Raw genomic sequence first — 266777 nt, 5'->3', positions numbered from 1 at the left:
CTGTAGAGTTGAGCACTTCCAACCGGTTTGGACGAGGGTTGGCAATGATGGCGCGGTTGGCATGGGCCATGGCAGCTTGACCAGCGGCCAAGAGCTTACGAGCAGCATCAATGCTCGACGCGTCGTGAGACGAGCTGTTGGAGGCGTGCTTGTGGTGAGGATGCAAATGAGAGTGATGATGACCCACGGCAAGAACCGAAAAAGGCATGTAAAGCAACAATAAGAAGAATCGTAACCACATCGTGAGATAGGGTTGAACAACGAATGACCGGTTTTTGCTCTATTCTCATGTAAAGAAGGGCCTTGAAGAGTGAATGAAGATCAAGATCAAAGCAGGTATCCTATTTGCCTAAGGTAGGCATTGGTTGATCCACATCACATAGCGGGGTTTTTATCCATTAAAATAAAACATGCCACTAATCCAATCCCCTCCATCTCTCACATTTCACGCACTCACGCACTCATAGCCTCGTCTATACCAACACAGCACGGCTGAAGGCCCTGTTCATCACCAAAATGGACCCGAATTTGGAGCTCTACAGGAGCTTAATGCATCTTTCATCAACCGAGCGCAGTCAACGTCTCCAACATCTTCCCCCGGAGGAATACGCCAGGGTCAGGGTAATCGGCGAAAGAGAGCGGGAGGCCCAGAAGCTGGAGGAGCTGATTGCAGGCCGGGACCTCGTCCAAGTGGCCTTGAATGATCCATCCCAGATTATTGCCTGCACACCGCTGCAATGTGCCCTGCTTGGCCAAACCACCTACTGGTACGACGACGGCAGGATGGTTGAACGCATCACCAACGGCGTCGCAAGAACGAGTTCGACCTTGGTCAGTTACATCTCAAATTTTGATCAAAGCCCCAAGCCTTTACGCCTAGATGCCTGGAAGCTAGTCTATTGCGACGTGTATTATGTCGATGGAGGCAGTGCTGCACTACAGGAGATCTACGAAGAACGTCTTCGAGAAGAAGACCTCCAAACCTCTGCCTCCCGGGCCAGAGAGCTTGTGCGTTGTAATAGACTCAGGAAAGCTCGGAGGAATGCCAAATGGATGATTCCTGCGATCGAACGTTTTTCAGATGAGGTACAAGTACAAGTGGACCGGGAATACAGGCAATCTATGGAACCTTTCTTACAGCTTTGCCAAGACGAGCGAATGAGGGAAACCATCTTGGCACCACAGGGATACGAGAAGACCCTGGAACGAATCTGGAAGCGGGTATCTCCGGCGCCGCCGGCTTGGATACAGAAGATTCTCGAAGCTCAACAACAGTTTGGTTTTGTCTACTACATGGCCAGAGAGGTCCAACAGAAGCATGGCGATGACTGGCACTCAGTCTGGGGTGGAATTAACGAACACTCTCTGCCACATAGAGTAACCTGGCACAGTATCCATTGCCAAGGCCGAGACAACTGGTTGGCGTTGGATCGGTTAGAAACTGAGAAGTGGCCTACGTTTAATCCTAACGAGAGCATGGCAGAAGATGACGACTTGCGAAAGTAAGTTAAAATATGCCTATAGTGAGAACTTTATTTACTAAGCATGCAACAGACACTTCCAGGAATACAGAGAAGAGAATGACGATCTTCTGCCTTCGGGAATTCTGCGGAATACCTTTATCGTCATTCCTACTGAATTGGTTTCCGATGAAAATTGCAAGCGTACACAAGGTGAACTGCTTGATCCTTGCTGGGTCTGGGCATACGACGCAAACTGGGACAGTTCGGAAGAAGAAACCGTCTTTAATGGGGAGAAGTACCAAGGTCGTGTCAAGGTGGCTGTTTGGTCAATTAACTCCTGGTTTTATGCTGCTCGCTGGGAAGGAATGAGTCTCCGGGACATGTGGCTCAAAGCGCAGCAGCATCCCGATAAGTACTGGATCTGTTATACAAAGGAATTAGAAGAGTGGGATCACGAGCCATATGTTTAGCTTTGGGCTCGTGGACGACCGGGTTTTAATTATACTCGAGTTATTACTTAGACAGGGAGGCAGGCATCTCTACGTATCCATAGACTTTGGTTACATGACTCAACAAAACTGTTTTTCTTTTATATGGGGATTGAGCCAAAGTGATTTATCCCGTAGCGCACGTTGAATTTTGGCAATCTTACTTGATTGGCAACCTCCTGCTTCAGTTATGACAGAAAAACTAGACTAATCGTATGACATGCTCAAATAGACAAACAAACTCCTGAATCTATTTATCTATGGTGCTTACATTATCGCTGTTTGACGATTAAAGATTCACCATGTTCCAGTTCAACAGAAGGTTACCCGATACCTAGTCGGCCATGTAATCATTCATCACGTGATCGGCCACGCGCCCTAGGTGCGGGGATGTAACCTTGAAAACCCCTCTTGAGCAGACGTGCACCAGCAGAACATCGACAATCGGCTATGGTGAGAACTATTCTGCGCTCATGGGTGTATAGTGAAACTAATGGTAATTTGACAGGAGGTTCAACCATTTAACCTGGAAGCCTTTGACGCAGCCGCGAAAGAAGAGAGGACTGATGAGATTAAGGGTACCGGTCAAACCATCCACTGGAGAAATTGTGATCGTGCATTTCAAAAGAAATGTCAGGGTGGAGTTTGGTTGGGCATGCCTAAGGAGGGCGGTTGGGTGAAGGTCGATCCAGGCTTTTCTGTTTATTTTATCCGGGGTTCGAAGGGCGAGGTCAGATCGGCGGATGCGGCATAAGCGCCGCTGATGATGAGGTCGGTTTGCAAGGATCATCACGGGTAGACTTCTAGTTGAATTCCTCAGCTTCAAAATCAATTAGTAGTCAGTGGTCTGGTATTTAACCCCATGAACAACACGGCAAGGCTAATCCGTGAGGTGATTGCCACTTGCGGCTTCGCACGCGACATCTTGTCTGTGTCGCGCGCCCTGTGGCTGTCGTTGTGAGGCGATCAAGTACATGCAACATCAAGAAGGACCATCCAATCATACCCTCAATTTAATGCATATTTGCTTCGTCCCGAGCCTCAAGTGTTTCTAAAGACTTACTCAAATGTAGTTATTATAAACTTCATACACTAATTAGGTCTGTTTCAACAAAACGGTTTAGCTTCAGGAACAGGAATCAAGATGCTACCCAAAACGACTTTAGTCAGGGCAGATCATGCAGGTGGCGTGAAGCAGAGTTTCGCCACGAACAGCCCCGAATTGCGGAATGACAAGCCCGGATCCGACCATCCCGACGAACTTATCCTAAATTGAGTCAGCGGGTTTTATTTTTTTTACTATTTAGATCAGTTGACGGCTGTAAAAACACATTCAGAGAGACAAAACGAAGATATCGGTGATCGAAAGGGTTGAATTAGGTGAAGCTGGAAATTGGATCGACGCATTGTAGATAGATACCTGGATTACCTGTTGACTGTTACAAAATCGAGGTGCAAGGTCTGCCAAGAAATCAGGATGGCAAATGGTTGGTCAATCGCCGGGCGCTAAGCCAATCCTGATGCTTCAGAGGTCGACTGCCAGTAAATCCACTAAAGGGCTCTGTAACTCCGCCCACTGTTGAATGCTGTTCACCAATATAACCACACTGACTGCACGACAATCGAGACCAGCTGTCAGCGAAATTGCGTACACTGCCTTCCCAAAAAGTCACAGGTTGCTTGAGAAGTATCATCTATTCAAACTTCTAGCTGATGAATACATGAGTAAGCTTCTGTCCTGCAGCTCTACTTTTGGCAAAACCTCATTATAATGGACATGTCGAGTCTTCCAGGTCGACACAACTCACCCATCTATAGATTCAGTGCGTCGTATCCACGATTCCATCCGTCTTCATGTTTATTACTTGTTATCTCTTCCTCCTACCGGCATTGGCAACCCAAAAATGATGGTGAGCCTCTACATTCTTTGCTATGAAGCAGCAACCTTGGGCAGCTTGACACTTGACGAGTTCTTTCAACACCTAAGCGCTGAAATGTACACTACGAACGTTGCAATAGGAATCTTTCGGTAAGGATTCTGGATGGAGATGGTGCTGGCACTGGTAAAGATTTGATTTTACTGGATCTGTTGTCATCTTGCCTGAACCTGTCCTGGGCCGAGAAGAGGCATCTCATTCTTGCTAGGATTCTGAGTCTTGGACCAAGGCTTGAAACACCAACAACGCACTTCAGAAGTGTAACAATTAAGACTTGTTCTTTCACAGCGCCGTCATGATCGAAGGCTACTTCGCGAATCGGTATCGGACAGTAGCATCATGCGTATGGATGACTAGAGACGACAGATTGATCGTTGAGTGATGAGCGTGGGAATTTGTCAAGGATCGGGAAAACTCTGCAAAGATTTGCGGAACAACTCGACCATGAAGGTATGTTGATGCAAGTGAAGCAAGGACGGGAGCCCAAAACCTTAGGGATACTGCGTAGACTCGCTGACGGGAGGTGCTGCTTATGAGTCTAGTACTAGATACTCGCTCCTCTCAGGGCATTGTCAAGTTTCTTCGAACACTTCTAGGTCGTTGTTACTGTGGCTCCGTGCGTACCGTGAACTGTTAGAAGGGTGCTGCATTTAGGAAACGTGATGATATCTTCGTGGTCTTTGGTGAATGTCGTCCGGCGGCTCGGATGGGTCTCGATGGGGGAACACTGCTTGGTCATCGGAGGTCAGTCATGTTAGCAATTGTCAGAAGGAAAGGGGAGACAGTTGGCAAACGTAATGGCCCAAGTGGGCACCCTGACCCTTTTTTCACCACTTGGGTAGCTGTCCTGCAGCTGTTTAAGATCAGTTCAGCCAGGAAACGGCCGCCTTGTTCATTCTCGGTATTATTGTGTTCCACCTCTGGCGCCATGCAACAGGCGGTTCTGAAGTATATCATCAAGCAAAGATTGAACAAAAAGTAACGAAACTTGAAGAAATGTTGATTTGGCTGAATAAGGCTTTCCTCAAGTTGCACAGCCCTTGTCGTAGACTGCATTAACTTCGTTTGCATCCTCTTCTGCGCGAACAAACCCTCGGCTGAAAGAATACCACCCAGGAAGTCGTATTGGCGTCAGGGATTGCCTTCAGGGGAGAGCTCTGCTGAAGCTAAGTTCTTGTCTTGACAGTGTCAAGGCCCGCTAAAGTACCCAGACTGGTTCTGACAGTGCCAGCCAGAATTCCCAAATACTCAGACCCCACAACCCTCGGCCAAATTTCCACCTTTTCTCTTCTGGCATCAACCACACAATAGATCCTCTCTCCCTTCAGATTATTCATACAACGGACACCAACATACAATCTTTCCACACAAATCGACCTTCACACTACCACCGTCATGTCTGTCGAGTTTTTATGCAAACGAGCTCATCGAGCATCTTCAGGAGGAAAACGGCGAGATGGCTATTGAAATCGATGAGCTCAAAAAGAAGCTCGCTGTCGCAGAGGAGCGTCTACAGAAGTACTTCGACTTCTGGCGCTCGGCGGAAGACGAGCTTACACGCCAGCTCGATATCACCGATGACCTAAAGAAGGAATTCCAGGCGGCAAAGGTCGAGGCTGCCAACGCGCAGGAGCCTTCGAAGTGACACCTACAATCTTCATCTACAAACGGAAGTTATTGCTTGGTGCTGTCGGACGATGATGACTTGGTTGCTAATATTTTCCCAAGGTACCTGAATAATCATCAAATTGCGGCCATGAGTCAACAAGCGCGATCGCCGTCACAGAGACGGAGCGATTTAGGATATCGAACTTGCTTTTCCGGTTACATGGATGGATTACTGGGCGATTTTAAGGGAATGAGAAGTAGAAATGTGTTGTCGTAGGCCATAATCAAATGCTCCTTCCATGAATAAAGGTGTTTGAGGACAGATACAAGAGCCACGTGAAGCCGTGCAATGTTATTTTCATACTTGTAACCTCTTGAATGCACCAGCACTACAGCAAAAGTCGTCGATGACCATGGGGGGCAGTCTGCGTCTTGCAATAAATTACCTATTGCTGTGGTCAAGGGAAGAGGCACGCGTCGCGTCAAATTAGATGGTCGTTCAGCGTTGAAGGATTCGACGTTGAGGGTGTCACTTGTTTCCCAGATTTGATGCCGTAGCAACGCATTTACTTTCCCTCCGCAACAATAGCACTTTCATGTTCACTACAACATTTCTGCCATTTCAAACCTTCACAGCGACACTCCCAGTATATACCCGTCAATATTTTAGTTTCATCTGCAGTCCACCCCTTCGTGCCCGCCGATCGAAACGACCGCCGTCTTGGCCACAAGTCTACCGACAGGCAAGTCGATTCCCAACGCTCCCCTCTGCCGACAGTCTCCCCGCAAGCTCTTCCAGTACTGTAGTGGGTAAAGCAATCTCGCTCGCCCAGCACTTGACGTGAAGCGGCTGGAGAAATGTCCACGTTATAGAGCGAGTGTGAAGTGCAAAGCAGGGATGCCACAGTCAACAGCGACGAGGGAGGACGCTTGATGCTGGCTGCTCTTGATGGCGCTTCTAAGGTGAAGATAAAGTCCACCAATTCAGCTAGTGACAGATCTAGGGACATTGGTGAGGCTGAGGTCGTGGAAGCAGCAGCTGAGGGCAATACGCTCGACTGCGACTTCACACAGTGATATCTTTGACTTGACCTACCTTGGGACGCGCTTTCAAAGCGCCCTTTCCCGTTGATATTGATCAACTGTGCTGATTAAGACCCTCGAGCAGGTTGCCGCGAACAAACATATGGAGACATCGAATTGCTCCAAAGCGGACCGAATCGAAACGAGCAAAAATACGACACCCAGGCTCTGTACTGAGAGAACAAGTAGGAACCTTCAAACTGAGGATATCACAGTCTCCTGGGGCCCTGGGCCAAGTCGGTGCGCAGGTGGACTTGATCGAGTCAGGTACTTGCCCGTTCGCGCGATATTTCTCGTCGAGCCCACGGAGATTACCACGCCCTCGCATTTCCCTGTTTCCCACTACTGTCCTGTGCGAGCTGGACCTTCCCATGGATCTTACAATTTCCATGCAATCTGGCAATACATATATGCCCAAGGCTTGAAGGTCAGAAATGAGACACAGCACATTCCGATTCTGTAGCCTTCCAACCAAATTGATCCCCTTCTGCAGTCGGCTTGAGGGGTATCGATAGCAGCATCGGTCCCTATTATCTTCTACTTGTATCCCTCTCAGTATCATATTTTCATCCCCAGATTGCGTAGTCTTTGGTCCAGAGTCACTCAAAGTTATTTGTAACCATGGGCAGTTTAAGATGCCGTTTCTCCTTTATTGCTACCAGGTACAGACGTCGTCTTTTCCCCCCAGGTATATTGACGATAGCTCGGTCATACAGGCATCATTCCAGACACGGTATCCTAAGTATACCTCTGCTTCCTTGCACGCGCACAGACGTACCATCACGACACCGCCGACCGATTGGTACTCGTCCTATCAAGCAACGTCTTATACCACCTCTGATTCCCAATCAAGCTCTTCATCTCATGCCCCGTCGCATATGCCGCAGCCGTCTTTCCATTAGCACACTTAGCCCTCGGATTCGCCCCATTCTCCAACAACACCTTGACCATCGCCACATTACCCCTCAACGTCGCAAACGCCAGTTCCGTCTTACCCGAGGAGTCCAGCATGTCGGTATTGGCACCGTATCTCATCAGCAGAGCTACTATCTCGTGGTTATCCTGTCTACACGCTATATGCAGTGGAGATCGTCGCTTGGAATCTCGTTCGTTGGGGTCGACGCCGTGTTGGAGGAGGAGTTCGGCTATGGCGGGGTGTTGGTTAGACAATGCTGCGCAGAGAGCTGGTTCGCCGCCATTGGATTGGAGTGCCTTGTTCTGTAGGAGGAGTTTCGCTAGTTCGAGATCGCTAGCGAACACAGCGTGCCAGAGAGCGGTTTGGTCCATCCCACTACCGCCGACATTGCCAGACACCGAGCCTTTCTGGAGAAGTAGCTTTGCGCAGTCTCTTTGTCTGCGATAAACCGCGTACCACAGCGCTGTTAGTCCGTGTACATCCCTTGTGTCAGGGTGGATTCTGGCGCTGGATAAGATGGATCTGACAATAGCTTCTTGGCCGCACTCTGCAGCGTGTGAGAGTGCAGTTCGGCCTTCAATGTCGGCGATGAGAGCAGATGTGTCTCTTCTTGCCAACAGTTGACTGACAACGCGCTCATGGCCACCACGCGCAGCGAGACAAATTGCTGAGCGAGCCTGGTCGTCCCTTGTTGCAGACGGGGGTTGAGCCAGTAGGTACCAGATCGACCCAGAATCTCCTGCTTTAGCAGCTTCGGAAAGTGATGACAGGCCATTGCGCTCAATAACTGTACTGGCATCAGATAGTGTATCAGCGTGTACTTCTTTCTGTCTTGCTCTCCGAGAGATCGATGGAAAGTGTAGTCTGATACACAAGGGCCTCACGGGGCACTGTGTGAGACTGAAGTCGTCCAGGTCAATCCACTCCAACTCATCAGTCCTACACCTCTCAAAATGTTCCATCGTCAAATAAATATCTCTCAAATGAACTGCAATCAACTTATCCCTCGTCTCAATCCTAGTACAATGAAGAACACAAAGGCCCCTCCCCGAAGTATCCTGCGCAATGAACGGCGCCTCCATATGCACCCCCTTATTGGTGATCGTGAACGGGCTATTATACGGCGTGAACGGGTTCCACGGGATAATATCACCCGACTGCTTGAAAGCAGCTGGCGTCGGGGCGAGTAATCCGCCGCGAGCACCAGTGGCTTTCCAAGCGAAGAGGCTGTGATCATCTGATACACGCATGATCTCTTCTTGGAGACGATAAAAGGCCTTGTCGCCTTCGCCATAGAGGAGCGGCATGTTGATACCAAAAATACCCATGAGGGAATATGCGCCGTCTTCTTTTCGTGTTGTGACTCTGTCGGCTGCCCACGACATTCTCTGCGCGATGCTAGTTGTTTCTAGCTCTTCGCTGTCGCAGAGAATAGATTCCGGTATGTTTGTTCTTTGTGAGAGAACCTGTACTAGACTTTTCTTGGTACCCAACTCACGCCAGTCTCTTTCGAAGAAGATCATTGAGCTTGGCGCAATGAGCTCTTGTAGTGTCCATCCTCTGGTAAACCATCTACTATTGGAAATCTCGGAGACGGTAGAAATATCTGCGAGGTACACATAACAAATGCTAGCCTCTTGATAGTACCGATACATCGAATTGATAGCTTCACTCAACTCTGCACTGCTCGTCTTATCGATACAGCAGGTATCGTCCCAGATATACTGAAAGCCATTTTCACGTGCGACGCGACAACAGCTCTCGAGCTTACCGTAGCCTTTTTCGACTTGGCGCTCTCACGCCCCATGTCTTGAAACAGAACCTCTTCTTGCTCCCAGGTGTGAGATAGGATGGCGTAGTAGGGCACATTGTCGTCGGCGAGGAACTCGAGTTGGACGGTTTCGGTGTTGACGAGGCGCATGACTGATGCGGTGCGGGGAGTGGAGTTGGGATTGGGAATGAAGGATTGGTATGAGGGATATCATCCTTGTTTGCTTCGGAGGTACTGATTGGTTAGAGACGGAAGTTGGGGGCCAAGGCTGACAGATGCGGGGAAGGGCACAGAGACTACAGTCCGCTCGTCAAGTCACATCTCCTTGCATCTTCTACCTTGACGCTTGACGCCAGGGACTCTACTTTGTCTTTAGCTGTACAATGGACCGTTTTTTTTTTTTTTTTTGGAATGACAATAGATCGTAGAGATGCAGGTTGTGGCGATATGTCACCAGAAGGTTTACTCAGCAGTTCGTACTTATCTTGGCTGTGTGCCTCTTTATACTGTATTTCCTCATTGAAAGGTTTACTCTACTTTATGATCCTGTGATACTTATCGGCAAAAAGGATAAGATAGTTTAGATTTAATAATCCTTAGCTAGCTCTAGGTGAAGCTATACACAGATATTCTTCAACATCAACTGATCCCATGGCCATGAAAGGCAACCTCATCATGTTTGCCAGCTTAAAGCCCCTTCCTCAACCTACTCAGTCCATTGACTGGAATTGACCTAAGCACTGTTTCAAAAATGGTTATTCAGAATCTATTCCCAGGCTTAGTTGAGCTCACTTACCTAGGGGGGAGTTGCACCTTTGCTCCTCGACCATCTCGCCAGAGCTCGTTTTATCCCAGATCTCTGTTTCACCGTTTACGTCCGATTGCATCTCAATATCCGATACGTCAAGCAGCGGCTGAGCATCAAGTAGCTCCTCGGCCTTTACACGGAAGCTGCGAAGCACAGCAGCGAGAGATCCCTTCTTCGTAACCCACTCCCAAGGATAGGTGAGAACATATTTGGGTGAGGCAAGGCTGTGCGTCCAGCAGGGCTCAAGCGCATTAGCCAGGGCAATGTCTTCACTGGTGATCTGATCTGCGTAGGGATATGGGATATCTTTGTGCAGCACGTAGAGGAGCTGTAGCTGTCGAGCGCGAAGGCGAGTGTTCTTTTCAGAGTTATATGGCATGATTGCGTTTTATTCTAGATGAGCAAGAGATGTTGTTGGTAATGTAATAGTGGAAGAGATTGTGTTGCAAGACCCTGCTATTTGTACTTTGTATATGACAGAATGTTTTCCATGAGACTTTGAAGTTGTGTGAATATATCTCCTTTGTTTGAGACGGGTAAATGGAAGTCACAGGCTTCACAAAGGTAGTACTTTAACCTTGGACATTCACTTCGTCGTTTGCATAACTCTCATTGTCGAATAGTGAAGTGTATTTGGTTCACTGAAAGAATTCAAAAGTCACGCCTGATTTTGTTTCCAATTCCATGAACAAAAGCGCTCTTTGATTCAGAGGTCGCTTTGTTTCGATGCACAATTAACGAAGCGGTACTGGAGAAGGAGCCATGACAATTGACCGAAACCAAGAAGTTACTGGGACGGCCTTTTCAAGGGAAGTCTTTAAATCAAGTACTCTAATAATAATAAAATGGGAGGACAGCGCCTTTATTTTCGTGGTTCGGTACTGGTTGCGCCACATTTTAACCGCCACACATCTGTCACTGACGACTGGGACACGCCCTAGACCACCATCAAGTTTGCTCCGCCCCCGGTGAAACTCCAGGCCGGAAATACCATCCCCAGCCTTTATCAAACATGCCAACTCAAGCTCTCACAACTATTCTAGCATTATAAACGTTCACAACCTAATTTTAATTATCTCAATTTTATGCCATTATCTCCTTTATGGAGAAAAAGCCAAAGAGGCGGTGCAGAATTTTCCAAGAAGCTAAGCTTGAATTATAATTACCCTTTATATATAACTTCTTACACTCTTCCTATCTCTGTATCCCCTTTCGCTCCAAGCTCATTTTCTTGCCCTATTCTCGTCCAATCTAGAAAAACATTGGCTTAATCAGAGCCGTCAGATAAACAAACAGTCCCACTCGCTACTTCTTCAAGGAGTCAAGACCATTCTGAATAAAGGATTCCTCAATCTTTCGTTCAATGATCCTCGCCAATCTGCGCCGCCGTTCCTTTTCAACAAGCGAGATTCGTCTGCTTCGCTCAAAGACTGGGGAAACGACAGGTTGATTAACCCCAGAAGTGTTAATTTCGAGTAAAATGAACCTGACAGTATCCTCGGGCAGTGCATAGATGTAACGAAAGTCATTGGGCCAAGAGGAATCTGGGCTCATCAGACTGCAGTATAGTGTGTGACCTTGGCGTAAATACTCCTGAGGTTGCTTCTCAAAATCCTTGAGCGTCGCAACGGTTTTTGTATGAGGGGGTGGATTGTTTTGGATATTCACTGCCAGGTCTCCGGGGCACGGAACGGCAAGGTTATTCATGCGAAGGGCCATTTGGAGGATGATGTCCTCATCCAACCTAGCTAGACTGGCAGGACGTGCAGGGGCAAATATGAAGAGAAGTATTGTCAAGCTTATTACAGCCTTCCAATAGCGACTGATGAGCTGTCGTCGTGGCGATGCTGGGGGGTCGTCATTGGTGTTGAGCTCCTCATTGATGTTAGGTTCCGCCGTGCAACTACTGAGTTTTCCTGGGACGGGATGGGGAGTCTCATAGCTCGGAGGGAGTGGAGAAATAGGCTGATTAGAAATATACATTTTGCTGGTGTGGATACAAGAACATGTACAACGATTCTAAGTCTATAAAATGGCTCGTTAATATGACTAGAACAGTTGAAGTCTTGTGATGATTAGACTGAGGATGGTGGGGTAGCGATGCGATTTATGAATTCAAGTAATTGAATTCCTAGTTCCGGACTAGACCTTCAATCAGCAGAATCCATGATGTTTGATTAAGTTGAAAGGCCATGTCGTAACTTGGAACAAAGAGTTAAATTATCGATTTGTGGCTCAACTTATTGTCAGGGCACGCAGGCTATTTTCGTCAACTGGGTACAAAGAGCTCTTGATTGAGTCTATTAGTAAAGTCATTGACGGAGTTGCCGCGTGCAGAAGTTACAAAGAACTCAGCGCTTGGCAAAGACAGTGGCCCTATTTTCGAATGATTTGAACTTCAAGAAATTGAAGAGAAATAAGGCTATTCATTCAATTGATTGTATGGCTATTTTATCGTGGTGAAGCCAGGGTTTTTCAAACTGTGATGCGTGGAACTTCGATGCTGTGGGACGGAAAATGGTAACGACCCCATGTCGCATTTTAGAACAAAGAATCCCAGAGCAAGATGGTAGTTGCAGGTTTTGTCCGAGACTCGCCACCGAGACTGTCGCGCTCGGGAAGCAATGCTAAGATACGAAGAGAAATGGCATAGCATGGCAATTAGATTACCGGTACAGCCATGGGTATTCTCAATTTGTATCGACTGTTTGGGATGAATTAAGTGAACAGCAGAAAATCGTAGTAGCAGGATGAATATTAGCCCGTTCCATGACGATCCACCTGTGTTCAGATCATGTGAGTAAGTGATGTAAAGAAGCCAGCGACGCGGTCGCTCGAGATTTACCACCACGGCATTCGGGAACGAAGTTTTCCCCCTCCGTATTTCTTAAGTTTACCCGTACTTGCTATGGAGAGTAGCTGCTCACTCGGATGACGTAGCTCTTTCTTTCTGCGCATTTGGCCCCATTTGTTACCTCCAAAAGTGTCTCTTGACAATGGCAAGGTCTGTGTAAGGTACTCTGTCACTCTTTTACCGACTGGTCATCAGGGAGGGTCCTGCAGCTGATGATTTTCGTAGCGGAAGATTTAGGGACTGTTTGCTATTGTGGTTGCTTTTGTTGAGCTAACCGAGACAGCCATAATATGTTGACTGCTTTTCGCCCGGCCGTTTCTGATCTATCGATTTTGACGCTCTGTTGTTATCGCACTGTGGACTGCACCCAGCTGCCGTCTTTGCTGCGTGGTTCGTTAAGTGTGATTGGCTGATAACCAGATTTCAGAAGCATACGGTGTACATCATTCTACAAGCGTACTGTATGTCAAGATGTGAACGTGAGGAACACGTTGACTGGTACTTTCGCGCTTGATAAAGAATCTTAGTCTATTTCACATGACGCTTTCTGAGAATACGTTTCATTCTGTGGCTTGCATTTATTAAAATAGAGTATACTTCCTTATTTGATTGCAGTAGCTGTAACAACAGCAAGTTCAAACATGCCAGTCCACAGATGAGATTTAGCAGCACCACCTGCCGAGTTGCGCACGAATTTTCTTAATGCTTTGAGTTTAGCTACAGACCTGACAAGATCTCGTAAACAAGACAGTGAACATCGCTTCATTCTCACAAATCAGTGCTTTGACCCTGACAACCTGACCCTGGCAATATCCCTGCAACAGCCCGTCTGCTGCAAGCCACTTCTTCTTTTCCTCTGGGATAGCCAATCATAAGCTCAAACGTGACTGTGTAAACTACAATTCACCGTGTCCAATTACAAGCCACTCGCATTCAATGGTTATGCCAAGGCCATTTTGCTCATGGAATTGCATTCTTCAACTGTTACCGAAACAAGCGAACAAGCCACAAAGCACCCGTTCCTCCAATGAATACATTCGCTTTTGCCAAGAACCTGTGATAACTGGTAATAGTAAGCCATCTACTGCTCACGCACGTTTCCCAAGCTTCTAGAGATGTTCCGTGCAGGGAAGCCAAACGGACCAGGGTACAGCATCTGACGTAACTGCTGTCTTTACCCCATGAGCGTGAGCCAGTCGTTCCCTCTCTTAAGGTTCTTCCATCCCTTCCAGAAACCTGCCTTTTCCAGAAACCGTTGCACTTGGATATTCGTCTACTATCAGCTTTCACTCTTCTTGCCTTCCCCTACCCATTGACACGGAGTCTCTTCTGTCTTCCCAACCTTTTCTTCCAGCTAAGATCAAATTCTTCGCTCAATACACCGTCCATCTTACTTTCGCTCCTGTTTCCCGCGATGGCAGTCCATCCCGACATCCCAGGCATAAACATCTCCATTCTTGTGGACAACAAGCCGGCCACAGAGCATATACCTTCGCCTGAGGATTTCCCTCCCCTCATTGACGCAACCGGGCATACACGCGTCGAGCACAACAGATGCCACATTGAGTCCCAGGCTGGCAAACATTTTGCCATTCGCTTCAGAATCTCGCCTGTCTTCAAGTTCCCCCGGGGCAAAACCACCCTCATCATCTCCATCTATGTCGACGGCAAGCCTTTCGACAACAGAGTCATCCTAAAACGAATCATTCTCAACAAGACTCGTCTGAACAGGGAGTACGTTGACACCATTTCGTACTGTCACCGCGAGTTTCCAGATGGCTCGTCCGAGTGTTACAAGCCCTTCTTTCAAGACATCAGACACCCTGGTATGTCTGTCACGACATTTATGTATCACAAGATGACTAACTTAGACTCAGGTTATCAGGCGGAGGACGGCTCTGGTATTAGCGACCCTCAGAGAATCGAGGCCTTGGGGAGTATCCAAGTCGCAATTGAAGTTGCGAGGGAGACCACGAGCTCTGCCATTATGGCCGACGATGAGTTCAGCGACGACAAGAGAAATGAGACTCTCGTCGTTGACAACGCGGCACTTCACCGCTATGGCTCCGGCCAAATCCATGCAACCACGTACGTTTCTTCTTAGTGGGATATGAACTTGGCTAACATCCTGCAGCTACACCAGGACAGCTGAACCTCTCGACATGCAGTATGTTGCTGTTGATCGTGAGCAGCACATCGGAAACTTCTTTTTTTACTATCAATCTGCTCGTATGTCAAATGCTTTCTTGAGATAATGACCTTGCTAACTTTTGTAGCTGCTGATAGGGCTGAGTTCAACTTGCGAGATGAATTCATTGACCTCAACGCTGATAAGATGGTTCATCTGCGCTCAAACCCTAGCAAGGCACGCAGAATGAGTGGTGTGCCATAGGACACTTTGGTTCTCAGATAATAAATGACTGGCAATGGTTTGTTGATGTAGGAAGGAAAGTTGAAGTTGGGTTGGGTTGCCGGCTGTAACTGGGTTTATTGTTAGAGTGGTGGATCTCCTTGGCTAAGCTGGTTACTGATTTGCTTGTTACATTTCCTTTTTTCCCTTCAGTCTTTTCTTTTAAATTGTCTTGGTACTTGATAGAATACATCTCATAACATTCAATAGAGGTTGGGTTTGTCGCAGGTCGCAAATTGCGATGATGTGAGTAACAGTTGTGACGTGACTATGGCTACACACATTTACCCTCAGCGAATTTAGACGTTGAACAACTGCCCTAATGAGCTTGATATGTATTGGTACCGTCACAGCACTTACAGTAATGCATCTCGCTCTCAGCCTGAAGTAACATTGATTTCATCAGGGTCTCTAACCTGGTAACCTGAAGCAAATTTCTGAATAATCTATGCACTTAATCTTTCTGTATCTGTATCTGTATCTCTATGCTTCCGCATCCCTAACGCCTGGGAAAAAAATATAAACCTCCCATCACCAAGAATCATCTACAAACCAGCTCGATTCCATAGTCTTGGGCGAAAAGAATGGCGTTGGATCAATAGCCTTTGGAGCCTCTGTCTCTTCCACCTGAACGATGGCCTCCAGTTTCTTATATCTTCCCAAAAGATCTTTACACATTTTCGTCCTCTCGCTCCATAGGTATCGATCATGCGTCGACGTCGTCATCTCAGCGCCCATCATCATCGGAATCGTGATAGGAGCAGCTAGTCCTCCCGTCAAAAGTGTCAAGACGGCTGCACCAGCACCTAAGCGCGTTCGGTTGAGTTCCTTGTTCCGACTGGCCTTTTCGACTCTCAGGTTGGAGAATTGATCGAAGAGCTTCTTGCATATTTCGGTCGAGGACGTTCCGACGAGGAGGAAGGCGAGAACGATAGCAAAGTCGATGTCACTCCAGTAAATGTTGACGTCGTTCCATCCTTCACGAAGGGACTCGAAGCCTGAATGTAGGCGGTCAGGAACATTTCAAGGAGCTTAGAGGGATCCATCCATAACTTACATTTGTTGACCTTGTCAATATTGTTGTGCTTCTCCACATGTCCAATGAATTGCACTTTGGAGATACTTCGAATCCGATCTTCATCCCATTGTTCTCCTTGACATGCCGATTGCCCTGGCTGGTGGCTCCAGTAAAGCCCTGTTGTGAACTTTTCCAGGACGGTCTTGCGGGAATACCATATGCTCTTGGGGACCAGACAAAGTGTCATTTGAACCTGGAAAGTGGACGATGGAAGAATGGCCGGAAGAGATGTTGTCTGTGTATGGTCCCAGGTAATTACTTCACCAATTTCGACAATGGTGTTCGTTCCGAAATCGATGCCGGCGTCGTCGTTAATGAGCGGCGTTGTGACGAGAATCGCTACCCATTCATCAGGTTTCGGCGCAGGCTTCGCCTTCTTCTCCTCAGAAACTGGCGACTCGACTCCAGGTCGACCTAGAAGCATAAGCTAAACTCGGACTCTGGTTTGATGCTCATGCTGACTCACCGCCACTAATCTGCCCCAATAACCAATTCACCACCATCAAAACCATGGCCCTCACCTCCGAAGACAAATGTCGAAACTTTGTCCTTACAACTGCCAACTGTCTATTCCCCAAATTTTGCATCTTCTCAAACGGAGGTGTGATCTGCGGAAAGTCGATGGGAACAAAGTACTTGACCATGGCTGGCGCATTGTCCCATTTATCATTCAGCATGATGACCAAATCGAAGCCTTTGGCCGTGAGCCAAGCCAGAAACGGAATGACGGCGAGATTTCTGTAGAACTGTAGCCATTCTGGACATAGCACGAAGAGTGTTGATGCGACGGAGACGACGACCACGAGTTGTTGCTTTACGACGGCGAGATCGTGCCGCCGTTGGAGGGGCGGCCGGGGCGAACTGTCCATGCTCGCAGACTGTGAATGATAAGTTGAAAGAATTATGTTGAGAAAGAAAGCAGAGACTGACAATTCTTGAGGTTGATGCCCGTTGGCATCTCGGGTGTCAAGCTCAAGCCCCCCACAATCACCACATGGCGCACTTGGCCTCCAATCATTATCGTCCCCACATCCACTTTCATGCACTCATACGTGTCTAAGGACAACAAGCGAGAACCACGAAGAAGCGGTCAGTTCGTCACCACTCGCAGTCTTGATTACAAAGACGCGCGACAGTACTTTAGCAACGCGTTTCGGATCCAATAAATATACATTGCGAAGAGTTGATCAGCACCATCAATTCAAGGTTCGCGGCATTGTATGGCCTAGATATTGTCGACACGCGATACATTAAGGCCAGTCTGCCTGATACACTTGATTCCTGTTGACTAGACCAATATTAAATTGTGAGATTTTCTGGCAATTAAGGCGTCTTGACCAGGAGGGAACTCCAAAGTCAAACGAGTTAGCATCTTTGAACGAGTAGACTTGACTGCTTGGTGGTTTAATTAAGCCGTAAGAAGCTGTTAGCATTGCATAGTGTTTTTATTAGGTGGCAAGGGTTATATGGGAAACAATACTGCAGTACTTTATCTTCGTCAATCAGAATTCCACCAAGTCTAACTCGACTACCCTGCAGCTATCCATCAGCATCCGTATATCAAGAAACTAATAATCCCTCCATGACTCCAAAAGTCTAAATCAATCATAGCGAGATCAGATAAGATCTAACCAGTGATATATTAAGTGGCATAAGCATGACTCTTATTAAAAAAGGGCATACACCCAGACATCAAATAACATCAATGAATGATCAAGTTTCAACAAAGCGGCTGGAAAGGGCTACAAAGATATATAACTCTCTGCTTATCTCTTAATCGGCCTCCTCTAAAGAAGCTATATTTCGGACGACAAGATTCCATATAAGCCTCCAAAGTGCTTGGTTGCTTCTTTTGTGTAACACTGTACCTAAAGAAAGCTCAGGCGGCTGTAGAACGCTCTAAGCAGCGGTCTGGTTCTTTATCCATATGTCAAGGTTAAGATCTGGCATTAAGCGATTGTGCCAGGGCTAGAGCTTCTTTTATCATTGAACTTATCACAGCTTTTCTCAGCTACAAGCAGTCCAACTTTGGCTTGTTCGCTATACTACCCTGTATGGATTGATAGGTGGTGCTAATGTGCAGTTTTGTGGAGTGGTGCGGAGTAGCTGAGCTGAGGGGTATTGCCTAGCCTGTCCAGGCTTAAAGTGCGCTGTAGGGCTTAGTAAATTTTAAGCTTTCGTGCCTGCAGTGGACTGTCTTGGAGGCAATGTATCTTTTTTCTGCGTAAATGCATGGTCTAACCTCGATCAGGCAGTTTAAGCGAGCTCATGACTCAGTATTGCATTAAGCGATCTTTCCAATACATCGCTTCGCGACAACAGTGTATCTCTGGTATAATACGCTATGGCGATCTCCAAAAGGCTAGCAGAGACCGCTTTCTTATTTTAGATTGATTTAATTTAGGTTAATTAAAATGACACTGCCCCTACCGCAAAGCAAGCTTAAAGCGCACTTCTCCCAGTTAGGTGTACTTTATGTAGCTTTTTTAAAAAAAAGATATACCTATTAAGCATTGCTATTACTTGCTGTTAAATAAGGTAACTTAACTATAGATCTCTTGAATTGGGTATAGAATCACACTCTTAACTTTATATACATCGCCAAGTTTATATAGCTTACATTATAGCAGCCAAGCTCGGAATCTTGCTTTCAGGGAGAGAGATAGGACGCATAACTGTTGTACACCTTAATACAATCTGGCTGTATAACAATACTTACAAACCTTTATGGACTGCGTGAATATACCAGACACTGTTTATTAAACCTAATATCGTAGGGATTGCGATTTATTGCATGTAGCTCTTCAAGCTCCTAGTGCATTAATGTCTAAACCCTACATTTATTTATCTCCCATCTTACCAATAGGCTAGCCTCAATTTAAACTCATTGTAGTCCTCAAGTTGTAAAACTGGTCTCTATCGATCAACCAAATCCCTTGTCTTTGTCTGTGACATTGGACTTCAATCAATGGTCTGGCGGGGTTATTTTTAGTCTCTCACAATGAACGCGGAACCATTCCACAAGCGCGGATATCTGCCGCTCAAAAAGACCGTCTTTCATCAGGGCCATAGCGCAGACCATCATTGTGTCTGCTCTCAACTGAAAACAATGTTCCCCATATGTTTCTGTTTTACAATGCGTAGATTGGTTACAATGAGCATTCTAGCTTTAATTGAAAGAGCTTTGTTTCCTTCAATTGAAGGTGGTGGTCCGTTTGACCTTACCAAGCTAACTAAAGCGTGCAGTGTCAACCTGACCAATCAGAGAGGGCTGGGCTGCTCGCAGCGTAACACTTTCTTTATTTAAAGAACGAGCTTGTTCAGAACAAGGGCTCACGTCAAAGGGCCTTGGAAGATGGTGAACAGCATGTTTGTTAGTTCACCAGCCAGTATTGGCTCGAAGATAAAACCCAATTCCACGCCAAACGACCTCCAAAAATAAAAATAACTCCTCAGCTTGAATCAACTACTGCATTTCGCAATCAATAGTCCAAACATCACGTTTCGCGACACTTCTATCCTTACACTTTAATACTTCTTCATCACTCAAAATGTCACCATTCAAAGACCCAAACTCCCGCCAAAACAGCAAGAAAGCCAAATCCTATCCCAACCCAGACAAAATGTACATAGAGGGCTGGTTGTCCACGATTCCGGTGTCACCCTCGTCGCCACGCACCATGCCCCAGTCTACCCAACACTCCAAGCGTTTCGGCTTCCGAGATCTTCTCTGCGTCATCTGGCTAACCATCGTATCTATATTTACCTTGATTAGCGTCTTTAGCAGTATCGACATCGTGAAGATGCTAGCTTGGAGACACCGCGATGATATTGTTCTCTCTTTTTACTTCAAGTTCAGCCAATTGTTCCTGCAAAGTTACTTCAAATTGGCTCAGTGGAAGGCTTCCGTGACCGGTGAACCGGAAATGGGATATTGGGGCATTATGGACTCGGGACGGGTCATTTCCCTGTGTATTGTACCTTGTGCAGTTATCTGGGGAGTAGGACGACTCTTTGATTACCTGTTTAAGAACTAGGTGGGAATTGACCAGGATGAAGAAGGGGGGAGTTTCGAATGGTGTTAGTCTTTATATTTTTTGTGCTGTTTGTGTTTGCTAAAAGTGCGGTTCGTTTCATTGGAATACTGGTTTAGGATATTGTAATAATAGAGATCTGAATATTAGTGTTGTTTTATTTTGCCCTGACTTTTCTGATTAATTGTTCCTATAGATAGAACCTCTTATATATATAAGAATACAAGACTGTATATGCTATTTTAATGCAATTAATCAATCTGACTTTACTTATCTTATCTATATCATCCTCCCACCAATACAGTTAGCAAGCCCCTCCATTACTAGCAGTATACAGAGGTTCATACTAAAAGTCTTTGCCGGCAAGCAGGGATCAGCAACTACCCTTATAAACTTAAATAGGGTATTCCTGCTGAATTTATTAGCTATCTTCTATAAGTGATTTTTATACTATTCTTTCCCTCTTTAACTTATAAAGAAGATACTATATATAAAAATAGATATTATAACTTAGGCTTTAGTAGTAATATTAAAAGTGCCTTATAAAGGAGTAAAAACTATACCTTAAATTTACCTTTTTATTAGTATCTTTAAATATATAATTAATAAGATATATTTTTATATAATTAAGAGAGGCTTTAAGCCTAATAAATATCCCCTTAAGTTTATTAATATTTAGCTTAAAGATAGTTTTTAATTAAGGCAGCCTTTAAAGTAGATTAATAAAAATTATAGCCTAATTATTACTAAAATTAATATAAATTAATTTAATAAGAAAAAAACACTTATTAATATCTCTATTAAGCTTAGCAGTTAAGGCATTAAAATCTTAGTAATATTTATTAATAAAATCCTTAAATTAATAAGATATAAAAAAATAAAGCTAATAAAAAAGCCTAAATTAATTGCAGTAATAAAAAAAGAGTGCCTAAAATAGTATATTACTTATAAAAATTAGACCCTTAAAGATTAAAAAGCTATAATTTAGTTAGATAAGACTTTTATAGTGCTTCTTTATTGCTACAGTAGCTATTATATTTAGAGGCAGCCTAAAAAGCAATTTCTTTATAGCTATATTTATAAGAGATAGAAAGGCTTTAGTAAGTTTATATTTTAGGCCTGCTTTTTATATAATAAAAAAGGTCTTTATTATTACTAGTCTTTAAAGACCTTAAAAGAGAAAAAAGAAGCTTGTTACAACCCTTGCGGTTACGTCACGTATACCCCACTAATTTCATTTAATCACCAAAGCGATCACCAGGGAACCAGTTTTAAGGTATAATAATTAATTTATAATTACTCTATAATTATTCCTAATTACTAGCAATTAAGAAAAGGACTAATCTAATTACCTTAAGTATATATATATATTTACTTAATATTAAATAGAACTTAACTTACTAGCTATTAATAAAGTATCTTTATATTAATAAGCTTAATATATATTACTTAATTATTAAGAGATATAATACTTTATAAGTTTAGTATTATACTTTATATTATCTGTAAATATAAACTTAATATAGACTAATTTTCCTATTTAAAACCCTAACTGTTATATATTAATAGCTTTTATTTAGACTGTATTATATAACGCTAAGTAATATTAATATAATAATACCTATAACTCCTATCTAACCTTTTAATGCAAGATATATATAATATACCTTATAATAAAAAGCCCCCCTTAATATAAAGGATATCCCTATAAAAACTAATAAAAAAAAGAAAAGGAAATCGCTTTAACTTATTTAACTACCTATAAAGGGGAAGTTATAAAGCTTAAGTGCAGATTTACTTACCTTAACTAGCAGTATAATAAACTGCTAAATAATTCTAAAGAGAATACTAAAATCTTCTAAAACTAAATTAAAGGATTAAAGAAAAAGGTAATTAAATTTACTAGACTTATTAAAGCCCTTAAGGCTAAAGCCAAAAAAAGCTAGAAGCTTTATTAAGAGTATATTAAGTATACTATAATGCTTACTATTATTAATAAAGATCCTAAAGAGATCTTATAACCCTATTAGCTAGATTTATTTAATAGTAATATAAATAAGCTTTAAGGCTTTCTTACTAGCCTTTAAAGTTATTAAATATATTACCTTATTTAATTTACTACTAAAGAACTTAAGGTTAGATATAGAATAGGATTCCTTAAGGATAAGGCATTCTAACTTATAGAACCTATTATCTGTAATTATATTAATAACCCTAAAGAAAAGTAATAAAAAATAATAAAGTATATCTATAATAAATATAAATACTTTAAGGATAAACTTAAGAACGCTTTTAAAGTTATAGATAAAAAATAAATAGCAGAAATAAAGATCTAATAACTTAAATAATAAGGATTTACAGTAGACTATTTAGCTAAATACTGCTATTAGGCAGCTAAGCTTAATTAAGGCAAAGAAGTATATATAGTATAAGTATATTTAGGACTTAAGTTAGAAGTTAAAGATACTATAATAAATATTAAACCTAAGCCTAAGAATCTAAATAAACTAGCTAATATAGCTATAGAGATTAAGAACTAATAGTTTAAATAATAATAAAAGAAATAAGCTAAAAAGAATAGAAGGTTATATAACCCTTAATAGAATATTAAGTAATAAAATGCTAATTAGGGCAAGAAATAATAAGTTAATATTTAATATAAAACCGAATTAAAACCTATAACCCTAAGCGCCACTTAATAAGACTATAATTAAAGACTACATAATATATTTAAGGTTAAATATTATAACTGCAACTAATTTAAATATATTACTAATAAGTATTTTTAACTAAAATAACCTAAAGACCTAAATTACAGTAAGTAAATACTAAGAGCTACTAATAAATAGGACCTTTAGATAGTTATATAAACCTAAATATTAAGAATAACCTATAGCCTATATAATATAGCAGAAATAACTGCTATATATAAAGATAATATACTAAAAGATAGATAGAACCTATACTAGTAAAGTTTTATTTAAGAATTATAAAATGAATTTCTAATAGAAAAAGATATAAAATATAGTAATACTTTAAAGATTTTAATACTATATAACTAAAAAGCCTAAAAATACTAAAAAAAGATCTTAAAAGATCTAATAAAGTAAGAAAAAGAATAAAAAAAATAGTAAAAACTATATTAAAAATAAAAGAAAGAAAAAAAAGAGATTATAAAAATAAAGATATTAAAAATAATAAGGCAATAAAGTACCTTAAAGGGGAAAAAAGTTATATAATATATTAATATAATTCTAACTAGAATTACTATTTAAGCCACTAAAGTAGCAATAAGAGTAAAAAGGATAGTAAGAAATAATCTATACTTAAAGAAATAATAAAAAGATTAAAGTATAAAATATAAAGGAGGTATAATATATATAACTGCATTATACCTCTAATAAAAAGATAAATAATTAAAATAAAAGTAAAAATAACTATATAAGCCTTTATATAATAAATAAGGATTAAAGATCTAGAACTTTAAGGAGGAAATATATATTTAGATTGCTAAAGAATATATTAATATAGATAACTTATTAACAGTATATATCTATACCTACTATATAAAAGATATTATAAATCTGTTATATAAAGAACTAGAATTTAACCCTAAAGACTGTATAATAATATTACCTACTTATCTAAAATATAATAAACTATTATAGATATCTTATAGATACTATTAGTATATAAAGTATAGATAGGAAAAGGAAAATAATAACTGCTTTCCTATTATAATTCTAGGTATACCTAACAATAAGCTATATTAAAAGGAAGAAATAAAGGGATATCTATTAAGTATATAGTATGAGAACCTTAAAGTACTGGAACTCTAATTTTATATAGCCTATTATAAAGAAATCCAGAAAGATAAGAATATATAAGCAGAACTTTAATAAATAATCTAAGATATTACTTTAATAGAAGAAGAATTTAATTAATAATATATAAATAATAGTAATAAATAGTCTATTAATAATACTAGTTTAAAAGGATTAAAAGAAGTATTAAGGCAGTTAGAAATATAAAATAAAATACTAAAAGAATTAAAAGAGTTTTTTAATATACCTTATAATAATAAAAATAAACTTACCTAAAAATAAAAAGAAATTTAAAAAGAGTATAGTAAATATAAAATAGAACTTATAAAAGAATATATTAAACTTAATAAAGCTAAATATATTAAAGGATATATAGACCTAAAAGTATATTATAACTTATATTTAAGAAGTATAGATTATTTATATAAAAAATAGATAAAAGAGTTATAATAATATAAGTTATAACTAAAGATAATTAAAAAATAGTATAAAAAACTAAAAGACTATTATTAATATATAATAGTTAGGTTTCTAAATAGGTAAACTAGTCTATATTAGGTTTATATTTACAGGATATATAAGGCATTAAATTAAGTATATTAGTAAAGTATTATATCTCTTAATAGTTAATAGTATAGGTAAGGCTTATTAAAGTAAAGAAGTATTATTAATAGCTAGTAAGTTAAGTTCTATTTACTACTAAATAAATATATATATATACTGTAATATATATAAGTTAAATAGGGTTAGTTTAACTTTATTTATAACTGTTTATTATATAAATTAAATAGTATATATTTAACTGGTATAGGGTAGGTAGTTTTTAATTAGGTAAAAAACAGTAAGGTATATATATATATATATAAGATTATATTAAGTTATAATATAATTTCTTCCCTCTTTAGGGTCTTATCCTTAAGGCCTATAAGTAATTAAGTATAAATTTATAGGTATATTTTAAACTTACTTTTATAAATATTTTTCCTATTAATAATATATCTAATTATATTTTTAAATATATTAACTATCTTAAAATAGCTTTTAAGTATTAAAAAGATATTTTTAATTTAATTTATAAGTTTAATTTTAAAATGCCTTATTATTTTACCTATTTTTAGGCTAACTATTTCTAGTATATAATTATTAAGGGTAAGTAATAATATAATTTTTATATTTTTAAAAAGTATATTAACTATAATTTTAAGGGTATAACTTCTTAAATTTATCTATCTTTCCTTTTTCTTTATATTTTTTTTTATTAATTTTAGTAGTTATATATATATTATATAAAAAAGATTAAATTAATAAGTAAAAAGAGTAGGTTAAGGCTAATCTTTAAGAAGTTTTAGCTTATTTATAGTATTTATATTATTAGAAGAAGTATCTTTATAAAAAGACTATTAAAATAGTTTATTATAGGTATAAAGATCTTAATAAGTTAAAGGTATTAAAGACTTAAGAGTTATTTAATTATTAAGTAGTTAAATTATTTACTTTAAATAATATTTAATTATTAGAGGATTATAGGGTTATTAACTAAAGTTCTATACCTAATTCCTTTTTTCTTAAGGTTAATAGAAGTTCTTTAGGAGTTATTAGATATTAATAAGGTATTTTAGTAGTTTTTATATATTTTTACTTTTTAAGTAGTTTTTCTATTTAATTAAATATTCCTTTTTACTATTTATTACTTATATTTCCTTAATTGCTTTTACTTTATAGGTTTCTAGTTTATTAATTTCTTTTAGTTTATTATTAATTTTAATATAAATTATATTAGCTGCTAATTTTAATAGTATAATATAAAAGATTTTATATAATTTAACCTTTATTAATAGATCTAGCTTATAGTTATTTTTTAAGATCTTTTAAGTAATCTTATAGGGTCTAATATATTTAAAATTAAGTTTATAATTTAGTTATTTTATAGTAATATTTTTTATAGATAAATATATTATATTTCCTTCCTTAAAGATTAGTCTTTTTAATCTTTTAGGATTATAGTATCTTTATATCTATTTATTAATAAATTCTAATTCTATTTAGAGTTTATTATATATATTCTTTAGATCCTTACTTTTAATTATAGCTATTAAGTTAATAATTTCAGTCTATTATATATTATAGTATACTATTAGAATATAGCTAAAATTAGCATTAAATAGTATAAGCTTTATGCTTTTATTATAGGCAGTATTATAGGCTAATTAGGTATATAGTAGTTTCTTAACTTAATTATTTTATTTATAGTTAATATAATACTATAGGTATTACTTTATTACTTAATTTATCTATTCTATCTGGCTATCTGCTTAAGGTTTAAATACTATTATAAGTCTATAATTAACTTCTATATATACTATTAAAGTTTTTTAAAACTTATTAATAAAGGTAATATCTCTATCTATTAGGATTTTTTTAGATATTTCTCTTTTTTATATTACCCTATTATAGAAGATATAAGCTAAGACTTTTATATCTATTACCTCTCTATAAGGTATATAAATTAAGAATTTTATAAGTCTTTTAATAATAATTAAAATACTATTATAGAAGATTCTAGTTAAGGGTTTTTCTAATAGTAATAACTTAATAATAAAGTCTATTATAATTAAGCTCTATAGTGCTTTTATGACTTTAAGTAATTATAGTTTTCTATATAGCTTATATCTATATACTTTTATTTATATATAAATATTATATTATTTAATTACCTTTTTAACTGTTTTTTATAATACTTTATATTTATATTATAGGAGTTATTTAAATATTTTTATTACTTTTTAGTATTTATATATTAAATATATATAAAATTTTTATATAAATTCTTTTAATTCTTTTAGGATTTCTTTAATTATTTTTATTTATATTTATTTTAATATTTTTATTTATTAGGTAAATATATATTTTTCTTTATTATTTTTTTTTAATACTTATTTATTTACTTTTATTATATTAATATTATAATTTAATTATTAATTAATTATATTTACTTTTTTATTTTTTATTTCTTTATAGTAAGTAATAATAAAATTAAATTTATATAGGTATTTTATATAGTATAGTTATTATTAGTTTAATTTATATATTATAGTAAAATAAGAAATATTTTAATAATTTATATATACTTTAATTTTATACTTACTTTCTATAAGGTAATATTTAAATTCCTTAAAATAGTTAATAATTACTAGAAATTCCTTATTATAAATAGGGTAATATAGTTTTATATTATATAACTTATAAAAGTAAAATATAATAAGATATAATTATCTTTAGTTATTTTATTAATTAATTTATCTTTTTAATATAAAATTTAATATATTTATTTTTAATTTAATTTCTTTTTTAGGATTAAATATCCTTAAGACTGATTTACTAAAAATAGCTTTTTTAAGCTATTTAAAGGCTACTTAAGCCTTATTATTTTATTTAAATAGTTTATCTTTCTTTATAAGTTCTATTAATAAATTAGTAATTTTATTAAAATCCTTAATAAATTATTAATAGTAATTAATAAATCCTAAAAATACTTATATTTTCTTAATATTATTAAGTATTTTTTACTTTATTACTATTAAAATTTTCTTTTATTTTATTTTAATTTTTTTAGGTATAATAGTATATTTTAAAAAGTTTACTTTTTTAATATAAAAGAAACTTTTCTTTAATTTAATTAATAGCTTAATATTTTATAGTACTTTTAAGACCTTATAAATATATTCTTTATATTCTTCTTTATTATTTAAAAAGATTAAAATATTATTTAGGTAGTATACTATAAAGATATTAAGGTATTATTATAATATATTATTAATTATCTGCTAAAATATTATAAGTATATTAGTAAAATTAAAAGGTATAATTATATATTTATAGAGTCCTAACCTAACTTTAAATGCTATTTTCTATTTATCTTTTTCCTTAATATAAATAAGGTTATATACTTTCTTTAGATTTAATGCTATAAAGATTTATTTACCTTATAATTAATCCTTAAGTTCTATTATAAATAGAAGTAAGGTTTAGTCTTTAATAGTATATATATTAAGCAGTTAGTAATTAATTATTAACTAATTCTTTTTATTTTTTTTAAGTATAAAAAATATTATTAAAGCTAATAATAAATTAGATATTTTAATATATCTTTTTTTTAATATTTTATTAATATATTCTTTTTATTTTTATAATTCTTATTAATTTAATATATAGAGCTTTTATATTAATAGGTTTTTATCTATTAAATTAATTTTATAGTTTTACTTACTGTATTTAAGGATCTCTATTTTTAATTCTTTATTAAATAATTTATTATAGATTTAGTATTCTTTTAGAATATTTTTAAGTTAATTTTAGCTATTTTTTATATTTAGTTTATTCTTTTATAGATTTTATTTTTTAAAGAGGCCTAGGATTTTTAATTTTTATTTTATACCTATTTTATACTTATATTATACTTTTTTTAGAGGTAGTAAATACTTTATTTTATACTTATTTATACTATCCTCTTTAGTTAGGGTATAAGATCTTTTATTATTTATTATAATTATTATTATATTGCTTTTAGGGTTATTAGGGAATATAATCTAGCCGTTTTTTTAGTTAATATATAGATTTTCTTATTTAAGCTATAGTATATTAAAAAGTATATCTATCCTTTCTTTTAATAGAATAATATTATAATTTATATTTTAACTTCTCTTTTAAATATTTACCTTAAGATAATTAGTCTTTTAGTCTATAATGCTATTATTATAGTTAAAAAGCTATTTTTTTATATTAAGTAGTAGATATAAGTCTCTTTTTTTTTTCTATAATAGCTATAACTTTATAACTATTTTTAGATTAATAAAATTTATTTCTATATTACAGTTAATTTAAGTATTTAGCTATCTTTTTTTAATTTAAACTTATAGTATTAGGCAATTTATTAAGTCTGCTATATATAATACTTTTAATATATTTATAAGTTTAAGTTATTTTTATTTATTTTTCTAGCTTATTTATAGCTTAGTTATAAATAATATATAACTTTTCTTAATATATTTTAATATATCTATTTATAGTTATTATTATTATATCTTTCTTTATTAAGGCAGTTATTAAGGAATTCTTTATTAAATAGTTATTATTAATATTATTTTTTTAACTTTTTATTTAATCTTTTATTTATAATTAATTATTTCTATTTTAAAGGTATATCTTTTTATATTAAATATAGGCTATCTGCCTTCCATTAATATTATAGCTTTTCTATACTTTTTAAGCTAGTCTTATTAATTAAAGGTTCCTTTTAGAGATATTTATATTTTCTTTAGGTAATTTCTTTAAATTCCTTTTCTATATCCTTAATAATCTTTATATTTTCTTTAATTCTTTATATTAATTTATTAATTTAATACTCTTTTCTATATAGTATTATATTAAACTATAATTTTACTACTTTTAGATTTTTATATTAATAATTTACTATATATTCTTTTATTTTTTCTTTAAAATAGGGTTTATTATTTAATATATTTAGGATTTTAATTAAAAAATAGTTATTATCTTTCTTATCTTACTTATATATTTTATATTAATAGTATCTATATAATATTTAAGCTATTTCTTAGTATTATAAATATATTAGCAGTATTTTAATATTATTTTATATATTATATTTAGGTTCTTTAAGTAAAAGGTTTATTATATTATTTATATAATAGACTTAAATATAAAATAATAATACATTATCTATATTAATATATTCCTTTACTATTTAAATATATATTTTCTTATTAGTATTTTAATACTTTAATCCTTATTTATTATATAGTAGTTTATAAGGTTTTTTTTATTTTTATTTTAAGTATTTATCTTTATAGTAGAGGTATAATATAGCTATTTATATTACTCTTTCTTTATATTCTATACTTTAGCTATTTTAGTAATTCTAAATTTATAATTCATTTCTTAAAGTTCTTTTTTCCTTAAAGGCTTTCTTTATTACTTATATAGTTATTCTAATTAAAATCTTATTAATAGTTTATTAAGGGTTATTTTATTAATTTAGGTTAGAGGTAATTAGTTTTCCTTTTTTTATTATTTTTAAGGTTTTTATTTTTTTAGTTTATTTTTATTTCTATTATTAAGATTATTATCTCTTTTAATACTTTTCTCTTTTTTTTAAATCTTTTATATAGTATTTATAATATTTTTTATTATTTTTATTTTATTAAAATTATCTTTTTTTTTCTTTAAGGTTATCCTTAAGGCATTCTTTTTTTTTAACTTTCCTTTTATAATTTAATTTTTTTATATCTTTTAGCTTAAGCTATATAACTTCTATTTCTTACTTAAGAGGTATATTATACTTGCTTTAAGTTATATCTAAAGTTTAAGTTTATATAGCTATTTATAGTATATTTTATTATATTAATTTTAATATTTATTTACTATAATTAGGATTTTATAGCCTTTTTAGCTATAGGTATTATTATATTATATATCTAAACTAATTGCAGTTATAATATTTATATTTAAATGTATTATATATTCTATAGTTTCTATTATTAAATTAAATAATTTCTAAAGTTATTAGTCTTTTATATATTCTATATAAAGTATTATTTTAATATCTTTCTTATTATTATTAGTTTTAAGAGTTATTTTAGTTATTATTATTTTATTACTAGTTAAGGTAATAGGAATTAAAGTTATTTCCTCTTTTATAATTAGCTTTCTTTTTTTTATATTTATATTATTATTTATTAATCTTAATTACTATAATAATATATATAATTAAGTTATTAGGTCTATCTATAATATATAGTTTATCCTTAACTTCTTCTTTTAGTTCTTTATAGTATATTTCTATTAAGGTATTATTATTTTATTTAATCTTAAATATAAATTACCTAAATTTAATAAAGTAAGTAATATATAACTTATATTACTTAAGTATAAATAGTTTAGCTACTATCTATCTCTCTTTATTAATTACTTTAAAGTTATCTTTAAGGAATTATTTAAAATTATTTTAATCTATAAAGATATTTTAAGTCTCTTATTTTTATAACTATTTATTATTATTAAGGAAGTCTTATATAATAGGTTTTTACTATTTTTTAGTATCTTTTTAAATTAAAGGTAAGGTATATAGTACTTTTTTTATAATAGTATTTAGGCAGTTTAGAAATAGATAAAAATATACTTTTATTTAGGTAAAAAATAGAATTATATTAGCTGCCTTTTTAATAAAGGGTTCTAATTTAGGGGGTTTTAGAGCTTCCTTTATATTATATTAAAACCTATTAGGGTTTTCTCCTTTATTATTAGTTACTATAGGTAATATATTTATCTAGGCCTATAGGGTCTAAATAATATTATAAAGTTATTAAACTTTAGCTACTATTTTAGCGTTATTAGGTAGCGCTTTAATATAAAGAGGTATTAAGGTATTAGTATTATTAGATATTTTAATAGTATAATATTACTTAATTATTTAATACAGTATATTCTAAATAAGAGCTATTAATATATAATAGTTAGGTTTCTAAATAGATAAATTAATTTATATTAGGTTTATATTTATAAAATATATAAGGCATTAAACTAAATATATTAGTAAAGTATTATATCTTTTAATAGTTAATAATATAGATAAGGCTTATTAAGGTAAAGAAGTATTATTAATAGCTAGTAAGTTAAGTTTTATTTACTGCTAAATAAATATATATATATACTGTAATATATATAAGTTAAATAGGGTTGGTTTAACTTTATTTATAACTATTTATTATATAAATTAAATAGTATATATTTAATTAATATAGGGTAGGTAGTTCTTAATTAAGTAAAAAACAATAAGGTATATATATATATATATAAGATTGTATTAAGTTGTAATATAATAATAGATATTTAATAATAAATTCCTTAATAACTATATTAATAATAAAGGCTATTATAATAGTAATTATAAATAAACCTATTAAGATGCCTTAAGAAAAGAGATATACTTTTTATAATAATAAAGCTATAAAAAAGTAAGAGCTAAAAATAAAAATAACTTAAACCTATAAGAGCTTTAAGAGCTATATAAAATAATAAACCTAACTGCCTAGTGCTATAAGCTTAAATTAAAGGGAGATAGCTAAATATTTAAATTAACAGTAGAGTAAAGAAAAACTTTATTAACCTAAAAATAATTATAAAGCTAAAACTGCTATAAAGGAAGAAAAAATAGACTTATTGCCTTATAAATATAGAAAGATAGTTCTTTAATTATAATAATAGTATTATTAACTAAAAAATTAATTACTTTAAGGTCTTTATTTAAAGGAAAAATTAAGGAATTAGCTTTAATATTATACCTTTAGGAGAGGAAATAGATATTATTCTAGATATAAACTAGCTAAAATAATAAAATCTATATATTAATTAAAAGACTGGCTAAATTATATTCCTAAATAACTCTAATAGTAATAATAAAATAATTATAAAAAGCAATAAAAGATCTTAAATACTAACTAAAAGAAAAGGCAGTAATAAAGGTAAAACTAATTAATTACTGCCTCTAAAAAGAATATAATATAAATATAAAAAAGGCATAAAATATAAAATAGAAATCTTAAATCTTTTATAAAAAGAAGATCTTTAAAAAGAGAAAGAAATAAAGATAGAGTTAAAACTAAATTAACTTAAGAATATTCTAAAATAATACTAAATATACAATAAGCTATTTAATAAAAACTTAAAAATAGAAATCCCTAAATATAGTTAATAAAATTATAAAATTAACTTAATAAATAATAAACTATTATTATAAAAGCTATACTTATTAAATTAAAGAGAACTATAAGTCTAAAAGGAATATATTAATAAAATGCTAAAAAAAGGCTATATTAGGATATTTAACTTATTATTAGCCTTAATAATATTCTTTATACCTAAAAAGAATAAAAAGGATTAGCCAGTAATTAACTACTAACTGCTAAATATATATACTATTAAGGATTAAACCTTACTTTTACTTATTATAGAACTTAAAGATCGATTATAAGGTAAATAGGTTTTTATAGCTCTAGACCTAAAAAGAGTATATAACCTTATCTATATTAAAAAAAGAGATAAATAAAAAATAGTATTTAAAATTAGATTAAGACTTTATAAATATATAATTATACCTTTTAATTTTATTAATATATCTATAATGTTTTAGCAGATAATTAATAGTATACTTTAATAATACCTTAATATCTTTATTATATATTATTTAAATAATATTTTAATCTTTTTAGATAATAAAGAAAAATATAAAGAATATATCTATAAAGTCTTAAAAGTATTATAAGATATTAAACTATTAATTAAACTAAAGAAAAGTTTCTTTTATATTAAGAAAGTAGACTTTTTAGAATATATTATTATACCTAAAGAAATCTAAATAAAATAAAAAAAGATCTTAATAGTAATAAACTAAAAGATTTTAAAGAATATTAAAGAAATATAAGCCTTTTTAGGATTTACTAATTACTACTAAAGATTTATTAAGAATTTTAATAGGATTGCTAACCTATTAATAGAGCTAATAAAGAAAGACTAAATATTTATATAAAATAATAAAGTATAAGATGCCTTTAAATAGCTTAAGGAAGCTATCTTTAGTAAACTAGTCTTAATTATATTTAACCTAAAAAAAGAAATTAAATTAAAAATAGATTTATTTAATTATATATTAGAAGGATAAATCGGTTAATAAGATAAGATAGGAAAATTATACCTTATTGCATTTTACTTATATAAGTTATATAATATAGAACTTTATTACCTAATTTATAATAAAGAATTCTTAGTAATTATTAACTATTTTAAGGAATTTAGATATTACCTTATAGAAAGTAAATATTAAGTTAAGGTATATATAGACTACTAAAATATCTTATATTTTATAATTACCTATAAACTTAATTAATAATAGCTATACTATATAGAATATTTATATAAATTTAACTTTATAATTATCTATAGGAAAGGGTTAAAAAATAGAAAAGTAAATATAATTAGTTAATAATTAGATTATAATACTAATACTATAAAAGTAAATAAATAAATGCTAGAAAAGAATAAAAAAGAGGAATATATATTTACCTAATAAATATAAACCTTAAGATAGATAGAAGCTAAAATAACTAAAGAAATCCTAAAAGAACTAAAGGAGTTTATATAAGAATTCTATAAATATTTAATATATAAATATTAAGGAGTAATAAAAACTCTTAAATAATTTCTATAATATAAATATAAGATATAATAAATAATAGTAAAAAAGGTTATTAAATAGTATAACCTTTATACTAAAATAAAGGCATAATAATATAAACCTTATAGAAAACTTTAATTACTATCTATAATATAATAACTATAAGACTTAATTATAATAGATTTTATTATAAAGCTACTGCTATTTAAAGAACCCTTAATTAAAATCTTTTATAATAGTATTATAGTTATTATAAATTAACTTATTAAGTTTTTATATTACCTACCCTATAGAGAAGATATAAATATAAAAGAACTTATATATATTATTTATAGATATATTATTAATATATATAAATTACTAATTAAGATCCTCTTAGATAGAGGACTAATACTTGCATTAAGATTTTAGAATGCATTTATAGTATTATTAGGCCTAAACTATAAGCTTACTATAGCATTTAAAGCCTAAATAAATAGATAAATAGAATAAATAAATTAAATACTAAAATAGTACTTATAGTATTATATTAACTATAAATAAAATAATTAAATAGAGAAGCTATTATATATCTAGCTAATATATAATACTATCTATAATAAAAGTATAAAGCTTATATTAATATATACTAATTTTAGATTTATACTAAAAGCCTATTAAAATCTATAAGAACTTAAAATAATTAATCTAGCAGTAATAATTAAAAGTAATAATATAAAGAACTTATATAATAAATTTTAAATAAAACTTAAGTTTATTAAAAAATAAATATAATAATATTATAACCTTAAGAAGATAGAGAGACCTACCTTTTTAAAGGGAGATATAATTTACCTATCTATAAAAAATATTACTATAAAACGACTAAATTATAAACTTAACTTTAAGTATATCAGATTATATAAAATTATTAAAAAGGTCTTAAAGAATAACTATAAATTAGATTTACTATTAAAGGTTAGGATCTACCCTATCTTTTATATTTTACTGCTTAAGTTAGCAGTAAATACAATTTATATTAAAATATATAATAAACCTATAGAAGTAAAAAGACTAAAGAGTTATAAAATAGAAGTAATAAGAGAAATAAGGATAGTTAATAAGAAAATAGAATACCTTATTAAATAGAGGAATTACCTAAAAAGCAAAAATATATAGAAACCACTAAAATACCTTATTAATACCTAATAATTTCTAAGGAATTTTTATTAATAACACTAAAAGAAGTAAAAGGATTAAATAATAAAAAAGAATTAAAAATAAAAGATTAATCTATTATATTAACTGCACTACTAATATAAGCATTTATATTAGCCTTAGCCTCTTAATACTTACTCTTATTATTATAACCTAATACAATCTTATATATATATATATATACCCTACTGTTTTTTACTTAATTAAGAACTACCTATCCTATATCGGTTAAATATATACTATTTAACTTATATAATAAACAGTTATAAATAGAGTTAAACCGACCCTATTTAACTTATATATATTACAGTATATATATATATTTATTTAGTAATAAATAGAACTTAACTTACTAGCTATTAATAATACTTCTTTACTTTAATAAGCCTTATCTATACTATTAACTATTAAGAGATATAATACTTTACTAATATATTTAGTTTAATGCCTTATATATCTTGTAAATATAAACCTAATATAGACTAGTTTACCTGTTTAGAAACCTAACTGTTATACTTAGCCTCTACTAAATAATTAGCTATAATAAACTATTAAGAAATAATACTTATATAAAAATATAAGAAACTTATTTTATAAAAGAGATACCTTATTATTATTATAAAAATACCTATAATAAATATACTTACTATAAATATTAAAATTAGGTTTTATAAAATATTAAAGTTTCTTTTAGAAATAATATATATAAAGTATAACTTTATAACCTTTAAAGTTAATTAAATTAGCTTTAATAATATAGCAATAGGCAGGCACTAAAGATATAATTAAATAATTATAGGACTAAATTACATAAACTTATAAAAGAAGATTAGATATTAGATTATATAGGTTTTAAAGATAAAACCTAATAGAAAGGGGAAATTATATTATAACCTTTATAATTATATTATAACCTTTATAATTATATTATATATATCCTATTAATTTTATTTAATTACTAAAGTAATTACTAAAGAACTAGTTTTAAGGTATAATAATTAGTTTATAATTACTTTATAATTATTCCTAATTATTAATAATTAAAAAGAGAACTAATTTAATTACCTTAAGTATATATATATATTTACTTAATATTAAATAGAACTTAACTTACTAACTATTAATAAAGTATCTTTATATTAATAAGTTTAATATATATTACTTAATTATTAAGAGATATAATACTTTATAAGCTTAGTATCATGCCCTATATTATCTGTAAATATAAACCTAATATATATTAATTTCTCTATTTAAAACCCTAACTGTTATAAAGCTAAAAAGGCAATATAGGCAATAAATAAAGAGCTTAAGCTAGTTATAAAAGAGAAATAAAAACTTAAAAATAAAATAAGAAGGCTAGGGCTTTATAACCTATTAGATAAAAAGCCTATATAGTCTTAAAATAAGGCTAATAGTAAGCTAATAAAAGAGGGAAAAAAAGGCAGTATTAATTAATAGTAATACTATATTAAGATCTTAATTCTTAAATTACTTCCTTTTATAAAAAAATATAAAAAGAAAAGATTAAATACCTTTATATAAAAAGATTAAGCTTTTAGTTATAAATACTATATATAGTAGCTTTTATATAATATTAAGGGAGTTTAGAGACTTCTTTAGTATTTAAATTTGCCAGATTTAAATGCTATTAAGCCTGCCTGGCTATAAATAAAGAGGATAATAATAAAAAAAGGCGCCTTAAAGAATAGAAAGAAAGCTATTTATAAGTAGGAGGCTATATAAAATAACCTTCTATAGAAGTAGATTTAGGTATAAATAAAAAGAATTCCTATATATATTTAAAAAATTATAGCTTTAGAAGGTAAAAATAAGTATAAAGAAGGCAGGGATAAATAGGTATAAAAATCGATATTTTTAGGTACTAGCTCTTTTGCCTTACTTAGCGTGATTTTAGCGCCGGCAAAGACTTTTAGTATAAACCTCTGTATAAACTTATAAAATTCGGTAGCGTCTGTGGGCCCGTGTTCCGAATTCTAAGGTAGCTAATAGGTCAGTTTGCAAAACAAGATGCTGCAATTGGTTGAATAACTGTCGCCTGGATCCACAAGCGCTGCTCAATTTCGTAACTTTGGATGATCCTCTTGACTCGACCAGCACAACTTGGGAATGATGCGCGCTTATTAGGTCATATCGCTGACCTCGAAAAAAGCCGATATCTATCTACCCCAGAGCCGCTTCCAAAATCCGTTCTTATTCGCAGCCCTGTCTTGACGCCACTTCTCAATCATGGGCTGTCGCCAGTTCGAAAGCCACTCTTCCATCGCATCATCATAGGGGTGTCGGTCCGCCATCAGAGTCCTCCATAGGGCGCGGCTAGATCGTAAGCGCACGGCATCGTATCGCCATTCAAGAGGATATGTCTCTTTTCCTTTCCCAGAGGTTGAGAGTGGGCAAAGGGTGAAGTAGTAGAGGTCGTATTCGGTCCAAATGGCGTGGGTGTCGTCTGGATTGTCTTGGCGGAACTGCTGGAGCTGTCGGCCGAGGAGATACGGATTTGTGTTGCTATTCATGATGGTGTCGGATGGTAAGTTGGAAGGTTGAGAATTAGCTGGGGGCTGACATTTCCCATCTTTATCGTTTCTTCTGTTCACAAAATACGCAGTGCAGATTTCTTTATCTCTTGTCAATTGATCTGTGACAGTGGTATGAAAGCCGGGCTTGTCGAGGCGTGTTCATTGTACATGGGTCAGCACAGGACATCAAGCCCGCTGTTTCAGCCTGACATTGAAAGTAAAGTGATAAAAGACAGTGGCACACTCGCAGGCAGAGAGCCTGCCAGTTCAGCGACCTGTCAAGGCGCTGCGTTCTCACCCAGATACGCAGAACTCGCCCTCATTTCCACTTGGTCGATACATCACGCATATTCGACAGGACTGGCATGAGAAATAGATAAGGATTCAAGTTCATATCGTTATATTACCCCGCGCAACTATTCAAGGCTTCAGCATGTTCTCTGCTTGCAAGCGATCTTGCTCAGTTAATTTGAAAATTGATGTGTCGTATGTTGGTGGTGACTGTTGTCGTTCTTTTTCCAGCTTCTCGTGATGCTCCCTGAATTCCTCTTCAACCTGTTTCATGTAATAACCTTTTTCTTTTGCTGGGAAATTCCTTTGCAACCAGTTCGGCTCTGCTTGCTTGGGCTCTTCTTTGCTATCTTTCTTGTCGTCTGCTTTCTCAAATAGACTTGCCATGCCTGTCACTGCGACTGCATAGAGCGTGCCGCCGATGAGGATGCTGGCCAGGGTTTCACCTCCTTTTGGTGCTTTTGGTGGCATGATGAGGGTATTCGGAGGGGCCTCTTGGTTCGGTGCTTACAACGGTCGGAACCAGAGATTTTGGGTGGTTTGTGATGGAGAGTAAAGTCTATGTGTTATTAGAGACTCGCTGGGATTGTAGTGCGTGATGGCGGTGTCGCTTGATGATGTGACGATGTGACTGCTCAATTGAATGATGAATGAAAGGTGGGGTTGGCACAAAGCAATTCTGAGACTTGCAGGGAGGGAAGAGCTCATCACTGGCTCCAAGAAGCGGATCATCTACTCTTCCGATCCGTCGCATGACATGGCAGTAAAAAGGTTCATGCTGTGGAGTAAGCGCTAGGTGCAGAACGAGAATAGCAGTGCAGGTCACAGCTTGCTACAGGTGGAGCTCATCTGATTTATTTTGTCAGGTAGTCCGAACCTAACTGTTATTTCTGACCACGTTGACAGGCAAAAAGGACGGGGACTTGTACTCCGTACCATGCGCGTAATTGGCTCACCCTTGAGCGAATTGTATGCCGCATCTCGGCAAGGAAAAGTCGCAGCACAGAACGGCCAGTCAACCATCACGCGTATTCTATTTCTTTCAAGTGGCCTAGATAGATAACTTCGATTCAGAGGCTCGACTTGAGAAAGTCACAATGGTTCTTATTTTTCATTTATTTTATACCATCTTCCAGCCGCTGGATCAGAAGTTCAATCAATCATCTGGCATCTTGTACCATTGAACTTGCAACCGAGCAGTGGGCACAGGTGGCTCGGTTACGTTCCTTGACATAGTTAGCTCTAATCTTGCCGACTCTTTGATTTGATAACGGATTGCAAGTTGGGGAGAAATGGTAGGTATACCAGTCTGATCGCGTTAACTGAAGTAACATTGAGGCTGCTTCATGCAACTGGAGCCCCGGCGCCAATGACGAGGAATACTATGCGCTAATGGATTGTTGGATTATTAGTCTCGTGGTTATTATGAAGAGGCCATCAGCACTTTAATTTTGACTGTCAAATTACTATATACATCACCATTCTCGATACTAGATACAAACGAACATTTCCCTTGCAAAGCAGGCTCCTTACCCACTCAACTGCTTGACAACAAAAGTTGTTCCAAGTTTCTGTGTCGCCGCATCGTTCGGATACTGAAGGTGCTGAGCATTGATACCATAGCCATGCGTCGTATCACAGACTCCATCGCCCTAATCACATTAGTAACCAATCTCAAGTCCCAGATCCGATGTGAACTTACAAAGATGCAAACGTCAAGCGTGCGAGAGATCCAGTTCTGGGGAATACCTCCTCCCCCAAAAGCCTCAAGCCCATTAACATTCTTTGTCGTCGTCCCCCCGTTATTATCAACATTACACGCTAACCCGCTCTTATGCAACGGATCACCAATCAGGAAAACTCCCTTAACAGCATCCCCAGCACTACCCGTCAACTGCGACAGCGCATTCACAGTCGCCGCAGCGCCCTGGGAGTAACCCTCTAGAATGAAGCATTCACTGGGGTTGGACGCCAAGACGCTCTTCACCTCACGGATGATGTCTTGGGTGCCTTGCGCGGAGTTTTGGTCGTAGCCGGCAGGGTACACGGTGTTGTAGATCTTGCCGCCGGGGAGTTGGGATGTGATTTGGGAGTTCATGGTGCGGAAGCCAGCGGAAGGACCTTGCATTTCGCCGGTGCCGCGGGTGTTGATTATGGTGTAGGATGTGCACTTTGCAGCTCTTGGGTTGGGAGCAGCGGCTGCGCAGCCTGTGAGGGCGAGGAAGGTGATGAACTGTGAAAGCATGGCTGAGACTTGATTGTTTGTTGAAGGTATGTGATGAATGTTGGGCTGGCTTGGAACTGACGGCTTTGCAGCCTGGATACTTATACTAACTTCTTTCTGCTGATCTAAGCTCTCAGCCACAAGTCTCAACTGCAAAAGCACCATCATCTATGATCACTGCTATCATCCACAATCTCAAACAACTCCCTCGCAAGAATCCCCCAAGTTGTATTAGTCCCATTCCCTCCGTTTCTCTACCGGACTTGTTCGGCACCCTCATCCGACCGCACGTGGCCGATCCTCTCGGCACATCATCTCGTCTTGTTCAATTTCAATGCCGCGATGACTCCATATTTTCCCCTTTTACAGTTGGGGGCCATTTGTATTGGCTTAGTTACGGGTTTAAGTCTGACCGTGGCGTCGGGACTGACTCGTGTTTCAACTGACTCGCGGTGTCTAACCGAATCTTGCTCTGGCTAGCCGGAAACGTTTGTCGATCATGGCTGTCTATGGGGTTTTGTTCCGGATCGTCTGTGTCAGGCTCACCGGACGTAAAGTCAAAGCGCACCCCATAAAATGCTTAGCCCCGTGTTTTAGTTGCGAATAGCGTATCGACCAGAACTCGGCCCGAGACTTCATTCGACCCAAGAGTCTCGAACAAGGCAGCTCTCTCGGCATTCAGATCAAGTCATTTGAGACAGTTTTTCAATATCTTTGCGCTGGGCACGCACCTCTTATCTTGTGCATACGGCAGATTCTTTACCTATAATCGTTGATAATCCCCCTGATATGTCGTATCGCCGGCTCTGTCACTGACCAAGAGTACCATGACTGGCGAAAGGTAAGCACTGCCTCCTGCCGCGAGCCGGGAGAATAAGCGGCCGGCACATCGTATGAATGCAGGTTCGGGTTCTCAATGCCCGGCCAGATGTGTTTGTTGTCCTCCTTGACCATCTTGTACAACTGCAGTACCTGAAGTTTAAGCTCAGCAATCAAGTCCTTGTAGTCATCTTGCGTGACGATATCCGCCCGCTGTTGAAGAATGTCGCTCATAGACTCCTCCTACAGATAAACATATCTCTCTTGCCCCGTCGCATCGGTTTTCTTCTGCAAGAACCCCTGCAGAGACTCTAGATCCTTCATTAGAAGAATCTTGAGAAGCGTCAGGGCCATTTTTAAGGAAACGCCGTAGTACAAAGGTTTCTCGATAACAGCCTCGAATGCATCTTCTCCCTTGAGATCAAGGAACGGCAAGATCATGTCGCGCCAGTCGTAACTGGAGCCGCCTTTCTTGTGAGCGAACGCCGAGGTTGTCGGCTAGGCAGAGACGCAGCATTTCAAGAGGTTCTCGGAGAGCAATCTCGACGGCTTCTCCGGTGCGGACATTGAGAATAGCAGTAATGTAGTCGTGACGAGCTTGCATGTAGGGACAAGTACTCTTGAAGAACCAGAAAAGGCCTACGGTATTATCGAAAGGGTTGCCATCGGTATCATCGCCAGGATTGGCGTGTAGCTTGGTATCTTCTCCGATGAGTTAGTCCTTAGTCTGCTTGATAGGAACGCACTGGACCTTGTGCCTTGGTCGGTCTGTCCTTTGATGAGGTTTGCCCCGCAGTACTTTGAAGCGATTATATCTATAATTAAGGCATTTTCTTTGCTATCTCAATGCTTGCTCCTTGTGCTGTTACGATTGGGACAGATAAAGGGAGACCTTGAGTGGGGCTACTCCTTTTGCTATGACGGAATAGTCTGTACCTGGAATATTGTTGTCCCGCATCCGACCCCGCAGTTGACAGCTTGATTTTTGTAAGAGGATCATAAGTAGCTTGTTATGCCTAGGGTAAGCAGGTTTAATTTAGAGCAACTGCCGCGATGCCGTATATATTCAGGTCTTACTGCGGATAGTAAGTCTCGCCATGATGCTGTTTGGGCTTCATCCTGTCATACTTGACCTGTCATTGGTAATAGTGTTGCCCAGACTTTTTTTCAACCTTGGCGAGTTGCGTCTCGCATTCACCGTCTTGGAAGGGATGCTCTCCAAAACCTTTCACATGTCGGATCCTCACTTCCGCGAATCAAGCCTTGAATCTCACAATTGAAGCCGACGTGAACTTGGTCATGATCAAGACGACATTTACTGTGCCTCACTAACAATCCAGTTCAAAACGCGGGGTAACGTTAGTTGAGCGGCATATACGACTGGGGTTCTATGCAAACCCTACCGAATTGAGAAATCAGCAGATCACGGAACTACCCATTCTGGGGCAATAAACCAGGAACGCTATTTCACTTGGTGAGTTCCCCGCGTAAAGTGCCATTCTGGGCAGGGGACCTGCCTGAAGAGAGCTACTGCCCATCATCTGATGATGCTGATCGCCAACTCCAGGTTTAGTGAATGCGACCTTACGCGGGGCTTTAGCTTTTGCTCGGCGTTCGTGCTAGACTTTCACATGGAACTCGCTTATCGGAGCGTAATTAACTCTATGTTTTTGGTTGTTGGGAATAAGCTTAAATACAATAGGATTACTTCTAATCTATTGAAAATGGCTGCTACTTGAACTTTATCGCCAGTGGTTCATCAATTCTCCCACCACCATGACAGTTCTTCGATGCTTGGCCGCATTGGGTTTGGCCGTTGGGGCTAGTGCTCTCACGTACAACACTTTCGACGGCCCCGGCTTCCCAGCCTGCCAGAATGTCTCGGCTGTTCGTGACGCAACTAGTGTCAAGGACATCCAAAACATTGTTCAAAACGCCATCAAGGCAGGCCAGAGGGTTCGCGCGTCTGGAAAAGCACATATGTGGTACGACACAATGTGTTCCGACGATCCGAATACTGTCATCGTTCGTACAGAGCAGGTCAATAAGATCTATGATCTTGACCTCGACGCTGGGACTGTGATGATCGAAGCTGGCGTGACATTCCTGCAGCTCGCAGATTACCTGCACCAACGCGGTGCATCTGCGGGATATACGCTTGTCAATTGGAACATCACTCTCGCCGGTTGTGTAGCCATGGGCGCGCACAGATCTTCTATTCGGGAGGACTCTATGGTTGCGGCTGGTGTTTTGGCTCTGGATATCATCGATGGCAACGGCGAGTTGCGACACCTGGAGCGTGATGATAGTGATGAGTGGCTTGCTGCCTCGACATCTCTTGGTCTCCTTGGTGTGATTGTGAGAATGAAGTTTAAGATCTATCCCGACTTTAAGGTCTACGCCGATCAGAAGACGCTCGACGAGGCTGATGTTCTAAACGGGGATATCTATGGTATGATTTCGCCTTATGCCACAGCCAATCTTTGGGTGAGTACTCCATACTCAGCTATACTTCTTGACCGGAACTAAATGATTGTAGTGGTGGCCCCACAAGAAGAAATTCCACTGGCGGTATTATGACGTCATTCCAACCGACAAGAGCGACCAGGAGGGTTTCCAGAATACTTTCTCAATAACCCAACTCGAAGCCGGCGCCATCACAGCTCTCTGGAACACCGGAAAAGGCGTCGCCCTCTCTAACCTCCTGGCCGAAGAGATCCTTTTTGGACAATGGGAAAACCCCAACTTTCGAGAAAAGACGACCAACGAACCTATCACCAAGTGGCCCGTCTATGGCTGGAACTACGACGTTCTCATCGGCGGTTTATATCCCGACCAAAAGCCAGTTTGGGAATACGGTATCCACGGTTATACTCTTGAACTTGCTTTCCCCGTGACTCAAGCAAATGCAATGCTTAAGCGCGTTCGTCAGCTCTTCGACAACGAGGCTAAGAAACTCAAGTTTATGGCATCGACCTACAGAAGCGGCATCAACATCAAGTTTGGCAGACCCTATTTCGATCTCCTGGGTCAGGTGACCTACGGTACTTCCGATGGCGCCGACTGGGATAAAGGTGCTATCATGTTGGACTTCCCATCTTACAAACCAAGTATCGGCGATGGACTGCGATATAACGAACCATTTTGTAAGTTGGCTCCATAGATCGCCAGGGAGTGATTCAGCTGACAGGTTGATAGATCACAAACTTGCGGAAACGCTCATTGACGAATTCCCGTGTCGTCCGCATTGGACCAAGAATACAAAAGAGGTATTTCAGCGCTCTGCGAAGAATCTCGACCCCGATGTAAGTTTGTTTCCACGCGACTGAGATCGGGATGCTGATATTGGCTTGAAGCATATTGCTCGTTTCAAGGCAGTCCGAGAGAAGTTTGACCCCGATGGTATCTTTCGCAGTGTTGTTGGTGAGGCAATTGGTATATATTAATGGCTCAAGGCTTGGATGAATGCCTCATCGTGTCTGGACTTTAAGCTTTAATTCTTTTCAGTGCCTATTTATGCGTTGAACAAGGATGCAGAGATTGGGAATGGTATTGGATTCGTTTTCATTGTCTGATCTGCTTCATGTAACAAAAAAGGTAGTTCTTTTGCTCATTCTCATGAGCCTGTTGTAGGCACTACACTTCTTGCTTCAAGCTTCGTCGATACGCTTAGGGATGTCAATCTGGCATCACGAGCAGGACCTTATAGTGTTTATGTAGCTTCAGTGTGAGGGAAGATGTTCTAATAGAATCTTCAAACACTCTAGATGCCCTTTAACGGAAGAGAAGGACATTGGAGGGCTCAATTTCGCATGCGCTCCAGGTTTTCTAAGATCTGTTGTCACTCAATAGTGTTTTTACTCAGTGCTATTATGTATTAGATGCAGTCAAGCAACAGATTCAAGGCGAGATCCCACGATGAGGAAGGGTGGGTCTGTTGTGAAGGTCATACAAGATCAAGTCAACATCACCGTATTATGTCTATTGTCATACCATAAAGTCACAAATTAAAGGGAATAAGAAGTTTTCAAGACAAGACATAATTTTGCCAACTATGGAGTTTCCTGAAAACTAAGAGTGCGCTATCGCTGCAAAGACAAAGTCAAAAGTGGTGTATCCTTTTCCTTTAGTTGGGGTCTCTAACCTTTTTATCTTGCAAAAACAAAAGCCGAATGCTGTCTCACACCCGCCATGTGGGGAGAACCGATTTGTCAGTTTCGTAGGTGATTCCCTTCGTGGAAGTGATGTAGACGGATTCATTCTTGGAGTTGATATAGATGACCTGGGGGGGAGGAACGCCATTGAAGGAAGTCGAGTAGTCCGGCCCATAAGCAGCAGGACCATAGACCCAGACAAGATGATCCGGAGCAAGGACATCGGGAAGATCAACAGTCTTCTCCTTGCCGTTGGCGTCCTTCCCAAGGATGATGTCCGAGCTGTCACAGCTGGCACCATACAGAACACAAGGCTTCGTCTTCTCAGAAGGAGCAGACGTGTACCACTCGAAGGAAATCTTGTTGGCCTCGTTTAGTCCGTGGAGAGTGCCGACGGAGAGAAAGACGCGTGAGACGGAAGCACCGGCGGTGTGCTTGGAGACGTTGATGACATGAGTCTGAAGCCATCCAGCTTTGGAGATGAAAGCGCGTCCGGGTTCCGTCATGAGGATCAGTTTGACGGGCCAGTCCGCGAAGACGGAGGAGAAAATGTCGATAGTGGGTTTGTTGTACTCGACGAACGAGGGGGAAGTCCTGGTAGAGATACCAGCCCATCCTCCACCGATGTTGGCCAGAGTCATGGTGATGCCGAGTTCGGTCTTGACACGGTCGAAGACACCACGGAAGAGCTGCCCAAACTGGACAAAAGCGTCGATAGCGACGTTTTGAGTCCCAGGGTGACCCGAGAGACCAATGAAAGTGAGACCATGCGCCTGAGCTTCCTCGATGATAGTGAAGGCCATTTCGGGATCGACCCCAAACTTGGCAGAGAAGGGCTTGTCGGAACCTTTTCCAGAACAGACAAGACGACAGAAAGGCTTGATGCTAGCGAGAATAGTGGCCACATCACAACCCTTACGTTTCGCAACGCGACCAGCTGCCTCGATCATACGATGGACCTGCGAAGTGCTATCAACAGCATAGTACTGAATACCAACTTCAATACCCCACTCAAGCTCGTTGGTTGGAAGATTGCAGTTCCCAAGCGAAATACGAGCGGGATTGATGCCTCTATCGACAAGGGGTTTGGCTTCACCCTTAGAGGCACAGTCGAAACCACATCGAAGCTGGTCGTACACGTCGGTGACGGGATTACCGGAGCAGGCCTTGACGGCGGCAAAGTGGACGACGTCGATGTTGGCGGTGGATGGCATGGAGGCTATGAAGTCGCGGACGGTGTCTTCGACGGTTGCGACGTCGATGACGAAGAGGGGCTTCTCGCGGTACTCGAGGGGGTGAGCGTTGTGGTGCTTGAAGGTGTCTTGGATGCCGGGGGACATCTTGGATGGGTAGATGATGGGTGCGGAGGGAGCCATGATGGGCAGACAGTTGGGATGAAAGGTTGACTGATCTTTGGTAAAGAGTAATAGTGAGAGGTTCTTGATGGTGGATGGGGTTTCTCGGATGAAGGCTGTTGACAAGATATTTGAGTCGAAGAGTTTCTATCCCGGATCAAAACATTATATATGGGAGTAGAACATCAGTTAATTCTCATCTTCAGTCGCAGTGGCAGTTTTCTTGTTCCAGTGGCACTTCATCTTGTTCGGTGCTTCTGACTCAAAGGGTATACCAGAACGCGGTATGGCAGTGCCATTGCAGTCTTGCTTGGTCCGTAACGCATTGGCACCTACTTTCATGTGTTCATAGCCCATTGTCAGCTCAGATGTCCTCAGTTCCTTTGTCCTTTGTTCTGACCTTACTTCGATCGAATAGCTGGAGTAGTCATGCGTACAAATCTACGACAGAACATGGACTTTGTTCATATAACCGATAAGAAAGTACTAAGAGTATAAGTATCAAAGGAATACCACAAGCCTGGATACAGCCCTAACGCACAATCGCAACTCAATCTTAACACAGACCCTCAAAGATAAGACATTCATCTCACCACCAAATCTAACAACTTTCGGCCGCTGTGATGGAGCTACCCAGAAGTCTCGACGTCTACAGAGACGACAATCTCATCATCCAGGACTCTGATGGCATTTTTGCACTTCCTCGTCCACTTCCGCCTCTTTCAACTGACACGCTTGTCAAATGTATTTTCGATGCTTACAGGAATAAGATCAAGGTGCGCCTCATGGCTCTCACAGATATTACCCCTTGTCTTTGCGCAGTTGCTCCGATTGAGAAAATTGAAGCTGGTATGGTGGCTATGGTGGTTACATCGGAAGTGGAGTACTACAAATTGCTGAGGAGCAATCCTGAAAACGGACAGCCGCGAACAGCCTCCTTATCGATTTTTTCAATGTACAAGGACTCATTTGACTTGATCGAGAATGCAGGGACTGTTATCCTTGCCTGGAGATTCTATGGAGTTGAGGATTCCCCGTTCCTGGATCGTCAAGGTAAGTTGTTGCCCCTCAGAGCTAACACACATCCAGACTTGTCTTATCCATCCCGGCTATCTGGCCAACCCTCTTCGAGTTCACAGACCGACAACCGTGATGCAACCGAAATCGAGACTCTTAGACTTGAGCTAGGCCAGGCAAGAGCCGAGGCGCTGAACAACAGGATCCTCAAAGAATACATGCAGGCAAAGTGGTTGACAACCATTTATGAGTGCGAGGACCAAGTAAGCGAGCGGCGAACTACCGAGCTGATCAAGAGGTGCATTGTGACGAGATTTGAACAGGCACAGAAGAAACACGGGAAGCCGCGGAAGATTGTTCTGTTGGCTACCGAGAAGCATGTTGATACCATGGCGGAAAAGATGACCAAGGATAAGGACGAAGAAGCAACGAGACCGTTTACAAAGTATGACTACGAGGTGTTTGTTCGGACGTTGTTCGCTGCTGTGAATGCGATTTTGAAGGAGGAGGAGAAAGCGGTGAAGGGGAACTAAGTGTTCAGCTCACAGAACAGAGACGTGATGGAAAGGATCGTGAGGGTAAATTGCTGGTGGGGAGATTGTATTTGAGCAGATACTGGGGACCTGGGGATGAGACAGTATGATTGTTTGGTAGCTGGCCTATTATTAAGAATTGTCATTGTAGCTTGTGGGAATGTTATTGTTCGAGAATTTGTGTGTTCTATTTGCATGTGAGGAATGGCTTGCGTAGAGGGTGAGATTGCTGACAAACAAATCAATAGTAGGGCAGAAAAAGGAATCCCGTTTGTTCATTTTTTGCCGACCCCAACTTTTTCCTCTTCACCATTCCACGGCTCCACCGCTTAACCTCCCTGGCTCTCTACGCTTCTAAAATATAACGAGATGGACATGATTTCAGATGCGACAGTGCCGCCGCCATGGAGCGTGCTCGAATTCACCTTTAGTACCAAGGATACCGACACCGAGTTTATAATAATGTGCAACTACCGCCAGTTCATGGTTCACGCCTCTGCAGACAGCTTCTCCCAGGCCCCGACCTTGAAAAATAAATATTTGTTCTTTTTGAAAGTTGCTGATAACTATGAGCTTGATGGGTACACGCTGGAAGACTTTTATGACTGGATTGTCGTGCCGCTTCTGCCTGAATTCAGACAAGTTCCAGAGATCACGACACCCTTGACATTGCAACACTTCCTCTTCCCTGAAACACACAGATATGATATCCGAGGAAATGGAGATAAGCTTGTCGCTGTTCCGTCCAACGATAGCAGCGAGGTGACCCCCATATTCGGTATTCAACTGCCAGAAGAGACTTGCGCGCCTTGGGCTTGGTATGATCCGAAGGACATTCAATTGCCCATGAAGAGAAATACCCACGGGCCGCCATCATGCAGGCCTTCTAAAGTTCTTTTGAAAGGTGGGAAGAGCGCTTTTTTCAAGCCTATGAGGCACGGAGACGAGAAGTCATTCATCAATGAGCTTGACAGATACAAGAGCATACACAACGCCCAGCTGGACGAGTCGCTTCGAGTCTCGCGTCTCATTGGCCTAGCGCGAGATGACACCGGGCGAGCCTTCGGCTTGCTCTTGACCTATATCGACTGCGGCCACAGAACCTTGCGCTGTGCAGCAAATCCGGACATATCGAGGGAGACGAGGCAAACATGGGCTCAGCAGGTCAATGATACGCTCCAGCAACTTCATGCTGCTGGTATTATCTGGGGTGATGCAAAGCCCGATAATGTACTTGTTGACCAAAAGAATGACGCGTGGCTGATTGACTTTGGTGGAGGGTTTACAAATGGTTGGGTGTCTAAGGAGCTGTCGGGAACTGTGGAGGGGGACTTACAGGGTTTGAAGAAGATAAATGACTTCTTACTTGGCCGAAGTCTGTAAGTCGTAGATGGCAGTCAAAAACCCAAGGCCAAAGTCTTAATATGCCAGTCGGATAAAATTTAGTGGTAGTTGATGAATACTAAATATTTTTTTTACAAGGGTGACGGAGGGACTGAGAACGCACTTAATAAAAGGTTAGCCGACTCGCCTTATCTTGTTTCCTTTGCTCTTCCAAGTAATCACTCTTCAGACTCAATTCGGTAGGCTCGGAGTCGGAAGCTCATCTCTCGCGAATGCGGGGTTGGAGACTCCAACAATTGGTCGAGCGACTTGTCAGCACTAACCATAATGCAACTCTGACAATCCCGTCATTGATAAATGCTGCCTTGATGAACATCCGTAAATCCCGAAATTCTCATGCGATGTAATGAAAACACCATCTTCGCCTTGAAGAAGCCAGGGCAAGCCCCATAAGTTTCACTCAAACCACGACAAAATGCCGCCCGTTGAACGCGGCTGGATCACCTTCTTCGTCGACCGCATCTTCGGGTGGTGGTCCGGCCTCCCCCGAGAAACAAGCAGCTACACAACCGAGTTCATCCAAATCCCAATCGAAGATGTAAAACTCGCTGCAAATCTATACCAGCCAACCACCCTTCCCCTCGGCACAATTCTCATCCGCACATCGTACGGCATCGCACCTCTCATGGCTCTCAGTAACGCACGTATGTTCGCTTCACGAGGCTATCAAGTCCTCCTCGCCGCCTGCAGAGGCACAGATCCCTCTGATGGCCAGGAAATCGTCCCTGCGGTTCATGAAGCACAAGATGGTCTTGCGACTGTTGCTTGGATGCGTGAACAGCCTTGGTATACTGGTTCTTTCGCTACTTACGGAGGATCGTACCTTGGACATACGCAGTGGGCTATTCTGACGGATCCACCGCCGGACATGAAAGCTGCTGTTATTAGTACCGGCCCAGTGGACTTTGGTGCTTTTACTTGGGGCACCGGGGCGATGGAAACTCATATGATTGCCTGGGCGGCTTTGATGACTGCTCCGAAGCGGGGTATCACTCCTGGCTTGCCATACATCAGGAAATTGCCTCAAACTTTACAGCCGGTTTATGATTCTCTGCCTCTGATGGATGGTATAAAGGACCATTTGCAGAATAAGGAGCCACCTTGGCTCGAAGAATTGATCAGCCAAAGTGATACATCGACTCCGTTTTGGTCGAGCGCTAATCAGAGTGTTGCACTGCAAAAGGTTAAGATTCCCATCTTGCAGTTTACAGGATGGAACGATAGCGTTTTGCCGATGGTCATGGACCAGCATCGTGTTCTCGTGGAACAAGGAGCACCGACTTTCCTAACCGTCGGCCCATGGTCACACCTTGGTTCACAACAAGGTCCAACATTGATTGAGGGCTTAAAGTTCTTTGACCACTATCTCGCCGGTCGCGGCGCGGCTCCTAGAACATCATCTTGTCGAGTTTTCGTTACAGGGTTGAATGAATGGCGAGATTTGGTCAGCTGGCCTCCGCTTGCTTCGTCCATACAAAGCTTCTACTTATCGCCCAAAACCCTGAGCAAGGAACAGCCTGAGCTTGCATCGGTCTCAACCTTTACATTTAACCCCAATGAGGCAACTCCTCCTATCGGTATGCCTCGACCTTTCGACGATGTGCAGCCCGCAAACTACAATGATACCGAGCTCGCGAAACGCTCAGATGTTGCGGTATTCGATACCGCGACTCTCGAGACTGATTTAGAAGTCTGCGGCAAACCAACCATTGAGCTTTATCACACCACCGATAATCCACACGCCGATATTCTAGTTCGGCTTAGCGAAGTCAATAACAGGGGAAAGTCTACACGTATAAGTGATGTTTATAAACGACTGGATCCTGCGAGAGGTCCTGAGCCGCTGAGCCTTGCGTTGGTGGACTGCGCGCATGTTTTCCGCAAGGGGAATAAGATTCGTGTGATCATCGCTGGTGGTGCACATCCAGCGTATTTGCGCAATCTGGGAACAGGGGAGAACCAGGCACATGGCGTGAAGACTGAACCTACAGTTCATACGATTCATCATTCTAAGGACGCTGTGTCGAGATTGATTTTGCCTGTCACGGCTTGAAATCAGCCGTGGATTTGGTCCGGCTAGTTGCGTCGGTTATGATGGTGAAGCTGCAGGCGAGGAACAGGTCTAGCAGGGTACCTCTTCCCAAACGGGCAGCAGCTAATTATGATACTAGATCATAGTATATTTCTGTAGTTGTACGATTTAAACCATGACCATACTCTCCACAATACAAACATATCGTGTTGGGATTTAGTTGCACGCTGCCGGATGTGTTGCTTGTTTGTCTTTATCTCAAATGTCGTTATTGGCATTTGATGAGCGCGTCCATCATTCAAACTTCTGAGCCCTTGTATCCTGTAGTCATACGGAGGCAATGGCCAGTGACTTCAGGTCGTAGTCATAAGCACCAGTAACAACACCAAGAAACCATCCATTACCCACCATAAATCGCCGCCAGAATCAATCGAGTCGATTAATAATATTCTGCACCACTACAAATTTCATAGATCTGAAGCATGGTTGCCACGACTTCTTCTTCCAACCGTAAGAACCAGGGGACAAGTCAGCGCAAGTATCACATCTTGATCTTATCATTAGGCCCTGAAGTTTCATCTCACGGCGACTGGCAGCATGTTAATTGCAATGGCGCCTGAAAACTAAGAACTTCACATCGAATACTCACTTTTAGGCTTCTTTTCTGTTATCAGTTGGATGTGTGGATCTGATGCCGTGGTAGTTGGAGATGTTTGTTGCGGGTAACCTCGCAAGCAAAAAACAAGAGTGGAACAGCCCACCGACTGCGGAGAATATGCGATCTTGCGCGGACCTTGCGGAGGTATCGACGATAAACGGTATCTTCTTGATGTTGGAAGTAAGTAGGATTCACCCCGTAGCCAATATGTTGTACCTTCAGGCCATTAGTTTCATCCTTCTATCATTGTGTGCCGGGACTTGGCTGGAATTCTGAACACCAGGGGAAGTGGTAGGACTATATGTTTCAATGAACACGGTGCCAGCAATAGCAAGCAAGATCACAGCGCCGACCTTTTTCAGGAAACACCATTTATTTACACAGAGCACATTTATCACTTTTAGCAGTATATAGTTTACTTTTTTTGGTTTTAAAATTTTTTTGGTATTTTGCTGTTTTCTAGGTTAAGATATGTTCCCTCCGCTTCTAGTGCCTTTTTTTTTTGGTGTCCTTTTTTTTGTCAGGTTTTATGTTTTTCGTCTTTTTTTTTGGTGTTTTCAACTTGTCGTATCCACTTGTCACTTGTCGTTCATACCTGTTTGTGTATCAGGTCTTCTCCGATGGGGCACCGAGCTTCTGGCACTTCTCTTATTGGGTTCTTTTTTTGGTGTTTTCATTTTATCGTAGCCACTTGTTGTTCATGCCTGCATTTGTGTCAGGTCTTCTCTGAAGGCGCACCAATGTCTGATGCCTCTCGCGTTGGTTGCTTTTTTTTTGTAGGTGTTTTGCAGTTTTCATCTGTTTTTATGCTTTATTTGTTTTCTTGTATTAACTCGTTCTTCGTGCATGCATTCCTATGGGATCTTTGCCAAAGGCTCAGCGGAGTTGCCACCCCTGTTCAATTGAACGGCGGATTCGGGATGGGATAAGGAATGCCGTTTTCACGGGCGTGGCGGTACACCTCGTACTCGTACTTGCAATCAGGGCATTCGGTCCAATGGGCATAGTTCGTTCTGTGGTCGACGGTAAGAGTAGTATGCCATGGCATTCGGTTTTGTCGTCGTTGATCACACTTGAGGTCCCGTTCATTCACCTTGACAACCGCACCACAGCGGCGGCAGTAGGTGGTGGTCACAAGGTGGTAACACATGATTGCGGATGGTTGGTAAGAGGTGGGGAGGTATGGTTGTGATAGAAGTAAGATGAGTGTTGATAGGAGAGTGGTAGTTGGGGTATGAAGTGAGTTGTTGATAGAAGAGTGGAGTGTTGGGTTGATGAGAAGGAAAGAAGAGAGAGAAGAAATCTGGAAGCGCGGAATGGAATAAAAGGGAGGCATTTCGAGCTGCCACTGTCAACCGAAGATGGGTATACCACTGGCAGAGGAGACAGTGACTGCGATTCTGACAAGATCAACAGACGCTGCCACCGCCAGACAGTTGTGGTGGGCATAGGAAAGAACAAATGTTGACGTGAGCATTGGTAAGATGGCAGCACCGACCAACGCTGCGTGTACACAGGCAACCCGTGACAGCTGGGCTTGGCCTTGGTTGTTGATGGTGGTAATGGTAGCTATTATCAAGCTTCCCAATATGAATATTGGACAGCCAATGAACAGACTTTCATAAAATGCTTCACGACTCTTCCCAAGTATCATGAATGAAGCGAAAAAGGGGTCCACGATCAACGGAAACATCAGTATCTGCATGATGACACCTGGAATTAACTACTGCAAGGCTCAATAAAAACTCTCCTTTCTGCACTCTACTGAGTAGCTTTCCCAACATCTTGATGGAAAATCCAACAACTTCACTTGAAACAATAGAGTTGATCATAAGATGTTGGTTTGAGAAATATTAGCGAGCACGATACGATATCAAAGGCTGTAGGTCAGTGAAACAATCAGCACATCCATACTTTGGTCACGTATGCGAGGTCATGTGCCGAGACTCAAGGCTTGACAAAAGCGAATCACCAGTCCACAGTGATTCGCTTCTTTGATCCATCGTGCTTCATGCTCGCCCTGTCCCACGTCAGTCTCTCCGTCACTGAACCCCCCAACTTCCCGCCACTTGTCGTTATCAACAGCAAGGGTAGTCTCTTTGTAAGTGAATTTCCCCGTGTCGCTTCACTTAAATGATGAGAATATTGAGACTGATCAACAAGTGAGTCAACACTCTGCGTATCACATCCAAGCAGAAAAGTGCCTATATAAGGCTCCACAGCTCCCGCAATCTCCCTCCCCCAACAAAAACTCGATCACCATCTTACACACTCAAGCGTCTACCACTTCAAACATAAAAAAGTTTCAACAACAACATTTTACAACATGTCTCAACCTCAACCTAAGCCCCGTCCCAAGCCGAGACCACGACCTCCTCTGGCTCCGGATCGTTACGAGTCCCAGCCACAGTCTCAGTCGCGACCAACGCCTAAGCCAAGACCCCGGCCTTTACCTTTGCCCAAGCCACAAGGCAATTGAGTGACTATGGGAATGGCAGCATAGTACCTACACCGGATAATGGTGAGGAATGTGGTATATCTAGGGGGATGAAAACGGCTTGGTGACCTTGGGAATATCCATAGTTAGGAATTAACAATGCACCTCAATTAAAAAACTCGCGTTTCTTGAGTGTATGAAGAAGTTTCGAATAATCCACAGAAGAGAGTCATCCAAGTGAAGAGAGCTATGAGCCTTGGAATTAGTGAAGTGCAATGACGATAATGAAGCGGTAGCTCTACTTAGAAGACAGTGAGAGGTTTCAGTGAACATAAGCACCCGTTGCATGTTCACTTCGCATACTCAACCCCTACGAGATTACCTTGTTCCATTGCCATTCCGGTATTTACTCCTGCCTGGTGAGTCCATTTGAAGTTAATCTACCCTTCCCAGCTTATCCTGACCGAGATATGGTACCTCATGCAGCTGGTAAAGTTTGACCCCTCAACCTTATCACAGCAGCTGGTAAAGAATTGACCCTGAGGTCCCTTACTAAGGAAACTAACCTGCATCGCCTTTGTTGATCAGTTTACTCAGGTAGCGCAATCTAGTACATATGTTTCTTGCTATAGAAGGCTCTCCTGAAAGTCTTGTCTCTCTGTTAACAGTCCATAAGAGCCTGACTCACGTGAGTATCCTTCAGGCAAGCTGCTTATGGTTCGCGCGAGACAAAGATTGCCATTTATGCCCACATCGCACATGACTGAGAGTTTTGGAATCACTAGGTGACGGAATAAATTCCCCTCATGGATGAAATTTTGTCACGGTTTCTTATTCGAAAGAAGTCATGATGAATAGTGTATGAATTCCGGACTGTAGGTTATCCGATAGTGCTATCTGGGAACAAGAAGGTGTTATTGAAGGGGAGGCCGTTGCTGCTGATGACAGGGGATATAGCCCACTCAGCGAGGACGAAAGTGTGACAAGAATCCTCGTTCGTGTCGCCTTATTAATGGCGAAGCTGCCATCTATTGTATCGACACTGTTGAAGGCAATTGCTCTATGTTCTTGCTTGGAGATCTACAAAAGAGGGAGTCAGAAAAATGACATTTATGGATCGTGAAGGTAATGTGAGGCATAGCTCTGGGCATAATCTTCAGGCTCTAGGTGTACCGACTCATAATATCACAACATATAGTTCTAGTAGCGACAGCAGAAAGGATATAATACAGCAAGAGAGTGTTGAATGAGTTATGAATCCGGGTATTGCTATGAACACCTGCCTATCGCCCAGCAGCAATGCACAACTTGCACAGAGCATAGTATGTCGCTACTATAGACTATGGCTAGTTGCCTCTGCACTATCCTCACACCATTCAGACAATAGGGGATGATCAGGGTCAAAAGTAATACAGGATCCCCCAAAAGCTTGCAGAGAAAAGGCATCGAAAAAATGTAGATTAGCCCATTTGCTTTACATGGCTTTGCCAGCTCCTAATGCAGCCTCATATATCTAATCACAAGAAACAATGATGATGCGTCCTGGTCATTCTGATAAAGACCCACTGGAGTCAAGTGCCTTGGTTGCTGCTCCTGGGACATCAGACAACAATTTCATCTCAAAATACTCTCCCTTGATCTTCATCCAATCTACTATACCGTTTGAGACATCGAGCTTATCAGCATACTCTCCATCGGTTTCATTGGCAAAGCGATGGACTTTGTCCAGTGTCTTCCAGCGATTAATGTTCCGGTTGTCATTCCCTGCGATATGCTTATAATCCCAAGGTTGGTCCAAAGTGAAATTACATTCGATGATAGAAGTTCGTTCTCGGCCAGATATGTGTTCGTCAGATGACGGAACTGTCATGAATGGGTATCCACTGCTTTCTGGTGATGCAAGAAGACCTTCTGCCACACAATCGGTATGATTTGTGATCCAGGCTATTGGGAGTTCCATGAGATATTTGAAGGTTTCCGTCGAATGATTCGAGTCGGGCTCTCCGTCAAACACAAATGAGTACGAAGTAGCTGGTAGTCCTTCTCTTAGTGCTTCCATGGTGTGCATAATGAAGTGGGAAATCTCCTTGCCGGCCCAATTAGAAAATACCTGATGTGGAGAGGGAACGCTCTCAGGAAGGTCCACATTAGATTCATTTGTCGTAGGGAAACTACTGACTTCGATCTTAGCACTCCTGGGGAGGATATTACGCCACAGGTTGACCTTATGCTTAATAAGCAGGCTTGGATTTTCTTCGACAAATGGTATCATGCCAATGATATGACACTCAGGGTGTCCAACTGCCATTCTATCCTCATTTAGAATCAGGTTGTTTATAAAGAGGCGCTGGGCCTGCGAGATATTGTTGAGGAACCTGATGGCCAGAGCGGCAGCTGAAAAGAAATGCTTGCGCTGGTAGCAGTATTTTGTACCAGAAAAACCTTCTTTGCCGACTTCACTGTAGTGCCACTGATCTAGTCGGTCCCATCGTTCTGTCAATTGCAGTTGTTCCACCATAGCCGTAACTTGAGGTAGAGAGGGTATGGCCCAAAGGTCGAAACCAAGACTGAAGAAATCTGAGGCAGGGCGCGGTTTGCAGTCCGTCCAACCAGGTAGGAATTTATCGATTGCTTCTTTGAACTTTTCAGGATACTGGTTTGCAATTTTTCTTAGGAGGTAGGCATATGTGCGGTTGCGTGAGACGTTGTTGTCGTATATAGATATGGCCAAGGGGTTGCCAGCCTTTGAGTCACTTCCGGGGCGCTCCATGAAGTCACGTATGTGAACCATTTCAAGTAACTCTGCATTAAACTTTGGAGAGCGGCGCTCCCGGCTGATGATATCGGCTATGCCCTTCACGATGAGCGGCATATACTTGGAGTATTGTTTGATCGGTTGCTCGTACATGTCGGAAGTCAAACAATGCCTCAATCGAATGAGCATGGAAAGTTGAAGGAAATGGTGATATGTTGATATAAAGTCTACCGCCGCGGCCTGCTTTCTCCAATCTCGCCTGTAAGCTGTTGAGAAGGTGATGTTGTTGAGAGTGAAGGGGCAATGGTATGTCTCGAGTGCAATCGTGCGACAGACATGTCGTAGTGATAAGTCAATTGGACAGCGATTGGCCTGCACTAACTTGTCGGTTTCGACGTCGTATATGTATCCCCCTTCCGTGGTGAAGTATTCTGAGTAGATTTGCTGGCGTATTTCCAAGGGGAGGCCTAAGAAGCTAGCCCTAGGCACGTCTAGTAGGGTCTCAAGAGGCATGGTGTTGGACCTCTGCCTCGTTTTGCAGGGTTGAGTGCAAGTAACAGAGGGGAGAAGATAAGAATGAGACGTGTTTGCTGATGAATGGAGGGGTAACTTATAGGCCGCTGAACCAACGACATGGATGAGTCACGTAGCGATATCGGCGCGCGCGCCGAAGCTTAACCTTATTGCCAGCAGACAAAGACATATTTTCACCAATCAGTAATCAGACAGATATATATGCAAGGGTATCATATAAAACTAGGTTCTGTCTGCTGGAATAAGCTCTCAGCCACAAGTCTCAACTGCAAATAACACATCTAGCTCACAACTTAGACATTATATCAAAATGTCTGACCAATTGCTATAGCAAAAAGCTGATATCATGAAAACCTAAAAGATGACTCACTTGTCCGCCATCACGGTTATAAGAAGCTAATACCACTGTTAGCCGCGCATTATAGATGCAAGATTAAACTTACGTGCCTCTGACACGCCCCTGGAGACGATCAAACGCGAGACAACAACAGAACAGGATGGCGGCACCTGACAAGGTCAGAGGGTCTCGAGTCGTGTAAAGAATGACAACTCACACACACCTAAACGAAAGCTCGTCTGTACGGCATATCCGAACGAATTCCAGCGGCAGTACATTAACTAAAGGGAGGTCAGATTCTGCACATATACTAGCATTTAAGTACTTACTGGACTTCCCCTCAACCTCACCGATGTCGAGAATCACAGACGGACACTTCAGAACGAAGATTCCTTCCAGGAAATTGAAGCTGCAAGGGACGAAGTTTTGGAGGTCATCGAGATCGAGGAATATAAAAGGCTCCCCGACGAGCTTATCCGGCCTACATGATACTGTAAGTAGTGGAGATAGTAAGTGAAATAGATAGAACTTACAACTGGCTATTCTTGGCACTCATGCTCTTACTTGCACCATGACAGGACTTCGTCAGGAGGTCAAGAAAGCCATCAGGCAAGAGAGGGAGGCACTCAAAGCCCTTCCCAACGACAGGGCCAAAGCCAAGAAGACGATGAAGTCGATCAGAAGAAGACTGTTGAAGATGTCAATATCTTCAGGCAGAAGGAGAACATAAGATATTACTCACAACCGGGATTGGATCAAGTCCCTGATCGAAGTGTGGCTGGCAATTCGCTGCTGTCTTGTAGTTAGAGATAGACGGATGTGAAGGGCAAAGGTGGGCAATACATGCCTGAGACGATGACTTCCTGCTACCACTAATTAGCTTGGGCACTTCACAATGGATGAATATCTTACAGAGGTACTGACCAGGTACGGCGCACAGCTATCAGATTTGTCGAGAAATACTGACGCACGAGAAAAGCTTGACCGGACTGGCTATAAGTCAACCTGTGAGTCACTCGAGAACTGAAAGGGGAGAGAGACTTACAGAAAGTTTCGTGATGACAGGTATGTCGGTGCCACTGGGCTGAGCTTGAACTGTCAGCAAAGGACCAATTGAACGGTTCAATGAGTCATACAAGAAGGTTGGACTGGCTGGACGTATGAGTCAGTCCATTTCGCCTAGTTGGGATGATGGAATGAACTTACGAGAAGGTTCGGGGCAATCGGAAGGTTGTGGCGGTATTGAGTTTATGAGTCAATCACAAGGTTCTGTCATCAAGAGTCAGTATCAGACCAAGCCTTCACGAACAATCGGGATTGGACTCACAGAAAATACACTTCAGGTTTAACACAATGGGAAGGTTCTGCCTCAAGCAGAACTCCAAACTGGCAATCCGACCAGCAGATCGCCTCAGGTCGCCATAGAGAGGAACCAGGCCTCAATCTCATGGCAGTAGAGGATCCAACTTCTCCAGGAAGCAGGAAAGATACGGTATAGCTCAGCATACCAGGTCGTAATAACAGCACCCACCATCAAGGCGGTAGCCAACAAAGGGAAAGGGAATGCAAGGTACACCAGGCACCTATGCGTTGATAGGGTAGTGGTGATGTCGTAGTTGAGGGTATACACCAGAGACTGCGCCAGGCATCTCATGGTGAAAAGTAGGGGGTAGCGAGGCTAGGAGCGCGCTCAACGACGCCATCTCCTCTGCCCAGCAGAGCGATGGGAAGGAGTCCGTGAGTGAGTAGGTGGGGAGTCTGCATCGTCCAACTGCCCGAGTCGAGGAGAGATGATACCGGGAATCGACTCAAACGTCGTGTGTTTTGACCTCACCGAGTCAAACTGCTCAATGTCGAAGTACTTCAAGGCCCACTGGGTTGCAACCTGGCTGTCCTTGGTGAGCAAGTCCTGATAGGTGGTATGACCAAGTTCCTCCTCAAGCTTCTTGCGTGCGTCCTTGAGCCTCTCGCACTGAACAAAGAGATGGAATGGCGTCTCTCGAAACTTCCCGCATGCACAGCGGCCAGGTCCCGCTTCCTTGATGCCAATCTTGGAAAGATGAGCCTTGAGTCCAATGAACTCGGTCCGGCAGTGGAGGAGAATGGTAGTCTGGGCGCGTGTCATGTTCTTGTCGTAGTATCCAAGGCTCTCTTTGCCCCAAGGCTCCCGGAGGACAGCAGGTAGCTGAGCGGTGTTATCCCCTCGAGGTGTCATGGCTCTCTCAACCCTTCGTTGTAGGATATACTTCTCCCATCTGACTTTGTAGCTTCGGGCCGCTTGAACCTTGATGAAACCCCTCAGTCTGTTGTTGCGAGCTTTTGGATCATCTAGGGCTCTCAATCCTGCCTCGCGGAAATCTGGCTTTTCGTTAAAGTTGATAGACTCGTGCAGGTTCATGATGCATGCCCAAGCATCAAGGTTCAGATCATCATACGGGTTGCGAACCCCAGACTTCAAGAAGTTGAAGATCTTGTCTGATACCCATGATGGAGGAAGAGCGGAGAGCAATTTGGCGCGATGTAGAGTGGCCTGTGAATGGAGAACTGTCCATATGTTCTCGATGAACATCTCTTTCTCCAGAATCTGCGGAGCAGTGCGGTAGAAAGCCCCGGAAATCTTGCGAAGGCAGAAAGTGTAGGCATCCTCAAGACGCTTCATCTGCTTGTTGTTGATCTGATAGCTGATCCTGTCTTCGTCCCGTTCCCTTCTGATGAACCATGCTCCGCAGGCATATGTGAAGACGGGTCGGATCTTGGATATGAAGAAGAGGCGCATTGTCTTCACATTGGGACCCCAGTGTGGCCCAGATATGAAACTCAGGTACCCCATCCTCTGCTTCACCTTGCTAATAACCATCGAAATGTGATCTCCCCAAGTAAGATCACTGCTGACAATAACGCCGAGGATTCTCATGTTGGGTTCTGGCTTCTTGCAAAAGCCCGGTATGTTTGGGATCACGTCGTTGTGGCCCTTCTTGCTCTGTGGTTTCTTGAAGTGCATGATGTTGTACTTATGGGCCCCGAAACGAAGATCCAGCTCGTTTGCTGTGTCCATGACTCCCTCGTGCAACATCTCGAGACCTTTGCAGTTGGCCGCGTAGTTGTCTGATATGGCCATGAGGTAAATGTCGTCAACGAATGCAAATGCAAAGAGGTCGACTTTGCTCCTCTCGCCATCCGCCTCGACAGGGTAATTTTTGAATGTCTTTGCACGCTGGAGAAGGGGAGCGGCGAAGAAGAGGAAAAGGATAGGCGAGAGCGGCGAACCCTGGGGAACACCCGTGTTGAGATCGAAAGGCGAGGACACGATGCCAGGAAAGTTGAAGCATGCTGTGCGATCGGAGAGAAAAGACTGAATCATGTTGACGATCCATCGTGGGAAGCCCTTGTCAGCCAGAGTCTGGATGAGGGCCTGCCTCCAGACATTGTCATAAGCACCGCTTATGTCAAGCCCCATGATGGTAACAACCTTGCACATGGCCCAGGCACTGTATATCTTGTCCAGCATATACTCGAGGGCTTCCGAGGTCGTTCTCCAGCCAAACTGTCCTGCCGGTAGAAGATGTGGATTTGCCTTGAGGGCTTCTTGCATCCTTGAAGCCACAATCTTCTCGAGAATCTTGCCGAGGCACGACAGCAAGGCCAGGGGCCTCCAGCTGGTAGGCAGGTTGGCAGGCTTAGGTGACTTGCGTACCATGACGAGAATCGCATCTTTGAAGTTGGCCGGGTGGTAGCTCATCTGCAGGCAAACTTGGAACACCCGTAAAAGATGGTTCCGCAAAATGCCGCCTCCGAGCTGCATCGCTTCGTACGGTACTTCATCGGGCCCGGTCGACTTCCATCTCGGCAAACCTCTGATAAGCTCCTTGAGTTCCTCGTCGCTCAAGTCCTGTCGGATATGGAGCTCTTCTCCGCTGTGAGTGAAGTCTGCCTGGACCGGTTCTCTGCAGGACTTTGGGCCGTCGTTGGCGCGAAAGATGTCCTTCTTAAACATGTCAACCTTCGCTGGAGCGGTTTTGGCATCCTACTCGCCGGGGTGAGTCATCGTAGGTAGCTGTAAGGATTCCACGGGTCGACAAATCTTCTGTCCCAAGGACGTCAAATGAAAGGACTTGCGTATAGATGGGGGCTCCGACTCGGTGAATATACGCCACAGCTCTCGCTTATCCCTCCTGATGTACCGTCAAAGTTGCTTAATCTGATCTTGCATCGCTAGTGTTATTACCGGGGACTCTTGCAGAGAAGTCACATGAGACATTCGATCGTTCAACTGCTTTTCGAGGACGGTTTGTCGTTTCCTCTGAAAGCCAATCTCAATCCTGGGAACAACCAAACGAATGGTTTCCCTCAAGGCTTGGATTAGCTTGGAGATGTAGCTGACGATCTGCTCACGAGTGCTGAGAGGGTGGTTCTTCGGCGGGAGGTGGTTGACAAGAACCTTCGTGAAGGTCTTCTCATCAACCCTGTCCAAACAGGGCTTCGTTCTGACCTTGGTTCCGAGATGCCGGATTCTGAGAGGAGTCCCCTTCGAGATTGACACTCCAAATAGCGACATCTTTAGAAACAGCCAGCCATTGTCGTCGGAAATTAGCAGGAACATTTGACTGGAGATCTTAACTGCATAGTAAGCTGGCTGATTGGGTGCAAGTCCAGATTCGGAAGTTGTGCAGCAGAGAGTTCAAGCGCTATGCCAATTTGGGTACAGGGAATAGCACCGCTAAACGCCTTGTAACTACAGGGCACTTACATAATTTTCGCTGTCGCCGTGATAGAATGGTGTCTTAGTAGACCTTGCATCCGTGTTGCCTACTTTTGTATTTGAAGAACTATTTGAACCTAGGATAATGCTATCATAGTATGATAGACACGAAGTAGGCACAAGAATAAACAGAAGTCTTGGTCTGATATACAGGTGAAATGTCATCCCCTCATGTATTTCCCCATTGATCTTGTTCCCTGCGCGACAAAATGTCAGCACTACAAGCATTCGCCACAATAACACTCGTCTGCAGATACCTATATACGTACCTCTTTAATTCCAAGCTGGAAGGTTGATGTATTTCTGAATGCAGTCACGATGACACCCAGCACCACATTGAGGTTTGTCTCCTCTTCTATGTGCACCGATTCAATAACGCGATATCTCCTAACATCGTTACATTCAGGGAATAAACAACTATACCACTACAGCTCATCCTTCTTATACGGATCAACCTTGATATCCTTCTCCTTCTCCTTCTTCACACCCAGCGGACTCCCATAAGCATCATCAGGATCATCCCCAACACAATGATGGCACCAGAATAAATTCCCGGGGTCGTGCGCCCTCTTAACCGCCAGCAACTGCTCATACCTCTTCTCACCCCAATACCTGTCCGTCCAATTATGCATCACATATGAGCTCTCAGAGAAATAACTGTCCCTGCCAAGCTTGTAGATCGTGTCCTCGCACTGCTTCGTCGACAATGTGCGCGCGTTCCACAGCATCAGACCCGAGCGGAAGCCGGGAGATATAGCGGTGTCATCAGGCTGTGCGCTGCCAAGATTGCCGGTGATTGACGTGTAGAGGTAGTGGAAACCACAGCGGTAGCCCATTGGATCAGGGGATGTCTTGTCGGGAATTTTGAGGCTGTTTACGCAGATGTCCAGCACTTCCATCATCGTCGAAGCAAACTTTGTCTCCATATCTTCTCTTGAGACAAAGACGGAGTTTTGAGAGCCCGTGGCATCGTCGGAGGGCTCGTGCGGAGCTGGCAGCGGGTTCATGACCGAGAGCTGGAACTTGTTCGGCGGCATAGAAAGAAGATAGTCATAAGCCGAGTTGAAGTTGTTCTCCTGAACAGTCTGTGTCTGCAGCACGTCTTTGAGACTATCTCGGAACATAACATATTCTTCCTCCTTCTGACCTCCAGCGTAGAAGTACTCAAAGTTGAATGTCCACGTGGCAGTGCAGAGATTGCCCTTCTTGTACTTGCTGGTATCAATGAAGAAGCCAGGCTGCGTGCTCACCTTGGAATTGAGCCTCAGCTGCCACTCTGCAAATCGAGGCCACATCTCGCGCAGCCACTCGTAGCCAAACTTCTCCTTTGAGCCAGGGCAAAACGTGCCGCTCTGCGACATGAAGACACGACTCAGACCTCCATCAGGTACAGCGTGAGCGCGCAGCGTCATGGAGAGAATGATGCCCCACACACCGCCGCCACCACCGCGCATGGCCCAAAAGAGCTGAGGATTCTTCCGACGACTGACGATCTTCCTGTGAACGACAGCCTGGCCATGTGCATTGCGACCGACTTGAAGAACTTCAATCTCCAACACGTTATCAACTCCGAGGCCCATGGAGGGTGCAAAAGGACCGTGGCCGCCACCGAGATGGTATCCCGTCATGCCAACGGTAGAGCACCACCCCGACGCCACGACGCGGTCATACTTGGCAGAGAAAGCATGCATCTCAGCAAAGATAGAGCCTGCACCGAAGCGGAATGCACCCGCGGGAGCCAACGCTGGATCCTCGTTCCAGGTTGGGAGGAACTCCTTATTCTTGAGCAGGATCGTGCGGATAAGGATGCCGCCGGTGGGACACGAGTTGCGGCTGTTGTACTCGTGGCCAGTGCCAGCTGTTGCGATGCACAGGCGATGCTGCGCGGCGAATTTGAGCGCTGCTGTTATATGACGCTGGTTGAGAGGGAAGACGACGATGAAGGGGTTCCAGTTGCGGTACTCATTCTGATGCAGCGCTGCCTTACACATTTCCGATGCAGTGTTCCAGATACTAACACCGTCATTGACGTTGAAGCATGGGCGCTGCATGTCATCGATATTCTCATAATAGTACAGCGCCTTGAGACCCGTGCTACCTAGACCGTAAAAGGCCTGGTTGTTGATTGATCCCGTTGGGACTGGCGCGGGCTGCGGCGCCGGGTAGTTGCTCCACTGGACGCCAAGACGGGGCATACTGGGGTCCAGAGCTCTCTCTAGCTTCTTGATAGCCGTCTTGGTAGGCCAGCAGCTGGAGTCCTCGGGAGTGCACCACCTGTGCTCCTTTGGCGGGGGAAGCGCACCAGCAGATGATAAATCAGCAGGGTCGCACGATCCGGCACCGCAGTTATCGTTCTCAGCACTGCATGAGTAGCGACACTCGGAGCTGCATGGATTACACCGGCCCATGGCCCACCGCGTCTTCTTGCCTCCTGATGTACAGTCAAGCACGGCGTAGGAGTATACTGGCTGGTACTGAAACTTGAAGCGACAGGTAGTGATAGCGCCGCTGGCAGTGGCGAGAAGGACATGGTTAGGATCCTCTCTAGAGTGAGAGACTGAATAGCTTTCCACGCCGCGCTCAGGGTGGTTAGGCCACTTGAGCGTTGCCTGGCCATCAGATGTAAAGCTCCAGTTCGCGAGGCCTTCTTCGTAGTGGCTGGATACTTGGAGTGACCGCCATAGACCAAGAAGAGAAGTAGGCGCACCGGCAATGCCACCCTGGGAGTGGCGAATGTGGCTAGGCTCAGACTCCGGCTTTGTCTTGGTATCGGACTTTGATGACGCTGAGTTGGCATCCGCAGAAAAGGAACATCCTTTCGCTGATGCTTTACAGCGGAACATGAGAAAGTTGCCACAGCCAGGTGCGTCCATCGCAGCGTAGAAGCTCGCTGGCGCCGGCTGACCAGTGTGATTGCAGGCCAGAAACGCTACCTCAAGCTCGCTGATGTCTGGCAGTCGCTGCACCAAACACTCCTCAAGTCTATTCCCACCGCATCGCAAAACCAATTCTTTAGCCCCGCGTCGCTCGTAGTTGCATGTCTGGGGATATGGACTGTCCGTAGTCACCGTCAAGGTCTTGTCAGTAAAAGTCTGCGCGAACTGAAACTTGCCAGACCCGCCCTGCTCAGCGCCGAAAGAGCGCCATGTGCCCTCCCACGGTGATATTTTGTTGCTCTTGCTAAAAGCTGGCATGGCGAAGTCAAGCACAGCAAAGTTGTTCATTCCGTCGCTGTTGGCTTCGCTATCGACCGGCGCGTTGCTTGGATCAAGCTGAACAGTGCTATCGAGCTGCGCTGGCGGACATAAGTCCCAGCTGTCGCCGCACGAAAAGCACTGATCAACACAATCACCCGACATGCGCGGTACGCTCTGTACATCAGTGCCCTCCCAGCCCACGGTTGCGAGATACGCGCACTGCACGCAGCCCGCGCTGACATTTGACTCTAGGTCATCCGAACTGGGGTCATCAAGCTGCTGACGCATATCGGCGTTGGCATTGAACTCATTCGCCAGCACAAACGCGGTGCGGAAATAAGTCTCCTGCGACAGACGGAATGCGTTGCCGTCTGCGCCGGGGATTACGGCACAGGTGCCGTGCTTCATCCACTCTGATAATATGAAGCACTGCATTGTGTTTCCGAATTTTGGGTCCGTAGGCCAGAAGTATTTCAGCAGGGTACTGAACGTCGTGAGGATCGTCTCATCGAATTCCTCGCCGTGGAGACACCCATACGGCTGGTCCTTTGCGCCATTGCCACCCGATGAGCTGGGCCAAAGACCGTGAAGCGTGTACTTTGCCGATTTGCCGGGATCAGTGTCGCCCTCCTGCATCGCCAGTGTGTAGGCGTCGACGGGAAGAAGTCCGGAAGGATGGTGCCCAGAAGTGCAGAGTAAGTAGGGAGGAGGTTTTTGCTGTTTCTGGCCGTTCTTGAATATGGTGCAGCCGTTGTTCCACTTGAGGTTGCATGATGCAGCTTGATAGTTGAGGGGGTTGAATTGGCGCAGGGGGATGGGGTTAGAGGAGCAGTCGTCTGACATGCCGGTGCACTCGGCTGATGCGAGGCAGGCCAAGCCTAGCACCAAGGCAAGTTGGGCGTGCCAAGTCATGGTTGGCCAAAATGGAGGATGAAATTCGGTGGTCTACTGTTGTATTCTTGTGTTTTACGAGTCCAGGTTGGGGACTCGAGAGCCCGCACCTCGCTCTCTATATATTATCCCAGTTTCTAACTTCAATAGCTCCCTTGACGACCCGCCGTTTCTCAGCGTCTGTCCTCTCAGCTGTCATTCCAATTGCCTAGAGTCGCAATGTAAGAGCTAGAGGTCTACTAGTCGTTGCGGCTGAGTACGAAAATGATGAAAACGGCAACGTCGTGGCAGCTGGTGCTCGGTGGCGGGCGGAAGCTCGGATCAGGCACTAAGATGATTGGAGGCGGAAGTTCGGGTGGCTTCACGGATTAGTCCAGGCCCAAGCCACCAAGGGATTGGGGCTCTCTCCTCCATTTCAGAGCGACTTAAAAGGCATGTCAGCTAGCCACTGGGATTTTGAATCCAATTGAGAGTAGTTTCTCTCGCTCCATCTCGCGTCATAAAGGATTCATGGTATACGGTAAGAACAGACAAGGCCATACTCCATAGATGCATTTTTTTGGCTTTGCATCGCGGGTCGTCTCATAAGTTCTCACGGTAGTCTTGTGGAAGGGGTTCAGGCTAATGGTCAATAGTCCCACTACTAGTTCCCGATTAGGTAGGGCTGAGGACGGGAAAGGGTCGTTAGATCGACTGGATCGCCAAGACGGCATCGTCGATAGGCACCGCCGCTAGTAAACGGAGCTCGCGGGGGCGGGGTAAGCTGTTATCCCTTAGTCCCTCAACTCATCCAGACCTTGTGATTTGATCACTTAGCGTGCTGAGATCCACCAAAAATCGCAGACTTTCCCTGCAGCTCGTTGATGAAGAGATAATTATACCTTATTAGCCTGAGAAGACCTCTTCCCGTGTCATCTCAAGCTGCACATCCTTGCACTTGCATGCCTGGATCCAAATAAGTCAAGACACCAAGGAAACAGGTTAAAAAAAAGAAAGCAAGTAAACAGAAACCTCGAATTTAGTTAGAATGAAGGATTTTACAGAAATATTTAGTCGCTCTTGTCAGAGTCAGCGACAGGTATACAAAAAACCAGAGCTTCAATTATTAAATCACTCAAATACTGTTTTCATCATGCTCAATCTAGGATTGAGATAAAGTGACGTTAGGTAGCAGTTAAACAAGAGAACAAATTGGCACTCTAGATAAACCTTGCGTAGTGACAGACAAGTCCTAGCAAGCCTGTCAGTCATGCTTTTGTCCAAGTGCCCGTTGAATTCAACGTCACATTCAGCCTCTGGGGTACCCTGAGCGTTGTTCACGTAATAAATTCATTTTGTGAAAGAAAGGAAAAGCGCTGTCCTAGCTTTGCCTTTGTCAAGCCAAGGCGTTGAACAATGCTTTATGTTCGTTTGCAGTAATGTTACTTGCAATAATTTCTGAACAGTCACCGGTTTTACAACAAGATACCACTAACATACAGCTTGATGTGATGAACATAACGCTTTATATGGGTTAGTGACAATGGATAAATAGGCTTAAATGTCACCGAATATGAGGGACTACAATACCGCTTAACAATACCATCACAGCAGCCCAAGATTATAACCAAAAGGTTCTCTATCCACTCTCACTACAAACATGGCACCCTTTCTGGATTTCTATGCCCAAATTGTTTCCCTGTTGGTTCAACTCAGACGCTCTATTGAAGAAACAAAGAAAAAATATCCAGGAGTTTTCAAGCCTGTTTCGGATGACCGCAGCAGTACTATCACTCCAACTCCAGGAGAGATGGCAGCGCTTGTGGAGCATATGCACCAGGTTGGCCCGCTAGTCGACGCCTTGGTGATCATCGCCACTGAGGAATGGCAACGGGGGCTGGCTCAGCGCCACAGACAGCAATTCATGTTGCTACAGGAGGAGGTGCTCCAGATGCTGCAGGATCTGAAGAAGCTGGAGAGTACTAACGAGAGGCGCGATGGACCCTAGGCTGGGACTGTTGGCTAAGTGAGTATGTTTCGCGATTGAGGGTCAATGATAGTGTTAGGGTACAAGAAGAAGTTGTCGAGATACTTGATTGCCAGTTTAGAGGAGCAAATTGAAGGATATTTATCTACAAGTTGAGAAGTTCTCAGTGAAGTGCTGGATGTAATTCAATAACCGGAGTTATAGCCATGTCCTAGTAAAACCCTAGTTCTTACTATCAAGAACGTTACTTTTCACATTGTACCATCCCTGCTGTCCTGCGCCCGCGTTGCCACTATGCTCAGCACACGGAGAAAGTTTATCGCGAACGAAGAAATTTTGAGTCTGTATACTACTATCACATTATCCCAATAGCCTGTCTCGGAGGACGGCGCCACCTACTGTGCTCCTACTCTACAGCTACCCAGATGACGCATCTTGCTTTGCAAATGTAAAGCCACAGACTCTATATTTAGGCAATATGTATGATCTAACTCTATATTCAGGCGCGAAACTCTTTTACAACTCTACCTATTGGTCCCACGATAGATACTTTTCTTCTGTGATAAGGTTTAATTTTAGAAACTTACTAAGCTGGAGCCTACGAGCGCCGCGTATAAAACGGCATGCCTCGGTCTGCCAATCCAGCAAAGACTCTTCTTATCAATCTCCCTCTCTTGCAATCACACGTATTGGCGCAAACGCCCGGGCACAGCTTATCTTCACCCTTCAACATGGACTTGTTTTCCCCTCTCCTCGGCAGGCAACTGAGGTTCTATACTCGCTTTCTAGCTCCGTGTACAAGTAAGTTGTACTGGTCCAGGCTCCTGTAACAGCAGCTAATTGTATTGAAGCAATCGAACCAGGCCACATCGGTAACATCGGCCTGAATCACCTCCCGGACGAGATCCTCATGTGCATCATTCACGATATCTACGGAGGAACTGATAAGAGCTCTTTGTTCGCATTCTTTTCCCTACGCCAAGTCTCCCAACGGTTTAGACGCCTGACTCAAGATGACGCCTTTGACTCACACCTCTTCTCAGACAAGGATTGCTGTGAACAGTGTGTCAGCTTCTCTGGAGTTTGGGCAGGTCGATCTGCCACTCTAACGAATATCGATCTCCCCTTGACTAGAGAAAAACACTGCTTCGGTTACAAGGCCAAGAAGAGAGGTGTATGGTTGAAGGGACTGGGAGACCTCGTCAGAAAGGGAAAGACATGTTCCACGTGCCAGGAGGGTTTTGATGCTAGGAAGAGAACAGGCGCCTCCCTGAAATGCAAGTTTGCCCCCCGACACCATCTTGACTGGGGTTTCTGCATGAGTTGCCTAGTTTTTCATCCTCGGGTATGCTTTTCGGCCGGCAAGTTCGAATGTCTTGCCAAAACGGGCTACATTCGGCTTTGTGAGCACAAAGTCATCGATTGGTATTCTGTCCAGCAATTTGTCAACGGCCCGAATTCATCCCCAAACAAGAGTCAGAAATTCGAAATCACGAGGTGCGAAGATCCGAGTCATTATAGTTCTTGCAGTAATGGACTCGGCGGGCCAAAGGCCGAGATGATCACATATGCAACAGGTGGGGGCTTGTTGTTGTTCACATTCACCGGTAACTCGGATCCAGATCTGGCGCCAGATCAAGGCATCTGCGACATTTCTTACGGTATGAACTACGAAACTGGAACAATGACTCTCCCAATGAGAGTTATTGAGGAAGCCATTCGATCGGTCCGAGAGAAAAGCGGGAAGCACTTTGCACCAGAACGTATATCGGGAGTCTTACCCGAGTTAAGTGGTCTCAACCTTGAAGACGTCAACACTGATTCCCCATCCGAAGATCACCCTGTCAAAGTCATACATCCAAAAGGCGCAAAGCCACAAATAAGTCGCTCATCTTTACTACACGATCATCCGACCCAAGACAGCGTGCGGATCACAGCTGAACCCTGTACCCATCCAGGCTCCATGGCCAACCATTCTTGCATCACAGTTCGCTACCAGCGAAGTATACGCGTCGGATGGCCGCAGATATCAGGACAACTCCAAGATGAGAATCTGCCGAGCCACGATTGGTTTCATGCAATAAGCAGGGAGTCATACACTTACAGGGGCTCCTCTGGTGTTGCTGAGACATGCCACGATAAAGGCTGTCGGAACTACTACGCGATATCAAGTAGCCGGTTACATTCCGCAGCCTCAGAAGTCGAACTATCAAGACAAATTACGCCAGGGATAATGACAGCGGCAGATATGCGCTTAGGCAGTATGTTCCGGTAGCGGGGTCATACCTGTTGTTACTAGTGCCATCGAGAACAAGTGCTAGCGGAAATAGTCATAAAATAAAAAATGGTAGCTGTAGCTCTTATACCCTTTTGTCAAATTTTTCTTATATACAATCTGCAAATGAATAACTTCAATGCATGGCATGTGTCGTAAGTGCTTTGGTTGGGCGGATGACCCCTCGTTGAGCTGCAGTTAATAGCATTCAACCCAGGCCAGAAATGGAGAGGATTGGTGAGTTTTGATGAACTTTGGCGTAATAAATGTTACACGTTGAAATAAATTCTGATGAACTTTAATATAATAAACTTTAGTGTGATGAGTCTGGGACCGATAGAATTCAACATTGCGAAATTTATTATAGGTTTATGCCAGCCATTTGTGATTTATGTTTAGCAGTCTAACTTAATATCTACTAACTCCACAAGAACCAATACTCGACGCGACTCAATTGACAAGTACTCAATGCTGTATTCAATCATGCTGAATATACCTAAGCTATATGCTACTCTTACCAACCTCAATACTCACCAGCTCGATATCGCTCTCATTTTGCTTTTTATCACTCATATCCACTGTAAGCTCACAAGAATGAGACCCGGACCATGAATCATCTTGAACATCGCCCCTGAGACCTGACCCCTCAATTATCTCTTCAAATCCGCTCTGGCCGGTCCGCCGTATCGCATGGCCAGACTTTGAAGGACGTCCTGATTCCTGGATGTTGTAGTTGACTCCCTTCCTATGAAGATATGGTCGCAGAGCTGGGATGCAGCAGATGACGAGACCGATGTACACGTCGAGGGAACACCAAAGTTCTGAGAAGAGGTTAGATGGTGGTTCGCACTTGTACCGTGAGATGTACTTACCGATTATCGTGAAAGATCGAAAGTCTTCGCTGTCTCCGAGCTGAATGGTCAAAAAGCGCGTGAGAGAAAATGCGATGTCGATGATGCCTAAGAGAAAGATGCAGTAGACACTGACTTTGACCTTCGTTCGCATGTTGAGATTGTGGATAATGAAGAACGGCAGGCAGAAGACTATCACAAGGTTAGTTCTATTTCGTGTTAAGAGTAGTTGGTGGACTTTCGAGCAATGCTTCCAACGAAATGCAACACCCAGTTGATCTGGAACATAAGAAGCAACGAGGTGTATTTACATGCTTCTTCAGGCTTCGTGACAGACCTATAATCAGTATTAGAAAACGAATCTCGGATATGATTGTTCTGTAGTACCAGTTCCGTTGGATTGGGTAACAGAGAAAAAGCTGGAGTGAGATCGTTACGATATAGGCACAGACACAATACACAACCACGATCCAGACCATGAGTCGTCTTATGACCATAAACGGTGGAAATAGCTGTAGATAAATGACAAGAAGTGACGCCTTGCATAGGTAGAAAGTCGTGTAAAATGGGAAAGGATTGACCCAATTATACTGCAACCTTTGATCAGCTCAATCTCCCTCGTGAGTAATTATGACTCTCACCTTTCGGACTCTGATCTGCTGTTCCAACGGCGCATCCCAATTGGACAGAGTGTAATTGATCCCGGGATGCAAAACGCCCTCTTTCGCATACAGTACGTCGAAGAAACCGGTGACGAACGCGGTGCACCATGCTGATATGCGCAGCCAGTCTGCTGTTACGAGGCGCTGCTTCTGTATAGCCAATCGCAGATAGATTCGGGCACCGATAATTATCGCGGACAGCGTGATGAGCGCGTAGATGACGGTCTGAGTGCGCTATTGTTAGAAGTTGACGATCTAAATGGCTGGCGATTGATCGCATACCAAAACAACAACACCGGATGGCCCTGCAGGCATTTTGACGAGTGAACTGGTCAACGCTTCAACTCAATCTCGCGGGAGGACGATCTGGCTGGGGGCATGGGGGAAGGAACTCAGTTAAGCAAAAGACGAGATGAGACGCTATTCCACAAACGTTCGGCAGATACGCCACTGGCACCACGGAACTCGCTTCAACATCATACCAAAGGTCAAGAGACTTTGGATGGTGGCTATATTGGTGTGCGCCAGTTTCGTGTGCCTCTTCTCTACGTTGTCTGAGTGGCTAGAAACAAATTGCCATACACACCAGCGCTTTGACGGTGGCTGTGAGGTTCGGGAATAGACTCGGCACTAACGGATTTCTTGGGTTGGAGAATCGCGATAGAGTTTACGCTATGTCCCTCGATCACTCTAGATCAGCCACGGGCGATGAATCTTGTCTAGATACGGTCTTGAGACGGAGAATATTAAAGCGAGAAGCATTTTTGCCGATAGGTCGAGACTTGGGATTGAGGAGCTTTGATGCAATTTGGGATAGACATGAATAGCGAGCGCAGCCACGATTTGATTTCACAGCGGCCGGGAAAGTGTGCAATTGGGAGATGAATGTCTAAACAGGCTGACACGATTGTCTTCTAGAGAGCATAGTTGTGAAAGAGATGCTGATAATTAGAAAACCCCATCGCTTTCTCGATGACAAGAAAGAGGGAGGCATTGGGTATCTAACCCCCTGAACTAGTGCCCAAGTTTAGTCCGCCGCAGAGTCTGGAGTAGGGCACCAGCGCTAAGATATCCCGAATCGAGCTTAGGCTCTGCACATCATCTTCACTGGCGTTCTTTTGACTTTCGTCTTTTGCCCGATGCATGCCAGTGCTTATCTACTAAAATAGCCCGAGACGGCGCTAATCGGAAATATTGGGAATTGGCAGGCACGTCGACTGAATATTGCGAAGCGCCACGATGTGTTCTTCCTGCGATAAGCACAATCACAGCAAACTTTGGCAATCGGACACGCGATCAATGAGGAGAATGAACACTGTAGAGATAAATGCTCTCCGCCAACATCAACGTCTATGTCGGTTTATATTTGCTCCGTACAGAACTATTTCTGCTAACATCAAGCATTTACTGACGCCCAAAGCAGAGTAAAACGTGACTGGCGCAGCTGTGAAATGTTCACATTGGCATCTTGTTGAACGAGCAATTAGCAGTAAACGACAAATTTCTCACTCAACCACAAGCGTCGATCCTCCCTGTTCCAATGCTCAACTCACTCTACCTACAGGAGGTTAGCGCTTCTGTAGGGCATCGCCACGTGGCTGGGCCTGTGTCAGAATTGGAGATCTTGCTCCCCCAAACCCACCGAACGCCACAGAGCCGCGCTCTCGAAATACATACCAGGGCAGACTGTACAACATTCTTTTTGGAGCTTTAGACCTGCGCTTATTTTAATCACATATTGTCAGAAGTAGTGCATTGTCAATAGGATATGTATTATTAATAGGATCAATGTCTACAGGAGTAGCAAGCTTTTCCAACGATTGAAGCAGTGTGTGATGAGATATCCCATCTGCGGCCTTTTTCAAGTGCTTGTCTGGTCAGATCTACCCGCGCTGAGACACCTCTGCTCGGACATAGCAGAATGATGGCAGCAAAATAGGCTACATTGGGCGAGTTCTCAACGGCCAATGTTAACACAACGAGCAGCCAATAGAGGCGACAGGGTGCTGTTGAAGCATCGCTGCAATAAGGACCGTCTCCTGATAAGTGCTGGTCACTAAAGAAGTCGTGTCGATGCTCAGATCCGAGATATTGCCGTTCATCACTAATTGACATGTTGGCTCAATCACAGACAGGCCCCAGTCGTAGTGATTCCGCTTTTTGGGAGACAATCTATTTCAACATAGTGTCGCTCAGCGAATTGCCCAAACTCACAGCGTACCTATACTTCTCAGTCCGTCCAAAGACCTTGAAACGAATGCGTTGTCGTGTCCTACCGGCTTTAACAAGGGTCATTCCAAGGAAGGTTTATATCCAGTTAAATTCGCATTGCTGCCCAATCATCTTACATGGAATAGGCAGACGCATCGAATGGCAGGGGTAAGATCCCAGACCAGTCACTCCACAATGCGAAAAATGGCACAGGATTAAAGTCAATTTGCACTATAGAATAAATTTCCATCAACCGATACAGTACTGCTTATCCTCTTATATAGACTTTGCCGATTCATTACCTCTTTTGAGGTTAATTTGCGAAAGGTCGGCCAGTGCGAAAATTGTAGTAATTCCAGCTGCTCCTAAAGCTGATAAGGTACTCCTTGTTTGTTTCTTTCCTATTTGTAGTGGTAATAAGCCTTACTATGTGTGGAGCTGCCGTTAGTAAATTTAAAGTTCTGTAGTGTTTGGGGTCGTCTTGAGGCAACATTGAAAATACATACATTAGTGTAGCTGATTGGCAGTTGCAGCTTCAATACTAAATGGCTAACTTTCATTTGGAGAAAGTAGGCCATTCAATATCGCGACGTCTATAATGATGTTTCTGTGTAATAGTAAAGCTTAGGGATACAGAATGCAGTTATCTGTTAACAGATATCAAGGGGTAAAGCGCTTAATGTATAAATTATTTAGAATTTTAATTACTAAATTCTGAATTTATAAATTATATTATTTAATAATAGCTAAATTGGTCTATAATGGGCATAAAGAAATACTTTTTATTTATATTTCTTACTTAATATACTAAAATCCCTTTAAAAACCTATAGAGAAATAAGCTGCCCTATGTATTAAGTAATCTGCATTAAGGACTTTAGGGTAGGCAAAGTCTTAAGTAACTATAAAAAACGGGTTTAAACACAGTGTCCATACAAAGGACAATAGCTTCTTGGCTAAGTATATTATAGCTTCCGTAATGCAGCGTAATATAGTGTATGTAAATATTATTATAAACAAGACAGTCGTAAGCCCTAACATTATACTGGGCATTGGAATGAGTTGGCTAGGTACAGCGCCGAAGGCAGGATACAGCTAAGTGGGCAATAGTAAAAGTCATACACCACTGGAAGGCCAGTTGTGACTCTAAAAAGAGTTTCAATTAAATGATCAACTAAACGGTAAATATAGTAGTGATGTTATTGTAGGATCTGGACCGTTGCTTTAATTTAAACGTAAAAATGCAAGTCAATCAGTACTCACCAGGAGTCCCTAATCAGGGGGATCGAGCATGTAGATAAGTACTAACTAGCTTTAACTATAAAGAAAATCATTATTAGGCAAGTTTGTGTTCTTTTACGGTTATCTTTACTTAAAAAATCTTAAGATGTATCTTTATCCTTTAAGTATCTAATTAAAGCTTTCTTTAATATCAGGTTACTAAACAGTATACTGGTTATCTTTCAGGTCTAAGCTGCCTTAATACTGTTCACTTACCTAAGATCCCCTTATTCTAAGAATCTGGTAAATTTGCATTAAAGCCATTTATGCCAATAAACCTACGCCTTACTATAAAGGATAGAAGGATTCACTATACAGCAATGACATTGATACTATTCCTCGTACTTATATAGTGCCATGCTAATCTTTATATATAAGTAAATTAGTATTTGAAAATTACAGTATAATACCATTTGCTATATCAGACCAGGAATGGAAGGCAGTTCAAGAAAGCAAGTTCTGGTAGCAATGAGATTTGAAAGCTATCTAGAGGAGCGTCATAACTCCAATCCTAATTGCCTAATCCATCCTCCATTCCCACTCTAACTATATCTAGTTGTACCTTTGAAATTATAGCGACATTCTCGATAGCAGCCGCCCGTGCTGATCCATCCACTTCCAATGATCCCCATCCTCCTCCACCGTCTTACCATAATCAAGCACAAGACAATGAAGAACAACATATCCTTCATCCTCTATAGCAATAAAGTCAGGCTTCAGTGAATTGAAGATACGGCAGGGGTGAAGAGTGATACGATTAGCCCGAGGCTCCTCATCATCAAACATGTTGATCCCCTCACACCCACTATCTCCCTCCTCGACTGACTCGATGTCTAGACAATTAAGAAGCATATAGATGTCACCTTCCTTGTGGCGCTCTGTGCCGTCGACGATATGCCAGTGTTCGCAGCTCTCTCGGGCAGGACACTTGTTGGCCTTCCGGTGTCGATATCGAAATGGTGTGACCCGCGGATCCATGTCATCCAGTGTCCACTCGAGATAGGCCTTTGAGAAGGCCCGTTGGGTAATCGGAGGTCCTCTCTGTGTGAGATAACGTCGATCCAACTTCGGATCGTCTCTTGCTTCAGACATACAGGTCAGCAGCGCTGCCTTACTAGCAAGGACCCCGGTTTCCGACCGCTTGGGCGTTTTCTTTTTAGGCGGCTCTGCGTCTGCTGATGCGGTCGCTTCATTCAACTTTCGTTTCTTCTTGGGCGCCACCTTGTCTGACGACTTTTGCGGTAGGATTTCCGCAAGTTGTTTCTCAAGCACAGTGACACGTTCCTTGAGACGCGTCAACTCTGCCTCGCAATTGCAGCTGGGATGAAGACGATTCATGATTCGTAAATTTCGTGGTTTTGAGTAATCGAGAAGCTCTTAGTAGTAAGACTAACCCTCTAAGAAGTCGCATACGGTGGGTGATGATGAACTGGAGGTGTTTGTAAACTAACCTGTTGAGTTGGCTTGAGAGTAAAGTTGAGGTATCGGGATATCTCTGAGCTCTTATAGCTAATTGCTTCCTTCTTTGTCTTAAGGATATAAGAAGTTCATAGGTCAGCATAAGTGAACATCCAGGCGAGGATGTGAAAGAATGATGAACACGGATAAATTGTGAGCAACTAACGGTGAAGATGCTCAAAGAACAATATGAACAATGCGAAATTGACTGAACGAATGTGCGCAGAACTTGTTGACGGACAAAGAAGCTTACATTGGAACAATAACTGGCGAACAAGGACAGAAACAAGGTGTGTATTATTCTCAGGAACTCAACAACGCTCGTAGTCGCAGGACTCTTCCGCATTCACTTCTTTCATAGATCGATTTGGTATTGCAAGACAGTGGGGTGCCTCGTCATTGGGCCATAAGGCTATATGATCAGGGGAACTGAATCAATGCGTTTTGTAAAGGGGTCGAAGCAAAAGGGTCATATAGGGATGTCCTCAAAACCTCCAACATGACGAGTTACGTGGCAATCACCGACAGCCCCAGTTAGTGACGAAATTACTCGCCATGATGCCTACCGATTGCTCGGATGATTTGGCTGTCTACTCAGTGCATCTGCATTTCACCCTACACGAGGATCATCACAGTCGACACGTACCGACGAAGCTGCTCGAGTAGCCAGCAGTCACTATATTTGCCTAGGTACCTCGACATCTGTAGCGCATGGTGACTGGTAAGAGCCATTGATACAGCCGACAGGCGTATCCTTACGGCATCTCGCGAACAAAGGCTTTCACTAGTCAAGCCTACCGCTCGAAATGTCCCTATGTAGATCTCTCTTGCACTAAAGGTGTCCCGTATACCCTTCTCTTTCGATGGGTTTCGAGATTCCGCCCACTTATTCTGAGCTCTGTAGCTACCATCTTCAAGTAGAGATTCCCAAAGGAGACTCTCCTGATTTGTCGGCCACTGTCTTGGTCAGCTGGATAGCCCAAAAGCGCCAGGGTTGTTCAGCCGGATTACGAGAGAGTCGACAAGTTGTGTTCTGAAAATGGTGATAGCCTGTTGCAATAATACCTCTGGCGGTGAACAAGAGGATCAAAACTGAACACAGGCTCCTGTTCTTGGCGGTCGCGGAGCGTAATCATCCGCGTGGCGCCCTATTTATCCAGAACATCCCTAGTCAGGTACCAATTACCATTTCTGGCAAATGCGGAGAACCATCCTCCGTGTTCTTCGGCATACTCTTTTCGTACATATGACGCCAGATATGCGGGGTAAACGAGACTACCTCGGATGGATAAGTTGGAGATGGAAATAGCCTCTTGAAACAATACTCGTTTCATCCATGCATGCGACGCTGTCTACCATTTGATCCTGCCCGCGACGGGCACGCAGTATTTATTCTTTTTCCCGGCTGCGGGGTCTCGCTTCGGACGTGCTGCCTCCGGATCTCGCGGTATTTGACACCGGCATTTGAACCTCACCTGAGCTGACAATAGAATCATGACATGGTTCGGGTATAAAGCTGAGATAGACCGCGGTCAAGCAATTGAATAGCGGACACCAACAAATAAGCAGAATTGGAGAATTTATTGATCATGCTTGGACTCCCCTCACCCCGAAAGCTGCTCGCACAGCTGAGCATGGGCGCTAGCCTTGTTGCGGCTCAGCTCCAGACCATAAACAACTTTGGAAACACCTATGGCACGCAGCTAATCATGCAGGCTTACATCCCTAGCAACCTTCCTTCCAGCCCAGCAGTCATGCTCGCCGTAAGTCATCCCCATTAAATCTCGTAGTTCTTGAGCTGACCTGTTGATAAAGCTTCACGCCTGCGGAGGAAACGGACCAGGATACTTCCAGCAGACCAAGTACAAGTCCCTCGCCGATCAAAAGGGCGTCATCCTCATCTTCCCCTCCTCGCAAAAGGACTTTAACTGCTGGGATGTCGCCAGCACCAAGACCCTCAAGCACGATGGTCAGGGCGACAGCCAGGTTCTCGTCAGCATGGTAGACTATATCATCAACACATACAGAGCCGACCGCAACAAGGTTTACGTCACGGGTACCAGCTCCGGATGTATGATGACCAATGTTCTCGCTGCTACGTATCCAGACCGATTCGCCGCTGCTACATGCTACTCTGGCGTTGCTGCCGGATGCATGGCTGGATCTCCTGGATCGAGCCCCATTAGTTCTGACCGTGTCTGCTCTGACGGAAAGATCATCAAGACGGGACAGCAGTGGGCTGATCAGGTTAAGTCGATGTATCCTGGCTACAGCGGGGCGTATCCTCGGTTCAAGACCTGGCATGGCACCGCGGACAATCTTGTCTATTACAGAAACCTTCTTGAGCAGATTAAGGAGTGGTCCACGATTCAGGGTGTTTCTTTCTCGCGCAACGAGACTAACACTCCTCAGTCTGGCTATACCACCATGATTTACGGAGACGGAACCAAATTCGTTGCTGTATCCGCTGCTGGAGTGGGGCATGTCGTACCTACCCATGAGGATCTTGACTTCAAGTGGTTCGGTCTTTCTTAAAGTCGCTGCTTTGAGAATCGCTGCAGAGAGCGATACTGTTAGATGCAGTGTTTATGTTAGGGATGGACATGTTGGATCGAAGTGGAGGAGAGATACAGGAGCAACAACAAAGAGGGAGGACATCGGGCAAATTGTGTACATAGTTGTTTCTACTACATTCTTCTCAGTACATAACAACTTCATTCGTTTAGCTACCTAGCTACCAGCGCTCTTTCTCACACTGCCGATACCGTCTTCCCTCTCACCATGACTATTCGCATCGTAGTCCCCCATCGCTCGCTGCGTGTAAGGAAATCGAGGTCATCGCGGCCTATACCCAGAGCCGTGCTTACAAATAAAACAACAAAAAAAGTCAATTCAGATGGAAATAAGCTTTTTTATTAATAGATCATGCCATTAGAACAGTCTACGCCATTCTCCACTTTCTTGTTTCATGTTTGTACCTCGGGCGCACCAGCAGGTCAAAGTTCCCAATCCCGAAACTCAAAATGCTCTGAAACGCAAGACTCAGCCTGTCCAAAGCAGCCTCAAAAAATGAAATAGTTGGAATGACGTTCTTGAGTGCATAAAATAGCTCTGAGTCTCATTACAATTTTTAATTTCGTCATTAAACTCAGCATAAGTAAACAAAATGCTTGCTTACAACGGCAGCATTTTTCGCCCAAGCGTTACACATCGAAACTGATAAAACAAGGCGTTTCATCATGATTCCTCTCAACAGCCAAACTCCAAGACCTCCTCCAAGAATATCCCGCCCAGTCATATTTCTCAAAAATGGTGCCTCAACCACTCAACCTCACCAAAAGCTCCTTTCTTTCAGCTCCAGCAGCACGAGCTTTTGGTCCCAAAACCCCAACAGACATACCCAGCTTCGCCCAGACCTCAAGTCCTCCACGCCACATGGCCCCGAAACAGCGTCGCCGCGCTACAGTGATTGCACTCAATGGCCGAACACCTCCTCACTTTGCCTTGGAGTCTCCCCCACGCAGGCGTAAGAGTGCGACTGATCGTCGCAAGAGTTTACAGCCGCATCTCTGCTCTGCACAGAGTCTAACGTTGCGCAATCCAAGTAATGGCTTGATGCGCCAGGACTCTGCGAAAAAGAACACTCATTGCGACTGCACTTCGGGCCTGGATATAAAGTTGACCGAGCTTTGCGTCCAGAGGCCAGATCGCGAGCCTCTGCGGTCGCCGGCGTTGTTTGCACCTTGTCGCTGGAGTATTCCTTCTCCGACTCCAGGGAGCTCTTTTGAACAGAGCGAGCAGGTTTATTAGTTCCAGGGTCACTGTAATGGGAGTCGGAAAGGTCGACGGGCTACGTGGGCATTTAACTTGGATGGAGGTGTGAACAAATTGCCGTCTTGTCCGTTCTGGACATGTTCAGATTATCTAGAGATGTAGGCGTCACGATTGTTGTGGAATGTTATACCAAGGAGACTATTCGCTTCTGTGTTGATCTGAGCTGCTTGATCTGCGATTGGTGGCCCGGTATTGTTATTGAACATTTTTTATATGTAAAGCGATTGAGGATTATGTTCGCAAGCAATATTATTTATCTGAATTGACTTTGAACCATAATTGAACTCTTCCGTTCTCTATTGACATTTTTATGACGACTCAGCCATTTCTGTTAATGTTGCTACTTTAACCTAGTCCAAGTACAGGTAGTTTACGCTATACGAAGTGGCCGCTATCTAGTGCTATGGTTGTTGACTCGCTGGCCGGGGTGTTAACGCGGTCTGAGTCATACCGTATACGAGCTAAATGCTTGAGTCAGCCTAACCAGCAGGTGACAAACACCATCTCATATATATCTCCATACTTCATATTGATTAGTTCTCCTTCTCCATATTTCTTTTTCCACCCTTTTAACTGTTCTTACGCGGTCAATCACAATGCGGCCGACACCACTCGAGCGATCACGTCTCTGCGACGCATGCACCCACGCATGCTCAATGTCCATCGTCGGCTGCACACCATATACCTGCCCAACCCACAGATCCCAATTCCCCAAAAGCGATTATTCTTATCCTAGCAGCTGGGATCTTCTAAACGACATATCGCGCTGGGCAAAATGGTCAAAGTCAAAACGAGACTTTCTTTCCGAAACAACTTCATCAGGCTGCCATCTCTGCATCATAATTGCGCATGCTTTTGATGAAAAGTCAAAAGAGCAGTTTCGGAATCTAGGCGATGATGAGGTTGTACGGCTTTGCTTCAAATATCGCACTGTTGAGCGAGATCCAAGCGGGAAGCTGGGTTGGGATGAGAGGACGAGCATGGCGATTACTGATATTGCGTTGGGAATTGATCTTCCGGATGAGTTCTGGCTGGCGGTCAGGTCGGATAAAGGCTCAGTGTTGGAAGATGTGTCATTCGATCTGCGAATGCGGCCACTTCAAGGTAAGATTGCGATCGCATGGGAGAACTTTGACTGATCTCGCTGCAGAAACGGACACGAACCATGTGATCAAGACCATCCCCGGCAAGCATGCATCGACTATGAACGACCAGAACTCACAGCTTGCATTGAAATGGATCAAAGGTTGCAAGCGCTCACATCCCATCTGCAAAGAATTCCAACCTCGACAAACGAATTGGCGTCCAACGAGACTCATCCACGTGGGGTCAAAAACCCACCAACCGCGACTCGTCATTCCATCAAAAGCAGTACCCTATATTGCACTGAGCTATTGCTGGGGAACCGACAACACCGTCACTCTCACGCAAGCAACCCTCATTCCATTCCAAAACGAAATTCCTCCGGCAAGCTTACCAAATACCATCCGCGATGCAATCACCACAGCACGAGATCTTGGGTATGAATATCTATGGGTTGATGCGCTCTGCATCATTCAAGACTCCAAACCCGATTGGATCAAGGAGTCCTCGAAGATGGGAAGCATCTACGGTTCAGCGGCTCTGACCCTCGCCGCAGCTGGGGGATCGAGTGTACAAGACTCCATATTCTGCCGTCGCGATCCCCGCGCAGTAAGACCATGCGTCGCAAACATCATCCAAAGCTCGGTATATCACCGAGTAAGCTACCCATGGGCTGTTTATCCGCACCAACCTGAACGCCTACTATTCGATACTATCAACGAGAGTCCTTTGAGCCGTCGAGCTTGGGCGCTGCAAGAACTCTTGGTATCACCACGGACGTTGGTCTTTGGATCGAAGCAAATGGTCTGGTCCTGCGCGACGACAGAAGCGAGTGAGGCATTTCCAATCGGCTTGGATCCAAAGTTTAGCACTGTGGTGAACGAGAGTGCAAGTCTGTCGTATCTTCGCCAGAAACTCATGAGAGCTTCTAAGTTGGAGGAAGAGCCATCGGAGTTTTGGAACGACTTTATTAGCAGATATACCAAGGCGCGTCTGACTTTTAGTTCTGACACACTCGTTGCGCTACAAGGCATCGTCGAGAGAATCGCTGAAGCAAGACGTGGATCGAAAAAAGGTGTATCGGAGCTGGAATACGCCGCTGGTCTTTGGCGCGATGACAATTTCCAGCAAAGCCTCTTATGGCGTCCTAAGGCTGGATCATCACCCAGGAGGCCAGATTATTATCGCGCTCCGTCGTGGAGCTGGGCTTCGTTGGACGGCGAGGTTGACTTCTTTGAGCAATACATACCGTGGATCTGGAATGGGAAGAAAACACAGCTTGCGAGGATCTTGGATGTTTGTGTTGAGCCTCAGACTGGGTACTCGCTCTCGACAACTGGGCAGATCAAGTCGGGCCTTATTGAGATGCAATGCCACTTACGAGAGTGCTACTTGTTGAAAGCGCCACAATCAGAAGACTCATCGAAACATCAAGATGATGATGCATATGTTATCATCTCCTCTGATGAGTATAAGAAGATTTCTGAAAACTTCTGCTTCAAAAGCCCCGCAGGAGGAACACAACAGGCACACAAATTCGCCAACTCCTGTACTATCGATCTTCCAGAAGAAATACCTTCATCGCAGTGGGTTCAGATTTATTGCGTTCCTCTGCAATTGGGCTGGTGTCAAACCGATCGCTATGAACAAGCCGTGTGGGAAAGCTACGAAGGCTTAATCCTTATCCAGAATGACACCGAAGAGGAGGATCCATTGACATCTGAAGGGTTCTGCGATCTGTCTCAGACTTTTCGCCGAATCGGAACATTCACATTTGATCTTCATGATGAGAATAGAGAAGCGCGAGAAAACGAGCTATTGGGTCCAGTGGTGTTTGATAAGGAGGGCAATTGGGAGAGGAAGAGGGAAACAGTCTGCATCATCTAAAAGTAATTTACAATAAGGATTATAGATGATTGGAATTTCTATTTCGCTCAGGTTCTGAAAATGTTTTTGAAGACTGTTTTTTACCCATTCTGACTTGTCATTCATGAAGTTTGTTATCGACTGTGAGGAAGAGCTGGAGCGACATCACTTATTGGCGCTGTCATCTTCCCACCATGGAAACCTTCAGGTTTAATGCGATTAATGGATTGCTCCAGTAGCGCTGAAACAATAGGCTAGTCGTGAGGTGGAGAATATTCGCAACCCTTCTCTGCGCTTCACATGAATAAAGCTATTGTCGGCCAGGAGACTGTCTGTGGGACGTGCATGACTATAGCCTGTACTACGAGACTTTCCAAGCACATACGACCATACCTGCAGGAAAATACGGGATCCCGTCCGCTCTCCCATAGTCAAGCCTGTAAGGGGCGGATCAGTAGTTGGGTCGGTGACGACCAGCGAATCCCCGCTGTTGTATGTATCTTTTGCCAATTCAATCAAGATATTCTTTCTTTTTGCAGGATATTAAGTCAGATCAATAGTAATAAGTTGTGCTTTAATAATAAACATAGCTGTTTTTAAAAAGTGGGAGGGATTGTTTATGTAATAACCTTAATTAAGTAATTACTGTTTAGTGTAACTAAATGCATATCTAGGCTAGTATAATGCTGGGAAGGTTAAATTGGTAATTATTAGATATATTAGCCGCTGAGCTCGATGGGTATTTCTTATTGTTCAAGTCTTTACATGGCTGGCTAGTCCAGGCATGTGAGCGCGGATGAATTGGCCGCGCTTTAGGTGGTGTAGGGTAGGGCAACCGATAAGAACAATTACACCAATAACAGTATTGATTTTCTCTCAATGGCTTTTCCTGTTACATTTTGCATAAAACACATTTACTTCTTCTTTTTCCATGTCCTCTGCTTCTTAATTCTGTTAATTGAATTTACAGGGCCTTTTGGGTTCGGGAAACAAAGCCAGCGCTTATATAATTGCCAGTATCTGAGTGACTAAACCACCTTTGATCTTAGCGCAGCGTCATTCCTTTTAAGAATAGGCTGAACAAGGCTGTGTGTGACGCGGGGCTTAAGGAATACGGAAGACTGAAAGAGAGTGATGCTCATGATCTAGTCTCTCATTTGAAGGACCCGAGAAACGCAATCCAAGATGCATCCTTTCATGTTGAGAACGTGGCAAGAAATGTAAGACAGAGCCTTGAGCCTCATCTCGGATCCTTCCTGGACTCTTGCATAGGAAATCTGACCGTGCAATTGCACTATGACTTGAGACCATCGAGCGATATTGCGTCTAAATATCTGGAGGCACTCGGTAAAGAGAAAGCACTTCACCGGAAGTATGCACCAGCCGCCTTGGTCGACGGTAACGAGATTGACGAAAAGATTCATGAGCTTGTCACTATGAACATACCCGAGGCCCTTCAGAACCTCGAACGTTCTTTGACCATTGCGTTTCTTTCAATCAACGAGGTGTCTGGACCGGCTTTTCATCTTTCCCTCATGCTCCAAAGATTTGATCTCACGACTACAGCGGACACTCCCGAGAACATAAGCCTATCGTGGGCGATATGGTCCTTGCGTCATCTTCGAGGGGAAATCCAACGTCGCGTTGAGGAGCTGGAAGCTTTTCGGGTACTTCTGAAACGAGTAATTTCGGTGCGCTACGGGATTGAAGGAAGGGAATATGCTTCAGAAGTGTTTCCTGAAATGTCTCTTGCTTCTATGGACACCCTCGACATGACGGCCTTGATCTCGATTGCGCTGGGGATTGCGCACAGTGAGACTGCGCGCAGCCACACGGGGGGATATATTGGATGGCGTAGCGGAGAACGGAACTGTGATCTTAATTTCCCATCGAGAGAGAAACAGCGCGATGCCTTGAAGTTTGCAGCAGGAGGTCGTTTCAGAGGTCGGGGCTCGAGGGACAGTTGTTAGATACTGGAAAGACGTTGCCTAAAAGAACATTTTTCTCCTCAATGAGAAAATGCAGCGGCGGCTTTCTAGCATTGAGTTTGCAGTTATTCAGGTCTCAGTTTGTATCCTTTGTTCTTGTTCGAGTTGAATTGAAGTCCTCTGTTTGCTTGTTCACCTGAACCTTGATTTTGGTTGTTGTTTTCCGCCTTGAACAACCTAACTTGTTTACATCGACTTCAGACATATGTTCTGCATTGAAACTAAATACTTAACTTCTCACCAGTCTTCTCTGATCAAACCCACCAACACCGTTATAAACCTACAGCTACCCACCCAGCGACAAAGGTAACACGGAACTAATCTACTACTAAACCACTACGACCACCATGCTTAACGGTCTTCTTTCCAAAGCCTCCCCGGGAGGAGACTCTCCATCATCTGCCCACGCCACTCTGGTTCACCCGGCCCTCATCCTGCTCTGGTATACACTAAAATCCCTAACTCTCCTTCTTCCCGACAAACATATAAATACAACACCTGGACATCCCTATGCGTGGCAGTTGCTCATCAGGGCTCTCCAAGAAGAGCTGTCAAGACTCTGTACACGAATTCCCCATGGCCGTCGAGAGGAGTACCTGTACATCGTTGCTGGCCAGCGATGCATCGACGCTGCCGACCTAACGCCAAAACTCTTCACGCATTACGAGAGAGCAAGGCATTTACGCATGTTCTCTTTGAGAGAGCGCGGGATGCTAGCTGTGCGAGCAAGTTTGTATCTGGACCTACTACTGTACACCAAGAAGACGGCCTACATGATGAAAACATATGGAACTGACAGCCTGCTTTACTGCAATCGAGCCTCGGTATTGCGTGTTTATTTATACGCTCTTTTTACCCTGGTAAAGTATGGTTTCTATTGGTGTTTATGGACAGTCGAAGTAATACTTTGGGTTACTTACCGTAAGGTTCTTGGAATGCTTTGGTTGATTGTCCCGGCCTTGATGTTGTATGAACTTCACTGGATGTTTCCCCTCAGCCTTGAACTTCATTTGGTGGTGTTAGACCTGCTACTGGATCTCTTATATTATGGGCCTCTGATCTTGGTATTCACGTAGAGTGTTTCCTTGCTGGGGTCACAATGAGAGATACTTACCGTAACATAAACGTAATAACGTCTATTAATAAATATATACTTTAGTCAAAAGGCTCCTGCATGGCCCATGCTCCTCGTATCTCTTTATATGTTGTTATACGTTTGATAAAATAGCTAATTACAGCCGCCTAAGTTTTGTAAATACTTATTTCAAATTAGAGTAGCAAGTGGTATTGACTATGTTAAGCTATGTAAAATACCACCTCCCCGCTGACCTCACTTGTCCTGTCATGCTTGACCATCGTCCTATAGGTAAGTGAACGTGCTTACCTTTTGTAACTGCTTCGGTTAGTTTGGGTGGGAATGCAAGACGCGCAAACTTTGCCTGAAAATGAAAGCGTAAGTGGATCGATATCCGGCTTTGATATGTTTTTTAGTAACAGCGCAAAGGGGTCTTTGATGTATGATTGAATGGACTCTGAGGCATGAGCGAATACCGCCTTTGTCAATATGGACTGAGGTCCCAAAGTTTGTCCATCTGCATGTTGGGCTATGGCTTTGTTTGAAGCTCTCATTAACTGATCCAATCTCATATTCAATAGATCTAGTCAAATTAGCAATGGTATAAATTGCTTCCATCGTCTTCAACTCTCACTTTTGATTCTCCCTTTTAAGATCCCACCATCAACATTGCCCTTATCATAACTGTTTTCCTATCCTCTCCACCATGAGCCTGAAACGTCGAGGATCCGAGCTCGATCATGAAGCGAAGAAGATGAAGTCTGACGACAGCCATGGAGACGATGAAGTCTCACCTAGCAGTGGCGTGCAGACTACCCCGACTTTGCCTCATCAGCCTGTCGCTGTTTTCGCCGACTTGTCCCAAACGGCTCGCGAGCAAGTCAACTATCTACTACAAGCTCTTAGTGATATCTCCCCAAAGACTCTGTACGAAGTCAATATCTTGGATCAAATCAACGCTGTCAACTCAGATGGTCATCACTCGCCGCCGAGACTTACGTATAAGCCGCCTGACATGAGAATCACCATCGGCTATGATACACACGGTACATCCCCAGCTGTGCTGGTCTCAGAACTCACGATGCTGATCAATATTCCAGGTGATGTCAACCACGACTCCAAGCAAAAGAACTGGCATAAACTTGTGGCCCATGTTACCACCAAGCGTTACGCCGCTGGTTACTGTAGAGTGGGCACCCCCCACAAAGACTCATGGGCCCTGTACTCGCCTTCCCATATAATCCGAATGATGTGGGAGTAGTATTCAAGGAAAAGCCGTGGAAGGAGAAGTACGCCCTTAAAGTACAGCGCCTAGCCAGAAAAGCCGTGATTGCTCACAACCGAGATGTGCTGGGTTGGTGGTTGCGCAAAATTGCTCATTCTGAAACCCTGGATCCTCGGTTCAGGGGACGGGAGGAGGGTAGGCGAGAGTTTCTCTCGGGCGACGTATCATGGACTCAAGGATCTAGGCTTGCTGTGTATTTTCGTTAATAATTGCTGGGAAACCGTCTTGGCCCTTTTGACTGTCTGATCTTAGTGATTCGGATTTCGCACTGTTCATGGCCACGACGCTTGCATCGTCGTCAAAGAGGAGATGTGTTCAGTTTGAACAGGTCAACTGTCCTTTGAATGTCAGGAAGGTAGTCAAACTTGTCCGGGAAAGTTGGGAGTACAATGGCAGTCTGTGTACGATATAGGGAGAATAGTGAATTTAGATATGAGCCAATCTGCTACCGAGCTGCGGCTTCGCCCCCAATTGAGAAATAACGAGAGTCTCTGGCAGCCAACTTCAAGCACAGCTCATGTGACAAAATCGTCTCTCGCCTTCACAAGGTCATTCTGACAGTGGCAGCAACGCCAACTTTGCGTTATCAGGGCTTATGCTACTCATAGTAGTGTAGCTTCATAATCGTTTGCTGGTCGGAGTTCAGATCGCCAGCGAGTGCCACTGTCAATTCACCATAAAGGTTCCGGCAAATGAAAGGTAATCACGCAGAACAACAACATTGTTGGCGAACCCCAAAGATTCATCTGACTTCTCCCGACTTCTGGCCATCTCTTCATCGCAATATCTTCCACACTACCCTTTCATCACTTTTGCAAGCATTAGCACCTGCAACCCGAAATAAAACACTTCGCTCTCTCATCTCCCTTTCACGCCAATAGAGGACATCAACATGGCGGATCTCATCGACCCAGGCACCATGAAGCTGGTCCTTATCGTTTCTCTCCTGTGGATCATCTCATTCACCCTCCAAACATTCTACGAGATCGACGACATCATCTTCTACTCCATTGCCATCGGAACTTCCTTCGTTGTCGCCACCGCGAGCTGCGTCTGCCTCTCGGGTCTCGCCGTCATCGCCGTCTACTTCTCAGTCCTGACCAACGCTGCAATTCTTTGCATCATCGTTATGCTCATTCCGGTCCTTCAATTTCTTCTTCAGTTCATTTCATCTTTCTTCACTCGTATTAAAAATCTTTGCGATCGAGTAATCGGGTTTTGCGATGTGGTGTCCGGTTTCTTGGACAACTTTAGTACTGCGGTGCAGTTGTTCCCCCCGTCATTTGACAGATTTCTTTACGGACCTGAAGGTCTTGAGCCTCTCACTGATGAATGAGCGGTTTTTGAGCGGTCTGTTAGTGGACTAGAGGTATTCTCATTCTTCTAAAGCGCAGTGGAAAGAAAGGCGCTCTGTTTTGTTGGTTGCATATTGGCAATGCTCTACAGGAGCATCAGGCAGAGGTGTCCTGCCCAGGTAGTGATTGGACTGTTGGTATCTATGCGGCATGAGAAGACAGTCCGTATGTAGTGCAGTGCAGAAAAGAAAAGGTTTCCTACATTCTCCCAGTAAACTTCCCCTCGCGATGCTGTCGAGTAAAGTCTCGGCTAAATGTTTGTTGCCGCCATTGTCTTAGTTAGAGAGGTCTCAATCTCACAAGAGTCAGCCAGGTCAATCAGATTATCTACCTATTCTGATGTCAGCTCCGTTTCAGATGATCAAAGGAGGTAATCGCCGTAAAATCCTGATGGATTGATGACCACGACTCACCTGTCAGACGCCGCATGATTTTCACAATCCAAATTCCTCAATTAGGGCAAGTAAATGTAAGAACTGGATACTAAATACTGAAAAGACTTTGCTAAACTTAGTTAAATTTAGGGAAGATTTAGCAGGCCTTTTAACTGATTATTTTTGTCAGCCAACCTTGGGGTCAAGCTTCCTTGGTCACTGAGTCAAACGACCTCCAGGTACTTTTCAGGCCATTGCGTGTGGGGTAAGTGCGGAGAAATGGGCCTGATAAGGAATTTCGTGGCGTTTCAATTGCCGGCCCCTATTTTTGGTGTCTTATCTGACAGGAAGCGTCAGATGATAAGCCCAGCGATGTAGTCAGGATACCATTACCAGAATAGGAAATGATATAAGAAGAGACTAACATAACGCCCCTCCCCCCTTCAGCAAGCGACGCCGATAAAGATTCATTCACGAGGTTGGTAACAATGATAAAAGGCTCAAATGGCCCTCCCTAATCTATAACGATGTAGTTGGAAAACAGGACTTGCCATTTCGCAGTGTCAATTTCTCGCTTCTGAATCAACAAAACCTACCACTCTCCATCTCTAGATATCCTACAACATGTCTGCAAAGGTAGCTCCGGCCCCGGCGAACATCCCCTCCCCAGCCCTCACCGCTCTTGTCGACCTCGGCCTCCCGGACTTTGATCCCGCCATCCACCTCGCTTTCCAGCCTCCTACTCGACGCCACACCTTCCAGGACCTTGGGCTCCCGCAGCCAGAAAATGCACCCGATCTCTGCGTCACAGAACCTTTTCAGCTCTTCTCAGAAGAAGGAGTGCGCATGCTCCGTCGTGAGATGCTGAGTAAACCAATTCTCGACAAGTATCTCCGTTCATGGGATCGTGCGCCTGCTTACATCGCGGGGCATGAGAAGGTCAGTCAAAAGTCACAGTAACAACATCAAAACTAAACTAGTTGCAAAAGACTGCAAAGTTTACTCTTCAAGCATGGCAACATCCCGCAACGCAAGCTGCCATCGATCACGCAGCTGGCTTCGGCCTCAGACTCCTGCGACGCGAAGCCGATCTCGGACTCGTGAACATCCAACTCGGCCCCGAAGGTCTCCCCGGCGTCTACAAACTCACCGAAACACCCTCAGCCCCGCTCTCACCCCAAGAGATGCAAAAGTCCAGCTACGACGACATACCCATTGACGCCTGGCACAAAGACCAAGTCCCGGTTGTATGCGTTGTGATGCTCAGCGATACAAGCAGCATGCAAGGCGGCGAGACAGCTATACGCACAGGAGACGGCTCCATCGTAAAGGTGAAAAGTCCAAGAGTGGGAGGCGCAGTCATCATGCAGGGTGGATGCACTGAGCATGCTGCTCTGCGAGCGACGAATGTACCGGAGAGATTGAGCATGGTGAGTAGCTACGCATTTGCAGATCCGAACTTGGATGATCAGTATACGTCGCTTCGGAGTGTAGATTTAGGAAATGATCATATTCCGACGTTTTGTAACATTTTCTTGCAGGAGAAGTTGCTTAGGTTGAGAGGCAGGATTGATGCGGTTCTGGAGACGCTGATTGAGAAGGAGAAGAGGGGCGAGATGGTGGAGAGGGGTGAGTTTGAAAGTTGGGTCAGGGAACAGACGAATTTTATGAAGAGGAGCGCTTGGGAGATGTATGAGAGGGTGCCGAATTACTTGGGCAAGGATGTACCTGAGGATGTCATTCGAGATTACCTGAGATGAAATGGGTAATGAGGAGGGCGCAGGTAGCTTTGTAGTTGCAGGCCTATTTATGGAAACGACCTTTCTGTATCGCCAGTATTCAAGTCACAACTTGCAAAAAGACCAAAAAGAACTGGTCAACGATGATGGAACTCGTTTGCCTCGACACGGGATCGAACCGTGGACCTTGTCATTACTAGTGACACGCTCTACCACTGAGCCATCGAGGCGCGATCTGATTGGATGAGACTCTTCGTCGCTCTCGGACACCAAGATTGTCCCCAAACCAAACGGTTATAGTCAACGCCAATTGCATTGCAAACTGTGGGAGAGGTCACTTTTGGAGATGACTACTGAACTGGACGTGATCATTCATATCGCCATGAGGTTTGGCACTGGAGGGATCGAGTATCGTTAATGCAGATCGCAATAGTCAACATCGTTCAATCGAGCAATATTGCAGAACTTGTGCAGCTCAGAGGGCGCATCTTTGAAGTCCCAAACACTACTCAACAGTGACAACCATTTTCCCGTTACCATCCCCATTCTCCATTGCCTGATGAGCAGCATGTATGTCCTCAAAGCCAAACACTCTCCAAGGCTTCGCATCAATCTTCCCCTCTGCCACCTTGTGCATGATACTTCTCAACGGGACGTCAGACACTGGGAACTCTTCAGTCCCAAACACAAAACTCCCAAAGAAGCTCAAGTGAACTCCACTTGCCATTTGCAGCAGCGGATTAAAACCCCGCGACTCTTCAGACCCCCATTAGATTTGCTGATCGGAACGGCATAATAGTCAATACCATTACTGCGTGTAATCGTCGACACAACCGTGTATTCAGTGGTTTCGGGAGGGTGTGAAGTAATGTCGGTAGTCTTTGGGCAGCAGTAGACGCGCCAGGAGTAGAAGTGATCTCGGGCTGAGCTGCGATAGGGAGAGCCAAGAGAAGAGCTGCGAGGGCGATTGATCGTGCCATTTTGTTTTTCTATTGGGTTGAACGAGTGACGTTTGATGAACGGATTTTAAAGAGAGACCTTTTGGAAAGTTATATTTGAACGAGAATGTAAGTGTCGAGTGCATGTGCTTCTATGGGTACTCATCAGTATTTGAACTCTTGAGCCCTTGCATCGGCCAAAACGCGGTATATCATTCAGCCAAACTCAGACATTTATACGATAAAAGATTGGAAATATTGTTCCACTCTGATCCTTCAGACTATTTATAGCGGTAATAAAATTCATTGTTTTAAGCGATGGCCTGTCTATTCCCGTTCAAGACAATGCCAAGAGCTGCCGTCCAAGCGAGGAGATCCTCCTTAACAAAGGTTCTTGACCCGCAGACTGACCATCACAAGTACCATATACTCAGGTTCTTATAGTTGAAATAATGTACCTTGCCTGACTCTTAGACCTTGATAATGTTGACTACATCTCTCTATTCTGGTGTACAGAGCGGTATGGCAAGCATGATGTATTTCAACACTCAGCATAAAGCAGCGTATTGCAGACGAGATTTGCTGCATACAGAACACGGCGGTTACTGGGCCTTGTACGTGTTCTGTTAATATGTGAATGGTGGTATGTTCTTAAAGAGATGGTCAAAATGGACAAAGAACAGAATCGATTGTCCTACTGAACAGCGACTTATCTCATTTGGGCACACCATTGTCTACTGCATGCCATGTTCTCGATTCTTGAATTTGTATAAAACGCATCTGCAGGACCAAGTGACGATGCACCAAAGTACAAGACGTCAATAGAATTGATATTCGAATAATCCACAGGGTTCACAATCGGTACTGCTATTCTTATTTAATATGGCCGCCAATCAAGATTACCAAGAGTACGAAATAGAGCGCTTCATACGCCACAAAGTCAACAGAAGAAAAAAGACAGTTCAGTTTCTCGTCAAGTGGAAAGGCTATGACGAGCCAACGTGGGAACCCGAGGCTCTCCTGCAAGAAACCGCCAGCGAAACAGTGTATCGGTACTGGCGCCAATGCGGTGGCCGTGGTCATGCTACGTATCTACGACACTACCACATTTTCAAGGTTCTTGCCAGAGTTTTGAAGAAGGGTAAATGGTATTACCACTGCCAGTGGGTGGGATACTCAGACTCGCGTAAGGATACAACCTTAGAGCCTCCAAAAAAGGTAAAGAGGATTGCCAAGGATGTGCTTGCTGAGTTTGAGGCTAGGCGAGCAGCTGCTGACCAGAACATTCCGCCGGCGAATCCTTAGAGCAAAGTCGGGAGAGAGGACTTGGGTTACTTGGAGGTGAGTTAGCTAAGAAGGAAATGATTTAGGCAGTTGAGAGATACAATAGATAACTTGAAGGAGGTCTATAGCGTTTGAACATTTAACCAAGCCTCGATCGTGCTAGAGAAGAGAACAATTGGTTTTGCGATGCCGTAGTGAGCTTTGAGTGAAATGAGATAGTCGCAATTTGCAACGCGTCCGTCACATCGAGACTCACCGCGAGCCAGGTTTACGAAAGGCCATTCCAAGCAACAGGTATTACAGGCTTGACTTATGTAATTCTTCTTAGATTGGTGACAGTGGCACATTGTTAGGGAGATGTTCCAGTGGTCTAAGAGCAGCAAAAGTGATCTTAGTTATTGGCGATTTACCAGTGTAGCATGGCCTCTTCTTCTGTTCGCTTTCTGTCGTTTATCCTTGGATGCCCATCCATGGGACTGATCAAACCCGTAATCTACTCTCAAACATCACCACTCACAGACATCAACACTACCAGTACGTGAGTAAAGATTTATCCTTTCGACAGTAGTGCGGATCACTCTTCGTCACAGACATCATGGCTGATGAGATCGACACCCTGATTCGACACAGAGTGGACCGCTCGGAAAGCACCGTCCAAATTCTAGTCAAGTGGACAGACGACGACATCCCACAGTCTTGGGAACGCGAGGACTTCATCCAGAAGATCGATCCCCAAGCTCTGTATACTTACTGGGAAGACCTTGGTGGTCGGCAGGAAGTTACAGGTCTGCAACTTTATCATGTCTTCAAAGTGAAGGCAAAGGACTGGGTCAAGGGCAAGATCTGTTATAATTGTCAGTGGGTTGGATACTCGCCTAAGGACGACAGATGGGAGCCTGAGGAGAAGGTCGCGAACTACTTTCCGGCCGCTTTGGCAGACTGGCAGGTTCGGGAAGCTGCCCGCAAAGCCAGAGTGGCTGCTCGAAAAGCAGCGGAGCAGGCGGGAAACCAGTAAGAGCCAGGGTATCCTGAGAGAACCTTGCCTACTGGCTGCCAGCACTTGCTTGCATATTCAACGTTGGCCGTCCATTAAAAGCACCACGAGATGGATCTTGGAAGTACCATGGATACCTGTACCAGAGACCAAGGCATCGCAGACCAAAGCCATAGGCTTCGAAAACAAGTCGGATCTGCAAGTTGTAACTAGATTTTTCGCAAATGCGATTGAGCCTCGATAGTGTCGGTAGAGAAGCGAGATAGTTGCATACGCAATAGCGTGGTAAACCTTGAATAAAATGGGACATTTTAATATCTCACTAAGCAGTCGTCGTATCGAGACCATTCTCAGTGGCCGTCGCTTGCCAAATTCCTTGAAGTCCAAGATGATTCTCAACAAAGATATTGCAGACTTGGCTCAAAGAAGGGAACACTAAAGACATATGCGTCGGAAGGATGAATCCTTTGATCAGCGATCAAAAAAATTCTTTGTTCAGAGTCTTTGTTTGACGCCAATGCCTCGCTCTCTACCGTTAGATCACTAGTATGTCATTAACAGCAAAGGAATATGAACCGTAGCTCGCCGATATCATGATAATTACACGCTGGTAGGTGATAACAACACCATTCTTTCCAGGAAATGCAAACACGTCAGTAGATATTGGAAATTCTCTGGACGAAGACTGGCGGAAAATGCGGTGTTTTAAGAGCCATGACACTAGTTTGAGGCTGCCAAAGCTTGTGGCTTGAAGGGACTTCGCGAAATAGCCAAACGCCTGTGCTAATCCAGACAATAACGGACCAGTAAGGATCTAACTCAAGTTCTGCAACGACTTCTACTCGAACAAACCATCTTGAATAAAGAGTCTAAAGAACGGCAAATCTATTAATATATCTAGTGCACTCAGACCTTTACTCAATTGCATTGAGTGTTGAAACACAAATCAGTTAATGTTCAGTACCGGCATTGTTACCTGGCCAAGAACAAAAGCCTCTCCCAGTGGTACACATGCTAACCTTGATATGTTCTGAACGATATACTGAAGCATGATAAATAGCTTAGCCGCAGACCTAATGTGCGGGATGTTTACGTACCTTCATTAACATAACACATATTTCCGCATGCATGGTTTCCTTCTTCAAAAGCTATCAACAACTCAGCAACCACCAACAAAGAAAAGCAACGATGACCAAATCACAAATCCGACCACTATCCGCATCCCACCCTGAAATCTACCAGCGATTTCTTGATCAATTTGACTATACAATACCACACCTCAACAACCCGATTAGAGTATGCCGCCGCTCCTTCGACAACATTATCCCGCGCCTGCATGGAAATGAAGAGAAGGACTCGATCATCAGATATCACCTTGAGTGTTGTCAAGATTACCTTTCCCATGGCGGAGAGGACGAGCACCTTCATCCATTTTGCTATCTCGAGTGTACAAGCTTGGAATACAGACCAATGCCAGGGTTTTACCCTCGACGCGAACATGCCTATTGGGGAACAGGTTGCTGGCCGCTTGAACGTAGCTATTTAGACACTCTCAGACGCCGAATCTTACCCTACCTCATAGACTTATCCGATGACGCAGGGAAGGAACAGCGCGTTGGTGAACTCAAGTATTCACCTTTAGCAAGTCCATGGCCAAAGGAGGATTTTGATCGCCTCGAACCATATCCATTGCACTCCGATGCAATTAAAATAAACATCCGCAACCTAAAACCGTTTCAGTTGGAAGAGCTTTATTCACTTCACTACATTGACCTCCGGAAATTCTCTGGATACCACAACATGGGACATGAGGGGGCCCACAAGGAGGCCTACAAACGCACCTCGGAACAGTATTGGGAATGGAAGGAGCGGACTCCCGTCGAGGACGCCAGGCGACTGGCACCCACTGGACGTGATGAAGCCATCATCGCGCGCAGTGAGCCAACACCAGACTCTGAAAGTGAAAGCGAAGATGGTATGGATATAGATGAGCCGGATTACGATGATGGAGACATTGCCTGGTCTCCGGTGGATGAGATGATGGGGCAAGAGGCATATGGTGAGCCTGAGGGACAAGCACAGAGGTCCAGGAAACGTTATTTTGATGATGATGACGACGACGAAGCCAATCAGGATGAGACTCATAAGCGAGCAAGGTTCACAAATTGGTGAAGCATGGCCATAGAATAGCAGACTTCATAAAGAATTTATGAATAGTATTCCTTGGGCTAAAACTTCTGTCTTGAGGCTCCAATTTCACTTAGTAAAACATAAAGATAGATCTATCTATTTCTATATTACCAAGTAATATGCTGTTGGATGATTGACTCAATACTCCACAAACCAAAGCTGACTGTAGTAAACCGAACTGGAAACTTGGCAGTCTTGACATTTAAGAGAGCACTAGAATCACTAAGTTGTAGCTTGTCTAGATAGCGTCTTGAGCCGCGCAGGCTCAACCACGTTCGTCAGACAATTTGCTCGCAGCTATTATCATCACAGTAAGACCAAGGTTGCTTTTAGCTATGGAAGATGTCGTCTCAGCGTTGCAAGACATGGCTAGCTTCAATTTTGACTACCTCGTGGTCACCACTCACTGGCTTAGACGTATCGCATTCATGGATAATCACTCTGATACGTGGCTTGTTATCAAGAAGGAAGCCATGACATGGAATCTGAATAGAGAGGGAGAATCATAATGAACTTGCTATGAGAGAGGTAAGCCCCCAAGTGAATTTTACTTATATTTTCTAGTCATAAGCCTAATGCTTTTGAAAATCTACCTTATTGTCCTAAGTCAACCCTCACCGCCACAATGCTGGACTTATCGCAGCAAGCATGCAATCGACATGACCAGTAATTTCCATCGGAAGGTTCTTTCTACCAACAACCCTCAAACGTCTGGAACAAGGTGGCCACAGCGGTCCATCCATGGCTGAGTTCCATAGTAGCGCCAAGCAACCACCAGCCCAAACTCACTCAGCTCCTCAGGCTTGAGGCTTTCCATTGCAACCATACAATGTGGGAGCAAAGGGTGAGGCGGAGGTACCTCCGTTTCCAAAACAGCTCCAGAGTCCCAGTTATCGTCTCTGAGTCGGTCACGAGTTGTCGTAAGAATTTCAATATCACCTTCTTCGAAAGGAGAAATCGAATCTCCATCGGCGTCAAGGTCTGGAATCACAGACTTCCATACCACGCCCCCAGGTCGGCCTTCTACAAAATATAGCCTATACAGCTTGAGTCCCAATGGGAGAGCCAACCTTTCGACCTGGGCGTTCTCGTAATGAGATAAAACTTCGGAGATCACATGAGGCGTGACTGGTAGTTTCAAATACTTGCCGTAGGCAGAAAGCTGCAGTTGAGACCACCTCTTGAAGTGATCTTCCTTAGACTCTTCATCTCCAGACATGTCCGTGGCGATAGACTCGAAGGATGCCCCACTGCTGAATGAATCTTCGACTCGAGGCATTGTAGCGGCCATAGGATGAGGACCGTCTTGGTGTTGATACCCTCGACCTTGACTTTCGTAGGGAGGTGGAGGCTGACTGATGGCAGCATCATCCGGCACGTAAGGCTGGTCGTGGAATTCCAGCTCCCTGATAGTAAGGTTTTCGAGATTGATAGCAAGCTCGACGAACAATTCGTGGGCGTTGAAAGGCGGAAAGCAAAGTTTGGCAGACGGTACGCCGGCTTTGAGACTCAGAAAACGATCATGGCGCTCTTCTTCTGTCATTTGACGGTGGTGTCCGGCCTCACGGTAGATGCGTTGGATTGTGTTGTTTTCGTCGACAGTGAAACGCATTGCTTGACGGCTTTCTTGCGCATATCTAATGAACTCGGTTCTGTCAAAGCAAGGAAGGTATTGATCAGTGTTTGCGATCAGACAATCAGAAGCTAGGTTTCGTATTGCTTCCATACAGCTGATGCATTGCTTGCTGAGCTGCTTAGCAGAGACGTGCGCAAAACTGTTGGCAAGTTCCTCAAAGCGGGATTCAAGGCTGTCCAATCGATCCTGCATGATCTCCATCTGTATCTCCCGCAGCTGCTTCTCCATGGCGGTGGTGAGAGGTACAAATGTAGAACACAAGATTTTATATAAAATGAATTTTGGAAAGTTGTGTAACCAGCAATAAATGCTCCGTTTGATCTTGCGACTGTGTTTGACGCATTGTTGACAGAAAGGTACAGAGATCGTGGATCTTATAGGTTTGGTGATTAAATTGTCTGTGGCACTGTTTCGAAGTTCATCGTTATTACAAACCAGCTGTACTGATATGTTCTTAGAACAAGGAGGTCACTGCTGTTTGCGCGTGAGAACAAAGGCTTACACAGCCTTGACATAGTGTTCGATGCATTGTTTTAACTCAACTCTATGAACTATGACCTCGTATAGCTCGAGAGACATGTCTGACTCTTCCTCTTTGTTCTTCGGTACCTCAGCCGATGGTACTAGATAGTTAACAACTAAACCATTCACGCGGCCCCGGTGCGATGGCGTACGAAGAAGCACACATCCCATCTCTAACCAAGCTTGAACAAGTGCTGCACTCGGTAGTAAACGACTAAGTGCACAGATTCTACGATCCCACTGTGAGGTCGTGGTTGTCCTCAACGGAGAGGTTTGTCATGGTACCGACAAGTGTTGATTGGATAATGCACTACCAAAGCTACGGATTGGTTGCGCCTACCCTGTAGCGGCCGCACCAGTATAAGCGCTTACAAATGATGGCGAATCGCGTCAGGCCGGGCCAACCACATAAGTGTTCCGAGTCAGCATCAACTAACAACGAGCGTTTAGTCACTGAAAAGCTGATATAAAACACATTTGAAAGGGCGCGCCTTGAAGATTACATGGATCAAGACTATATCGGAATGACGTTCCTGGCGTTTGCTCTGCAGCCAGACAAGTCGTTAAATATGAGCCTCTGTCCTTGCATTGACAATCAAACTGCTGCAACACATCGTAACGATCGAGTAAAACAACCAGACTCTTCAAATTACAATCCTCCCTATCAAAAAGAACTTATATCTCACTTCTAGCCATGTCTTCTACTATGAGAGCTATACTGATCTCCGAGTTCGGTCAAGTCGAGAATCTAGTCATCAAAGACGTCCCCAAACCATCAGTATCAGCCCCTGGTACAGCGCTCATCCGCATCAAAGCCTTCGGTATCAACCACGCAGAAATGCATATGCGCCGAGGCGAATGGGCAGAGTCAGTTCCAATCAGTGGTATCGAATGCGTTGGAATCATCGAAGAATGTCCGGGAGGAGAATTCACTACAGGGACACCAGTTGCAACCCTCATGGGCGGCCTCGGTCGGACCATACCTGGTAGTTACGCAGAGTATACCGTCGCAAATACTAACAACATAGTCGCACTGGGCGAATCTGGAGAACGACTACCGCTGTCTTGGGCAGATGTAGCTGCGCTGCCTGAAAGTTATGCTACAGCGTGGACGTGCCTATTTCGAAATCTAGGTCTTCAGCGTGGACAGAGGGTTCTTATTAGAGGTGCTACCTCATCTTTTGGAAGAGCGGCGATCAATCTTGCTGTCGATGCAGGGGCTATCGTCACTGCGACATCTCGCAACGAAGCCAAGTTTGCCATGTTGCGAGACCTCGGAGTCACGGAGACATTCCTTGAAACGCCCAACCTGAGCAAACACCTCCATGCAAGCGGCGAGTTCAAGAAGTTCGATTCGGTACTGGATTTGGTTGGAAACAGCACAATTGTCGACTCGTTGCAACTAGTCCGTCGAGGCGGACGCGTCTGCCTGGCAGGATGGCTAGGAGGTTTAGATCCCATCAAAGGACCAGCGGACTGCTACCGGAACTGCTCCTTCGGCGACTGTTGATGAGAGTAACGCTGCGGCTGGGCTGATGGTTGGGACTGCTGGCCTTGTTGCTGGAGTAGTTGGCGCGCTTGCAATTGTGCTGTGAGAGGATGCATTGTGAGAATGGGATTGATGGACTGGGACTTGGGGAGGTTGTAGGAGGGTCACGACGTTGGTCGTGACATCGTATTCTGGCTCAACTCCCGTGTCGCTCTTCTGTAGTTCTTCAAGTACAATTCGCAACAGAACCAGTCTTCTCAATCGATTGTCCATTTAACTTGCTCCCGTTCAACGAGTAGAAGCTGTCTTGCCACTTAAAAATGTCACTTTCGTCAATTTTACTAATGCTATACGGCACGTCATTTTCTGATAGCCTGGATCGCAGCCTTTGACTGACACTGGTCACCCCTTAAGCTCTAACGCAACATCGCGCCGCGCCACAAGATGGATGTTGTAACGCGACGTGAAGACCACATAAGAATTGATCGACTGCTATGATTTCCCTGCTGTGACTCAGTGCATTTGTGAACACTACGTCAAGGGTGATGGCCACCGCGAAGGAAGGGCCCATCATGACAGTGCCTATGGCGGATCAAAAATTGCAAGGTAAATCTCTCAATAAAACATTTTAATTTTCACACACAGCACGTAGTTCTTCCGCGACTGCAACTCCAGTCACCAAACATTCATTCAATCCATATGAATAAGTCCAAGTCGAGAGTGGGTCGCCTTGGATGATCATTATTTTGAAATACAACCACGCTCTGTAGTTTGATTATAGATTTCCATAAAATAAATCATAAAGACACTCGATTCTATCATAGAGCCGTTGTTCTGCAGTTTTCAGAGTTGACGTGGTATTTGAAACTCCAGCGCCCAGCAAACGTACCGCCCACGCGCACCAGTGCCATAGCGCAGTGGCAGTCGACCAGAACCCTCTGACTTCAGTCAATGCCAGAACGTCATTGACAGTTTGGCCAATAGCACCTTGATCCTGGGACGCGTCCAGGTAGCCGCCAAGGCACGTTTGACTAGACGTTCTGCTGCCAGTGGCAGATGGTTCATGTTGCTCCGTCACACCGGCCACGTTAAATAACAACCAACCTTTTTCGTCTCGCTTTCTTCTTTCTTCATTCTTCCTTCTTCACCATCACAACAACATCCTACCTTCACAAACAACAACTTCATCCACCTTCATCATCACCCTTCATCATCACAACACCTTCATCTCCTTTCACCCAACAACAACTTCACCCCTCACATCAAAAATAATCATCTGCCCATTCATAATGGCCACGACCATTTCAATCGAGTCACCGATTGGGATCGAAAAGGTCCTGTTGGTCCTCGTCCTTCTTGGCCTGACTTTGGCCGTTTACAAACTCCTTCATAATGGTAAAGCCGAGCCAGTCACCCCTGTTTGTGTAAGTCACCCCAACTCGACAACACACCACCCTCTAATTGATCTATAGGACCCATTCACCGACGACCTCCCACCTCTTGGCCACAGAGCATTCAAGGCCTCTGAGCTTATTCCTCGCCGTGAGCAAGAGAATATGAAACAGCAGATCGACGCCCTCGAGCGAAACCGCCAGGCAGCTTTCACTCAAATCGGAAAAGTCTACGCACGCCGCCTTCAGATTGACAAAGCCCTCGATAAGCTGGTTTACGACTTGAGCAAAGAGTTCGCTCCCGACAATATGGAACCGGTTCTTGGCATGAAAAAGAAGATCAGAGCCCTCTCTCGCGAAGTGGAACAATGTTATGGCATAGTTGATGACCTATGCCACCAAATGCATCAAATGATGGTACAGCGACTCAATCTGCGTCGTAAGATTGATCGTTTGGACTTGCAGATGGAATCCGCGAGACTGGCAGAGATTATGCATCCACACATAATCCCGGTGGAGGCTTTGGGAGATCAGGAACGGGAGATCAAGAAGCGAAGATGATATGGGGATTCATGTTGTTGCTATTCCACTTCGGGGGACATCTTGCGGGGCGAGATTTCAGATGACACAACGGCTCTCATCTCTTCGAAGCGACCAAGAACTGGAACGAGGTCCGATTTTCCCTACCTTCAAGGTTAAAAGGCGTACATGTGGATAGCCAATAAAATGTGTTGCGGTCAGGATATTGGCGAGGTTAGGATGCTAGTTAGCAAAGGTAGCCAATAACAAACCGAATCGCACGAAATCAGTGACTTGGGTGATGACTGGGCTTTGAAGTTTTTGTTATCACTGCGATGTCCTTCTCGCCCAGCCTTTAGGTGGAAGAAGCCAATAGTACATTCACATCTCATGACAATTCAAAGGCCTGAGCGCCCACCTTGCGCCCTCTCGGTAAATCCATTCAGTTTTATTCAGTAAAGCAAAGTTTAAGAATAATCTTCATTCCATGACGTGATATATGTGACCAGCGCCTTGTGTATATGATCTTCTTCCATACACTCCATTTTTATCATATGATGTCGCGCTAACAAGTCACTCTCGGTGAATCTCCCCTATGCCATCATAGACGCAGCCCTGGCTACTTATTTTTACTCGTATTCATCAATGGCATGGCCATAACGATCCATCCACTCGTCCTCCCCATAGAATCTCCAAGCAACAACACCTCCAAGACTCCAATGCAAAACACCCTCTTCACGATCCATCAAATCAAGTTTGCACCACTGAAGAAGAGGATGGGTAGGACGGTCGCTCTCCTCGTCGTACTGTTTGCTGGCACTCCACGGAGAGTTGAGCAGCTTCTTGGGCTCGATCATGATGACCTGAATAGCACCGCTCTCCCATTCCGGTGCCAGCGCGTCAACCCATTGCTGTTTCTTTACAGTCCACTCCTCCTTGTCACTGTCCCAGGTAAGCTTGATGGAAATAGCTTGGCGCTGGAGTCTCTGTTGGTAGTATGGATGAAGGCAATTGCGAATGAACTCCAGCGAGAACGGACGAGACACATAGCTCAGCACCTCTTTCTTGTCCAAGTGCTGCGTATCTGGATAGTCCTCCTGGACTTCGACCTGGATCAAGCTGCATAGCAATACGACGGTGGCGAAGCTTGAGATATTCAATCACAGTGCCTTTGGCATTCTGCAACAAGGTTGGTGAATGGTGGGATACAGGCGCGCATACTGGTCCAGCGTCAGACATGTGGTCAGCAAAATACTGAATGGAGAGGTCTAGCGTCTTGAAGCACTCCTCGCAATTGCTGGCTGTCATCCAAGGATATTCAAAAGCCTCGTCGCAGTCCATTTCCGAGTATGCAAGCTTGGCGTCAAACTCCGTCAGCTGAAGAAGCTTGTGGCGCTCTGTGAGAAGATTTGCATCGCTGAGTTCCTCAGAATTCGGGTCCTGAAATGCAGATGCAATACTCTTCATGTCTTTCATGAGGAGGTTGACAAGCTCAGTGACTTGATCCAAGTCCCGCGACTGTAAGTCCTTGGTGAGGGCTTGAAGTCCGATTTGAAGCTCGTCGAGCTTGTTGAGATATGACTGCATGACGGTGATTGTGTCGAGATAGTGGCGAGCTATTGATGTCGTGTAGAGCCCTTCTTGGCCGAAGATATTGTTTTGTTTCTGAGAAAGGCTGTTCGCCCTTTTGTGAGATTGGTGGTTGCTGGGAAGATGAAATGAGAGACTTTCTTGCTGACGGTCGGGACTGTATTAAAATGTCTCAGGCGTTGAATGCGTAAAGGATATGTTCTGTGCTATGACACTGTCAAACAGATCACTCTGCGAGTTCCAACAATCCTCGGATTGAATGTGTAAATACTGGAAAGTCACTGCGAGACTCTTTCAGAATGAACCGTGAAAGGCCATGCATAAATTCTGCCAGTGGCCAAAGTCCACCGTTTCAGTTTGTGTAGAGTACCAGTCAATGATATGGGTTCTGGTCAGGTTTTTCAGATCTATTGCGTAGCAGATAGCTCTTCAGCACTACTTAAGCAGTCTACTGAACATGAATAATTACAAGTTCTGTTGTTGTGAGCTTTATGGAATGATAAGGATAGTATCCCGCGTCCTGCAGTGGCGTGGGCATGTTCTTCGCTCAGGCCCTGACGTTCAAAGATATGCACTTAATGCATTGGATACTGTGAACAATAAACACGGAACTATTGATAAAATAATATCATTTGCGACTAAGTTGATTGCGATCAAAACGTGAGAAACTCGTTACCAGCTCCAAGTTACTAAACAAGTAGGGTTTGCAAATATGATTGATCACTGCGATAAGGTTCAAAGATTAAAAAGCAATTCAGCCATCACTCAAAAACCTGGGGAATAGGCAATAAGTTGCTTGCAATCACTTTTGCCTAACATCTTACTTTTGGCTGAAAAGGAAAAGTCCTTATGATTGACTGTAATGGAGTTGAGTCCAGTTTTTGGTGACAATCAGGACCAAGGTTTCAGTCAAGTCAAGCTTCCACATTCAATGGGCCGCAAATAGTGTGAAAAAAGAGAGATCAAATGCAAACATGACATTGATCACAAAGCTGGCTAACAGTGATGGTGTCTTTGTTCTTTTGTTCAAACAACAAAAACATGTTTGTCTGGCCACACCAGCATTCACCCTCAAAGGTATTGCTGCCTTGACGATGTTCTAAAGGCAGCAGGGAACTTCTGACTGCGAGTTCTCTTTCTCTTCCTTCAACATCTCACAACACAGCTGACAGTGGATGTTGTTGGAGTTCATCAGAACAGCCAGTGTTCCGGATTCAAGACAGTGAAACAGATCATTTGGCGCCTTTGCACCCAAATCTCATCCTTCTGCCAGTGTCTCTGTTAGTGTTCTTGAGCCAGCCACCGCTACCTGAATCAGACACACAATAACGTTCATGAGTCAGCAAGCTCTGTGCACCCCAGCTTACTGATCAAGACCGGCAGCATATAAACATGGCTGGAGATCGTACCCCCCTCCTCGAGATGTCTTAGGCAGACAAAACCAAGCAGAGTGGACTTTCTTTCCATCAACGTCAACTTTTCCTTTCCAAATATCCATCATTTGGATTCTTCCCAACCTCTTTTTTATTATTTTCATCCCAACATTGTCCAACTTCATCCCGATCCCAGGCATTATCATCCATACCTCGGCCAGCTTTATCCCTCGATCGGCCACGTTCATCTTCCTTTCATCCTATCACCATGCCTCTTCAGGAGCCTGCCGATCGAGAGCGCGACATGTACTATCACGGCCTTCCAAGCCACCCAAGACTTGTCGCCCGTTCCGGCACTACACCCTGGTCTCAACCTCATGAGTGGCCAGAGCGCAAGAAGCTAGACGTTGCTACCGGGCACAAGATTCAGCAACTGTGGAACGACCCGCAAGGATCCCTCCGACAGCTCGTCGTCAGCACCCTGACTGGTGTCGAGTGGAACGCCATTGATATCTTGCGCGTTGGTTACGAGAGCGCATACGAAGATACCGACCGATCATCAGAGTGCCCAGTCACCATGCTGATTTCTGTATCTCAAGATTCCACCTCATTCCGACGGGCAGAAGCAGCTATCATCGCGTGCAAGGATATCCTTAACCGGTTCGACCTCGATGATGTCCAGGTTGAGATGAAGGAAAGCATCGTTACATTCGCTGCTACCAGCCCAATAGCTACCACGAACTCAACACAGGGTAGTCAGGTAGCCCGACGCCTCCTACCGGGACCTTTCACCAATGATTTCGCCGACTTGAAGTACGAGACCATTCGTGATATGTCGGAATACGTTGGAACTTCTATCGGCGCATCTCAACTGCCTCTCGAAAAACAGAAAAGCGGCACCAAGTGCGTCCATCTCCGTGGCGATAATGGCAAAACGTACGCGCTCACTTGCCGCCATGTTCTTTTCCTCGATGAGGATTGCGAAGAGTATCGCTACACAAGCGGACAGAACATTGTGGCTAAAGATGTAATTCAGCCAGCAAAGCTAACCGGGGACCGGGTAGTGGATTCCTTCGCCAGCAAAAAGCATGGGTTCGATATGAGCGTCGACCTTACTGCAAAGCCCTCTCACAGCAACCCAGATTTCAAGGCGGCGCGACCGGGCTTCCTGCGGAAGCAAGCCGTGGTGCAATCTTGCCAACCACTCATTGATGAACTCAACAAGGGAGGAAGTGCTGTTGTTGGTCGTGTAGAGTTCTCGCCTCTTATGGAGCTTTGCCCTCAAGGTCTCAGATTCAAAGATTGGGCACTCGTTGAGCTGTCTCAGGATGGTTTCACTACTGGCCTTGCCCAACTGAAGAACAAGGTTCCAGTCACGCAGAAACTGCAAGTTATGCTGACCGAAATCTCGGGGTCCATAACCAAGAGTGAACGGTCATTAGATTTCGATGATTCCCTGGAAGTCGAGATCGGACCTGACACTATCGATGGAAGTGACCTGGAGGATGCGACACACAGAAATCTACGTGGCGATAAGGGCCTCATCGTCATGAAGCATGGCCTCAAAACTGGATTCACCATCGGACTCGCCAATGGGATTCACTCTGTCATTCGCCACGCGTCTGACGTTGTCGGTGACGTCACCTCGAGTGAATGGTGCATCATTGGAATGGATGGCAAGGCATTCTCTGACGTGGGCGATTCAGGCGCCTGTGTCTTTGACCTGGAAGGTCGGATTGGCGGTATGATCACTTCTGGATTGGAGGCTGGCAAAACCCCTCTCGGAGAGCACGACGTCACCTACGCCACGCCTATGCAGTGGTTTTTGGAGGATATCAAGGGGGCAGGGTATGATGTGAAACTACCTAAGTAGACCCACATCTCTTATGACGAGTTTAGGATGACTTAGAAGACTTAGCTAAGATTTGTCAACATTAGGATGCCTTTTGAGGAATTTAGTATAGCTTAGGATCCATTTCACTAGGGAGTCAGGTGAACTTTTTTCAGTCTTGAGTATGGGGAACCTTTGTGGGCTTGCGATGTTCTCTCAAGATGAATTGGCTAACGTATATCTCAGTGGCTTGGAAACCTGAGGGGCGAGCTCTGTTTTGCTGAGTAAAGTAGTTAGCTCGTGCCATAGGCGAATTGATCTTGTCATTTTTGAGAACTGTGAACTTGCCGCCAGTCAACTCTGTGAACTGCCTTTTGATTTTCTTACTCCAGTTTCTGGATCTTCAGGATGACAGGGATAGCACAATATCCACACCAACAAGCAGTTCAAGTCTCGCTGTCAGCTCGTATCTGGCAAGCCTGTTCCAAAAACGACTCTTCGTTAGGTCATTATTAGCTGACCATAAACACTTTGCGAACTCTCTCAGTCAACCAACAAAGTATCCATCCTGCCCAGTGAGGGAAAGGACAGCCTTTCGCGCCCATTTTCATCTTTTTGTGTAGTCAGTAAGTACATTGAACTTGGTGTGTTTTTCAAGGTTTACCAGGTCATTAGAAAAGCAAGTCCGAATATAGAATGAAGTCTTCAGATCATTGTGTTCTACATCATAATCGAACAAAGACCATGCTGATATACTTAGCCTGCATATCTCTCGTTAGAAAGATTGCACATAGTATCTGAAGAATGCACAGATTGTGCTGCAGAAGAGTATATAAACCGCAATGAGTCCCAGTTCCAATCGACACTATTAAACACAACTTTCAAGCACAGCATCAAGCACAAGCCAATCCCTACCAACACTAACAGAGCCCTATTCATTACAGAGTTACCATTACCTCCCATCTCAACATGCTTCCACCTCCAGGATTCATGGTCGGCGCCTTCAACTGTCGGAAGATCCCTGCTTTTATCGTAATGACTTATCTGGCTTTTCAGGTACGTTCATTCATTCGCGAAGGCCAGTATGATTGGTGCGAAGTTATACCAGAGTTAGCTTTTGGCGAAGGTCAAGCTGCCACCATCCTGTCATGTCTCCTTTGGCTACTCACTGATGCGTTTCTCTGCATTCTCAGCGGTGTTCTCTTTTTGAATACCCTTTGGATTCTTATGTTCTTTACATTCTATGGTGATCGCTTTACTATCCCGGTTCTAATTTCGTTCTTATCCTTGCTGAGCGGAGTCATACCAGATATTCTGACATGGATCATCGGTCTTTTGGAAGGTTATCTTGCCATAATCCAAAGACTTATTGCTTCTGAAGAACCGTCGAACAGACCATGTTCATGGTCAACTTGATTGTTCTCATTATCGATCTGCTAAGCAGTGAGCAAGTGTTAAGACTCGTGGGGCTTGACACCTGCGCTCTGAACAGCTTGCCTTACTTTTAAATAGCATCAAGAATTAATACATATTGCTGATACCATTTGATCTTATGTATAAACAAATATAATATAGATATAATAATGCATCTAAATTGCTTTTAAAGAATCACAGTTCCGTGACTATGCGTCAGAGCAAATACAATAAATCGCTAGATAAATATATTACTCAAAGAAACGTCCAATAACTATCAGACAAACACCACTATAGACCTGCAGTCCGATACAACAACAGTAACATGCTATATGATTGTAGTCAAGCTGAGTGACAACCCGTGATAACCTTCCCACTTATACCTAGCTAGGGCAAGTGTTGGTAGGATAGTTGCAGCTGCTAGTCTTGCCACCACCAGTGATAGCGTTTCCTGAGAAGGTAAATCCAGAGCAGCTACCGTCACCACAAAGGATATACCAGTTCTGGGCAGAGCTAGCCACAGTGCCAGTGACCTTGGTGAACTTGATGTTGCTGATCTTGACTCCATTGGTAGGCTTTCCAGTAGGGCCGCCGTTGAGATAGTCCTGCTGGACATCGACACCGTACTTGCTGATGTTGGTAAGAGCGATGTTTTGGTAGGTGACGTTGTTGATCTGATGTTCAGTTAGTCTAGCCAGATGATTTGTTGGACCGGGTGTTACTTACTGTTCCAGTTGTGCCAGAGTTGGACTTGATACGGCATCCATTCTCGCTGTTCACAATCTGCGAGTTCAAGAACTGAACACCGTCGACGACATTGTTGCTCTTGCCGCCAACGGATCCAATACTAAGACCGTGGCCACCAGAGCAATACATGTTAGAAACGATAATGTTGGTACCCGAAGTAACAGCAACACAATCATCCTGGTTATAAACATGATTGTTATCCAGCGTGACATGGTCACAGGACGAGATGTCGAAACCGTCGCTGTTGTGCGCAGCGGGCAAGCTACCGCTCTTGGCATTAGGCTTGTCGCCAGCTCTGTTATCAAGGATGAGCCCAGAGATGGTCAAATCGGAACTGCCTGTGATATCGAAGCAGTGAACGGGCCAGTTCTGGATGTTGAGGTTTGTGATCTTTGAGTTGCCGGTAGTCTTCTTGACAACGATGAAGTGGTCGGGCCTTTCTAAGGTCAGTATAGGTTCTGCAGTAGGTAGTTAGGGGGGAATACTTTGGGTTGTCCTTGTTGTTGGAACCTTCTCCATCCCAGTACGCCTGACCGTTGCCATCAATGACATGGCCAGATGCACCCGTTACGGTGATTCCGCTTCCACTGATGACGATAGGATCAAAGTCGTTATCAGCAGTAGTGGCAAAAGTCTATTACATTCAGCTTCAACACATTAGTTAGAAGAGGAAAATAACTTACGGTCTTGCCCTTGAAGGTAACGGTCGTGCCAGCCTTGAGCTTGGATAGATCGAGCTGTTTGCCAGTAGGGACTTGGAAGCCGGCGAGCACGATGTTTGTGCAGGATGAGACGGCGGTGGCGAGGCCGGAGTAGTCAGTCACGGTACAGGCATCTCGTTCCTGGAGCTGGATTTTATGTTATTAGTGGTTGAACAGTCGTCGAAAGATCTCCTTGTCTTACAGAGCTTGAAGGCAGAGCCCAGGCAGCTGGGAGCAAAGCCGCAATAGCGATGTTTCGAACCATTGTGATATTCGTGTAAGACAAAAGTCAAGAGGAAGTGATGAGATGCTGAAGTGCTTGGCGATGTCAGAATCTATGTCATGTTGGCATAACATGATGTTTTATAGATTATCATCTATTCTAATCAACTACAATCATACTCTCAGATCCCATTGAAGGAATATTCAAATTCCGTCTCGACGTCCCAGAACGTAGTCATTCGCATTCCACTCATCAACCCCCTACTCACTATGTCCAAATCGGCATCGGCACTTCTGGGTATACGGCACGCTCGAAACGTGCAAGTCGCGCTATAATGGGGAATTCTCCACGTCGGAAATATTTACAGGCATGGTCGTCCCACGAGTTCTCGGCAGTACGGCACTTGACGGTCGGTGCGCTGTTGTGTGATTCGTGGGATAATGCATGGAATTGCCTAAACGGGTTAAAGTGTTTCGCCAAGGAGCCATTGCCTACCCTCAAATTTGCTGTAAGTGACTCGTGTTTCTCGGAATGATTCGATGCATTAGTGACTGTTTCTGAGATCAGTTGGTCTATGTCCGCTATATTGCGGTTTTGGGTCAAGCTGGTCCCTGTTATTCGGCGGTTCGGTCTCTTTTATTCCCAGTCGTCATGAAACTCAAAACATGGAAGCAATCCCTTAAAGTCCGCGTAATGTCTGATCTTTGCTTTAACTGATTTTGCTTCTTAATCTCACTCATTTGAGATTTAAAAGCCAGTCCTTCTGAGAATCTCTAGCCTCCTTTCTGCGCGCAAGGCACCGATTCGAGTAGATGGAAGACGGATAAGCCACCCCCAATAATACCCCAGACTTCCCCAAACTCTATCATCCATAATTTCATTCAAGCTTAGTCGAGATCTGTCTAACGGACCGGACATAGTGTCACGCTAGCCCGACCTGCCAGAAGCCATTCCAGATTTGTCTGGCAGATCGCGGATTGGGGGTTTTCTATATGCAATTAACTTTCCCATTGCCCATGGGGACGAATTTGCGGGGTACGGGGTAATAAGGTCCGCAAATCACATTCATTCCCCCAATGTCATGTTAGTGATGTCCGGCAACTCTATTCCGATCTTGATGCAACGTCTCCGATGGTTCGTCGGCTGACACTCATTCTTCTCGAATCCATGTATCTACGTTGAGACTCTCGGATTTCTTGCGATTGAAAACTTAAAGATTACAGCGATTGCTTTTTAGCCAGCGGAAGTATTCCCAAACTCGAACAACAGAAGGATTCTTACAATGATAATTCTTCTACGCAGCAAAAGTAAACTTTCGAAGAGATATTGTGTTTTTGATATGTCTCAAAACCGGGGACTCATTACTGAATAACAACAATCACATTCGTATTATTGGTTCTCACGGTCTATCTCCATTGAGCGACGTCAGCGAATGCTACAACTGAATACATTTCTCCTTGCTATCCGTTTCTGCTTGGTAACTCGTTGTATGTGGAGAGCTTTTAGAAGAGTGTACGAATCGCGACATTGTCTCGTCGAGATAAGGTGAAGAACGAAAGCAATTATATCAGTATTTAGTATGCTCCCTCAGCCGTATTCATATGAGTTCAATCCTTTACTCACAGGGCTGGTAGCTAAGGTCTGCATCGTGCGCTATAAAGACCCTTTGCGATGTTGATCGAAGTGACTATATAAGCTAAGTTCTAAGATTATGGATCGGCAGTGACAAGACCGTTTAACACATATAGCATCTGTGGCAGTGTTAATGCTGCCACTATCATTTATGGCTGGATGGACTTCCATGTAGCAAGTGATTTAGCACTTACTTAATGCATAAATTGTCATCTGTCGTAAGGTTTATAAGCAATAATGACACCTATTGGCGAAAAGAGCCACAGCAAAAAGAGCTACAGGAAAAATGAACCCCAAAAACGGGAAGTCGATGGACTTTAACAGCCTGAGCGGCCTCTTGTCCCTCGTTCGATCCGGAGCCTTGAACAGAAACCCTGGTCTGGAAACAGCAGATGAAAAGATATTACTTAAAAGCGGAACGATTAGAGAATTAATAGTCTTTTTTTTTTAAGATAAATAGAGTGTATTAAGACATTTTTATACTTTGACCAACAGTTAATATACTCTCCTTAAGGAATAAGAAATATTAGACCTTAGTATAGGGTACCAAAATAAACTTTGCCAAGACTTCCTCAAGTTTAGGCTAAATTCACCTAAATATTGTATCACTTGGGGTCAAGGTCCTGAGTTTTCTTTCCTCCCCCAGACCCTGCAACTGTATTTGGACTCTATGGTACGATATTTCGCTGTGGTGCAATCGCACTGGTTCATCAATAGTGCAACGTGCTAAATCCATTTATTGGTTATTTTTGAGAATTCCTCTCATTGCTTTTTTCGTTAAATATGCCAGACCCTTGTCTCTCGTGTTACAATCAGTGATCTCTTCCAGACCTAACAGCCAGTTGTTCCGTATTCCTACATTGAATCGAAGTCTCTACCCGATTAAATAATCCATCATCAGACATGGCATCTACGACATACGAGTCATATCAACTGCCAAGCACAAAGCGGTGTCCTAATCGGACTCATCTGACCAGTGACAGACTGGTACGATGGACGATGCACCCTCCTCGGGTTCTTCGCAAGGACGGCGTGAGGTGTTGATCTGGGTAGCGCGGGTTGAAAATGCCACAGCGTGACGAGGCTCTGAAGATCGCGGCCTATCCGACTCTCCCTGCGATGGCATCTGGAGAGCTTCAACACGCTGCTCCAGCTGTTCGATATGCTGGCGCCGAGACAGTGGAGGCGAGTCTCTCAGCACGCTTCCAGAAGTCGGCGCAAGTGCCTGTCCTCGCTGAGAAAGGAACCTGTTGGCAAAGTTCAAGGTGGTGATTTCGTCGTTGCTGGGATTGCGACGTGTAAGGCGTCGAGTAGATGATAGATAGTATTCGAAGCTTTCTGCCCGCTGATGACCGCCTACAGCTGGGCGACGTCGTTGAATTCTGTTGGAAGCTATGGGCATTTGTTGTCTTGGGTGGTGAGGTGGTGTAGCGAAGCGGCCGCTGAAGGGGAGGGTTGAAGAAGAAGAGGCTCGTGGACGACGAGCGAGACTGGAGCGCGGTTTGAGAGGTCTCTCAAGTGTCGCAGTGGGAGAATTGGCCTCATCGTCGGACTCATCTGGTGTCTTCGGGTAGTCTGGGATGGTTTGGGCGGTGGATGGGGGAGTTTCGGGGTACGACGGCATCTCGATACTTGGGTCTGACATGATTACCGACTTCAATCTGGTAGACCTTAGGTTGAGAGTTGAAAGAGAAAATGTGTGGTTTGTAGCTTTTTGTGAAGGTAAAGGGCTCTGCTTGTACAAGGCCGTTCTCTTACATGCCCTTCAAGTTGGACCAGGAGTGAGAATGAGAAGAAAATGAGAAACCGACAAATTTCTAATTGATGGGAGCTTGGAAAACCCCCTCAGACGACAAGCTAAGCGAGAGAGAAGATCACTTGTGCTGTTTTCTCTTCTCTCGTCTCTGAGCTAGGCCATCCGCCTGTAGGAGTGATATATCATCGCGGCTAAGCCACTTTCTACCACTAAGTCAGAATCTAGTTCCTCTGTATCAAGGCTAGAGCTACCAGACAGAAAGTGAATTACGCCATGATGTTACAGATCAACATTTCGGCTACTTGGCGAATTGGAGTCAACGCATAACGCCCCAAATAAAGCAGTTTGACAGAGGTCAATTCGCTGTCTTAATTTCTTCCCGCACTTGGTGTTTGGGATGACCGCTCTACCCCTGTCGCTATACCGCGCTCGCTATGTACTCCCTTTAGCGAAAAGGCTTGAAAATGTCAGACGTTGGTGCGGATGACGGTGGGGGTGAGACTTGCGGAATGGATCGCCCAGCGTGGATGGCCCTCAGAGAGCAAGAAAACACGGGACTCAAATATAGGGTCTTAAAATAAACTTATTAATAACTTAGGCCACATTTACCTAAGCATTCTTATCGCTTAGGATTAAGGTTCTGAATTTTCATTCTTCTCCTAGATATAATAGCTTATGAAACGCGGCAATTCAAGCGGGAGAGCGACTTGCGCGTGAGATCACGGTACATATACCCGCTCCGACAGCCGCTGAAACCGGAACACCAAGCTCAGGCTCGGAGAAATTTGCTCCCTTAGAGAGCTCCAGTCTCTAATTTATTGTCACGTTCAGACATACACTCACCGAAATCATTGTTCTTTCTTGACCTAAATTGTTTTGGAGACAGAAAACGTTTCGTCGATATTTTTATGCTTCTCCTTCCTGTCATGGTACCTCGCAATACGAGAACAGCATTTTGGCACCGCTGTCCTTACCGTCGCGGAACTCACCTCAAGCCATCTCTATCAGATATCAATCTGACAGCGGAGTCGGTGAGCCAACGAGCGCTACCAGCACCAAGTCCGAAGTGTGGCATAGCCGGAAGGGCAAAGCCCATGTCTCAGATTAGGAACAGGAGCATGTTGTTCTGTCCCGGATCGAAACGGAAGTTGTGTAATCACCGCTGTACAAACAAGTACTTAGAATTATATTGTCACCCTATTCACAGCATGTTACTCTCATGTAGCCCTGTTTAGCTGGGGAAATGGCAGGGACTAGGCCTGTTCGTAAGGCTAAGCGAAGTTACTATTACCACGGTACTCAGCCACTGACAGAGGCACTTTTGCTCATCAGTCTTGGCAATTTGACCATGCTAATAGTACATGACCTTGTTGGGGATGCTGGTAAGGTAAATCTCATGACTGTCTTGTTATTACGCCGTTCCGCTATGAGTTCCTGTCTGGCACAGGACCCTACTGGCTATAGATCGTCTTTGCTATGACCGACGATGGGTGACAATTAGACAGAGAACTCTCGGCTGAAAGCTGTGAGTCCATCGCCGACGCCACTAATTCCCAGCCACTAAGATGCCACCCAACGAGCTGACCAGTCGCTCGCCCAAGATCTCAGGCCCTTGAGCAGCATCCAATTGATTCTTCGCAATACGGTCACAACTCCACCCTCGCTTCAACGAACCCTTACTGGAATCTCAATGCATAGAGTGCTTTTCAAGTATTTTCCAAGAACAGTGTCTAGGCACAGTTGTTTCCACTTTACCATCCATTATCGACTCAATGGAAGACATTTCGTGTAAACCCTGAACTAAGCCAGAGTGATATCTCTGCAATGCTCAGTATTTCTCAGCAGACATTTAGACGTAACTACTCATCTGCGATAATTATCAAGACTCATAGCTAAATTATGTAAGTGGGCAACTTTCCGTTGTGCGGGCAGGCCTCACTTCCAAGGTTGAAGGGCTGGAGGCGGCCTTTCTGAGTAGAACACTGTATTTCAGCCCCCGCCTACTCATATGTGCGAACTAAGAATACAGAACAGTTCATGATTGCTTGTTTATGATTAGGTTTAACTCTTGAATTCTGGTAATCTTAGAATCGAACAGCATCTATCTATCTTATGATGAACGAGTGTTTGTAGAAATGAACGCATGGTGAACAAGCTTATGTAGACAGTAAGCAACCACAAAGAATACAATGAGCATTACTGCAATTATCGAACAAGGAACACACTACTCCTTTAGGGGGCAGTTGATTCTTATGCAGCGGGTTTCGTGAACACACATGGAGTACATGGGCTCTAAGATGGAATATGAACATTGGAGGCAGGATATTCTGCATTCCTCTAAGAACAGTCTTCTACAGGCTTCAGGGTATAAATACACGGCTAACTCTGGCCAATATCCAAATATTAAGACTTCTTGAAGGTAAGAACCATTTGAACATTGAAGCACAGTGTCACTCAAACACAAACAATTCGGAAATAAGTACTAACACTTCGGGCATACTGGTACTGCAAAGGAATCACAGATCAAAATGGAAGACCTCAATAACAGTAACTCAAACAGGAACTCGGAGCTCATTCGGCAAGGTATTATTCAATGTCTCACTCTTGAAACAGAGTGCACGGCCCTGAAAGAGAATCTTGCAGAGAGCCGAGATTATTCTCAGAGGCTGGAAGCTGAGAATGAAGAACTGAGATTCCGCATTTTAGAAATGAGAGAGGATCAAGCTGAAATGAGAGCCGAGCAAGAAGGACTGATGAAGTTACTGGGGGAGAAGGACTCTCTTATCGAGAGCTACAGTGTGTTGGTGTCAACGACATTGGACAGAACCGTACATCGAGAGCGGCAGGACCTGAGAGAAATTGAGGACAAGGTGCTCTCGACCTTGGAGCAAGATCTCAATATTGAAATGAGCAAGATGGCTATTGAGAATCCGGGGTCAAGTGACTCTGAAAGAAGCCAGCTTCCAGCCAAAAGACCCGGACTTGTCCGCCAGGGTGCTTTGAGACGTCGACAAACTGGTAGAGAAACAGTTCCGAGATTTGTGAGACAAGACGCGCAAATGCATAAGCATGAGGAGGGTGGCACATCGCCTGAGGGTGATAGTCTGCTTGAAATGGCACGGGAGGTAACGGTTCAGAAGTTGAGAATGGCAGACCAGTAGTCAGTAGCTATAACAAGCGTGCGGCAGGTAGATAGTTCATTTATTCTCAAATTGAATCATTAGTCCTGTATAAGAGTGTTGCGGAAGAAGATTATGCCAAAAGTATGGAGGAAGTTGAGGAATACTGATAGGTTGTCCTCGAGAGCTTACAGATGCAGTTTCTACATAGGCGTACAAAGAACAATGCCGTAAGATGGTGAACATGGCTACGATAGCTGCATGTTCTTTTACATTCTTTTCGATTTCCTTTATTATACATTCCCTTTTATCATTTTAAGGACTCAAACAGTACCCCTAAATTGACATTCTTTCTCCCATAATCCTTTTGATAAATGCAGATGGATATATATGTATTTACCATTCTGTATTTATCTGTAAAGAAATGCTTAAGGTCCAGCGAGGTATGCATAATTGGTATCCTAAGACTTATTATTGGTGCAACTTATGCTTTTTCGAACCTGCAACAGGCAAAGATCATCGCTATCGTGTCACTCAAAAGTCTGTGCACAGCACTCGGGCATTTCCAGATCAGAGACAACCGTAACATTACACGGCCTGTGGATCGGAACCTAAACAAACCGTGGATATATACAGAAGCGGGGTAGGAAAGAGGCCCAAAGTCGCTGCGAAGAGGCATTTTAACTCATCCAAATTCTGATAAGTATCTTTGAGGATACTTACTCTGCAATGGGGCTTATTCAGCTCGATTCCCATGCTGCGGCTCTTATCGGCGTTGTTATCATCGTCGGATATGTTGTCTCAACGATTCGTCAATGGGCCCGCCTGCGCCATTTCAAAGGCCCTGCGTTTGCTGGCTTCAGTCAGTTATGGCTCATCTCACGAGTCGGTGGTGGTCGAACCCATCTTGACCTTTGGGAAGCTTGCGAAAAATATGGTGCGACAACAAATGTGACGTCTTGGTCTATCATCAGCAGCTCTTCTGGTCTGCCCCTAACCGTCACTATATGAGCCTCTTGTACGTCATGCCACTATATCGACTTCGTCCCACGAAAGTATGCGTTTTTTAATTGACACTAGTGAACAGATGAAATTACCCGTGTAGGACCCAGCGACCTCATCACATCCGACCCAGATCTGATGAAACACATGCTCAATGTGCGCACTCGGTCAAACGCTCCAGTTGGTACGACGCCATGCGCCTTGATCCAAGAAAAGATAACGTTTTATCCCAACGAAACGATGACTTACATGCGAATACTCGTTCAAAAATGGCTGCAGCATATTCTGGCAAAGAAGTTGACAGTATCGAAACTACGGTTGACGAGAACGTCGAACGCTTACTCGAGTTGCTCGATACTCAGTACATCGCCAAAGGGAGGCCATTTGTCTTTGGATATAAAGCTCAGTATTTTACCCTGGATGTCATTTCTGCGTTAACCTTTGGAGAGGCGTTTGGCGATTTGGACACTGACTCCAATATGAATGGTTACGTCACTGCGATGGAAGAGAGTATGCCGACGATCATAACTACCACCGTGATTCCGTGGGTGATCAAACTGCTGCAGCTTCCCATCTTCAGGAGTATGCTACCATCAGACAAGGACAAAGCTGGTGTTGGTAGGGTTATGGCGATCGCAAAGAAGGTCGCGGCCGAACGCTTTGGCCCAAACCCCAAGGTTCAGAGAGACATGATTGGCTCGTTTGTCTCGAGGGGACTGCTTCAGCATGAGGTTGAATCTGAGATATTAATGCAGATGTGAGTCACCGCCTCGCTTCTTGAACAATTAGCTAACACTCGACAAGTCTAGCAGGGGCTGCCACCGCTGCCACAGCCATCCGAGCAACTCTGCTCTACATAATCTCGAACCCTCGGGTGGTTAACGCAATGAGAACAGAGATCGACCAGGCCAAACTGAGTCTTCCTGTTGTGGCCGTTGCCGAAGCACGCGCAATGCCATACCTCCAGGCCGTTATTAAAGAAGGTCTTCGAATCCACCCGCCAGTCGTCGGTCTCATGAGCAAGGAAGTTCCTCAAGGTGGGGATACCTTCAAGGGGAAATATTTACCCCGAGGTACCAAGATTGGTTATTGTGCCTGGGGAATATTCCGCCGAACTGATATTTGGGGTGAAGATTCCGATGAGTTTCATCCTGAACGATGGCTGGATTGCTCTGATGATAAACTTCGTCTTATGGAAGGGACTCTTGAGCTTGTGTTTGAATATGGACGGTGGCAATGTCTTGGAAAGAATATCGCGCTGATGGAGCTGAATAAGGTTTTTGTTGAGGTAAATTCCAAGCTACCTCAGGCACTCTGTTCTCGATCAGTTTGCTAACGCGTGAGCATATCTAGCTGATCCGCCGTTTTGATCTTGCTGTTGTTGATCCGATCAAACCATGGCAGTCCATCAATGTCGGCGTCTTCCTGCAATCGGAATACTGGATCAAGGGATATAAAAGGGCAAATCATTGATGAAATGCGTCAGCTTTGAACAAGTTCAATCATCCTTCTCCCCTGTTTTGAGGTGTTTTAAAGTTATACGCAAGAGACTTGAGGTGGCCACCATGGGCGCCATGACAAATGAATATTGAAGGCCTGAATAATGACAGAAACAGAATAGGAGAACACGTTAGCGAAATGAGATAGCGGTCCAGGTGAATCGGACCTTTCTCATCCCGAACATTATATATGGCTGGGAAGCAAACTTCATGGGCAGCTATTTCGAGTTGACATTGAGCATTTCATGAGGGAAACTAATTACAATGGCTCTTTCTGAGACATGTATGCTCCAATCAATGTGCTATTCAACAGCTCATGATCTGATCCAAATGCTGCATACAGTGCGGAAGACGATACTACCTTCTCTGCTTTATATACATACCTTATACAAATTGATCCTCATCTCAACATCCAAGTTCCATCGTCCAATCGTCATCCGAGATTTCCACTACAACCTCAACGATCCAGGTATTGTTTCCAAGTCATAAACAGGCATCGAATACAGTGGTGGGACGGAATCTCTCCACCTTGTAGCTTCTCGATGGTCAGATGTCTTGGTGGTACAAGAACTGAGAACTTGCGGCGTGAAGTGATGGAAACGCTCAAGTTCAATAAACGTCCAAAAGATCAAATCATACGATATCCGCCGAGGCGCTTACCGATGGCTTCGGGCCAAGTACATGCGTTTTATACCAGGGCCAGAAGACTTTAAGTGCCCATATTCTCAGTCGATGGACGCCAGCGACGACCTGGAAGGTCGAGAGCAAGCTCGCAGTCGATCCGAAAGAGCCATGGGCCGTAAAAAGGGTCTGAAAACTGACAGTCAGCACATTCAAATCACAAGCAATGAAAGCACTTACAGTCTTGCCGCCGACAAAGGTGGAAGCCACGAATTCCTAAACGTGTCCTCGGACAATTATTCCAGGGATAAAAGGCAAGTGGACCAAGCCACTACCAGCAAGAGACTTCAGATGCTTCCACTGGGCCGCATGCTATACGCCCATCTGAAGCTCCGCCTTTTGCGCCATCTGTGCACCGCGCTTTGTCTCAATGCTGAAAGAGATAGGTCGATCGAGGAGGCGTTGGAAGCTGGTGTGGTTGATGCTGTTGTCAGTTGCACTGGCGCAGATCTTGTCGACGAGCTTGGTGGCGTTGGGGAGGAGCTTGTCCTGCTCTGGATTGATGAAGCTGGCATAGTCGACCTTCTTGCCGGCGGTGGCGTTGATCTTATACTCGGGGAGGATGGAGGCTGTGGTGCTGTTTGCGAGTGTCAGCTATGGTCGGAGTGAGGTAAAGGGTGTGATATACCAAGATTTGAAACCATCGAGCTGTGTCGGACAAGGGTTGGTTCCACGAAAGATGATGTTGAGGAGGGAGGTGTGAACATGGTTGTTCCAATACGTTTCATCGGCCTGATACTCATCGCAGTCTCGAGCATCGCTCACAACCTGAAGGACATCACCAAGACTGAGCCGCCGATGCGAAGCTTTGGGGTATCGCTTGTCCTCATCATCAAATCGGTAAGACTTGAAACTGCCATGGGCGGCTGTCGTTCTGCCAAGATCCTTGATCTCATCCTGTCAGGCGTCAGTCAAGCAACTTACGACCAGGAAAAAGGAAACCAACCTTGAGATACCCAGGTACAACACCCTCGCCATTGCCAATGTCTTGCATGTCGTTCGCCAGTTCAACTAGAGACGCCGGAAGTGTCTTATCCGACAAGTCGAGCTTCACATGGTCCAGTCCATCTTCCTGATACTTGAGCGCTCTCAAAGCCTTGGTGGGAGATGAGGTGCCGGATGCACTGGTACTACCAGTGCGTTGGGAAGAACGATCATCAGACAGTGAGGGCTCAGCTCTCGGTGTCTGCTCATTCTCCTCCTCGTCATCCTGTCCTTGTTCACGGCGCGCGAGGGAAGGTAAATCACCAAGCGTCTTGCGCTTCTTGGCGACGGGAGTGACGGGCGGCATCTCCTCAGAGCCAGACTCTGGTGAGTGAGGCGGCGAGGGAAGAGGACCACTGTTGGAGAGGGACCGCTTCTTGGAGATAGGTTGTGCAGAAGGGAAGGAATGAGGAGGGATGCGGTCGAGCCAAAAAAGAATATCCTGGTTGATGCTATTCATGATGCATGCGGGAGAGAAATGTGATACCGTGACAAGCGCTGCTGACACGGATCTGAAGCTGAGGCGAGAGTGGAGTCAGTTGGTGATGCTTGGCTCTGGTTGACACGGCAACCAAAACTTGCCAGTGTCAATATCGGATCTCCCTAATGTGATTCAGTCCAGCCTCGGCAGAACAATATGCCGCTAATGAGCGCTCAACCAACAACCCACCCCACGATCATAAACTGCAATCACCGAACAATTCAGTAAACACAGAACGAAAATCCCAGTGATCTTTTGTAGAAAATTTCTCATTGTTCTGAGACATGGTCGTTTTGATGAGGTCTTGCTAAAAGGATTGCACTCAAGTTTTTGATAGGAGATGACCCCCATTGCAGTTATTACTACGGCGGTTAATGAGGTGAAAAGAATCGTGTCTGAGGTTAATGATTATTTGGTGTCGCACACCTATTTCCACCTTGTATGAACAATTCAAGTTCCTATCATTAATGGTCTTTCGAGTTATCTAGGTATTATTCTTTCCGTTCATACACAAGTACAGGGTAATATCCCATCATCACGCTTCGCAGACAGGCAGACCAGGCCCCTCCAATTGCCGGCCTAACCCCCCAATAGCTCGGCAGATCAATGCCCTTAGCCTCTCCAAATAATTATTTATCTTATTTCCAGCTGCGACATTTCATCCAGTGTGCGCCTCAATCGACTTTAACCCGTTCCCCACAAATATGCAGTGTGTCAGACAACTGAGCCTGCGAGAGTTACATACATCTGGTGCAGGTAAATCCTGAACATGCTCTGCGATCCCTCTATAATCTTGGTCTAATGTTATGATCTACGCCCTATGGCCCTGTCTTAAAATCACAGCCGAGTACCTGCATCAAATCAGTCAACACGTCCAAAGCACGGTACACATCACAAATTCCTCACAGAATTATTCCGAGCAAAGCCATCAAGAGGCCGATGATAGACTTATCAGCAACATCTCTACCGGAAATGTACCAGCCGATAGCAACGATGATGCAAGTCTTGCCATGGGCAACAACTGTGCTAGTCACTGGACCCATTTCCGCAATGATGAAGAATTGAGAAACGTTGACCAGGGCTGCAAAGATGCCAGACTGTATGACTCATTAGCTAACATTCTATCGCAGCACTTTGATGAGATAGGAGCGTACCATGAAAATCAAGACCCAAAGGTTCAGAGATAGATCTTCCCGAGCAGGAGCCTTGTCAACAAAGGGAATAAAATACAGCAGCAGGAAGGCAGAGAGAGGGGCCTGGTTGAGTAAAAGCTGCATACTTGTCATACTCAACTGTCGTCGGTAAGTCTCTAGCCAGACTGTATAAAGTGACGAAAAGAAGACGCCCAGAAATGCAAAGACAACACCTAGCAACCCAGTCGTAGCAGCACTTGAACTCGTGGTTTTGGTGTCAAAGTACGACACCATTCCAACTCCAACACACGCCGGAACTAGTGCCATACACGCATTGAAAGGCAGAGTAGCTCTGTAAAGTACAAAGTTCATAGCAGCGACGCAGGGTGTGATCAAGATACGAGAGATCTGGTAGAATGGTACAGACGAGTATGCAAGCGAGAGGTTCGGAAAGATAACGTTGAGAGCCATGACCGTTGAGAGCGGAATCATTTGTCGAAAGGCAACAGACTTAGGTGTGAAGAATGCAAATCTGGGTCGTGAGAGTATGAAGAGCACGAGGCCAGTGATGGTGAAGTGAAACGCTGCGAACGAGAGTTGTGCATGTTTGAGGGAGTTTCCAGAGAGGATAGCTTTGTTTGTGAAGACCTGAACAACTGTAAGCATAATGGTGTTGAAAACAGAGAGGAGGGAGTACAATCAAGACTGTCGCAACAATATTGACCAGTGTCCAAAAGGCTGACTTCATCGCCGAGCTCGATGCTTTAGGTACAGGCTGTTGTTGTTCCTTCTCTCGCGCATACTCACCATGTTCAGACAGAAGCGGTTCGTCATCGTGAAAAAGCTCATTGAGCTCAAAATCACTGGGCCGTCTACCTAAATTGTAATCATCGATATCGCTCGTCTGAGATGAAGAATCTATTGTTGTGGCGGACGAAGACGATGATGCTGCCTCGGGGATGGAGTACAGCTTGGAGTCTGGTTTCGGAGACATATTTGGAGTAATGAGCGTAGAAGTTGGATGACTGAAAAGAAAGGAATGGTGATCGATGGTTTGAGATGAGAGGCAAGGTCAAGCAAGGTAAGACGCGTGCTGCAAGTATAGCCTCAGCAATTCAGTATAGGATAACACATATCCAAAACCCTTTGCTTAAGGAGCTTGTCAACTTCACATGTCAAAGTCAGAGATAGGAGTATCGTTCTGTGTTTTGGACAAGTACTTATAGGCCAGACCTCACTTATCTTCATTTTCAGACATAGGACCATGCCCTGGATACTGAGGGAGCTGGAATTCTACTGCCCTTCCAAGAGCAACTCTATTTCAGGCACGGAAACACAGTAGACTCTCACTAGGAGAGGTAACAAACTCTATAAAACCTTTAGGTTACCTAGACCAGATTAATGGACTCTTGAACGGGCTCTTTCTTTTTTTTTTGGCTAGTCTCCTTTCAAATTCTTGAGGTTTCTTGGTGCTCTAAGTCTACTTGTCTCCTGCGCCTGATGAGGCACGACCATCTAATTCGTGTTTCTGGGCCAGGAAATAGGCTTTGGTTAGTGCAAGGGCGGAGGGGTTAGTAGCACGGCCGGATTTGTCTCATCCCCTCCACGGCAAGGGATAGAGCCCGATAAGATACACTACCAGTTGCTGAAGATAAGCACTAGACGAAAAGGGAGGTCGGACCTCCATGAAGGGTTCGAGGGATAGCTTAGTCCCGCACAACTGATGCTCGGCAGTAACTAGCGTACAGCCAAGTGGCCAGCATTTGTGCGTCAGCTCAAGAGCGATGCACCCGATGTACAGTCCAATAATACTAGCCAGTCCAAAAGTGGTTAGGACTCTGAAGGTCCCTGAGCGGTTACACTTCTGTAACGCTGAGATCTTGAAAATACATGGTAACCATATTAGCGAGACAGCGGAAAGAAAAGACATCCTTGATGATGTTTACAACAAGTTAGATTGAGCATTAATAGACTATTATGACAGCTGTGGAATCATATTAGGAAGTAGTTAAGGCTGATGCCGTCGTAGTCGTCGAAGCTACAATCTGACCCATGAGATTATCCCCAGGACATCTCTCCCTCTCCAGCTTCATGTTGAGAATAATATGTATCTCCGGACAATAATTCAAAGCCTCTTTTCTAGCCTCAGGAAACTTCCAGACTTCTCGGTCGACCTGATCCCCACGGCCTTGAAGATTGTACCCCATCGGCTTCGCGGTGATATTGTTCTGAACGGCAAAGGGTCGATCTGAAGTCATGGCTAGTTTCGCATCAGGAAGAACTTCAAGACGCGTGCCGAACCATGAATCATCACCTGCGGTGTCGTTGTATCGTGACTGAAAGCTGAGAATCTGCTTGATGGCTGAGACGCGACGAAGAGAGAGATCGCCGTAGACTGCGAGGTTCTTCTTTTCTCTGTTACTGGATGTTTGTTAGACAATAAAGCCAATGTAGGAGAGGTAGCTTACTCAGTTGCACCAGCCCAAGTGTAGTCCAGCCAGTCGTTCAAGCTCAACTCCGAGTTGGCACATAAGATGCTATCCGAGCTGAACATCAAAAGCCACTCCACATCAGGTAGAAACTCGTCATAAAACCGGGTGTCAGTAAGGAGACGACTTCTATCCTCCCTCGATCTGATCTTCCAAGGCTGCGGCAACTGCATCATTTCAATCTTGCCCAAACCTTGCTGAAACTGGATCCCGAAAGCTCGACCGACAGTCCACACACTCTTTTGTGATCCGATGAAGATGAAGCGCCAATCTGGGGGCACAACAGCGATCATGTGGAGGATTAAAGGTACGAGAAGGGGTAACGGCTCATGTTCGATGATGAGCGCTACTTTGGAGGCGTTGTAGTGCTTTCGGGGGTCGTCGTTGGGGGACCAGTCGATGGCGATTGAGGGGAGATTCTGGCGGGCTGAGGCAATTGCGGGTTTGCATTGTGGGAGAATGACGAGCGCAAGGAACCATCTAGGTAACAGTTAGATGATGAGCGGTCGAGTGCGGAGGTGTCGCTTACGCAGATATCAGTGCTGCGATGGCAATGAGAGTAGCTTGAAGAGAATCTCGCCGGAGCTTCAATTTGACAAAGGAAGCCATCATTACTCAAACTTGTACATTTGACTAGAATGACATAAATAAGTACATGGAGGAAAGAAAAGTAGGGACGGGCTTGAAATCGCGGTTTAGCCCTCTTGGCTTGGGGACACGGGGCCCTCAAGACAAAGCACAATTCAAGAACAAAAGAACACAGTGTCTGCATGTTCATCGCTAATGATGTAGTTGGTCTTATCAACAGGCAAAGGAATGGGGATGAGTTCGTGGCGTGCTTGCACTGGTCCATGCCGTTTTTGGCAATCCCTGCGCAGGGTCTGGCGCCAATGTTGGGCCAGATTTAGGATACTCCGAGCATGGACGATAAGAGTTCAGCACGGTTTGCAGTACAGTCCACATTTATGCAATCGCACCCATTTCTGGGTGAGCAGCTGCCGTTGACACCAACCTCTAGATGTCATCACAATGATGAGTTCAATGTTCCAAGCGCAGCGACAGCTTTCGTCGCTATCGCGCATCGCTATTATAGCATTGATGATAGTATCCAGGTAAATATCCTCCTCTCCCTCTGATAGCGAAGAGTCTGACAGCAATCACAGCATCACCATCATCCTAAACCTGACTGAAGTGCCTTTCCCTGTCCTTCCAAAAATCACCCTCCACTACGCCAATCAATCCCTATACAGCGAGTCCAAAGTCGCCCTCCTCATCGAAAACAGACCGCAACCCATCATCACCCCTTTGCTTCTCAAGTTCATGTACCAAATGCCGCCAGACTGGAAGTTTCGCTTTATGGGCTCCAATGAATCAGTAGCCTACGTGAACTCCTCCGCCTCAATGCGCGAACACGTCAAGTCTGGGAAACTGGACTTGACTTATATACCCACAAATATGAGCACTGCCGGGCAAGAAATGATCTCTCGTTTCTTGACGAATTTATGGCTGTACGATACTGTACTGCAGCCGGCGGAGATGCTACTCGTCTTTCAGACTGACTCGATACTCTGCGCGAATAATAAACGGACTGTTGATGATTTTCTTGGATATGACTATGTCGGGGCGCCTTGGGATGTAGGGGGACGCTATGGTGGTAATGGCGGACTGTCGATCCGTCGGGTAAGCAGTATCGTCAGCATTCTACAGAACCAACAGCGCGCCGACAACAGCGACCCCGAGGATGTCTGGCTTTCAACACGCCTTGGCCATCACGTGGACGGTAGAGTCGCAAATGGCTCTGTGTCTCAGCTCTTCTCAGGCGAGATGAACGGCGGGCCCGGGGAAATAGTACCTGAGCCAAAATGCGACGGTGACTATGATGCTGAAGAGTGCGCCCATGTGAACATGATGAAGCAGATGGAACAGCCTGGAAGACCAGGACAGTGGGTGAAAGGTATAGATGATTGGCGAGATGGGCTTTATGAGCCTATGGGGTATCATATTGGTGGAGCGGGATTTATGCATGGTGGTGTATGGGGATCGAAAAAGAAACAGCAGCATATTTATAATTACTGTCCTGAGTCCAAGATGGTGCTGAAGATGGATTGGGCACCGTTTGTACCAGGGGATTGTGGGAAGGATTGGTAGATATAGGATGAGTTTGAGATGTAGAAGTAGGCAACTAGCATAGCAATGGGAACGTATCGTCTTTACTGTATTATTGAAGGTGTACCTTGCTGAGAGATCTCATCAAAATGAAAGAGAAGGTTCAAATGCTGCACTAAGTTCCACGTGGCCATAAAAATTCTGGGCCACAGGTAACAACTGCAAGGATCACATCCGGTTTGCAAGTCAGACGTCATGTTACAAGAATCGCAGTGCTCAATAAAGATAACTCAAATAATTAAAGCAGAGCTAGTCTATCGACGAGCACTCAAAGCTATATCGCAGAGAATCAAAAAGATGATTGATGACTACTGAACCCCCGCGGCCTTCATCCTCTCAAAGCACTGCCTGTACGCCGCATGCACCTCGGGAATCTCATACCCATACCCCTTCATCTTCTTCACCAACTTAGTAGTATCCAACTGGCAATTACTCCGTCCAGCCTTGATCACCTTCGCCTGCTGCTCAATACTAAAGTTCTTCCACGTGAACGCCGGTCGTACGATCTCTTTGAACAAGCCGAGCACCTCGTTATGTGAGATGGCACCGGGGTTCGTAAAGTTATAAACTCCGGTATCTTTGTTCTCAGCAAGGATGATAGATGCAGGGAGGAGGTCGTGAAGAATGGTGTTGCTATTGGGTATGTCGACGACGAATTTATATTGGGAGATCTTGGTGACGAAGTTTCGCGGGTTGAGATCATCGCTAACTGGCATGCGAAGACGGAGAATCAAGATGTTGTCAAAGCTGGCCAAGATCTGTAACAAAGGATATTAGCAATGTGAGAAACACTGTCAAGATTGCTAACACTTACAGGTTCAACGTGAGCCTTTGTCATAGAGTAAAAGCTCCCATCAAAGTTCGGAGCATCAGTCTCCTTAAATCCAGGCCCTCCAACAGGATGCTCCTCATCATACTGATAAATACACCCAGTCGCAAAAACAGTACAATGGATCCCTCGCCGAGAACACTCATCCGCAAGCGTCAAAGTCCCGATGACATTCGAGAGCACGGTCTGCGCCTTGTTATCCTCGCACCAATCGACGTTGGGTCGACCCGTACAGCCCGCAGCGTTGAGAACATGCGTAGGTTTAAAGACTTGAAGTGCTTTGCCGACATTCTCGCGATCTTCCATGCGGATTGTCGTGGTGTAGACTTCTTTTCCTTGACGGATGAGGAGGTCTTTCAGAAGGCCGGCGATCCAGCCGTGACCGCCCCAGATGAGGAAGCGGTCTGGTCTACGAAGGCTCACGCCATTTGAGCCATTGATGCTGATCCCAGGCATTTCAACGGATGTGTTGTACAGTGTGGCAGGAGTTGTGAAGTATGAGGTGGAATGAAGGACAGCGGCGAGCTGATAATTTAGGAGGATATGTTGTTGACGGGAAGAGCGGAGAGACAATCTCTGTGTGATACGCTGATATTTCGCAAGTTCGGAGTTGGACAACAAGCGACTTGAAGTCAATTTTCGTAAGTTGATGTGTTGGGATGTGAAACAGGGAGTGACAAAGTGGAAAACTAACTAGGATCCGCATTATTCCAATAATCCTCGAGTTGCGCTGAACAGGTATACGTTCCGCCACAAAGGGATAAGGGATCAAAGGGGAGAATAGAGTTTGGCGTGCTGAAGAATTTCGCCCTGGCAGGGCAGGGGAATTGCGCGGGAATACGCGCTATTAAAACGTCCACGGGGAAAGGGGAATAGAACAGATAGCCATTTCATTTGTTAATAAACATTGATGATTTAATAGCCTCGATAGCTGCTTGTAGAAATATTTGCTAGAGGCCTTGCCCAACGTTTACGTTAATCTATAATATTGAGCACCAAAACAATGGGCTACAGCTTTCTTCCCGAGCGGGATATCTGGCAGCACGCGCCCATTCTAACGGGTAGCACCAAGTTTGAGCCGCAGCAAGATGTCAAAAACATCATGATCACAGGAGGTGAGGGTTTCATGTAAGTGCCCAGTAAAGAAAACTACCATATTCTAATGATGAGCAGTGCTTCTTGGCTCGTTCGACACCTCGTCCTCACTTACCCCGGCGTATACAATGTCATATCATTCGACAAGCTGGACTACTGCTCCTCCCTCAACAACACAAGAGCTCTCCGCGAGAAACCAAATTTCACATTTTATCAGGGTGATATTACAAGTCCTAGCGAAGTTCTAGACTGTCTTAGTCGCTATAACATCGACACTATCTTCCACTTCGCAGCGCAATCGCACGTCGATCTCAGTTTCGGCAATTCATACAGCTTCACTGAAACGAACGTGTACGGCACGCATGTTCTTCTTGAAAGTGCAAAAACAGTCGGGATCAAGCGGTTTATCCATATTTCTACCGATGAGGTCTACGGAGAGGTTGCGCATGGGAATGATGATCTTCCTGAGACGAGTCTTCTGTCACCGACGAATCCGTATGCTGCCAGCAAGGCTGCTGCAGAGATGTTGGTGAACTCGTATCAGAAGAGCTTTAAACTTCCTGTTATCATTGTGAGAAGTAATAATGTGTATGGGCCGCACCAGTATCCTGAGAGTAAGTTTCAACCTGTTATTTTGCTGAGTCGACTCTAATCTTGGTGGTAGAAATCATACCCAAGTTCATTTCACTACTTAACCGCGGTCAACCGGTCATCCTGCATGGGGACGGTAGTCCAACAAGACGATATCTCTTCGCCGGAGATGCCGCTGACGCCTTTGACACCATTCTTCACAAAGGCGAGATCGGTCAGATCTACAACATCGGCTCCAGCGACGAGATCTCCAATCTTGAACTCTGTCATATTATTCTCACCGAGATGGGCATCGATATTAAGGACACTCACGACTTCCAACAGTGGGTGAAACATACTCACGACCGTCCGTTCAACGATCAAAGATACGCAGTGGACGCTACCAAGCTCAAGAAGCTTGGTTGGACACAAAAGACAAGCTTTGATGAAGGGCTGAAGATGACGATTGATTGGTATAAGCGCTATGGTGATAAATGGTGGGGTGATATTTCTCCGGTGTTGACGCCTTTCCCTCAGGCTTTGAGCAAGCAACAGGAGGAACAGGCTGTGACGCCTACAAGTCTTCCGGAGGTTTAGTATTTCATATTGTTTACTTATCTGATGTTTTGAGGACCGATTAGCGGATTGTTTTACGGGAATCAATTAATAGTTAGGTTTCATCATCATTCTACCATAGATTTATCATCATCAAACAGACCTTACTGTAACAACACAGCATCGCGCATTTATCCCAAAGCGCGCAGCGATATTCCACTCTGCACCAAGCTTTCCTCTCATCCTCCACACACGCTCCAGTATCACAAGGGCCCTATCACGCGTCCGAAACACTGCTGTGACCCAGATATCGCCACTAGATCCCTGAATCCTTTCTCGTGGCTAGCATCAGGAGGTGGCTGGAATCACTGGATCAGAAGGAGCTCTGATTGATACGCCGAGGCTATGTCTTGTGTTTGCTATATCGCTCATTAAGTCTTTGTCTATGTACTAGATCCAATACCTCACCGCCACATTTCCATTACATCCTCCACCTTCAACAGCTGGATGCTTGTAAATACGTTGTTTAGAGCCTTATCCATCAGCATATCATACTTGCCCTTCGAGGCATAGATTCCCCAGTGTGACATGAGACCTTCCAGTACCTTCTGAGGAAAGTCGGTCGCGTTTTTGTTGAAGGGAAGTTCAGTAACCTCTCCCTTCTCTAGTTTCTCGGCAGGATCATAAGAAACATCGAACTTGAAGCCTATCGTATTGTCAGCTTCCCTCGGTAGTCTTGGGTGAATTTTCTGCCTGCAGCATCCTCTGCCTGCTTGAGGACATTATTCCACGTCGTCTTTTCACTATAAAAAGACATCAATTGCTCCCACTTGGGCAGATCCAAGGCTGCAACCACAAAATTGGCGACGTTAAAGGTATACGTGAAGGTGATTGGTTCATTTCCTGCTCCCGGAATCCGGCTTTGTTATTCGCGATTTCGATGGCCCAAGCAACCCTCTGCATATAAGACTCCAAGGTCGGCGGGCCGTAATAATCGAGAAAGAACCCGTTATCGAAACGGCTCCATCCCAGATTTGTCGTCCGCAGTTCAGCTAAAGTGCGTCCTCGAGCTTGTCCAACTGGTGTCCTGGTCTGAGTTCCCATTATTGTACAGGAACCAGGGCATAAAGGCGTACATACGCGCCGGCATATTGAATGCCCCATGCGCTTGCGACAAACCGTCTGGGGATCTTAGCTTGTGCTGTCGCTTTGACGAGGTTACTATCTGCCTCGGTGGAAGCTGTGTTGAAGACGCGCAGGGCTGAGATGACAGTGTGAACATTGTCGTCGAGGGCCTTTGCCATTGCGCCGACGTCACTGTACTCAAGGGTGACAAAGGTATCGGTCGCGTGACGTGCATCGGGAATCTAGATGTTATTAGAGGCTCGTGTCTAGGTCTGTCGTTGTCGTTAGACATCTCACCTTGCGAGTTAGAATAATCATCTTCTGGTGAGGGTTTGAGCAAAGTGTGTCGACGATAGCGCTGCCTATGCCACCAGTTCCTCCAGCGACAGCAACAACAACCAATTTCACCAACGGGATCGGCATCCAAAGCGATCCATAAATAAGTATCCTTAAATCGAACTAAGCTTCAAGGCAGAGAGCGCGCTTTTTTCTAATCGGGCAACGCGCGGGGTTGAGAAGTGATCACCACGCAGACCGACAGAGTCTTGATTAAATTGATCATTCATTGTTGGGTCGCGATCCGCAACTCGAGTTACCAAATTTGGCTGACAAATACCAATTCACTAACTACTTAGCTATTTACATACCAACATCCCTAGAACTTTACGACCGTAGGTCCCGGGATGATGTACTTCGCATCACTCCACTCATCCACAAATACGTTATGAAGCAGCCCCGGATCCTTGGAAGAGTAAAGGTCCGTCACAGGAACGCCTTCAGGCTGTGCAGTGCCGTCGCCCTTGACGACCAGATTGATACACTGAGGATACATCTGAGTCGACCCTTCTGCACCTCCCGCATGTAGGGCAATAATCTCATGTCTGAGGACATAACTTCCCGGAGCCAGCTTAGCCGGGATCGTTATGTTCCATGAAAGGTCGTCGTCGCGAAGTTTATTATTCACCCAGTAACCCGGCTGGCCAGGCACAGTTCCTCTCGTTAACTGCCCCAACTCATCAATCTTGAAGAACTTCAACTTGGTCTTGTCCACAGTGGTGCAATCGTCATTTGGACAGCGCGCCATGTAATCCAGAACTGGTCCCCAGTGGGCTTCAGGCCAGTCCGACCAGCGAACCTTGATGGTCGTGCCAGCAGTGACGTCGGCTGTCAGCTGCCCATTGGTAGCGTTGAGGTGGCAGATGATATCTGGAGACGCCAGTGCACTCGCGGTGGACGTGACGAAGCCGTTGTCTTTAGCGCCATTTGACCAGGTGATACTCTCTGGCTGGGTTACGTAGGGAACTTTGGTGGGATCGTGGCCGTAGTAGCTTTTGTCGTTGATGAAGACCTTAGATACATGGCCGTGACCCGAAACCTTGGATGCGAAGAGAGCGCTGAGGGTTGCGAAACGAACTGCCGTGGACACCATTTTGTCTTGATATTGGGGAATGGCAGTGAATTAATTTATGAGAGACAAATCAACTTGATCAAGTCGGTTCTCCTTGTTGCTATCAGTGGATGGCTGTCTTAAATAGCCCTCTAGCTGTTATTAGCCATAATAGGCAAAATGACCAGTAACTGATTGTTTCATTCGGTAGACCATGTTCCGTATAGCTCTTTTTGAACCCAAATGGTGCTTTTTCTTTTGGGGTCTCCCCCGGGCAGCCATGTTGAGAAACGGGGTAGTATTTTGAGAAGTCTTCATAACTGTTGTCCAGCACTGTCCTAACTGGAAATTGGATAACATTTCCTCTATTCTACAGCCCAATGATTTCCAAACTCCCTTATCTAGGAACCTTTGCAGTACACAACATCATGGCAACACGTCCACCATCACGATATGGCATTATTGCCGTGCAGCACCAATCTTCCCTCATTGTTTCTAGTGTAATTGGTTGTAGCTTCGTGGCAAGGCGAGAAAGGTTGAGGTCTAGGTCTTTAATGTAAACTGTTCTGTGCCGTGTTCGTTCCGAGCTGTCGATAGGATGTTTGCTACGATGACTATGCAGGTCCGTGGCAACTCAGTTGATAAGTGATGATGTCGAACGGAATGATAAACGAATAATACGAGCAAACTTATTAACGACTACTTCTCTACAAATCCCAAGCAGATGTTGAAAGAAATTGTCCAAACTCTCACCTTCGTTACACCCTAGAGAGCTAACTACAATTAATCGACAGTTTCCCCGCCGTATGGCTCTCCCGAAGCCTTGGCCTCCCTCAACTTATCATAGCGGGACTGCAGCCGCCTTATTGATGCTGATAGCTGCCGGTCGGGGTTCTCCTCTGATACCACAACCGCCTGGACTGCAGCGACTTGTTCGAACAGTGTAGTTGCCTTTTTGATGCTTCCGTTAGCTTCATATACCGTTGCAAGCTCATACTGTGATTCCAGCCTATCTAGGTGACCCTCTGGCAATACCTTTGCCTGAGCTACCACCACATGCTCAAGCAGTTCAATTGCCTCTCCTATTCTTCCATCATCTTTGTATGCCTTTGCAAGCTCTCGCAGTGATGCCAGCCGATCTGGGTGATCTTCTGCTAATATCTCCCTTTGGACGGTAACCACATGTTGAAGCAGCTTAATTGCCTGTTTGGTCTGACCATTAGATCCATATGCCTCTGCAAGCTCTCGCTGTGATGCCAGCCGATCTAGGTGATTCTCTGGCAAGAATGTCATCTGGACCTCGACCACAGACTCAAAGATATGCACTGCCTGTCCTGCTTGTCCGTCAATCATCAAGCATTGACCAACCTTTTTTCCGAGTCGGCATCTGTCTCCAACATCGGCACCATCCGTCTTTGTTAGGAGTCTTAGTGCATGTGGCATATATTGTCGCCATAACTCACGATACTCCCGGTAGGCAAATGGAAAGACCTCAGCAATATGTGCAAATGCCATCTTCCGTGTTGCTGTCTCAAGTCCCTCTTGTTCATTCCATCTCTGTATTGCAAGATGCACTAAACTATGCATGTCCAACGTCTCACCAACTTTTTGCGCACTTAAGAAGCTGTATCCGCAGAGTATACCAATAGCACGAGTCATCTTTTGTTGAGAGCTTAGAGGCGGTAATAAGGCACATGGTATAGCCTTCGGTTCAAGGTGGGCCGCGGCAGAGAGAAGTATTGCAGCGTCGTCATGTAGATGTCGGATTTGCTGAAAGGACACAATCCAAGTGGTCATAACGGCGCCTTGGGAAGGGTCGCAGTGGGTGCTATTATGCACGCTATAACTCAGCAGTTCTACCATTTCCTCGTCAGTATTTTGGAGGAGGTTGAGATATTCGCTGACCGAAACCTCATTGACTTTCATGTACGCCGAGGCTTGAGTGATTGCGAGCGGCATATAGGCAAGTTTATGTAATATCTCGTCAATGACTGGCGAGTCCTGCATCTGATCCTTTTCCATCAAAGAACTTTGCAAGAGCGCTTTGGCATCTCGGTCATCCATTCCTTGCATCTTTATAACGTTTTTCTGCGCCACGCTAATAGCAACTTCATGAGATCGAGTTATAAACAGAACAGAGCCGTGCTCGCAACCTGGTATGAATTGTTCGATACCCCCGGCGGTGTCAGCAGTTCCATAGAGGCACTCCATGTTGTCGGCATTGTCGACGATCAGAAACCACCTTCCAGCCTCTTTTGAGCTCAGGATCTTCTTGAATGTGTCTTTAGGATCTTCCTGGCCATTTAACTCGATCCCAAATTCCCTAATCATTTTGGTGCAGGCGTGTTCAAAACTAGCAATACTCAGTGCAGGCATCCATATAACAGAATAGTGGCGACCGTTTTGTTCTTCCCTTTTCACACGATGTGCAAGTTCAATGGCGATCTGTGTCTTGCCTAATCCGCCCAAACCGAAAAGAGCGACTCGTTGGCCATAGGGATCAGCAAATAGAAGCCGCTGAAGGTCAGAGATCACCCCTTCACGACCTGTAAAGTTCTTGTTCCTCGAAAACGGAAGGTAATGAGTCCTCAATCCTGTCACAGGTCAGTCAGGAGGGGGTACTAATTTCTGTTGTGGCGATACTAACTAGCTGATATATTTTGTTGTTTTGACAGTGGGATTACTGTTTGACCTAGAGCCCAATCTTAGCAGTATTCGTCTTTTGGGGCGTTTACCTGGTAGCTTTACCATGAGAGGCTTGATGCGACGGGTTCCAAAAGCTAAGGAAAGCCTTCGCACAAGCTGCAGCCGTGGCTGCTGCATATCGTTGCCAGGCCTTGGTCTTATGGCTATCAGCATAGTCACAGCCGCCCTTTATAATGATACATGGGAACGTATCCCAGATACCAGCCCCTTCCATCTCAAAGGCAATGACATCTTCCTTCGAGGCGATGCGGTCACGATCTTTACCAGACTTTATAACTGTATTTATAGATGCCATCAAACCAAAGTGTACAGCAGGCTTCGGAGGGACATCTGTTCTCGATAGGCGGCTTCTGTTAACCAGGTCACCTTCACATCTGGCCTGCTCGCACGACTCTTGATCATCTAGGTGACGATAAGAAGCCTCAAAGAGCATGTCCTTCGTAGATCCGGGATATTCAGCATGGAGTTCCGGATCCTGACGGAGAACATCCAAGAAGCTTTCGATCTTAGCGTTCAATTGACGGCGGTGTCGGAGACCTTGCAGCTTTGTCAAGATTCCCCGAATCTCCAGGCTGGGTCGGCCCGGGACGTCTAGCAAGGTATCCTTGCGTACCAGGTGCTCAGGAAACTGTCGACCAAAGTCATACTGGATGACCCCATTGCTGATGATGACGTCGCCTAGGACGATCTCGTCCTTGGTAGGGGTGAAAGGAACGACACCACAGATGCCGACAACGAGAGCAAGCTTGATGCTTGGAAAGCTCTTCCCGCAGTTGGCAGCGACGGTAGCGGCATTGACCTTGCCCATTCCTGGCATGTATGCGAGGACAACATTAAAACGACCGATCACGCCAGTTGAGTATGCATTTGGGTCGCCGGGCTCTTTATCGAAAGGTGGACCGTCGTCTTCCCAGTGGTGATCGAATAAAGCTTCAATGACATCTGCTTCCAGGGTCAATGCACAAATGATAGCTATCTCGAAGCCGCGGCGGTCACTAGGACGAGGCGTATGAGACTGGGTAGTAGTAGCAGAGTCGGTGTCGTTTGCCGCAAGCTCATCCACCGTTCCATTGGTGCTGATATCTACTCCGATAAGTATGGCGTGGCGGACGTGATTTAAAAGGGGTTTCTGAGGGTGCGAAGCCTCAGACCACTTACCACTGGGAATGTGAGATCCTCGTTCCGCATGAGATGAGTACTTTGATATTTCAGCAAAGTATTCATGGGGTATATGCATAGGATCTTGAATCGGGGATCGAGGTGGTCGAGGAAGAGGTTGAAATCCTCTAACGTCCAGATCTTGGATCTCCTCTATATTTAACTTTTCAACGGTCCCAGTAAGCCACTCTTCAACATTTGGAACTGATATGGTGGTAGAATCAGTTCCCTGGAGAGATAAGGATTTAGCCCACGGTAAGGAATTGATGGAGAATTCGTGGATACAGCTGCCTACATGCTCAAGACTCGTCATGGCGTCTGGCAAAACTTCCTCTCCTTCTGGCCAGAGACAGAGCGGGCAATGCGATATGCTGGGTGGTGTAATGTTACGGCAGAAAGCCTGGAGGTCCGCGATCTCATCTTCGGATATTGTGCTTCCATGGATCAAGTGGTTGTGTTCGGCTAGCTCTTTCGCCGTGGAGAAAACTGTTCCGGAGCAGGCTTGGCATTCCCAGTACTCACCCTCCCCGTGCGATTCGAGGACATGATTACGCCAGGCTGTGCGTGAGATATATAAGACTTCTGCCCTTTCACAGTCAGCAAATGGGCATGTGTATGGACACAAATCCTCCGTAAGATGTTTTCTAGATCGTTATTAGTGTATCTGCTATCTGGTTTTATTTTAACATACCTCCACCTCGACGACTCATGAAACATCTCTGGAAGTGTCTGATAGCAACAGGGACACTTGAACCCTCTCATAAAGTTTGAAACTGGGGGTGGAGAGGGGTATTCAAATTTTCGAATGCTCGTTGACATAACACTCGTAGCAGGCTCAGAAGGTCTTGCTAAGTTCATAATACTGCCCTCCACCGCGGAAGCTGTAGTCTCGCTCGTAGTTCGCGCTTCGTGCACTTCTGAAGAGCCCGTAGGCGTGGCTGAGCCCATAGGTGCCATCGTTGGCTTATCCAGGTCCTGGCTCAAAGGATCACGAGTCATTGTGCTTTGGTATTGCGTTGGTCCCGGGGCTGACAACACAGACTTTGTGATGATCGGTTGCGCTACCTGTTGACCTAGGTCTAACTGGTGTCTTCTAGCGTAGTTGAATCTGTGTCGACGTCGCAGGTTCGCAATGATGAGATGGTTCTGCGGCGCAGTGACCTCTCTAAGCGCATTTGCGTGATGCATTCTATCACAAGAGGTCAGGCCTCGATCGAAATCATTATCTTGTCGTCTTTTCCCAGTGTTTCGGAGCACAATAGACTCGAGATATGTTCGTAAATTCGCGTTTTGCTTCGGATTGAAAGTCTTGTCGGCTTTCTGTAATCTTGCGGCAGTTCCCGATTTTCGAATGGCAAATCCCAGCATGATAAGCTGGTCTATTAAATCATCAATATCGTCCATAGACCTTTTGAGCTTTGTTTCATGATCACAGTAAGCCGATTGGTCCTCTGTAAACGAGTCGCTAGAGGAGTCTGAAACCATCCCAATGTCATGGCCCAACTCCATGAACCAAGACTCTGCACTTGAAGCAGATTCTAAGTCAACGACAAGGGACATGTCCACGGGTGACGCAGAGGTATCCTCGTCTCTTGATGTATCGATTTTGGCGCTGTTCACGTCCATGGCATGTATGCGGCAGACCTCAATTAACGTTTTAAGGGTCAGTAGTAGTTCGGATAGAACAAGCCGTGCTTTTGGCTGAAACTCCAATCGACGGTCAAGGGATGCCTTCGGCCTGGCCAATGCACCAACACCAGAGGCCCAGAGATTCATGTCGGCCAGGCGATTCTCTGCCCAGCCCCCTTTCATTAGTGGTTTGACGGATAGACAAGCCTCGAGACTAGAGATACATGCCACCGTCGCATTATGGATATTCTCAATACCAGTCGCTTGAGATTTGGATGAGGCCATGGTGAGTAATCAGCAACTTGTAATCCTAACCGAAGGAGAGAGTACATCTACTATAACTGTGCGGCACCTATGCATTTATGGTGTCAGGAGCTCTCCACTCATGTGATGATGCTGATTTGAGTCTATGTCTCTGTCGTAAAAGGAAGAGGTGAAAAGAGAGGCTTGAAGGAGAAACGATGATAAGCGGGGTAGGTACTTACGACATGCTAGAAGTGGGACCGCCTTGGCTTGGGGGCACACGTGGCACCAATGAAGATATCAGAAAGGCTTGTTGCAGTGGCTGTTGGTACTGTATAGACTCCAGGAATCAAGTATCTTTGCATCATTTTGGCTGCCTATTTCTGAACTAGTCGAATATCTTGATTAGAAAGTAAAGATCTGATGACCTCTCCATCGGTTTATAAGTTACCTTCGAGACAGGGCATAGGTTTCGTGATCACATAGTTCAGTTGAAATACAGAAAGCAGTATCAGTAGATGAAGAATTTGACCTCTAGTGTGATACATCATGCAACAGATTATTATGCGATACTGAGTCTCGACTACTCCTCGGTGAATATCACACAATCGCAATCGTCTATGTGAATAACCTCCATCTTGATTTCAGCATCAAAATCGTGTAGGATGGACTCGGTGGCCAATTCCATAGAAACCGAATCTTCCATATTCGTTTTTTGTTCATCATCCAAAAAAGCTGCTTTTGGCTTGTGAACGGTAATATCCACATCCTTCTGTGACCATCCTTTGTGCGTTATGGCATGCAATTGATAGGCGAAGATGATGTCTTGCTTCGATCGATGTTTTTGCTCCTGCTTTTTCACTCGAGAGTAATCTGAATCTGCTCCAATCCCGTCTTGGGATGAGATAGGAGCCTTCAGTTCTCCTTGGGCATTGGCAGTTGAGCTGATGCTGCTAGATACCTGGAAACCTCTTGCCACCTTCAAGCCAGTGATCATAAATACCGGCTTCTTCTTCAATAAACCTGCATTCACGGCCGTTTTCACCGCTTTTTCTTGGACACGTACCACAGCCTCTTCGTCAGTCGGTTGCTTTGTGAAGTAGATTGTCTCAAGCCGTAGCGCTGTGTATTTATTGAATAACTCATCGCTTGTTCCGCCGCCCACTTTAGCGCTTGCTTGTTGAAGAAAGGTTGCCCAGACACTGCCATGAAGCGAGTTGGTGTTCTGGCTGCTGGCTTCAAAGTCATAGTCGAGATGCCTTGTGATTGGCTTCAAATTAGCCGGTGGAACACTGCTTAACGGCTTGGTGGGATCATCGGGGTACTCCACAATGTCGCCCATGCAAATGGATGTATTAGGGTGGTAGGTGAAGTTCGGGGCTAGAGCATAAGTAGCGACCATGGTTATTTAATTTAGGATGTAACGATGTTTTAGGGATTCAGTTTGAGAATAATCGGATTCTTACTCAACACGATCAATATATCCCCGCACTTCTGAATGAGGCCTCCCGTGGGTGGCCTCACCGGCTCACACGCACCAATCATGATTAAGATCGGTGAGTAGAGGCGGGGCTTGCATAACCGATCTTCCTCTCCAGAAGTCTCAGGAAAGACTTCTCTGTTGTATCACTACGTATCAACAGTCTTTTCCATGGAAGTCTTATCGCAACTAGAGCTTGCTCAGCGTGCAGCACAAGATGCGGCAGTAGTTGCTGCAAAACTCCAGGCAAAATGGCGAGGATCCTGGTTTGGCCGGAGCCCGGAAATGCTGAAGAGGTTAGCGACCATGTCAACTTCCCTCCAATGCATGTCTTTTGAGCATGACAGATACGAACAAAGTGAACATGTGGACACGATAAGCGATGGTGTTGCCAAACTTGAAATGTTTCTATGTGCCCTAGAAGCTGTCTGCACGGTTCGTAATTTTGCTCACATCAGCTTTAGGCAAGACTCTCTACTGACTGAGGGTCTTCAGTACCCTGATAACAATCTAGCGAAATCTAGGGGGGAAGAGAATCCTTCCGCGCGATTTCCGACACTCAGCGCATTAGTTCATGCAGGTTTAACACAGAACAGTTCATCGGATACGGAGAACCAAATACTTCTGGATATAGAAAAGAGCATAGAAAGATTCGCATCCGGGACAACAAAGATGACCAATGTATTCTTCAATTTGGTCCGAAGCTTTTGCGATGCCACAAAGCAGGCTAAGAATCATGCTGAGGCAGCGCAGCGTGATGCCCAAGCACAGGACGGCAGAAGTATACTGGCGCAGATAAATGAGGATGAAAGCTACCCAAGGCATGTTTACGATACACTTTACAAGGCCCTTAGGAAACATGCCTACTGCTGCTGTAGGTCGACTCCCTCGCTGCACTCGATACCATACAACCACTTGGGAAGATTAGAGCTGAAAGAGAGCCTCCCAAGCTTGGACGACGAAGTTCTTTTCCACACAGTTTTCTCGAAAAAGGCCTTGTCGGAGTCACAAGGAAGTCTCAATTGGCAACACCTACAGTTTCGAGTTTCCAAGTACTGTACCTGATCGGGACTTTTGACTCATCTGCTGATGCAATGGACTCAGGAAACAGCCAAATAGACCAAAGGTACAATTTACAACTGAAGGTCAAGACTTAACAGCCTCAGATGGTGACATAATCACGACATCATCCGAGTTCTGCGACCTACTCGGCAGAGATATCGGCTTAGGAAGCATGGATATCCGCATCAAGGACGAAATGTTGCTCGTCCTCAAACGCGCTGTAGATATCGAAGTGCCTCTGGCGAACGAAAGAAGTATTACGCTAGCTGATGTACTCCGCAACTGTTCCCTAGTAGCCAAGAGCAAGCTTCTACTGGCCTATATCTTAGCCAAGTCCCTCTGGCAACTCTACGACTCAGACCTTATGGGTGTGCGTTGGACAACAGAAACAATTCAGCTCTTTCGTGAGAGGGGCGACGACGATGAAGACGAAGATGTGGCAGGGATACATTGGGCACCTTACTATACCTTCTCCTTCGCGGGACCAGCGGAACCGGACTCAGTAGAGCGGTTACCACTGGGCCAATTCCTCCACCGATATCCTCGGGTTCTCGCACTTGGCGCCATACTTTACGATCTTGGATGGGGGAGACGTGGCACGACCCCAGCCATCCGAACCAGCCCAGCTGAGCCTCCAACGCTAGAGAGAATAATCAACGATACTACGTCCAGGGTACGAAGAGGAATTAGAAGTGGGAAGCGACCCGATATCGGGTTGAGAAGTATCCAAGCTTTGGAAGATTATCGACTAGTTGTTGCGAACTGCCTAAGCGAAAACCTGTTCACACCAAACCGGATGCCAGGCGTCCTCAAGTCTCCCGAGGAACTGGAAGAAGAGCTGACAATAGAAGAACGCCGTGCCATTTTGTTCAGAAAGGTCATTGTGCCTCTTAAGAAGGTGGTTCATGCTACAGGCTGGGTTGATGAGTTCGGAAATATTCGAGGCAATCGGGTAAAGAGCGCAATGGCGCAGTTGAAAGAACAAGGATGTGCTCCAAAGAATCCAATGCTTCCATCAGTGGCCCTGCTCAACAATACATCTCCGTCAGATCCGCCTCACGGCAATGAAGCCTGCGGCAAACAGAAATCCCTCGGGTATGTGTTTAACTTTGAGCGTTGTAGCTATATCAAGCTAACAATCTCTAATAGGAATGAAGCAGAAGCATGGTTAGCCAGGGTCAAAGAGAGCCCTGTTGCGAGAGATGTCCTTTTTGCGTTCCAGAAGACAGATATGGCAGAGAAGAGAATTCGCATCGCAGTTTTGGACACGGGTTACGATCCAGGCGCTATCTTCTTCAATAGAGACCGGCGAAGGCGACTAAAAAGCTGGAAAGACTTCGTGGAATTAGGCCAAGCAACTCCGAAGGATGAAGAGGGACATGGTACACATGTCTTGTCAGTACTAATGCAAGTAGCGCCGGCTGCTGATATTTTTGTTGCCCGTGTGGCCAAAGATACGTCTGAATTACAACATGCTACGGAAACCATCGCCAAAGTAAGTGTTAACCCCGAACAGGAACAAACTTTCTTCGCTTCTCAGATTTGATCACAGAGCTAACGTTTCGAAAGGCGATAGAGTGGGCTTGGAAAGAATGCGACGCCAATATTGTTAACATGTCGTTCGGATTTGATGAGGAAGTTTATATCGAAGGAAAGCCAATTATCAGCAACGCAATACTTAAGGCCATACTAGAAACCAACCAAAGCATTATTTTCCTTGCCGCGGCCGCAAATAGTGGTGGAAATAAGGCCGAGATGTTCCCAGCATATAACAAAAACGTGCTATCCATCCGAGGGACCGACGATTATGGTACCCCGCAACGCTTCAACCCCCCTCCAGACTATGATTCAGAGACCTGCTTCATGACGTTGGGACTAAACGTGCCCGGAGCCTCTCTGGTGAGGAGTGAGCACCAAGGCGCGGATGTTTGCAAGTCTGGGACATCGGTAGCGACGCCCATTGCCGCAGGGCTCGCCGCGATGCTGTTGGGATATGCGAGGGTACACGAAGAGGAGCTGCAGAAGATTCTCGGGCCTGAAGATTCACCAAAGCTCGTGAGGCTTTGGGGAATAAGTGGTACCAGTGCTTTGTTCAAGAAGCTGGCAACGGAGATGACGAGGAAGTGGTCATATTTGAACATAAATAAGATGATGCAACAGTCTCACGAGATGAGGCTGAGCATGATAGCAAGCGCTGTCCAGGAAGCCAGGAGTTGACATGTATTGATGTTGGTAGTTTATATAAATAAGACCCCAGTGAGCATAGTCAAAAGTTCTCTAAGACAACTTCGTCACATCTAAACGGCGATTGAGTGGTTCCAACAAGACAGAAGGCTAGCATCCTCATGGTAAGCTATCCATAACTGTTAGGCACTTGGCATAGAACCTTCTAGCTTTGCTTGGGCTTGAGCCAGACCAGAAGACTACATACTTGGTCCGGCGAACAAATAGTGATGTCTCGAGATGGCAAGACTAACCAAACATCGCGCTTGGGTCTCTTCTCATACCAGACATACTTTGAAGACACCGCGTTGCATCCTGACAAGTTCTGAGATTTATCAACTGGAGACTTAGAGGCGATATCTCAAGTATCTGCCGACTTATATGCGCACGGCATGCAAGGAAGCCACAACGGCACTTCAAATGGCTGAAAGGATCTTGTCCGAACATTTAAGGATGGCCAGCCAATTGCATTGGGTTGCGCACATATTTGACCTAAACCATATCGCGATTCCGGAACTCGGCGGCTACTCGTGCAACAGTAGTCGACCCCCGTCTACCGAGATACCTTTATACATACTATCCTGGTCCTGGAAGCCTGAATCAACCAAGTGCCCACCTGTCAAAGACCCGGAATGCACGGATATTAGCACAGAAAATGGCCAGTGTTTTAAAGTTCTTGTCGCAATTCCGGCAGTCGGGTTGAATGTACATGAAACCTCTAAAATGGGACTAGGCATAGTCTAAACTTAGAGTATCCTCATCCTAAGGATCATCATAAGATAATCTAAGCTGTGGCCTGCAAAGTCGAAGTAACTAACCTGCAAAGCGGTGTGTTAATGTCTGTCAGGATATTTAAGGTTTTCGGCACCGAGGGACCGGTCCACGTCAATCGGCAGATGCAAAGTTTTTGTCAACCCCAGTAGTTAAGAACCTTATTCCATAAGTGCATAATAATTCTTCCGTATAATTTACTTCTTAATTTCCCATAGACTCTACCGTTTTTTACCGCTATGTTAGAAATTGCCCCAGGTTTCACTCCTTTTCGAAGAGGCCAGTCTATAAATACCAGTCACTATCCTCTGAATATCTGCTGTCTGTCAGTCCCTCAAGCTTACTCGACAAGGTTCAATATCATCAACATGAAGCTCCTCACTCTCATCTCTGCTCTCGCTACTGCGAGCCTCGTGTCCGCGGACCAGAGGTCTCAACTTGAACATCCCAATTGGCCCCCGAGTCGCTTAAGTGCCCGTGGTAGCACTTGCCCCAGGCCCATGGTAAGAAAGGCCTAGTAGTACAACTTCAAGATGGAATATTCTAATGGTCTCTAGTGTCAAACACCTTCTTCTCAAGGGCCGAATGACGCTCCTGCCTGCGGCGACTCCTACGCAGCGTGCAAGTTCGACCAGTTCCCTTGCGACGACTACATGACTCCGAAGGTTACCGACACTCACCATTGCTACTGCATCGTAAGTTACACGTTCGCCGATACGAAGATTGATCTGACCACTTTGTAGTTGGCCAACAAGAAGGCAATGGATGCGTACTGCCAGGAACGCGGATTCAAGAGTGGTACCAACCCTTGGAAGTACTACTACGCGGTCGAGTGCCACGGTGCTGTCAATAACAAAGTTTGCAACAAGGATTGCCATGATCAGGGCCGTGGAAATGGCAAAATCGACAAGGCGCATCCGAATGGCGCATGTGCATGCGATAAGCCTAACCCGCCTTATGACACATGCAAGTCTTGAGCGGCTAGCTGCAGGTACCTGGATCCGGTCATGTCTGTATGAGGACCGGCGAAGAGGCTCTTGTCCATGTATTCGATTCTTTGCTCAATTTACAATAATTCCTTTGGTGAATTCATCCAGCTTGCCTAGTGATCAGTCTTTGACACCAGTGCCCGATAAAAGCGGTTGACTTGAGAGGTACAAGTTTTCTGTTGCTTCCTCTGTCGTAGGTGCTTGGAAGCGGTTTGGAAAACCGGCTTGTCCTCGCTTACAAAGCGGCCGTTGTCTCTGCGAGTCCTCACGAGCCATGACGCTTTGAACTGAATTTTTGACTTAAGCATCACATACGAGCTCTCTTCACTGTTTACATTAGATTATCATAAGTACCGAAGCTCATTGAAGGTAAGAAGCGTCGAGAATCTGACCTCTGCACTGATGACATAAATGTCCTTCTTCAAACAAGACCTTGCCTTCGTTTCGCTACGTCCGCCATCGAACCTTTTATAATACACCATCATTTACATCGCATAATTACCTTTAGTGCAGGATCGCCCACTCAGCGACTGTAGCTCCTGTACCATTCCCAGCTTTGATATCAACCGCATCCAAAGCCTGGTTCCCAGCGATCAACAATGTGGCATACCGAGATAGCGGAACAGGCTCTGGAAGGGTGACATTAGTTGTGTTTCCCGTAGGCATAACAACTGCATCCAGATTATCGGTCTTTGCGTTGTACGCATCCGAGAGTTTGACTTTCTTTATAGACACAACGACATCATATCCCGAGTCATGGCTTGATTTTCCATAGACCTTTGTCGGATCATCAATGGTTTTGTTGTGGAATAGAACCGTGACGTTGACAGGTGGTGCATCAGCCCAATCGAAGTAGAAGCCCTTGACCTTAGATCCAACATCCTTCTTCGCAAGAGAAACAGTCAGTGAGCCGATCTCAGCAGCCTTTGAGGGCTGCCACTTTGTCGACGTAGCTCCGTCAACAGCTGCAAGAGGGAACTGTCCTGGCTCGTACGAGTTGGAGGACTTGACTGGTCGACACTGGGCGAGATTACCATGGACAGTGTTGACACTGCCTATCTGCCTGTTCTTGATAACAACTGGCTCGTCAAATGTCAAATGATGGAGTGCAGAGTCTCCTTGTTTCCCGGCATACACCGCAATGCTTTTGTTGGCATATCGAGAATCCGCAACGTCAAGAGGCTTAGTCGTCTGATGTCTAGAAATAACAGTATGGGTGTAGTTCGACCAAGCAGAAATAGGCCACCCGCGCCAGTAGAACGTTCGATACTTTAGATACGGAATCTGAGGCGGTAGGTTCGGATTCACGTGAAGGCCTTGATCGGGAATGAGTCGCAGTCCAAGGTACCCAAAAATAGTCACTTGGTTAGCGCCCCCGTGGCCAGTGAGGAAGGGATATGCAGGATGCGTGCCACCATTGGTGGTAGCGTTGTCGACCAACTGTTCGGAAAGCTGATAGAACGGAGGTCGCGTATAAGGCTTATAGGAGTATTGTGCGTAGGTATACGCTGAGCAACCAGATGGTGATAGCTCGTCGGCTACGATGGAGTAGATTGCCCATGTCATGGCCGGTCCATCAGGAGACTGCTTGTTCGCGTACTGTCCAGGACATTAGAGTCAACATACGCTTAAATAGTTTGTGTCAGAGAACTTACATAGTCCAAATCGTCGAGTCCATTCTGGTTAGTGTAGTTATCATTGTAACCCAATGGAAAGCTCATGAGCACCACGTCAGCTTGCTTCACGATGGCGCTACCATTCATGGTCGTGAACTCCAATGTTATACCGTTCTCTCTGATAAAGAGCACATCAGAGGCTATTTCGTCCTGGGTCTTGTTCTCTGTCATTCCAAACTGTCGGCGGATCTTGTTGGCCTGGATCAAAGTCTCCGAAGCAAGTGCCATGGTGAAGCCACCAGCGTCGATATGATTCGCATACTCGTCCTATGTCGCGTCAGCATTGGAAGCAAGACAAATTCTCGATTGAACTTACGGGATCAGTCATGTTTGTGATAGTCCACGATGATCCATTCGGCTTCAGCAAACCCGTAAAGAGGTTCGCAACGGAGTCATAAATCGGTAGCAGTGTCTCCTTGAAGAAGTCGGTATCACCGCTTGTAACCCACTGATTCACTAAAGAAATCCCAATGTCCCCATTCAAATGATACTCGTAATCCCAGCAAGGACCAGTAGCAGTGCAGTTACCGAACCGACCACTGGTCCACGGATACACGGCCGCTGAGTCAGAGAACTTAGTCTTGTTTTGAGAACCCGCAAAAGAAGTCGCGATGTTCTTTTTGGCCTGGTCGTACTTGGCCACGCGATAGTTTGTTATACGCTGAGCAGCTTCGGGGTGCGATGTTGTGAGACCAGGTTGCATAAAGAGGTCAGCGTCCCAGAAGATCAGGCCGGCGTAGGAGTCGGATGTAAGCCCGCCAACCGAGATACTGTCGACATTGACGGGAGCTCCTGCTACTGCCTTTTGTGCATTTTTGCCGACTGTATTTTGGAGGAGGTAGTATGTGTTTGTGACGGCGATGATAGAAGAGTCGATGATGTACTCATCATCAGGGAGCGTGTTGTTGTCGGAAAGGGCGTAGCTATCCACAGAATCACTCGGCATCACACTCTCCCATTCCTTGACATGCGAAAGAAGAGACTTTTCGTACCCCTCCTCCATCGCTTTGCGTGAAGCCTCTTTCGCAGTCTTTTCAGGATCATCGAAGGCGTCGGAGGAAGCGGCTCCGACAAATTTAGTGATGTGAACAGGAACACCACCTGAAAACTTGACAGGGATAGCTTGTGCAATAGATGATTCGTTGGTGTGCACATATGGCTTTCCATGGACCAATTTGCGACGGGATAGATCGAGCGACTTTGATCCGTTGACTTGTGCGTAGATGTAGGCCGTCACATTGGCGATGCCAATTGGTCGTACAGCCGAGAATATGGCGCCGTCATCGTCCTCGCCTGACTTGACGAAGTCCGAGCGCACTGCAGAATATCCATCGATAACGTTCACAATCGTCGCTTCGGAGTCGATGGATGGGACGACTGTCAGATCCACGATGGCCTGGTTGACGTGAAGCTTGTGCGCGAACAGGCGGTACTTGATCTCGTAAGAGCCTTTTTGAGCTTTAGGCTTCCATGTATACGACCACTCCAAAACACCGGCTTTGAAGTCATAGGTAGACGTAAAGTTATGAACAGTCCGATTATCCACCGTCGCATCAAGATAGACATCATCTCCCAGATCAAGAATTAGTCCGCTCCAGTGCGGAACCCCACTGATGACACTCTCATAACCATACTGCAAAAGCCATGGAAAGTTTGTCCCGTTTGTGTTTGGCTGTGCATCGTAAAAACCCGCTATAGTAGCAAAGGTTTGACGCCTTGAGAAGAGTGGCCAGCCGTTGATGACGCCACCTTCTTCGTCGAGGTCAATTTCGAAAAATGGGCCGGCGGCGGCGACGTTGATGCCGAGATAGCCGTTTGCTACTGACCCACGAGATTGATAGTGGCCTTGGTCGAGATTGGATGTACTGAGGAGCCAATTGTCGTTATCCCATGTTACGCCGGGGAATGAGGTCTTGTAGATGTTTTCGCTGGCTTTTGCTGAGTGGTTTGATGAGCTATGACGTTGATAGCAATTTTTTATGCGGTCATGGTCGTGAGTACTAGTTGCCAGCGTTGTTGAAGAAAGAAGTGCCAAAATGACATAATTAAGATACTACATCAAGTAAATTAGTATTCTATTCGTTCAAAAGAACAAAGATAAGTTGTTGTAGAATTTTGAGCTTGATGAATTTAAGAGTTTATCTTGACGTACTGAAGAAAGCATCTTGTCAGTTACACCATTTGGTGCTATGCACTCAACAATCAGCAGATTTTACCAGAGTATTGTCGCAGATGAAAGCTACGATTTATGGAAAATCTGTGGAAAAAAAGCCTTAAAGACCTTGAATAAAAATTTGACCTTGTATTCTACATGATGAAAATAAGCAAGAACTCAATGACCGGGAATCAGACGATGCCAAAATCTTGGTAACCCCGCAAATTAGCTCCAAAGTCGTCAAATTGCTAACGGCATTTGTTCAAGACTGCCAAGTCGGCCCGAGCTTGGCGCTCATCATTTCCTGGTCAAGCTAAATTATGTCATTGTTCAGTGCTTGATTGGTGATCCGGAGTAAGCGGCATTCATTGAATGCGGGGAGTGACGATGTTGCGGGGGAACATTCTGGTGCATCAATGCTGGACAACTAATATTAATTCCTCAAGATTTTTATTGCGAAGTATTGCAGAAGCTGAAGCTTTTACAAAATGGCATTATATTGATAGAATGATTCTCCGCTTCTCCATGTCAAAATAGCTGCCTCACTTGTGTCATTACGCCTAATTGTGCTCAGACTGAAGAGCACTACTGAAGCAGCAATTTTTCAACGGTGTCGTTTGAAACACCTAACAACACCACTTTCATATGGACTGTAAGGATTCTTTTCGCGCGAAAAATATCTATCGTCAATGTAACAAATGTAACAGAACTTTTCATTGCCGAGTGAATAATAAGTGATCTATTCAGCGATCTGTGCCGTTGGGGGACCTACCCTACACAACTGGGTCATCAAAATTCTAACCAATCACAGCCCTTAGTGCGTATAACCGCAGACCTGGGACAAGTCGACTCAGCCCGTGGGTCTAAGTGAGGCTACAAGGTACGTACACAATAAGCGATGAAGATCTAATAACCCCTTGACGAAGAAGATACTGAAAACTAGAAAGATGAAGATCCCAGGCGGAAATAATTCCTTATGATCTCCTTGACACGAACGAAGTCTGGATGACATCATCTAATCGTTCAATCAACACCATTCTAAACTTTAATGGTAGAAAATGTCTGATGCAAAGATCTGATTTTGCATGGTGAGCGCGGATTCCCGCGTCAGAGGCATTCTAACACCCCGCGGGCAGCGAGCGTCTGGCCGAGGATAAATAAAATGGGTATTTGCGGATGCAAAGTAAATTTCAGGCAGGAGCTGAACGATGATCCTGGTTAGCCAAACCAGCCCTGAATCCTTCGCTCGCAGGGCGCGGAAGCCGACAATAAATGGCTAGAAGGGGAAGCTGCCGAAGTCCCTTTGCGCACTGCCACAATCCATTGTTTAAGTTAGCCGCCACAAATATCTGTGCAGCTAAGGGTCTAGAATCTCTCTGGAACAGCTTCACCCCGTCTTACCCGCTAGCCCGTTGTCCATTAGAATACGCGACATTTTCGCTTGAGTCAGCACAGCCCTACAAATTACACAATCGTAATGACAGCACATAATCCTCCAGGCGTCATGGTCTGTTTCGAAGCATCTGTCCAGAAAATTGACCATGTACTGTATTTGCTGCAACCTCGTGATGAAACGTCCTCATTACATAAGAGAAATGAAGTCTCCTAACCCGGATGTCGGCAAGGCCTACGCACATGCAAACTCAATCTCTCAAATGTCATGACCAAACACGGCACAAGTTGCCGTTTGTCAATGCTCCATCTCAGGGGAAACCTGCCACTTAGCCGGCCCCAGAACCCCTAGAACCCACCCGCTGGCATTGGGTCTAGCCCCGTCTAGTCTAGACCTGAAAATCCAATACGAGCGAAAATACGACGCGACAAACCACAATGCATCGTCGAGCCCATATTGCGGCGTGGTCTAAGTAAGCGCTATTAACGGTCCAGATTGCTTCTTCCTGCTCGCGTGCTCAAACAGCACTGCACCATGCTCGGTCAGGTAATGAGGCTAGGTAGGCACTAAACTATGGGGTGATGTTAGTGAAAGGGGAGGTAGGCACTTATTTAAGAAAAAGGGTCTTGGCTCCCTATTTCACCTTTTCCCCTTCTTTTCCTCGCTTTTTTAGTCAGCACGTCATTCAAAATGGCACCCTTTAGGAGGATATGCTTGCTATATGCCTCAAAACTAGCTAACCAACGCCTGGCGTTCACTCTTACCCTGTTGGCAGTATGTGCTGCCAAAGGAGTGCATCTTCATAATCACAGAGCTTCGGTGACGCCCAAGCGCATGCTTCTCTTCTTCTTCTCCTTCTTTACTCAAGATATCCTTTTACTCCTTCTAATCAGACTGCTACTAAGTCATTGGGTGCCTAGTGCTGCCAAACCACGGAGCATCGTCAATACACTCGCATTCTCCTTGATCACCTACAACACTATCATTTGCACCGTGTCTGTTTCCTTCTATCTAGTCTCGGGATCTGAGATCCACTGGCGCAATATCGGTTTCATGGCCGACCCAACTGCTCAAGCGATTATTCTATCGGGTCTCACAGCATTCATCGGTGTCTTCTGTGTCTTCGCTTGCTTAGGCGCACTACTTCAGGTCCCTTGCTACTCTTTATTCGGCTGGGGTGCAGATCTCGTCAACTGGCCTCTTACTTTCATCTGTCGCCAATTAGGTCATCGATTCGATTACGATGCGTTATTCCAACGGGAGGATCTGTCATGGCTCGACATCGAAAGCACCTCGTATCACGACAAGAAATATAAGGAAGATTTCAACTCGCCCTCGGTCTCGCTGTTGAGTTCACCGCGAAGCTCAAGGGGAGGTTCACCAGTACGAAGATCTAGACTCGGCCGTTTTCTACGCATACTTCCTTACCCCATTGTTACTCTTCTGTTAACGGCGCTTTTCATCCTTACCTTTATTCGACCCAAGGATCCTTCTCTGATCTTCCTTTCGTGGACTACCGGGCTTTTACCTTTCATCGACTTTGCCTCGTCCCCATTCCTCGACAATCTTCCATCAGTTTTCGGCAAGGGGGTACAGCGAACCTGGGACGACCGTACCGCACTCGTACAGCCTACCCCTTTCAGCTGGCTCCCAATGGACATACCAGCCCTGGACGGATTCAAAGATTGGTACCTCGATCAGCCGCATTATAGCGCCAAGTCGGACCCTATGAGAGTCTCAAATCTAGACGAGCCTTTGCGAGATTCTCTCCGGGGAAAGCTACAGAAACTCAACATTCGACATGTAGTTCTTTTCTTCCTGGAGAGTACTCGACATGATGTCTTCCCTATCAAAAAGGATGGTCTAGTATGGAATCGCTTTGCCGAGACCTTTCCTAATGGACTGCCTCAAGACGTCCAAGAGAAACTGGCCAACTTAACACCAACAGCAAACTTCATCACGGGCGATTACGCCGACGGTTTCGAACACGCCAGTAGACCGAAACGAGGGGGCATTCGCTTCACCAACGCACATACCTCAGGAACGTACACCCTCAAAAGCCTAACAGGTTCAATCTGCGGCATTTCTCCTCTAGCTGCAGATTTCAATCTGGATTACAGCCATCATATCTACCAACCTTGCTTGCCGCATATTTTCAACGCACTGAATAAAGCAGAGGAGAAACAAGCCCGTACAAAGGAAGCCAGTCAGAAGGAAAAGTGGAAGTCCTACTTTTTCCAAGCAGCGAAACTCAACTATGACAGCCATGGCGCTTTGATGTCTGCGATGGGATTCCCGGATGAGGGGATAATTGGCCAGGAATATCTTCGCAGCGCCAACGCAAGGCACGGAGCAGTAACGTTGGAAAACATTAACGACTTTGCTTTTGAAGAGGATCCACTGGAAGACTATATTACCGACGTCTTTGAAAACGCCAGGACAGAAAACAACCGTGTATTTCTGAGCCATATTACATCTACCAGCCACCATCGATTTCACATGCCCAAGAAGGAAAAGTATACACCGCTGGCCAACGGTGGTCACCTTGATATGATGTCAAGATATATCAACACAATTGGCTACGAAGACAGATGGATTCGCAAGGTCCTTGATATCCTGGACAAGCAAGGGGTTGCCAACGAGACTTTGGTCATCTTTCAGGGCGACCATGGTGTATCTCTCCCAGAGAATGATATCGCCTCGCCATACTATAACCCCAATGTTGGTGTTGAGCATGTCCCGCTAGTCTTCTCCCATCCGCAACTGCCAGCCTTCGATGTGGATGAGGGCGTGCATGCAACTCAAATCCTCCCCACGATCCTGGATATCCTCCTCGAAACAGGCTCTCTCAGCAAGACAAGCCGGGAGGCAGCCCATGATCTTATCCGCAATTATGAAGGACAATCACTCCTTCGGCCTTTGGCAACGGGCAATGGGCAATGGCAGTTCACCATCACAAATCCCGGGCGTGCTATGCTCAGCATCCGTGACGGACGATATCCAGAGCGTCATCTTGTTGTGCCGATAATAGAACACGTGGCTTGGAAACTGGCGGACCTGACGAAGGACCCTTACGAACACAACCCTGTACAAGCACTAGACTTTAAATCGTTCTTGCAGGAGGTAGAACAGAGGTTCGGAAGAGAAGTTGCAGAGTGGGCGGAAGAAGGTGCATTTATGACGAGATGGTTCATCAAGGAAAACAGCAAGCGTTGGCGTTTTGATCTTTAATCAGCACTAGAGCGAATACTTAAAAATAGATAGGAGGAACACATTCTATACCTCCATTTTACCAGAAGAAAGTCCACGCGCTCGCCCCGATGACAAACAATATCATTCCCCACCTCGCTAACCCTCTATTGACATGCTTCTTTGCAAAGCTGTCTATTGCTTGGCTATCGTTGATCCTTGGGAAAGGGACATCTTTCGGGACCGGTAGATCCAACGCCTTGCACAGCGGCTCCCAGCCATCACGAACATCTATAAATACCAAGCGATCCTCTGGCACATTTTCCTTCAGCCAAGTGATGTGCTGGTTGTACGAGCTACTCGTCACTGGCTCCGTTTCTCCAAACTTCAAAAACCACTGCTGGCGCAGCGCATTGATGTAGTCGACAAAGTATCGTAATGAGGGCAGAGGGAAGAGGACGAAGCGCAGGAACCATTGTGTTGATTTGGTACTAACGGTAGCCATGCTTCGTTCCCATGCTTCGACATCGCGCACAGTGCAGATCACTTTGGCATCTGGGTAGATTGCCATCAATTCTCGCACAAGTGTTGACCCGGGTGAGTCAGTGATTGCGACAAACCCATCAACACGTTCTTTAATGAGATCTAGATTGGAGTGCTTTATGGAAATGCTTTCTGGCCGCCACTGGTTCAGCACCTGGATCCATGTCCTGATTTCAATTTCAGGGCCAAGAAAGGCTTGTGTCCCACCGTGATATACGGGACCGTCGAGAAGAATCTCTAGCGCTCGACTGATCGATGCAGTCCCGGTGCGGGGAAGGCCAGCGCCAATGACTTGAAGCTTGGTGCCTGGTTTAGGCTGAGAGTATTGCTGGCCCATTATGGATAAGGAAGAGACAAAGTAAAGGGTCGTACAGCCAATAGAATGATTAAGTTAAAAGATTTTCGTTCTATGTGAGACCAAGCACGGGTTACGTGTTTTATACAGCCACTTTGCGATCGCCAAGAAGCTTATACCGCCTACTGCCTTTGGAATTTTGCGCCGCTGAGGTACGCTGCCCGTGATTCTTCTAAGAGCAAGTGATGTCAGAATATTACGCCCAGCGGAGTTGAGAGCGGTAGAAAATACCTTTTACGGCCTAGTTCAATTGGTTCCAGGCTTATTTTCGCGTGAGATCTTCTTGGCGATGATCTTCGATTCGTCTTGTGATGTCCGATTGGTTAAGGTCTCCAAAAGACAAAGCGGGCCAGACGCTACGGATAATACTAATGCAGTAAGCATAATTACCCTTGTTCTTTGGGGTGAAATCGCCCGCTCAGCTCCGCCTCGCCTGCACAGCTTTGTCCCGCTACGTGTAGCACTCTGCTGCTTACTACGACGTCATGATGGCTATGCTACTCTTGTCGTGGACTGGACTTATATAAGTATGAACAGGACAATACAGTTGTGCTATCATCGGCCAGACTGCTCATAGTGTATCACCACGAAATCAGAGTCAAACATACTTTGCCCCTTCTTTTCACACACTCATCACTCCCCTTTATCCTAGAATACACTATTGCGTAGACGTATACCGTCGCCATGGCACCCAGCTCGGCTGCGTCCAATCTGTGTACATCAGCATCTTGTGTGCACATCGCTTCAGAGATACTCGGAAGTTTGGCTTTAAACTACACCGAAGTTGACCCTTGCGAGGACTTCGAACAATGTGAGCTCTACCACACACCCATCTACTCAATTCAAGCCTAACTCATCGCTCAGATGTTTGCGGCAACTGGGCTGCTCGACACGAGATTCCTGCGGGCGGTGTCTCTACAGATGGACTCACTCTTGCACAGGAAAACGTCGACAGTGCCTTGAGACAGATCCTCGAGAGTCCATATCCGTCCGGCGAAGACGCTGGATGGATCACAGTCAACCTCACTAAAGAACAGTCCAAAGCAGACAAGGAAATCTTTTCTAAGATACAAGATGCGTATCAGGTCTGCACTAATTATACAGCACTCGAAGAAGAGGGTCTCCAAACTCTGCAGGAGATTGCCAAGACAGTTGTCAATCTGTACCCTACTACTACCGTATCAGGCGGCAACAAGACAGCTGCAAACACAACCCAGGCATCTGCTGCCCTGGGCAAGACTTTGACCTTCTTTGAGAGCGTCGGCATTCAGACGTTCCAGCGGTTCATACTCAAGCAGGCAGACACCGACCCCGACGCGGTCCAACTGACCCTTTTTCCTCTACAGCCTGATGAGGTGGTCCTCCCCACTACGGAGCAGGATCTTGAAGAGTACATCAAGATCGCGTCTCAGCTTCTGGTCGCTGTTCACCCTTCTAATGTCAGCACGACAACGGCTGCTAAGCTAGTCGCGTCAGTCATCGAGTTAGAAGGCAAACTAGTGGCTGCTTCTACCTATGCCGAACAGAACGGGCCAGCATCCGACCTGGTCTCGATTGCCGAGGCGCAGAAGCAACTTCCCGAGCTGAACTACGAGTATGCGATTGAGCAACTTGCTCCGAAGAACTGGAAAGGCGACATCCAATTCATTGCACCCGCCTATTTCAACAATGCATCCCAGATTATCTCTGAGACTCCGAGTACGATTCTTCAAGCATATTTTGTGTGGAAGGCCATTTCTTCCATTTCCATCTACATCGAGGCCGATCTGACCAACGCGTACAACGATTTGGTGACTAAGATCAGGAAAAGAGATCCCGAAAGTCCTTTACCCCGGTGGAAACGCTGCATCAACTTGATGAACTACGGAGTTGCGTGGACCCAAGGCTCCCAGATCACATCGCAGTTCATCGGCCCGACGGGCTTGACATGGATACTCTCACGCTTCTTCGTGGATAAGCACTTCAGCCCTGAGGCTAACGAGCTTACGTCTGATCTTGTGCAACACATCAAGGACTCCTTTTCGGAACGCATCGAATCGCGGGATTGGGCATCAGATGAGGTCAAGAAGGCGGCTATCGAGAAGGTGGAGGCGATGAAGAAGATCATTGGCCTTCCTACCTTTCCTGATGCCGTAGATCCAATTGCCCTTAAGGAATATTATTCAGATGTCCAGATTCGACCTGCTCTGGCCCTAACTGCGCTGAGTTTCGCAGAATCCAAGGTTAAAAACAACTGGATGACTTTGGGGAAGCCATACAACAGGGGCCAGTTTGTCTTGAGCACTCTGACTGCCAACGCCTACCACGCCCGCACCCTGAACCAGATCGTTCTCTTCGCAGGGTTTCAGCAGTTCCCTATCTATGACGTAGAATTTCCGTCTTATCTGCTTTATGGTGGAATGGGCAGCGTCGTTGGACACGAGATCACGCACGGCTTTGATAACACGGGCCGCAACTTTGATGACATCGGCAATGCCACAGAATGGTGGGATGAAAAGTCAATCAAGGCCTTTGAAGAAAAGACCAAGTGCTTTATCGAACAGTACAACAACTTCACCATCCTAGCGCCCAATGGTACAAATGTCCATGTCAACGGAACCCTCACTCTTGATGAGAACATCGCTGATGCTGGCGGTGTATCTTCCAGCTATGAGGCCTGGAAGAAGTGGGAAGGCGAGAAAGGCAAGGCCAAGAATCTTCCAGGTTTGCAAGGCTTTACCCATGAGCAGCTCTTCTTCATCAAATGGGGCCAGACCTGGTGCTCTAATGTTCTGCCCGAGTTAGGTTTGACGCTGCTGGAGGACGATGTGCACAGCCCGGCACCTGCGAGAGTACTGCTGCCTCTCAAGAATACTGTTGGATTTAACAAGGCATTTAACTGCCCTGAGAAAGAGCCTGTTTGTGAGCTTTGGTGAGAAACTACCTTTGGGAGGGTGACTTAGGTAGTAGATACGGCTCTGTGTTAACAGTCTTGATGTCACTTATACTTTATGCCACATGTAATTCTGTCCTTAGTATTACCTGCCACAATGAATTTAGCTGAACGAGAGACAGGAAGGCTGAGGTGCGATACCTAAGTACTGTAAAGGCTTAGGTAAATTTACTTGATGTTTGTATAGCCTTAGACTAAATTTAGATTATTTAGGATAACATTCACAAGCTCTTTATTTCGGGGTCCAGCTTATCGTGCATAGTGATTCCACTCTTGGGCTGCTGCCGCCATGAAAGCAGTTACCAGAGAGGAGCATGAAGATTTGAAAAACGCTTGAGCAATGCTCTCAAGGAGTTGAAACTGTAGCAAAGTCAATCTTCCAAAGAGCATAAAGCCTTAAAGGACACTCACGATCGAATGATGATCGCGCGCCGCCTCCATGGCAAATAGTAAGGATTTCATGTCTATATCTTTATCATGGTCTGATAACATTTGTAGTGTCAGCGGAAAGCTCAATGGACTTGATGGCAAGTTCCAGGAGTTGAACAAGTCACAATGTCGGTGCGACGCTGGCAAGGTCAAAGACATCATCGACGGCGTCGGAGCCCTCAGGTCTGCGAACGACCAGCTTGAGAAAGACTCTCTCACCAAGGCCACCAAAAAGCTTACTGAGGCAACCAAGAGTCTCATAGAGTCCCAAGATTGGAACCACTATTCACGATAAGCTGGACTCCTTCAAATCTTCATGCTCCTCTCTAGTAACTGCTTTCATAGCGGCAGCAGCATTCTCGTTGTCCTTTCGGCGTGTTTCTTCATCTGCAATTCTCCAGTCTTTCATCTTAGCATAGATTGTCCAGCCCAAACTCAAGAGGGCGATCATCATCGCTATAAAAGCGATAGTAGTTGATACAGTAGTCAAGACGACAGGGTTTAGTTGACTCATTTTCGCTGTCGAGAATTGAAATTGGCTTTTTGGTGGCCTTTAATGCTGGTGGAACCGAATTTAGAGTACCGATTGATGTCACATTTGCGAGTTCCTATCAGGGGTATAAGAAAGCTTAGGGCCTTAATCTTAAATTTTATAGAATTTTATTAAAGTATATCTAAAAGTATACTAAGCTTACCTAAATTTCTATATTGTTTAGGATAGATGTCTAAGGTTTGGGACGCATGCAGACGAGGCAAGAATGCTTTTCAATAGGGGCATGGAGACAGAGATACTGCATCTGTATGTAAACATAAATAGAAACCGAAGTAAAGGGGCGAGTGCGCAGATCCCAGTCTTTCGGGCACGCTTTGACCGTCCTGCTTGTCTGTGCATTCTAGGTCCTCTCACTGGCTCGATCTATCTCTTAGAAGCCATCATCCCATGGCTTGTTCTCAGCAGGCGAGGTAGCTAGTAGCTTTGTGTACTTTGCGTATAAGGCGCGCGATGCAACTATTAGTTGTTAGGTCTATTAAAAAAAGATTGAAATCTCAAAAACACAATTTAGGCAGCTTAAAGCATCCGAACACCGTGGACCAATGATGCTAGAGCCTTTGCCCCTAAGGCCTGACACTTCTTCCTCCAGTTTGTTTGATGCAGTGATGGTACCTTTAAAGCTCTCTATTTTGGGTTTCTTTTTTAAGCTTGGTATTTGCAATTTCGATGACGATTTCGGCCTTGGTAGAACTACTTGAGCACTGGTTCTTCGACAGATAATTGGCAGCACATCGGCGGTCACAAGGAGCTTCAGAATCGCCAGTCTCACGTGACATAAGCGCGGGGTTTCGTAGGACTTGCACATTCCTGTCCAATACAAAACCTGTCGCCGCTCCTCTATTCCCCCCAAGCATCTCTGTTAATGCCATGGCGGAAGCTATTGGCTTAGTGGCTTCTGTTGCCAGCCTGCTAGACCTGGCGTTGAAGCTATCTAATGCATTACACAACCTCCAATTCCAATTGCGAAACGCGCCTTATCTCATTCAAGCGCTAGAGAATGAGACAGAAGCTGTCAGGACAGTTCTTGCTAGTGTTGAAAGCTCAATACACTCTACAGCAACTGCGGGACTTGGCGGTGCAGGTAGCCCCGGGATACTCGGTGACCTCACTGCTGAAATCGGCAAAGGTGCGGCTGTCCTGAAGGAGCTAGGCACATTTATCGACAGTCTCAAGAACGAGACATCTACCTTACGAAGGGTGAAGTGGATTCAAAAGAAGAAGAAGGCAGCAGAGCTCATAAACGAGCTTAAAGAAGTGAGATACCGTATTAGCGAGTTGCAATTGGCATATGGCAAGTATGTTCCCCGAATAACGTGTAGTCAGTCTCAGAATAACATCAATGTAGCTCAAGCTTGACTCGCATCAGACTTGTATTGCAGGACATCCAGGTTATGCAACGTCGTCACTACGCTAAAGCTCATAACTTGGAAACTTGTCTATTAGACACGAAAGATCAACTCACAATTGATCGAGACACCACGTTTCAAAACCAGTCAGACATTGCCGCAGCTCTGGAGGCTTTACAAAACACAACACCAAAGTTGCCACAAGAATGGGTGGAAACAATTAGAAATCAGTTGGCAACAACGATAAAAACTACGAGACCTGATCTAGCGAAGGACAACATCACACATGTTTGGCCCCATCAATCTCAAAGACGCCAGAGCCCTCAGGCCATTTGCTCGCCACTTCAGCACTTGACGCTATCATTCAACCTAAGACTACTGCAATCTCAGTGCTCGATCAATTGTACCTGCAGATGCCATGCTTCTGTTGCTTCATACCGGCCTTGGAACACACTCCCAAAAATGCTTCAAATGATCATGGGCTCAATAGTTTTTAAGTTTTCCAGCTGCCCTGTTTCCAGAACAACCTGCGACTTGCCTTCATGTTCCAAGTCACGTCTAACTCGCCTCCAGATCAGATATGGCTTTCCACTTTGGTCTTTCAAGTACGCAATTTATATCCAGATGGAGAAACTATCTGCCAGCTCTATGATCTTTACTCTAGCATTGAGACGAAAGATTCCCCTCCAAGCCACCAGAGACAACATACTTTATCATGCCACATTTGGAAATCTGAGTGCTGTTAAACGCATCCTACACGAAAATCCAACTGCAATCCTGGACGTCAACTATTATGGTGACTCAGCCTTGTACAAATGTATTAGGAGCTTTTTGCCGTGGGAACTCTCGCTTCAAATTTGTGAAGTGCTTCTTGAGGCTGGTGCAGATCCGGACCAAGTCAATGAGAGAGGGCTTTCATTTCGGCATACAATTGCTAATCTGGTTCTTCAAAAAACCATACCATCGATGCTTCATTCTCGAGTTGAAGGCTTGGTTCAAATTTCGCCGTGCTTAGAGGACCTGGATTTTACCTTTATACATGAGATTGTCGTTAAACGGTGTCCAATCGACTTGCTGCCCGTACTTGAGACCGGCAATGCAGATATTATGGCTCAAATACACAGTGAAGACCGGTTTGGTATGACTCCACTGATGTATGCTGTTGCTCTGGGCGACGCAAAAGCAGCCGAGGCTCTGATCGAAGCCGGCGCCTCAGTCCACAAGAAGGGACCGGGTGGTCGTAATCTTATAGACTATGCTGCCTGTCTACCTCCAAACACTTGCGCTGATATACTTGACTTGCTACTTGCTGCTGGCGCGAATGCAATTGACGCTTTCCCCACAGGATGGAGCCTCTTACATACAGCTGCTATCTATGATAATGTCACAATGATAGATAGGTTGCTGCAAGAAGGCGCACAGCCAGATTGTGTCGGTCCGCGTGGCAATCGCCCGATTCACTATGCGGCGAGCCACAACTCTGTTAATGCCGTTCGCTTGCTATATGAGAAAGGTGCCGATGTAAATGCACTAGCTGACAACGGCTTATCACCGCTCGGTGTAGCGATTCGAGACAATGCTACCGACGCGCAGGCGGCGCTTCTTGAGCTAGGTGCTGATCACACTATAACCGGTGACTGGGGAACTTATTTTCACGTGGCGGCTTATCGGGGTAACGAAAGAACCTTCGACACACTGTCTTGCCTTAAGTTCAGGGGCTTAGATGTCGATGCCAGGGATGCGGAAGGGATGACAGTAACCGAGGTTTATGAAAGCCGCTACGACAAGACGGAAGAGCTGACGAAATCATTCTGTCAACTGAGGGATTTTATCATATCACGATCCCCAGGTGATTACTCAAGCAAGGACGAAATTGGGCATGCGGATGAATTCTTTGATGCATATGAGTTCTTGGGCGGTGATGGGTTGTGTTAGATCTGTAACTGCCAAGACATAGGTTGGGCACTATCTTCTCTTCAGCGCGCGTCATCCATAATAGAGTTCACTACGGACGCGGGGGAGAATGATGGTAAGAAGAATACAATAAAGGAGGCCCTTAGAGCAATAATCGGATTTCTTAGGGGTCATGTTACCTGCGATGGAGTAGGGTGAAGTATCAAGGTATGGAATACATAATGGGAAAAACCTGCAAAGGGTGGGCGGGAAGGATGGTTGTTAAAAGAATGGACAAGAATAGTGCTGAGTACAGTACAGTCTATGATACCTGACTTATGTTCTCTAGTGTATAGAGTTCAATCCGATTAGGCTTCTGTTGTAAGTGATCTTCTGCTTAGCTAAATAAGATGTCAAAGCATATGATGAGCTGCTTGACAAAGTAAAAGCACATTCACTCAGTGTCTTTAAGAATTAGTTGGTGACATCAATCTGCGTTCGACAAAAGCAATTCGCATATAGTAAAGATGCTAAACTTCTGAACAATGGCTAAGGAAAAACAAAGAATTCTGAAACCCCTTCCAAGACCCTGGTAAAGGAATGCGCCTTTGTCTGAGAAGCTATTTCCCTTGTTGATCTAGTCTCTTACAGTTCTTCTTCTTTTGTGTAGCTTTGTGAATGATGAGAACATGCCCTCTTTAGGTGAACACCGGCTTGACCCAGGTAGCTTGTACGATCTGTAACTGCCCTTGTTCGTCCTATCGGTGACTGGGATGGTAACTGTCTATTCTACAGGATCGAGTCAGAAAGAGCGCCCAGTCAGCCGGTACAACCGAAGGTGTCTACATACCCAGCTAGTAGAGCTTGGCACCCTGAGCATACTTGACAGGAGAATGGCCATTGATATTATAGCACTGCTTAGAATGGAAATAATCTCCATTATTAGAGTATGTGTCGTAAATGAAGGACTCCTGAGAGCAACTAGGCTGAGCGTAGAATGCAATTCTCTGCCCGTTGCCCGGTCCGAATCCGTTCTCCTTGTAAGATTGGAATCGCTGAACTTTGGGATTGCAAGCTGCGTTGTGATCGACAGTGAGAGTCTGTTCCGTGCCAGTGCAGTCACGGCCAGTGTAGGTCTTGATACCGACGGCCAGAGTGCCTTGGGTGAAGAGGGCTGCGGTGATGAGAAGCTGGGAGAAATGCATATTGAATAACTTGGGCGTGTTCGGTGACTATGTGATCGAAAGAATGGCTTGATACTGTTGGGACTGTTTAGTTCTGGTGGTTGAGGGACTGTTCTGGAAAGAGACACGCATGTGTATTTATCTAGAATAGGAGGCTGCTGTATACGTGCACAACTAGCAATTATCTCATCGCACAACTAATTCTCGTGGATTGTTCATGGCGTATTGGCTTTACAAGGCGTATCGAGTATTTGACGTATCCAAAATACCGAGCGTATTCAGATGTTGGCCCGTAAGCGGCATGGACAGGGGCGCTTGCATAATTACGCTGTAAGTGGCCAATCACTAGAATTTACCCATGGCATCCAATGATCATGCCAGCTCTCAAAGCTGAAAACCTGACTATTAGGAATAATACTCATATTTTGTTATTTCATGCATTTCGTGCTACCCTCCAGGAGTAGTCGCGACTCATCCATACACATGTGCTACATCATCATTCAATCGTATCATAACCCAAAGATAACTTACGTCTCTGCAATCAGCCAATCCCAACCACATAGTCTGCAAATTCAGCATTTCTCAGAGTAAGCGCAGCTATCACGATCCTCCTCCTCCTGAATACGCATCCGTCTCGCCAGGGCCAAAGCTCTCCGCTTATCCTGCAGTCTTTGCGCTTCCATATACGCTTCCTCCAGTTCCGCCTTTGTACGCAGCTTGTTGTCCCCGGAGAATCTGACATAAGTGCTGTTGAAGTGGAACTCAAGACTCTGCGCAATCTCATGTACCTGGTCAACATCATATTGGTTCAGCTTGAGTTGCTGCTGTAACTTCTCACGACGGAACATCTCAGCACTATACTTTGTCTCAAGCTCTTGGCTTCTCGATTCTTGGCGCAGCTTGTCAGCCTCTAGAGTTTCGATCTGGGTTTCTAGTAGGGCAAGGCACTGTAATAACTGAGTTTCCCATGATGAGTCTTTCGTTTGCGAGGCGTCTAGTAGCTCAGATATTAGATCCTCCTTGTCCTTCAGATGATCTTTTAGTGTTTCGATCTCGGCTTGTTGACCTTCCTTCTGGCTTTGTAACTCCTTGATGCAATCTCTCATTTTCACCTTCTGCTTCAGATTCTTGATATTCAGCTCTGTGATCTTGTTCTCGCATTCCTCTTCAACACGCCTTAGCTTAGACTGGAGAAAGGAAAAGTTGGCTTTGACACCCGAGACATCGCATGTCTTTGCCTTCTGTAACTCGGCGATCTTGGCTGCATGAACCGCGTTCTCCTTCTTGAACTCTGAGATCTTGGCGGTATACTTTGACTCGTCACGCTTTTCCTGGGTCTTCAGCGCCATGATCTCGTCCTGTTGCTGTTGGGACTCTTCCTTTAAATCCTCAATATGGGCTTTCTGGAGCTTAACCTTTGCCTCAAGAGCCCGGAGCGTGACTTCAGTCCGTGTGAGCTTGTGCTTCGTGGCTTCAAATTTGGCATTTTGATCTTCATTTTGCTTCTCCAAGTCTTTGATCTTCCCCTCTTGTTGGTGGTTGATGCGCCAGAGGTGTGCGACCTTTCCCTGTATTTCCCGAATTGCAGCTTCTAGCTCCGCCCTACTGGCCACAAGTTCATTAAGATCCATGATCTAGGCTTTTCTTAGAAATAGAAGTCAGACCGCTGTTTGTTCGGGTGATTAGGGTAAGAGTCGCGTCGCTTATCGTTGTGGCGAGAAGCTGGGACATAGTCCTAGTCCTGGGGTCATGAACGAATTTATAACAGAAGAGGCTTCAGTTTGGTGTTGGTAAAGACAATGGACTGTTCATAATGCTACGTAAATGTTCATGTTCCCGATCCCTTAACTCAGTCTCTTCGTGTTCTGTGAAGATTGCATCATTTTCGGTAATCAAAGATCAACTATATTTCTGCATCACTCTCGGTCACTTCTCTGAACAATATTATAATTAGTGAATAGAGCTACTGAAGTTTAGTCCAGATACTTCAAAGAAAAGACCATGCAAAGAAAGCTCATTCATGTATCAAATCCATAAGACTGCCTAGTTGTCGCAGTAGCTAGAGCTCCATACTGACAATGTGTATCATGTGTAGCGAGGAATACAACTGGAGGCGGTAAGGTCACCTTTTCTGATTGTTCGTTATACCACTCTTCTGCGCTATTGTCGCCTTGAGCAGGAGATGGTTATGTTCTAACTTCTAGCCGTGGGCATCTCCTTTCGTGTGTGTTCTACTGTGCATGTTTTATAATCATTCAGCCGAAATGTACCGACAGCCTGTCCTCGATTATATGCACCAATGGTGTGCAGCGGTGGATACCCTAGAAAGTATATAAAGCGAAGACAACCCGAGCCTCTCTGTATGACAATACCGACATATCAACTTCCTTACCGTAATATTACCTCTGACCAGAGAGTCGAGTATTAATTACTATACAGTATCTGTAAGTTGTTATGTAAGTCATTAAGTAAACTACCAGACCCAGAGCGACTTGTAAACCATGCCTCGGTGACCATTCCTTCCGCCTGGTAATGGATATCAGGATAATGGCTTCCTTTTGTTCGGTACCAGATAGGCAGCAGATATGAGAATGACGGAAACGCTGCTGCCTGTTTCATAGGCAGCTTCTTAAATTAGCCACTGGCTGGACCAACAGTTTCTGAACATGCAAAGTGACGATATAAATAGACAACTTCGGCTGGCAGGGGACCCATGTCAAATCTCCACAACACAACACTCTCTACCACATTGTGACAACTGTCAACGACCCAGATTTCTTTCCACAAGAGCTAAAGCCATCTGAGTCTGACCTGCATCTCATCATGGATACAGCTTCTGTTGAGAAGCCCAACTTAGGGGCCAACGTTGACATCCTCAAGGTTGCCAGACAGATTCAGCACCTGGCACATTTTTTGACCCGAGGGCCTCCGATCCCAGGCCTCAGTGTATCTGATAAGGATCTAAAAATGGCACGAATCCTCAGCCCGGTCATAGAAATCACATCTCACCGCCGTCGTTCAGATTTGGAGTTTCCCCGAGAGTGGGTTGAAGATGATGGTGCCCTAGCTATTGTGCTTCGTGACTGGAGACGGGATATTGACCCTACCAAACTGAGCAATCCACCTGCGCTGACAGAAACTCCAGCGCAAGCCACAGATACCCCGAAAGATGCTGAAAACGCAGAGGCTGACATTGAGGCTTATGCGAATATGTCGTTCTTGTCATATTCTGCCAAAAGAGAAGCGCACTGGATTGCGAAGACGAAAGAGCTCGAGCAGAAGCTGCGGAGATCCGAGCAAGAGAAGGAATCTCTTATCCGGGAAAATCTCAAGTTGCAGCGCGACGTAGAAGTGGTTCAGCGCAAGGCAGACCTCTTCCACACAGCACTTTTCGACCCAAAAAAGAGCATCCACGAGTCTAACTTGAAGGCCAAGGTCAAGCTCCATGGGGAGGTTCGCCAACTTGAAAGATCACTTGTCGCAGCCACCAGCAAGAATGAGTCCCTGGTCAAGAAGAATGAGGACTTGGAGTCATGTAACAAGAGTCTCGTCACTGAGAACGAAGAACTTGTTAAGAAGACCGAAAACCTGGAGTTGAGCAACTATGATCTTGTTACTGAGAACGCGGAACTTCTTGCAGAGCTCAAGGAACTAGATTCAGATGATGCCGAGCTTCTCACTATGATCCAGGAATACCTCAACAAACACGCGCTTTCGCGAGAAGCTACCAAGACCCAAGAGGAGAACCTCATTGCAGAGAAGCAGACTCTAGAGAGCAAGAATGAGGCCCTCGTGAAGAAACTTGAAGCTCAGAAGATCGACAACAAGTGCTGTGCCGCCCAGGCTAAGAAGCTCAGGGAGAGATATGAGCTATCTGTGGTGGCGACAAAAGTTGTTAAGGAGCACCTTGAACAACTAACTGCAAAGGTCAATGACCTTGATAGCAGTAAGTTTTTCCTGGAAGCTCATAACAACGACCTGTCGATGAGAAACGCAGCTCTTGGTCATAAAAACAAGCAACTTGAAGAAAGCCTCGACAAGATTGTCATGGGTGCAAAAGGCAAGCTCCAGGCTCAGTGAGCGAAGAGCGCAAGGCATCTCTTCAGTCGGAGGGCGAGACTTACATGAGTCGGATATTTTATGATTGGTTTAGGAGTTCTGATTTTTAGGAGTATGGGACATCGGCTGAATCTTGGGAGGGTGATTGTGTCGATATCCTGATGATGGTGATGATTGGACGATAACGAGTCACTTTGATGATGTTTATGAAATTAGTATTAATTATTAAAGTTTAATATATATCTTATTAATTAAGTTGTTCTCTAATCCAATGTTAAAAAGCCTGTTGTCTATATAAAGTAAGTAAGATTACAGCTTTTATTATTGTCTTAATAATCGAATTTCAGGCAGTTAGAATAGTTAGTTCTCTTAAGATGGTGGCGGCTTATCGTTATCGTTATCGCTGGATAAGATGAGATGAGATAGATAAGATAAGCCTACAATGAGCCTAAGATGAGTTTAAGATAAGTCTAAGCTATGGCTATAAGATATAACTAAAAGACTCGGCGTGTCTGTTATCTTTAATTAATTCAGTAAAATAGATACATATTTATATTTATTGCTCTTTATGCATACACTTTACCTATGAACAATGCGCAACAAGCTCTTAGTTCAGACTCAATAAAGCGGCTTGAGGATCTCAAGTTTCATAAGATAAGAAAATTGGCCTGAAAGCAATAAAGACTAACAAGGCCTCTCAATCCCAAAACCCCTTGCCGCCCCATGTATTACCAATATTAACCCTTGACGGCTCTGTAGTATTCACCTCATCCACATGGTTGATTGTACTAACCCGAATCCCATGTGAATTTGAGAACGACCCTACTATGAATGAGTTGCCAATGTTGACCTTACCAGATCCAGTGATCTTCCCAGCAGAGTTTTTACCGGCAATTTCCACGATTTTATTCTTGGAGGCATTAGATAACACAGGATCTAAACCCTCAGCAACATCGTGAATTAGTTCCAACTCCTGCTCGTCATTTACCTCCTCAATCTCCATCTCGACTAATTGACGTGTGATCTGTGGGGTGCCAGGAAAGACCTTTTCCAAGTCTTCGATTGAAGCAATAATATCATCAATCATTCGTCCCATATAATTCTTATCATAAAGCGCCCAACCTGTTTTTTTCATTAACCCCAAGCTCTTATACCGCTGTTTAGTGAGAAGGTCAAAACGAGTATGCACGCGCTGTGAAACTGGACTGAGATCGGCTTCTGTGCATATCCTCATTCCTTGCTCTTTCGTCCTCGCCTCGTAGCGTCTGGAGACCTTGTAAGCGGCCTCGAACCTGGCCACGATTTCCTTGAGGATGCCTTGAGCCAGGCCAATTGTTGGATCGGCTGGTTCGATGGAACTGAATCGTCGGTCACTGTTGATGTCGATTGATGCCCCCCATCTTGCTAGTCGGCATTTGGCGACATCCAGCCGGAGTTGGTAGGGTGAGAAGTCTTCGCCGAAATGCCTGGCAATTTGGACGTAGTTGAAACAATCGACGCAGTTGTTGAAGAGGGCGGCGATGCTTGTAGCGCTAGCGACAGTGCCGAATATCTCGGTCATGGTTGATCTCGCCGGCTACGGTTATCAATTGACGAAACTGACCTCTTTGGTGAGTGATTTTCAGGTCCAAATGCTTGTTCTATTCTGAGTGGCGCAGTCTCCTCAGCCACAGCAAATGCCGTGGACCTCTCCGGATCTTTCGTGCGATTGGATATATGGTTGTTGCCCCTTCTCTCCCCCTCCTCCAACTCTAGCTCTGTTATTTACTCCATTGAGAGACCATGACATTTGAATCACCGATACTACAATGGAGACTCCAACTTCCAGCACTGTGCAGTCTCTGAATGCAACTGGCTCTTCCAGAGTACACGTCGGCAATAGCTTCAACGTAAACCATCATCATTACCAAGAGTCCGAGCAAGATGGAGTCAAGAAGTACTTGGACGCACTGCGGTCGACCGATCCTCGCGACGACAAAGTCAGGATCGAACATACTAATGGTGGCTTGTTAAAGGACTCATATATATGGATTCTTGAGAGCCCAGAGTTCATCACTTGGCGCGATGAAAGCGAGGCTGGTCGGCTTCTATGGATCAGAGGAGATCCTGGCAAAGGCAAGACAATGCTACTATCTGGCCTTATCAATGAACTGCAGCCTTCCACGAGACTAGAGAACCCGCGCAATCGCAACACAATATCCTACTTCTTCTGCCAAGCCACAAATCCCGGTTTAAACAACTATACTGCGATATTAAAAGGGCTTATCTACCTGCTAGTCATTCAACATCCGCCTCTTGTTGCGCATCTAGAAGATGAGTACGGATATAATAAAGATCACTGGAACTTAAAAGTATCATTGGAAGGCATCTTCCGCAGAATGCTAGATGACCCAAGTCTCGGCGAGATATACTTGCTCGTAGATGCCCTGAATGAGTGCGTTGGAGACCTTCCCCTTCTCTTAACATTGATAACGAGTACCTCTTCATGTGTCAAGTGGATTGTTACGAGCCGCAACCGCTGTGAAATTGATGAGATCTTTCGACAAACACCCGCGAAAGTTGCACTCTCTTTGGAATCCCATGAGGCATCTGTCTCTAAGGCTGTAAACAGTTACATAAGTTATAAAATTGGCCAATTGACTGAGAGAAAGAAACTGAAACAGAAGGCATTGCAAGAACTTCATGATTATCTATCTCAGAACGCACAGGGTACCTTTCTCTGGGTGGCTTCGATGTGTCAACAACTGGAGAGATGCCGAGCCTGGGAAATCCCCAGCCAATTATATCAACTTCCTCGGGATCTTTGTAAGCTTTATGCGCAGATGATGGACCAAATCCGCAAGTCTGACAGCTGTGATCTCTACATGAGGGTTCTTGCCGTCGCTTCAAGGGCTTCCCGGCCTCTCACTTTTGTGGAGCTAATAGTTATGGCAAGCCTGGACATTGATGAGGAAACACTCCCTGATCTCATACTGGAATGTGGTTCATTCCTGACGACGAAAGGCAATACCATTGTGTTCGTCCACAGTTCTGCTAAAGACTTCTTGCTCAAAGAATCAAGCAACTTGCTTTTCCCATCCGGGCTTGCTCAACATCATTATGATCTCTTACAGCGGTGCATGGCTACCTTGCAAAGCCTCCACAAGGATATTTATGGCTTTTTATATCCGGTAGTCTCATTAGATGAGGCACTCCGAAATTTTCCCAATCTGGATCCCTTGGGTAGCTTAAAGAATGCATGCGTTTTCTGGCCCGATCATGTGCGAGGGGCGTATTAGCTCGGTGGCCAGGATAAGGCAAACGACGAGACCGGTGGGGCTGGTATTGGTTATAATTCGAATCCATCAGGAAACTAACGACGGGAAGGCACCTGGAATTATACAGTCTGTTTCCGAGCCCTATCTTGTCGGTAAGTGGCCCAGGAAGCACGCTCAGAGGTGAGCTTATGTGAGAGAAGAGCCTCGTGATCTCGTGATACGCAACTAGTCTTTTGCTCCTAGCTCTAGGAGACAGCGAGGTATAACTAAAATTACCATGCTTAAATGGGTTGACTGACAATGGGTCTAGGGTAATTAGCACGTACTAATGGGAGCATAACCGGGTCACTCTGAGTGATGACGAACAACAGTCTTAACGCCTTGTCGACTTCGAGTGCAAGATTGGGAGTGGCGGAACCGCGCTGTTAAAGAGCTAGGCTGCGCTGAAATTTCTCTCTTAATTCTAAAACATAAGCTTGATGAGATGCGAAATGAAGCCAAAGAGATTGAGGACTTTTGCTACCGCTGGCACTGTGCAATATGGGTGACGAGAGACCGACTGTGATTGAGCATTATGAAGTCAAAGATCTTGGGGAATAGGAGAAAGTGAAAGCTCCTGGATCGCGCGGTGAAGGTAAAGCAGGATGCCGAAGATGGTGAGTACAAGGGCGTAAACGAGACGCGACTTGCCAAGCGCGCTGAGCCACGTGAGTGCATCTGTCGTTTGGTTTCGCCACGTGGACTCGGCATGGGATTGCCGGCTTGGCCGATGAACGGGTTTGAGGCTGAATGGCATGGATGATTGACGGCGCATTGGACCGTTGGCTGATGTCCATTTGTTTTAAGCAGAACTGGCAGAATGCGAGACACAGATGCCAGAGCGAATTGCGTTTAGCGTTGAGAGCATTGTGGTTTTGTAATTTTGATCAGGTTAAACTTGTGATTTCAGCATGACTGCCTTGATAGTCTTTGTGAACATGTACAATGGTCAAGACTGTGCGCGATAGCTGTGCTCGTTCCCGTGTCCCGAGGGGGAGAATCGGCGCTAACCAGCCAGGATGATCTGATGCAACCCTTGGATCTCAACTGATGCATCTTGCCGAGGGGAGAAACGTTGAGAACTTTATCCTAATCATTAAAAACACTTGGGTAAAATTAGTAGAATCTTGGACCAATTTAATCTGGCACCCTAATTTAATGTCAGAAGTTCTAATTCTGCCTGTGCTCGCTCTGCTCGCCAACCTCACCTCACCAATGCCAAGCGTATGCGGATTCAGAAGAGATTTACAATTGGCATGCCACCGAAGAGGTTGCCGCTTATTATCCTTAGGTTTGGAGTACAGCAATGGGCAACCAGACAACTCATATTCTCTCTCCTGGAAGGGCCGAATGCAACTCCAGCTCACCTATGGGGTAACACCACAGACAAGTCGAGCTGTCATCAATGATTTTAAAAATGGCATCAAAGTAAGCGACTTACCCGAGGTCTTTCTAAAATACGGTAGTGGGTAAAAGAAAAACAGTGGGCTGATTGGGGAGCGTGATACGGGTTTGCGGGGGATTTTTCCGTAAAAGTCGAGCGCCACCAGACAAACTCAACGGCAGCCGGGCCGCCGAATCATGCGGCTCCAAGAGTTTTCCCTCTATTCACTGGAGCTAACCCCAGAGAAGGGTCCAGCAGATCACACCACCTGGGGAAAATACCCGGGGAGAGCGGTCCTATTAGGCTGGGCGGGCAGTTTAGCCTATATTCGCGGGCCGGGGTACTGGGGTAAATTACAGGACCCGGTTAATAGGTTAATCTGTAACCTTGACCTGACAGGGTCTCCTCATATTTAAATGTCCAGCTTGGCGCCAAGTTGGTTTTTACTCTTTTTGCTATCACACTTGCATTTGTGGCTTTTTTTCCAGAATTCCCCAATTTCTGTATACAGATATCTCTTTTCAAAATGGTGGGTTTCGCTGTCGGTACAGCTACCAAGAAGCAGGACCTCGCCGTCGCGCAGGCCGAGGCTCCTCAGCTCGCAAAGGTCAAATGGTGGGCTGACCCTGGAATGCGCGTGCTGTACTTTTACGCCGCCATTCTGTGTGTCTGCTCTGCCACGACTGGTTACGATGGGTAAGAAGCCAAGCGATCGCCCAGAAACTTGGCGATGCGATCATGCTAACGCGGATACAGATCCATGTTGAACACGTCGCAGGCCATGGACGATTGGCAGGATTACTTTGGTCACCCCACGGGCTCCAAGCTCGGTATTCTCAACTCGATCTACCAGATTGGTAGCATTGCCAGTTTCCCTTTCGCGTACGTTGTTTCTATCTGCGGGGAAATAATTGGTGGAAACGAAACAGAATACTAACCCTTTTTGGTGTAGTCCATTTATGGCTGATCACTTTGGCCGAAAGATCCCTATTGCCACGGGATGTCTCATCATGATTCTCGGCGCTTTCATCTCAGCCTTCACCAACGGATTTGGCAGTATGTTGTTAACCGACTCACTTCTTTGAGCAGCGCTGATAAGTCGACAGTGTACCTTGGTGGTCGATTCCTCGTCGGTTTCGGAAACTCTTTGGCCCAGCTCTCTTGCCCCGTTCTCCTCACCGAGATCTGCCATCCTCAGCACCGTGCCATCGTCTCCGCCATCTACAACTGTCTGTGGAACTTGGGTGCCACTCGTAAGTCAATTCTTTTACGTTCACCTCGAACAACTGCTAATGGAAATCTCCAGTCTGTGCTTTCATCGGTCTCGGTACGATCAACATCAACAGCAACTGGTCATGGCGATCCATCACCCTCATCCAAGCCGTGCCATCCTTGATCCAAATCACCTTCATCTGGTGGATCCCCGAGTCTCCCCGTTGGCTCATGGCCCACGAGCGTCACGAGGAAGCTCTTGACATCCTTGCCAAGTATCACGCCAACGGCGACGCCAACAACGCGACCGTGCAGTTTGAGTACACCGAGATCAAGGAGACCATCGCCCTCGAATACCAGGCTCAGAAGAGCGGCAGCTACCTTGATTTCCTTCGAACCCGCGGTAACCGTTACCGTCTCATGCTCTTGGTTTCCCTTGGTATTATCTCGCAGTACTCTGGAAATGCTCTCATCAGCAACTATTCCAACATCATCTATGAGGGCGCTGGTATTAAGGATCAGGCCCAGAAGACCGGACTCAACGCAGGAGAAAACATGCTCAAGCTTTTTGTGGCTATTGGCTGCTCCATGGGAATTGATAAATTCGGTCGTCGGCCACTCTTCCTTACTGCCACTGTCGGTATGTAGAAGTCTTTCCCCACTAATTAGTTTCTCAGACTAACTTATCACTAGGTATGCTGTTGTTCTTCTTGGCCTGGACCATTGTTGCCGCCCGATTCGAGGCCGGTGGCGAGGTCGAGATCAAGCGTCTTGGATACCCCCAGATCGCCCTCATCTGGCTCTTCGACGTCTGCTACTCCATCGCCTGGTCCGGTCTGATCGTCGCCTACGCCCTGGAGATTTGCCCTTTCAGACTCCGTGCTCGTGGTCTCACTATCATGAACTTCTTCATCCAGGTTGCCCTCACCATTGGCAACCAGACCAACCCCATCGCTCTCGATAACCTTCCCAACAAGTGGAACTTCTGGTGCTTCTACACTGTAAGTGCCGCCTCTCTGACTTTATTGTAGTATTCAGAAGACTAATAGAGAAATAGGTTTGGATCGCTGTTGAGCTCGCCTTTGTCTTCTTCTTCTATGTCGAGACTAAGGGCCCTACTCTGGAGGAGATTGCTAGAATCTTCGATGGTGATGATGCTAATGTCGCACAAGTGGACCTCAAGGACACTGAGAAGCAGGCTGTCTTTGAGACTACGGAGCAGGTGCATCATGATGAGCGCAGGGACTTGTAGTTGTCTCTAAGTTGGCCAGGAACTTGATCATTAACGACGTCGATGACAGTCGGAAATACCTAATAGTTTGATCCCTTCTTGCTAGAAGTCCAAAAAATTATAGGACGCTTTTACAATCACAACATTTCTTGCTGAATCTCCGCTGCGAGCCTGATCCTTGATGCCACCCGGCAATGCTATAACTTTCATCGAAATTGTGAATCCATTTTAGCCCATCAATAGCCTTGCCTCATTTTCCTTGTCTTTCTTTTGTAACGAAGTAGTATATGTATCCCTTAAACAGCCGTTATTTTCTAAAGTACCTTCTCCAAGGCGGATATATGTACACCAATGTTATCCAGATGCCAACAAGCATAACACGGCCTATGTTGAGGCCGACTATGGCACCATCATTTTCCGATCTGTTGAGGAAATCATCCGCAGTAACCATCAGCACTAGACCTACAAGTAATAATATGGTCCCAATCCAAAAGCACAAAGCAATAACATGGACAACACAGATGGAATGCGTGCCCCTCCAGATAACACGTTGAAATGGTATTCTAAAGCGTACTATAGCGGCAATACATAGCAAAGTTAATAGCCACCAAGAAGGGTATACTATTCCCACAGTGCAGCCGCTGTGCCAGTCATCAGTATATGATTCGTATGCAATAATAACACTTACCTGTTACACACGCGATTGGACCTCTGTAGAAGTACCAGGTAGATCGTATTGAGAACAAGTCCAATTGTGGAAAAGCCAAGTACTATTTCCCACTGCATATAGCCAACGAAGTAATGGAGAAAGAGTTTTTGGTATTCCCTCGGGATCCGGAGGCCATCACGAAGGAGAATGGGAGCAAGATGTATATTCCCCGGAGAATTCAGTTGGCCGTGACTCAGGGCAGTACTTGGAGTAGTAGTTGCATTTCCTGGAGACTGAACAGCCGCCTGGGTAGTAGGGCGCCCAAAGCTCAATCTACGGTTCTGCTGCTTTTCGAACATTGCGGCTACCGGCCCATTCCATTCTTTTCGATCTTCCTCAAGGCACTGTAGACTCTCAGAAGAAACCTGTCGATGGCAAACAGTGATAGAGTCCGGATACCTCCAGGATGTTGGGAAAACTCGTAGGACGAGGAGCTTGGCCCAGCGGATGAAGGCATCTATGGCTGAGAGGACGACGAACGCCAACACACATGTGACAACTGGGTCTATCTCTTGTTTCTTTGGATTTTTACTAATGTAGTCACCTCTTGGAGGAGGAGGGGGAGGGGGAGGCGGTGGAAGGTCTGGAGGGAGGGGCGTGCTCGGTTCCAATGGTTGTCTGCCCAGCTCCTCCCACCTATCAAGCAAGCCTCGGATTCGTGGTGAACTGAGCCAGTCGTGTACTAGCGCCGCGAATATGACTTGGCAAGCAATGGCGATTGCTAAGTGCACAGCAGGCACGAGTGCATGAGCTAGTATAACGAATCTTGACGTCCACCCGTTAGCCCAGACGGGATTGTGTCTGTATCTTGCCAAGATCCAGGATGGAAACCAGTCGACTAGGCTCAGAGCCATGTAGACATATAGCAGAGACTCAACAGCGTGTGCTTGACCATCAAACTGAGCGAGGCCATAGTCAACATAGTGCTCGTCGGATACAGGCTGAGGATATGCGAAGATCCCTGGGCCATTTGAGTCTCTGTGTTGGAATGCATAATTGTACTTAGCACGCCTTCTGCCAATAGCGGTAATAGCAAAGGTGAATCGTAACATGCTTATGATCAACAGAGGGTAACCGGTAGCGCGCATCAGTAGTACCTCGCGCCAAGGGTTGACATGAAGCTGAAACTTGTCTTGGGCCATATTTTGAGTACGCGTGATATTGCTTCCTTGTTTGATCTTTTAAAGTCTTTTCATTCTTTCCAAATGCTGACGACGCGAGGAGAAAAATGCCTTGTAAGCCATTGATGACATTTGCACTTTCATTTCAGCCGCACGCACTCATGCCTCAGGCATTGTAGCACAATGTCAGCATTCCCCGCTTGCTATTCCTCTGTGATAAATTTATTATTCTTAAAGTCTATTCTTATCTAAGACCAATATGGCAGCTTCTGCTATTCTTTGCCCATCGTGTCAAGGATTCGATATCCAGGCATTTGCTAGGCCTGGAAGCCCTTGGATAACGACGAAAACGGCCCTCGTCAGACAAGGGAGTCAGCAAGGTTGTCACTTTTGCCAATTTCTCGTCGGAGGAAACGACAAGAATTTCTTTCGTGAAAATAGTTTGTTGAAGCGTGGATTCGAATGGCTCCACTGGGCCTCAGCAAGCCCCGTTGATATACCCAGCGATAGCAGCTTAGCAGTACAGAGCGACCGCGGACTTCGAATTTCCCTACTGCTTGTTAAGCTTTCCAAAGACCCGAAGCCTTCTTTATACTCTAGAGGCGATGGCTACAATGTGTTAAATCTGCATGCTGATCAAGGTAAGCAAAGCCCCATTGAACAACGCTATACTGCAACTAGTCATTTACTCGACCTTAGGCAGTCCAGCAGCGACGAGCGGAGATATAATCGGACTGCCTCCAGTCGACAGAGACCCTTCATCTAAATCGTCATGCGATAGGATACGGCAATGGCTTGATTCCTGCGAAAGTCACCAAGAGTGTGCAAAGACCCTGTCCATGACTCGAACTGTGGAAAGAGGTCGCGCTCCACTGCCAACAAGATGTATTCGTATCGATAAATCAACGTCCGTGCCCAACAGACTTAACTACAGGTTAGAAGAGACTGGAGGTAGGTTGGGCGAGTACGTATCTCTCAGTCACCGCTGGAGCAACCCAGAGACGCCGCGATCAAGTACATACCTCCGGAACTATCATGATCGGGTGGCAGGTCTACAGTCAGCATTCCAAGATATTGACCCGCTATTCACGGATGTCCTCTTAGTTGCCTCTCAGGTGGGTATACAGTACGTTTGGATCGACAGCCTTTGCATTATACAAGACAGTCCTCAGGATTGGAACTCCGAGGCCGTCAAGATGGCAGACTACTACCAAAATGCTTCCTTCACTATCATGGCCGCCGTTCCCCCAAGTAAACGATCACAAGGTCTTTTTCATGTACCGGGGGGGGATTTGTATCGCCTCGCTCGACTTCCTTACCGAGACAAAGAGGGGAATAGAAAAGGTCATTTCTATGTATCATGTCATCTTGACCCTGCACGGGAGACACAGCGACACAATCAGATACAGAAGAATGATTTACTGACTCGGGGATGGGTGTTCCAGGAGTGGGCTCTGAGTCGCCGAATTGCCTGGTATACAGAACATGGCCTAACACTGCGATGTAAGTGTCGCGATCTTCAGCATCAAGGGGAGAGCCTTCTCAACCTAGATCCGAGCCCAAGTCTGCACCGAATCCTTCCACTACTTGGTCTTGTAGTTCCCAAGCATCGCTGGGACCGTTACAAAGCATCGGCTCCCCCCTTTCAGTCGCCCCTCGACTGGCAAGCCTTGGTATCACAATATTCGACGATGCAGCTGACCAAACCTGAAGAAGATCGTCTTGTGGCCCTCAGCGGTGTTGCACAGGAATTCACTACTCAAGAATCGTCTACTAAGCTGGTCTGTGGGCTCAGGCCGTGGTGCTTAGGGGTTGACTTACTCTGGAAACAAGATACAGCGGGTATACACTCCCGTTATATGGAGTTCCCCTCTTGGTCATGGGCCTCGGTCAATACCTCAGTCTCTTGGATCAGGACGGATGATGCGACAGACTGCTTCAGCGTTCTTTCTGTTTCGTCTACTCCAGGTGGTCGTGCTGGATCACCCGCTGGGACTGGCGGAAATACCACGTCATCCACTAGCGCACCATCTGGTACTGCCATTCAGGCAATAGCGACTCTTCCATTTGCTCCGGAGGCCTCTATGAACACTCTAAGCATTAGATGTCGTCTTTTGACGGTTTTGTTTGGTCCCGTCCTGGAGGAAAAGTCCAGAGATTTTATTCTGAGAGCCAGTCGATACCCAACGGAAGAACTGTCGTTGAACAGCCAACCACGAGGTGTAGCTCTGGCCACAGAGAATGAAACTGTCGCAGGATGGGGTTCTCTGGAAGATCCTGATCTTCAACTCGATGACGCCTTTGCTAGGAACCCCATCATATTCGCTCTTTGTATCTCGGTCCTGACGGTTCCGCGAGGCTCTGGGTTGTTTAGTAGAATTTGGGGTGGCGAAAGTATCTTTAATGTTTTGTTCGTTCGCCCCTGCTCGGCAGTCATGAATGGGTTTGAAAGAGTCGGAGTCGGTCGCCTTTTTGGGATAGCTACAGGTAACGAGTTTCAGGCCAGTCAAGAGAGAGACATTTGCCTCTTGTAGGAGATACGCATCTATAGTGCGATAGAGATATAAAATTTTCACCAAATGACTTAATCAATAATTGCGCTGATCAGAGATCGATCGAGAGTCCCATCTTAACCATATCGCAGCCAATGCTCACCCAGATATGACCAGTTAGGTTGTTGCCAATCTTGCTGCAGGCTGACTAACGCCACTACCAATCACATAATTGATAAGGTTGAGGCCTCATATGCAGGTTTCAGCTGCCAAGCACTTTTCTGCCTATTCACTAATTTCAACCTTCCCCGCACCCAAGCTTACCAGGTCAATTTTACCTTCCTCTATTCTTCACTAATCTTGGAATTGATATTGAACTATTACGTTGCACCATGAAGCACCTTTCTAGGCTGAAGAAGAAATTGCGGTCCTCAGACTCGGCCAATGAATGCTCGCCTCAGCCAACATCTGTACCCGCAGCAGCTTCAACCAGCCAGATCACGACTCCATCAAGCCATCAGGCCAGTGGATCTTCTCTGACAGTACCGATCATGGGTTCTTCGCCTATCTCATCACCATCCAATGCGGCGCCCGAGCCACAGATTGTCTCATCGCCTCCAGAGGAACCGGAGAATAATACTCCGAGCATACCTGAGCGACTGTGGAGCAAAGCCTACAACATCCTCGAGGAGAAAGAACCAGACGTCGTCAAAGGGTACCAGGAGATCCTGGAGCGAGTGCAGAATGAGTGGGCCGATGCAGCGGCTCCCGAGGAGCTCCAGAACCTGGAGCACTGCAAAAGCGTCAAATCACGTCAGATGTGGAGATTGGTCTATTCCGGGCTTGAGAGGTCTAAGAAGCAAGCCAAAATCAAGGAGAGTGTATCAAATATCATGGAAACCATTGACAATCTCAAAGGAGTGGTGGATAAGGCTGTAAAATACTCCTCTGAAGCCTCAATTGGGTGGGCGGGGGTCAGCCTTGGCTTAGAGGTATGTTGGATGCATAGTCTGGGATTACTCTTGAAGAATAGCTGACATGACCTCAGATCCTATCAAATCCCATGAAGGAACCAGGACTGAATCGAAAAGGCATAGCATATGTCCTATCGCGAATGGAGTGGTATTGGAACTTGGCTGAGTTAGTCCTCCAGGATATCTCCAGCGTTTCATCTGCCGCGTTGAGAACCAACTTGGAAACTCAGATCATAGAGTTCTACAAGAAGCTTCTCGTGTTCCAGATGCGAAGTGCTTGTCTGTATTACCGCAACTGGGCAGGTGTTATCCTCAGGGATGTAGTCAAGCTTGATGATTGGGCCGGGGAGCTCAACAGCATCAAAGATGCAGAACGTCAAATTCGCAAGGACATAGAACAGTACGATAACCAAGATATCCGCTTGAAGCTCGGTACGATCGAAACATCCGCATTAGTACAAGCTGAGTCGCTCGAGTCCATCTACCTGATCCTCAGAGAGGAGGCACGATTGAAAGAAAAGAGTAAGCAAGATGAAAGAGACAAGGATTGTCTTGCCGCCTTATTGGTCACGGACCCTCGCATGGACAAGAAAAGAATCCAAAGTCAAAAGGGGGACCCACTGAAAGAATCGTATGAATGGATCCTGAGGAGCGACGCCTACAACAAATTCCTCGATGATCCGTCAAGTCGAGTTCTGTGGATCAACGGACCGCCTGGAAAGGGCAAAACAATGCTACTTTGTGGGATCATCGATGAGCTTGAAATGAGTCTAAGGCCTATCTCCTTCTTCCTATGTCAAGCAAACGTCAAAGAGGAGGACTTGTCCAGCGACGTTGCCGTTATAAGAGGTTTGATCTATGTTCTTCTCGAGCATCAGCCGTCTCTGATATCAGAGCTTCGTCGGAGCTACGATAAGCAAAAGAACAGACTCTTCAACAGTATCAACAGCAGTGAGCTTCTGAGGGACATTTTGACCACTATGCTTCAAGACCCGAGTCTACATGACGCAATATTGCTCGTGGACGCTCTGGACGAGTGCACAATCAACAGAACAAAACTCACCAATCTCATCGTGGAGCTGTCTGAGTCATGTAAGACCAAGTGGATCGTCTCGAGTCGCAACTGGCCTGAGATCAGTCAAGAACTTGCAGATGCAGCAGGGCTGATCTCGCTTGATCTTGAACAAGAGCATGAATCGATCTCTCAGGCTGTCAAGTTATATATCAGCAAGAAGGTTGATGATCTGGCAAAGAGGAAGTGGAAGAATGACCTGGGGCTGAAAGGAAAAGTCTTCAATTATATGCAGTCTCATGCCGATGATACATTTCTTTGGGTAGCCTTGGTTTGCGACAGATTGGACAACTCTGGGATCAGCAAACGCCTGGTCATAGAGGAGCTACACAAGTTTCCGACGAGCCTTACAGCCCTTTATCAGGCCATGATGAACCGAATAACGAATTCTCCCGAAGCTGATCGGCTGAAGCAGATCCTGGCTCTAGTTTGTGTTGCTTACCGCCCGATAACATCAGACGAGATACCGGCACTCGTCGAGCCCATGGCTGCCTACGATGAAGACGATGTGAAAGACGCCATAGCCTCTTGCGGCTCCTTCTTGACACTCCAGGATAAAGATATATTCTTCGTGCACCAATCCGCCAAGGAGTTCCTTCAGAGCCAAGCTCGTACCACGATATTCCGTCGTAGCGAGGCACACCAGCATGCGCACATATTTTCAAGATGCCTTGAGGCCATGGAAAACACCCTGAGATATGATATATATGACCTCGGTTCTCCAGGTGCTCTCAGCCCGGTTGACGTCCCAAATCCCGATCCATTACGTGCTATCAAATACTCATGCGTATATTGGGCGCAACACTTGTCCAAGTCGGAATTCCTACAGGACCCAGAGTCCTTTAGCCCCACAAGATTGCTAAGATTCTTTCAGTCGAAGTTCACAAATTGGTTGGAGGCACTAAGTCTCATGAACGAATTGTCTACAGCAATTGCAAGTATGCGCCTGCTGGAAATCACATTCGTAAGCTCTACTCTTCCTCCATTAGTATGCGCATAGACAATTAACTCATGTATAGGCCGGCTATCAAGTGCAGGATCTCGCCGATTTCATTCATGACGCTCATCGATTTATCCGCCATCACAAACGAGCTATCGAAATAGCTCCTCTTCAGGTATACTGCGCTGGGCTCATCTTTAGCCCCAAGAGCAGTGTAATCTGTCAACAATTCTCTTACCAGATGCCTGAATGGATGGTTGTCAAGCCAGAGATGGATGACCATTTGGATCATCACACCCAGACGATCTATACTCATCCTGATGCATTTCACGCCAGTCACTCTCCTGATGGCTGCTACCTAGCTGTTTCGCATATGTCGGATTTTGATCTCTATAGGACAGCCTCAGGTGATTTAGTTCATCGAGAGGAGAGCCCCGTGCCAACTATTTCTAACGTAGCATTTTCTCGAGATGGGCTATTTCTATGCTGTAGCAGCTCTGAAGCCATCTTTATCCTTTGTGTAAACACGTTGAAGGTGATACAGAAGCTGGAACACAAGGCATACCAATGCTTCTTCTTGTCAGAGGGTAACAATATTGCATTCATGTATGAACAAGATGTTACCGTCTTGAACTGGAAGACTGGAGAGGTTCTCTCTAGTCTGGACTTAATCATCAGAGAATCCAGCAACATAGCCTCATTGACCGAAACTCAGATCGTCGGGATCTACTCATTTGAAACGATCAAGATCTGGGATTTATTCACAGGCGATTGCAAGCATAGTTTCACTTGGGCCGATGAAGAGATTGATCCTGTTGCCTGCTCATCAGATGGGCGTTGGATTGCAGCAGCGTCAGAGTCTCATATTCGACTCTGGCACTTGGATGATACGCTAGGCTGGGTTCACAAACAGGACTTGAACGACGAGCATTCCGTGGGTTGTCTCGCATTCTCAGAAAATAGCCGTATGCTCATCTCAGGCTTGCATGACATCAAGGTCTGGGATGAGACGGGGGCCTGTGTTAAAGTACTCAAAGGACACTCTCAGCCAATTCAATTTTTATCAGTATGTGGAAATCAGTTGGCATCTGGAAGCGGGGATGAAACTGTTAAGCTTTGGGACTTGTCTGATATTGCTTCGGACCAATCTAAGCAGAAAGGGCGATCCCCGGTTCAGACAAGTGATTACTCACCCCGAACATCTCTGCAAAATTCTTACCATGACAAAGATCTTTGGATTGAGAGCCTCCTATTTTCCCCTACTGGCAGTATGTTAGTATCGGCATCATATAAAGCAACGCAAATCTGGGATACAGCGACAGATACCTGCACAGACATCCTTCTTCACGGTGGGTCATCGGGCCTTATGGAGGTAAGCTTCACATGTGATGATAAACTAATGGCAATGAAGGACGTGAATGGCAAGCCCAGGATTTGGGACACGGGAGTCATGAAACAGGTTTATTTTGAGGATCTGGAATATTCGAAGTCTGTGACCATATCCGACGATGGACGTTATATGCTATTGTCATTTTTTGGTCTCGACAATGACAGAGAAACTGTGCTGAAAATCAAGGACTTGATCAAAGATGCTCAAACAGAACAGCATGTTGCATCCGAGGTTCTGCCTTTCAAAATAGCTGGGGATGTCAGACGCTTTTTTAATTCCGAAGATGGGAAAGTATTGGCAATTGCCAATGATGACGGGCTATATATCCTGCGTTGTAAATTGGGACACTGGGTCAAGGAACAAGTTCCATATCATTGGGGGGAAATTGCTTGGGCATTCTCGCCAGATAATACGTGGCTTTTGACACAGCAAGTATCCCGGAGCATCTGGGCTATCAGGGAAGTGACTTCCCACTACGGTAAGAAAGAACTTGAATCTCTTAGAGCCAATGCTACAGCGTGCGATACCCCGCTACTCGAGGAGCCCTGGTGGAGGGTAGCCACGCGATATGGTTTACTGGCAATTGGTGAACCTAGAGATTTCAAGGGCACTGCGCGGATTGGATGGGGTTTGTCCCTCGAAATGGATTGGATTATGCGGGGGAATGAACGAATGCTTTGGATACCTGCTGACTATCGCCGGATGGCGTTGGATATCAACAATTCGCGAGTCGCTTTTGTTTGCCTTTCCGGCGAGATAAAAATCATGAGGTTCCGATAGGAAACTACGGGAACAAGATCACATCATGGTACCGAGGCGGTTCTTTAGCTGTAGATCCGGTTTCTTGATCGAAACGACTCTTTTTGCAATTATGACTATTAGATGCGAGAGTTAAATATTTCTCAGCAGTCCTCATTGCCGCCCACGAGCTTGAATCGAGATATGTAATGCTTCAATTATGGTTGGCTGGCAGTATGTTTTATGTGAGAATTATTTCGGTGCAGATTTCCACCTTTGGACATTCATAGAATATGGTGAAGAATTTATCTTGAACTCTCCTGCACAATCTCTATAGACAGAAGGCCCTCGGCGCTTTCATTACCATCATAGTCTAGGATCTCTAGAAGTACTTGGTTGCTAATGCAGCAGTGTCCATGTCGTGATGAAAAGACCAGCAATTTGATATTTCCAGCAGTATGACTCATTCAAAAGAAATCCGAGTCAAAGGCTTACAGGATATGGCTACTGTCTTGAAAGCAATGTTGCGTGACATCTGGCTTTCCTCCGGGTAGCATCATACGAAACGGCCAGCCTTGGGAATGGTATATATCTGCCGCTATCCTCTGAAGCCAAGCGGTAGGCACAACAGGAATCCAGAATTCGCATTTCTCACACGCCAATATCTTCATTCCTGTTGTCCATGAGCGATGAGCCTCGCTTTTCTCGCCGATCGAGAGTTGTGCGTGGGCCAAGGACAAGTGGCACACAGCGGCTATGAACCCATGAGACGAACCGAGCGCATGCATATGGCTAACCTGTTCAAGCGCAAGTGTCCAGCGTAGCATAGTTTCACCTGGGTCCATCCTCATATGGGCTATTCGAGCTGATGCCAGTAGTGTTCTTATGTAGAGCTGTTGGTCGTTGATGTCATCTGGACAGGGATGCAGATCACTCAGTGACTCCTGGAGTGCTGCCTCTGCGGCATCTAATTGTTTCAGCCCGATCCTAGCCTCTATTAGTGCCAGAATTAGCCTTCGAAATCCACGTCGGATGCGGTCACTAGGATCGATATGCTCAAGTTCAGGTTCCAGTATCCCCATAGCTTTGACGTACTCTCCCATCTCGCAGTACACATCAGATAGTCTCCCAAGCAAGACTCGGCGTGAGTTTGTGGGTATAGGTTTTATTCGACCCAGTGACAGAAACTGCTCCAAAGATGCCCTAGCTGCGTCAAAATCGCCTATATACTGGAAATATCGAGCGGCTGTGCTCTGGAGCCGAAAGGTTACCTCCATGTCCAGGGTTGATAACGGCTGCTGAGCCCTCCATTTGTAGGCAAAAGACGGCACATCAGTATCGTAGCACCTAATCTTGTTCTCCATCTGGGAAATGTGTAGGCGGCCCTCGAGTGCATGGTCACGACGGGTATTCGGGCGTGGCCCTCGCCATAGAAAGTCGCGTATGTGCGCTTCCGACTTGGCAAGGTCTCCATCAACTCTATCGAGTATGCCGCGGAATAGCACAACCGAGGCGTGGAGATAGTATGGCATTGACTTTCGTAAAAGCAGTTTGGCCTGCTTAACTGCAGCATGGCGGATGGCAAGTGAGTCTCTTTCGCAGAAATACAGGACGGCTTCAATAACATGGGTCCTGAGGGAAGCTGATATCCTGCATGTTTTGAGAAGCCTTTCTAGTATCGGCCACACTTGTTCTTTCAATAATGGCGACCTGAGACACCGATGTCAGTGGTGCTGTAGCAGGCCGGGGATATGTCCTACCAGTCGGTGTTCCCCTCATAGCATAGGGGGCAAACAAAACAAATGAGCTTCAGCGCTGTCGTCTCGAGCATTTCGATCGTTTGTGGCGTTAAGACTTCCTCGAGACTCGACATTCGCTCGGGACTGAGGGACCAAGCTTCGGTATTGTCTGTTTGGATTCTATCGACGACATACGGGCCTGCTATGGCCTCGGAGAGCTTTGCTTCATCGCATAAAAGATCTACAAGGTTTTCAGGTAGGCCAAATTTAAGCGCACTGGTTTGATCTACCTCTCCGTCGGCGTTCCAACGTCGTTGTGGAAAGCGAATACTCTTTAACAACACAGCCGGTATGTCGATGCCGCCAAGTGCGTACATTACAAGCGTTAGCTGATCTTGAGCAGGAACAAATAAAGCGAACTCGCTAAACAGATTGTGATATCGTACTCGCGAAGGAGGGTCTGTAGGCCAACTCAATATCACAACACTCGCGTCACGTTTGAGATCACTAACCGCATAGCTGGCTGAGGATGAGGCGCTGTACAAGCTCATTGTACTTCTCAAATGTTGGATTTAGGGATGATAAATGGGTGAAGACTTCTTCATCATCAACACTCAGATACCTCTCATAACTACATAGAATCAGCACACCCGTGCATTGTAAACCTATTGAAATCACATACGTTGAAGCAGGGACGTCGAGTGGAAGCCAGAAGATTGCCCCTTCGCCGCCTATTCTCTGGGCTATCTGAACATACTTCCTCCCAGGGTTTCTCAGATCTGCGAAACTCCGCAATCCAGGAAATATCTTAGCCACTTGAGGAGGCGCCAGTATCTGCATGTCTAATTTAGATCGAAGAAATATCGCAACGCAGGCAAGTCGGCGCCGAAGTTCAAGATGAACACGATCATCCGAGTCTGCCCAGAAACCAATCACATCGTTCTCGAACCTTGAAAATACCCGATCGACAGGGGCGAGGTCAACCTTGTCTACAAAGAGGGCCTTGCCGGTTCGTTGGTTTCGTGGTGTAATCTGATACTGCACCTGACGACTGAGCGAACTCGCCTGCGCTAAGAATTGTCGCAGATCTTCTAGATGGCGATTTAGCGCAGGGATGAGATCTTTGGCTTGGGCCTCGTTGTAGGCTTTTGATAAGGTATGGATTGTGTTACAAAGACAGCCGTCCATGATATAGCGTCGCGTACCCAGCGTCTTGTATCAAGGGTCGAATGCAGAGATAGTTGAGTCTCGATCTGCAAACTCTGAAGTGGACTGTCGAGCCATGCGCGTTTTTCGGGTCTGTTCGCTGAGCAGTACAAGACTGTACGCGTATTCGCTGTGTACATTCCAGATGAACCAATTATCAATCTACCCTGACATGATCTTATCTGATCTTGTGGATCCGTAAGCCACCATGCTTGTGAAAAATCGGCTCATGCAAATATCCCAGCTAGTTGATGCCCACTCCACTAAACGACAGAGCAAACAAGTGTTTGTCGAGCAGGGATGAGGAAACAGACTCTTTCTTCACAGTGAATAATTCGCCACGACGAGAATCCCTGCTGTGCCCCATAATGACCACAACAGCCTATCAGGTTTGTCATCGAAACAACGAGCCTAGCTATGTTAGGACCGAAGCCGACGGAAAACCGACGGAGATTGATAACAACCAAGCTAACGGATCCAGCGCGAGCTAAAAATTAAGAACGCTCATGACACCCTCTTCGCTAAGATCTTGTCCAGTCAGAGGTCGCAGCGACATCGGGAATGTTCGTAGCTTGACGACCACGCAGCGTGACTGGGATCATGTGGCGGGGCTCACGCGTAATGCCCGCTTGACCTACCGACGACAGCCAGGTTAGACTTATCGATCGAAATTTGACGCAATCTTATCAATCAGGACGAGATCTGTCATTCTCCTTCCATCATACCACGGCCGCTTGTCGAAAATGGAGGGAATCAAACCACCAAGTACCAAGCAGGACAAGAATGAAGAGGCACTGACCAAGTATGCCGCTTTTCTGTGTGGTCTCATACTTTTAGTTATCGCCATTCGTTGGCTGCGCAATATTCACATTACATCTCCGCATCTGAAAACATCCGCGTCATTACCGACTTACGGGCGTGAAGCCTGTTTCTTGGTGTTCCAGTATGTAAAAGAGTCCGGATATTCTGACGGCATTATACTCATATTTTATAGAACTCTCGAAAGACGTCTACCGGCGTCGTGGCTCGGCCGACCTTCCTTGGGGTTCATCTTGATGATCAGCGTCTACCTTATTGGCAATATCGCTTTCTGCTCAAATATGCTTGCGATGCCCCAGCTATTGAATCATTGGGCCTCTCGATTTGGATGGTACGATGCACCACTGCCCTACGACATTCCAAGCGTAATTGACCAATTCCAGGATGTGCGCTGGTAACATGGGGCTATGTGTCTTTTTTGGCCTCAAGAACACGCCTCTGGGCCTCTTTGCCTCAGTTTCGCACAGCCAACTGAATATCCTACATCGCGTTGTGGGCTATACCACTGCATTCCTTCTCGCACTTCACGCTCTTGTATACACCATACATTTTGGTCGTCAAGGTCGTTTGGTACAGTTGTTGAAGAAGGAGGATCTTGAGGGCATGGGAGCCGGCATTGCCATGCTTGTACTACTAATGGGGGTGTTTAGACACAAGCACTACGAACTGTTCTATGCCAGCCACGTTATCGGCTTCGTGGCGGTCGTTCTCTTGACAGCGCTGCATAGGCCAAACTGGGCGAAGAAGATCCCGACGGTGATGCTCATCATATTCAGCGTGTGGACAATGGACCGACTCATACGGCTGAGCAAGTTGCTTCGTAACCTCGTTAACAACTCAGCGACAGTTTATCCTCTTCCATACAATGGAACACGAATAGTGCTCAAGAAGCCTGGAATGGAAAACGCCTTACCTGGATCGCACTGCTTTTTGTGGATTCCGGGACTTCGCTTGTTTGAGACTCATCCATTTACTATCGTTAGCAATGGCTCTTCTGGTCTGGAGCTGGTCATGAAATCCCATGAGGGCTTCACCAAAGCTGTCGGCAGCTTCGCAAGCCGGAATCCCAGGACTTCTCTGTGGGCATCCATTGATGGGCCATATGGCTCACTACCAGACGTGAACAACTACGATAAACTGATCCTCATCGCTGGTGGCAGTGGAGCTGCTTTTACCTTTGGCGTCATGAACCGTATCTTGATGCAGCGTGAAAAGCTTGCGATCCTATCTATCGAGTTTGTATGGGCAGTGAGGCGTATAGGTATGTTCAGATCAAGCCATGACTCCCTGACAATCCTTTCTGATGGTTGGCGTCTTCTAGAGCAGCTGAGCTGGTTTCGCCGACATTTGCGTAATACTTCGGAGTCTGCATACCCCATAAGCCTTGAGGTTTACGTGACGGGCGAACGGTCTGCATGTGGCTCAGTACATGACGACACCGACACTCAAGGATCTCTATGCGGAGCAGAAATGGAGGTTCTTCTAAGAGAGGATACGTTTCATTACGAAACTCTCTCTGGGATGGGTAATGTATGCGGGTTGACTGATCACATAACCGGCGATGAGCCGAAATGCAACCCGTTGTTTGAGAAGCTAGACGTTGATAGAACAGTTGGCAATGGCGTGGGAGCATCTGGAAGTCATGAGCGAGTTCTCCTCTTGTCTTGCGGGCCCAAGACCCTCATGGATGCCGTGCAAGATTCAGCAAGTAAATGGCAGAAAAAACGAAATATTAGAATAGATGTCCACTGTGAGGACTTTGGTGGTTGATGGAGTAATACTGCGTAGAATCCTATCTGAACGTGGATTCTGTTCCCTTTCCCAGTTGACATTGATTCGATCTGGCAATAAGTATGCCTGATTGACTATAATGCCTAGCCAGCAGGAACTTCAGCGCTGTCAACTCATATTCAATAAATTTATCCATCTTTACATCTATAGTTAGGCCTTTGATATATTCTCTATGAGATATACTGCTTGATTTTGCTATTATATTATAACTATACCTAGGGTAGGCAGTTAACTACTGAGAGATATTTAATGTTCATTTGCATCTATAAGTGCATATCTATCAGCCAATGTCTTTGAAAAAGCAAGCATTCATCTGAGTAACAGAAGAATTAACTCTGCAATACTCATGCCGAACTCGGAGTCTACAGCTCTAGTAATTCTCAGGCCTAGCAAGATCCGAAGACAATGAAACGTCATCCTAGTGGAAAAACGGTCTCAAAAGTGGCTCCATGGGTGGACGGGATTTTCCGAACCTGATTCTCTCACTGTGAGAAGACTTTCAATGTAACCTCACTAATCCTTTCTGGTTTTTAGGGTCTTCACTCGACATCTTATCAATCTGATTACTACGGTCACCCTGACTTTTGTGGTTAGTTCGAGACTAACATATAACTAATAACGATAAACCTTTTTTCCAGACCAACTTAAATATGTAAAACATCCTCCGTCCTTTGCCCTTGGTCCAATCGAACCTCAGCTCTATCTCTGCCTCTCATACATTGAGTACAGTTCCTTCAATCCTTACCCTCATGGCTCAACCTCAGATGTCAGAGAGCTTCCCGAACGAAGAGAAGCTCGTACCGCTTGACGTGTCCGTCAAGGAAAATCACGCCCAATCTGAGTCGCAGATCACCCAACCGGAAAATGACGGTCGCCAGCCAGTCCCACTATCTTGGAAGCTCGCCTCCATCGTCCTCGTCACTGCAATTGGCTTCGGGTCGCAATGGAGCTCTGGTGTGACATCTGCCATGAAGAGTACCATCAAGAAAGAACTGCACATCAACAACACCCAATTCTCCCTCTTGGAGGCTAGCGAGGATTTCATGGTCACTGCTCTAATGCTTGTTAGTGGTATAGTGACTGACAGAATTGGTGGAGCCGGTAGGTCAGAATCGAATAATGGGAGGGCTTATCGCTGATCAGAATTAAGGCGCGATGCTGTATGGCAATCTTATCTATTCGGTCGGATCGGTCTTGGTAGCTGGAGCGGCCCAGACCCGATCATACAAGTTCATGATGGCTGGCCGGGTCGTGCGCGCTCTTGGTGATATCGCCACCCAAGTCGCCCAGTACAAAGTCTTCTCATCGTGGTTCGCTCCCGGCAACGGATTCGCCTCAACCCTAGGCTTCGAATTAGGTATTGGTAAGATCGGAGCTTTTGCCGGCAAGTCTTCAGCCAACATCATCTCCAAGAGACTCGGTTTCGCGTGGGTTTTCTGGATTGCGGTATTTATGAACATCTTCACCAATGTCATGACGGGTGTCTTCTACTTCTTCACCAAGGTTGCCAATCGTCGCTATCATGGTATCAACGATCCAGCTACGGGTGAGAAGCTTACTGAAAAGACGCGCAAGTTCGAATATCGCAAGGTTCTGGAACTACCGTGGACATTCTGGGCTGTCATGGGCTTTTCGCTGTTCGAAACGAGCGCTGCCATCGTTTTCCTGCAGAATGCGACAGAACTTGCTGAACAGAGATTCGGCACGGATTCTATTGCAGCTGGATGGTATAGCTCCGTTTTGCAATACTCAGGTATGCTGTCTTGTTAACATTCATCTCACCGAATTAGCTCTGACCGTTCGTTCAGGTTTCTTTGTTGTTCCTTTACTGGGAGTATTCCTCGATCTTTATGGAAGCCGCATTTCCGTCTGTAAGTAGTTGATCATTTCGCACGCCAGGGAAAAATTGCTGACTTTACGTAGTGGTCTTTTGCGGCATTGGCATGTTTATCTCGATGCTTCTGGTTTGCTTCTCTGGGGCCGTCAAAGGAACAGCCGCATCATTCGGCGTCTTTGCTTTCGCTTACTGCTTCGGTCCTACTACGATTATTGATAGCACACGTACATCCATGTGGGACAGCACCGTCTTTGGCTCTGCTTACGCCATTAAAATCACAATGAACAATGCGTAAGGGCACTCACATCATACCTTTTCCCTTCGCATTATTAACACTTATTCTAGGATGAATATCATTGTCAGAATCATCACCGGAAAGATTCAAGACGCCGATAACAACTCATACGACAAGGTGACGATCGTCTACGTCGTCCTCGCTGGACTATCCGTCGTAGTATCGATACTGCTCGCCATCGGGGCATGGAAGTCTGTGGACCTTGGACACCTCCAATGGTCACGAAAGAAGAGAATTGCACAAGGCTCCTTGCTCAATGAAAGAAAGGAAATCTTCACCAAGGAAAACGGAGAGAAAAATAGGCGCGTATCGTTGGCTTGCTTCGCTACACTGATCTTGTTAATCATTGGTAGCTGGTGCGGTTACTTCTGGGGAGTTGCCACTGGAAACAATGATTAGGATGGCTGCAGCTCAGAGTTTTGAGGTTGCCAGTGTCTCTAGTATTGTTAGTTTTGATTATAGCTGTTTGAAGAGGGATTGTAAGTTGTCGGCAGTTCAAATGACGAGGTAGGATCAAGCAGACAGGATTGCCGGATTATAGGACCATTGCTTCCAAATAGATCATTTATCTTCGACGTTAATCCAGTCAGCTATATAATTTAAGAAGTAGAAATGCTACAGACTATCCAAATGACCGAATCAGTCGCAGCCTTGAAAGTGAAGTAATTACTATCCCCTGTAACGAGAGTTCTCAAGTAGACGTGAAAGTCATGTTGTGCACATGTTCATTTGCATATGCCGGAATGAAATCCGTAGTCAAATACCAACCTGGCTTCTGCATGTTATCCGAGATGACCTTCCCATTGATAACCAGGTTTTCGAATGTAACGTTGCTGATCGTCCTGTCCTCATCATAACCAACAAAGATGGACATGCTGGCCTTTGTCCCAGTGTACTTCAAGTCACGCACCAACACATCCTTGATTCCGCGACCCGGTGAAGTGTTGTACTTGGTATTGTACATGACGCGGAAATTGAGCAGTTGGCCAACACGAATGTCTTCGACGCGCACGTCATCAATCAAGACGTCTTGGATCAGATTACCGTCTCCAGGATTGAGTGCGATGGTCCCTTGGTAATCAACCTGTCCCTCTCTTTGGTCAAGGATGTCGATATTGCTAATAGTCAGGCCTGCGATGGTTTCGGGGTCTTGAGTATTGCCATGGGTTCCAATGTTAATAGGATGCGCAACATCCGCCCACAGAATTGAATTTTGGATGGTGATGTTGGTCGAGTTTCCGTACCATTCATCTCGGTGAGCGTAGACTGCGATACAGTCGTCTGAGTTGCGCAAGAAGACGGAATCGATAAGAATGTTCTCGCAGCAATAGACATCCATTCCATCTCCCCACTGTACGGCGCTGAAATCGCGCCAATGACTGAATGTCACGTCTTTTGACTCATAAGCTCTGGGGAGGAAGTTGATGCCAACTAAACGCTCAATCAAGACATTGTTGGATCGGTAGACCTGTACTCCATTTCCCTTTGGACTGTACAAAAGACCTCGTCCACGTATGGTAACATCGCTCGAGTTGGTTACTGTGATATCGGGGGCTGAAACCACTGCTCCGCCGGCAACATATAGAGTTTTGCCAGATCCAACTTCGAGCGTAGAATTGAGCTTATGATAGCCAGGACCATAGTACAGGACATCCTTATCATCCTCTGATGGGACACCTGTATCAGGAGGGTTGGTGAAGATGTGCAGAACATCAAAGATGTCATCGTTGACTTGAACAATAATATCCCGGGGCTCATCCAAGGTGAAAGTGACAACGGAGCCAGATTTCTTTGGGGTCAAGTTGAGAGAGTAAGGTCTGATAACGGCCTTGGAAACTCGTTCTTTGAGATATCTGGCTTGGATTTCTACAGTACCGTTGAAATCAAAATAGGCCAGAGACGAGTTATGCTTGATTGAACTGCCGGTGGTAAAGTTGACCTCGTTGAGAACAGGCTGAAATGTCTCGATCTTTTCCCACTTGCCACCTGGGACACGGGCTTTGACATCGAAGGAGCTTGCGATAGGGACGCCGTCGGGGATAGGCCACGTCTGAAGAGAGCCCTGAGGGGTTTTCGCACCTTCAGCAAAGGTGCTGGGGCCAAGGAGGAAGAAGCATGCTGATTTGACAGCCGTGCTGAGTCTCATGGTAGTAGTTTGGGCAATACAACAGGCAAACAAGACAAATGTAGGTAAATTGGTATACGATTGAGGTGAGGAGGCAAGATATGAATTGAAAGGAATATATCGGGCTCAGACTTGGCATTTGCGTATTTATACACGGGAATTGAATATCTATCGCTAAAGATGTAGTCAGGGGTACTCCATTACGGAGTCCACTCGGCACTCTAATGCCCCGCTTCCCCGGACCAGAAGGCTGGCGCTAAGACACATCTTGAACCTCGCCATGCTGATCTCGGAGTCATTGCCGATACTTTTCCCTTCGCTGCAACCTGACAGGGAATTAAGCCATACTGGAGCCCAAATGGCAGTATATCGAACGAGAGCCAGAGATACCTCTAGCCGATGAATAGTCCGACGTAAATAATCCGAGGCGGGACCGGCCTCAGGGAGTAAATAAACGTCGGATGTTAGTACAGGATAATAAAATAAACTGAGCGAAGACTATCCTAAACCTAGGCTAGATTCATACCAAGCTATTTGAGTCTTTTATCACTTAGGATCAAGCTCCCGAGTCTTTTTCCCTTCATCCGAGGAATCTTACCTTAAGGCGGACTCCCGTAGGATAGTTGGGTCCAACTGTTGTGGATTGCGAGCTCCAAATCAGAGCTCCAAATGAGTGTGATAACATTGCAGTCAAAAGTCTTTGCTCCTGCTGTAGGCCGGTTTGTGTCGTATTTTATGCCGTGGCTTGCAGTAGCGTAGGACTTATCACCATTTACTAGGAGTCCTTGGAGCGAGGCCAACGATTAACGCGGGGTATACTTTGACTTTGCCAATTCAATCACAAAAACATTACCCCTCATGCCATAAACACTATGGATTACATTTACGAGTCGCTTAAACCGAACAGCATCCGGCTATTGAGGCTTGCGCCTGGGGAATGGAACGCCCCGATTTGCTGTGACCTATATCAAGCACCACTGGATGAATCGCATCCTTACGAAGCTCTGTCTTACTGCTGGGGTAGTGCAGATAACCGCCCCAGCATCAGCCTCAACAACTGTCCTCACTTGGTCACAAAGAACCTTGAAGCCGCGCTTCGTCACCTACGTTTAGAAAATAAGCCCCGAAAGTTATGGGTTGATGCGCTTTGCATAAATCAGGAGTCATTTGAAGACAAAAACGCTCAGGTTTTAATGATGGATGAGATATACCGTCGTTCTCAGAATGTCGTTAGCTGGCTTGGTGAAGCGAGCCACGAGAGCGATGAAGCTATGAGAACGATGAGAATTCTCGGAAGATGGGCGAGAGACAATGAATCAGATATATTTGATGGTCCAAGTAAGAATCAGGAACACCTGACCGTCAGCGAATACTTCGAGGCAAAAGGCTTTCCAATGTCGAGTCAGAATTGGTCGGCAGTCTTAAGTCTTCTTGAACGCCCTTACTGGACACGTGTCTGGATCATCCAGGAGCTCGCAGTCAAAGGCTTCCTCTTTAGAAGCACTGGGGATATTATATGCGGCACATCCTCTATAAGCAGAATCGAGTTCGATGTCGCATGTGTTGCAATTCTCCTTACTGTACAAGGAAGCTCAGCCCGGGGAACGGGTTCCAGTTTCGATGTTGACGAACCGCTTCGGTCCATTCTCTTGAGAGGGTGGCCCCCAGGTCTCGCAATGATCCAGACGATCTCTGCTTGCAACGGACCCGAGAAACCCACACTGACAACATTGATCGAGGTTTCGACGCGATTCGAGGCGTCAAATTGCAGGGATAAGATATTCGCCTTACGAGGTCTGGCATGCGAGCGGGACCGCCTCTTACAACCTGACTACGAGCAGCCTGTTTCAACGGTATTAATGAATGTCGTTGATTTTCTTATCACGTCTTGGGGAAACCTGCATATCTTGCTGGGTAATCGCTTTGAGGTGAACCCCGACGGTCCTAGCTGGACACCAGATCTTGGAAGCCGGCTGAGGGGGGATACCACATTGAGAATATTTAACAAGACGTTTAAAGCAGATGATGGCCAAGGCCTAAATGTCGAAATGGACAAGAGTTTGGGAACTCTGAGCTGCAAAGGCATTTTACTCGCAATTGCGAGAAGAGTTATTGGTCCTTATATACAAGGTCAAAAACCAGCGGATGGAGCTGATAACTATCAGGAGGTCACTAGTGGGTTTGGAAATCGTCAATTCTTCGCTGAGATATGTGATTTCTGTCGGCCCCTCTCGGAAACGGACAAAACTCTGCTGTGCAGGACTCTTGTCATGGATCATGACTCAGCTACACCTGGGGAAGATCCCTCATACCCGGCCCCAGCCGAGTTTGTTGACATGATGCAAGCTGTATTCGAACAGAAACCAGTTCCTGAGAGCTTCATACATGAAGGGAGCCGTATTGACAGATGGATACAATATACCGCTCCCTTTTCAAAGTCAATTGAAAACGCAAGCTCTAATCGTTGCTTTTTTGTTACTGAAAGTGGGGGCATGGGAATGGGACCATTCTCCATGAAGCCTGGTGATATAATTGTGGTGCTGTTTGGAAGCCCCTTCTGTCTTGTCTTGCGGTCGGTCCAGGGAACAGATCGGTTTAACCTTATTGGTGACGCATATGTTCATGGTGCGATGGGCGGTGAATTTGTGAAATCAGCAAGGCCAGATGAGTATCGAACCTTTGTACTTGCTTAGTAGGATGATATCTTTAGTGTTGATACAAGTTTCAAGCCTGAATTCTGCCTCTTGGCAAGAAACAATATCATGCAGGTTAGCGTAAACTCACTTAAGCGAGCTATTTTGCCATGCACAATTGCAGAAGATCGACGAGTTTTCAGCTGCGCAGCCAAAGGTAATGGCATTTACAAGTGCGATTAGCGTACCGTGGGTCCTTATGATTCAAGCATCAATGACTCTCTGTATATCGTATATACGTCGGGAGTTGATGTCTCATATACTGCCACGTAAATTGACTAGTGCTGGTGTCTCAGCAGCGACTGGTTCTTGGTGTCTCAGGATCAAAATGCCGCGCTAATCTTTAATCTTCGCTTGTAGTATTCGATTCATCCAGAGTTCTCTCATCTGAGCACTATTTCAGCTATCGCTTGCATTCTGGTGAATGATCCTTCATTTTTGGAAGGCGAACTAAAGACTGGGCAATGACTACAAGGTTGTAAAACTTCAAATGAGTAATACGGACCCAAATCGACATTGATGAACTACCTCTCACTCACCTGGAGAAATACAGAAGATAGATGATCGCTGTGAGTAAATAAGGCAAATGGATTCGGCACTGATCCCTTGGCCCCACCAGAATTAATGTTATATGTGGCCAACTACCGGTGTTGTCTTCGTTCTGTCAGGCGACTATGACATAGACAGTAGCCAGAAGATTAAGAGAATAACGATAATCATGCAAGTTACCAAGTTGAACAGTCACATACCAGAAGATCAAGTTCTGAACCCAGCGCACCAAGGAAACCTTAATCCTACTACATAGATACCCAAATCTACGGCCAACTATACCAATACGGTGATGGAAAGCAACGCATCTATCGTGCGATATGATTCCAACTCCACATTTGACGAACCCAGGAGGAATCGAATTATCCCCTTCCCAGACTCGCGTATGATAGCATCATGGAGAATGGACAATGGCAGCTGAACTCCACTCTGAGGCAATTCCAGTGTCCGATGGCAACTATAAAGCAGCTGTATCGTCCCTTCCAATCAAATCTATCAGCAACACTCACAATCAAGACTTTGCAACACAAGCACTTCAATCTCAAGGACATTATCAAGTCAACACCATGAAGGTCTCTACCATGCTCGTGTTTCCTGTCCTAGCTCTTGGAGCTGCTACGCCCAAGCTTCCGGTTTCTTCTATCGATCCTGCCTGTCTTGAGAGTATCACCAGTGTCGCCGACTGCATCAAGAGCCTCAAACCCACCGGTGCCGCTGCTCTTACCGATGTCGCAGTCTGGTAAGTCTAATACTCCTTGTTATTCCCTGATATAGATCATGAGCTAATAGGATATAGTCTCGCCGAACTTGTGGCTGGGGTCCAAAAGTGTATCCCGGGTGTCACTGGCGGTTTGCCTTCTGGTCTTCCAACTGCCCTCCCCACTGGACTGCCTGTTCCCCTGCCCACTCCCCTTCCCGGTGGCCTTCCTGGAGCTGGTATCCCTGGAATTCATGGGCTTCCTTGAGTCCTTTCCAGAATTCCAACAGCCTTTCAGGCTTCGGTTCCCCTGGAGGATGGACTGACGATGTTGAATAACATGAGGAGTCAACAAATGTGTCAAACATTTGCTTGGAAGCTGCTGTTGGTTATTGGAGGTTTTGGATGGGAACAGACCCACTGCGCATACCTTACTATAGTATTACACTTGCAAATACTTTACAAATCAGAAAACTATGGATACCTCTAGTGTTGGTATTTTGCGTGATGTAACACCCTATTGTTGAGTACGATGCTATATCAGATAGGCAACACCTTGTTCTATTCAGGTCATCCAACCTGTTGTTCGACAGCACTGAGCACGACATACTGGCCACAAATCTAGATCGGAGCATACTTGCAATGGACAGATTTTAGATTGCTGTAGTCCTGGTCTTGTCCAATAGAGCGAGCACTTTAGAGTGTACTCTGACTCGCAGCATGTTACCAAGTGTCGGCTTGCAGCCAAGATGAACCGTGAAGAAATGCAGTTGCTCTTTGATTCGACGTACTAAGAGTTACCAGTCTAACTGCAAGCTCTGGGGAGCCCAGCTGACCAATGCAACCATGCCTGTATATCCAGTCAGCGATCAAGCTCGTCGATAGGGATCAGAGTCTTCACCTCACAGAGCACTGGAAAGTCAGAGAATTTCTCACTCACGAGGCTAGAACGGTCAAGGTGTCCCGCATGGATGCCACCTACTGGCTGACATTGGCCTCAAACCGAGTCTCAGATGGTGGACCACCAACCTCCGGGCTCCACCCATGAGAATAGCCCAGTTATCGAGGAAGCTTGGATTTACGCCAAGATATAGAAACTTGAGGCCTCGATCCTGCGTCACAGAAGGACTGTGGTAAGTTTGTTATATCTTAGTAGGCGTTTAGCCCAGTTTATCCTGCTTGCTCAAGACTACCAGGCATCCCAAAGCCCGATTAGAGTTTTTGGCCTGTCCGGGTGTAGTTAGTCTATCTTCGTTACCCACCTAAGGGTATTTGTCATCCTCCACCTCGGCATTATGTTCCGTGATGGAACTGACTGACTCACTGATCTTTATTTCATGATCAATCAAATTTCTTCTTTTTCTTCTCCCGACTCAGCAGTGTTAGAATCTCAACAACACACGTTATTGCAATCATGTCTCACCTTACCTACACTGCCTACGAAGGCTATGGCGAGCGCGCCAAGAAGGACCTCTGGTACAGCCAAGCCGTCCGTGTCGGAGACGTCATTGAATGTTCTGGGCAAGGTACGATTCATTCCTAGAAATAAAAGCGGCGTTGCTGAAATACAGTTAGGCGGCTGGGATCGAGAGACAGAAAAGATCGACCCGAATGTTGTAGTACAAATTGAGAAAGCATTCGACAACGTGGAATGTGCGTTAAAGGCAGCAGGTAGTCGCGGCTGGGAGGATGTTTTCTTCCTAAGATCACATCACTTGCCCTGCAACAACGAGGCAATTGAGACGATGGTTCGCTGCCTCAAGAAGTATTGTCCGAATCATCAGCCGACATGGACAGCCTTGGGGGTCCCTCGCTTGGCTCTGGACGATATGCGAGTAGAGATCGAGGTGCGCGCGCATGTCCCTAAGGACCGAGAAGAGAAGTAAAGGTGATGGTTGAGTAGACCGGATAGGCAGGTCCTTAAATTGAGTATACTCTCAACTCAGTGTGCAATGCACCAAACGCTGGTCTATAAAATTGCACCATCGAAGTTATTCCCGGGTATCTTAGTCTACGGACTCAGTGTTTTTTTGCGTATAGGCAGACGACCGTGAGATGCATGATTGATGATCATTTCAGGAAGCTACTTTGACAAGCCATGCAATACTGTATATGTGAACGAAGCGCAATCAGGGCCCAAAAAAAAAAAGTAGTGTATTATTGCCATCAATATATCTGGCTGTTCTCCTTTGCTGACCATTTCTTTTTCTTAAATTGTTATCGTTATTATCATATCGCCAGCTAAGCAGGTGGATCTGGTTCTAAAACGAGCGAATCGGGGACTGCGGCCAATCCAGAGTGCGTCATTATAGTTGCGCACCAACAGAGCTGCTGAATAAATGTAAGACTGGGAAAAAGAGAATGGGGGGCCAATTTCTGGACATATAATTCGTAAATCTCGTATAGAACGACGAGTCTCAAAATCACATCTCATAGAGTAAAGCGGCGTCATACGTCTTGATAAGAAGCCAATGCGCTTCAAATTTCTCCTCTGTAGTGCCCGAGACCTTCTGTTGGTTGCCGGATTGCCAATGCGCTTTATTACTTGGATTTGGGCAACCTGAATCTGCAATCAATCACCAACGCTGGTGAGTTTTGACTCTTCATCAACCGGGCAAATTACAGAGCTGCTCCAGGTCCATCCTGTTACACGAGTATCTGATTGGACCGGTTGACAGTTTCGAATCTTGGGGCTGTTAAGATGAATGAGGCGGATATTGACTCGAGTTCCACTGCGGGGAGCTTGCTCGTGATCTTGCTTTGAGGCGGCCATAAAGAGCCAAGATTGGAGCGCTTCGAGTAGCGCGCTCTAGCGCCCTTTCACAGGTCCATCAGTCATACATGCCCAGATAGCGGGGTTGATGTGCTGTAGGTAAAATATTCCTGTCTCCTCAAACATAAATACTCTCCCGCCTTTCTTTTCTCATTCTTTCATCTCATATACCCTTTAAAAACACTCGATTTCACAATGTCTCAAGGCAAGACTTTCACCCTCAGCACCGGCGCCAAGATCCCGTAAGTAAACCCCACGAGGCCCAGAGAAGAATGAGCTAATTGTTTTTCAGTCTCTTGGGATACGGCACATGGCAAGCCTCTCCCGGTGAGGTCGGTCAGGGTGTCTACGAGGCTCTCAAGGTTGGATACCGACACTTGGATCTCGCCAAGGTCTACGGAAACCAGCCTGAGATCGCCGAGGCCTTGAAGAAGTCCTTTGCTGAGATCCCTGGCCTCAAGCGAGAGGATGTCTTCATCACCTCCAAGCTCTGGAACTCGCAGCACGACCCTAAGCAGGTCGAGGCTGCTCTGGATGACTGTCTGCAGGAGCTCGGTCTTGAGTACCTTGATCTCTACCTCATCCACTTCCCCGTTTCTTTCAAGAACTCTGGAGCTCCTATTGGTCAGGATCTGTTCCCTCTCACCGGAGGAAACCAGCCCGATGGTGACGTCGTCATTGATGACAGCATCTCCATCGTCGACACATGGAAGGGTGAGTTTAGCTATCCAATCTAGACTTTTGATGAATGCGGCTAACCTCTCTCTGTACAGCTGTGACCGAGCTGCCTAAGTCCAAGGCCCGCGCCGTCGGCGTTTCCAACCATACCAAGGAGCACGTAAGTAGTTTCCCTATGTGACGCTGAAACAAAGAAGCTAACGCGACCTAAAGCTCGAGGCTATCATCAAGGGCACTGGAGTTGTCCCTGCTGTCAACCAGATTGAGCGCCATCCTCTCCTGATCCAGAAGGATCTCATTGACTACTGCAAGGAGAAGAACATCCACGTTACCGCATACTCTGTAAGTTGCTGCTGAGCAAATGAAGAATTCGGCTCTAATTTATGCTTAGGCTTTCGGTAACAACATGGTCAACGCTCCCCTCCTTTTCACCTACCCCGAGATCAAGGCCGTCGCCGAGCGATTGACCAAGGAGAAGGGTCAACCCGTTTCACCCACTCAAGTCCTGTAAGTCATCATCACCTCCATGTTGCACTTGTTTACATGGCTAACAAGAGTACAGTCTCGCCTGGGCTCAGGTTGGTGGCCACAGTGTCATCCCCAAGTCTGTTACACCTAAGCGCATTGCCGAGAACTTCCAGGAGATCGACTTGTCCGAGGAGGATATCCGCGAGATCGAGCAGGTCGGCAAGGAGCAGCGCCGGTACAACGTTCCTTACGTCGCTAGTAAGTCCAATCTCAATACTCCTTACAAAGTCAGTGCTGACCAAGTCTCAACAGACAAGCCTCGCTGGGACGTCAACATCTTCAGCCACGAGGATGAGAAGCCTGCCACTCACCAGGTCATTATTTAGATAAAAGTAAAAGTAGATATAGAAACGCTTGATTTGTTTTCTCGTATTATGAAGAAGTATATATCTTGATTATGTACTCGGAACTCACTAGTGATCCATAAAGATCCACATAAACATATGTCCTGGATATTCACCACCTATTACTATCTCGACTTCCAAATGATATCTAGATCACGGCAATACCTCAGGGCATAGGTCATTCTTGTGACCTCCCACGAAGCCTCAAGATCTTCCTTCACCACCAGCCTCTCTTCAGGTGAAGAAAGAAATACTCCCAAGGTATACGCTGGCCAATTCCCCGCATAGGATCTTGCCCATTCTCGACTCCCTTGGTGACTCTTGAGAATTCGTAGGAACATTTTTATCTGCCACTTGTCCCCTGATACAGCCGATGGCATAGTCACTCTACTCCCATTCTCACTAATCTCTTCCAACAGGAGAGACGCAACTAACGCATATAAATATGTTTCGTCCCTGATTTTTAAGCTGGGTATCTTTCTCACTGTATCGGTGGAGGTGTAAATGGATTCTGAGTCCGGATCACAGAGTTGTGCTTCCCAGAACTGTACCTCTTGTTGTATCTGGCTGAAAACTGCGGGATCTAAACTGACACCCGAGCGATAACATTCTCGTAGAATTATGGCTGTGCGGAAGAAAGACAACGGCACCCCTAAGACAGGGCTTTCAACATTCCAAGGCGCTCCTGACAAGAGTGAGGACCTGTTGAGGAGCTTCTCAACACTATCCCAGAAATCCGGGTCGAACACAAAGTCAGATTGGCTGCTTTCTGACCATAGACCTGTTGAGAGCAGGAACTGCTGATAGATGACACTTTCAAGGGCGAGTCTGTCGAACAATCGTTGAATGCCGGCCGGTTTGTCGAGCAGTCTCAAAGTTACTATACGCGTCGCTGCATTGACGTGCTGTGCAACATCACTATGCGTGCCCCATCCTAAGCACTTCTGCTGTCAGTGATTGACTTCCTGTCATAATCGTTGGATGACGTACACCGTGAAGATAAAGCAGCATGACAGACATGAGGAGCGCGTCGTGGTTCTCATATTGAGCAACCTTCCCAAGCAAAAGCTGAAGTTCTTTCACCCCTTCAGCGTAATAGGATAACGCAAGAGGATGCATTTCCCAGACAGAGTCGGTGAGGAATATGTGTGATGCAGCACAAGCCAAGACTGAGTAGTATAAGCTCTTGTGAGTCACCATCAGCTGCTTGATTTCGGTGAGCCAGCCGTCGTGGAATCCGCGATAACAGTCTGGTAGTAGGAGGAGGGAAAAGTATTTATCGGAAAAGTGATCTGAGACACGGAGCTCTAGGTGGTTGGAGAGCACGCGGTGTACGGTGGCGGCCTGCGATAGGAGGTCTAATGGACAGACAGAATCCATCTCGTAGTTTGTTGATGTGCTGGAGGGAGAGAGGGCATGTTGAATGGGCTGAGTGCTGCAGCTGGGTATCAAGGAAAGGCCTTCATCATCGGGTTCAGGTATTTGTTCTTTGAGGCTACGATCTTGGTGCCGTGAATCGCTATGGTGGGAGTATCGACGATCGAGTAAATCGCTTGCTGACGGCCATATGCATCTTCGCCCTGAAGATCGGCACAAATCGCAGATCGGGGTCTTCTCGTCGCATTTCTTACGTCTTTGTCTACCTGGTTGTCTAAATGTTAGCAACACGACCTACCGCATGCTATAGACTCACATGTAAAGCAACCAGTTTTTGTGCGTAACTTCTTCCGCGAAGTGTTAATTTTATCGGTCATCGTCGCATCTCTGGGTCTGGACACAAACAAGAAATCGCGGGCGGGGGCATTTATGAAGTGGTTTATTGGAGACGACAACGGGCAAGGGAGGAGCTTCAGGCGCTATTTGAATCTAACGTTGGCGTGTGACCAGGGACATCTTGACCTAAACAGGTTAACCTGTGTTCCTGGCGTGCGTCAGCGTTATCTGGGGCTGATCATCTCCAACGTCACTGGACGATAGCTTCACGGTGGAGTTGTTGGGATGCGGGGTTAACATGGATGGTTATCCTGCCAGACGCTTGGCACAACGATAGCCGATATCAAGATCCCATTCGCCCAATCAGTTCCTTGTTGCATATCTCGATCTACTGGATGTTGTTATCAAGACACCTGAGAGACTTATCAAGGTTGTTCGGGAGGAATGGAAAGCAGAAGATTGAGTTAAGGATTTGTGAATACGCGTCTGAAGAGCTACAACGATTAAGAATGTCAAGTTATGAGGCTCTAGATACTCTCAAATGCCAATATTCCTAAGGTCCGACGACTCTCTCCTCATTACACTACAGGAAGTAACTAGTATTACCATTTCTCCATCAGTGGCTTGCTTGACCATCCTCAGCCAGCTCATAATATTTCTCAGCACTACGAGTTCTGAACATCTTGCCATAGACCATCATAATGATGAACGCAGAGGAGGCTGCCATTCCGACAAAAGCTGCGGAAATGAAGCAGTTCTGATACCCAAGATGAGTGATCCAAGGGGTAATGCTAATCAACCTGTTAGCGATAATTGACAAGATTCGTCGGAATGAGACTTACCCATAGCTGATTGCAAAAGACATGGTGTTGCGAATGAGAATAACCGTGACGATCGCATCGCCACTAATGCCATGATAACTATCAATGAGATAGTTGACGCTGAGAGTTACGCCTACAGCGCTGGTGAAGGCGAGACATCCCATCGCAAAGACAAGTCCGAACCAATGGACTCCATGGGCAGCTCCGACACCCCAGAGAATCAGTGAACATGGTACCATGACGACACAGATGGCAAATGGCCAAAGGCGGCTTTCAGCTTCCATAATTCCGCCATTGCGACGGGCAAGTCTGATGGTCAGAATATCACTAAGTCTGCCAGAGACCAGAGCTCCAACGATGACACCGACGCAACAAGCAAGGTAGCTAAGGCCAACCATAGATGAACTAAAGTTGTAGGGCTCTCCGGAAAGAATCAGTGAGGCCGTTGCGTTGAGAACATTGAACCAGATGAGATATGAACCGTAGGAAAAACCGGCGTAGAAGATAACAGGCCAAGTCAGATACTTCAACGATCGCCACGATCGCGTGAGCATGTTTTGTCCCGGCGACGGCTGCCAAAGCGACATCTTCTGGATAAAGGTCTTGGGGGTATTATAAACCTCGCCATTCTCCGCGGCCGGCGTGTCTGCAGTCACGGGATCACTCTTTTCATTCTTGATCTCACCCTGAGAGAGAAACCTCGGTAGTGTCCTCAGAAACGAGTTCACGGGTGTAATTGGTCTCTTCCATGAAGAGGAAGAGGAAGACAAACACAGCCGCCAGGAAGATAGCGGGCCAGTAAAAGACCCACTGCCAGCCTTGGTGATCGGCGATGAAGCCGCATACAACTGGGGCAAAGTAGTTGCTGCCAGCGAGGGCAAATGAATAAATTCCCATGTATGTACCGCGCTCGTGGGTGAAGTACTGCGCGCGTTAGGGGAAGCTTTAATAAGTGGTTTGGACACTTACAATGTCGGTGACTGAGATCTCAGGAAGAGCTTCGATGGGCGAAATGAAGAAGCCTTGGATAATGCACTTTGCTAGCCATTCGCCATTGCTTTTGACATATGCACTAAGATATCGTTAGATAACGGAAACTTATCAGGTTCGAGATCGAAACCAACCTCCAAATACTGGTGCCCTAAGCAATAAGTTGTTAGAAATATTAACCAGTCTCACACGGTGGGTCACTTACTATTGCACCAAGGATAGAGATCAGGTACGTCAAGCGTTTGCCATAGCGCAAAGAGAAAGGCTGCCAGAAAAGAAGACTCCAGCCAAGAAAGAGAAACATATATCCCGTTCCCTCATTGAGAGTTGCGATGGAAACGCCAGATTGAGCGGAGAGGGGTACAAGGACGGAATAGACAGTTGACACTGCAAAGCCAGCGAACCAGGTATATCTACACATCATTAGTTGTCTTGCAGCAAGTAGAGTACACCTCATGACGTACAGGTTCTGACAAATCAGTGAGAGGAGCTTGCGACGGGGAGTCCAGTTCAGCGGATCATTGGGGTCCTTGGATGGAGTCGGGTTCAGGACAATGTCGGCAGATGAACTGGCATGACGAGCATGCATGTCATGGTCCAGATCCACAAGGTGGACAGTACCAGGGATGCTGATAGATTCGGACATTGTTGGTAGGCTAAAGATGAAAGAAAAGCGGATTGGTACGAGATCTGATGGATACAGACGTGCGTTGAGGCCTGCCAATATATACCCTATCTACCAAGCAAAGAATGATACAGCTGATATGATGAAGCTCTGAATACCGATAGCTTAGGTTAGTTATCTTGGTTTCCGAGATTCGCTTCCCCGCTGGGAGGGGGGCGGATAAGCTAGTGGTGCATCCATGTAACATGATGGCGCAAATACACGTGAATGGTCAGTCTTATCGTCTTGGTGGGACGTGGGCTTGAGCTAAGTTAGGTTGGTGATTCTGCCCAATGATGTGTATTTGCGACGGATCCTCGCGTCGACCTACCTTAAGAGACTAGGAATGCAATTCCGAAAGTTACATGAGCGGGCGAGAGGAACGAGATGATTATCCCGGTGTAATCACGAGTAGTATTAATACTGAAGTTATCTTTCAATCTATCCGGTCTATCTACGTTTCTTCCATCCAAAGCCATTATCTCTGAACATATCAATCTTGATCAGACATCGTCCCCAATTCACCATGAGCGTCCTTTCACCTGCCCCTATTCCGCTTTCTCAGCCTCCAGCCCTGATCAAAGATGCCTCCATTGTTCAAGTGAGAGCCACCGATGATGTAGAGCAGCCTGCTTCATTCACTGTTGAACCAAAGCCTGTTCCTCGCGGAACACCTGCCTTTGAGGCTAGACGCGCTGCTCTTATCAACACCATCAAGGCCAAAGTCCCTCAAGAGTACTACCTCCCTGCTGAGTTGATCGCCAATCCTCCCCTTGACGTTTCCGGCATCCCTGAGTCTTGCGGCATCCTCACAGAAGACGAGGTCCGTATCACAGAAGACTATGATGCCGTTGCTTTACTACAGGCACTCGCCAGCCGTGAATTTTCGGCGGTTCAAGTCGCCACGGCTTTTGCCAAGCGTTCTATCATCGCACATCAACTCACTTGTTGTCTAACTCAATGGCTCATGGACGAAGCTATTGCTCAAGCAAGAGGTCTTGACGAGTATATGGCTAAGCACGGGAAACCCATTGGTCCTCTGCACGGATTGCCAATCAGCATCAAGGAACACATGGCCATAGCTGGAACGCTGTCATCTCAAGGCTGTCTGGCAAGTTTGAGAGAGGATACGACAGATAGTGACATGGTTGCGATTCTGAGGAGTCTCGGCGCCGTGTTCTATTGCAAGACCAATCAGCCCCAAACCATCATGCACCTTGAAACTGACTCGCTTTGGGGTCGTACCCTCAACCCTTTCAACATCAACCTCTCCGCAGGCGGATCGACCGGCGGCGAAGCAGCCCTCATTGCAATGAAGGGTTCTGTCCTCGGCGTTGGTACTGATATCGGCGGTAGTATCCGTGGTCCCGCAGCCTTTTGCGGTATTTACGGATTCAAGCCAACGTCATACACGATGCCAATGAGAGGTTTCGATGCAATGCCATTTCCAGCTGAGTTGACTGTTTTGGCGTCAACTGGCCCTATGTGTCGGAGCTTGAGAGACATGGACCTGCTGATGCAGTGCGTTTTGTCGTCCAAGCCCCATCTAAAGGACCCGAGATTGGTGCCCATCCCTTGGAATGGTCTCAAGACTCCCATCAATGGTCGTTTGAAGATTGGTTTTGTCGACAACGATGGATTTGTTGTTCCTCAACCTCCAGTTGTGAAGGCTCTCGCGTGGGCACGAGAGCAGCTCTGTGATCCACGATACAGTGATCTTATTGAGCTCAAGGACTTCAAGGTCTTTGACTCGGCGGGCGCTTGGTCCAAGATCCGGCGCATGTATTGGCCAGATGGTGGAAAACCAACAAGAGATGCTATCCAAGCCACAGGAGAGCCCATTCATCCTCTGAGTGACTGGATCTGGAAGGATGCAGAGGCGCTTGGAATGCAAACAGCTGTTGACTTGAGTCTTATGCGTCGGGAGAGAGATGAATTTCGCTGGGCTTTTGCCAAGAGCTGGGAAGATCAAGACGTGGATATCCTGATTGGACCTGCATTCGTCGGACCCGCATCAGCTCATGACACAGCGTTCTTCTGGAACTATACGTCGCTGTATAACCTTGTGGACTATCCTGGTGTTGTCGTTCCTACACCTGTCAAGGTGGAGGGTAGCGAGAAGTATTCTGTTGGGTATAAGCCGTTGAGCGAGGCTTGCGGACAGGTGAAGAAGTTATGGGAAGAGTCGGAATTTACTGGTGCTCCGATCAATCTGCAGATCGTGGCGAGGAAGTACCATGATAATGAGTTGTTTGGGGCGTTGGCGGTGTTGAAGGATGTATTGAAGCTGCAGTAGTTATTTGTGACACATTTGAGAACAGAGACCAAGTCTATTATCTTATCACTGAAGAGACCGACGTCCAATTGATTTGGATGAGCGTATCTGTAGAAGCGAGCAAAGTGATGCTCTAGAAGGAGACGTCATACCTCGGTCCAAGCGCACGGTTAAAGTTGAGGCTAGCGGTACGCCATGCTGCAGTCAGCGAATCGACTCCAGCGCTTTCAATGCGCTTAGACCACTGAAGATTAGCTTCCGAGTGCTTCTGTCGATCATCATGTCCTTGAAAGCCTGCATCATCGACCGAACGCGTTGCCATCACGGTAAATTTAATAAATAGCAATGTCTGCTCCACCCCAGTCAATCGTCTGATTGCATTCGTATGTCACAGAAGACAACTCAGAACGACATTATGGCAGCAGCATTCAATATCGTGCGCCAGAGCTTATTCGCCGGCAGCCCGAAATACACAGAAAATGACTTGCCCGATCTCAAAGGCAAAGTACGTCGCTATCCGTGATCATCCCCGTAGCCCTCACTGACGTCTGCTTTTCAAAATCCAGGTAATTGCCATCACAGGCTCAAATACCGGCGTCGGAAAAGAAATCGCCAAGATGGTCTACAGCAAGAATGCAAAAGTCTACATGTTCGCACGAACAACAACGAAAAACGAAAAGGCCCGCGACGAGATCAAAGCTGCCTTTCCAGAATCACATGGCGAATTGATCTGTATCCAGCTTGACCTCGCCGACCTCGATAGTGTTCAGGCAGCCGCAGCAGAATTTCTCAGCAGGGAAGATAAGCTTCACGTTCTTTTTAATAATGCAGGCGTTGGATTCCCTGAGTATGGCTCCAAGACCAAGCAGGGCTACGAACTGCAATTAGGAACCAACTGTCTTGGTAGTTTTGCGCTGACAAAGAGATTGACGCCTGTGTTGGTCGATACTGCAAAGACAGCTACACCTGGAACTGTTCGTGTTGTTTGGGCATCGTCAACAGCTGCGTTTTGGACGTCCACGAAGAAATACATCGATCGAGTTAAAGGCATTAACAAGCAGAGTCTATTTCAGCAATATGCGATTAGCAAGCTTGGAAATTACTATCACGCCACGGAATATGCTGCCCGCCACAAAAGCGACGGTATCATCTCTGTGCCGCTTAACCCTGGCAATCTCGACTCAGAGCTCTGGCGCACGCAGGGGAAATTTTTGACTTGGATTCTTCGGAAGACTGTCTTTTATCCGTCAGACTATGGTGGGTATGTGAATATCTTTGCGGGGTTCTCTCCTGATGTGACGCTTGAGAATTCGGGCAGATTTAGTAAGTAGTCCGGGATGCTTCTTGTGGATTCACTAACCTGATGGACTTTTAGTTTCGCCGTGGGGAAGGTTGTGGCATGCGCTACCGGCCATGGTCAAAGGATCAAAGACGGAGGCTGAAGGGGGAACTGGCCATGCGAAACGTTTCTGGGAGTGGACGGAGGAACAAGTCTCGCAGCATGGTTCTGCTCCGAGTGCCAAAGAGCCCCTTAGTTAGTGGTTACTAACAAAGGAAGACATGGTGAACTTTGGTATTATATGGTAAAGACATCTGGCCGCCTTGCTCTTGCGAGTTGGCAAGGTATGAAGATACACCTATTTATTTCAATTCATCTACTTGATTCATTTCCATTACACTCAGTACCTCCACAATAGTCATCCCGGACAGCAGCGGAGTAATAAATTCATTTGTCAAGCCATGAAGTTACGAAAAGTCCTAATTGTAGGCAAGGGTGCCAATAAAAAATTGGTAAAGAATTTGCTAAGCTTAGGCTAAAATACATAACCATCTTTATCCCTCGGGGCTTGTATCCCAACGTTTCTTGCCTCCTCTGATCTCGACGACGGAATATTGGGCCTGAACGTGGCTCTACCCCAGCTCTTAACAGTTTGCCTTCACCAAGCCAACAGTAATCGGTGAACCTTCATCCCGCATCGTGGTTCAAGTCCTCCGACCAAAATGTCGCTGCAACGCCTCCTTGATCAGACGGAGCCAGAAATACCAAAGCAACAAGCAATACACCTTGAAGAACACGTTGACGAAATGTCCCATCAGAAAGTAGGGAGACTTCAAGGCTTGCATGACCAAAAGCCCGGTAAGAAATCCCAAAAGCGCAGTGAGAAATCCCAGCAAAAAGTACATTTTGAAGACCGAGGATCTTCAATCCTAGTATTAGTTAGAGGGCAGTGACTGGGATACCTACGCAAGTGAACGAAACAGGTAGAAGAGAAGTGCGATGCCACCCACTGGGATGATACAATAGTACACGGCGGTGAAGAAGAGATCTAGAAGAAGTCGGATGTACTTCAGGAGGGTGATGCAGAAGGAGAGGAAGAAGAGGATGATGAATACCAAGATCAAGATGATAGAAAGGGGAAGAAGCTCACGTTGCACGGTCTTCATGGTGAGTGGGCGTTATGAGGGTGATTGGACATGAGTGAACCTCTGCGCTAGATGGTGGTAAAGGAAGTGAGTCTACTGTAGTGGAAGTGCTGCAGCTCTCCAACGCCTTTATACGCCTTCTAGTTAATTGACTTCCCGGTGGCAGTTCACCTTATATGTATTGAACCTTTAGTCATCTATCAGGAACACTGGAACTCATACAATGAACAAAGTGACATCGCCGAGCTTTGCGCCAGATAGACTGACGAATACAGGACACAAGTTGAACAGTATTCTTACGTTCCTTAACACTTGGTTTGTCATGTTCTAATCGTGCAGTCCATGTAGCAATATGTATAATAATAAGCGACTACAGACATGTGATTTGGAGGCATTTCGATGCCATGAACACCGGCAGAACTACATGGGCCACATTGGGCATGCCTTCTCTTGATGTAAGCAGACGCCTCACTCAGGAAGTTTCCATCACTGATCGGGAGGACATAAACACAGAAGCCCCCGGACCCTGGGCACTGGAACAACAACTTTTCTGGAGACGCCAGTGGTCATGGTCGTTGGTATCATACCCGAAGCTTGCGAGCGAATCACATGACCCGTTTAAGACGTTGTTTGATCTGGCCTGCACTTTCACTGGCATCACTGACCCTAGCCAGCTTGGCGAAAGGGCCCCGATCGAAGTATGGTGGGGCCAAATCGGACATCCGATCCAGGGATTCCGGGCCGTCTCAGCGATACGAGATGGACATCTTAGGTCCTAGTAGGAAGTTTTCGTAATAGGCGAAAGGCACTTGTTCAAAGATGCTATGGTGCCGAGTTCTAGGGTCGCTAGGCTACTCTGTTGAGATGGAAAAGTCTCGAAACTGCACTTTCAACATTCCGCCGTTCTGACTCTCGTCACCTTTGGGCATACAAGCCGCAACGCCAATCCAGATATCATTTTCAGGGGCAACATCAACCACCCAAGTCAACTTCCTGACTGGTGTTCTCCGCCCATCCTGACCCGTGACATATATCCAAAGCGAACCCTTCGCTTTCTCCATCTCAAAGGTAGCACAGCTCTCCCCCAACCTGACCAAGCTCCAGTCCGAGTATGGTTTCGCAGCAGCGACGGAAGCAAAGAATTCACCGTCGACGTTCTCGATGCCAGCTTTGATCCATGTTAGTGGTGATTCCTCGAGGCGCAGTTGAGAATCGGTTTGAGTGATTGGGATGCTTTCGGGCATGAACAGTATGAGACCGCCTTGGGAGTAATTCCCGGGGAAGTCTGAGGATATGGTGACTTTGGCGCTTTTGAATGAGGTTAGAGGGATGGGTGTTGCGTAGATGGGGCCGTTGAAGTCATCGCGTCCTCCAGCGCAAGAGGGAGTTCTCCAAATGTCGGGGCCGGGAAGAGCGATGAGTTCAAACGGTTCGGATTGTGGGTTTTCCGGAAGGGGTGGTTGGCTGGGCACGCCGGAGAATAATGTGAATTTCATTCTTGCTTTGATTCTCGGGGCTTTGTATTTTGAACACTCTCTCTGTAGGTCTTGTGAGTTGATGTACAGAGAAGTTGATCATGAGACTTCCGAACAGCTCATGTTTTGCTTTAGTGCGGGGTTCGTTATCGGTGAAACTGCCCGATTAGGAAGTAACGATAAGACACCCGAGACATTTAGGGTAGCCCAGGAATCGCCATTGAAACAAAAGATAGAGCCCAGTTCACTTTCATTCAATAATAGGCTTTCCTTGTGAAGGCTCAATAACCACCTCCTTTTACGCCTCCTTGTCCCAATCGGTTATCGCAGTCAAGTGTCAAACAAGATGTGCCTGAACATCCTTCATAAGAATCTCCTCCATCTCACGAGTATTCGACCCAGCCAAAACACACTGACAGACCTTGACAGCACGGAGCAAAGCAACAAGGGTGTACAATTGCTCAGCCTCATCAAGCTCCTCGTCCGTAAGAAAATCCATCACATTGTCCGCCAAACCCTGTATGTCCTGATGACCGCCCTCCTTGGCTGAAAGATCAATGTTCATGAAGTCTACCTCAAAGTCAGCCTGTAGCAGCTGCACAAGGGCCGGCGCTCCCTTCAATAAGTCCGTGGGTCCATTTGCAATTCGTTCTGTGCGACCGACGTACGAGAGCCACGCGTCGATTCTCATCAATTCGATATTGAGGTCTTCGCAGTAGCGTTCTTGATCGTGTAGGTAGCTTGATACCTGCCACTCATACGAATACAGCAATTCGAGTGCTGGGACGGTATACTGAAACGCTGGAACTCGAACACCCTTGTATGAACCTCTAGCGATAACGCCGCCTCGGGCATTACTCGCGTACGCAGGGTATGATATGCCGCCGTATGTGATCCAGTCTCGAGTTGTGTGGAAGCGGATTGGTCTGCAGTAAACCAAGCTGACATTCTCTTCCAGAAATCCTAGCAACGCTTCTAGAATGACAGTGACGGCTCCGACTAGCGATGTATCTATAGGTGCGTCGGATCGCCACGGTGTAGCCCAGAAGCCCTGGTAGATGTCCACTTGGCAGAACCAATACATGTCCATCCGGTTGAGAGAAACAACGTTCCCTCGCGATCTGTTCCGTCTGTCGCGTTCTATCTCTCTCTCTTCTCGTCTGCGACGTCGTTCAGCTTCTCTTGCGTGAGCCTTATCCTCTTTTGTTTTCGGCGTTGGCTCTGAGCCTTGTCCATCTTCTGGGTACGTCAAAAGAAATTGAGATCTGGTATCACTGGCCCACGACTCCTCGACGATAGCCTTGTCCTTTTGAATCTTTCGGCTGCGCTTGTTCCTCTTCTCCTGTCTCTTCTTGGCTGCACGGCCTCGGTCGTGGATCTCTGGACCAAACGGTCTTCCGGACTCAGACACTGCTTCATCGCCACTATCTGGTACGTCTTCGACTGTGGCTCTCCTTCGAGGTTGGTGTATATCTAGTTCTCGGTGACTCTCGCCTTGTAGGCTTCCCTCTGGCAATGTATCCCAGTGTGGTGTTTGCGTCAGAAGGAGACGAGGCACTGGCCTTGCAAACATGGCCAGGGAGCCCCCTGCACTAATCTCGGGACGGCCTGAATTCTGTTCTTCAGGCTTTAATGAGGTACTTTGAAATTGACCTCCACCTTTTTCCGTGTTAAGTGCTGTTCTTTCTATTTGTTGCTGGCCATGTACTAATGGTTCGGAAACAGGTGCTGCTGAAATATCATCATTTTGTCCCTTTCCTTTTGCTTCGTTTTGAGCTGGGTTGTCGGATTCGTCGAGATGTCTTTCGAGCGTCTTTTCTTTCACTGAACCTTGACCAGTCACCTGGGCCTGTTGTGAGGATGAGTCGTCTCTGGAGACCTGCTGGGGCAATTCCTCTGCAGAAGATGCAGCCCGTTCACCGGGAGATTTAAGTTCCGTGGTCGACGCAGATTGATGAACTGGTGTCGCCTGTGGTTCATGTCCTTCGCCAGTTCCTCCCAAATCTTTTCCCTTCTCCTTGTTCCCAATGTCCTCTGTGGCAGCTGCTTGAGCAGTCGGCCGCGGCTCTATGATGTGCCAATCTCCGTCCTGCGACCGGCGACTCACAGACACAGACCCAGTAGGCTTTGTCCTGCCTGGTGTCTTGACTTTGGTCTTCTTTTTCCTTCGGCTTTGACGTTGATCAGCGTCCACTGGAACAATCCCTGCCATATTAAACGGTCTTTTGTGCCCATGACTCCTGTGATATTGGCCGGGCTCTTGACAACTAGTCCATCGGTCGTCAAGCCGTCGACTGGTACGTCTCTTGAGCGAGTCAAAATAGACTTTTCCAACAGTACAGACATCCCATGTCCGAGACAGCCAAAAGGCATTCACGATCCCTCTATCATCTTCACCCCATGCATTCAGCGATCGAGGTAAGGGTGAAGTGATAGCTCTAGGCGTGAAATGGAGTATAGGTCCAAGAATCGGATGGTTGGAGCTAGTAATTGTGCCAATAGCGCCTTGCATCGAGAGGGACTTTTCCTTGAATGAACAGTCGGTGATTTTCATGCCTGCTGTCAACCCCATAACGGCAATGTCCCTCATAGAAACCTGCATCGGCGCCGTCACGAGATCAGATGGACATCGGTCGGCGTCGTAAGTGACAGAGCGGTATCTGACTGATCCCCCGCATGACGCGTTGATGGCTTTGCAGAAGGACACCCAAGACGCCTCACCCACGGATGCATCATTGGAAATAGAGGCTGGCTGTTTCTTTTTCGTCCGCGGTATAATTGAGCGGGCTCCCTCAAACTTGCGACGCATCCAAATGCCCAGAAAGTCCCAAGAAGTGTAGTCAGAATCTTCTGAAGAACTACAGGAGTCGGTGCTCGCTGGTGGATTTACCAATCGTGTCCTTGCGAGATTGCGACGCAGCCAAAGTCTTAAAGAATCCCAATAAGTGAAGCGGGAGCGTTCTGAGAAACTCGAAGATTCACTTCGCGTCCGTGAGCCTCTAAATCCCGTACCCATCCTATTGACATGTCTTCTATGACTGTACACAATTTCAACTGAGGAGCTTGAAGCCGAGTAGTCAACTAGCGAATCCGGTTGGAGATCAGGTAGCATCTCCTCCCCGGTAGCATAAGACTTAATATGCGGGCTCTCCTTTGGCCACAGATCAGCCTCGAGATTGATCTGAGGAATAGAGTAGAGCACTCGGAAGCGAAACTGAGAAAATTGCCAAACACGGTAGCCCTGACCTGGCAAAGGGCCAAACACGACGCTATCGCAAAGACGGATGAGCTGACCAGTGATCAAGTACTGCTGTAGTGCCTGTGCAGCAGCGACTAGGAGTGCGAAGAGTGCGACGATTAAAGCGGCTACAGCCGAAATCGCGCTTGCATCCCAGTCATTAGCCATGACTGAATTGCTTGGAATAGAAGCGAAGGTAGTTAAGCCAATATGTTGATAAGGGCGAATTGGACGAAATGTAGAGGTTGAAAACTGTAGTATTACTCGCTATGCGACTATGCTCGGGGAAAGCAGTACTGAGATTCCTCAAGTTAGTAGGAAACAGAGGGAGAGAAGCGGTGCAGGTTGAAATGGAATGCTTACCCCTCATTTATTTATCGCAGCTGATAAACGCAGGTTGCCTAATGCGAAGTCTGAGGGGCTGAGACTTGCATCAAAAGTGCAAATGTACGTGGCCATCGGCTTACTCCAAACTGCATTGCGCGACGCTTTGTCAAGATACGAGTTGATTATTTACATCGCTCGGGCCAGCTGAAGACAAGACATGTTGCTAACAGGTGTCCATTACTGGCTCACGAACACTCGCTCCAGTGACTGTTTATTAGCGCAATCATTAGATATGACGCCGCACCTCTTTTTGGTCTATAAAGCATGATAGTCATTAATTCAGCTCATCTGGCCATCTGCTCTTGTACTAAGCTCGCTCTGTATGGCTTGCGCTAGGGCAGGTCAAGGAGCTGCAAGCGCCCTACTTCTACAAAGGCTCTCTTATCTGCAAAGGTTTCCTACTGGCCTTAATTAATATTGTGACAACGTCATGGCCACGAAATAACATAGCTCGAAGAGCTATACTTACCTTATTACTACACCATTCAACCTCGTCTGCAACCTTGAACCGTTAGTGGTCAGAAGCTCATTTCGGCCCCCACTTGCATGTCACCATCAATAGAGTTTTCGCATTTGCCGAGAACTCGATCATGCAACTACCGAGCCGAAAGAGCCTAGCATCGGAGTTTAGAGACCTATTACGGGGTGAAACACGATTCCGAGCCCGCCGTTACCAGATATATTAAGACGCGCTTGCAGCCACCCCGCGACATTCATTGTCTCCCCATCAATACACAAAATGGGACCTGTCAAATTCTCTCCCGACACTGATATTCCCAGCCAGAAGGGTAAAGTCATCCTCATCACGGGAGGGAACTCAGGACTGGGTCTTGAGACTGCTCGGCAGCTGTTAAAGCATGAGCCCTCAAGGATCTTCCTCGCGTGTCGCAGCAAAGCAAAGTTTGACCAAGCCGTCAATGAGCTGCGACAAGGTGGCGCCAACACGGACGCGATATCTTTTCTAGCGCTTGACCTCGCTTCTCTAGCGAGTATCAAATCTGCCGCCGCAGAGTTCCAGACATCTTCCACCCGACTCGATATTCTTATCAACAATGCTGGCATCATGATGACGCCAGAGGGTCGCACCGAGGAAGGCTACGAGATCCAGATTGGCACAAACCATATGGGTCATGCTTTTCTCACTCATCTCCTGCTCCCTAATCTTGAAGAGACCACCAAGACCAATCCCGACGTGAGGATTGTATTCCTTTCGTCGATGGGAGAGTCCATGTCGCCAAAGAATCCATACCAGTTCGATCAATTCAACACCACAATGTCTAGCTACTCTTCAACATCGCGCTATGCGATATCGAAGCTCGCAAACGTCCACTACGCCGCAGCCCTTGCTGAGCGATATCCCAAGATCAAAGTCATTAGCGTCCACCCAGGAGTCGTGCAGACGAACCTCGCGGCACCGATTATCAATCACAGTCTTATCTTGGGAACAATCACAAGGCTCGTATTAAGCTTCATCGCTGTTGACGCTTCCAAGGGTGCATTGAATCAGTTATGGGCAGCGACTGATCCCAAGGTTGAAAGCGGAGTTTTCTACCATCCTGTTGGTGTGACGGGCAAGGGGAGCAAACTGAGTCAGGATAAAGATGCTCGTGAAGAGCTTTGGGAATGGACGCAGCAAGAGATCAAGCAGCACCTCGGCTGAGAGTTACATAACAAAGGGGATGATTTTCGGCGTCGTAGCATTTTCACTCTTAATAATAATCGCTTGTGACGTTTATGTGGCACCCAATGTACAGCTTTTTTACTTACAGTGAATGGTTTGTGAGCATTGTTTAGTTTGTGATTGCTACATATGTGACTGCCATACGGCAGTGAGTCACAGAAGCTTCAGCTCTACATAAACCCCGATCACCGCGCTGCCAAGACCAATCCTTCTCAAGTCCCCCTTCAAAGATATTGCCAGTCTAGACTCCTCCAAGATATACATATTACTTACACCGCGACGCTTAAAGAAATGCCTTCTCAACCAAACCCAATGCCTCCTCCCCCTAAACCTAAGCCTCGCCCAGGACCCAAGCTGTGATAACACTGGAGGTTATCGACATTGCAGGCCAAAATGAACTTGAATCGGTGATCTGGTTCTGGAACTTGGACGTGTATTTCTGGCGCATACTAGTGTGATGGATTTCTAATACAACAGACTACTAGCTTACCGCAATATAAGTTGGATCATTCTTCAGAGTTCATACCATGTCGGAGTATCTTCTCTATAGTTTTGGCTTACTAGGGGCTAATCTCCCCCTATGATAGATAAGTCTGATGCAGAGCCATAGTGATGACAAGAAAATGCATCCCAGCTTGAGGAGATCCCTAACCCTCCATTGATAGAACGCCTCTATATCGCATCTTGCCCTGGCGAAGCTTCTCCATCGCCTCATTAATTCCACTCTCAGTGAACGGAAAGGTCTCGATAACTGGTTTTATTCCATGAAGCGCCGAGAAGCTGAGCATCTCGCGTTGGACATTCGGGGCGGCAGGTAGGCTTCCCTGAATCCGGATCGCGTTCATCAGAATCTCCCCGTATGGGCATCGCAGCTCGGACGAGTCCACAGTAACAGTAGTTATCACGCCGCCCCGTCGAACCAGCGACAGGGCTTGGGACCAGTCCGGTTGCTGAGCGCCAGTCAAGAGCAGACAATCAACAGCTCGACTAGGAAGGGAACTATCCCCCATTACTTGGAAGTCCGATGCTCCCAGCTTTCGGGCTGCTTTTTCCTTGCCAGATGAGTGAGAATAGACTGTGACATGGCAACCCATCTTGGCAGCATACTGAACAGCGAGGTGTCCTAGACCCCCGAGGCCAAGAACACCGACTCGGTGATACCATTGGACTTGTGCGCTGCGTAGAGCGGAATACACGGCTGCCCCAGCGCACATCAAAGGAGCTGCCTCTGCAGACGGGATGCTTTCCGGAATGCGGAAGAGAAAGTGCTCATTCCAAGTTGCATAAGTCGCGAACGAGCCCTGATCGAACTGGTCGAAGCCATAGAACTGTCGCTGTTCGCAGTACAGCTCTTGACCTTGATCGCAATACTCGCAGTTGAGACAGCTTCCATGACAATAGCCCCAGCCAACTCTATCTCCACTGTATCGAGGGACTTGTTAGCTGGAGACCAGTGTTAAGGGTTAGGTTGCGCTCAAGTTACTTACACTTTTAGAGTCACGACAGAACTGCCGATGGACTCGACGATGCCAACTCCCTCGTGACCGAGAACCATGTCCTGGCACTTGTAGTGCTCGTCGGTACCACAAAGACCAGAATGAGTGATGCGAACTGTGACCTGATGTGCTTGTGGAGGACCGGGCCATGGGACTGTGGCTTGCTGCACTCTCCCGCTTGTGGTTCCACGATATACAGTGATTGATGACATGGCTGGGATGACTGGTACGTATTAGAAATGATGTTGTTGAGGTTTGCAAAAGACTTGAGTTGGACTGGCCATTCCTACGCTAGGTGGCTATTTATAGGGGATATGTACCTGGTACTGTCAGCCTTTTCAGACTAGGAAGATTTATCACCACTCAAACTCCTCATTACTTTCGAATCCTACCGGACAACCCTGGACTTATGGCCAGAGACGGCACTTGTTCTCGGACAATTACAGTGCCAGAGCTGTCAAATGTGGATCATTGCTCTCAATGTGACCAATCATGGTGGAGGCTTATTTCACCATTTCTCCATGACGTTCTTTGAGTGGAATGTTGCTTTCAAATTGTCCAATCACGGAGGCTCTTTATTTCGCCTCATGGATAAAACTCGTACATTGCTATGGAACTGAGCAATTACTTGGCAGCAAAATTGCTTTATCGTGATCTGGCGGCTCCATAGACCCTTGCCTTCGCTGGCTCCGAATTCATGCATCAAGTTTGCGAAGAGGTTTTGTTGCTTCTGAATCAGCCAATCACCAAGTTGAAATCGTTGGTTATTGTGAAAATGAGGAATTGCAAGGATCAGTCTAGTTACAAAGTGGCCTTCCCTCTCACACGTTGCTTACCCATATCACTATAAGAACCATCGCCTTCCTCTCAACAGCAAGAACAGAATTCTAAATCATCCATCATATCAATACAACAGCAACACCTTACCTACCAACATCAACAGCCTCACAATGCCGACTCAAGAGGAGACAAAGAACCTGGAGGTTATCCAGGAGTACTTCACCGAGTACTGGGGCAAGGGCAATCCCGAGATCGTCGACAAGCTCTGCGCTGATAACTTTGTCATCAACTACCCAATGCACGGCCCACGATACGGAAAGGAGAATGCCAAGAAGATGCTCTCAGAATTCAAAGAGGCAAGAAGATCCATGCAAAACTCTCATCTTAGTAGCTAACCCCATATCACCAGGCATTTTCAGACATCTCGTTTCATGCCTACCAGCACCCCCTGATTGCAAGTGGGCCATATGTAGTCGGTCGCTGGATCGGAGGCGGCACTCATACCGGAGTGGCTTTCCATGATCTTGCAGTCGGCGCTTTGGAGACGGCGAATACGGGCAAGAAAATGTACTTCTCTGGAACGACCATCTTCACCCTTAAGGATGGGCTTATTGTGGATGAGACTGGGGAAGAGGGAGCCTTGACGGCTCTCCAGCAGCTTGGGCTGGTTCAGCAGCCAAACCCTGGGAAAGAGGTCAAGTACCTCCACGAGTAAATAGGCCAGGAAGAATTCTGGAGCCTGGTATGAGGTGTCTGCTTGGGTACTTTGGCTTCACTTCTAGTGTCATTCCGCATATCAGAGCTTTTGTTCCACAGCTTTTATGTTTAAATAATGGATTGCAATATGCTACAGCCAAAACGATTCACTTATATCACTCCCATTCCACCGAACGAGAACTTCTGTGTTCTTACTGTATCTAAAAGATCAAACTTCCTACATCTCTGTTCAGCCGTCACATAGAGTTTTCATTCCACCTGATAATACATTCTCTTACGTTGTACTACCTCCCAGAGTTCACAGCCCATGCATCTTATCATACTCTTCCTTCATCCATGGAACAAGATGAGCAACTTTCGCTGCCGGCTCCCAGCTGTGATCTTTCACATCGTACCCAACCCACTGGACCTTATAGCAAATCTTTTTAGCGCGTCTCCTGCTAGAATCTCTCTTGGTTCTGTGTTCGAGAATTGTAAAGACATGGAACAAATTGAATTTGGTGGCCCTTTCGCGTCCCCCTTGCATTGCATCCCAGTAAGCATAGACCAGCTCTGGTTGATAGCCCTGTAATGCAGATTCGGGTTCCCATGACTCTTCACCGTCATTCCACTCGACAGTGAACCATACGGAGTTGATATGTCGAACGAGAACGTGGGACGTAATTCGAATGGCTCTGGGAGAGTATGCATCTCCTTTGCCGATTGATGAAAGTCTCCAGTACGTCAACATTTCCCTGCTCGCTGGCTCCTCATCTGAGCTTCCGTTATCCTCAGATCCTGAGCTTGTCGTTGACCCTGAATCTGAGATGCTCACAATTTCTTCATTCATGCTCTTAGATCTCTTAGCTGCACCATACCTACCGGTCGTTCGATAGAAGCTCATGTTGGAATTGTTTCGTCCGTCGGTGATTAATGCGGATGCGAGTGGAAGAGAAACCAGTAGCATACAGTGATGAAGGCTAATTGAGAATTAAATGGGTAGCACAATCAAAGTCTTTTATATTGAATAGCAGTTCTATGTGTACGGGAGTAGCTGTTGTCAGCATCTCGTGTTCATTATAGGTTCAGGGAACTGTTCTTCTTTCATCTCTGGCATGACTTCACATAGCGCGTTCAGGCGATTTGTCAACAGCGCCTAAACATGAGTTCGTCGAATCAAGGTAGGCCATGACCTGACATGGTTTTGAATGTCGCGATGAGTATCTGAATATGTTCCTATCAGAGGACGATGATTCGGTGTCGGGGTCGGCTACCTATTGCTGCCAGCTTCTTAACCTCCTCTTTCACGCATTCTACATGATTTCCACTCTTTTTACTAGACTCATCATTTCATCTTAATAATACTGACAGGCAGAATATTTCTTCAGTCCGTTCCAGCATCAGTACAGACATGAACCTAGATCATCTGATGAGGAGACTTCATCGAATGTTGATAACGATTAGTCCAAGCGCATACGCTTCTCTTTCCATGATGTATTCACGATGCATATTCCAGTCTACCGCGAACTGGACTTTAACTTATGCGTAGTGATTATCGGCTCTTAGCCATCGGTCTCTGCAAAGAAGCGATCTGGGGTCAGAAAATGCCAGAGAATCACGCTTCATGCAAGATGTGATTAGGAACAGCAAAGCGTCACAGGACTTTCCAAACTTCATCACTGCTTGAAGAATGCAGTATATATATCGCAGACCTCTTTCGCCTTCTCAAGTATCTTCAACACCCTCCACTAAGACTACCACGATACAAGATACCTCGAAAGATAAACACTATCTGCGTCCCACACTACAGTATCCTCGAACTCCGCCATTCAAGATGTGCACTGTAATATATCACGAGAAACGTTGCTATTGCGGAAGGGATATGGGGAGTTTTCATGAATGGGATCCTTGCGCAGAAGGTATACAATTCAACGGCTGGAGACATTGCACGGTTGGTATCCATAGCGGTCGTTGTTTCGTTCCGATGGAATGTCTTCGTTGCAGAAGCAGGAGAGAGGAGATGGCCCGAAAGGCCGAGGAGGCTAGGCAACGGGGCAGATTCATGTAGTAAGAAGATCTTGCGCCTGGTTTTTCCAGTAGTTCATATTACGCTTATGGCTTTCCAATGAGTATAGGGAGCCGGAGCCCTCGGGTTATGTCTTCTCAATCTTGCCTTCAGAGAACTATCAAACTCGCGTAAGCATTGTTAGCCTGTTCTGATCGGTCTCTTAAATTCTTTGTTCCGCGATCCTTCAAAATTAGTAGTGAATACTTCGAGTGAACAGGGTTCTTTATTTGAACGAGTTCATTGTTCATGTCTTTGCGCAGTGAAAGGCAAGTACCCGTCGTCCATAGTGCGCGATGATAGCATTCATCAAGCTACTGGTACAAGGACAGTAGCTTATAATGCTACGGCAAGACAGTGACAAATACTGTCGAGACTGTCACTAGCTGCACTTTAGTAGACGCGGACCCGTTCCCGCAAGTTTGTTTAGACCGGCTGCGCCAAGGCTCTCTTTTCCTTGCCCTCTTGGGCCCTTTGACAAATAGTTTTAACTTTTTGACAGTGCAGTATATGCCGAGAAATGCCTTCCATGGGGAGCAGCAGTAGAATTCAATGCCGAATCAATGACTTCATTTGCCGCTGGCTAGCTGCACTCTAGCCTGGCTCGTGCTCCCACCTGGAATGCAATTCGTTCCGCTTTATCACAGAGCCGCCAACAGCGTGCCGTGAAAATTGAACGCGAATGCATCACGACGGCTCAATGCCCATGTCGCCAAGGAGTTGTGATTATCAGCAAGTCCGGGAGTACGGCAATAGTATCAGGCCCCAACAATTCGGCGAACTTGGCGCCCCTGACTCGGACGCATAATTTCACCCCATCCCGCTTTGACAATAAGCCTTGCTAAGTGGATCACGGGTCTTTAGTGGCCGCATAGCTTGGAACGGGCGACAGAAATCCTTTCCCTGTGACAGCCGTGAGTATTCTGTCTAGCATTTGAGGATCCATAACTGCCGAGACGCCTTTACCCAAATTAGCAATTCATTTATCCTCGCGAATCAGTCGTCAGACCACGCTTGTGCTGATCCGACGATCCTCCACAGTAGCTGGCAGAATACGCCTATCATCCAAACATACAGTTTTGCAGCTTTATAGTTAGTCCCTTTCTTTCCCCTCCCTCTACATGACTCCGGTCCAAATATACCGGAGACGCGTTCTCAAACTCTATGGGTCAGCTAAGGATTTCCATCGGCAATCTCTCCAGCCAAGCTAAACTTTCCACGTGAGACTAGTGGGAGATCAACAATTAAATGACTGCTCAAATTCTCTCGTATTCCCCTCCCCTGTCGATATCACAGCTGTCTCTCTTCCCACCATGCTGCATATCAACTGAAGCATGCATCTGCTGCTGTTGCTGGTGACATGGGCGTGTCTCGTATGCCAAGTGTTCGGTGATGATGTCTCGGACTTCCTAACAAAGATACCAGACTGCGCTGTATGTTTCTCACTTATTCACTTATCTGAGCCGCAAAATGCTGACTTTTGCTAGGGGAGCTGTCTTGTCGAGCTTGTATCAACGTCGACTTGTGGCATTGATGTTCAGTGCCTTTGCGCGGATCCGAAACTCAAGACGCAGGTTTTGAGCTGTGTTCAGAAGAAATGCCTCCCGCGAGACGCATTAGGTGCGTGTCGTGGATTAGGTGTTGGACAAATGCTAACAATTACAGCGACGCTAAATGTCACCTCAGTTGCTTGTGATTTTCCAGTACGAGACAGACACGCTCAATTCGATATTTTGGCCATAACATTGATTACGATCACGGCGATTGTGGTTGGCCTCCGGCTTTGGCAGAAGCTGCGATACGAGAGAAAGTTCAGGCTGGATGATTATCTCGTCGTAGCGGTCTTTGTGAGTCTTACTCGACCTCAAAAAAGTGCTCTGCTGATTGCGATAGCTACTCGATTTGGGCAACACCATTGTTTGTGTTCACGGTCGTAAGTAATCCTAGCAATTGGTGGAATCAATACTGACTGCGGATAGTTTCGGGCAATGGTCTCGGGAGAGATGCATGGCTTTTCAACCCAGATACGATCAACAGCTATCTCTGCGTATGATTCGCATTTCGATCCAATGGCATTTCTAACATTCCCAGTACCTCTACGTTGGCCAAACCCTCTACGCTTCCGACGTCTTCCTGACCAAGATATGCGTCGCTCTCTTCTATCTTCGAATCTTCCCCGTCGTATCCGTCCAACGTCTCATATGGGGTACCATCGTTTTTTCGGCTCTAGGCATGGTCATCTTTGACATCCTTGCCATTGCACAATGTCAGCCGATCAGTTTCTACTGGACAGGATGGGATAAGTTACACGAGGGACATTGTCTTGGAGTTCAGCCATTGGCTTGGGCCATTGCAGCCGTCGGTATTATACTGGATGTTTGGATGTTGGCCATTCCTATCTGGCAGCTGGTGCAATTGCAAATGAAGTGGCAAAGGAAGCTCGCTGTAGCTATCATGTTTACGGTCGGTACTTTGTAAGTTGCTCACTTGTACTGTTGCTTGCAACGACTAACGGAAGTAGTGTCACCATCGTCAGTATCCTTCGACTGCGGTACTTGGTTGCTTTCGGAAACTCTCAGAACCCAACCTGTAAGTTCGTCAACCTACTTCCCCCCAGGCAAATCTGAGATACTATAGGGGACAGTTTCGAGACCTGTTACTGGTCAGTCATTGAGATCAACGTTGGCCTCTGGTGTGTCTGTCTTCCCGATCTCCGAATGCTTATCCTCAAGGCATTCCCGAGACTTGGAAGTTCTATCGACTCAGGTCCTAAAAATCCCCACCAAGGATCATCGGCACCAAGGCAGCAGGGCAGAACTGCGAATTCCTCCCGTCATACGGAGAGTACCATTTACAAGGGACAGCCGGTTCAGGCTCAACAGGAAGCTTCGTCGAGCACGGCTGAGCTTGTCGAGATGACAACCTTTATGAATGATAGTAGGAGTAGAGTTTAGAACAAAAAGAAAATATGTCATCTATAATGTTGACTATCGATTAGTAGTCGGCAAAACGTCTTCTCGGTCTGTAAGGCATAAACCGTGAGCCAGTCATGAGCACGATGGCGAACAAATAGCATAAGCAAGGATATTTATTTGGGCGACGACCACAATTACGCCATCTGCCATCGCTTTTTTGCTATGCTTTGTTGCCAGATCGTTTCTCAATACAGCATGAAGGCTTGACGAACAAACGCAGCAATAGTTACGGTAACAATTATAATTTGAGTTTCAGTGTCAAGGGTAGTTGCTTAAGTGAGAATAATCCTCGGCAATAGAGGCGCTCAACTTAGCTGTTCGCCAAAGAGCCGAAGAACAAAACTTCCTGTCTCTTAGAACGGCGTAATTTGACTCTGGCTGCCGTAGAGGCGCTACCAGTGTAACATCTCCCTTTGTTCATAGTCCACTCAGTTGAACCGTATCCGTTGTCCACGGAGTGATGGCAACCGCCCATCCTAGTACATAAGTCCCATTGAGTTAATACGTTGAACAATGGACTGAAATAAGCTTCAGATGCAAGTATAAAATTCCGCAGAGCTCAATGCCGTACAATCCTTTTCTCACCAAACCACCATCACCATCATCACAGGTAAGCCCTTTCGAAGTTCAATCTCTAACTCTCTGCTACCACAGAACTTTACAATATGGATCATCTACTATCTACCAAGTCCGCATTGCAACAGGCACTGGCTGGGGCCAAATCCGCTATAGCGGGCCTCTCGACTGCGCCTGGGGAAGGCAAAGGCCCCAAAGAGGGCAGCGAACCTCCAGCTCACTCGGAGTCTTCCAACGGACTCAGTGACAGTCAGATCCAACATCGACCATCCAAGGCATCAGTCAACATTGATCGAGAAGACGCCCCTGCCGATGAAAGCCTTGACCCCAGATACCAACCGGATAAATGGATTCGTCCAAAGCCTTGGCGTTCTTATTGTGTTTCGTGTGGTCTTCTCTTTCGGGCCGCAGGGTTGACAGGGGACGATGAAGCAGTAAAATACCCAATGTTCGTCCTTCGGCACCACAACGCTAGCGAATGCGTTGCCGGCGAGCCCTGTGAAGCTGGTCACTGGACGCTCTTCCATGACTGTGTTGCCCCAGGTGTGGAAGGATGCGTTGATTTGCAGCTGTTATGCACTCGTACAAAACTCTTTAAGAAGCAAATGGGTTACTGTACTTGCAGGGACTTTAGTGAAGATGATGATTCAATCACCATGACACCACGTAAGCTCTTCAATGACCTTCTGCCAGATTTCAGAAGTGTCAAAAGTGCAGGCTACCAAGTGGTAGTCTTTCGACTTGTTGAAAGCTGGGAGAATGAGGATTTCGATCGTTGGGCATATGCTGGAGTGTGGATGGACATCCATGGATGCCTGGTTGGAGATAGGGATGAACTTGCTCGGCTGCGAGGCATGACGTGTGCGATCGTCTATCATATCAGGCCACCGACAGGTAGGGCTAGCGGATCGTATTCGTACAATGACTGACATACAATGCAACTAGATGCACATGAACTTGATTCTGGATATAAATAGATATGGTTAGGCAAAAAGTTAAAAACGGTTCGCCCTATACAAAACTGCAAACGAAGTGGAACATGTACGTAATGATGTATCTCTTGTAAGTGCGTATAGCTATATTTACTCGATTGATACATCTCGCGGGACTTTATTACAATGGTGCTTCAATCCATAGATTACATCGCCATCTTTCTTTCCGTTGAGATATGTCAATGAGCCTCAAGCTGAGTAACTATTCTGGTCACCATTCTGAAGTCACTATTTTAGTATCAGATTAATTCAAAGCATATCATTTAAGATTGGCTAATTGATCTTTCGAGGTAAAATCGTGATTCATTCAGAGTATCTATCTACAGCTAAAACCGTATAAAGTCCACCTCCCCTCTTACTGAATAGCAGCGCGACAAGCAGCCAACTGAGTCTCGCACTGTCCAACGCCTCCTGAAAGCTGACCAGAGTTGGCAGCGTCCGCACAGGCATTGTGCTGGATATCACAAGATCGACCGAGGGCAACACTCTCTCCATTGAAGGTGTTTCCATTGACGGAGAAAGGCTTCTCGGCGTTGGAGGAGATGACGGGGGGAGGTGCTCCGCCAAGTGTACCAGTAAAGGTCTGGACGTTCACACCCTGAGCATTGTTGGCGGCACCAGTGGCCTTGGCACCAGCGCCAGACGTGCGGCTGGGGAGGGGAGTCAAGGTTGCGCTGGCGGCGGTCTTTGACTTGGCTTTGCATCCCTTTCCAGCACCAGCTCTAGCACCAGCTCCAGCCGTGTTTTCAGCAGCCTTGTCAGTGTTGGTAGCAGCCGGTGCTTCAGCGGTAGCAGTGGCTTTGGCAGCATCGGTGGCGGATGCGGCACCAGTGGCGGACGCAGCGCCTGAAGCCGCTCCGTTGACGATGGTAGCAAGATCAGCGACCTCAGTACCAGAGGCGACAGAGAACTTAGCAAGATCAACCAGGTCAGTGGCAAAGATGCCGCCTGTTCCGGTGAAGGTAGGTGTAACATCGGCAACGGCAGAAGAGATCTCATCCTCTGTCGCATCCAGAACAAGGAGACCCTGGGAGAAGATGCAGCCAAGATCGGGTTCTTCCTCGTCACAGGAGTTGCCCTTTCCGGTGGTATCGCTGGTCTAGAATTTGTCAGCAGGTTCACTATACAGCTTACGATATGTACTTACATCTCCAGGCGCGAAAGTACCACTCAGCAGAGCCAAGTTGGGGTCAGCACCAATACCAGCCAGCTGCTTCGCCAGCTCCAAAGTAACAGCCTTGTTGATAGCGCCGGCACCAGTAGAAGCGGCATCCTGATGCTGCGTAAGAGCACCAATCTCGGGGTTGACAGCTGCTTCGTCGCACAGCTTGCTGGCAACACCAACACCACCAGTGTTGCGCTCAATGGCCTGGAAGAGCAGTGCACCAGCCATACCGCGAAGATCGCCAATCGCCTTGGCGTTGGTAAAAGCTTGATCAGCAGTCTCCTGCTTCAGACAAGCGAGGTTGGTGACACTTCCTGCACCCTCCTTTGCAGCGGCATCACCCAAGAGACCAAAGACGGGGTCCTGAATCTCCTTGGGGTTGTTGAGTCTGAGCATCTCGCCAGTGATGGTCAAGACAAAGTCGTGGGAATGTTCCTGGGGAACCTGTCGCTTCTTGATGGATCGAGAGACATGTCGACCAGGAGCAGGGGCACGAAAGACAGGCGTCGCAGTGGCCAAACCGGCCGAAAGAGTGAGAATAGCGGCAGAGAACTTCATCGTGATAGAGAGAGTAGTATGCAATTAGAAATAGCAAATATGGTAATGAATGACTGTTCCTGCAGCCTGGTAAAGGAATGATAAGTAGAAGAGAAGACAAAAAGCTCACAGAGCGTGGAAACAATAAACAGAGATGAGATTGGATGAAAGCTGGATGAACAAGCACAGACAAGAGGGTATCATCGCGCACTTTATACTTTGCAATCGTTTTAACGGCATTCTCAAAAGTCAATCTCGCCGTTTTTCCAAACAGATCCTAATACGAAAACGTTCATGGCATTCACCCCTTGGGCGCTTTTAGAAACAGGAAGCAGCTTGATCCGAGAATCCAAACCCGATCTGACAGACGAGACAGTCTAGCGGGCCGTATAACCGATGAGGGTTTGGCTGGTGGTAATAGTTCGCGGTGATATTGCTGGCGTGGAAGCGAATGGGATGTGAAACGGGGAGTGTCAAGATCTGAGACGTGAATGTCAAACGATTGAGTTTGGCAATGTATGGCAGGGATGCAGGGGTTTGAGGTGCGTTACAGATGCGTCATCACGTCAGAACCAGCCCGATGGGTCTAGGCGAAAAGTGGAAACACTTTCATCTCCAGTTGAGTCTGGAAACGCTATGGATGGAAACGCGTCGTATTTCAAGGCATTAGTGTCACCGGGCGTCTGGAATCGGCGTGAAGTGATGCGCCAGGAGACGTTTTCGCGTCTGTTTATCTTATCTTATCTTATCGCATGGGATGACCTGGTTCTATAAATAGCAATAAATTAGACACTTCATTATGTTTATAATATTTTGTTATAAAAGATAACAATACAGTACTCAATCTAGATGAAGAAATTATTTAAGCCTTAAATACTTTATCTTAAATGCAGTGCTTCTTATTAAGTACTCTAATTCTTAACTCATTATCTCTAGGGTAGTGCGGAAACCGCGCCATGAATACAATCAGTAAGGTAAACGAATTATCTAAGTTAATAGACAAATGACTTTAAAGGGGTTAAGAAGACTTATTGCTTAGGGGTTCTTCAAGACCTGTTGGCGAGAGATTGTGACAAAGACATGCTTGACGATGAGAAGCATCTGGATCATAGGTCGGAAAGATCATGCATAAGCTCCACCCAGCTTGAGTTGAGCCTGACTGAAAAGACGCTTGCATCACAATGGCTTTCTGTATTATTAAAGAAAATACTATTAGTTGTCAGTGAGTAGATCAATGTACCAAAGAGAGATGACATATAGTGGTGACCAAAATGATGAAGGATAAGGGAAAGCCTGGGGAACATGAGAGAAGAGAAAAGAGAAAAGAGAAAAGGGGGAAGATGGAGACCAGAGTTTAGAAGGGTGTTTCTTTGCTAAGATGACTGATAATTATATGGTAGAGTATATCAATCCTAGAATTGTGACTTTATCAAGCCTCTTTGCTAACTTGCACCTTCTATACAGTGTTCTGTTCAACTTGATGTTTGACCTCTATCAAATCAGATCATTCATCCCTGCCACCCCCGGCATTCCAACAACGCCCCAGCAGTATCCGCAATAAATGTAACATCAATCAGCCGAGACACGTTCATGTCTACCCCGCAAGCTGTCAAAAATCGCGCTTCGACAAGAACCAACTAGTTTCCTGCGCAACCTCAACGCCAAGTCATACACCATGAGCGACATAGCCTCGTCCCCGAAGAAGTCACCAAAGTCTCCCTCATCAGGAGCAAGTGAGGTTGTGCTGCATGACGCTGGGCACTGGGCTGCTCTGGCACAGGTATGTTTAAGAAGAGTCAAAAGGGGCTGGGACTGACGCGTTTTTAGGGTGAGCAGGATGAAGATGCCGACTCTTCGCTGGGTGTCGATACAGAGTCATCGACGGCTTCGATGACATCGAGTATTCTGAACTATAGAACTATCAAGGGACGAACTTATCATTCCGAGAGAGGAAATGCAGAATATTGGTGAGTAATGTATGGAAGGCTGCTTACTGCATAGAGCTAATGCGTGACGTGCAGGGCCTCAAATGATGCTCAGCAGAATGAGGCAATGGACATTATGTAAGAGCTACGGGGCTTGTTCAGATAGGCACTGACGCGTTTCAGCCACCATTTTCTGGTTCTCACATTAGACGGAAAGCTTAATTTGGCACCGTTGAAGGAAGACATTAAGGTAAGCTGATGAACCTCGTGCAAAACAATGTATCTGACCTTGTCAAGTCTGTGCTTGATGTCGGCACTGGAACAGGTATGCAATAGCGACTTTTAATCCAAAGACATGCTCATATGGTTGGCAAACAGGAATCTGGGCAATGTAAGTGTGCTGTTTGACGGCGTGATGCCTTTGACTGACTGTCCAGTGACTTTGCCGATGAGCATCCCCAAGCCGAAGTGATCGGCACTGACATATCTCCCATCCAGCCAAGCTGGGTTCCCCCCAACGTCAAGTTGTAAGTTCTTCAGCGTCGTATCGTCTGTACGACAACTCGATTGAGCCGTCAGTTGACAATAGTAGTGAGATCGAAGACTGCACTCAACCATGGACCTTCTCCCCCGACTCATTCGACTTTATCTACATGCGATACCTCTACGGCTCTATCAGTGACTGGTCAGCTTTATTCCAAGAGGCATTTAGGTCGTGTAAGCCGGGGGGTTGGGTTGAGAGTTTTGAAGCGTCGGCTATGCTTGAGAGTGATGATGATACTGTCAAGGAAGGCAGTGCGATGAGTGAATGGGGCAATTTCTTTATCGAGGGTGGAAAGAGACTTGGTAGAACCTTTACCATTCTTGATGATGACTTGCAGAAGAAGGGAATGGAAGACGCAGGGTTTACGGATATTCAGATTCGGAACTTCAAGGCAAGTAATTCACCAGGTCTATCCAGTTCAGTATGCTCTGGGATTGTGGCTAACTGGACCTACAGCTTCCGATCGGTAGCTGGCCCAAAGATCCCAAGAAGCAAGAAATTGGAAACTTCGCGTTAGCTGCCATGGATCAAGATCTGGAGGGCTTTGTCTTGTACATGGCGAGTGTCGTGCTGGGATGGTCGCAGGATGAAGTAACGATTTATTGCTCGCAGCTCCGAAAGGAGTTGAGATCGGGCAAGTATCATCCATACTGTCGGCTGAGGCTTGTGTATGGGAGGAAGCCGGAGTAAGCGCACTCGGATATATATGTATACTGCATTGGTTGCAAGCGTTTGTTAGTATATCAGAGGTGGATTGATGCCTGGGTGTCGCATGCAGAGACGAGATAAGGCCTAAATTCATTCCAGCTCGTGGCCCAGGTCATGCATCGTTCGCCGCACCGCTTGTCGATACCATTTCGCGCTCATAGCCCTCTCAGTCGCCGAATTATCGTAGCCAGTTGAGTAACGTGGCCTCATCCAATCAAATCAAGGAACAATAAAACAGGCCAATCAATTTGAGGTCGCGCCCCACTACCGTCCAGCGCGTCTGAGCACTGAGCGCGCTGAAACAGTGATGGCACTCAAACGCGTCCAATCTCACAGCGCACTACCTGCATTTCCTTTGTACTAGAAGGGATTGGAGCTCACCGGATTCACCGGCACGATGTATGCGTCGTACTGTCAATATGAATCACCGTGATGTGCTGAAGGATCTTACCAACGCCACTCTCTCCATGCCCTCAAAATCCTCCTCCGAATTCGTACAGAGCCCCAAGTATCTGTTTAGTTGACTGCTGCATATAAGAGCAAGGAAAAGGTTTAATGATCTGGAGCGGAAAATAAGACCTGCAGGATGATAAGCCTAGCGTTAGGTCCTTATCAGTTGATGAACGTCACTAAAGATGAAGACTTGGAGGGCATTGTGGCTGAAGGTTATTGGATTGAAGTCAGAGTAGCGAATGAGAATGGGCGAGAATAATGTCGTCACAGTGGTAGTGAAGGTTGATTATAGTTAATCTAAGTCATGCTGACGGAAATACTTGATGGTGATTAGCTCTCGTCTCACCCTTAAGTTGTGTTCATGCAAATCTTATAAGAATCTCAGCAAAACAGATCGCGATAACGCATTTAACGCAAGAACTAATATATTCTTACTTTTACATCGCTCACATGTTCGCACAAGGTATCTATTATTTACTTTTGGTATGACTACATATAGCTGGTTCCCGACATCCCTGATCTTGCTCCTCTTCACACTTCCAAGTAACGTTCCCCCCTTGACGGACTGTTTCTCAGGGACAGCTATCCCTTTCACCAAGCCCAACATCTCACAGATTACAGCATACGGACGCCAATACACCCCAACGACTACTATGGATTTCATCAATTTGGTCTTTACCTACAGACATGGCACGCCCAAGATTACTGGTACCGAAACACCAAGCTCCCAAGCCTTTTGGACATACTTTGTGGTGTTTATGTGCATAAATCCTGTCCCCATCATCATCCTGGCACGCTTATGAAGCATATTATCAGGACGCTACTGTAAGAACTACCTACCCCGTTTGGGCTTCGTCTTACTCTTAGATGTCTGCGTCGGCATATTGTCCGGACCGCCAAGAGGTTGGTCCACAATTCATACGGTTCTCAAAAGACGGATAGGAGAACACCTGCGAACACTGAGCGAATTACAGCAGGACACAAAGGACCAAATACGCATAGAGGTCTCTCTCCATTCGCTCCAGGCTGTAGATATCGCCGATTTGGCCGTTGTGCCGCAGGCAGTGGTTCGAGACAGAATCAATCATCGCAAGACTATCATGATGCTACAGAAGAAAGCCACCATAGTGAGGATTCGGAGAGAGATTTATTTTCGAGCGCTGGGATATATTGATACGGTCGCGGAGAGGAAAAGAGGTCAGAGTATCTCATGGCAAGACTTGTTTCTTGCTTCTTGGATCTATACGTACTGTGTATTTCTCTGGTTCTTCGAGCTGGCGTTTGCTTCAATCTGGGGTGTGCTGAGCTGGTTTGAATCGGCTCTTGTTTATATGACTGAGCCTCGAGGATGACCCTGAATTGGTCATGACCAATTACTGTTCTAAGGCCCTATACGATGAAGCCTGTTGGTCGAGAAAACATACTTGGACGACTCTGACCTTACAGGTGGACTGTAGAGTGATCAGACAAACTTAGCGTATGCTTCAAGGTGGAAGATTGGCTTTTGTGCCAGATATAGCTCCGTAAAAGATGCTGCATGGCGAGGGCGTATTTGGGGAAGACTATGGCGCAAATTCATAGGTTTCGTCAGTGTCTGAAACATTGAATGCAGTGATGTGTAGGAGGACATCTCAGACCTTATTATTAAGTTTTGTTTATGAAACCCTATGAACATGCCCACAAATAAACAAAAATGCAGTAAATTTAAATCCTCATTTTGTCTCACACTTTTGATTAAACTGCAAGTTTGTTTAAGGTTTATATTCATGAGTTTATATTTTACTGTATATATACGGGATCCACAGCCACTCTGTATTATGCTTTTCCTGCCATCCATTCAGCACAAACCACCTTTCACATTTACCCACCACTTTCATTCTCCGGTCGCATCCAGTATCGACATATCCCCCCCATACGATAACGCTGGTTTATCCCTTCCCTGTATTCCGGTAGCCAACCTACACGGAACGCCCATAATGCAGCACGTACCATCTCTACAGGTGTTGACGCCACTTAGAACTACTTCCAGTTCCGTATACTGAGCTACTTCAAAAGCTGCCGTGGAAGCGTGCTGCTCACTTCGGGTCTCGAGATCTTCGGACGTGTTCTTGAAGCTATAGTCAATGCCAACTCAACCAATAGCTGCCGTAGGATCTTTATTATTGTCGCAGGACATATAAGCGAAGCGCTGATAAGACTCTCCGCAGAAGATGAGAGGCTCTACGACCAGGTACAGGCCCAACTTCCCTTGCACCACGAATAGTCTGAGGAAATTGGCTGGGTTGCTATACCAAGAGGGATTCTTCATGAGAGAAACAAACGTCGTAAGGCACTTCTGGCGATACAGATAAGAACGACACGAATCAAGACACGAAGAGTACTCCACCATCGAGCTCTATGGTACATTCCCATGCTTGAGGAGACCAAAAGAGGACAGTTGATTTCATACTGGGATATATTTCCTGCTTCGTGGATGTTCGCTTATTTGATTCTCCTCTGGCTGATTGACGCTGTGTTTGCTCTGGTCTGGGCTCTCTTGGGCCTATTTGAGTCTTTGGTGGTTGATCCACCACCAAACTCTTTGGTTCAATAGTCAAGGTTTTATGATTCAATGGTCTACGGGTTCATGAAGTTGACTTGGGCTAGGCGCCAATAAACCAAGAATTATTAACAAGACTTGAACTCAGCTTACTTATTCTACACATGATATGATAGATAAGCATCAATATAAATTCTGAAAAAATCGTTTATTCATTCTCATTCTCATGGGTCATTCCATAAGTCAATACGGCATTTCTACATAAAGGCAATCATAAAGGTACAGTGACCTGCTCACCTGAGCTGCCCGTCATCCCGCATAATCGCAACAGTAAAACAAATGTCACAAACATCCTACAAACATACATACTTTGGATAGTCATATGTAAAAGGGCTCCTCACTTGAGCAGGTGAATGATGTTTGGGACCACCTCTAGGTCACCCAGATCAATAGGACGACCCTGCCGATCCATCCAGTCACAACCCCCCGAACCAAACATCTTCCAAGCCAAGACTCGACCAGCGAGTCGTTGCTCAGGGCCAGTAAAGTCCGGATCGATCGTCCGACTGAGCACTGAAATTGGCTTTGGATCAGTAAGTTGATCAAAGACGACTTCGCCTTGCTCGATCATCTTCACAAAGTCGCGATCGGGCATGAACAGCACCACAACATCGCCCGTCTCAACACCGTCTGGATCGTAACGGACATCGCACCGCCAGCAGAGGCGCCCCGAGGGGGGAGCTGCTTCGTCGTGGATGATTGCACGTGTGAGGAGACAGGATTTGCAATTCCATGTATCATCAATGGCACCCTCTTTCATTATCTCATAGATGTAAATTGCTTCCCTGGCGATCTCTGTCTTGATTGACAAGGAGGGGTGCGGGTTCGCTGTCTCACCTGCGTCCTTAACAGTCTCTTGTAGCGCGGAGTCAATGGAAATATCCGGGATTATGGGTTCAAGAGTCATGGATCGTCCGATAGTCGCAGTTGATGCGTCGGACTCTCCGTCGCTGGCTGTCCAGTAGGAATCATTGGAAGTTTCATAGTCGATAGAACTAGAATTTGAGGGTGAATAAATTGACATGCTGTCTTCGCTCTGGTCACAGGACTCAACTTCATTATTCCACCCCAAGATCCGGTGAATTAGGCTTTGCATTATGATGGAAGATGATGGATGGAATTTGAGTAGTACTGTGGATTGATGGTGGCCGTTAGTCGTTAGTCGTTATCGACACTGAAGTCGTGAGGTGGTCGTGATTATCATGGGACACACCCCCTGTACTTATAACCGTTGCTACATGCGTTAAAGCCATGTCTACTTACATAAAGTGTTCTGTGATCCCTCTTAATCTACCTAGCTTGGTGCTGGTCGCTCGGCGGTGACATCTCGCTGTCGCTGTGAACAAAGTCCAGTCCCTGACGACCATAGCAATGGATAGATAGATCATCGGGTGAACAGTGCTGAGATCTGCGCCTAGACATGTAAAACATACCCATTAAAGTCCGTAAAATTTCTTCGGATCAACATGTAATCAGGCACTAACATAATCGGGCAGTGACCCCGAACGGTGAACAATGGTTGAGCCAGGCTGGCACGTCTCATGGACCAGGACTGGCAAAGTTGGTGATTGGCCCTATAAGTCACAGCGCTCATAATTATCGATAACAGGAATGAATTGATAAACTTGCAACAACAGGCTCTCGTAATGGCGGCGTAACACCCTTCATATATCTCCGTCTTTACTCATGCGACTTAAAATTCTGAAGGAGCCAAGCTCCGGCATCACCCATCAAAGCTACACCATATCCATCAGACTCTCGCCTCCTGAAGTTATGTTCAAAGTGTTATCAAACACCTTGATTGCCAATTGAATGTAAATAACACACAAAATGAATCCAAAAGTTCAAAAGGCAGCATCGGCTGCGTGACCTGTATCCAACTTGACCAACGCACTAACCATAGAAAGACGGGAGGTTCACGGCTTTGAGAAAAGGAAAGAAAATAACGCCTTGACATATAATGAGACCCCTCGAGAACAATTTTGATGACTGCCAACAACCAGTCTGGTGAACGACGAAACTGGGGAGGCAATTGCATAGAACCAGTGATAGATATAATCCTCGTCAACGAGGCATCGCATCATACAGGGACAAAATCGCAGAGACAGTAGAAAAGAATAGAACCCAAGACCAAGCTCGAGTTCATAACAAGGGGAGAAGTATGCAGCCCGGTGGCGCGTTTGCGACCGGCTACCATTCATGCTTTATCCGTGAGTGTAGCCAGCCATCACTGGCGATCAGTCTGTCAGGGTTGTTAGAACAGCACAAATGTCCCTTGAAGTCAATAGTTACTCACCCACGCAAGCAGTTCCGCAGAAACCACAGCAGCGACCTGGAATAACCCAGACTTCCTTTCCTTCCGCGGCGCAAGTCGGGCACCGAACGCCAGGCACTTTGCTGTCGATAAGAACTGTTGAAGGCATCCTGCAAAAGAAGATATAGATTATCAAGTGAGTTGTGAAGTGGAATAGATAAAGTTCAAGATGAAGATGCGATAAATTAGGGCTGAGGCTTGGTTTTATTATTCTTTTACTGTGCCCCTAATTTATGTTTCATATACCAATACCCTAAGTAATACCCGAAACAGGGCTCCGTCCGGTTCCTCCCTTCTGATGGCTTGAGACATATCGATCACATGTTATTAGATTGTCTCAGATTCTAGATTGGTATTTGTAGGTGCGCTGCGAACAGCCCCATGCGGCTGGATACGGAGGGGCCGTCTTACAAAAAGCAACATCTCCAGCTCAGCTCTAGTCTATCCCTTGCATCAACCAGACTGTACTTGGATGGACGGCATACCTCCAATCCCTTGCAGCGGTAATTGCCTATCTGCGGCCCGGTCGATTCCGCCATCCATTCCCGATCTATTATTCTCCGATGCCCAGCCTCATCGCGGTGAGATCTTGTGTAACCATGAGGTGGGGGTGTTTTGAGATATGACCCGTGCTCAAGCTTGTAGTAGGTGTACTACATCAATTAAATGAATGTGAATTTAGGGGCATGAGCGTACTCTGCCGACATGTCTACATTCATTTTTAACTGTACATGAATCAGGAATCACTTGTTCTGTGTTACCATCCTGCAGTCAGCCAGCTGACACTACAGTATGTTTTTGTCTCTCATCCCTCAAGTTGTACGACGCGACATGTCTGATGGATCATATTTATGGCCATACTGATGCCTGGTGACTATACTTGCTTTTCGACTTGATGCGTGCTAGAGGGTGAGAAAATATAGCGGACGGGCTTCGGTGGGAGATCAGCGATTTTTGGTGTAAGCCATTCCGCTGTTTTTCCTCACCCCGAGAGCGTGTATTGAATACGATTTACCCTCAAACCCGGTGTGCACGCCCTTGGGTCTGCTTGGCATATAAGCCACAACTCAAAGTTCCGAGACACTCCTCTACCGCTTTGCCTACTGTCGATAGAACTGCTACCCTTTAGTTTTAAAGCTCCGTTCTTGGGACGCGGGAAATGCTGATAACGGGCCGATTGCAGATAATGGTGTCCTAGCTAAATATCATCACGAGGCTGGAATCTGTGAGTATGGATAATCCAATGGCTTGCGCGTAAATTTGTGCTCCTGTTTTTATTTCTTTTTCCAAAAGAAACTACACGTCGATACATTTCAGTTCACTGGACGTTGCGACTTTTATATACTGCCAAAAATCAAGCGTTCTTAAGCTGGCCTGGACTGGTTACACGGGACGCCGCCTATCCAAGCCTTCCCTGGATTTAGGTGTTGTGATGAGCACCCCAAAGTTTGGGGGAGCAGACAAGCAAATAGTTTTGTGGCATGATGATTATTGTTGAGGCCCATTATGGCGTTGGAACATAGAGCTGAGAGGGCAACAAACAGAGAGTAGACTAGCTTTGGTAGACATGATGAGTTTTGCCTGAGAGTGGCAAGGTGTGAGGGAAGTCAGAGAAGCATAGGCTGGACACTATCAATCTCCGGGTCCTTGTTCAGCAATGATCAAAGACTTATCGCTGTCCAACATGTCTTTGTCATCTAGGCACCGCGGCCCAGCGCCCCATGGACGCATTTTTCTTTCATGTAGTGGATGAAGTTAGTTATTGTTAGCACGAACAAGGCTCTTGTTGATCCTTAGGCCAACCCGAAAGTTGTATATTGTTCTCAGATGTTATGTTGGAGAACTGACCCCTGTTAGAATTAAGCGAAGGCTTGGTACGAAAAGAACGAGTTAGAACAATAAGCATATTCAACGCATCAGTTAGAATAACAAAGATCCCAGGCAAAGACGGATTGAACGTTATTCGAATTCTGACGCAGCCGTGTCAGGTATATCTTGCTCGAAACGTCACAGAAGTCAGCTTCTTCTCAACTTATCCCTCTATACCACTAGCCTCGAACAATCAGAAAAGTTAACATCAGTCAGTATGTCTCGCCAGGAATTGTCTTATTTCGACATTGTGCCTCAGTGGCAAACAACGGTTCTGCCCCAACAAGGAACAGGTGTCAACGAATCTCCACAGAGCGCAAGCATTGTCAGGATGACAGATGAATCCGATGCAGGCAGCGGCGACGAAAACGGGACTCAAATAAAGTTTGCGGTCTCTGCGAAGCGACGACAAGCGCTGGAGGACAAACGCATTGCCCAGGACAAGATGAATAAGCTCGAGAACCGACTCAACAGAACTACTGTCCTTTGTACCACACTGTTCTGTGTCAATATTGCGATCTCTGGAGTCATCTTTCTGAATTCCATGAGGAAAAATTAACCGAGGCAGGCGAGTTTTAGGTTGGTTGAAGTTACTGAGCCTGACAGGTATCGCTTACGTCGAGCGCCTTACTCGCCGTTGAGGTCCTGAGAGCAGAGACTGATTGATTGAACATCTTTGCGCACGTGGCTCTTCTGTGCGGGTTTGATGGTTGTTTAGGCATCCATAGACATTTTTAAAATATAAAAGCTTTATACTAAGCGAAGAATAATAATTGATCTGTTGCCTTGGAGTGAGATCAGACCTGCAAATGGTTGAAAAATTGAGAATAGATTGGTGATTGAGTGTGTGTCAAGAATATATTATACTTTAGGAGCCGCCTTAATATCTGATTACTAAAATCGGCTTCTTGGTCTAGAGGTATGATTCTCGCTTTGGGTGCGAGAGGTCCCGGGTTCAATCCCCGGAGGAGCCCGTTTGCTTTTTTGCTTTTTCTCATACTGTGCGTCGTGATCGATTTAAATGACTTTTGGTCCGCGAGAGCTTGGGAGTATTCCTCACTCTTGTTGACATTCTGAAATTCAGTTGACATCACTTGATTAATTGGCTTGAGTCCTGTGAAATTCCAGTTTTGGTTGTGAGATATGCGGTCGGGAATGACTGTATTAGTTAACCATAAAACTGGTACAAATGCCATATGGACTTTGAGAATATCTAACGCAAATGAGATCTAACTTGGGTATTTGTCAACTTATACAACCTCTATTGTGCCTTCCTGCTTCTAACATCAAAGTTTAATGCAATACCTCCTACTCTCCGATCGCCATCCCCGTCGTTCATTTGGGCTTGTCAACCCAGCTTGCATAGGGTACTGCATCCCGCATCTTGCGCAGAGCCTTGGAAGCTTTCGTTTCTCCTCGGATCCGGCGAGTGGCTTTTCGTCGTACAGGTGCTGAAATTATGGTGCCTCGTGGCTCGGGCGAAGAAAAGAAAAGCGAAGGGGAAGGAGGCGAATGCTGACTCCTGGGGCTGGTTGAATGCTTTTTGGCGTGCCCAGCAGTCGAAGGGGTTTCAGGGGTGGGCGGAGGGGTGCTGCCACCCGCAGCAAGTCCATCGTCGCTGCTACAAGGCTGGTTGACGTGGCGGCCTTGCAGAGCCTTCTTCACCACGATGAAGTGGTCCAACTCTTTCAGGTGGGAAATGAGTTGCTTGTCAAGTTCATGGTCGCCCTCAACGTGCTCAACAATGCCCTCATGAATGGTCAAAGCCATATCCAGCAGGTAGTCCAAACGTTCTGCACTTGTGGATTCCGTCATTATGCTGGGTTCTGAGGTTGTGATATTTTATGCAAGTGTGGATTGGCTGGCTAGATCGTTAGTGACTGTTGTGCCTGGTTGGAGTATGCACTACTTACACTAGGGCGACTGCCAAGGCAGCGGGAATCATAGGATGGAGATGGGAAGTTCAGTGATGCAAGGAGGGTAATGTCGCTTTAGGAATGATGAAAAGGAAGTTTGTCCCTGAATTCTAGAAGAGATGGAAACATCGCGGCTTAAGTATATGATCCTGAAGTATCGCTGCAGTCTTCCTCAGCGCCTCCAATCCATCACAACAAAGAAGAGGCATTGTTTCTGCGACAGATCCCGGTATGTAGACGAACTTGATGAAGAAATTCGTATTGAATGAAGCACTGGTAGCTTGAAGATCCCTGTCTTTCGGGCTCGCTTCATAAGTGCGCCCAGAGTTGTCTTTGTCCCTGAGATTCGGGGTCCCCGTGAACTTCAGGTTCTGTCGGAGAGACTAAGTCATTTCCCGATTTATTCTCTTAGCTCTGTGTGGTTATGTGCGCTATAGAATTGCATTAAAAGGTCACGGAGGGAAGAAATGGGTGAGAAGTGGTGTTGACGTGGTCCTCTTCTGTAGAATATGATATGTTACAGGTGATGAGGACAGCCTGGCATCAAGCGCCATGAATTCAGCCTGAGGAATTATGCAGGCCAACAGTGATGTGAGAATCTCCCCATTCTTCCATAGTCTAATGACGGCTTCAAATATTGCAGTCAAGGTGTAGACTACAGAGTTGGAGATTGATGCAGCCAGGAGATCTTGTTCCCCTATAAGCATATCTCAATGGATAGCGCAATTATGCACCATATCTCCCCAAACTCGATAAACAGATAAACGAGGAAATAGGAGCAATTAGAAGTCTTATTGCCAACGCTCTTCCCAATAGTAAGTACATTGAATTGTTTTAAAAAATTGTAGTAGTAAAATACAACAATAGAGATATATCTTCGAAATACGGTGCGAATGGATAATACAATCACAATTAAACGTCGCTCTGAGTAAAGGAGAGCTTCACAATATGCGGTGAGATGAAAAGAGCAAGCAATGCATGCCTGTGAATAGCTTCATGTCAATCAATGTCTTTGTTGCTTTCACGTGCAGGGTAAGAGGTTGATTGATGGAAATGTGACTGATAAGCACTGATAAGACCTTGCAAATCATGAGTGGTTGCAGCAATGGAATAACCTTAATCCGAAGCCACGATAACCGTCAACGCGACGCGACAATGATCACGGCGGGATGAACCCGGCTGCCAGCTGGTTTGCACGTCTCTAGGCTGACGTCTCTTTTCCAATAGACATGCTCTAACGAAAGGAAGCTCCACTCAATCGTGATACATGATCCAGGACCAGCAATTATTGCCCGCTTTCTGGGGGAGCCCGCTTATCTCCACTCATGGAATTGTGAATCGCGAAACAAGGAATCCCCGAGCTCGGAATTCCATTCATAGCATTTCGGTACTCACGTGACAGGCTGAATTCTGAATCGTTTCTCGTACAGTTGACTGTGATTTTGGCCCCTGCCCTAAGCTCCCGGGTAGTCAAATGCTCCTTGACCTCCTTCATTCGCGGCAGTCTCCAGATGTTGAACCAAATCGGCTCTTGCTGGTCAATTGTCGTTGGAACGGCATCGCGAGACAAATTCCCAGTAGGCCTCGGCATTAGTAGCCCAGCCCAGCATCTGCACAAAGCAAGGAGAATGATATCATACACCTGAGAATGTCAGCGCTCGCAACCTGATTGCGACAGATCATCACCACTGCGTGTAAGTAATGGTAATGAATCTTCAGCTGTAGCCATATCATAGTATCACAAGTCGATTCAACTCGTAAGACAACGCAGTGAGACCAAGATTCCAAGGAACCAACCCAGGAAATTATGAGGGCAGTTCGAACCGTCGGAACATGTATAAATGTCGTTAAATGTCCTCATCAATTATCTTTCATTATCATCTTTACACCTAAACAACCTCATCAACCTTGCCAAAGCCTCAATCAACCATTTACACATCATCATGTTCACTCTTCGCACCACTCTTCTCAGCCTCGTGGCTCTCACCTCACCCATCTTCGCCGAACATCTCCGCATCGTCTGAAGCAAAGGCGACTTCTCCGCCATCTCAAGCCCGAACGGCGGCAACTAGAACGGCCACTGGAGTAACTTTGCCATAATGGACAGAAACGGCGACGCAATCTTCACTGAGGCATATCCTGACGGCTACGCAGCAAGTCAAATCGACGATGGTCGCGAATTCGCGATCGAGGGAATTTGCTGGAGTGCATCGCGCAAGTTTCTCTGCGTCTCCAACATTGCGGGAAATCCGCAGAGCTGTGAGGTCAAAGATAACAATGGAAATAGCTTGGGTAAGGCAGAGGAGAACACGAAGTGGGATTTTATTGGGATTGCGATTGGTTCGACGGGTGGATGTGTTGTTGAGATTGACACGGAGGATTCCCGTCCTCCGATGGGTGAGGATGGCACTGATCTTCATGTTATCTGAGATATTGTGTGGCTCTTGGGTTATATATCGAGTAACTAGACTCAAGGAGAACTTTCAATAGTTACTTACTCATCATGAGAGGCTTCTGCGATGGAGAATCGCCAAAAAGAAAACACGGTTTATTACTTCCATATGTGGCGGTTTCGGGTTATAGGCAGTGTCGCGTCTTCTGGTTATGGTGCGTCGCATATTCACGCCTCGCGGATCTCTACCGAGCCTAATAGCACCTGAGCGATTAAATTTCTTCGTTTGGGCGATACAAACGACGCCAGGTGATTCGGTGGTGAAATTTCCGTTGATGCAAGAGTTGCTTTAGGTCTTCGAAGCCAATCATAACTAGATGATGAGAGCACGTCGCAAACAGGAATATCAGTACAATTCAATTGAGAAACAAAACCAGGTTACATATTATAACTATTATGTTCTAATAGTGAGGTATGTTATTTAAATATAACAGCTAATCGCCTTTCTATGCCTATCCCACCATACAACTCAAACTCTACACTATAGGTACTATAGACTAGCAAGAAAATATAATCATCAATTTGTACCCGTTAGCTTAGGACTTAAATAGCCGCCAATCTGGCAAACCGTTTACTTATAGGTGAAAGTAACTATAAACACGTGGTAAAAATCTCTGCCATTGCATCTTTTAATAGGGGTTCCTTTTATCTAAACGCTTATCGTGAATTAGGATGTAACTAAAAGTCGGGCCGCATGTAGCGTAGCATCAAGTCACTACGCCGCACTAATCACTCGGTATTTTGAATAACCAATAAGATAAGATATACGCCTACAAGGGTTTTATGCCTGTGTTTTAGAAGCGGCCGCTATCATCTGGCTCTATTGTTTCCTTCTCTGTCCTTTGGCGTTTTTGTCTTCCCTGCCGCTTGTGTTTATAGTCGATTGTTGCCTCTAAGGTTAAATGGGCTGCTAACACAAGTGATAACTACTACGTAGCCCTGCCCTGCTCTTTGCCTTGTACTGGGTTGTCTGTCCTGCCCTGTTACTGTCATTCTGAACTTCCTTTGGTTCACTATCTCGGTCCTGTCTCCAGACGAGCCGCAACTGAAAGTAAGTAAATTGTTTTGAAAACCAAGTGCAAAACTATTGAGGGTACTCGGCCACCACTATGAGAGATCCAGAGATGCCCATACCCAGTCCACCGAACCATTTGCTAGTGAAAACATCCGGTATTCTTAAGAAGGAGAGCTCTGCCGCACCTAATGCTTCTAAGCGGCGCATTCAAAAGTTCAGACCTGTGTATAGGATTAAAACCAGTCAACATCGCGTAAAATGTCCAGTTACATTGCTCCACGGCCTTCTATGCCTCGGGCGCCAGAATGGCCTGGAACATGGTTTTGGAACTTTTGAAAGGAAGCCGCTTGCAATAGTACGAATTGCGGATTCTGTAAATGTGACCCCGTCTCGGAATACCCTGGGCTGCCTATTAGTTATCCCGCACCTCCGTTCCTAGCCCGTAGAAGGAAGATATTACCAATTAAAATGGCACGTTTCACCTATCTAAACGATGAACGGTCGCGGTAATAACATGGTCGTTGAAAGAAAGATTTTGCCTTCAAGGTTAAGCTTTAGGCTGCTGAGTTGCCGTGTTGCTTAGTGGAGGCTTTGTGCAAGGCATGCACCTGTGAGGCGCAGCAAAACTATTGCCCGGGCACTTTAACCAGATTTCGCCTCGGATGACATACCGGTGAGACAACCCGTGATAATTTGGAGAAATGATTAGAGTTCTCAGCCTCTCACAACTGCCGGCTTAGTCTACCTTCTGAAATTGGAGTAGTAAATAAGAAACAGAATATACGAGCTTTGTCTTTGGCCGAATCTGGCAGGCGATTAAAAACTGCGGTTCAGAAAAATCGGCTGATAACTTTGCGATATCTCAGGTATAAATACCAAGAGATCTCGTCTTTCTTCACCATGAGCAAGCTTCCACAGCCACTTCAAGCTTTCATTCCCCTGCAGACTTTACTCGTCCTTGCTTAACTCAGACTTTCTCTCTCTTATCAACTCCATTGAGAAATAACCCGCGACCCATCAAACCTCAATACCAAAATGCGTTTCGATATCACTGCAATCATCGCGGCTATGGCCTTGACTGTCTCGGCAGACCGCATGGAGGTCTTCACGAATTGCGCGGCTGGCAGTTGCCATAGCGATGATGGCATCTTTTATACCGACTTTGGTGCCTATCGTGTCAATGCCAATGAAGGGTGCCGAGGAACGTCAGTCCCTGCTATGATAGAGTTCTGTATGGACTGGGGCAACCGACGTGGCCACTTCAGATTCTCTGGACAAGGAAATAAGCGATGCCTTGTCCAGGATTCGGAAAACAAGGTCGGTTGTGGCAGCGACGGAACGGACTGCTGGAAGACGACTTGGAAAGAGATCGCCTGTTACTGGCGCGAAAGACCCATCCCGGAAGAACAGCTGGCCACTGAGCCTCATTCGACATTTTTCACCAGCACAGTCCCTACTGTTGCCACCACTTTCTCTGGCAACTAAGGAGCAATCGTGCCGGGAAGCCGGTTGTTGATACACCGTGGCTCGTCAAAGGACTTTGTTCTCTTTATTGCACTTGATGAACGGAGGCTCGCTTTATTTATGGAATGGGAGATTTTCAAGCAGATAATTGAATATTCTTACAAGACAGACTTTTGGACGAACCTGGAGCCTTTATTCGAATCACTAGGAACTTAGCCTCGCCTATCAGAAAAGCTTACTCTTTCTATCAAACACAAATACTGCTATAACTGCAACAGTCAATCTTTTTATTCTTGAGTTAACCTATAAAACATTGAATTATTGCAAAACTCAAATAACGCTCTCCGTGGCGAGAAGGAAACCGATGATGAAGCAAACAACAGCTGGTAAGTCCACCACTAAAGACCTCGTCAGGTGCATCTCTAACCACAGTTCCAATGATGCCGTACTTGAAGCATTAGCATCATTACGCCGGATCTTGGCCAGCAAATCGATTGCCTTGGGACCAAAAATCAGGAGATGACCGGCTGCAAATAGCGTTCCAGCCAAGTAAGATACAACGACACTCCGAGCCCCAGTGACATTCCAAGAGGTAACAGTATTCGCAAATCCGCTTGCCAAACTTAGAGTAAAGCTTCCAAAGACAACCTTGGTTCCCCATGGTCCCCAGTTGGTGAACCAAAGGGGCAGCAGCTCATTTGCCTGCGATCGGTATTGAGGGATTGTCCAGCAGGAGAGGAAGGCGTACTCGTCGTAAGCAAATTGTAGGCTGACTATCGATGATATGACTGGTACCAGACGGAGCAGTTTGGTTGGCAGAAGGAATCCAAAGAGGGATGACAGTATGATAATTGAAATGAGGAGCCACATGATCTGCCGAGACGTTTTGCTGGCCATTGTGTCGCGGTGAGGGATGCTTGTGTTATTAACGATGGAGGGAAAGACTCGAATTCATTTCAGACCGTAAAGTTGCTGGGACCAGGTATAGAAGAAGATATGATATGCGGCACCAACATAAATTCGACAGTAGGTTCAAGGATATAATCAGCTGGGGACGTGTTCCTAGATATACCTTCTCCTCATCCGGAAACAAGGCGAGGACCCAGTGCTAGCTCTGAGTAAGCTGACATGACTCTAACTGAATAGCGCAAATGATGTACGCAGCGCCTTGGACATACAGCACGCTAACCCTCGTGATAGCGCTAAGATAGAGCTCTTGGGGGTTGCGGGGTTTGCCATATTTAGAAAATCTGAGCCCTAATTGCTGAGGATGTATTTCATCAATTGATATGACGCCCCGGCCCTTCACATGATCCATATCCGAATGTTGATACGGCATTAAATCAGTGTCAAATATAGCCGCGATAGTGCCCCCCGATATGTCACACCAATCGATTCATCTCCAGTTCATTTCAAGTGCCACCCAGCTCTGAGTTGGGCCCATGCTCGATTGTTCAAGGGCGAAAGACATGTCACTGTAAGTCAACTAAGAAAGAAATCAGGATATGTATTACAATTAATTATGTTTATCTAATGTAAGTTATTGATATGTAACTTCTAGTCGTCTTTTTATGCCCAACCCATTATGCAACTCAAATCTTACACTGCTGTAGCAGTCTTCTCCTTAGGCTCAGTCGAGCTGCTATCAGACACAACACCATCCTTCTGTGATGACTTCTCCTCTTCAGAATCATCAGTGACGACCTTCCTTGTCTTACCCCAGCCAAAGTTGTCCATGTTGACAACAGCGTAAAGCATAACAGCGATGTTGAGGAAAGGGCCAAGGAAGACAAAGACAGCAAGGCCTAGAAGAAATTGAGTACGCTCAACAAGATTCCGAGGAAGCCAAGTAGCCATGATTACATAGTAAAGAAGGGGAATGATCATGACACCAGCGAAACACATAATTAGCCACCAAGGTTGACTCATGAAGGCGACAATCATACAGCCAATCGATGCAATGACGAACACGTTGAGAGACCAGGTGAGAACGTTGGAGAAGGCGACGATGCGCTCCCACCATTGAGTGTTCCAAGCACAGAAGAGCAGAAGGTCGTTACTAGTAGCCCCAAGAGTCCAGCGACGACGCTGAGAGAGGAAGACGTTCCAAGAGTGGGGGACGTCAGTGTAAGCGCGAGCATGAAGAGCCTGGCGTGTCTGGGCGTGAGGGAACGTTACGAGCAATTGGCAAATGTGGTTACGATCCTCTGAGGCTGTAGCGCGGATACGCTTGAGCATACCATCCATGTGTTTTGGGAAGTAGCCGAAGAGATCGATGAGAACGAGATCTCCACAGGTTTCGTCGCAGATCTTGAGAAGTTGGCAGCAGCCAGGAAGACAAGAGACCTTCTTAGTGGCGATGGACTGATGAAGACGACGAAGACCCTGGGCTATGGTGTACTCGGCAGACTGGTAGATAGACCAGAGGTTCCAGTTGCCATCTTTGAAGTCAACAGCGACGTAACCGCAGACACCGACAGTGTTGGGATAGTACGACTCCTTCAGAAGCTCAGTGACACACTTGTCCTCAAAGACAGTATCGGCATCCATCCCAATGAGATGATCGACGTTGTCCATCTTGACCTCGTTCTCAAGCCAGCTTGTCATGGAGTCGAGGAACTCGCGCGAGAAGATGGACATAGGGTTCTGGGCACGTGTGTTGAACTTGTAGAGGAACGATCGAATGACGATAAGACTGTCACGCTTGCCTTGGTTCTGGTCTTTGACGATGCAGTAGAACGGCAGACCCTTGTAGAAGCCTTTAGAGATCTCGATGTCCATCTGCTGACCGTCCCAAGCAGTATATGCGCCTCGAATCTTTTTCCTCTGTGTCTGGTGAAGGAAGATATCCTCGTTGAGGTAGTCGCCAGTAGTCTTTGTCATACCAGGACCCCGAACACGACCATCGCAGATAACCATGATGCCCTTCTTATGATTCTCAAGCCCGGTCTGGTTGACGAGAGAGTCAAGGGAGCGAGTGCACTCTTCAAGAGTCTCGTTGTAGCAGGGGATGACGTAGACCATGTTCTCAGGGGATTCGGGCTTGATTTGCTTTTCGGGACTGACCCAGTGGATGAAGGTGAAGACGGCGATGGACGCGATCATGATGCAGTTGAGGACGAGGGGGAATGAGATGAAGGGTAGGTAGATGTAGTAGTATCTGGGCCAGTACCAACTGGCAAAGATGAACATGAAGCTGAGATGTGAGTCAGTATGAGCGAGTGGGATGAGATGGGAGATGAACTTACTTGACTGCAATCAGACCAGCTGTGAGAACGTATTTTTGAGTAGTGACCTTTCTCTTGCCACGCTTCAGCAAGACAGCATTACCGACATCATCCTCAGCGACAGTCTCGACCTTGGGCTTAGCTTGTTCAGCACCGTCACTCTTGGGCTCGGGAGCATTATCGCGATCGGCCGAGGGTTGAGGAACAGGCGTGATCTCATCGTCGATTGAAGGAATAGATGAGTGGCCAGCATCAGAGCGAGAGCCCACAGATGTGTTGTTGCTAATCGAGATAGGAAGGCGAGGGATCGGAGCGATGAGATCAGTGCCCTTTGAGCCAAGGCGACTGATCACCGACGTTCTCTGAGTATCAGATGTACCGACTGATTCTGGAACCCATGATCTCAGAGACGAAGGTTGCGAAGCGCGATAGCTGTCATTCGACGAAGCTTCGTCGGCGAGGTACGCGGGGATAGGAACGGTAGGATATTCAGCGTCCGAGACATCTGAACCGTTGGATAGGGCTTTGCCATGCACGATTCGGACATTAGCATGGACTTGATCCTGTTTCAGACGATGTTAGTCAAAGGGGAGGAACATATAGTGTAACAGTGACGAACCTTTTGCTTGCCAATGAGAATGGAACGAGGGGGGTCAGTGGCGAGAGAGGTCATTGTTACACCAAAGACGGTATGTACAAGAAGAGAAGAGAAGACTTTGGACCAGTCGAGGATGCTGGAATGTCGAGAAACACCAAGAAACGAGTGACAAGGTGCAATGAGAGAAAGTGCAGTAGTTCGAGGATGGAGAGAGGAAAGAGGAGAGTTACCAGTTAACGTTGTTTACTAAATAACATAACCATCCTGATCAAGCGAATGCTTTACTTCCGGTACAATGTCTCATTTGTGAGCTAAATGTATCATTTACCGTTGTCTCGTGGCTGAGAGTTTCAATCAGCACAGAGGACTTGGCTTCGCATTGCCCCGCAGGGAAGCAATAGTCTCGCTAACTAAAAGGTCTAGACATTCAGCCTGATGTCTAAATTGGTTCGGCATGGTTAGCTGAGGGCTCTATCATTAGATTCATATTCCAGGTCTTGGGAGCCCGATCACTTGGATGAGACATCCCAGTGGAGTTGCCTACCAAGGGTCTGGATCGATGGCCATGTACTTTCTTCTTGGCAAGAAGACCAGCAATTTCGGTCTAGTGAATTAAACAGACCTTCGTTAATAACACGCTGCAGTAAACGAGGTGTCCGTGTAGTCCCGGAGCTTGAGGCGTGACATGTCATGGCCAAATGGGGATGTCCCAGAGAACTGTTCTTTTTGGAAAATCAACGGGGTTTCTGGCTGGAGAATATGCATAAATATTGGGTTAAGCCCCAGGTTAAGCATAAAACAGATCGATAGACTGGTCGAGGCGGCGAGCGTGGAACATGGTTCAGCCTTATTACTTTGGTTGATGATGGTCAGATTGTCTTAGGCGGCAAAACCCCCCTGTACTTGATCGCTCATCCCGATCATGTGTGATACGGTATTACCCAACGAGATGGATGATCTGTCTGCAATAGATTTCTGCCAGCGAAAGCCCCACTGATCAATTAACGCTCGTAATGTTACCTCTCTTCCTAATATGAAACTGTCGAAGCTAGTTTCCCCCCCTCTCTCCGTCGGCAGTTGTGCTAGGATAGCGTAACATTGCGGCTGAGCGGGAAGTAATAATCATGAATCATCGTGGGTTTATTGAAGTTGCTTTTTGACCGAAAAAAGGTTGTCAGATCTGACAGTCCCTTTGGCTCAAGACGGCGGGATTAATATGGACGCAGCTATCCGTAGATCTGAATCAATAGTCCGGTCCGCTAAGACAGATTAAGAATCTAGCCAGCGATCTATCAATACCGATCCTTGTATTTACAAATTTCATTCCTTTTCATAACTTATTCAGGCATAAAATGGCTTTCCTGTGCGCCTAAACACGGGGTGCCGTGGCGGATCAATAAGCTTAAGATCTTGGCATCCACGCCGAAACGGTTGAAGCGGGAGGAGAGTGGGAAGTCTGCGCCTCGTGGGGAATAATAACGCACCGAGAAGTCAACGCTTCAAGTTATTGTTTTATAGCTCGGCCCAGTCCCAGCAAGAACCAGAACCCAGTGAGGCCCAGCATCAATTGTTATTCTCCCAGCAACATTGATCATCATGGCGCTTCAATCATGCGACAACAATCAGGTTTCCTTCAGCCTCACTTCACCACTAATGGGAATAATACGGTACTTAATGTCTCTCATCCTTCTCAGCCCGTCTTGGCCCCGTCCTGGCTTTAAGGCTGACCTCAACATCAACCAAAAAGAGGAGCGATTCCTGCCATGTCTCACCAGGACCCGTCTTCCCGTTACATAGAATGGAGAAAACGCTATTCACAGGAAATTAATTCATGCACGTTTTCTTTTTATCCATATTGTTCTTTTCTCTTTGCACTTCAGCCGCCATCCTAAATATGGGGAGATTCATGCTCACTTTGCTTTTTGCACCTGGGTTGGCAAAAGTCCCGACAGAACCGTGTTTTTTTCAGCACGGGCTGGCATACCCCTGACCCTGCATTTTGGTGGTGGGAGGATCTACCGGTCTCAGTAGCTGGTTTCCGAGCCATCGGATACCGTACTCAGCTTCAACGACAAGCTTCTGATTTAGGTTGGTACGCAAAGAAACCTGGTGAAAGAAACGATCAATCGCATCCTGAGATTATCCCACGGAACGGTCTAGAGCCCAGAGTTCAGCTTTCGGGCACTGGAAGAGGTGATTCAGATCCTCGTTGGCTCGCTTGAGTCAATAGTCTCTGCCACTTCTCTCTTTGGCTTACAGGTGCCCAAATATCTAAGAACCTTACAGCCCTGCATGGTTGACCAACGAATAAGTTTCTTCTTTGATCCTGGTACGGAGTTTACCGTGAGTCTCTGTTTGCAGGCCGCACAGGCTAATCCGCCCGAAACATGCTCCTACCCAACAGCATGCAAGCTCGCCATGAAGTGGCTTCAGAAGAAACGAGGCCCAACTCAATTGTTCCAATACACACCGTCAGCCATTTACCCTTGGTCTGAGCTAGGATTGGAGTCTCAGTGGAACCGCCCAGTTGGGTCGAAGGTGCTCTGGCTCAGTGACACAGGATTTTGCAGAAACAGAGTGCAGAACACCGGAATGCAGAGTCTTTGCTTCATATGATCTCATTATTTGCATACTTAAAGAATTATGAGGATGACTAGGGCTGCTTGCAGCTCCTATAAGTGGTGGTCTGGGCCTTCAAAAAGAATATTTAAGATATGAGGCTTGAGCTGTCGTTGTAAGAAGGTCGAGCACCGCTGAACCGTTTCCATCTGAAATCGCTCGCTCAACTTCGCGTTTTCTACTGCTATCATCTTCTTTCCCTCAATCTTTGAAGCACTCGTCAAGATGGAGCACTACACTGGGACGTTGACATCGTCAGACTCTCCCTCGTCATTCCCCTTCTACCCAGTCACTCCTCCCCTCAGCTCTGTCCCCTCAGAGACAGACCTCACACTCAAAAGTTCCACCGATGTCGCTCCCGATGATATCCCCGTGGTAGCAGTCGTTGGAGTTGGCTACGTGGGAAGACATCTCGTCAGTTCGTTCTCGTCAAAGTATCAAGTCATCGGCTTTGATGTTTCTGAGAAGCGCATTCAAGATCTTCAACAGGAGTTCAAAGGCAATGACAACGTTATCTTTTCACGAACTAAGAATGATCTTGTCGCTGCTTCCCACTTTCTCATATCGGTGCCTACACTGTTGCGACCTGACAAGACTATTGATTCTTCGTATCTCCGTGATGCTCTCAAGATGGTCGGTCAAGTTGCCCGTCGGGGTTCGACTGTCGTTATTGAGAGCTCTGTTGCTGTTGGCATGACCCGTGAGTTGGTCGGGCCCATCGCCACGAAACTTGGTGTTTTTGCTGGCATGTCTCCAGAGGTATGTTACACCTTCACTCATAAATCTCCTCTCATCACAAAGACGTTTGCTAAATCACAACTACAGCGCGTTGACCCAGGCCGTGCCGATCCCCCGGTCAAGTCGATCCCAAAGATCATCTCAGGTCTAGACGATATCCTCCCCGGCTCCCTGGATGCCATCAACCGCATATACTCCACAATCTTTGACAACGTCGTCATCGTCTCCAAGCCTGAAGTCGCAGAGATGATGAAGCTGTACGAGAACTGCCAACGTATGGTCTGTATCGCCTACGCCAACGAAATGGCTGATGCCTGTATCCCTCACGGTATCGACCCCTACGAGGTCTGTTCCGCAGCGTCCACCAAACCGTTCGGCTACATGCCTTATGCCCCTGGTGTCGGTGTCGGTGGACACTGTATTCCCGTGAACCCCTACTATCTTCTTAGCAACAGTTCATTTCCTCTACTTGAAGCCTGTTCATCAGCCATGAGCAACAGACCCGCCAAGCTGGCCCAGCGTCTCATCAACTCACTCCCCATCACCGAACGTCGCTCACGTGTGCTCGTCGTTGGCCTTGGCTTCAAGCCTGGTCAATCTCAGCTTGACAACTCACCTGGTGTTGCGCTTGTTCGAAAGTTGGCCGTTTCAGGTGCTCAGATTGACCTCACTTGGGCTGATGCGTTGGTCAAGCAAGAGGCTGTGCCTCAGGTTCTTCGTCTTGGTGAGCGTGATTGGAACAAGAACTTCTTGAAGACATTTAATGTCATTGTGGTGGCTATGAAGCAGCACAACATGGACTTTTCTCTGCTGGAAAAGTTGGAGGGTGTTCGCGTGGAGAGCTGGTGCAAGTGATTGAGAAGTTTGTGTTTTGTGCGACTGTTTCGTTGGCTGGTGTCAAAAAATGGGTTGATTAGATTTTCATTCTGTCGCAAGATAATAATTTAGAGTAAGACACATCTTGACATCCTTCTCACTCTACTTCATGTGTATCTTCCATTGATTTGATCAGTTCACTCACTCATCTTCCCCTTATCCATCATTCATCCAGAGCACACCTCATACTCAGTCATCAACCCACTGGGTCTCGTAACTCCTCGTTCAAATTGCGTGTGATGTGTCGCATCATGCCGCGTCTCGAATTAGATACGACAATACGAATCTTCATCTCGCTAGATATACTGAGAAACATGACGTGTTAAATTCTAAGCCGCTCTCCGTCAGGCGGCGGATGTTGGTAGTGTATTGGTTACACGTCATTTTTGGTCGTCTTTGGCTCCCTCCCGCCAATTTCCAGTCACGTCTGGAGATAAGAGAAGACCGAGCTTTTGGGAGAAGCGATACGAAATAAGGAGCATGATACAATAGCCACGTTTTTCGCCAGTGTTCAGGGTAATCCATGCCAATTACAAGCCAACAATTAAGCATAGCAGGACAGCCTTGGTTGAAAGTGGTAATCATGATTCCAACTAGCCTGGATTTACGCACACTTTCGAGCGTCTTTGGGAAAATACGCCACTCAGTATCACAGTGTAGATCGTTGAATGTCTCAAAAGAAGCTTAATCCAATCCATCGGCACGTGCAACATGAATTACCGTGTAGATATAGAACCTGACAATTCTCCAGCAAGTAAAATTGCATCTCCAGCAATCGCCGACCACCAGCCTTGTAATATAGTTGGTGGCGTTAGCCCAGCTCCCAACGCAGGCATCACACGCAGGTTTCTCTATCGCCAAGAACAAATCAACTTTCTTGGCCTTTCCTGCGCTCCTTTGCGCACTTTCACGCTCGATACTGAGCCGTTCCCAAAACGGCATAAACAATCAATAATTATGGCTCGTTAGTCGCCGTGATTCGGTGCTAGAGACGACGCTATTAATTCTTGCATTGCTCGTCTCACTACAAGGTTAGATCAGATCCTCCCCCACAGCCTTAATTTATTCTTTTACTTAATTAATCTGCCTGTTGACCATGTCGCATTGATGCACGGCGAACATCAACAGAAATGGGGATTTTACGAAAAATTGTGGTTTTCGCGCTTATCGCGGTCACGAGAGCCCAAGACAATGCGACTGAGAAAAAGCCTGAAGACTGGGAGGCCGACCAGTGTAATTGTTACCAGACAGACGGCATTGAACCAGAATATTACACGCAGCATCGGTTCTGGGACTTTAGAAACCTCGGAGACTACGCTGGCATTCCGGACACGATCGCCGGAGAGAATGCATCAGCTGAAGCCGACGTCACGAGCAAATACTTCAAGAAAAAGGAATGGAAGGACTTTTGGGCCATCCAGAGCTGGAGCAACCGAAGAAGTCACGACACTCTTGCTTACGGCGCGAGATTTCCGATGGTCAACTCTGCAAACAACATTTACATCCGGACCAACCCAGATAAGAACCCAGCGTTAGAAACATACCTCTCCATGCGAACGAACCGACAACAAGAGTTTCAAGTAGCATCTGAGTTTGACTCGATTGATCGCTTCCAGTTTCTGTCTATCAGATTCCTCGGTCGCGTGAGAGGTGCACCGGGTGCTTGCATGGCGATGTTCACGTACGTCCCCGCCGACGAGATCAAGAACGTGCAAGAAGCCGATATGGAAATTCTCACACGAGAAGACTACGATCGGGTCCATTATACGAATCATCCCGGTTATAGCATTGAAGGCGAAGTGTACCCCAAAGCAACGCGCAACACAACACTCCCCGATGGTCTCAAGTGGAGCGAGTGGGTAGAACATCGTCTGGACTGGACACCAAGACAGTCAATCTGGTACGCCAACGGCAAACAAGTCGCCAACATTTCCTTCCAAGTTCCCCGCGATCCATCTCTTATGATCTTCAATACGTGGGGAGATGGAGGTGTTTGGACACAGAACATGACGACGGGTGAAGAAGCATACATGGAGATGCAATGGCTTCAACTGCTGTACAACACCAGTGATGCATCTAATAAGGGCAAAAGAGATAATGCGGGCCCAAAAGGGAGGTTTTTGAGGAAGAGGGGGGATAGAAATGTTTGTAGAATGGTGTGCAGTATTGATGAGGAAGATGGTGCTGGGGTCGTGACGTGGCTTTGGGGGAATAATACGGCAAGTGGTTTGTTGGCGGGCAGTGTTGGTACAAGTTTTGGGGGGTTGATAACCTGGGTTTTGGGGCTAGTGATGTTGGCTAGATGGATTTAATTGGTAATTCTGTAGCTTTTAGTTTTAGAAAAGTAATATTAATTGCCTCTTGTTATTCCTTTGACTTATTGTCCAAGTCTTGGAGCTCGGTGCAGTTTTGGTGATGTTTGTTACCATCATGGGGCCAAACACGTTTGAGGTTGACGCCACGAAAAGGTCATCTGAACTCCGCAAACATCAATGATGATCTACATGATGCGCATGCTAATCAGAGACTGGTGATGTTGTTGGTGTGGATAACTAGCTAGCTAGAAAATGATTAACTATGAGATATTGCGCGGTTGCGAAAGGAAGCGTCGAGCAATGCCCTGTCGTCGCAAGCAGATATAGCTCTATGATAAAAGACCACCACATTTGGACTTCTTGCTGCAACCAAGCCAAGACGGGCTCGGATTTAATTGATACAGTAAACTCTGCGTACAAGCTAAATCTCAGCATACTAATCTAGTCAATGTCTGATGGTATCTTTCCGTGAGCGTTCGCAATACATCACAAGCCTTTCCCTCGCTACCATGGTCGATGGCTCGCTGTTTCGTGGTAGGACCTCAACCCGGTCATTAGGGTTATCAACTGCTTCATGTCTCGCATCATAGACAGTCGGTTCTCGATCTGCCGTATCTAGACCAAATACACGAGCGCGTATGGATCTCGTCGCACTTTCTGCCTAGGTCCTCACGCGTCTATCGGATAACACGTCGCGTCATGCCCAGCGCCGACCCGGTCATCTGTTCAGCCCAATGACGTTCCATAATTCTTACACTTGCTCTTCCAGTCCGCATCCTTGATAGTCCCATTCTTGTGCTCGTCGCACGTCCCAATCTTGCTATCAAATTGTGCCCACAGACTGGTCAGTTATGCACACGTAAATATGGTGATATACTCACGACATCCTTGTAGTACGAATTGCAGACTTCTTTGGTGATGTCGGGGTTTGTCATCCACCAAGCGTCACTGGCATCTTTGATATGGAGACAACAATTATGTTTGCTGAGATCCTTTGAGTCGTCTCTGTACAATTCAGTTAGGTGAGGTTTTGATACGCGATGGGGAGTTTGATCATACGCCTGGACTGCTCCGATGAGGAGAACCGAGACAAGAAGGGACTTGATGCTCATCATGGTGCTTGATGGCGATCGTATGAGGCAGTTGTCAAGCACGATGTTGTAAGTTGAAGAGCATCGGGTAGAAATAGAAGATTTATTCTTGCCTCGGATTGACCGCCTGTAACCCTGGTAATAATTCGGCAGTTACTCTTCCAGCATTGACCAAGCACGAGATTCTCCAATGAGTACGGGTTCTGACACTTTCTTGACGTGCCATCTCCAGTTTTCATCTTGCTCGATGCTACGCTGCAAACCTTATGACGTCGCAAGCCTCTCCCGCCTTTCCGGCCGATTAGCATAAGCTGGTATGGAGCTGAAGTGTGTGCAGTGTTTGGCTGAATTTCACGACGGGGCTCACCGCCACATCAGTATGTCGTGACAAAAGGAAAAGATGCCAAGGTCAAGGGAATTGGTGATATAAGCTCTATGATGGGTCGATCTCAAGAATATTATGTATTCTTTGTTTCAGCCAAACACTTTGGCAGCACAAAGTCCGTGAACAGGTAATACCGAACGAACAAATTTTGCCCCATTTGAGGGTAAGTTACAAAGACAAAGGATTCTTCAGGAGAACAACCAATCCCGCATTTGTACTATATAAACCTTCCCAGTTCTGTGATCGATCATGAGTCAACAGCGACTTCCACCGATACTAGGACTACCTATCAAGTACCGCAGCCAAAACAATCCAGGTAATTACCACGGATACCGTTAAAATGGACCACTATACCAACGTCTTGACGTGCACCGAGTGCATTGATCTCGCAGCCAATATCGCCGATCTCCAGCACGCTCTCGCCCGCATCCAGATTGAAATGAAACGCCGCGAGATAAAAGCCACGGCACCATTTCAATTTGAAAAGAAAGATATGAGGATCATGAAACTCGAGTCTTATGTCCATCAAGCTCAAGAAGCTGAGCTAAAGGCTGCTGAGGCTGCATACGAAGAATGTAAACGGCATCTCGATATTTTGAAAGCTCTGGATTGTAAGGACCTGGAGGTCAAGAGTGACATGTGTGCTAAGCTTGAGCAGGACCTCTCTAAAACATGGCGGCGAGTAGATGAGGCTAAGAAAAGGCAGCTAGAGTATCTGGTAAACTTCCGCTATGCAGAGGACGACTGAGGAGGATACTGATATTTAGTTAGGAAAAGTAATATCAAGCAAGCTTGAATCCTGTGTGTAGAATTTGATATCGTCGATCTGAAAAGTTGATTGGGACGATGGGGTTCGTATAGGTAAAATTGGTGGGTTGATCGCCAGACGTTCTTATCTGAATCTACATCCTTACGCTGGTCCATCAAGCGAAGTTGAACACCCTAATCCCCAAGAAATAACCTCAATCACAGTTTCTCGTCCTAAGCGCTGCAAACGCCGTTGACGCAGTTCCCAGGCTTTTGGCACGGGACACTTGAGCTGCAAGACCATCCCTGGCATCTAGTGAGACCAGTTAGTATTTGAACATGTCACTCTTCTCAAGATCACTTACCCCCAATTGCAAGCCTTGTCACTGCAGACACCATCGGGTGAGAGACAGGTGAGGCCGCTATTGCACAACTTGGTCTGGCCGTCACACTTGGCCCCCAAACCTCCAGTGCTAGAACCACCACCGGATCCACCGCCAGAACCACCGGACGTGGGAGGCCAGGACGCACCCGGCGCAGCATACTTGGTGTTGACCCTACCTGTGAGCTCCCATTGAACTCCCTTGATGACGTTGTTTTTGTCGCCGTTGGGATTTCCATGGATGTTGGAGTAGGCATCGATCATAATGTCGATGGATGCGGGTGTCTACGTCTACATATCAGTACCAATCTCACAAAAGCTCGTCCTGTGACCTACTCTAACCCACGCGTCGTCAAAAGAATCGCCAATGTACATGAGCTGACTTTTGCCAGTCGTAGGGTCCGTGACCTTGGCTTCCAGACCACAATACTTCCTGGTCTGCTGTCTCCAGGCATCGGGGTTGGAGTTGTACGTAGCACCACCCATCGCCTTCAAAGACTATGAAATCATGAGTAGATGTTCAACATGTATATGAGGGTTGATTTCGCTTACGGGAGCAAACACAGGGTCCGAGTTGTAGTATTTGTAGCCACACCAGCTTTGTCCGTTGGTTGAGTCCTGGCCCGTGGAGGCGCGGTACCATGAACCGATGCCGGACTGAGGACCGGAAAAGAAGCCAGAGGGGACGTTGACGTTGTAGATATCTGCGAGGACTGGTGTCGCAATGGTTCCGACCACCATTGAAAGGGCGATGAGAGAAGGCATGATGATTGAAGTTTGGGCAGAATCGAATGGTTCTGCGATAGTAGAGTATTGATGATGATTGCCTTGGCTTTCTAGGTCTTCCTTATATATGCTTCTCAACCTGTGGAATTATATCTTGACATTCGGCTGAAAGTTTGGGAGTTATGATAGCTAGCTCGTCGTTGTAGCAGATCATGCGCTAGCTGGAGTCTATTGCCGAATATGAAACTCCGTACCTGGCTCAGCTGCCTAGAGTGGATACGTACATCTGATTCCCTCGGTCTCGCCACAAAGATCGTCCGATCAATTTCCTCTATCATAGGCCGGTGCACCCGAACTATATCGCCATGCCAGAATGAGCAGGTCGTATATGCAAGCATCGTTACTTGCAACCTTTTGGGTGGAATGGTCGAGCGCAAAAGTTTCATGCATATATTGAAAGATCAACACGGTCTAGCTAGCTACGGTGACCAATAAGACTCATTGGATTATTAGCATAATTGGGGTACTATCTGTAAAGAGGACCAGCTGAACAGGGCGGGCTAACCAAGGACACCTCCAATACCAGTTTCTGGGCTCGTATCTCTGGCATTGGTCCCTAAACAGATGTATGGGCAGAGCCTTATTGCACACCGAGCTACCCATTCGCGCATTAGCCACCACATTCCTTATCATGATTGGTTGGTGTCGGCTACGACGGCAGTCTTTAGGGCCGAGCCTGATATTCCCAACCTTCGACATTTGGGGGCCATGATGCATCGATAGCCTGATCGAGTTTGACAAGGGAGAAAGTGTCACTGAAATGAATACCCTAGGCTGATGCTCTTTGGTATTTATTAAATTGTCTTGGCTAACTAGGTTGTAGAAGGGTTATGGTAACTTCCTGCACTGTCCATACCCTGCTGGAAGGCTTCGTTGATCAAAGGTTATATGCTTACAGCATGCAGCAAGACTCCCTCACGCATAGCACCCAATGTCACCATAAGTCAGCTGTGATGCTGCATATGCACACCATTCAGCCTGAATGTGCAAGACGTAGTTCACCCATCAGGTATAAATAAAGGTAAAGCTCTCTAGCAACAAAATAAAACCCAGACCATTACCACGTGTCGTCTCCTCAACCACTTGTCCGTCCGTCTAAGCAGCCCAAACCATGAGAGGACCCTTTACCACGGCGTGTCTAGCCCTGGCTTACCTTAGTCAGTTGACCGAAGCCAAGTCTGGTTCCTGGTCTGGCACCAACAACTACTTCCTGCAAGGCATGTCGGACTCCGCTCAGGACGCGTACATCCAGACCTTGTCCTCCTACAACGCCAAGGTCGTCAGGCTCTGGGTCAATCAAGCTAGCAAGGGCTGCCAGAAAGGAAGCCAGATTGTCAGGGATATCCCGCAGCTGGAGACCACCATCGGACAGTACAACAAAGTAACTTTGGATGAGGTTGATAAGCTTCTGGTCAAATTGTCGGATAAGAATATCAAGGCTATCATTTCACCCCATGACGCCAACTCCCTGATTGGGGATTACAGAAAGTAAGTCTTATATATCTCACATGACAGGAACCTGCAATTTTTAACATTTCCAAGGGACGCCTATTGGGCTCGTTGGGGCGCCGGGTCTTTCTATCAGAAGCAGGATGCCTTTGATGCATATGACGCTCGCCTGTCGTACATTCTCAACTATAAAGGCGCATACTCCGGCAAAGTCTGGAAAAACTGGTCTCACGCCATTTTCAGCTTCAACCTTCAGGTATGAACTCCAAGCCATCCTATCACCTTTTATTTTCTAACAGAGTCTACAGAATGAACCCATGACTCCTGGGCCTAGCAATTGCAAGAATGGCGACCCTGCAGGCTGGGCATGCGGTCGTGCTACGTTCATGCGCAATGCAGGATTGGACAGCCATATCCTGATTTCCACCGGTGGTCTAGGCGGTGACTTCTCACACGGCTGCACCTTTCTCCCCGCAGTGACCCAGTGCAAAGCCATCGACGCCATTTCCGTCCACCGCTATGCAAGCGTCCCTGGCAAGTGGAGCGCCAACTTACCCAGCTGGTTGAGCCAGGCCAATGGAAAGAAGGTCTTTCTCGAGGAATGGGGAGTCGATTCGCAAAAATACGATCAGAAGTCGTCATTCGTCTCGGAGGTGAATGATATGAATTCTGGTGGTCTGCCGAACCTGTACTGGCAACTTCTTCCGCCGGCATCTGGAGGCTGTAGCTACGACCCCAAGAATGATGCTGGCGATCCTTTTGGCATCTATACCAACTCTGGGGTTAACTTGGCGGGGCCCATCAACGGGGCTACCTCATCGGGGGCTGCGCAAGACTGGACTGGTAGTCTTTACTAAGCGCCGCTGTTCATTCTGAGTACTGGTCGTTGGGATGTGGATTTGTAGGACATTTTTCACTCTGGATATAGGTTCTGCTTGCAAGAGTGGAGAGGTGCTTAGTTTACTAGGGAATTGAAGCTATTAAGAATGAAATATTTATGGCGTCGTAAACTTATTGCGATTGATTTGCGAATTGCTGAGGCATCCATGCATGGAAGGAAGGCATTATGTTGAATGGGCTAAAGGGGGACGTGGAGATTGGTAACGACGATGAGTAGATATATGTCGAAATTTCATTTTACAAAGAGCAACAGGTGAGATAGTAATCTTTCAATAAGTTTCATAATTATATTCATTCAATTTAGACACAGCCTGGCGGTACTTAGATCATCAGCAGACTCTCACGTCTATTTCAAGACAACATCGACATATCTACTTACCGGAAGAAAACAATGGCCTACGAGGAGCTGCGCCTGAGATTTGCCTCTGCGCAAATCTAATTCTATCAGGCTTTTTTCCATGCTTTCTGGGTCTGAGGTCCTCGACCGAAACGCATGTCCGGGCACTCAAATCATGCTCAAAGTCCGTCGCCGAAATATCTGCTTGTCCATACCGCTTCAGGAACTCGAGTCTCTTAGCAATTCTCACCGGCAGTCGCCCTTCCTCAGTTGTCTCCTGTCGACTAAATAGACGTCGAGCGTACCAATCCATGCGACGCGTATAATGGCCATTATTCCGAGTCATGCGCGGGCGACCTTTCTGGTGGTATAATTCGCAGTATCGGTTTTTGATCATCTTCTCTTGGGCTTTCAGCTTCTCATTCTCACGAATGTTATCCAGAACACATTCTAGCCAATGCGCTGGGATGACCTGTGTGCCAAGATGAAAGTAGAGGGTCATTATATCCTCCTCGGTTAGGAGAAGCGAGTCTCCGGTACAAGCAGCATCGGCTTCCTGAATTAGTTCTGAGTGTATGAGCATCAGTTGGTCGATCTGCCTGCCGATTCCCTCCTTGAACTCCCTGTTAGCTCTGTCTACCTTAACGCGAAGCTCATAGACCTGAGCGAGGTCTTCTGCAAAGGTGGACACGCGTTGTTTGTAGTCTTGTCGCAGTTCCGACGTGAACTTGTTGCTTCGGAATGGCATGAGCTGGGCAGACATTTCGGTAGTTGTTTGATTGGGTGGTCTTTAGTGTTGTGGCCTGTATAGAGGTAGTAGGATGCAACGGTGCGTTGATGTTAATTATTTGTGTTGGTTGGTGGTAGTGAAAAAGGATGAAGATTGTGAGATGGAGGTTAATAGATAGAGATTTGGTTGAAATGGAAAGTCTTTCGCTATTTATACAAGAGCGACACGTCATCTGAACAGGAAACTCTGAGAATTCTTACCTGCGAACATTGAACAGAGCTGTTTCGCGATGTCCTATTATATAGGCTCAATTTGAACAGGTGTTGACAAATAGCCTGTGAGATTGTGCTGAACAATTTAGTTGCCATTGAGGGCATTTCAGCCCAAACTGCACTGTAGAAGACCACTATAGTGCATTGCCAGTGACCAGTACAGGGGCAAATGTCCAAAACCCATTCAGCGGTGAATTGTGCCAATCACAGACTGTGCCTCAGTGAGCTTTTGAAGGATTTAGGGCCTTCAGGCGATAACAGAATTGAGGCCAGTCTAGCGGAATCTTCGTAAGGCATCAGATTGAACGTTTTTGTCACGTTAAATACACAGCTTGGCTTCGCTGTCTCTCAGTCATGAAAACACCGCTCTCAATGCATTGGCTCAAAATGAAAGACACCGTCTATACTAATTTCATTCACGCCATTTCTTGCTCTCTCTCATCACAGCCATTTTCTCTCATAGGGTCCAAGCTGGCCAATCTCTCCTCATACACGCCCATAAAATCTTCACATGACCTCTTCAGCTGCACATTAGGAAACGAAGGCGCGTCAATTTCCAAAATCTCATCAATGTCCCTCGTAAGCTTCTCAATATCATTAACTGCAGCGATCATTTTCTTTGTCGCGATGCCTAGAATATCTAACTTGTTGAGAGCCTCCACAGCTTGTCTGTACCCAACTTCGTGCTTACGTTTGTGTTTCGGTGAAGCCTTTTGCACACTTGGTATGTTTTCTCGCATGCGCGCACTGCAGGTCGTCAGTTGGTTCCACGATGGATCTTTGGTAATCTTACATTACCAGGAGAAACAGTTTGAGACATGTCACCTGCATCCGCAGATCGGGCATGAGATCGGCTGGATCTTGGTTCAGAAGTGTCGTAAGCGCGGCGGGTGAGATGATAAGCTGGGGTGGGGAAATGCTTGTCAGCTTTAGTTTCTTGCTCAAGCTGGTGCTTGGGGAAGAGGGGGTCGATGCCCTCTTTCGAGATGAAGCGAGGGTCGACATGGCACGAATGCAGACAGCTGGTGAGTCAGTTTTCTCAATTGAGTCTTAGATCCTTACTTATAATTCCTCTTCTAAACCCAAGTTGATCTCATGGCTGATGGTTACACGAGTAGGCTATCTCAATAGCCTGCCTACTTTTCTCTGCAAGCCGTGGAGAAAACCTGGATCTGAAGCAAGTCATTCTAATGAGATATTGGTGGTCCACTGCAGCAAGCCGTTTACGGGCCGCAATTCCAAAGGAAGTCGGGTCAAATGGATGCTATCCATTGGAGGAAACTGGCGTACTCCAACGATGATAAGTAAGCATAACTCTCCATACTTGAGACACTGGGTGGGCTCTCCAACCTCGTGGCACTGAGCACTACATCATAGGTGGCAGAGAAAGTGAGACTTGTGTCGCGTGAAATTACGAGACCTCGGTGCTGGGTATTTCTTGGCGAGTAAGACGCTTTCCAACTGGATGCTGGACTGCGCGCTGTCACTGCATATGCAGCTATAATGGCGTTGTCACTTTTTGTCTCCAAGATATCGATTCAGAAAAGTGATGAGATATGTCTCAGATGCACGATCAATGGATGCGCGTTCCTTCACACTGGATCAAGTACCTTTTTCTACAGACGTGGTGGGTAACCGGCCACCAATGAAAGCATCAATCCTCACCGAATCAACTTAGACATGCATCGAACTATTGCAATTTCATGGAGATGCAGTATTCGACAAAGGACCGATGCAGGTAGTACACCTACCAGCCAAGGGACTAGCCCAGTTAGACAGCGTAGAAACATGAAGCAACTCTAAGAAAGTCACCACGGGAGCTGGGAATATGGGCGCAGTTATGAGCGCGGGGGAAAACTCTCAGGCGGGGTTCTTGGACACAGCTGAACTGCACGACCAGGATTCCTCATTTTAGTAATACAGTTCTCTCTCGTGGCTGGCTGGCCAGTGGCGGTGAGGACTTGTGGCTGGACAGGGGTTCCTCGGAATCGCGAGTTGCCGATGCAGTTGGGTTACACAAGACTCGTCCTTTTCTCCATGAATCGCCCAGTGACGAGCGAGACATTAGGCGAGAAGAGAAAACAGCAAGTGGTTGCGGTGGATTATGCTTATCTGATACGATGTGAGTACCAGCGGTGGTCTTTTCACGAAGCGAAAAAGCAAATCTAACGATTTGATTTCATGATACCGTCGCCGGTCACAATGAGGCAACACTTTA

The 266777-nt window shown here is 45.7% G+C and overlaps 110 protein-coding genes and 3 non-coding genes across 113 annotated transcripts in view; 60 read left to right on the top strand and 53 right to left on the bottom strand.

Moving 5' to 3' along the window:
• Window positions 1-241, bottom strand: part of FMAN_12021 (putative glucan 1,3-beta-glucosidase) — a gene marked incomplete at both ends in the record, with an annotated part of 5265 nt that extends 5024 nt beyond the window's left edge. Inside the window, one exon of the mRNA XM_041824761.1 lies at window positions 1-241. This exon is cut by the window's left edge and continues 495 nt beyond it. Coding sequence (XP_041690209.1) covers window positions 1-241 — 241 coding nt within the window.
• Window positions 242-516: 275 nt separating this feature from the next.
• On the top strand, window positions 517-1933 carry FMAN_12020 (uncharacterized protein; the record flags this gene model as incomplete). Its single annotated transcript, XM_041824760.1, has 2 exons — window positions 517-1502; window positions 1555-1933. The coding sequence occupies 2 exons, from the start codon at window positions 517-519 to the stop codon at window positions 1931-1933; spliced, it is 1365 nt and encodes a 454-aa protein (XP_041690208.1).
• Window positions 1934-2401: 468 nt separating this feature from the next.
• On the top strand, window positions 2402-3227 carry FMAN_12019 (uncharacterized protein; the record flags this gene model as incomplete). Its single annotated transcript, XM_041824759.1, has 4 exons — window positions 2402-2404; window positions 2460-2681; window positions 2772-2838; window positions 3052-3227. The coding sequence occupies 4 exons, from the start codon at window positions 2402-2404 to the stop codon at window positions 3225-3227; spliced, it is 468 nt and encodes a 155-aa protein (XP_041690207.1).
• A 2117-nt stretch (window positions 3228-5344) lies between these two features.
• FMAN_12018 (uncharacterized protein) lies at window positions 5345-6573 on the top strand (the record flags this gene model as incomplete). The annotated part of the gene is made up of 2 exons (XM_041824758.1): window positions 5345-5529; window positions 6501-6573. 2 exons carry the CDS (start codon window positions 5345-5347, stop codon window positions 6571-6573), a joined length of 258 nt encoding a protein of 85 aa, XP_041690206.1.
• Window positions 6574-7359: 786 nt separating this feature from the next.
• FMAN_12017 (uncharacterized protein) lies at window positions 7360-9416 on the bottom strand (the record flags this gene model as incomplete). The annotated part of the gene is made up of 2 exons (XM_041824757.1): window positions 7360-9219; window positions 9267-9416. 2 exons carry the CDS (start codon window positions 9414-9416, stop codon window positions 7360-7362), a joined length of 2010 nt encoding a protein of 669 aa, XP_041690205.1.
• A 537-nt stretch (window positions 9417-9953) lies between these two features.
• Window positions 9954-10453, bottom strand: FMAN_12016 (uncharacterized protein; the record flags this gene model as incomplete). The annotated part of the gene is made up of 2 exons (XM_041824755.1): window positions 9954-10006; window positions 10063-10453. The coding sequence occupies 2 exons, from the start codon at window positions 10451-10453 to the stop codon at window positions 9954-9956; spliced, it is 444 nt and encodes a 147-aa protein (XP_041690204.1).
• Window positions 10454-11379: 926 nt separating this feature from the next.
• On the bottom strand, window positions 11380-12057 carry FMAN_12015 (uncharacterized protein; the record flags this gene model as incomplete). Its single annotated transcript, XM_041824754.1, has 1 exon — window positions 11380-12057. The coding sequence occupies one exon, from the start codon at window positions 12055-12057 to the stop codon at window positions 11380-11382; it is 678 nt and encodes a 225-aa protein (XP_041690203.1).
• A 2285-nt stretch (window positions 12058-14342) lies between these two features.
• Window positions 14343-15320, top strand: FMAN_12014 (uncharacterized protein; the record flags this gene model as incomplete). The annotated part of the gene is made up of 4 exons (XM_041824753.1): window positions 14343-14754; window positions 14806-15016; window positions 15063-15157; window positions 15205-15320. The coding sequence occupies 4 exons, from the start codon at window positions 14343-14345 to the stop codon at window positions 15318-15320; spliced, it is 834 nt and encodes a 277-aa protein (XP_041690202.1).
• Window positions 15321-15869: 549 nt separating this feature from the next.
• FMAN_12013 (uncharacterized protein) lies at window positions 15870-17285 on the bottom strand (the record flags this gene model as incomplete). The annotated part of the gene is made up of 3 exons (XM_041824752.1): window positions 15870-16336; window positions 16396-16830; window positions 16883-17285. The coding sequence occupies 3 exons, from the start codon at window positions 17283-17285 to the stop codon at window positions 15870-15872; spliced, it is 1305 nt and encodes a 434-aa protein (XP_041690201.1).
• A 2682-nt stretch (window positions 17286-19967) lies between these two features.
• On the top strand, window positions 19968-20453 carry FMAN_12012 (uncharacterized protein; the record flags this gene model as incomplete). The annotated part of the gene is made up of 1 exon (XM_041824751.1): window positions 19968-20453. The coding sequence occupies one exon, from the start codon at window positions 19968-19970 to the stop codon at window positions 20451-20453; it is 486 nt and encodes a 161-aa protein (XP_041690200.1).
• Window positions 20454-37897: 17444 nt separating this feature from the next.
• FMAN_12011 (uncharacterized protein) lies at window positions 37898-38251 on the bottom strand (the record flags this gene model as incomplete). The annotated part of the gene is made up of 1 exon (XM_041824750.1): window positions 37898-38251. One exon carries the CDS (start codon window positions 38249-38251, stop codon window positions 37898-37900), a length of 354 nt encoding a protein of 117 aa, XP_041690199.1.
• Window positions 38252-38674: 423 nt separating this feature from the next.
• Window positions 38675-39016, bottom strand: FMAN_12010 (uncharacterized protein; the record flags this gene model as incomplete). Its single annotated transcript, XM_041824749.1, has 1 exon — window positions 38675-39016. One exon carries the CDS (start codon window positions 39014-39016, stop codon window positions 38675-38677), a length of 342 nt encoding a protein of 113 aa, XP_041690198.1.
• A 1058-nt stretch (window positions 39017-40074) lies between these two features.
• FMAN_12009 (uncharacterized protein) lies at window positions 40075-40790 on the bottom strand (the record flags this gene model as incomplete). The annotated part of the gene is made up of 2 exons (XM_041824748.1): window positions 40075-40197; window positions 40248-40790. The coding sequence occupies 2 exons, from the start codon at window positions 40788-40790 to the stop codon at window positions 40075-40077; spliced, it is 666 nt and encodes a 221-aa protein (XP_041690197.1).
• A 1219-nt stretch (window positions 40791-42009) lies between these two features.
• Window positions 42010-42687, bottom strand: FMAN_12008 (uncharacterized protein; the record flags this gene model as incomplete). Its single annotated transcript, XM_041824747.1, has 2 exons — window positions 42010-42293; window positions 42666-42687. 2 exons carry the CDS (start codon window positions 42685-42687, stop codon window positions 42010-42012), a joined length of 306 nt encoding a protein of 101 aa, XP_041690196.1.
• Window positions 42688-43364: 677 nt separating this feature from the next.
• Window positions 43365-45034, top strand: FMAN_12007 (uncharacterized protein; the record flags this gene model as incomplete). The annotated part of the gene is made up of 4 exons (XM_041824746.1): window positions 43365-44075; window positions 44128-44734; window positions 44787-44893; window positions 44945-45034. The coding sequence occupies 4 exons, from the start codon at window positions 43365-43367 to the stop codon at window positions 45032-45034; spliced, it is 1515 nt and encodes a 504-aa protein (XP_041690195.1).
• A 1160-nt stretch (window positions 45035-46194) lies between these two features.
• FMAN_12006 (uncharacterized protein) lies at window positions 46195-47148 on the top strand (the record flags this gene model as incomplete). The annotated part of the gene is made up of 1 exon (XM_041824744.1): window positions 46195-47148. The coding sequence occupies one exon, from the start codon at window positions 46195-46197 to the stop codon at window positions 47146-47148; it is 954 nt and encodes a 317-aa protein (XP_041690194.1).
• Window positions 47149-47720: 572 nt separating this feature from the next.
• FMAN_12005 (uncharacterized protein) lies at window positions 47721-48647 on the top strand (the record flags this gene model as incomplete). Its single annotated transcript, XM_041824743.1, has 1 exon — window positions 47721-48647. One exon carries the CDS (start codon window positions 47721-47723, stop codon window positions 48645-48647), a length of 927 nt encoding a protein of 308 aa, XP_041690193.1.
• Window positions 48648-49016: 369 nt separating this feature from the next.
• Window positions 49017-50030, top strand: FMAN_12004 (uncharacterized protein; the record flags this gene model as incomplete). The annotated part of the gene is made up of 1 exon (XM_041824742.1): window positions 49017-50030. One exon carries the CDS (start codon window positions 49017-49019, stop codon window positions 50028-50030), a length of 1014 nt encoding a protein of 337 aa, XP_041690192.1.
• Window positions 50031-50466: 436 nt separating this feature from the next.
• On the top strand, window positions 50467-52104 carry FMAN_12003 (uncharacterized protein; the record flags this gene model as incomplete). Its single annotated transcript, XM_041824741.1, has 1 exon — window positions 50467-52104. The coding sequence occupies one exon, from the start codon at window positions 50467-50469 to the stop codon at window positions 52102-52104; it is 1638 nt and encodes a 545-aa protein (XP_041690191.1).
• Window positions 52105-53639: 1535 nt separating this feature from the next.
• Window positions 53640-54077, bottom strand: FMAN_12002 (uncharacterized protein; the record flags this gene model as incomplete). The annotated part of the gene is made up of 1 exon (XM_041824740.1): window positions 53640-54077. One exon carries the CDS (start codon window positions 54075-54077, stop codon window positions 53640-53642), a length of 438 nt encoding a protein of 145 aa, XP_041690190.1.
• A 2647-nt stretch (window positions 54078-56724) lies between these two features.
• Window positions 56725-58446, bottom strand: FMAN_12001 (uncharacterized protein; the record flags this gene model as incomplete). The annotated part of the gene is made up of 1 exon (XM_041824739.1): window positions 56725-58446. The coding sequence occupies one exon, from the start codon at window positions 58444-58446 to the stop codon at window positions 56725-56727; it is 1722 nt and encodes a 573-aa protein (XP_041690189.1).
• Window positions 58447-58853: 407 nt separating this feature from the next.
• Window positions 58854-60458, bottom strand: FMAN_12000 (uncharacterized protein; the record flags this gene model as incomplete). The annotated part of the gene is made up of 10 exons (XM_041824738.1): window positions 58854-58863; window positions 58911-58974; window positions 59026-59085; window positions 59134-59285; window positions 59338-59492; window positions 59547-59670; window positions 59717-59797; window positions 59850-59893; window positions 59941-59956; window positions 60313-60458. 10 exons carry the CDS (start codon window positions 60456-60458, stop codon window positions 58854-58856), a joined length of 852 nt encoding a protein of 283 aa, XP_041690188.1.
• A 36-nt stretch (window positions 60459-60494) lies between these two features.
• Window positions 60495-62798, bottom strand: FMAN_11999 (uncharacterized protein; the record flags this gene model as incomplete). The annotated part of the gene is made up of 1 exon (XM_041824737.1): window positions 60495-62798. One exon carries the CDS (start codon window positions 62796-62798, stop codon window positions 60495-60497), a length of 2304 nt encoding a protein of 767 aa, XP_041690187.1.
• Window positions 62799-63988: 1190 nt separating this feature from the next.
• On the bottom strand, window positions 63989-67672 carry FMAN_11998 (uncharacterized protein; the record flags this gene model as incomplete). Its single annotated transcript, XM_041824736.1, has 1 exon — window positions 63989-67672. One exon carries the CDS (start codon window positions 67670-67672, stop codon window positions 63989-63991), a length of 3684 nt encoding a protein of 1227 aa, XP_041690186.1.
• Window positions 67673-70348: 2676 nt separating this feature from the next.
• Window positions 70349-71892, top strand: FMAN_11997 (uncharacterized protein; the record flags this gene model as incomplete). The annotated part of the gene is made up of 2 exons (XM_041824735.1): window positions 70349-70418; window positions 70469-71892. 2 exons carry the CDS (start codon window positions 70349-70351, stop codon window positions 71890-71892), a joined length of 1494 nt encoding a protein of 497 aa, XP_041690185.1.
• Window positions 71893-72393: 501 nt separating this feature from the next.
• On the bottom strand, window positions 72394-73720 carry FMAN_11996 (uncharacterized protein; the record flags this gene model as incomplete). Its single annotated transcript, XM_041824733.1, has 6 exons — window positions 72394-72713; window positions 72765-72935; window positions 72995-73080; window positions 73131-73333; window positions 73385-73630; window positions 73688-73720. 6 exons carry the CDS (start codon window positions 73718-73720, stop codon window positions 72394-72396), a joined length of 1059 nt encoding a protein of 352 aa, XP_041690184.1.
• Window positions 73721-77466: 3746 nt separating this feature from the next.
• FMAN_11995 (uncharacterized protein) lies at window positions 77467-78234 on the bottom strand (the record flags this gene model as incomplete). Its single annotated transcript, XM_041824732.1, has 1 exon — window positions 77467-78234. One exon carries the CDS (start codon window positions 78232-78234, stop codon window positions 77467-77469), a length of 768 nt encoding a protein of 255 aa, XP_041690183.1.
• A 1709-nt stretch (window positions 78235-79943) lies between these two features.
• On the top strand, window positions 79944-80889 carry FMAN_11994 (putative feruloyl esterase B precursor (subclass of the carboxylic acid esterases); the record flags this gene model as incomplete). The annotated part of the gene is made up of 2 exons (XM_041824731.1): window positions 79944-80117; window positions 80170-80889. 2 exons carry the CDS (start codon window positions 79944-79946, stop codon window positions 80887-80889), a joined length of 894 nt encoding a protein of 297 aa, XP_041690182.1.
• Window positions 80890-81663: 774 nt separating this feature from the next.
• FMAN_11993 (uncharacterized protein) lies at window positions 81664-82164 on the top strand (the record flags this gene model as incomplete). The annotated part of the gene is made up of 1 exon (XM_041824730.1): window positions 81664-82164. The coding sequence occupies one exon, from the start codon at window positions 81664-81666 to the stop codon at window positions 82162-82164; it is 501 nt and encodes a 166-aa protein (XP_041690181.1).
• Window positions 82165-82784: 620 nt separating this feature from the next.
• Window positions 82785-85158, top strand: FMAN_11992 (uncharacterized protein; the record flags this gene model as incomplete). Its single annotated transcript, XM_041824729.1, has 2 exons — window positions 82785-83292; window positions 83339-85158. 2 exons carry the CDS (start codon window positions 82785-82787, stop codon window positions 85156-85158), a joined length of 2328 nt encoding a protein of 775 aa, XP_041690180.1.
• Window positions 85159-85520: 362 nt separating this feature from the next.
• rrna44 lies at window positions 85521-85636 on the top strand. Its single transcript, XR_005994036.1, has one exon. It is a non-coding gene; the product is annotated as a ribosomal RNA (ribosomal RNA).
• A 686-nt stretch (window positions 85637-86322) lies between these two features.
• On the top strand, window positions 86323-87107 carry FMAN_11991 (uncharacterized protein; the record flags this gene model as incomplete). Its single annotated transcript, XM_041824728.1, has 2 exons — window positions 86323-86357; window positions 86444-87107. 2 exons carry the CDS (start codon window positions 86323-86325, stop codon window positions 87105-87107), a joined length of 699 nt encoding a protein of 232 aa, XP_041690179.1.
• A 1799-nt stretch (window positions 87108-88906) lies between these two features.
• On the top strand, window positions 88907-89461 carry FMAN_11990 (uncharacterized protein; the record flags this gene model as incomplete). The annotated part of the gene is made up of 1 exon (XM_041824727.1): window positions 88907-89461. One exon carries the CDS (start codon window positions 88907-88909, stop codon window positions 89459-89461), a length of 555 nt encoding a protein of 184 aa, XP_041690178.1.
• A 916-nt stretch (window positions 89462-90377) lies between these two features.
• Window positions 90378-90821, top strand: FMAN_11989 (uncharacterized protein; the record flags this gene model as incomplete). Its single annotated transcript, XM_041824726.1, has 1 exon — window positions 90378-90821. One exon carries the CDS (start codon window positions 90378-90380, stop codon window positions 90819-90821), a length of 444 nt encoding a protein of 147 aa, XP_041690177.1.
• A 1017-nt stretch (window positions 90822-91838) lies between these two features.
• FMAN_11988 (uncharacterized protein) lies at window positions 91839-92974 on the top strand (the record flags this gene model as incomplete). Its single annotated transcript, XM_041824725.1, has 2 exons — window positions 91839-92153; window positions 92204-92974. The coding sequence occupies 2 exons, from the start codon at window positions 91839-91841 to the stop codon at window positions 92972-92974; spliced, it is 1086 nt and encodes a 361-aa protein (XP_041690176.1).
• A 137-nt stretch (window positions 92975-93111) lies between these two features.
• tRNA lies at window positions 93112-93183 on the bottom strand. The gene has a single exon. It is a non-coding gene; the product is annotated as a tRNA-Thr (tRNA).
• Window positions 93184-94773: 1590 nt separating this feature from the next.
• FMAN_11987 (uncharacterized protein) lies at window positions 94774-95196 on the top strand (the record flags this gene model as incomplete). Its single annotated transcript, XM_041824724.1, has 1 exon — window positions 94774-95196. The coding sequence occupies one exon, from the start codon at window positions 94774-94776 to the stop codon at window positions 95194-95196; it is 423 nt and encodes a 140-aa protein (XP_041690175.1).
• Window positions 95197-95770: 574 nt separating this feature from the next.
• FMAN_11986 (uncharacterized protein) lies at window positions 95771-96190 on the top strand (the record flags this gene model as incomplete). The annotated part of the gene is made up of 1 exon (XM_041824722.1): window positions 95771-96190. One exon carries the CDS (start codon window positions 95771-95773, stop codon window positions 96188-96190), a length of 420 nt encoding a protein of 139 aa, XP_041690174.1.
• A 1167-nt stretch (window positions 96191-97357) lies between these two features.
• On the top strand, window positions 97358-98341 carry FMAN_16233 (uncharacterized protein; the record flags this gene model as incomplete). Its single annotated transcript, XM_041824721.1, has 1 exon — window positions 97358-98341. The coding sequence occupies one exon, from the start codon at window positions 97358-97360 to the stop codon at window positions 98339-98341; it is 984 nt and encodes a 327-aa protein (XP_041690173.1).
• Window positions 98342-99062: 721 nt separating this feature from the next.
• Window positions 99063-100223, bottom strand: FMAN_11985 (uncharacterized protein; the record flags this gene model as incomplete). Its single annotated transcript, XM_041824720.1, has 1 exon — window positions 99063-100223. One exon carries the CDS (start codon window positions 100221-100223, stop codon window positions 99063-99065), a length of 1161 nt encoding a protein of 386 aa, XP_041690172.1.
• Window positions 100224-101211: 988 nt separating this feature from the next.
• FMAN_11984 (related to NADPH quinone oxidoreductase homolog PIG3) lies at window positions 101212-102027 on the top strand (the record flags this gene model as incomplete). The annotated part of the gene is made up of 1 exon (XM_041824719.1): window positions 101212-102027. One exon carries the CDS (start codon window positions 101212-101214, stop codon window positions 102025-102027), a length of 816 nt encoding a protein of 271 aa, XP_041690171.1.
• Window positions 102028-103295: 1268 nt separating this feature from the next.
• Window positions 103296-103958, top strand: FMAN_11983 (uncharacterized protein; the record flags this gene model as incomplete). Its single annotated transcript, XM_041824718.1, has 2 exons — window positions 103296-103430; window positions 103479-103958. The coding sequence occupies 2 exons, from the start codon at window positions 103296-103298 to the stop codon at window positions 103956-103958; spliced, it is 615 nt and encodes a 204-aa protein (XP_041690170.1).
• A 587-nt stretch (window positions 103959-104545) lies between these two features.
• FMAN_11982 (uncharacterized protein) lies at window positions 104546-105503 on the bottom strand (the record flags this gene model as incomplete). Its single annotated transcript, XM_041824717.1, has 2 exons — window positions 104546-104858; window positions 104956-105503. The coding sequence occupies 2 exons, from the start codon at window positions 105501-105503 to the stop codon at window positions 104546-104548; spliced, it is 861 nt and encodes a 286-aa protein (XP_041690169.1).
• A 1644-nt stretch (window positions 105504-107147) lies between these two features.
• Window positions 107148-108752, top strand: FMAN_11981 (uncharacterized protein; the record flags this gene model as incomplete). The annotated part of the gene is made up of 1 exon (XM_041824716.1): window positions 107148-108752. One exon carries the CDS (start codon window positions 107148-107150, stop codon window positions 108750-108752), a length of 1605 nt encoding a protein of 534 aa, XP_041690168.1.
• Window positions 108753-110506: 1754 nt separating this feature from the next.
• Window positions 110507-111836, bottom strand: FMAN_11980 (putative PGU1-Endo-polygalacturonase; the record flags this gene model as incomplete). The annotated part of the gene is made up of 5 exons (XM_041824715.1): window positions 110507-110797; window positions 110850-111306; window positions 111356-111504; window positions 111554-111718; window positions 111774-111836. 5 exons carry the CDS (start codon window positions 111834-111836, stop codon window positions 110507-110509), a joined length of 1125 nt encoding a protein of 374 aa, XP_041690167.1.
• A 2545-nt stretch (window positions 111837-114381) lies between these two features.
• FMAN_11979 (uncharacterized protein) lies at window positions 114382-115071 on the bottom strand (the record flags this gene model as incomplete). The annotated part of the gene is made up of 1 exon (XM_041824714.1): window positions 114382-115071. One exon carries the CDS (start codon window positions 115069-115071, stop codon window positions 114382-114384), a length of 690 nt encoding a protein of 229 aa, XP_041690166.1.
• A 2639-nt stretch (window positions 115072-117710) lies between these two features.
• On the top strand, window positions 117711-118343 carry FMAN_11978 (uncharacterized protein; the record flags this gene model as incomplete). Its single annotated transcript, XM_041824713.1, has 1 exon — window positions 117711-118343. One exon carries the CDS (start codon window positions 117711-117713, stop codon window positions 118341-118343), a length of 633 nt encoding a protein of 210 aa, XP_041690165.1.
• Window positions 118344-119572: 1229 nt separating this feature from the next.
• On the top strand, window positions 119573-120776 carry FMAN_11977 (uncharacterized protein; the record flags this gene model as incomplete). Its single annotated transcript, XM_041824710.1, has 3 exons — window positions 119573-120060; window positions 120108-120591; window positions 120657-120776. 3 exons carry the CDS (start codon window positions 119573-119575, stop codon window positions 120774-120776), a joined length of 1092 nt encoding a protein of 363 aa, XP_041690164.1.
• Window positions 120777-121795: 1019 nt separating this feature from the next.
• On the bottom strand, window positions 121796-122927 carry FMAN_11976 (uncharacterized protein; the record flags this gene model as incomplete). The annotated part of the gene is made up of 3 exons (XM_041824709.1): window positions 121796-122060; window positions 122112-122380; window positions 122430-122927. The coding sequence occupies 3 exons, from the start codon at window positions 122925-122927 to the stop codon at window positions 121796-121798; spliced, it is 1032 nt and encodes a 343-aa protein (XP_041690163.1).
• Window positions 122928-123850: 923 nt separating this feature from the next.
• On the bottom strand, window positions 123851-125075 carry FMAN_11975 (uncharacterized protein; the record flags this gene model as incomplete). The annotated part of the gene is made up of 3 exons (XM_041824708.1): window positions 123851-124045; window positions 124103-124729; window positions 124779-125075. The coding sequence occupies 3 exons, from the start codon at window positions 125073-125075 to the stop codon at window positions 123851-123853; spliced, it is 1119 nt and encodes a 372-aa protein (XP_041690162.1).
• Window positions 125076-126078: 1003 nt separating this feature from the next.
• Window positions 126079-127179, bottom strand: FMAN_11974 (uncharacterized protein; the record flags this gene model as incomplete). The annotated part of the gene is made up of 3 exons (XM_041824707.1): window positions 126079-126502; window positions 126550-127050; window positions 127100-127179. The coding sequence occupies 3 exons, from the start codon at window positions 127177-127179 to the stop codon at window positions 126079-126081; spliced, it is 1005 nt and encodes a 334-aa protein (XP_041690161.1).
• A 420-nt stretch (window positions 127180-127599) lies between these two features.
• On the top strand, window positions 127600-128718 carry FMAN_11973 (uncharacterized protein; the record flags this gene model as incomplete). Its single annotated transcript, XM_041824706.1, has 2 exons — window positions 127600-127682; window positions 127734-128718. 2 exons carry the CDS (start codon window positions 127600-127602, stop codon window positions 128716-128718), a joined length of 1068 nt encoding a protein of 355 aa, XP_041690160.1.
• Window positions 128719-129044: 326 nt separating this feature from the next.
• On the bottom strand, window positions 129045-130021 carry FMAN_11972 (uncharacterized protein; the record flags this gene model as incomplete). Its single annotated transcript, XM_041824705.1, has 2 exons — window positions 129045-129494; window positions 129551-130021. 2 exons carry the CDS (start codon window positions 130019-130021, stop codon window positions 129045-129047), a joined length of 921 nt encoding a protein of 306 aa, XP_041690159.1.
• Window positions 130022-130568: 547 nt separating this feature from the next.
• Window positions 130569-131827, top strand: FMAN_11971 (putative dTDP-D-glucose 4,6-dehydratase; the record flags this gene model as incomplete). The annotated part of the gene is made up of 3 exons (XM_041824704.1): window positions 130569-130693; window positions 130739-131274; window positions 131325-131827. The coding sequence occupies 3 exons, from the start codon at window positions 130569-130571 to the stop codon at window positions 131825-131827; spliced, it is 1164 nt and encodes a 387-aa protein (XP_041690158.1).
• Window positions 131828-132249: 422 nt separating this feature from the next.
• FMAN_11970 (uncharacterized protein) lies at window positions 132250-133333 on the bottom strand (the record flags this gene model as incomplete). The annotated part of the gene is made up of 4 exons (XM_041824703.1): window positions 132250-132491; window positions 132667-132872; window positions 132926-133152; window positions 133208-133333. 4 exons carry the CDS (start codon window positions 133331-133333, stop codon window positions 132250-132252), a joined length of 801 nt encoding a protein of 266 aa, XP_041690157.1.
• Window positions 133334-133565: 232 nt separating this feature from the next.
• FMAN_11969 (putative endoglucanase IV precursor) lies at window positions 133566-134339 on the bottom strand (the record flags this gene model as incomplete). Its single annotated transcript, XM_041824702.1, has 1 exon — window positions 133566-134339. The coding sequence occupies one exon, from the start codon at window positions 134337-134339 to the stop codon at window positions 133566-133568; it is 774 nt and encodes a 257-aa protein (XP_041690156.1).
• Window positions 134340-135080: 741 nt separating this feature from the next.
• On the bottom strand, window positions 135081-140075 carry FMAN_11968 (uncharacterized protein; the record flags this gene model as incomplete). Its single annotated transcript, XM_041824701.1, has 5 exons — window positions 135081-136891; window positions 136945-136989; window positions 137046-138086; window positions 138162-138805; window positions 138853-140075. The coding sequence occupies 5 exons, from the start codon at window positions 140073-140075 to the stop codon at window positions 135081-135083; spliced, it is 4764 nt and encodes a 1587-aa protein (XP_041690155.1).
• Window positions 140076-140616: 541 nt separating this feature from the next.
• On the bottom strand, window positions 140617-141435 carry FMAN_11967 (uncharacterized protein; the record flags this gene model as incomplete). The annotated part of the gene is made up of 1 exon (XM_041824699.1): window positions 140617-141435. One exon carries the CDS (start codon window positions 141433-141435, stop codon window positions 140617-140619), a length of 819 nt encoding a protein of 272 aa, XP_041690154.1.
• Window positions 141436-141684: 249 nt separating this feature from the next.
• Window positions 141685-144792, top strand: FMAN_11966 (uncharacterized protein; the record flags this gene model as incomplete). The annotated part of the gene is made up of 5 exons (XM_041824698.1): window positions 141685-141948; window positions 142009-142565; window positions 142618-143670; window positions 143725-144070; window positions 144145-144792. The coding sequence occupies 5 exons, from the start codon at window positions 141685-141687 to the stop codon at window positions 144790-144792; spliced, it is 2868 nt and encodes a 955-aa protein (XP_041690153.1).
• Window positions 144793-145937: 1145 nt separating this feature from the next.
• Window positions 145938-146546, top strand: FMAN_11965 (uncharacterized protein; the record flags this gene model as incomplete). Its single annotated transcript, XM_041824697.1, has 3 exons — window positions 145938-146072; window positions 146127-146264; window positions 146313-146546. The coding sequence occupies 3 exons, from the start codon at window positions 145938-145940 to the stop codon at window positions 146544-146546; spliced, it is 507 nt and encodes a 168-aa protein (XP_041690152.1).
• Window positions 146547-147062: 516 nt separating this feature from the next.
• Window positions 147063-150398, bottom strand: FMAN_11964 (ATH1-Acid trehalase, vacuolar; the record flags this gene model as incomplete). Its single annotated transcript, XM_041824696.1, has 4 exons — window positions 147063-148157; window positions 148214-148501; window positions 148551-150287; window positions 150387-150398. 4 exons carry the CDS (start codon window positions 150396-150398, stop codon window positions 147063-147065), a joined length of 3132 nt encoding a protein of 1043 aa, XP_041690151.1.
• A 2074-nt stretch (window positions 150399-152472) lies between these two features.
• On the top strand, window positions 152473-155013 carry FMAN_11963 (uncharacterized protein; the record flags this gene model as incomplete). Its single annotated transcript, XM_041824695.1, has 1 exon — window positions 152473-155013. The coding sequence occupies one exon, from the start codon at window positions 152473-152475 to the stop codon at window positions 155011-155013; it is 2541 nt and encodes an 846-aa protein (XP_041690150.1).
• A 58-nt stretch (window positions 155014-155071) lies between these two features.
• On the bottom strand, window positions 155072-155851 carry FMAN_11962 (uncharacterized protein; the record flags this gene model as incomplete). Its single annotated transcript, XM_041824694.1, has 1 exon — window positions 155072-155851. One exon carries the CDS (start codon window positions 155849-155851, stop codon window positions 155072-155074), a length of 780 nt encoding a protein of 259 aa, XP_041690149.1.
• Window positions 155852-156553: 702 nt separating this feature from the next.
• Window positions 156554-158784, top strand: FMAN_11961 (uncharacterized protein; the record flags this gene model as incomplete). The annotated part of the gene is made up of 2 exons (XM_041824693.1): window positions 156554-156680; window positions 156734-158784. The coding sequence occupies 2 exons, from the start codon at window positions 156554-156556 to the stop codon at window positions 158782-158784; spliced, it is 2178 nt and encodes a 725-aa protein (XP_041690148.1).
• Window positions 158785-160650: 1866 nt separating this feature from the next.
• Window positions 160651-163064, top strand: FMAN_11960 (uncharacterized protein; the record flags this gene model as incomplete). Its single annotated transcript, XM_041824692.1, has 2 exons — window positions 160651-161078; window positions 161129-163064. 2 exons carry the CDS (start codon window positions 160651-160653, stop codon window positions 163062-163064), a joined length of 2364 nt encoding a protein of 787 aa, XP_041690147.1.
• An 812-nt stretch (window positions 163065-163876) lies between these two features.
• FMAN_11959 (uncharacterized protein) lies at window positions 163877-164227 on the bottom strand (the record flags this gene model as incomplete). The annotated part of the gene is made up of 1 exon (XM_041824691.1): window positions 163877-164227. The coding sequence occupies one exon, from the start codon at window positions 164225-164227 to the stop codon at window positions 163877-163879; it is 351 nt and encodes a 116-aa protein (XP_041690146.1).
• Window positions 164228-164778: 551 nt separating this feature from the next.
• On the bottom strand, window positions 164779-165837 carry FMAN_11958 (uncharacterized protein; the record flags this gene model as incomplete). Its single annotated transcript, XM_041824690.1, has 1 exon — window positions 164779-165837. The coding sequence occupies one exon, from the start codon at window positions 165835-165837 to the stop codon at window positions 164779-164781; it is 1059 nt and encodes a 352-aa protein (XP_041690145.1).
• Window positions 165838-167029: 1192 nt separating this feature from the next.
• FMAN_11957 (uncharacterized protein) lies at window positions 167030-168286 on the top strand (the record flags this gene model as incomplete). The annotated part of the gene is made up of 1 exon (XM_041824688.1): window positions 167030-168286. One exon carries the CDS (start codon window positions 167030-167032, stop codon window positions 168284-168286), a length of 1257 nt encoding a protein of 418 aa, XP_041690144.1.
• Window positions 168287-168962: 676 nt separating this feature from the next.
• On the bottom strand, window positions 168963-169826 carry FMAN_11956 (uncharacterized protein; the record flags this gene model as incomplete). The annotated part of the gene is made up of 1 exon (XM_041824687.1): window positions 168963-169826. One exon carries the CDS (start codon window positions 169824-169826, stop codon window positions 168963-168965), a length of 864 nt encoding a protein of 287 aa, XP_041690143.1.
• Window positions 169827-170073: 247 nt separating this feature from the next.
• On the top strand, window positions 170074-171543 carry FMAN_11955 (uncharacterized protein; the record flags this gene model as incomplete). Its single annotated transcript, XM_041824686.1, has 1 exon — window positions 170074-171543. The coding sequence occupies one exon, from the start codon at window positions 170074-170076 to the stop codon at window positions 171541-171543; it is 1470 nt and encodes a 489-aa protein (XP_041690142.1).
• A 1928-nt stretch (window positions 171544-173471) lies between these two features.
• On the top strand, window positions 173472-175409 carry FMAN_11954 (uncharacterized protein; the record flags this gene model as incomplete). The annotated part of the gene is made up of 7 exons (XM_041824685.1): window positions 173472-173641; window positions 173702-173827; window positions 173898-174001; window positions 174052-174198; window positions 174252-174797; window positions 174851-175158; window positions 175215-175409. The coding sequence occupies 7 exons, from the start codon at window positions 173472-173474 to the stop codon at window positions 175407-175409; spliced, it is 1596 nt and encodes a 531-aa protein (XP_041690141.1).
• Window positions 175410-175695: 286 nt separating this feature from the next.
• On the bottom strand, window positions 175696-177239 carry FMAN_11953 (uncharacterized protein; the record flags this gene model as incomplete). The annotated part of the gene is made up of 2 exons (XM_041824684.1): window positions 175696-176029; window positions 176077-177239. The coding sequence occupies 2 exons, from the start codon at window positions 177237-177239 to the stop codon at window positions 175696-175698; spliced, it is 1497 nt and encodes a 498-aa protein (XP_041690140.1).
• A 238-nt stretch (window positions 177240-177477) lies between these two features.
• FMAN_11952 (uncharacterized protein) lies at window positions 177478-179752 on the top strand (the record flags this gene model as incomplete). The annotated part of the gene is made up of 2 exons (XM_041824683.1): window positions 177478-177859; window positions 177918-179752. The coding sequence occupies 2 exons, from the start codon at window positions 177478-177480 to the stop codon at window positions 179750-179752; spliced, it is 2217 nt and encodes a 738-aa protein (XP_041690139.1).
• Window positions 179753-180102: 350 nt separating this feature from the next.
• On the top strand, window positions 180103-184866 carry FMAN_11951 (uncharacterized protein; the record flags this gene model as incomplete). The annotated part of the gene is made up of 3 exons (XM_041824682.1): window positions 180103-180702; window positions 180759-182720; window positions 182776-184866. The coding sequence occupies 3 exons, from the start codon at window positions 180103-180105 to the stop codon at window positions 184864-184866; spliced, it is 4653 nt and encodes a 1550-aa protein (XP_041690138.1).
• A 449-nt stretch (window positions 184867-185315) lies between these two features.
• FMAN_11950 (uncharacterized protein) lies at window positions 185316-187751 on the bottom strand (the record flags this gene model as incomplete). Its single annotated transcript, XM_041824681.1, has 4 exons — window positions 185316-186534; window positions 186585-187023; window positions 187076-187194; window positions 187246-187751. The coding sequence occupies 4 exons, from the start codon at window positions 187749-187751 to the stop codon at window positions 185316-185318; spliced, it is 2283 nt and encodes a 760-aa protein (XP_041690137.1).
• A 761-nt stretch (window positions 187752-188512) lies between these two features.
• FMAN_11949 (uncharacterized protein) lies at window positions 188513-190358 on the top strand (the record flags this gene model as incomplete). The annotated part of the gene is made up of 3 exons (XM_041824680.1): window positions 188513-188712; window positions 188764-188919; window positions 188972-190358. The coding sequence occupies 3 exons, from the start codon at window positions 188513-188515 to the stop codon at window positions 190356-190358; spliced, it is 1743 nt and encodes a 580-aa protein (XP_041690136.1).
• A 785-nt stretch (window positions 190359-191143) lies between these two features.
• On the top strand, window positions 191144-192910 carry FMAN_11948 (putative MFS transporter; the record flags this gene model as incomplete). Its single annotated transcript, XM_041824679.1, has 5 exons — window positions 191144-191480; window positions 191530-192132; window positions 192188-192250; window positions 192303-192507; window positions 192562-192910. The coding sequence occupies 5 exons, from the start codon at window positions 191144-191146 to the stop codon at window positions 192908-192910; spliced, it is 1557 nt and encodes a 518-aa protein (XP_041690135.1).
• Window positions 192911-193202: 292 nt separating this feature from the next.
• On the bottom strand, window positions 193203-194657 carry FMAN_11947 (uncharacterized protein; the record flags this gene model as incomplete). Its single annotated transcript, XM_041824677.1, has 1 exon — window positions 193203-194657. One exon carries the CDS (start codon window positions 194655-194657, stop codon window positions 193203-193205), a length of 1455 nt encoding a protein of 484 aa, XP_041690134.1.
• An 851-nt stretch (window positions 194658-195508) lies between these two features.
• FMAN_11946 (uncharacterized protein) lies at window positions 195509-197329 on the top strand (the record flags this gene model as incomplete). The annotated part of the gene is made up of 1 exon (XM_041824676.1): window positions 195509-197329. The coding sequence occupies one exon, from the start codon at window positions 195509-195511 to the stop codon at window positions 197327-197329; it is 1821 nt and encodes a 606-aa protein (XP_041690133.1).
• A 1115-nt stretch (window positions 197330-198444) lies between these two features.
• FMAN_11945 (uncharacterized protein) lies at window positions 198445-198843 on the top strand (the record flags this gene model as incomplete). Its single annotated transcript, XM_041824675.1, has 2 exons — window positions 198445-198617; window positions 198675-198843. The coding sequence occupies 2 exons, from the start codon at window positions 198445-198447 to the stop codon at window positions 198841-198843; spliced, it is 342 nt and encodes a 113-aa protein (XP_041690132.1).
• Window positions 198844-199989: 1146 nt separating this feature from the next.
• On the top strand, window positions 199990-200461 carry FMAN_11944 (uncharacterized protein; the record flags this gene model as incomplete). Its single annotated transcript, XM_041824674.1, has 2 exons — window positions 199990-200101; window positions 200151-200461. The coding sequence occupies 2 exons, from the start codon at window positions 199990-199992 to the stop codon at window positions 200459-200461; spliced, it is 423 nt and encodes a 140-aa protein (XP_041690131.1).
• Window positions 200462-201543: 1082 nt separating this feature from the next.
• On the top strand, window positions 201544-202880 carry FMAN_11943 (uncharacterized protein; the record flags this gene model as incomplete). Its single annotated transcript, XM_041824673.1, has 7 exons — window positions 201544-201590; window positions 201641-202062; window positions 202122-202186; window positions 202240-202368; window positions 202418-202533; window positions 202589-202752; window positions 202807-202880. 7 exons carry the CDS (start codon window positions 201544-201546, stop codon window positions 202878-202880), a joined length of 1017 nt encoding a protein of 338 aa, XP_041690130.1.
• Window positions 202881-203023: 143 nt separating this feature from the next.
• Window positions 203024-204652, bottom strand: FMAN_11942 (uncharacterized protein; the record flags this gene model as incomplete). The annotated part of the gene is made up of 3 exons (XM_041824672.1): window positions 203024-203839; window positions 203889-204541; window positions 204592-204652. The coding sequence occupies 3 exons, from the start codon at window positions 204650-204652 to the stop codon at window positions 203024-203026; spliced, it is 1530 nt and encodes a 509-aa protein (XP_041690129.1).
• A 575-nt stretch (window positions 204653-205227) lies between these two features.
• On the bottom strand, window positions 205228-207068 carry FMAN_11941 (uncharacterized protein; the record flags this gene model as incomplete). Its single annotated transcript, XM_041824671.1, has 7 exons — window positions 205228-205402; window positions 205454-206131; window positions 206244-206356; window positions 206402-206504; window positions 206557-206573; window positions 206628-206835; window positions 206887-207068. The coding sequence occupies 7 exons, from the start codon at window positions 207066-207068 to the stop codon at window positions 205228-205230; spliced, it is 1476 nt and encodes a 491-aa protein (XP_041690128.1).
• A 544-nt stretch (window positions 207069-207612) lies between these two features.
• Window positions 207613-209382, top strand: FMAN_11940 (uncharacterized protein; the record flags this gene model as incomplete). Its single annotated transcript, XM_041824670.1, has 1 exon — window positions 207613-209382. The coding sequence occupies one exon, from the start codon at window positions 207613-207615 to the stop codon at window positions 209380-209382; it is 1770 nt and encodes a 589-aa protein (XP_041690127.1).
• Window positions 209383-209776: 394 nt separating this feature from the next.
• FMAN_11939 (uncharacterized protein) lies at window positions 209777-210900 on the top strand (the record flags this gene model as incomplete). Its single annotated transcript, XM_041824669.1, has 3 exons — window positions 209777-209866; window positions 209928-210684; window positions 210737-210900. The coding sequence occupies 3 exons, from the start codon at window positions 209777-209779 to the stop codon at window positions 210898-210900; spliced, it is 1011 nt and encodes a 336-aa protein (XP_041690126.1).
• Window positions 210901-211327: 427 nt separating this feature from the next.
• FMAN_11938 (uncharacterized protein) lies at window positions 211328-211806 on the bottom strand (the record flags this gene model as incomplete). Its single annotated transcript, XM_041824668.1, has 2 exons — window positions 211328-211569; window positions 211617-211806. 2 exons carry the CDS (start codon window positions 211804-211806, stop codon window positions 211328-211330), a joined length of 432 nt encoding a protein of 143 aa, XP_041690125.1.
• An 830-nt stretch (window positions 211807-212636) lies between these two features.
• FMAN_11937 (uncharacterized protein) lies at window positions 212637-213281 on the bottom strand (the record flags this gene model as incomplete). The annotated part of the gene is made up of 1 exon (XM_041824666.1): window positions 212637-213281. The coding sequence occupies one exon, from the start codon at window positions 213279-213281 to the stop codon at window positions 212637-212639; it is 645 nt and encodes a 214-aa protein (XP_041690124.1).
• A 316-nt stretch (window positions 213282-213597) lies between these two features.
• FMAN_11936 (uncharacterized protein) lies at window positions 213598-216666 on the bottom strand (the record flags this gene model as incomplete). Its single annotated transcript, XM_041824665.1, has 1 exon — window positions 213598-216666. One exon carries the CDS (start codon window positions 216664-216666, stop codon window positions 213598-213600), a length of 3069 nt encoding a protein of 1022 aa, XP_041690123.1.
• A 958-nt stretch (window positions 216667-217624) lies between these two features.
• On the top strand, window positions 217625-218545 carry FMAN_11935 (related to alcohol dehydrogenase homolog Bli-4; the record flags this gene model as incomplete). Its single annotated transcript, XM_041824664.1, has 1 exon — window positions 217625-218545. One exon carries the CDS (start codon window positions 217625-217627, stop codon window positions 218543-218545), a length of 921 nt encoding a protein of 306 aa, XP_041690122.1.
• A 668-nt stretch (window positions 218546-219213) lies between these two features.
• FMAN_16232 (uncharacterized protein) lies at window positions 219214-220274 on the bottom strand (the record flags this gene model as incomplete). Its single annotated transcript, XM_041824663.1, has 2 exons — window positions 219214-219979; window positions 220054-220274. The coding sequence occupies 2 exons, from the start codon at window positions 220272-220274 to the stop codon at window positions 219214-219216; spliced, it is 987 nt and encodes a 328-aa protein (XP_041690121.1).
• Window positions 220275-221012: 738 nt separating this feature from the next.
• On the top strand, window positions 221013-221557 carry FMAN_11934 (uncharacterized protein; the record flags this gene model as incomplete). Its single annotated transcript, XM_041824662.1, has 2 exons — window positions 221013-221198; window positions 221252-221557. 2 exons carry the CDS (start codon window positions 221013-221015, stop codon window positions 221555-221557), a joined length of 492 nt encoding a protein of 163 aa, XP_041690120.1.
• Window positions 221558-221857: 300 nt separating this feature from the next.
• FMAN_11933 (uncharacterized protein) lies at window positions 221858-222442 on the bottom strand (the record flags this gene model as incomplete). The annotated part of the gene is made up of 1 exon (XM_041824661.1): window positions 221858-222442. One exon carries the CDS (start codon window positions 222440-222442, stop codon window positions 221858-221860), a length of 585 nt encoding a protein of 194 aa, XP_041690119.1.
• Window positions 222443-224937: 2495 nt separating this feature from the next.
• On the top strand, window positions 224938-226557 carry FMAN_11932 (uncharacterized protein; the record flags this gene model as incomplete). The annotated part of the gene is made up of 8 exons (XM_041824660.1): window positions 224938-225036; window positions 225091-225223; window positions 225269-225450; window positions 225497-225536; window positions 225583-225650; window positions 225695-226077; window positions 226125-226192; window positions 226241-226557. The coding sequence occupies 8 exons, from the start codon at window positions 224938-224940 to the stop codon at window positions 226555-226557; spliced, it is 1290 nt and encodes a 429-aa protein (XP_041690118.1).
• A 686-nt stretch (window positions 226558-227243) lies between these two features.
• Window positions 227244-228131, top strand: FMAN_11931 (uncharacterized protein; the record flags this gene model as incomplete). The annotated part of the gene is made up of 2 exons (XM_041824659.1): window positions 227244-228048; window positions 228100-228131. The coding sequence occupies 2 exons, from the start codon at window positions 227244-227246 to the stop codon at window positions 228129-228131; spliced, it is 837 nt and encodes a 278-aa protein (XP_041690117.1).
• Window positions 228132-228501: 370 nt separating this feature from the next.
• Window positions 228502-229869, bottom strand: FMAN_11930 (uncharacterized protein; the record flags this gene model as incomplete). Its single annotated transcript, XM_041824658.1, has 2 exons — window positions 228502-229245; window positions 229294-229869. 2 exons carry the CDS (start codon window positions 229867-229869, stop codon window positions 228502-228504), a joined length of 1320 nt encoding a protein of 439 aa, XP_041690116.1.
• Window positions 229870-231523: 1654 nt separating this feature from the next.
• On the top strand, window positions 231524-233007 carry FMAN_11929 (uncharacterized protein; the record flags this gene model as incomplete). Its single annotated transcript, XM_041824657.1, has 9 exons — window positions 231524-231628; window positions 231676-231815; window positions 231870-231911; window positions 231957-232023; window positions 232071-232098; window positions 232152-232164; window positions 232211-232300; window positions 232366-232708; window positions 232774-233007. 9 exons carry the CDS (start codon window positions 231524-231526, stop codon window positions 233005-233007), a joined length of 1062 nt encoding a protein of 353 aa, XP_041690115.1.
• A 3407-nt stretch (window positions 233008-236414) lies between these two features.
• Window positions 236415-237173, bottom strand: FMAN_11928 (uncharacterized protein; the record flags this gene model as incomplete). The annotated part of the gene is made up of 1 exon (XM_041824655.1): window positions 236415-237173. One exon carries the CDS (start codon window positions 237171-237173, stop codon window positions 236415-236417), a length of 759 nt encoding a protein of 252 aa, XP_041690114.1.
• Window positions 237174-240477: 3304 nt separating this feature from the next.
• FMAN_16231 (uncharacterized protein) lies at window positions 240478-240819 on the top strand (the record flags this gene model as incomplete). The annotated part of the gene is made up of 1 exon (XM_041824654.1): window positions 240478-240819. One exon carries the CDS (start codon window positions 240478-240480, stop codon window positions 240817-240819), a length of 342 nt encoding a protein of 113 aa, XP_041690113.1.
• A 343-nt stretch (window positions 240820-241162) lies between these two features.
• tRNA lies at window positions 241163-241234 on the top strand. Its single transcript has one exon. It is a non-coding gene; the product is annotated as a tRNA-Pro (tRNA).
• A 361-nt stretch (window positions 241235-241595) lies between these two features.
• FMAN_11927 (uncharacterized protein) lies at window positions 241596-242075 on the bottom strand (the record flags this gene model as incomplete). Its single annotated transcript, XM_041824653.1, has 1 exon — window positions 241596-242075. The coding sequence occupies one exon, from the start codon at window positions 242073-242075 to the stop codon at window positions 241596-241598; it is 480 nt and encodes a 159-aa protein (XP_041690112.1).
• Window positions 242076-244275: 2200 nt separating this feature from the next.
• Window positions 244276-244605, top strand: FMAN_11926 (uncharacterized protein; the record flags this gene model as incomplete). Its single annotated transcript, XM_041824652.1, has 1 exon — window positions 244276-244605. One exon carries the CDS (start codon window positions 244276-244278, stop codon window positions 244603-244605), a length of 330 nt encoding a protein of 109 aa, XP_041690111.1.
• A 2073-nt stretch (window positions 244606-246678) lies between these two features.
• Window positions 246679-247128, top strand: FMAN_11925 (uncharacterized protein; the record flags this gene model as incomplete). Its single annotated transcript, XM_041824651.1, has 1 exon — window positions 246679-247128. One exon carries the CDS (start codon window positions 246679-246681, stop codon window positions 247126-247128), a length of 450 nt encoding a protein of 149 aa, XP_041690110.1.
• A 309-nt stretch (window positions 247129-247437) lies between these two features.
• FMAN_11924 (uncharacterized protein) lies at window positions 247438-248004 on the bottom strand (the record flags this gene model as incomplete). The annotated part of the gene is made up of 1 exon (XM_041824650.1): window positions 247438-248004. The coding sequence occupies one exon, from the start codon at window positions 248002-248004 to the stop codon at window positions 247438-247440; it is 567 nt and encodes a 188-aa protein (XP_041690109.1).
• Window positions 248005-248706: 702 nt separating this feature from the next.
• On the bottom strand, window positions 248707-251007 carry FMAN_11923 (uncharacterized protein; the record flags this gene model as incomplete). The annotated part of the gene is made up of 3 exons (XM_041824649.1): window positions 248707-250303; window positions 250356-250897; window positions 250954-251007. 3 exons carry the CDS (start codon window positions 251005-251007, stop codon window positions 248707-248709), a joined length of 2193 nt encoding a protein of 730 aa, XP_041690108.1.
• A 2769-nt stretch (window positions 251008-253776) lies between these two features.
• Window positions 253777-255144, top strand: FMAN_11922 (uncharacterized protein; the record flags this gene model as incomplete). Its single annotated transcript, XM_041824648.1, has 2 exons — window positions 253777-254310; window positions 254377-255144. The coding sequence occupies 2 exons, from the start codon at window positions 253777-253779 to the stop codon at window positions 255142-255144; spliced, it is 1302 nt and encodes a 433-aa protein (XP_041690107.1).
• A 1151-nt stretch (window positions 255145-256295) lies between these two features.
• On the top strand, window positions 256296-257477 carry FMAN_11921 (uncharacterized protein; the record flags this gene model as incomplete). Its single annotated transcript, XM_041824647.1, has 1 exon — window positions 256296-257477. One exon carries the CDS (start codon window positions 256296-256298, stop codon window positions 257475-257477), a length of 1182 nt encoding a protein of 393 aa, XP_041690106.1.
• A 754-nt stretch (window positions 257478-258231) lies between these two features.
• Window positions 258232-258595, bottom strand: FMAN_11920 (uncharacterized protein; the record flags this gene model as incomplete). Its single annotated transcript, XM_041824646.1, has 3 exons — window positions 258232-258300; window positions 258362-258485; window positions 258540-258595. The coding sequence occupies 3 exons, from the start codon at window positions 258593-258595 to the stop codon at window positions 258232-258234; spliced, it is 249 nt and encodes an 82-aa protein (XP_041690105.1).
• A 701-nt stretch (window positions 258596-259296) lies between these two features.
• Window positions 259297-259704, top strand: FMAN_11919 (uncharacterized protein; the record flags this gene model as incomplete). Its single annotated transcript, XM_041824644.1, has 1 exon — window positions 259297-259704. One exon carries the CDS (start codon window positions 259297-259299, stop codon window positions 259702-259704), a length of 408 nt encoding a protein of 135 aa, XP_041690104.1.
• Window positions 259705-259937: 233 nt separating this feature from the next.
• FMAN_11918 (uncharacterized protein) lies at window positions 259938-260850 on the bottom strand (the record flags this gene model as incomplete). The annotated part of the gene is made up of 4 exons (XM_041824643.1): window positions 259938-260016; window positions 260069-260370; window positions 260428-260583; window positions 260638-260850. 4 exons carry the CDS (start codon window positions 260848-260850, stop codon window positions 259938-259940), a joined length of 750 nt encoding a protein of 249 aa, XP_041690103.1.
• A 1132-nt stretch (window positions 260851-261982) lies between these two features.
• On the top strand, window positions 261983-263177 carry FMAN_11917 (uncharacterized protein; the record flags this gene model as incomplete). The annotated part of the gene is made up of 3 exons (XM_041824642.1): window positions 261983-262359; window positions 262414-262576; window positions 262629-263177. The coding sequence occupies 3 exons, from the start codon at window positions 261983-261985 to the stop codon at window positions 263175-263177; spliced, it is 1089 nt and encodes a 362-aa protein (XP_041690102.1).
• Window positions 263178-263591: 414 nt separating this feature from the next.
• On the bottom strand, window positions 263592-264320 carry FMAN_11916 (uncharacterized protein; the record flags this gene model as incomplete). Its single annotated transcript, XM_041824641.1, has 1 exon — window positions 263592-264320. One exon carries the CDS (start codon window positions 264318-264320, stop codon window positions 263592-263594), a length of 729 nt encoding a protein of 242 aa, XP_041690101.1.
• A 655-nt stretch (window positions 264321-264975) lies between these two features.
• FMAN_11915 (uncharacterized protein) lies at window positions 264976-265564 on the bottom strand (the record flags this gene model as incomplete). Its single annotated transcript, XM_041824640.1, has 2 exons — window positions 264976-265306; window positions 265353-265564. 2 exons carry the CDS (start codon window positions 265562-265564, stop codon window positions 264976-264978), a joined length of 543 nt encoding a protein of 180 aa, XP_041690100.1.
• Between the last annotated feature and the right edge of the window lie 1213 nt (window positions 265565-266777).

Source organism: Fusarium mangiferae (genome assembly GCF_900044065.1).
Source record: "Fusarium mangiferae strain MRC7560 genome assembly, contig: FMAN_scaffold018, whole genome shotgun sequence".
NCBI lineage: Eukaryota > Fungi > Ascomycota > Sordariomycetes > Hypocreales > Nectriaceae > Fusarium > Fusarium mangiferae.
Note: the sequence above shows the minus strand (reverse complement) of the source record. Positions and strands in the feature narration are given on the sequence as shown.